We start from the raw sequence: 248473 nt of genomic DNA on the forward strand, positions 1-248473 counted from the left end.
CCGGGCATGGCACTCCTCAGGCCCATTTGTTCTCAGAAACAGCTCAGGCGGGAGAATGGCTGAAGGGGGGCTGACCATTTTCACCAACAAGGTCACGTTGTTAAAAACCTTTCAAAAACCATCGCTCCGCTGAGCATTCCTAAAAGCGGGGAGGTTTTCGCAATGATCAGAGCCGCTGTGCGCGCCGTACATGCCGGAGGTCTCTGCCATTTGACCGAGTCGCTTTTAAACATCCTGCATTAGCGGGAACAAGCGCACGCCTCCATTTCCCTCGGTTTGCTGCGCAATGTGACAAATTGGAGCTGATACCTCTCCTTGTTCGGCCGCGGCGTGGAGCCGTATCCGAGGGCCGGGCTTTTTTAAGGAAACTTAGGTGAGTTCAAATCCCTGGCGCAAACCCCCGCACCCCCTCCCCCCCCCCCCAGTAAAACCTTACTTTCCATATTACAGCAGTTGCCAAAACAAAAGACCAGGGGGAGCTAGCGATAAAAGGAGTCTGTATACAGGAGAAGCAGGGGACAGCCCGCAGTGGGAGTCACGCTGCTGCATTGAAAGGTGAGACCGAAGAACACAAACGCCTCAGACGGGTTCGGAAAGGGGGAAAGGGAAACGCGGTAAAATCCCGGCTCGGTGCGAAAGCGAAGGCAAAGCAGCCTTTGTGCATTTCGTTCTGCATTAAGAATTCATGTGCGCTGAATATGCATCGACACTAGCGCCTGAGCAATGGTGCTGTCTGCGACATTTTCACTCTGGCATTTAAAAACATTCTTTTTAAAAAAAAAAAAAGAAAACAAGAGAGACAAGAAAGGGCCACATTAAAAAAACATAGCAATTAGTATTTTTGTTGGCTTTGGTGTTAGCTGGGGAGGACTCATGAGGTCACGCTTTCATACATACTGTCTTGCATTCATACATACATTCTGTTGTCAGGGTGGCGGGTTTAGAATGGATTTACCATCTGTTATGGGTGGTTCAGTCATTTCAAACAGATTTCTAATATCTAATGGATTTTCTTAGCTAAAGCTTTAATAGTCTGCCCTGAGCAAAACTGAGCAAAAACAAGCTACCTTCCCCTTTACATTTCTTAAGGCAAAAGGCTCAGCTTGTTTTGCCTAAAAAAAGATGGCATTTATTTGAATAAACATGTACACACACAGTTGCACACTGAGCTGTTTTTAAAGGAGAATCGTGGTCACAGACAAGCACATGTGAACTATATATGGTATATTACAGCAGGTGTTTTTCAGTTAGAGTAGTCCTGCTGATTACTTTCGAAAAAACTAATTAACTTTCATAGTGCAATGGCAGTTCCTTTATTTAGCCCTCTATCTTTTCATAATCTTCAGATGAAGACTCCCTCCTTCTTCCAGGTAAATCGATACTGATGTGGCCAGTTTTGTAAAACAAATGCATTCCTTACTATGTTGTACCCAAGGTCATCTTAATCAATAAAAACCTAACTATCTTCAGGAGCCAAGATTGCAAGATACAAATGCTTCATCAAGGTCAGCAAAATCAATAAAGTCCTAGTCGGTCTTGGAAACTAAATGTCACTGTCCTATCCATGTTAAAAGGTTACCTAAATTAGTGCCAATAAGTTGGAAAAGTATGTTCAGGTTCAAAGAAATTGGATGAAATATTTCTCTATTGCCTTTTTGTGGAAATAGTTTTCCTGCATGCAATTTATCACGTTGTCATATATATACAGTGAGCTCCATAATGTTTGGGACAAACATTTGGCTCACATGCGGTTAATGTGCGTATTCTTAGCTTTTATTAATGGTACCACAATGGGAAAAACGGCTTCACAGGTGTCTGATTATTCAGGTGTGTTCAATTGCTTCTTTTAGTGCAGGTACAAGAGGCCACACAGTTTCTAGTCTTGATTCTAGACTTTTTATTGTCTTTGGAGACTGTTATTGGTGTTTGTCAACATGAGGACCAGAGTTGTATATAATACATATACACACAAACACACACACACAAATGCACATGCACATAATCACAAAATTAGTTCCCAATGTTTGAAACTGGGACATCGATTTTCCCATCTGTGGAAATAAAAAATCAGAAAGTCACTTCTGTACTGTAGGTGCTGGGAAATCAATAACAATAGCATTACACCTTAAAGGGACATCTTTCTGTCAGGCAGTACACAGGCCACCCAGACAGAAAGGACACAAGTGCCACTGGTACAATTCCTGATAAGTGAATGAGTGCAGAACCAAAGTAATCCCTTGACAGTGCCAACCTGTCACACAGTGACTGAGGTGACATTGCTTTTATATTGCCTGCCAAAATGTCCACAGAACCGTATGTCAAGTGCTCCCCACTTGAGTTATGAAAATATGAGACAGAAAGAACATTCCGATTTTACACAATTTTACTCAGTGAGGTTACAGTGCACACAACATAGCTGTCCCAAAATATTTTGTGATATGCAGTGTGTACTTCTCCTGTACACACTGTGTGAGCATTCTGGTTCTGCTGTGGTCATATTTTACATTCAAGATTTGAATTAATCAAATCTTAGTGAAAACAATGTATAAAATTTGTCTGATGATTCACAGCACAACATCACATTACAATTTTGGTAATTTAGTGTGAAAATATGGATTGTAATGAGCAGGGCAGGTCTCAATGTTAAGACTTTTATTGGACATTTCTACATAACTGATATTGATAGTCCAAATAAAATGTGAACTAATGGAAACATATTCAGAACATTGCTTCACTTTGTTACCCGCTTCCATTCAAATGACAGTTTGCATTTCAAAATTGCTGCAGGATGTGCATCAAAGATAATCTATGTCATCCATCTCCGTGCCAGATGTACTCACTCTGAGAGCAGCTTAGAGGAGGAACAAGACCAAGTAGAGTTTGGCAGCAAAGCTTTGAACTTGCAGGCCCAATCTTTTGATGTCAGGCAGCATGTGCGTGCACACTTTACACACACAACAAGGGAAACAAATATGTGAAGAAGAAAAAAAAAGAAAATCTCAAACGAATTCAATGCATTAAAGCTACCCCTAGCTTGAAAGAGTGGATATGGCTTCTGGGTGGGACAACTCATCCACTTCTTTGTGCTGGAGAAAATCTGAGAGGTAACATTCATCTGAGCTGCAGTACAGGAGCTGAGGTTTGTAAAGAGCTGCAGCTGCCGCCGTGGCCGTGAGTGGAACCGTGACATGCTGTCCGTGGAACGCTGAAGCACCTGCCGTGCCGAACGGACGTCGCGAGACACGGCGGCAAGCGTCCTCTCGCATGCAAGCCTCCCTGACAAGGAAAGCATTCTGGTGCAGAATCCATAAAGACGGAAGCTGAAGGTCTTTCACTTTGGTTTCCCGGGAGCAGCAGAACTACATTACATGCACAGGATGAGAGCTAGGATAGTGCCTTTGTGTGTTGGAATTGCTTCAGTACAATGCTACACCGGAGGAAATATATTTATACACACACACACACTGTGCAAAAGCCTTAGGCACCCTAGATTTTTAAATATAATATATAGTATATATTTGGTCTTAGATGTTTATTTTTTGTTTTCTGCATTAGTGTGTCAGTAGGAAAGAGCAAATTTGAGATTTCCAAACATGAATTTTCCAAAAAAAAATTAAAATTTACAGGTACATTATTGTATTTTGTTAAATAAAAGTAATATTTTAGGCAATAGACTACTTTTCAGATAAAAACTTGATCAAGGGTTTCTGGGATTACCTGGAGAGCCAGAAGCAAGTGAAACAGCCAAAATCTGCAGAAGAACTGTGGCAAGTTCTCCAAAATGCTTGGAACAACCTGCCAGCTGATTTTCTTATAAAACTGCAGGACAGTGTACCTAAGAGAATTGATGTAGTTTTAAAGGCAAAGGGTGGTCACACCAAACATTGATTTTATTTAGTTTTTAACTATTTACTGCTCTTTATATTATTTTTTCGATATTTATAACCTTTCATTTCATTATTTTTGAAAGCATCTTGGCTGTACAGCATTTTTTTTTTACAGGTACCTGAAACTTTTGCACAGTATTGTATATACATATACACGCTTTGCAAGATTTTATTGAGGTATAAAATGAAATACATTTGCGTTTTACTGTATACTATGAAAACCTATGCACAAAAACTTTTTATTAAAATGCCAAGCAGCCATCCCAGTCTATTTTGGCACCCGAACCAGAAAAACAAAAAAATCTTTAGTGGAATTTTAAGGAAGGAATTTTAGATTTTGCTATGTTTTACTGTGACTGAAATAGAAGGTGAAACAGCAGTATATATAATATATACTCAGTTTGAATTATGGCTCAATCGGCTTGCTTATGTCGCTGTCGGTTCATGTAGCGAGGTGGACCCAAACGCAGAGAATCACACGAGATGGGGGATAAACGAGCGGGACACTTTTAACGAGAAGAACCAAAACGACAAACAGAGGGAACACAAAACACTGCGGTTCAACCGTTCTCACACTGTCTGAAAATGCACTGACCCCCTTCTCAAGACCACAGTGCGCCATGTCTTTTACAGTTTTTTTTATTTTTCATTTTCAGTGAATGCTCTCCTGTCTGAGAGGCTTTCGTTATGTTCTAAAGTTCAATGCATCATGATCAAACTTCCCATTAAAAGCTCATTTAACCTGCACCTCACAGCTGCAGCAAGCCAAGGGCATAATTTATTTAACGAGGAAACACGCAGCTGTTAGCATCCCAGCGTTTAACCAGCTCACTGTACACAGTGACAGTGCACAATTTCTGTCAGTGTTCAAAAGCGAATCCTAAAAGTTCTTCACTGAACTCCACCCCCCCAGTTATATGAGCATTCCGAAGCAGTGTTCAGAGACACACACCGCCCCCATAGGATTTCGAGCACCTACTGGTAGATTGCAGGATCCTAAAACATTACTGTGATGTACTGTAGTGTGTCTGTGGAACTGCTGAAGCTGTCCTGAAAAAGAACAGCCTGTGACTGCACAAAGCACTGTGCTAGCAGGCTTTCCCAGAAAGCATATGTTACAATTTAGTATATTATCCAAATGTTACTCAGTTGGATATTTACTAAGGACACTAATTTAAGCGTGTTGTCGTGCTCAAGGTTACTATGGCAGCACTCCCCCTGGGGGTTCGAACATACTTTCTGATTTACAGCCCCTATTCCTCATGCTGTACACTGCCTCAACAATTTCCATTTACTTCTGTTAATACAAATTGCAATGTTCCAGATAAGCTAAACCACGGTCCCATACATTGAACTACAGATAATCCATCTGGTTAACGGTTTCAGCCACAAATCTGCTTCTAGTTTTCTGTTTCAATGGCAGCTGTTATTCTACTCGGGAAATTAATAATAGCCTCCTGCTTCCATGTTGCGAAGGTGGAGCTGATCTATTATGACAAAAGGCATAAGCGTGATGGCGTAGTATGTGCATAATTGTTATCAGAGACTCGATTAACAAATCCATACTTCACCAAAAAAAATTTCACTTATGCCTTATTCGCAAGGCCTTACTGTACCCCTGCGGCCTTTTTTATACAGACAAAAGTTGACACAGATGGCTAATTGAAAGATTTTTCACTCATATTCAAGTCAGAAAAGTCCCACTTCTGCAAAGTGCTTATCATGTGGGTTAGTTAACAGAAAGCCAGAAACCTTCTCCGAGGTTCATTCAGTCCATTCAGTTTCACATTTTCACATTTCACACGCATTTCGGTGTCATTTGCTGTATCCTGAAATAATTAATAAGTAATTTCATTGTAGCACATGTTTTTCTCTTGACGCATAAAGCAAGCCTGTCTCAAGCTCCCAAAGCAAGGCCATTCTGAGATACATACAGTCTGCATTGTTTGTGGAAGTAGCAGTAATTGCCTGAAAAGCTCCTTTTCTTTTAAAAATAAAAAATAACCATGAAGCAGGGGTGATTTGAGTCATTCAACATTTTATTTCAGTTCGATTCAACAGAAAAAATGTTATTTGTAAGTATTCAGAGATACTGTGATAGTTGTCATGCAATTCTGCACATATAATACCGTAGGGCATAGTTCACTTAATGCAGTTTTTAAAAAATTTCTTCAGTTTTGTGTATGCTATTGAATGGCCTAGACAGCTATTGTGTGTGATGAAGGAAATTTTAGATACTTATAGAAACCTAACAGCACCACTGCGGACAACCAGTATTACAATGGCTGGTACTGGGATTAAAGAAAATAAATAAATAAATAAATATGAAGTCATAGCATCACTGTACAGGCTGCTTTGGAGCTACATACAGTAAAGTGTTTTTTTTTTTTTTTTTGCAACCACAAACCCATGAAAGCTGCTATGCCAGCCATTATAAAGGCAGCACATCATCAGAAACTCCTATAAGTTTCTCAAATATCAAAAGTTAACTGCCCCTTTGAAAGATTGTTAAATTGCTGAAATATCCCCTGAGGCATTCACTACTATACTATCTCAGGTAATACATTTTAAAAAAAACATCAAATCTGTAATGTAGTATATGTGTACCTACTGCACTCGACATGTGACACTGGCCGTCTATTTTACTACTATGCACATGTTGTTAATCATGTATATGGCCAATAATTCCAAATGATGGCAGGCCTTTTCCTCCTTTTTCATTGTATCAGCAAAGTCCAATTTTGTGAGCTGTCTGCTCAAGTGAGAAATGGTATCGGTCCTTTTGTGTATGGAGTACACTTTTGCTAAGGGATAATAAAGTTTTCAAATATAAATCTAAACCTTTTGATTTCGAATTTGCTTCCTCAACATAGCTTTCCTTTAGACCCAATATTGAGTGAATTCTGCCTGTGAAAATGTATGATGTTAAATCTGATAAAGGTATGTGCTTGCTTATCATTTTTTGCTGTACGTGATTCATAGAAATGAACAGATTTATAAAAACATGGAATTAGATTAGGTTAGACCTTATAGTAGTAGTATAATGGAAATTTGTCTTTGGCCTCACCAAGAGAACAGAACATACATTACGCAAAGCTTGACGAAAATATATAAAAATACAATACAATTAAATTAAGCCATACAATTAAATATCAAATTCAGAGCAGTGTAATAAAGGCACGCTATTAAAAGGTGAATGGTGTTGAACGCTGACTCTACTATTTATATGTATTTATATAAATAGAGTAAATGTGCCTTCCATTCCGAAGGGATGATATAACTCGCCTGAATTTTACAAGTTTAAGTTTAATATGCAAAATGCAAGTCAGTGTTGCTGTATTTTTTTTTTTTTTGTTTGTTTCCTCCTTTAGTGGGACTTAACAAATACATTTATTTTTACATTACTTCTTAATATAATATAATGGGCAGCATGGTGGTGCAGTGGGTAGTGGGTAATTGGAGACTCTAAATTGCCCATAGGTATGAGTGTGTGAGTGAATGGTGTGTGTGCCCTGCCATAGACTGCCGGCCTGTCCAGGGTGTATTCCTGCCTCTAACCCAATGCACGGTGGGATAGGCTCCAGCACCCCCCACGACCCTAACCAGAATAAGTGGGTATAGATAATCGATGGATGGATGGATAATATAATATAATATAATATAAAAGGCACTTAAGTTAAATTAAGTGTTCCTATGGATGGCTGTTCTTCAGTAAGGGTGCAGAGTTTTGTGCTCCACTTCTATCTAGTGGGGTATAAAACAAGCCCTAGAATTGACCAGGCAGGCTGTGAAGCACACGCTGAGTTGTCGAAAGCAGTGACCAACAGCTTGTTTTTCAGTACAACAGAGAAGAAAGCTTAAGGTGGCTTGGGGTCACATTTCCCTAGGATCTTGCTGCCTGGTGATATTTATTGGAACAGCTCCAGTGCAGTGCAGCTCCATTTGTTTTCCAATACAACAGTCAAAAGAGAAGAGAAGAATGAGCATCCACACAATTTACTTTCTCTTTTCAGCAGTTACCTACAAAATGCACACAGCTCCATCCTACCCTTGTACTGGACTCGTATAGGTGTAATTTCTACCCAGTATATTAAATCCACCCAAACATAATGCAGGAACCAAGCGGAGGCCCCTGAGGTACTCCTCTGTTTATACGAGTACTCTCATTTTTATGTACGTCCTCTCAGGAGTTTACCGTGAATCAGGGACTTATTCCTATGTACTTTAAAGTTTGTAATGTTCGCCCCATATAAATGCATCTGTGCGATAACCTTTGATGCCGAACAGGTGTTTCACTTTTCTTATTTTCCTCATCCGAACAATTATGCTGTCTGAGATTAATCCTTGCCTGATTGGTTTAGTGTATGCCCAGGCTTTAGTTCCCCTCTGAAGAGCTGTTAAGAGGCCTAGTCAGAGGAAGGAATTCATTGTGCAAGATAATGCCTTGAAGGCCTTTAGACTTTTTGATGTACCAATCAATGTGAAAAATGAATCATTTTATGTATTAATTCCTCAGAGTCCCCTCCACTTTTGTTTGTGGTCACATTGCACTGTCGTCCCAAAACATATACGAATGGAAATAACATGAAATAAAGCTGATTGTTTCTACAATCCAAATGCCTGAAGTATAAAAAAATAACCTTTCCCATACTGTTGGGCGGCACTGTGTGTGTGCGTGTGTGCATGTGCGTGTGCGTGTGTGTGTGTGTGTGAGAGAGAGAGAGAGACAGATGAGGGAAGGCAGAGAGAGAAGTTAGGGATATTGAGTTAGTGGGGAGAGAGGAAGGGTTGTCTGGGGAGAGGCCTGACTATAACAAATAAATTGTAATATCTGTTTATCTGCTCTTTGAAACCCTAATGGCTTTTAAGTACATGGCTTTTCATAATGAAGCTCTCTTTTAATGATCTTAGCGCATGGTCTGAGACACAATGAGCAAGTGCATATTGGGCGTGACCAGATCCACTGCTGCTAGTTTAGCAGTGGACAGTATGAATGCAAAGTAAGGCACTAGGTTCAAAATGGCTGAATATTATTTAAATGGCTTAAATAATTAATAGATGTGTAATGTGATTAACCAATCAGAGTGTCATTTTCCATTGCTATTAAAGCTGCCTGCATTTGCACCTTGGCAGATGGCTAAAATAAAGACGGATTTACACTGTAGCAAGACTTTTAAAAGACAGATTTACCTTTGACAAAAAAGTTCTAAAATTTTAATAAAATCAAATAAAATCTAAAATTCTCAGTGCCTGTGTGTGTAACAGCCTGAAACTGTTCAGGCCTTGCACACCTGCCTGTGCAGGTTCATATTTCTAATATTGTTTATAATATTGTGCCCTATAAACAACAGTGAAACTGTAAAAGACCAGGTTTTTGTTGGTTAAAATGCAAGCTCTTTCAGCTGCATCAAAATAGCAATATGCCAACCATTGCCATGACCGCACTGTATTTTAAGACCAACTCACCCACATGGGTGGAAGGTCATCTGCTCTTTAAATAGTGTGGGTGCTGGACAGGAAAATGACAACCGCGTTGGTGTGAAAACGAGCATAAGATTGAGCCTGAAGTACATGTGCAAAGTTTATGTGATTAGCAACATGAGTAACAATGGCAAATAGCAGATCCTCGGGTTTCCAGGGCCAAAGATGGGAATCTCTATGTTTCCTGAGTGTGGCAGTTGTCTCAACAGGAACTTGTTGTGTTTCTTGACTGTACTTATCCTAGGTCGGAAGCTGACTGGAGAGTTTACGTGCGTCTGTATTCCAGCGGTTGTTACTTGCATGGATAGTAAAGGCTGTCTGACAAGCAGGGTAACAAAATGTTGTTTATGTAACATCCCATGGGATTACAAACTACCCAGTGCATTATGAATATCATCTATTATCTGCTGAGGCACTAGCCCGCAAAACCTCCCATGTTACTACACAAATACAAAACTGCCACAACAGTGCAAACCAACAGTGTATATCCTATTTCACCGTACACAATTTCTTGTATCCCAGTCATGTTGGGTTCTACCACAGACCGACACAAACGAAACATAGATAGGTATCATACCATTTTATCAGAGAGCTCAGAAAAAATATATATATCTTCCATTCAAAAAAAAAAGATAAATAAATAGAGTACTCTGTTCACGCATTATCTCTCAAGGTGCTGAAAACCAATTACATTGTAACCCTCTGCACCAGACATTAAAAAACCCTGCAGTTTGCATACCTCTGAATACACACCTGGATGACAATCCAATTAAATTCTAAAAGAAGGCAAACATTTGGCTAAGTTATCATACCCTCCAGCCAGCTGAGCGACCATCACATGATGAATCATGTCGGAAAGAGCCGGCATCTGTTCAGCCTAGGAACCAACAGCAAAGACATATGACCATTTTTTGTGATTCTGGTGATTAAATTGACTGAGATTCCTCTTTCAAGTACGGCTCCAGAAGAACACGGTGTTCGACGCGTCGTCCCCGAGCACAGCATGGATGCCTGCAAATGCACACAGTCTGGAACTCAAGCTGTATCAAAACGGAAAAAAAAATCAAAACGAAGCAAGGAGGCTAACAGCCAGACTGAGGGTGATGAAAGGGTCCTCTACGGGTTGCAATGATATTTTGATTAATCCATGAGCTGCAACTGCAAGCCTGGTGTCGCTGAAAGTCACGGTTGGTGTTTTACAGGGACTGTGCCTGGCCTCTTCAGATTTGTAAATCTCTCATTCGTTTTATTGGCAAATCACCATGCCTGTAGGGGTGCTGTTCATGTGTCCTGGGTACAGGTCCAAAAGAGGTGTGAATCTAAGGTACATCTTGCCTACGTGATGACTACATTTAGCTATTTACCGGCTGCCACTCCCTTGCTCCCCTGGGTAGATGACAAGGTAACCCCTGCCGGGGTACTAATCTTCTAATAAGGTTGATGTGATACAGAACGTTATACAGAAAAAAAAAAATCTGTTTTATTTGATTATGTGCAAAAAAGGACTGTTCCTTCACTTGATGACAGGACTAAGAGACGGTAAGATGATCAGCTAACTGGCATATCACTGAAGTTGCCTTTGAGTGAGTCAAGAATGATACACAGCACAGAGGGAGCAAATCAAGGATATGTACTCCAATGACACTGGTTCATTCTTTATAATGTTACAAATCAGAAGAATAATGACATTTATCTGTTTAGCAGTGTGCTGTTGCTTGACAGATGTTCAGTCTAAGATTTTATAATGAAGTGTTCCCAACCCTGAAAACGCAGCAGCTGTATTTTGAGGGATGAGAGCAAAGTAAACACAAAGGACTGCAAAAAAAATATGCCTTCGGTCTGCGCATCACTGCATTAAAAGTGCAATACAAACAACCTTTTTTTCTCTGAAAACACCTACAGAGTGCCTAGTCTGGTCTGGGGCAGGGCAGAAGTACCAATAAATCAAGAAAGCTGAGTCAACACAAACCTTATTGACAGTTTAATGAAAACAGCTGAGGGGGAAAAAATATATATGCTTGATTAAAATTTTTTTTTTTTAAAAACAGTACCATTCACTGTTGGATTAAAGGGTCTTGTTCCAGGAGGGTAAATCCATGGACATCGCTCCCGCCGTATACAAAGTCGAAAAGAGGAACATTGTTTGTCGTACCTCAACAAATCTGGGCTTTCTTGGGAAGACAAACTCCGTGCCGCGCGGGAATCCGTCTTTAAGGCGTTGAGACGGAGTCACGTGGGCGTCTCGGCTCAGAGAGCAGCCCGGCCTTCGGTCGCCACGGCGCCTGACTCAGCTCAATCCCCCCCCCCCGCTCCTCAAACAGACCTCCTGTCTCCAATCAAACAGCCGTCCCGCCTCGCTCGTCGGTCGGCCTTTTCCCGTCGGACTCGCCGAGCGCTCAGGAAGCAGAATCCCCCGAAGCTCGTTTCTGACGTGATGCCGCTGAACCCAGAATTCCTGCACTGACCTATCAATTTCTGTACAGCCTGCAATCTCGAAGGGCCAAAAAAAAAGAGAGAGATATGATCTGTGAGACTGTGCTGAGATAGCATTGGGTTCAGTATTTAAACAGTATCACAACAACCTTTTAAATCACAGGGCTAGGGTATATAGTGGAATTTGTCCATTGTTTCAGTTTGTTTTGTGGCTCCTTTTTAGCAATGTGCAATTTCAGCATTTATAGCTTTTTACACACACTGAAAATGACCATCACTGCCTGGACCCTGCAATATATTAGCCTGCAGTACCAGAGCAGAGACCACTGGGATTTTTACTGGCTAAAAACAAAGCTTTTAGAAGCCAGACCCCTCCACAAAACTTTGATATTTAGCTCCATCCAAAACTGAATCCTGATTAAGTTACTCCTTGTTGATTGTTTCTGAAAGATATGTTATTTGATGGTATATATTCATATATGTCTTCAGTTCTTCAATTCTGCAATCATATACATTTGTATTAGCCTAAAGTTAATTTTCATTGTCTTTCTTGTAGTATCTTCATATTTGTAGTGCTTTTGACTAATTGCAGGCTTTTTACTCAACAGCACTTGACTCTTCCTCTAGTGTTAATTGCAGATTACTATTTAAATTGAGTGTTTCATAATACTGTATTTGATGTGGTATATTTTCTCATATTGCACATGATAGCTCAACATTTTTTTCTCGACAAACCCATTGTCGGGATGGACCATATTCTGGCTTTCGCATGGATGAATACATGATGCTTAAGAAAGAAAAGTGATTCATCGAGTAGGGTGATCTTCAATTGGTTCTCCTTGATAACATTGGCAGATGGAAGTTCCTGACAGAACAACCATTCAGCATTCGCTAATGAGTTCAGAGCATGAAGTGCAGTTCTCCTAACCTGCTCAGGCATTCCAGAATTCTATTCAGGCCCAGCCTACTGTAAGTGTCTATTTCTTAGCTACACTGGCCTAGGTGGTCTTTAGCACTTTTAGAGGTTTTTTTTAAGTATCTTACCTAATGCAAGATGCAAGGTTAGCATGCCGGCGGGTCTGGTTCATTTTCATGTGACTTTCGTGTTCTGTTTTTAGAATCCAAAATAAATGGCTTATGTGGCTTTCAGATTTGGCCAGACGCTGATTTATTCTTTGTCGACCCCGACTGTCATCCAAATGGGGGAAGGCTAATTCATTTCCCTCCTGTATACATTACCAGCTCTCCCCCGAGGCTACGTCCACCCTGGTCCTGCATGGCTGAAGGTCAGCCCTCCCTCTCAGAGAAATTAAATTTGATACTATCCCAGGGCAAGTGACAAAACACTCCTGCGCGCTCCTGCATTTCCTGTGCCCAGGTGAAAACCCTGTTCAATCGTTGCTTTGTCCGAGGGCAAGGGGGGTACAGGAAGCTGAACACCCACACTACTTGCCCCTTGCCCAGGTCTTTCTGAATGAGCAACTCTTCTCCTCTCATCTCTCTCTCTCTGTCTCACTTTCTCTCTCTCTCCCTCCCTCCCCACAGACATACCTACACACATGTAATCTTTCTACACAGGAAACACAGATACTCCAAAGAATAGATCAATGTGGATATTTTTGGACAATGATGTATTTATGAATTCATGATTAAATAAAATTAAAAAGTTTTTTTATTTTTTTATTTAAGCTATGTGACTGCATGCAGTTCTTTGAAGCGAAATAACGATTCTTGGAAGCTCCAATAAATCACAAATTCCCTTGAACTGGGTTCATTAGAACAGCAGAGAAATATTCTAAAACAAACAAAGCAATGTTTTCTTCTTTTTTTTAAATATCCCAAGTGACTTGCAGTTCAGGTAGAAAATAATAGAAATGCAGGAAAACAGGCTCACTGTTGAGGTTATTTTGATTGCTGTGTGAATGGTATATAACCTTACTTGTCACAAAAGTGTAAAAAAAGTGTAAAGTAAGAGGAGGAACTGGATTTAATATGTTTGTCCATCGAGCGCACATGTTGTTTGTGTTTTACATGGTCAAAATAAGGACCACACAGTCTGGTAAGCCCCAGTTATCTTTGCGCCATGTTGTGCAGAGGAACTGAAGCTTGATGTTGTGCAAGCTAAATGCTCCTACTCGGACATTTGAAATGAGAAACTGGGGACGTTGGTAGCTGAGGCTGACATCGTAAAGCACTGTGGCCCACGCATTGGACACTGGCACACAGTAAAATGTCCAGTGTAAATTCAACTCTTAACAGTGTTAATTCAACAGACAGTGGGACCAAATGTTATCTGTTAAGAGTTGAATTAATGCTGTTAGAGTTAAATTTAGACTGGACATTATACTGTGCACCTTTTCACAGAGGCTTCTTGTTTTGACGTCCTGTGAACAGGGGCTCAGTGCCCTGGTGGCTAGGCAATGTGATCAGCCCTCAGGAGGAGGGGGCGAGGTGGTCCTGGGGCAGAGTGGGGACCACTGCAGGGTGTGAGCGTGGGTGGGGGACTGACTCGGGTCAGGGATACAGGCCTGGGGAGGATGATGGGGGTTAAAAAAATGGCTCTGTTTTACATTTGGGTCCACAAGGCACAGTGACTCAGCACTCTGAGTTTGAGAAGTGGGCGGAGGGATGGGAGGGAGAAATTAAACTGGCCTCAACGCTTCAACCAGCAACCAGAACTGCACAAATATATGCACACAGGCACACACACACACACACACACACACGCACACGCACGCACGCACGCACGCACACACACACACACAGTAACAGAAAGGAGAAACATGCATACCCAGTGTTATGTGCAGACATGGTTTCTTTACTGTTACATTACATTACATTACATTACATTACTTTGTGTGTGTCACTCTCTCTCTCTCTCCCTGCAGTCCATCTTGCTGGTTAATTTCTGACTCTGTACACCTGTGGCGGGCCCTTTAAAAGACCAGGATCAACAAGCCTCTGGTTGCTGGGTCTTTTTTTCTAATCTCTAATTCCTGCATGCTACCAGCCACGCTCTCATGCCAGTTTTGTTTTGGGTTTTGTTTTTATTTTCTAATGCAATTATGTTTTTTTGGCAGCGGTGGTTCCTTCATCATTTTCAGTGCTTTTTAAAAATGAGCCCATGCAAGAGAAGGAGAGCTAATTCCCTGGAAGACTCACCTGATGTGTAAACAAGTCAGGGCAGATCTAATTCATAGTGGCAGGTTGGGAGCTGGTGCTGCTCTGGTCGGCTGGCACCTGTTCTCCATTTCTTGTCTGTTTTGTATGACCTGTGTGTTCACTTTGCCTTGTCTTTTTTGTCTTACTGAACACAATTTGTTTAACTGGCAACAGACTCTGATCCCAATTGCAGCTGGTACCTTTTTATACTGTTTGGTCAAGGTTTTGGTCGTAACATGCAGATACGAAGACAGTCTAGTAACAGTATAATAACAGGTAAAGAGTTGAATGCTGTATAGTATCTTTGTGAAAAAAGCAATTTGCTTGCGCTCTCTAAGAGGAGCTATTTCTTCCTTTGAATTATGTTTTGAATATTGCAATCTCCTAGTATAGTCTTCGAAAGATGAACACAATAAAGCATATTTCAGTAGAGCAATACCCAGTAAATAAGATAAGAACACGGCTGAGCGATTTTCGGATGGTGCCGATGCAGATGGTGTTTACGAGTTCACGCACAATAGCCCCATTCTCTCTCTCTTGTGTCCTATCCTTTACAATGCATTACCTGCATGATGCCTCTAGGAGGCACTGTCAGATAATCAGTGTCGAGGTAATGAGGTCAGAGAGAGAACACAGAGTTCAAGATGGCAGCTACATGTTATAATGCCCATGTTCAGGAGTACACGTTATTTCTGAAGCAATTTGCTGTGTCACATGTCTTTACCTTCCAGCACTACTCTCTCTCTCTCTCTCTCTCTCGCACACACACAGACAGAGTAGTCATGGATTTGTGCAAGTCAGTGTCATAAAGCATAATATAGACTAGCTATGGTATGATTTCCATCATTGTGAATTCTACTTTAGTGTGTCAATTATTAAAAGACACCTTGCAACTTCCATGTACCTTGCTAATATCAAGCCTTCCTTTTCCTGTGTAAATGCTATTTGGAAACACTCACCTAGATGGGCACTTTGCTACCAATTTTTTATCATTTTTTTTATTTATTTCATTTTATTGTACTCCAAATTATCTAAGTTACTCCAAGACAGGTAATGCAGGGCAGCTACATCAACAAGCATTTCATGAATATACTTATAAGTCAATCAAACATTATAGACCCTGTCTGCCAATGTACAGCAAGGTAACCTGATGGATAAACAAGTTAAGTTAAGCAAGTTATGAGTCATTATTGAACGTAGCCCAAAATGAAGTATTCAGACTTCCTATATTCCAAATTACCTGCAGTGAAAATATGAGTATATTTTGCTGTATAATATATGCATATGTGCTTATCTTCTTTTTCATGTCCTACCGCAGTTCTCAATACAACTGCACAGACTGTATTGACTGTTATTGTATTTGCTGAAACCAAAGATCTGATCAATTTAGACAATTAAACTGAACAGCTGAATATTTTCTGCATCTCTGAAGACTGCCTGTGAATTTGTTCTGTCCTAGAGTACAGGAATGAAATGGCATTCAAATCACATTCATTTTCAATATTTCCTCATTCAGTCGGCATAACTACAAACTGTATAACCTAATAAAGACCGAGGTTGGGCAAAGTAAACACACTCTATAAAGGGTTGACTGCAGAATCCATCTGAGTTACTACTCAGTTTAAATGGAGCAGTTAATTTTTATTTCAAGAAAGATAGGCATGTACATTAAAGTTCTTATTTATTTATTTTAGGTGAAGTTAGGCAATGTCCAACATATGAAACTACAAGAATCAGCAATATGTAGTTTTAATATTGCGTCTTCATTGCAGGCTCCACAGATAAGTAATCTACCACTGGAACACTCAGCGACTTCCCTGGCCCCAAATGCAGTTTATGGTAAGGTAGATGCTTTAATTTAATGTCTGTGCTAAGTAAAGCTGGATATTCTGAATTTCAGCTTTTAGGCTTTTGTGCCTTTCAAATTCTGCCTTCAACATGCTAATGAGTTGCACCAAGAAAAAAAATAAAATAACAACTCTTAAATTATTCATGGATGATTGTCTGTTTAGAAAGAAATTAAGAAGAGGGTATTGTCCTTTATGGTGGCTTATTAAATGTGTCATTGATTTACATGCATCTGTTTATGTGTGCGTACAAGCGAAGCGCACAAGTGTCCAGAATTTGTAAACTTATGCAGCAAATAAGTCCCAGGAGAAATGAGCAAAATTCCTCCCATTACGCTCAACCGTTCCGCATCTCTGTGACGGTCGATCCAGGCCTCGGCTTTTGTCTTACTTTCAGTTGTTACGTAAAGGGGAAGAAGCAGATTTTTTTGAAATTGAGGTAAACACAGTTTAGTATGTTCTTTGAACGCAGTAGCCACGGAAAGGTTGTGGTGGCAAAAGAGCTGTGATTGTAAACCCCGCGGTTGCAGGATTGATTCCCAGGCGGGGACCATACCTGTGCACCTTTGGGCAAGGTGCTTAACCTGGATTGCTTCAATAAATATCTACACCCACCGTAGAAATAAATCATGTGTACAAATGTAAGCCACATAAGTCTGCCTGGATAAGGGTAATATGCCAAGCAAATAAATAGCGTGCTACACTGCTGCTGTTCCCAGGAGGCCAGAACTTCAATGTCCCGCTACACACAAAAAAATAAAAGTTTTCTTTTTTAATGGCGCAGCAGAACGGATAGCGGGCATGATAAAAATAAATATGAATGCATGACAACATGCTGCGGATCATTAATTCAATAGCTGGCCATCCAGCCGGGAATCCTCCGGGGGGGATTCGGGGCTAATTATAGCACTGACGAGCTGGAGGTCGAACCCGTTCTGTCGCAGCGCGTCTCATCAAGCTCCAGGGGGCTGTGAGAAGGTGGAAAGGAGCACAGCCCAGGAGAAGCGGAGAGATGTGGGGAGTCTGCGGAGGAGGAGGGAGGGAGAGCAGAAGAAGGTGCACTGCAGTTAGGCTCAAACGAGGTGGCAAAACGTGGGGGATTCGGCAGAGTGGGGAGGGAGGGAGACTAGGGAGAAAATGTGGAAAGGTGCTCAGCTTCGAGAAGAAAGGGGATGACCGTGGAGGAGTAGAAGGGTGGTATAAAGCAAAAGATCACGGAACATGGCTTTCTTTTTAGTGACAGGTGTGAGGTACCATGACAACTATCTGCAGGGCCAACACAAATTTTAAGCAGGCTTTGGGTCATCACCGTGGCATACACGTCAGGTCTTCAGCTACTGCAATGTCCAGATGAATGAATCTCCTTGAATTTGGTCGCAGAACTGAAATGAAGCGAAAAAAGGGTTTTAAAGAAAAAAGCAAGTCCCCCGTGAATCATCAGATTTCAGTCGAAAGGCACAACGGGAGTGCTCAGTTCTCATTGTGTCCATTTCACTCCATCTCCCTGGTCTGAAAACGGGCACTTACAGCCAAGAGAGGAGCGCCAAGCCAGTCAAGCTTGTCAGACAATTATCATCGCGGAGAGCGAGGCGGGCCCTCGGCACTTTGGGGCGAACGGGACGCGCCATACGCGGCGCGCGGCGAGTCCCGCTAGCCCGCTCCGGAGCGGCAGACTGCTTCAGCACGGATGGCGGGGCGCGCGGCCCGCGGCTCGGCCGGCCACGCGGCCCCCAAAATGGGCTGCAATATGTCGAGCGGACTCCCCCAACCACGCGGGCGTGTGCAGGAGAGTCTGCTTGCCTGCCTGCCTGCCCGCCTGCCTGCCGATGTCGTGCGCAGAGGGATTTCTGCTGGTGGCCATGGAAACAGCAGAGGCACCCTTATCACACGTAATGGCAGTATAACAGGGACAGAATGTAGTTTCTCCAAAAAAAAAAAAAAAAAAAAACGAGAACACAGAACTGCCCTATGAATATATTATGGGGAGGAGGTAACAGGAATTTTGTTTGGGCATTTTGCTTAATGTCTGTGCCACGGTGTTCTGCGTGCGTTCTTTGAAACAATGTCTTTGTTATTTGAAACAAGTCTTTGTAATATTTGGCAAGTGGCTCTTATTAACACTCTTCTGATCTGGCCTGAGGAATCCATTTTCATATTGACCATACAGCCAGCCTTTTCTTTGACTCACAAAGGAATCGGGCCTTTGTAGAGCTGAGAACTACTCATCTCTACCACCTGAAAAAGATCACTTCAAATTTTCCTCATTTTTGAAAGGGAGCAAAGATCATAAGAAGAGGCCAATGCCGACAGCTGTTAATCACAGTTATTATCAAAGCAAATGTGATGGCTTTGATGAATATGACTGCTCATGTATGGACCTGCGGACATCAGTATCAGATGACTGTCCTTTATTTTGAAGGGACTAGTTCATATAATTTAAAAATTCAAAGATCTTCCATGGCTGGGCTGATGGAAGTTAACATATCCCCAGTCCACACATTTTGGGTTGGGGAACTTTTATGCAGTGGTCAAATGTATTAAGTCTTGGACCAAATTAATGTCATGGTTTTATAACCACTTTTAAAACGGTATTATCGTGTGAAGTTATAATATATAGTTAGCTATCTTTCATGTCATATGCTCTTTTTTAGTTAGAATAGTATATTCTATTAAATCTGGGATTCTAAATATTATGCAATATGTGCATGAAAATAGAATTTAAACGTAAAAATTTACAGCGTATTGGTTTTTACTAAATACCAGATTATATATCAAAAATATTTATTGCAGTAATTTCTATGTGATTTATTGGGTTCAAGTGCATTTCATCATGCTTTTATCTCCCATAAGCCATTTTCCGTCTAGCCACATAGTTTAAGTACGCAAGATTATTACCCAAGAACATGACTAACATCTTCTGTTATTTCGAGAAGGCAGGTAGCATCTTGAATGCAAATATTTAATAGATTAATGTGCTAAACTTGGTGGATTGAAGTTGGAAAGGCTTTTTCTGTTAGCCCTTTGAAATAACATTTACTCATTGTGCTGTAATTGTCAACCGCATAGCCTAAAAATAAAGGAACCTTCCCCCCTGATTAGTATTCCAGTCAGTGTCTGTTCAGCCCTCCAGCAATGTGTTTTTTCCCATTAACTGCTGATTTCACAATTCGCACAACAAAAAGTGACAGCTCTGGAGAGTCTTCAAACAAAACGAAAAAAAAAAAAAAAAAAAGCTCACCATTTGCTTTGTTAAAGAGCCAGCGTCGCTCCGCAGGGCACTGCCGCAGTCGGAGCGGACGCAAATACGCCGCAGCGCCTGTCCAACCCCACATCCTGTCACACACGATGACCTCTGACTCAGGTGTGAATTCCCTCGGCAGGCTACGGCCACCCTCCCTACTTGATTTATGCTGACCAGTGAAGAAGGAGCGTTGGTGTCTCCCCCCTCGGGTGGCTGTCTCCCCGTATATGACCTGTGGCCAGGTTCCGTCTCTCTCTTAGATGTTAATTAAAACGGTTCTGGTACTGAATTGCTCCGAGAAAAACAGCGATGACAGGTACACGGTCGAATCCAGGCAGAAACAAGGCAGCGACATTTCTCTTTGCATTAAAATCACCCGACGTAGTTAATTAGATGGGGGCCTCTGTGTTTTGTTGTGATTTCTTCCTGCCAGAAAATCCATAGGATTGTTTGTCCGTGCAATATTTCCTGAGCGGTGTAAAGTGCCATCATTCCATCACTTAAATTCCAGCCAGATTTATCTGTCACTTGAACAGCCAGAGGGGGAAACCATAGAGACAGGCTATGCCAAACAAATTAGAGTCTGTCCAACTCAGAGATGACTCCTGGAACTTGACATTCTTCATCAGGCCTGCCGTTCCCTGTAGGATACGCATGTTCATTTTGCTCACCTCCCAGCCATAATGAGTAAGCCGTATGATTCAATGGTCAAATCTATTTATATTTCCAAAAAAAAGTGTTTTGGTTCACGAAGGGAAGGGAAGGCGGGAAAGCAAGCCGCTACTTCTATGAGCATATAGCATAAAGTATATGGAATTTTACACCTCTAATAAAGTCATTTGGTTACCAAGCGTCCTTCTGGAGTCTCCAAATGGCTTTTTTGGAAACATGCCTAGGCGTAGCTAAGACAGAAACAACAGAGCATGTTCATTTTGGTGGTACTGTCATCAAATTTGAACCAGGATTTGTCCAGCATTGTGGCTGTGTCTGCATTGTGTTTCTAAGCTCACCAAGCACAGCCTCAAGCATCTTTATCCACTCAAAAAAAACAGTTTAGTTTAGAAAGAAATATTAACTTGCACTGTATTATAACTTCTGTTACTTCTGTTTCAATTATATTCAGAGTAATCCTGACTCTGGAATTACTCTGACCAGGATTATTCTTGTAGTCAAAAGGGTCCAAGAATAGTAATAATTGTATCTTTGATATGTCATTTTTAGGCTTGTGTTAAAAAGGGGGTGATACATAAGGGGTTGCCTCATGTCTAGCAGAAACTTTATGTGTAGATACAATCATATACATTTTATAAATTAATATTTAGTTGTGGTTTTAGTCACTATTTAAGATACAGTTTGATTGTAAGAACATTTTATAAATGAGGCCCCTGTACTTAAACCAATTGTTTTTCTACGGAAAGTTTTCATCCTATCATCTCACCTTTTCTGTAGACTGCAGAATTCCATGACCAAGGAATTTAGTAGGCAACATTCAATGGGTTTTTTATATATTACATATTTAATATAACTGGAGAGTCAGTCCATTTGTACACATAAAAAACCAATCAGCTTAGTTTTCTGTAGGTTGTCTCTAGCATAGCCAGCACCTTTAGATTTGTAGGTTTGTGAGAATTGCAATTTTCGAGGAGAGAACTTACATGAACCCAGAATCAAGGTAGCTGCTTTGACCCTTTTTTATTCTTGCACAATTGTATTCATTTTGATTATTGCTGAATTGTATATCCATCCATTGTATATCCATCCATCCATCCATTATACCCACTATACCCACTTATCCTGGGCAGGGTCACAGGGGGTGCTGGAGCCTATCCCAGCTTGATTGAATTGCATATGTCTAAATACTAAAAAACCACACTTAAATGTGTAACTCAAAGCTACAAAAAACTTAGTATGCATTTTTAATCAATCACCAACTTCCATACAGAATGTTAGCCCTGCATGAACACATTATAGTAAAATTGGTGGTGGTCATACAGACATAGAGAGAGAGATGTAAAGATAAAGGTCCATATTGTACTTCAGATATTCCTGCAAAAATATATTTGAAATAATATGCTGGAAAAAAGCATGCTGAATATGAAGTCAAACTGGTATGAAACTAGAGGTGGTCAAGACTTGAAGACCTGTAATTGGATGGAGCCAGCATGTGCTCGCTAATTAATAGCTCACTGTTTTGAAGTAATCACAGTGATTTTTCTGTGGAAGCAATCTTCAACCTCTCTTTGTTTTCATGCGCTAGCAGGTGATTAACAAAGCTTGATTAACTTCACTCTCCCATCACAAAAAAAAAACTGCTCCAAAGAAGCAAACTAGTGACAAGTACACCCTGCAGCCCCATTCGCTTTGTTTTAGGCCGTATGTTTTTTTCAGTGACGAGACCGAATTTTCACTCTCAACTTCATCCATTTCACTGTTGGCTTGCCCAAACTGTGGCACAGCAGCAGATGCCACAGAGAGAGGATCTCTTATCCTTATGGAGAACATCTGCTCGAATGCTGAGGCGACACATTAAGACTCCAATAGACCGGTGTCACTGAAGGAAAAAATAATATTGATACGCAGCGATCAATCTTAAGCGCCATTACATGTGTAAACAATGCAGGAATTTGCTGCTCGAAAGTGGGACGATTTTTCACTCCATCCTCAATTGCTTTCCAATGTGCCCTTGAAAGCCTGTCTAATTGTCTTCTCTCACTTTACGCTGGGAAGTATTCTTCATAAAAACATATCAACATTGGAGACGTGCCATTTGTCAGAAGTAATTACCTGCCGCCGATGTAATATGGATGAGGCGGTTTACGAAGCTGCCGTTGAGTGATCTGACAAATTGTGACCATTGTTCTTGTCTTTTGTCTCTCTCCCGCTGGATGACATTAAGCAACTTAGGAATCTCTCGCTATAATGAAAAATAGTCTACATCTTTCTCATTTGAGACATTTTAATGAAGTTTTTTTTTTTTCATTTGCATATCTATTATCTTATAAAAAAAAAAACAAAAGAGCTTCACTCTTTTGATTTCTCTTGACTGTTTCCATTGTGAAAAGGACACCAAAAGGATTTGGATTAGAAGAACTCAACTTTGTGTTCCATCTGAATCCCAATCACACACAGGTGCTAAAAACACATGTACTCCTAAGTTCCTGAATGCAGTGCATGTCCACAGTGAGGTCATCTCTCCTGGATAAACCCAAGTTTCAACAGCTGGCAGCACTCAATTCTTCCCATGTGCAGTCACCGCTTTACTTGACATTGAACGCAGAGTTTCCTCCTTGTCTTGTGAAAGCGGCTTAATACTCAATCTGTCAGCAATACCACATGAATAGCATATCCACTGTGGTACTATCATCTTCATTAAATTGTTTGCAGCGCATTTAGTTCCTTCTACAACAATGTCCAGCGTGTGCTAAAAACACGTAACAGCAACCAATGAGATGCTTGTCTTGAAATGTGCAGGCCAATGCACTGATTGGTTATTGTTGGTTGTGAGATCAGGGCTGTCATCAGTGATGCAGATACATTGTGGCTTGAGTTTAAAGCACACCTTTAAACAGCATGCCTCATAGCAGTGATCTCCCAAACACGTTTCTGCCTCACGCATTCTTACATCTCACAGTCACAAACATACAGACCCGGAAGGGACAAGGGGGGACACAAAAAAGAAGGGGATGCATTGAAGGAGCGTTTATACTTGTCAAGTAATTGTATTGGCAATGGGGATATTAACATTAACCTAATTATAGGTTCCTCGTAGCTGCCTTTCAGGCTATATCATCAGGTCACGCATGCACTAAGGTGTCAAATGTTTTTGTATTTTTTCCCTTATATAACGCCTTTCCTGTGCTCGCAAGGAAACTGTAAATGGAAAAAAGTTTTAATCTGAACTGTTTATAATGCAGCAAGTGGCTCAGCACAAAAACTAGGTAAAAATTTGTGCTTGAGCGATCACATTTTTTCCGTTTTAAGTTATTACATGGTGTCTCTTTCTTGTCCTGAAAGACACCAAATCTCAAAGATGTGATGTAAAATTTTACATTATGTGGAAGTGTTAATTTTAGTTGCAGAAAACAAATCCTCTCTGCATATAAAAAAAGCCTTTTTTAATGGGTGTTAATTTGATGCTTCAGGAGCTGTGACTTCAGGTTTCAAAGAAATAAAAAAATAAAAGCCGGGAAGTGTTTATCAGCTGGAGAGATCACAACACTTACTCACGAAAATGAGATGCTGTATATATCTCATCACTAGATTCACCATTTTCCAAAGCCATTTTTATGGCTTGCATTTCAGTCATTCCTCAACAAGAGGCCAGTAGAACCATCTTTGATTCACATGCTAGACAATTATCACATTTTGCCTCATCAGTCATCGCCAGTACATTAGGACAGATTGATAAGTCAGTTGGCAGTTAAGGTTGACTGACGCCAATGTTCCTGCTCTGTCACTTGCTGCATTCAGTGTGGTTATCAGAACCACTGATGCGGCAATAGTATATTTTCACAGCGTTGTGCTACATCGCTGTTTTTTAATCGGTGGGAAGTACTCCGCACGCATAAAAGTGCAGTTATATCACCTGCATAAGGGATGACAAATCAAAGGCTATTCGTAATAACGAAATGGTTTGCAGTAGCAGTAGGCTAATAAATGGAATACTGTTGATTAAAAGAGATTAACTGAAATTAAGTGAAAGTGTATGGGTTAAACTGTTTGACTGAATTTAATTGGGGTAAATTTTTTAATAGTATCCCCTGTCGATGCCTGGTGTAAACTCGTCCACATGAAGAGTTTATTTTTCTGCATGGACAAAGTTGGTTGGAATGGTCAAATATATATTTGCTATCTGTGCAGCATTTGAAAAGGGTTTTTTTTTTTTGTTTTTTTTTCTGTCCCAGAATGCCCCAGTGCTATTCCAGTGCTGCTTGTGTGTGCTCAGCGTGCGCCTTGCTAATGGGATCCCCACCCCTTGTCAAGGCAGCTGCAGTTATGTTCTGGGCAACGACAGACGCATCTCGGCTTCTCATGCACACACTACTCCACTAAATCTTTTCCAGTAAACACTCAATTTTAAGATTATGGTGCACTTTAGGGTCATCGTTTAATCTGGACTATATTTTTTTCCTTTTCTTTTTTTCCAAACTGAGACCTTAACGTGGTCTGTCCTCTTAGACCATTTGAAATGCCATCAATCATTGTAAACATTTATTTTCCTAAAATGGAGTTCATGTCTAATGGGTCAAATTAACAATAAACAAAAGGGGATGTACGTACGGGAAGACATGCTTGTAATATTTTAACGAAAACCAATGCATTTGGATGTCATGGTCTGTTTGAAGGATGCATAAACAACATGTGAAACAAGCAGACTACATGCCAACCAATGTGATAGAAAAGTTATAAAGGAATACTTCAGGAGGTCCGCAATGTGCACAGAAAAAAACCCAAAAAGATAGTTTGCCTCCTTCAGGCATCCAAGTGGTGATTACAGAGTTTTACCTTATGAGGAATGACAGCTGACTATTAGCCCAGACGTTAGCCAGGTAGCATGAGGAGATGAAGAAGACAACAAAATGGCCTCAGATTTCTCAACCTGAAATTGTTATACCTGCAAGTGGCTTTTACTAGTACCTCTTTCTACAATCAACAAGGACATACTGTACATATAGCGCAAAACAGGAATTGTACGAAATAATAGATATTGTAGAACAGATTCCAGAGTTCAAGCTACATCCAGGAAACTCACAGGGCAGTGCTAATTGGCCAGATGTCAGCCCAGAGATGGAGGCTTTCAGGCAGGGATGGAGGTTTTCGGGCAGCAGGGTGTTCCCTCCTACTCTGATCTATCAGGCAGCTATGAACGGCCTGTGCCAACAGTGAAAAGTGTGCAGTTGTATTGGGGAGAACAGGAGAAATGCTTGAGCAGATAATGGCTTCACGGACTTCTGAGGAAGCCTTTCTTACTCTACACCCTCCTGAACTGACCTGTGAGATGAGGATATTCTTATTGAGCTGGGCTGGACTTACTGATGTCATTTTAGATTCTACTTTGGGGAAGGAAAGAAAACCTGGAGTAATATATTTATAAATCCTTTAATAAGGATTCGGTTTAAACACTGAGCTTTAAATCCACCCCTTTGTTAAGAAATCATATCCAGCATAGTGTCTGAGCATCTCACTGTCTTTCTCTCAGCTTCCAGTCACCATGACCACAGCGTCATGACGATGGCCACATTTTAATCACATCACATCAGTGAACAGCTGGAGGACAGAAACAGTGTCAGGGCCAAAGGTGGCAGCAAGAACCCCTTCTCTGCTTTAATAACAGAGGTCAGGTCCTCTGATTGCACTGTTAAGCATACTTTTTTTTTTTACCATTGTAAATAAAACAACGCCCACAGGCCAACATCCCTCAGCTGTCCTGGTTCTTCTCTCTCTAATCCCCCACAATGCACCTCTCCATCCAACCGAAACGCCAAGGGATGAAGTGGAATACAATCACAGAGATGGACAGATGGGGGGAAAAAGACTAAATTAACAGAACAAACAGGTGACAAGCAAATGGTCCCGATTCACGTTTCACAGCATCGTTTGATTTGTCTGGGGGCGAATCTCCGCTCGCAGCTACACAGATTCAGTGCCTCCAAGCGATTTCTTCATTAAAACTTCTTTGAAAGTGCGAGGCTGTTGCTCAGTCCTTGATGTGACACAAACTGTGCTACAAGGTTGAACATGACATGGCCACCAGTTAATGCCAAGTGAAATGCATTACGGCCTTCTTGTAAATGGTTGCGAAAATCTGCACTCTCTCCTATTCCTGCCATTAGATGAAATATCCTGCCACTGCAGGGAGGTTTTTATGTGTGTAAAATTGCACCACATGATTCAGTAGGGCTTTCACTTTTCTGTATCAGAAGTCCTTAAAGTAATGGAGACTGGGCTTTGAAACATTAACCATTCATTTTCTGAAATTCTTCCCATAACGGACTTCAGCCTCCACACCTAAAAGTTCCAATGTGTCCCACATCACACAGCTATGGACATGCGCAGAGACACACTTTTAGGAATATCCATCCATCCATCTCAATGTCGGCCAGCTAAGAAACAGACCACCACACCATAAACATGAACAGGCTGCTGTGAGGTTTGAGATTCAAGAACTGTAAACCATGACTACACATTGCATCTGAAAGTACAGCCTGTGCAGCGTGTGTGTGTGTGTGAACAGGTGAGTTCGAGGCTCTTGTTTTTTTGGGGGGTTTTTTTTGAAGTATTAAATATGAAATGAGCAACCTTTTCAACAAACAGCCCCAGTCTTTGGGCTGCTGCAGCAGAAAGGGCAGCTGAAACATTATGATATATTTGCCTGCTGGTCGGCCCATTGATTGATCCATCGCCGCTTTGAGCGGTGGGGCTGCGTGCGGCAGCTCCCCACCCATTACCCACAATCCCACTCTCGCTCTTTTTTTTCAGGCTTGAAAGGATGGCTTTCCTCAGGATGACAGTGAGAGCCTGTGCGGGATCAATAGCACTGAATATCGCCAGAAGGTCAAAAAATAAACTTGGGTTGTGCTAAAAAATCAATCTGGCCTGACAAGTGGGAAAAACCAGGCAGCTTGTAGCGACAGTAACCAGAAGTCTGATCCCATTGATAAGACAGGTGAGTGTGTTGAGGAATGTTTGGCGATAAAAAGACACACGCGATGTGAAATGAACAACGATTGTGCTGGGCTGACACTTTTCTCCATTTAATTACGTTGCTTAATTCAATTTGACACACTGTCAAGTGGCTTCAGAGAATGGAGCTTAAAACCGCTAAACCCAAACACAGCTGAAATGTTAATGTCGCAAATTGTAGACTCTTTTGTTACAACCCCAAGTCTGTGTAAGTACACGCCAGTGATTGAACGCTGTCATGATGCAATGATTTATCTGCCTTTACAAATAATCACACAGCTGTGTTCAGTGAACCAATTATCCAGTCTAGGGCTTCAGCTTCCAAAACAGACACACACACATACACACACACTCACTCAAACACACACACACACACATACGCACACACATAAGCTCACGGGGGAAAGTAAAAAGACACCAATTCTTCAATAGACTTGCGTGAAAGGAAGCAAATGTGAACCCAAGGGGGGCTTGTAGCTCTAATTCTCCAGGGCTTCTCTCGTTTACCGTTCTACAAATCAAGGAAAATATCTCCAGGAGGTTTGGCTCCCTTACATTTCTACCTCCTCAAACGAATGTCAGTCCTCAGGGAGTTTCCTGTCAATGACTTGCTAATGAGTGAATTTTTTGTTGATTCAGTGCAAAGTGTAAAAGCCGGAAAGTTTCGGTTTATCCGTGCTCTGAACTCATGAACTCACAGCCAGTGTCCAGGCGGAAGCGTTTGATTCCATAAGCAGATGTCTCAATCCCACAGTCCTGTTTGCAGCAGCCATGGTCTCAGCGAAGAGTGCCGAGTATCAGCTTTATCACAGCTCCCCTGATCTCAAGGCATCCACATAATAGCTTCCTCCATATGTTCCACAGCTCATAATTGGCTTCCCATCAGAAAGTCAGTCCAGGTTTTTTTTTTCTTTTCAACAAATCTGAAGTACAAAATGCAATTTTTCAGCAACTTCAGTTGATCCTTTGTTCAAAAACCAGTGCGCCACTGCGTGAGAACAGGGCACGGGATCATTGATATTCATTGCAGTCATAGTTGGAACATACCATTAAATAATTTAATTTGAACTGAAATGAAAACGGAAGACACTGAAAAAACTATAAGCTTAGTCATTTGAGAGGAAAGCAGTATTGATTATCATGCTGTGGAGGGACTTGGCATGTGGAGACTTGATATCTAACTAAGTTTACACTCTAAGTTCAGGAGGAATTAAATTGACTGCCTACAGATAATGAAAACCCAGCCAAACCCTTTTCCCAGCTGAATAAATCTCACAGTTACTTTTGGCAGTTCAAATATTAACCGCTTGTTTTCCGCAACCCTCCACATTTTGCAAAAAAAAACATTTTTTGGTTTAAAACCTATTGACACCTGTAGTCTGAGCCACCCTGTCCCTGAATACGAAGCAACACTAAACCTTGCTGTCAACAGGCTACCATAGTCAGACTTGATGTGTAATTTTTCATCTGAAAAACTGGCTAATGGGGTAGTTATACGCCATTGTCACTGGAAATTAAAGCAAGTGCTGAGAGCCTCTCCTTGAATACTGATGACGGGAGGAAGTTTTTAATTAAAGAACTTGCGGAACAAGAGTTTAGCTCTTAGCAACTGCCACAGGGATTGTTAACTAGCTTTTCTGTCAGCACACAGCCATGTTCAAAAATATTAAACTTTCAAATAATTTCACAGAGCGATTGGGCACGCAGCACATTTTTGCTGCTAATTAAATGTTAATAATGATTATATAAGTCGAAATAGGATCAAAGGTATTATATCCTTGTCATCCATCCATTGATTTAACGGTAAACATTTAACTGTGCAGTATACATTCAAGACTAACCCTCATTGAAAAAACGCTGTTCACTGATCTGACATATTTATAAGGGAAACTCCTCTTAAGCAGGTTTGATCTGAATTTACCTTTTTTCCCCATGCGTGTCTTAGCAACAATGTATCCCATTGGGCCTTGAACTTCATATTTTCTCTTACCATGCACCCCCATAAACACTGTATTTTTCTTCATTTATGAACAGACTCCTTTCCCCAGGGATAGGGCAGGCATAAGTTGGCTGGAAGTCCTTTGGGTGCTGTGTTATTGCTTCCTCTCAGCAATGAGGCACTTGCCTGTAGCATAAATGTTAGGAAACTGGGCTTGTAATGCCAAGGTTGTACATTTGATTCCTAGAAGGGGCACTGCCGTTGTACCCTTGGGCAAGGTACTAAACCTGAATTGATTCAGTAAAATATCCAGCTGTATAAATGGTTTGCATGTAAAGAATGTAAACTGTGTGAGTCAATCTTGACAAGATTGTCTGCGGGATGAAAATGCACCCACAGCTTGCCAGTTGCCTCCGGGTTTCTTGTTCAGGCAGTGATGGAGAGGGTGGTAACTGGAGTAGCGCTATTAAAAATATGAATAGGAAAAATGAGAAGCAATAATGTGATGATATATGCTATGTATATACTAAGCGTATAATCACATCCTTTGTGTCCTGAGGAAGGTGTGCATGTTCTAGTTTCCATCTAGATGACATCACTGACCATGTTGGAAAGACAGGGAAGTGGGGGGACAATGAAACAAATACATCACATCGCTGATTTTAATCCGTGCCTACCAATTCTGAATTTCCCATTGAATTATACGGTTGACCTGGATCTCAGGATTTGTGTTCTGATTTTTGAGCATCTTTCACACTTGTCTTTAAGTGCACAAAGGGATTTTTTGAGAATGTTTCTTTTGTCTCCCCTCTTTACCCGCCCATCTAATCTTACCTCATTCTTCCTTAAGTAGTTACCCATTTCTTTATTCAAATCCTACCCACTCTCAGCTGTAACAACCCACGCCCCTCCCTCTCTCTCTCTCTCTCTCTCTCTCTCTCTCTCTCTCTCTCTCTCTCTCTCTCTCTCTCTCTCTCTCTCTCTCTCTCTCTCTCTCTCTCTCTCTCTCTCTCTCTCTCTCTCTCTCTCTCTCAAATTAGATTAAGAATTATGCAGGTTTAAATAGTCACCCATCAGCAGCTGATTCATGTTTAAATAATTGCATCTAATGTGTGCCAATTATCATTGAAACCTTAATGCAAATGAAAGTAAATTCAGATTGTAACAAAAGGCACTGGATTAAATCGAAGCTCGTTCTCCTGCGGTTTTCCTTGAGTCAAAATTATATATCAGCAATATAATCCAGTCCTGTTAGCTGTAATTTTAATGATTTAACGGAACGAACTATAAAGGTCATACAACCACATTAGATGCAATCAGTTAAAAGAAATTGGAAATCTGAATCTTCTGGATGTCTGTCCCCTTGTAATTGTACATTTTAATCACACAAAGCCTTCAAAAACATGTTCATAATAGGCTATTGTTTTAGGTTGAGTTTTTTTCTTCTCACCGATCTTTGCAGGAGATCTGCCAGATGACAGTATTGTTCAGTCTACGGTGTCAAGAAAATTATTTTAAAATGGTGAAAATATGAATCAGGCAAATTTAAATCTCTGCAATTCTTATAAAATGTGTCCAAAAAATCCACAGTGCTTTCATACAATTGATTCATTCAGGTAATCAAATAGAAAGCTGGTTGAAATTATGTGTTGCACATTTCCCTGACAGAGAATTTTAGGAAGGCCTGGTTTGGATCCTGTGCATACGAGGCAATTCAACTTTTGTACTCCAAGGTAAATTAAATTCATCATAGTTATGCAAATCATTGCTGCTTCGATCCATCTGGACCATTGTTCTGACTGTACACATACAGGCAATCACACATCTGGGCACCTGTGGGTGTCATTGATAAATCTAGACTGGAACTGCATCACACTAAGAGATAATATATATTGGCAAGCTCCCAGCAGCCACATCCTGCTAAAGGGGAACTCCAGCCAAAAACAATTACTTAATATGTTAGTCGTCAACTTAGGAACAATTGAATAGAACCCATCCAAAACAAAGATGTCCTGAGAGTTCACCTTGTTGAGACTGGATTCATAAAAATGGCAGAGGCTACCACTCAGTCCAGCCCTTCAATTATATTTTAGATTTTGTGATTGTGACTTAAGAAATATACAAACTATTGATTCACAGTATTCTCAATTTTTACCATTTACTTGAATGATAAGAAGAGAAAATGCCAATGACATTATCACTTAAAATCATCTTTTGGAAATAGATGCCATAAAATGTCATGCCATTGACTCAACTACAACATGTATTAGGCTTCCTCATTATTCATTTACAATAACTATTCATTAAGTATTAATTGAACTGATCTCATGCACTGCTATCATCTTTACATTGATGTATTGAAACAGACCATTTTCTATGTTTATTTTGCACTGCATACACATTATAAGTGTATACGCCTTGGGGATATATACATACATGAAAATAGCATTAAACACGTCAAATCCATTTTCAGAGCCGTATCACCAGTGCATAGAATGGTGAGACATTATACACTGTACTTTTAGTAAAACTAGAGCAAGCCATTTGCGCACCATCCTCGTACCTCAGCTGCAGAGTAATTCCCTGCCAGATGTTTTAACTCCGCTCCTTGCCTTTACCCTGATGACTTGTGTCAGCACTGTTTGTTGCCTAAAACTGTATGTATGCACTTGTGTAAGTCACTCTGGGTAAGAGCATCTGCTAAATGCCTAAATGTAATGTAATACAACGTAATGTCTTTATAATTATTTCGCTCGTCATAAAGCTCCTTGTGCTGAGACACAAAAGCCAAGCCATTGTTGTTCAAGAACATACGCATATCGCAAAAAAAAAAAACAACCCAGGTCTGAATAGAACAAGGACAAATTATTGCAGCACAAAATTTTACATTTGTGTGCCAACAGTCAGAGAGGATACACAAATAGAGAACAGACAAATTTGAAATATTACCATAACCTCCAATAAAACAAACAAACAAACAAACAAAAAAACAGCTTTGGTGTGCAAGGCCTTCAGTCTGGTATATTTTTTCCACTTTCTATTTATTATCTTTAACTGCCTGAGTGGAAAAAAGTTAAAAGGATTCTCATTAGTGAGACCAGCCCCAGGTGGGTAATTGGCGGATTTGCCGTTCGAGAGCTGCTTAGTAGCAGCATTACCATGTCTGCAGACCGTGCAGTACCCTCTGAGGGGAACGTAGCAGGGGATTTATCCAAATTTAGGCCACTGGACCACAGAACTCCCATTAGAACTGGAATATCTCTTCCTCATCTTGTAAAGTGTAGAGGCCCTCGCTGGAGACTTAAAACTCCTGCTAAGATGTTGCACTTGGCCCCTGGAGTCCTCCCACCATTTTGAGAACCGGTAAAAAAAAAGATGAAAAAAAACTTTAAAACATGGCTGCCTTCAGAACGCTAAACAGAGCTTTCACCCAATAGCTTCAATAGAGGGACTGCCTTTTTAGAACCAATCAAAAGTCATTTTCTGTGGGGAGAAAAGTACTTTTGGTTCAGGTTCTGTGAAATTATGAACAAAACATTCATCCCAAGAGGTACAGTGCTTTATCTAGCCTCACTTATCATGCTCACCCTAAGTGCATGTCAGTGGCAGTGAGGATTTAAAAGCTAAAAAGTAGCTCCTTTAGACACAAAGTAAAGTATGAGGAATCTAGAAACCAAGAGATTTCCGGTTTTGGAAATTGTACAGACCTATTGCCTTTATCTAAATTTCTGACTTAAGAAGTGGGGTGGATGGAGACAGTGGCCATGAGGGCATGAAATAAAGGTACCTGTTTTTTTTTTTTTGTTTTTCCATATTCACAGTTTGGCTGGTTCATTCTGATGACAGCTGAACTGGCCAAACTGTGGGGCCAAACCCTTGCATGACCACCGTACAGCAAGCCTTCAACCAAATCTAATGATAACCCAGCAGAAGTTCCATGGATAAGATCATTCAAACTCGAAACCCTCATCCTGAAAACGACCGATCTATGAGCAAGGACACCCACGTGGCAGAAACTACCATGTGCTTTACACTGATCCGGTTTCCGAAAGGCACAACCAAAAGACGATGACAAAAGTGACCCGGTTACCTTGGCCGTTTATCTCCCCTGCACAGACCGGAGCACATTGTTTTTTGGTCTCTGACAAAGGCGGACAATCCGGAGCCAATGCAGCGGTTCAGTGTTTTTCTGAAAGCTTGTTTACACCAGAGCATTCGTCGACGCACGGCACCAGCGAGGGCCAGTCATGCTAGACTGCACAGTCTGCACGTTCCCCCTGTTGGACAGGCAGCCCGGCACAGACTGTTGGTAAGGCTTAGTATTACAGCCAGCCAGCCACCCATGACAGCATGTAAATTTCAATAGATTTTCCCCACCAGGCACAAGATTGGGGGTGTATCTGTGTCCCCACTGTTACTGCCATTTGACATTTAAACACCGTTGAAAATGTCAACATTTTGTCTATCGTTGCTCTGTTTTGTGCCATTTTCCTAACAGTAGCCTAAAGTTGTAAACAATACAGATACAGAAATATGAGATCCCCCTCAAGGTTTTTCCAAGGGTTTTTCAGGCTAGATAGAAAAAACAGAATGCTCTTTATAGCCAGTATTAGATGTTTGTATTTGTATTTTGTCTTATTTTCATCTCAGTGCACAAAAACATACTACAGTATTACTGTAAAAGGTTCTAAGCTCAGCTGGTACCATATCAAGAAATAAAAGAAACAGAAATCTACAATTAGAGATAGACAGGATATGCAATATTTAATTCATGAGTCATGGTTCTTACTTCACTCACCACAATGTTACGTAACTGAATTCACATCACCATGGTTAGGCGTCAAGTAACTGTCCCCCACCTGATGAAATCGGTGTAGAGGACACTGCATAATTGGTGGAAGGAAACATGTTCACTATTTCCTTGTTTGAATATGGCAGCATGATTTCTCCCTCTCGCTACAGTATTTCTATGACAGAAACCTATCAACCAATCACATTGAGCACAGTACACAGTAAAATGTCCACTGTCAATTAAGCGCTAACTGTGTTCATTCAACACTGAATTAACTCTGTTAGAGTTGAATTAACACTGCACAATTTACCATGTAAGCAAGCTTGTTCGTGAAACATGTCCTCCTTAGCAAGGTCAACCCCACCCTTTCTCTTAGCTTAAGAGTTCTCCTCATTACTTAGTAAATGTTAGACTCAACAGCTTTGTGAAGGAGAAAAAGAATGTAGCTAGGAACTTTTAGTGCTACTTATAAGAACTCTTAGTGGTAAGATAAAATGTTTTGTGAATATAGCCCCAGATGTCTATTCTTTATTTAGTCTTTATTAAATGTTTTAAATATTCTTTTTTATTAATACCATTTTTGTTAATTGAATTCATTGTTAAACGTTCCCTTTATTTAATTATATAGTGTAATATAGCGTAATCAAACAAATTCATATTAATTTAATTGGTAAAGATAGTGGTATGTGTGTTTCTAAAACTTTTCAATTTGTCCCTTAGGCTCAGTAAATGTCCTTTATTGATCTTTGCCTACATTTTTACTCTCATAGTTTTACTTAAGCAAAATGAGTCTGTACTGGGACTTCATGGACAGAAGGATTTTACTTTTAGTCAGATCAAGTACAGCGGGGTTTAACGGGGCAGGACGTGTAACAATGGGGTGAACAATTATGTGCCTTTTGCAGGTTGCTTGACATGAATAAATCACTCAGAAACAATGTGAGGGAATCTGCCGAAATTTCTGCATTCCCTCTTCTGTTAGAAAAACAAATTGAAACAGAAACAGACCCAGAGGATTGTGTGTCTAAGCAATAAGCCAGTTCCGCAGTATAACCATGATGGCGGTCCCATGAGGAAAGCCGATCATTATAAAATAAAAAACTACAGGTGTTCCTCTACTGCTAGAGAGGTGCACCGAGGAGAAAAGAATGACAAGTGTGACATCTTTGACAGCACGCATATCCCATGTGTTATGTTGTGCTTTGGAGACCAGATATATTATTTGCTGCTTCATTAAAAGTAGATGAAAGTATGGCTTTAAAAGTGAAGCATTTGTGATGGAACATCATGTATATATAATGAATGAATATGCATAATCAAAATAGCATAACTGAATGCAGTATTATAATATGTATGTGTACTTAAGAGATTTTAATTATTCAAGTTTATGTTTTGTGTTCATTCCACTGTGAGGCAGTGGAGTGAAAAGCATTTGTGGTAGTGTAGTTTCATTTTTATGTTTTATAATCCCAGTCCTAAAGACAGTGCCCCCAGCTCCCCACCCCCAGATCCACTGGGGAGTGCTATCCTCTATGATGGTCAAAACAACAATACAATTCACTGCTGAGACCACAGAGATGCTCTCTACAATTTTTCACATTTTCAGTCTTGGTTAAAGATACCAAACAAAACAAATCAAAACGAATCTCTCTCTGGGCTTTAGTGTGACTATCTCAAAACCATCAGATACTGAAAAATGGAGGGCACAATGGCCTATCCGTGAAAAATGTACAATGAAACAAACTTGAGTTTTAAAATATCCTCTATACTGTACTTTGCTATGCTTGGGGCACTTCATGAATGGTAAGTCTTTAGAATTTCAGGGCTTCTTTGAGCAATGGAACGCTACCAATGCTCTTATTTTACTACTACAACAAAAAATATACGACTACTGCTACTACTACTACTACTAATAATAATAATAATAATAATAATAATAATAATAATAATAATTCGAAAAAGAAGAATATTTTAACTAAAATAAATTTTAAAGCTAATTTTATTTTCCTCCTTTCACATGATTATAGTGCACTTAACAATCAATGGAACCTCAACCACCCACCACCACTATCTCAACCACCACCTGTATGGCGTTATTGCCCACCTGGGCGATGCACAGCAGCCATTTTATACCCAGACACTCACCACACATCAACTGAGGTAAAGAAAATGGATTATTAAGGCAGTTAAACAGGGGCCTGATTAGGTAGCCACATTGAGAAACTCTGGTTGGTCAAAGATGACGCATGATGGCCCACCATTCCAGAAAAAAACTTTTGTAGGAAGTTGTCCCATCCGTGTACTGCACTGCCCAAACCTAGCCCTGCTTAGCATCAATAACCAGGTTGGAATGAGTTCTATGTTGGTGATTTAATACGGACTATCAAAAAAAAAAAATGAATGACACTCATTTTCTGTAGCTCATTAAATATGAATGAAGCAAAGATTGGTGTGGGCTTATAAAATTTCTCACAGAATCACATTACCTTGAAGAAACGACTCCTCCTTTTTCTCATTTTCATCACACACCTAGACTAGACATATTATTTCACCTGTGGGGTGTAAGGTTTGACTGTAAGGTGGCTGTGTAGTTGGGCTAATAGACAGAAGGTTGGATGTTCAAAACATGAGTGAGACTTTCTTGATGTACTCTTTGCAAAAAATACTAAACTTAAGTTAGTATTGTTGTGTACTATATAATTGTCCATTACATAAAGGAAATTTTATACACATTCCGTTGAGGGTTCATTGAATGGTTATACAAATATGTACAATTGTGCAAAATGTGGAATTGAACTGTTTGCTCAGTAAACAAGTGTTAAGGATCATCCTCCAATATGTTCCTTAACACAATATCCCATATGTTTCACACACCACATATCCCTGTTGTTTTAAGTATTCATTATTCTTTGTGATTCTTTTAAGGAATCGAGGTAAGTCATTCAATTCTCAGCTAATCCCTAAAATAGATGTGTTCAGTGGACTAAATTAACTTTAACAGGCAAGAGCTCACAGTGAACGATACCATATTTAATCAAGGTTCCAACCAAGTGCTCATTTAAATAATACTAAATTCATTTAAAAAAATTATCTTCTATCATAGTTTCCTCAACAATTGGCGAACAAAATATTACAGGAAAAAAGAATATTGTGTAAAAATGACTATTCTGGACATATGGCCACAGATACAAGACAACTGTTTTATTTAATGGGAGTAAGTGGTTTGAGTGGTATTGCGTTTCATTAGTGGCATGGCAGCCATAATATCCATTAGAACAATGTTTATACGCCAAGGTCCAGTGGTTATAACATCTGACCAGCTGTCATGGCAACTGCATCCTTCAAAGCCAGTCCGCAAATAAGGGCCACCTGCTCACCACTTGTGTTCTGACACACTTGTATTTTAAATTTCAATAGCGATGTCCTTAACATCAGAATAGACGCTCTCACTCTGACAGCTTTTGAATGATTTAATTAGCCTGAACAGGGATTAGCATGACACTTCTCCTTTCGCAACCTGCCAATTCGCAACCTGCCTGCACGGTGATTACGCATGTGTAAATTTGATAAATATTAAGGTAATTATTTAAGTTATATTTGATAAAAACTAAGGTAAATATTTAAGTTGTATATGTTTAACCTGAAGGTAATTAAATATAATGTAATGTAATTATTTATGTGTATATATGATAAACATGAATTTCACCATTTAAGTTATAGAAAAGGGGTCGGACCATAGCAGTGTATACTTCTTCCTGCTCCTTTTAGGGCATGTAATATTTATTTATTTTGTTTATGGATAATTTGCTTTACATGTTTACTGTTCATTTGTTTTTTGGTCATTCTTTTTTTGTGTGTGTGTTTGTTTTCTTACTTATTATTTGTTACATGTTCAAAATAAAATCTATTCAATTCAATTCAATTCAATACACAGGAAGTTTAGGTTGTGCACACGCAATGTTCCATCAAGAGAGAAGGAAAGGCATTTTCTGATGTCTAAATCAGCCCTGGCTGTCAGTGATTATCACATGCAAACACCTCAGCTGTCTGCCCAGTGCATTGTATTGTTATTCAAATGCAATATTATGTGAGATTTGTGTAAAGAGAAAGTGATGGATCCTACAAGGCCTCTGTGGTAACTTTTCAACAGAAATGGAAAACTTAATTGAAAAACATCTCAACAGGCAACCAAATTCATTTATCACTGCAGGCACTAGTCCTTATGGTACATAATCAAAAAAGTGTTTTTTATTTTTTTGTACATACGAGAATGGCAGATGCAATGCAAAGCAGCATAGCTGAAAAATGTCACTAAATTTAAACCTATCATTCTGCAGGTTGTTAGCTGCCCTGAACCATTGCCGTTGGTCTTCCATTTCATTTCATGCTATAGCAATTCAAAATTCCTCTGCCTCTGTGAAATGCACTCATGGCACTATATTACGTAAACTGAGTGATTTATTATATTTTGAAACGTGTCAGCTGCAATACTCTCCAGCTTTTGTGCCATTGCAATTTGTAGTTCTTTATTTTTTTTAGTGGGAGGGCAGTAAGTATGTGTTAACTGCTCAGAATGCACATCGCTCAAATGCTTCCGTTGCATGTACACATTTTTTATTTCCATGTTCATTACATGGTTGACAGACTTCCACTTGCAGCTCTATCGATCAGGCCCTTTCTATTCACAATGGCCAGTTCACTGCTTTTTTCAAATTGTAAGCATCTATTTATATTTTTGTATAATTTTGGTCGGGTGATGTGTGACTTGCTAAAGGACCTCAATCATTCTGCTTTCAGAAATTGTATATTATTCCACAAGGTCTTTCAGCGTGTTGATAAGGTTTTTTAAAATACAAATATCCAATATCTCTCACTGGCCATTATTATTATTATTATTATTATTTTACACATGCTCTGCATTTATTGGCTATTTGACCAGAAATGACAGCAGCACACCTCCCATCTCCTGCTCACACAATGTTTTACCATAATTGTGTGGTTTAACTTATTTTAACACAATGCAGGTTTGGCCTGTTGCCATTTGCTGTCCGTAAACTAATTTCATTTTACACAGATGGTTTCAGTTTTCCACACTCTCAGCAAATGGAACCCACCGGGTTTCACCTGTCAGTTTGTAATTGAATCCTATTAAAATCGGAACCGCTTTCAGTTGGAATTATTTCCATTAATACAAACAGTGCAGCTCAGTAAATGAAAACATATGTTGCTATGACCATTCTAAACTGCTGGGATGTGAATACGGGACATTTATTTCATAGGGCATTCATAGCTATTTCTGGCATAAAGTGGCTTTATGAGGGTAAAGCATCCTTCAGTAGACATAAAAAGCCTAATTAAGAACAACTGGCGTCTAATTAAGAACAATTAGCAGCTCATTACAATATAGAGGCTGGTACTATATTTGGAACAAAAACCAGCATACACAGTGGGTCCCCAGAACCAGGGTTGAGAAACACTGACCTATAGTATACTTGGCTGCTTAGCTAGAGAGCTGTAAAATGCATTGAGGGCTTATGTCCAAGCTCTCTAAATCAAACATGCTTTTGTTATGATTATGTGACTTATCAATTCATCTGTGAATCTCAATGGGTGCACCTGCTGTGAGTGTTTATGCAAATAGTAAATCAAAGATGATTGGTTGCTTTGATTGAAATCAAGAACTACATAAAATATGAAGCCAAATCTAACTTGCTTGGTTCGTCCAGTGATTTTTTCTTGGAGCACTTCCGGTTAAATGTCATGTTTTACTGATTTCATATTTTGCCTGCTTAATTGGGACACATTGGACAAATCAAGAGAACAATTATTTAATAAAAACTTGAAACAAGTCAGCAGCCTTTAAAGGGAAATTTATATTTCCATTTTCCCGATAGGTCTTCTGCACAAGGAATGCTTTTGAATAAGACCCAAATGAGGGACCAATGTCATGCTCAAATTTTGTGGCTTCATGGGGTTAATGAAACACTGTACAAAGTTTTTCCCCATTGTTACGATTCAAGAGTTTTGCACGTGGATCTCTTTAGCATGTTTAATGAAAAAATCCATCATGTAAACCTGGAAGAAAGAAATGAAAGAAAAGAAAAAGGTAATTTACTGTATGGCCAATAACTGGCCAAACAAGACCCTCAATTTTTATGAAATAAATGAAGACATAAAATTATTATAAAACGGAACTTTTTGTATAAGACCTCAGTTCATTCTCTTTTGGTAATCCTGCTCTTTATTTGTTTTTAAATGCACAGCCAACAATGCTAAACATTTGCAAAACATTCCTTTATTATAAATAAATTATTTGTATAAAATTGGCATGCTTCAACCATTGCATTTACAGATTCACAACCCAAGGCTACAATCCAGTTAGCCGATACAAGAGACAAACTCATCTCGGTATGCAGGTCGGACAAAGTTGGACAAGAATGAAAAATCTTCACAACCACAAAAATACTTACAAGTAGAATAACAACAAACATGGTTGACTGTTTTTTATTTTTTTTCTCTTTTCTTCCATAAATTATTTTTTTTCTTCATAGATCTTTTTCTCTCTCCCCCCCCATCCCCCCATCCCCCCCCCCCCCCCCACTCCCCCCTCCCCCATTTGCATCTCTCCACCGGCAGTTCTCGTTTTGTATTTGTGTTTACTTGCAGCGAGGGGGTTTGCTCAGAATGCAAAAAAATGCAGGTGCACTCATCGAATCAAGTTTCCCCTCTGCAGGTTCCCCGTGGCCGGCTCGAAGCGGAACGATACAAATGTCTCATGCTTGGGCGCCCGCGGGAGGTCCCCGTGGTTCTCTGAATGTGACGGATTAGCGTCCGTGGACAGGAGCACCTCAGCAGTCTTTTCCAGCGCGTCTCTTCAGTTTGCATGATTGCTATAGCTGACATACGTCGTCTTAGTTGATGAAGCTGCAAAGAGAAAAGCATAAGGTTGCATGGTTTTTTTTGTTTTCATGAAGTTCACAACGATCTGTCTGCGTTTAGTTCCGCTCAAAGGCCGTTTTGTTTATTGCATACAATGTTCTCCTGTTCCTCATGCATGTCCATCAGCATTGGTCCTTTGTCTTATCTGTTATTATTTTAAATGGAAAATTCTATATCTTCACACACAGTATGTGATCTATCAAATTTTGAGATTGTGTTCATTTCCCTATAAATAGAATAAAATCATAAGATTATCTTTTCACCTCTTAATTTCTTTTTCATTTATCCTTCCTAGTGTATTCTATAATGAAATACTTATTGTGTATTAACATTGGCCACATCTGTATGGTCTCAGTTATCATTGCGTGATGTAAAAAAGTTTTTACAACATTTCCCACACCTGTGAGTCACCTGTTCCTTGCAATGTTCTTGTTGCTTTATTCATTAATAAGATGCTAATTCTGAGCACATTTCCTATTCCCTGTGGCCCTTTGCCTGCTGTTTAATACATAGCCAGGTTTCCAGTACACACACTGAAACGAGCTCTCGAGAGTCAAGGAGAGGGCATTTAAAAAAAAATTTTTTTTAAATAGAGTCTATAATAGGTACTACTAAATCAGTTTGGAATTATCGAGTTATTACACGACTGAAATGAATGATTCCTTCAGATGTGCAATTAAAGTGACAAAATTTGATCTTGTGACTTTTATCTTCTGATGTAGTTGGTGGGGGGGGGAGTAGAGGGGAGAAGCCAGCCTGGAGACAATACAATCAAGTCATCAAAGAGATAAGAGCGTTAGAAAGAATCACACATTTATGAGGGTCGGTACAAGCGCGCCAACCATTTTCAGATAAACAATGAATTTCCATTAAAAAACCATCAGAAATAAGTAATGGGAGTGAACCTATTGGCAAAAAAAATACACACAGCTTGATTTTAGCTTTTTCAGGCAGCTCCCTCGGTGACCCCAGCAAATTGTGATTGATCACAGGCCACTTTCAAAATGGCCGTACTGTTAGTCACTACAGGAGCGGGGTTCTGAGGGGCGGGGTCAGGAGAGTGGGTGGGACCGAGCGATCAAGCGCACTGCACTCACTGTTGGTCTCCATGCTCTCGCAGAGCTCGGTCTTCACCTCCCCGTTGGGGCGGTCGGTGCCCTTCTGCGTCAGCTTGCTGGACATGGTGGCGGCGGTGACGATGGCCTTGAAGCTGCGCTTGCGCTTGGGCACGTTCTGCTCCGGGTGGAAGATGATGATGTACACCTTCGGCATGTAGAGCATCCCCAGGGACACGGACGCGCTGAGGCTCAGAGAGATCGTCAGGGTGGTGGTCTGGATGTACATCTGCAAGGGAGGGAGGGAGGGAGGATGAGAGAGAGAGAGAGAGAGGGAGAGAGAGAGAGAGGCAAAGAAAGTCAGTCAAAGGCCTGTAATTTGCTTCATCCACAAGTTTAAACGTGTTAAATATATTGACAGAAACATATAGTGAAGTGGCAAGTCTCAATTGCGGGGTGTAAATGAAAGACACACATTTCATACTGATTTTAATAAATAAACTCTGAGTAAGCATGTGTTTTTTTGGCTTTCATTTCCACTCTTCACTGATTACCTGCCACTGAGATGCTGGAGATCATGTATTATTATTCACAAATTTTTTTCTCATTTAAACTTGCTTTGTTGTTTATGTTAAATTCTCAGCAATCATGGCATGGTATTCCAAACACGCAAAGCACATAATATATTTACTGAATGGAAGATATGCATTCGCCGCTAAAAAGGAAATGAGTGAAATGTTCATGTTTCCTCATTTGGGTTGCTAAATAAAACATTGCTAACATTTACAGAAACTAAATATAACTGACATGACTGTCAAAAACAAGCAGGCAGCTTATGACCCAGGGGGTGAAGCATTCGAATTACTTTCCATCTCATTTTAAAAAGCTGAAGAATTGCTAAGATGCATCCTATTCCCTGGTCTCTGCAGCATTAAAATCCAGTGTGTTTACCAATCCTCAGCCTTGAGTAAGACTGACCCCGCCCATCCTTACACCACCCAATAGAAAGTCACTCCCTCAAGGGAATCAACCCAATCAGGCGTGAATAATAACAAGCCTTCATCTAACCTGCTGACTTGATTAAAAGGGGGGGGAGGGATCTCTTCAGCAACACTGTCATAAAACTGTCACAAAAAGTTCAGAATGCTCAGAACACCACAGAACAAGGGCTCCCTTCAGACATCAAAATGGCAGCCACAGAAAGATGGGTGCCTCTTCCAGCCTCCCCCCAATTTAAACTGCACACTGACAGCAGGAAACCACAGAGGGGAGCCACTCATCTGCGCCCATGTCTCCGAAACACAGCAAAGCGAGGAGAATAACTGCGCAACAGATGGTTAGTCACGCTCCAGTCAAAACACGCCGCAGTCAGTGAACAGCCGAGAACGCGCGCCAGCGGAGAGCATTCGCAGGAGTAAAGTATGGAAATACACACCATCAGGATCGGGGAATGATTGGTGAATCACCATAACAAGGTCGTTTGACTAATTTGTGTTTGAAGTAGAAAGCTTAACATAAAACGTTGACGATGACGATGTAACATTTTAGCCTGCAGTATATAATTTCAGCTTTTTTGGCATATCAGTAGGATGACCTATACTTTTTACATATTAATTTTTAGGACTGTGTGATTACTTTAAACAGATTAAGAGCCTCTCTCGTGGGTTAAATGATGGTACATTTCTTCTGCTCTTAGGACTCAAAACTATGCTTTTCTTATTACAAGCTCAGTTCCCTCTGCACTATATCACACCTATATACTATGAGTAATGGGCCCAGGAACAATTCTTCTGCGGCTAATTTGGGGGTGTGGCCACTCTCTCTCTTATGTCAATGTGAAAACTGGGCCATTGCAGCACGGTGGCATTTGCAGCTGGAGTTAGAGTGCACCTCTGACAGCAAAAAATAGAAGCCAAGCCGATAACTCTAACTGAAGACACAGCCAAGGAAGGAACCCATTAAAAAAAAAGCTTAAAAAAATGTTGAGAGAGAAACGAGAAAAAAAAACCCGGCACGGATCCAGGTGCAGGTAGAGTGTCCCTGGAGGAGCGTTTATGTCTCGGCACCGCGAGGGGAGGAGCGGCCATCTTCCTGCTCCAAGCAGCCGCTTCCTGACAACCGCAGTGGCTCATACTGCATGGCTCCAGACTTCAAACTACAACCCGCCATCTTGCGCATTGCCTATTCATTTGATGAGCAGATTCCATCTCTGGGGTTTTCAGTCTGACATCGCCCTGGCAGTGGGTGAAGCCATTTGATATGTGCCCCAAATAAATGCCAGTCTTTTGGGCATCCTCCCTGCCACAGTGCCACAGTCAACATTATGGATGCCATCTGCACCAAGCACAGAGTACCTGATCCCTTCAAACCGCAAATGAAATCTGAGCTGTTATTGTTGGTAGATCACTCTTAGGTAGCATTATTTTTTGAAAGCGTGTTTTTTGGAATACGTTTGTTTTTCAGTTTGCTGTTCATTTATTGTTTAATTATTTTATTCTCTTAGGCCGTTTTGTAACCAGCCTTGCCTTGTTCAGTGATGTCGCTGCTCTGATATGCGCATGTCTTACCACAATGGCCTTTTTGAGTTTCTAGATAAGAGTGCCTGTGTAAATAAATAATGAAATAAGTCTAATCATTGCTCAACTGATTTTATCCACACTTTCGCATAAACTGCCTTTGAGGGAGATGATAACAGCGAAACTTGAACTTGGATCTGTCTCTTCAGATAAAAGTTCAATTTCGTTATCTCAAACGTCCTCACATATTTTCATGTTGTAGTCTACAACACCTTCATCTATATCAACTTATGATCGCATACATTACATATACTAGATGTCCATATCTTACATATCCTGACATACGCTAAATGTGCTCTTCTGACAAAAATGTACAGATGATCTTCCTGCCACTGGCACAGGTTGCTTTGAGACCACAATGGCATTAGCAGCGAATGGCAGGCTAAACCTGTAACAATGGCTATCAGAAAGCATTTTGTCAGGACGTGGTACCGCACACAGGAAGACTGAGGGGTGAGAGACAGCGGGAAAAGAGGGCTAGTTTTGTGTTTATGAGGTTGTATTAAAATAGCAAAAACACATAAATTGTATGCTTTTATTGCCATTGCATAATGTACAGTGTGTATGGTACAGGGTCCGTCTTTCAAGTTTGTAGCATGTGTTGCTTTTCTTGCATGGATTTCTAGATTCTAACCATTTTTTTTTTTGCAAAAGAGGATTTCCAAATGGCATTAAATAAGCTTTTACACACATCTTTGATCCAGTGACAGGTTTTCTAACTTTCACTGAATAAGGCACCCCCCAATGAGAAGCCACAGATCATAAATAGGTGTTGGAAGGACTATAAAAAATGAAATAAAACTAAAGCACCAGAGAGAATAAGCTCTCCAGCACATATCATGGCGGCCCTGTTTGAATAATAGAACCAAGTCCCAGGTTGCTCTGCCTGTCACTGAACAACAGATGTTTGGGAATTCAGTGCTCTCTTGTACTGGTGTCATGTGATGTGGCAAACACGCAGTTATTTTTGTTAGAACCTCTTTCCAGTACATTCTCCTGCAGTCACAGAAAATAGCTGAATAGCTCGGTGCCACTGCACAACATTCTGATGCAGTACGGTATGTCTTTTTAAAAATGTACGTGCAGAACACAGGATATTAACGCAATAAATTATGATCATTTTTAGGTCCCAGTTTAATATTGTCTACGATTAGGGGTCACCCAATTCCAGTATTGTTTTAGGAGGGAGGGAGAGAGGGAGGGAGGGGGAGGGAGAGGGAGTGGGAGAGAGAGGGAGAGGGATAGAGACAGAGAGAGAGAGAGAGAGAGAGAGTTTTTTGTACTTTTTTGATCTCCTTTATTGCACAGAGCTAAAAAAAAAACAAAAAAACATTCTCATTCAGCGTACATACAGCAGACATTCCCCCACTATCCAAATCCCCCAGAAGCCATGATCATTGTTTACCAGTGTAAAAAACGTCAACTCGGTGAGCAATCGCTTGTGGATTAAGCCTTCTTAAAACAAGCACAGGCTCCAATGAACCCATATCAGCCATTCTGTTCCAAGCCAGCCAAATGGCTTTCTGCCTTTCCCAGCGAGACATTTAGTAACACCACTTGTCTCTTTTTTGAGATGCTGCGCTTTGGCCATAAATAAATAGTGCATGACAATACCCACCATCCGACTCCATACACCAGTGCCTTACTAAACGCAAGACTCCCGCCAGCCACAGACACTCAAAAAAAATGTGAAACTCTGTTTCTGATACCCCACAAAATGAACACCACTCCAGCACTGCTGGATGCAGGTGTGCCTTCCCTGAAGTGGTAGAGGCAGCTGAGCTTAGGGAGTGGCAGGAAGGGGAGGGGGGATGAATCTCTCCTTCAGAATATTGTAGCTGGGCATGTTCAGTGGCATTTAAATAAAGGCCCTTTACAACATCCGTGTGAAGGTGCTAAAACTTCATCCTCTCCTGGGCATTAAACATTCTAAGTGGAAAGAATTTTTAGGACCAGACTTTTTATGAAAGGCAGCTGTCGGGTCTTGCACAGGGTCCCTATTGATAAAAGATCAAATGATCTGCAGTGGAGGACTGCGCATCAGGCTTCAGCCACATGAGAGAGAGAGAGAGACAGAGAGGCAAAGAGAGAGAATCTTTGTTAACCAGGTCAATCAATTCAAGATTCAATCAATCTAATGTTATTTTCATGCTACTATAATGGTACATATTTTCTTCTACAGATGAAATCAGGTCTTAAAGAGTATATATTGTCCCTGTTTGACTCATGTGTACTTTTCTTGAGTTGTATTAACACTGAACATTTTACTGTGTATTTTATCATATTTCAGCCAGAACAACTCACGTATTAAAATATACAGTATGCATGAATTTGTAAATACATTTTTTGGTCTGACGCTGAATGGATCTGCATCAGGTATTAGTGCACGTACCAGTGTGCACTACCCTATCTAACAGGGAGTACTACACATCTCCCCGATACTATACACAGGAGGAATACCAGAAAACCCCCCAGCATCTAGAAGCAGATCCAAACAGCAGGTGGTGCTGGGGTGGTGGAGGGTGAGCGCAATTCTGAGCAGCAGCAGTGAAGCATGCAAAGCAGCACAGGCGAGCACCAGCACTGATAGGTCTGATTGTTGGCTTGAAAAGGCAATCCACTGGTGACGTGTGCCTGTGATTGGATGGGTAAGAGAAAAGAAAAGTGCTGTGTGTACGCAATTGGTTGATTATGGATACGCGCGAGTAAGTGGTTACTGGGGCTGACCAATTGGTCGGCTGTAATTTTGAGTTTCCTGACAGAACGTGCTTGGCGCATTCAGTGCGTGCCGTTCATTTCTTCTATTTGATCTATTTCTTATTATTTTATAAAAACTTCAGTGACCCACTTGGAAATTTGTAAATATTAGATAATGTGTTACTGATTGCAGTATTGATTTACAGGTCAACTGTTACCTTTCCAATTAGATATGGTTTGAAAGAGTCATTTTTATCAATGGAGGCGCTACAGGTTTAAGAGAGTAGCTGCATCAATATATATTACTTTGCAGGTCTCGGTTATATTACTGAAACTCAGATTGGCACTGCACTCAAAGTTACAGCAGTAGTAGACCATCTGGGCTTGGAACCCATAACCTATTTTTCCCACTATAAATTATGAAAGCAAGACACCATATGGCCAATATGACCAAGTTCATCAGTGCTGTCGCACCTGAAGGGTTCAAGCAAAAAACAGCATTTAAAAACACAAATGAACAGCATCCGCTAAAACCATGAAGCCCTGCATGCACAGAAACATTAGGACAGCCCTCTTTCTGTGGGTAAACAAGAGCGCAGACTTCACCGCACTCCCGGCTGATATGGCAGGGGAACTCAACACTGCTTACACGCTCACTGAATTATGCATGCGCTCGATCCATGGCGAAACAGCAGCCCATATCCGGTAACCACGGGCAGAAGGAGAAGAGGGGCCCGTGACAAGCCTTTAATTTAATCCTCATCTCCCACCCGAAATATTGCACCGCTACATCGCAGCGTCTGATGCGTCGAACGTGATTGGGAATTTAAAAAGGGCCGAGTCTCCTTGACAGGGGACAGGTATGAAAAAGCCTCGCGTCTCCCCCACATCTCATAACCAATTCACTCCGCTCAAAAACCACAGGAGCCAAAAAAACCCTCTCGGCTCCTCCGCCATGATGCTTGCCTAACTCGTAATTTTGCACCCTGTCAGTTGAATCTGGCGTCTGGAGAGGCTCCCCTGAGCTCTTTTCCTTTCTTTTGAAAAGCTGCCCTAAAAAAGGCCCGTAATAAAATGCTGTATGAATCAGAGCCTTGGAGTCGCTCGCTGACTGAGAGAACGGACTCGGGGAGCAAATCTGATTCATGGCCTTCTTTCGGCTCCGCGAAAAAAGCATTACTCAAATATCGCCCGGGCCCAAGTTATTGCAGAGATTATTGCTCCACTGTCTAACGGACGGCTCTGCCAGCCGCTATTATCTGTGATCATTTTCTACCTCCCTCTGGGGTGAGAATGGAAAAGGTATCTTTAGATTTTTGCATGTGCACAGCTGTGAGCTACGCTCAGTGCCACTGACGAGCTAGCAACAGCTGGGCCCATTTTGTCAAGACTAACAGGTAGCCTAAATATACTCCCAAAATCTTTAAAAGGCAGGCAACTCATATAACATGATTTTGAGTTGATTAACACAGAGCACGCAATATGGATTTTTGAAAAGTTTCTGAACTCACAGGGAATATGTCACTGAAGAATGTTATGTACTTTCAGTTATAATTTTTTTTGCCACAGCACGGCGAAGGTTCTCTGACATTTGAGCCAGCCATGAATCAGTCCAATCCCCTGCAGTCCACATTTAGTCAATAGGCAACTGTGCAAAAATAGCCTCTCATAATTAAATCATCTTTATTTAAGGGAAATGTGAAATGATGTGGAATTAAGTATAATTTGATTTGTAACGCTACGTGGAGCATTTTGTACTTTTACGATTTTGAATTGATCTTTAAGTTTGAATCTTAAAATATGTTGTTTTGAATGCAGTGTTGGTATCCACTGAGGCATTTATTCTTATTTTATTTTATATATTCTTTGGGAGTCATTGCCCAGAGGCTTCGATTAGCAATGTTTGATTCAGATAAACAGGAACTGAAGAGGACATAGGGGTGCATCTGCGAGTATGACATTTGCTCATGACATCACTTATTTATAAAGGCAGAAGGGATGACGAGAAGATTGTGTTCTTAGAACCCATCGCGCTCTTTTTTTTTTGGCCGAGCTGATGCATTATCATGCGGTTCACATTCTAAGCAATTACTGCAATATCAGACTTCATTCGCTGTGCACAAATATTCTTTATTACGGCAGTTCAGAAGCACCTTGCAGGGTAAACCACTATGACACATAATGCATTAAAATGAATTCCTCATGCGGAATGGATCTCTTTATTTTGGCCATTCGTGTAAAAGTAATGTGCCATGCGCCACAATGACGGCTCTCTAGGAAATAATCAGTGAACTCTACGGTCTCTTTATTTGATATCGCCCGATGCCCATGTCATGCAATATTGTGTTTGAGTAAAGTGGCGTGTAATTGAATTTTCGTACTTGGCGTTACACATGTGTTGCAATATCACGGGGAATAAAGGGGCTGTTCGTGGTGAGGGGTGTGTTTGCAGATCAGGTCTGACAGCTGACACATCTCTCAGAGTGGCCCAGAAGTGCACAAATGCAGTCGTGCTCTGTGGTGGTTCAGCTCCGGTCTAGTGCATCTTTCTTTCTATGGTCTCCATGTTCTCCTAGCCTTGCGGCGGTTTTGTTGGGTTTTCTTTGCTTTTGTTCTGGATGACATTTGGTTGGTTTCTTCTCTTTGGTATGGTTGCGGGCTCTCGTGAAAAGACAAAGCTCTTTTCATACCATGTGAAAATGATTAAAAGCTTGAATGACTGCTAGCACATTATCAGGCTGTTGAAAATGAAGATGATGGCCATCTGTTCTCCAATCTCCAGTTTGTGCATGTACACGGCAGCAAAGCGACTTTGAGTTTGATCATGATGGAGAGGCACACACCTGTGGAGTGATGGCTGTGAGTGAACAACCTGTTTCAGGCCCGTGCAGAACCAGACTCCTGATTATGATATTGTGGGCCTTGCATACTCCCAAAAGTGGGAGGAGAAGTTCAGTGTTACTACGCATCCCCTGCCAAACTAATAAGTAAGGAATGAGTAAATATGTCTCTCTAGGTACAATATGTGCACTTTTCTGGTTGGAGTAGATGACCAACGCCACTCATCTGGTCTACTGTAAATATGTCAGGTAAGTGAGATTTCAATACGAGAAACCGATGAAAGAAGCTAAGATGGCTTGACAAATGACAAAGCCACTAGGAATGGGAGCACAGTGTGTATGCATGTCTGTGTGTGTGAGTGTGTGTGTGAAAGAGAGAGAAAGAGACAGAGAGAGAGAGCGAGAGAGGGAGAAAGAGAGAGAGAGAGAGAGAGAGTGACAGAGAGAGAGAGAGAGAGAGAGAGAGAGAGAGAGAGAGATCATTTAGAGTGAATGTCTGTCTGTCTGCACAGGTTGGGCAAAAGTGTCAAGGTCAGGTCCACTGGATACGATCGGCCACTGCCGTCAACGTCAATTCGCTAAAACCCCCCCAGAGGACAAAGAGCTTCTGGAACAGGGACATGGCAGCCACCTTGGGTGTAAGATCACCAGTCAAAGAAAGATGAAAGAATAACAACAACTTCCAGCCCAGCAAAAAGCTTTTCAATTTTGTTATTTCTTTTCTACCAGTGACGGGAACTGCAAGTGGCAAAATGCAGCCCTACGAAAAGGTTCATTTTTCTGCTTCCATTAAGTTGTAGCCAGCAGCTTCTCAAAAGGCAAACCTTCCCCCAGAGAATGAACCAACATACCCTACATATTATCACATAGTGCAAAGACACTATCAGAATTTTTTTTCTCCCAGCAGTTACAATCCAAGGAAAGTGCCCCTACAATGGACAGAAAATCATATATTTCCAAGTGCACTGCTTCAATTCAAACCTTACAGACAGGATAAATAGTGATTATCAAAAATGCATGTGCGGCTTTAAAAGAGGATTGCATACAGTGGGACTGACCACCAGATCTGCTGAATGGTGAGAACAAAGCTGCTTCTAAAACAGAGTATGCAAGAGTTCTGTAGGAATCACTACTTGTGAGTAATGATCAAACAGTTTCTAACAAGTGGTTTGCATCTCGCAGTGTAGTCTCTGTAGTACTGTTTGCGCAGTCTTCTGTGGACAGTAGTTACTGACCTTTCAACGCCTGCCTCCTGAAGAAGGTTCATGATCTGTCGAACAGGTGTTTGGCAGTTTTTATACATTATGATGAGAATTCTACGGCCATCAACAGCAGAGGTCATCCTAGGTCTAACAGGCCCTTACTGAGCTCACCAGTGTTCTCTTTCTTCTTAAAGATGTTCCAAATATTTGATCGTGTAAGCCTAAGGTTTAGCCTATGTCCCTGACTGAGAAAAAATCTGTGCTTTAACCGCATGGGAATTGTTTGATTACGAATAGCAAAAATAGCAGAACAGCGGAATAATGAAGCAGGATTTCCTATTAAGGTGAATTCCACTGTATCTCATTCATGTGAAACTGCCATTTTGTTTTTTTTTTAATGAAAAGAATATGCACATACACGTTGTGTGTGTGTGTGTGTGTGTGCCTGTGTGCATGTGTGTGCATGCACAATTATGAAGAGCTTCATATACTGTACTGTACCATCAAAAAACATACAGTGTTCAAAAGAATGATTTCACAAGCACTTTCCAAAGCAACTTCAAAGGCGACTATGCAACAAAAAAAAATTACTGCTGTGGATGCCACAACAATATTTTACACAAACACAGTGCACAAAACTTGTCAGATTCAACATGATAGTGTTGCCTGTAGCCATTTATGGGTCTCTCTGATGTGTGAATAAATCCGAGTCTGTCTTTAGAGATATCAGGATAGTGTCCCCACTTTATCTCGGGAAAGGATTTGAATTGTGGGTGCTCTCTCGCAAATTCACGGCAGCGAGACGGTTTTTTTGGAGCAAGTGTCCCCTGCCAGCCGTTCTGCCCAGATGAAAAGCAGAAGCTCGTGCAATTCTACGTAAAGACCCAGGCGATCGTTTCCCACGCAGGCGGAATCATCGGCTGTCTAAAGGAGAGAGAACACCAACAGCACTCTCGGTGCTATTTTTTCCATTAGCAGGAGTCTGTGATTTCAGCAAGCTCAATTTGCAATTTTGCGTGATGTGCCTAAATGGAAGCGGACATTATGTACATAAAAAATAAAAAAAATAAAAAGTTCTTGGTTGAATCTTTGAGCTTTGACTGTGTTGACTGTTCAAGGAAATTCTAATATAACCTGCAAATGGAAATACCGTAGTTGAAATTCACACAAAATTTGCCTGGCCCCTTGACTGCATAAAAAATCCACCGTTCCCTCGGACGAATGATTAATTCAGCTCATTGTTAAGAGCCAGGTGCGCGGCTCACTCTGATCTTTATTTTTTTTTCCTGACAAAGCAATTTCAGCAGAAATACGTGGCCGATCTTTGTGAGTGTTGAATACGTCTATGAGGAACTGTTTTTGGAGCTCTGTTACCACGTTCTTGGAGGAATTTTGACATCTGGAATGGAGGTTTCAACACTCAGTCGACAATGGAAGGAGAATTAAAAGTAATTCTCGATGATGGGGGATAGATTAAAGATGAGCAAAAGTGCTAAATCCAGTAGAGCTGGCAGTTGATTATAATAGTTTAGCATAGACCAGCTTGACTTAGGTTAGCATAGCTTGATTTTAATTCATCCCACAATAAATTGATCTATGTGCCATCATAGTTTTATTCAGTCGTTAGGTATTTGCTGTACACCAGCCAATATCTGAATAAATCCCCACTCTCATGAGAAAAAAATAATCAAGAAAAATAATAAAAGCAATCAAAAATTGGCCTTCATCGATATTGTCTTCATTCATGGACCCACTCTCAAAGTAAAGTCTCATCCACGATTAGAACCTATGACCTTCAAGGTCAACTCAGTAATCTGCAGGATCTGAGGGTACTGCAGCATTGCATCTCCCAGTCAGCGGAGGACCTCAGTATTTCAGAAACAGAGTCTGGAGTCACTGGCTGTGACGAAACCCAGTGTGCAGTGTTTCAGTGACCTTTTCTTGAAGACTAATGAATAGCTGAGCCAACTGAGACAAACCCAGTATGCACCTTATCAAACAGAAATTGGTATTTAAAAATGTATAATATGCTGCAGTACATCCCATTTCCGTAAGGATTGGCATGAAAAGGACTCATTCCTTACCCATAAGAAGATCTGCACCAACCATTCCCAAGAGCAACCAATAACGGGAATACAATCATTCACTGAAATCTACAAAAAGTATAAAGCATGACCACACAAACTCATGTGATTACCTTTGCCACCAGCAGGTGAAGCAAAGGTCATTTGATTGCTGTTTTGTGTCCGTCTGTTCGTCCGTCTATACTGAACAGGTAACAGCTAAGGATTTTGATGAAACTGGGTGAAAGATGAAGAAACTAGTTTAAATAAGGAAGGAACTATCAGGCATAAGGACCCTACTGAACATTATTGCTCCATTTGTAGTTGCCTAGGTTCAATCCATATCTTTTCATGTGAATGCAGTCTGGCATTTTCTCATCAAGCTATCCCAGTAACACTCTACAAGTAAAAAATTGCGCTTTGACTGTGAATTGGCACTCACCCATGATGAAAACCTAATAATATTAGATGTCAATCATACAAAACCAATATATGTGCATTTGAGAATGGTTTCTATAATGTATGTGCAAATGCAAAACCTTTAACCCCAGCTGAGCAGCGTAGTCATGGAACCATTTTATTCCTGAGCAATGGAAAGCAGTGCTTGGCAACAGTCATTATGTGAGTAGATGAAGGGTACTAGGAAGAGTGGGTTTGCTGAGGCGTTGGGTGACGCTAAGTGTCAACTTGATCTCTGCTAAGATTAAGGCCCAGTCATACAGGAATGATATCTACAAATCATAAAAATAATAATCGACCACCTGCTTAGTAGTCACGCTGGGAAAAGATACCAATGATTTCACAAAAAGGGTATCAATAATTGCTTAGATGAATTTTGTCGTTGCACAACTAACATTACAGCAGATTCAGATTGCCGTCATGATGACTCTGTGGCATTCATAATACAAAACGGCCCTCATCCTAGTCTTCTCAGGCATCTGGGAGCCTTTGGGCACCGGCCCTGTCATTGGGATCGAGCCAATACAGCGGTAACCTAAGGATACCAGGCCCACTTAAACACCTGCCTTTGTGGCAAGCACCTTTCCCGAATGAGCCACTCTACAACCTATGCAATAGCTGTCTACACTAGAAGTCAAAGACTGAGCGAATTGATATTATCAGACGTGCCATCTTGGTTTAACGGTTTTGGAAGGCACAAGACGGAGCGGAGAGTCTGAGGCAGGCGGGGTGCCAGGGCTGGCCAGGATAAGAGCACAAATCACGCTGAGGAGGATAACTTCAGACCCAGGAGATTACAATCTACCGCGTGCTAGCCGTCCCGCTGGACAAAACCTATTCTCATTCTTTCAACAAACTTGTCAATCAGTCCCTTTCGTTTAGCCACCCTCTGTCATCATTAAAATCTCTCTGAGCAGGTCGACTGCGTTTTTCATCAGTGAAACACAAAACGAAGAAAATATTCATAACGTGTCATTTTCAATCTTCAGTGTGATCACCAGAAACTGAGCAATTTACACGTTTTATTTTTAAACCTACAGTATTTAGTAACTGTACCAGAGCTTAACATCCAGAGGGACAGAATGATAACCTCACAACTTCACGCACCTTCCCACACACACCCAACTCCTTCATACCTTCCTTTCAGAAGAATTTTGTTCTAGTAAATTCACTCTCTTATTCACCTTTGCCTGCAGTCAGGAGCCTGTCCTTTCAAGTGACATTTCCCAGTCATGTAAAGTGGGAACATGTATGTGTCAAGACATTCATTAGCATTTTCTGGATTATACTGCAGTGCATATTAAATTGATATTTCATGTGATCCCATCATGCAGAAAGTGCACAGGACGCCAAAGAACCCACAGTACATACCATAAACTACATTTCCTGTGGACTGTGGCCTTGCCTTTGTTCTACACATGAAAAAACACTTCATATTTGACAGATCATATTTCATGATAAAAACATATAAAATAAAAGCCCTGGCATTTTACATTGATAAGTAATAAGCAGTAACCCTTTTAACCTGTGCAGAATTCATATAAGGCAAAATTTTCAGTTATATGAAATTATAACTAAAGTTTTTGTGAAGCATTAATATCCCCAGCAGGTTTTTAAGCCTTAACAAAAACTTTAAAATGCAGCAAATCTGTAAATCTGTAAATTTCCAAGGAGGTGAGTCAGAAGAAATCACTATTAATCAGTATTTCAAAGTTTTAAAAAAAAGCAACCATGTGATTTGATGTGCGTCTTTACCAGCAAATAATAAAAGCAATGTTTGCCTGGTTCAAGATTCTTGGAAATTGCTATTTTCAGAACCAGATACAAAATCTAGGCATGCATGAATTCTCAGAAATTCGTTGTACCTTTTTACATTAAAATTATTTGTAAGGTACCTGAATGTCAACAATTTATGAGCACTTCATTAAGATTTCAATAAAGCTAGCCAGTTGCAAGTGCAATTGTTTTGTCAGTAATTATTATCACTACTTCATCACTACTACACTCAACAACACTAAACTGAAAAAAGCATCCTTTTAGTTCTTGCTGACATACTTTTTATTTGCATTAAGTACACTTCATATATTTATTTATATATTTATTCTCTGTCCCTTCCCTGGGTACAGAGGGACACTGCTGCAATATTGTATTTTTTTTTTAATTTTGTATTTGTATTTTTTTTTTTTTTTTTTTTGTCCTCTGTGACTTTCAATGGCAGACTGGCCTTCTCTACCTGTACCTACAGTATACTTATTTAATACACACAATTTAATAGTAGGCCCTATATGAAATGTGACTGCTGTATCGACACTTGAATTTGTTTTGTAATTCTGAATGTGAACTGTATGTGCGCACTCTCCTAGTTTAAAATGAAATAACCCCAGTTTGGGTGAATAAAGTCATATGTGTGGGAGTGGGTAGATTCTGGGCTCTATCCTACCCAGGTATGAGAAAATACTCGGCTTTCAGGACAACAGGCATAGGCGAGAGTGGGGACCCAACGGTGACTGTTTTTTGAGTCATGCTTTCTGTCTGATGGCTTCATCTCAGCTCTCCGTGGCTGTCAGCCACTGTACATCTGTGGGTACACAACTATTTTTGATTGAAAGTCCATTTCCTGTCATTTAATTTGTTAGTTCAAGAGGCAACGGCTTTTAACTCTCCCGTTTAGCGGTGGGAGAATGTGTTTTCCTGAACCCCGAAATGAGAGGGGCTAAAATTAGCTGTCAGTCACATTAATCAACAAAAAAAATATATAAATGTGTGATTCACCGCAGTAAAAAATTTAACAGAACGGTGATTCGCAGAAGTTCAAAAGAGTGAGTCATTAACAGTACATAGGGCCTATATACTTCTGCCCATTTTGAGTTCACAGAATCTCACTTTGCCATCACTACCCCCTCAACTGTGCCCTGCACAGCTACAAGGTAACGAAACAAATGTTCCAAACCTAAAAAAAGTTATTGCACATTCTACAATTTCGTTAAAATGTCACTATTATTACAATGAATTTCTGTATAATATTATTGTATTGTATTATTATTATTATAATAATATTGAACAGTAGTTAATTATTTCATAATGAACTTTCAGTGAATGTAAACTTAACAGAGGTTTTATGTGTCTTTTCTGCCTGCCCTCTTCCTCTCTGTTATAAATCAGCCAATCAGAAGATAGGCTAAGTGTTTGCATTTAATTTCCACAAAACAGCAGTGTGACCCATGGCCACTGAGCATCGTGGAGGCAACATGTACCAAGCACAGTCTGCACAGGACATGGCAGTCACAAAATCTGCTTTCAATATTAATATTTAACCCCCCCCCCCCCCCCCCCCCCCCCCCCCCCCCCTCATTATAATGTAAACAGTTTGGGAATTGATGGGACAGTGAATGCAATATTATGACAGTATTTCAAATATAGGTCCAATTGCCACTCATTAATTTAGATGGCTTTGTAGACAACTTGGTTCCAATTTAAAATTGCCTCAATTTTGACATCTGACATTAATATATTTCACAATTTAGTCAGTGATTCTATAATAATTGTAAACCAGAGGTCCAACATCATTTCATCTGTCACGCTGTCACGAGTTTGAGTTAGGCGCACATATAGTTGTTGAAATTGCATCACACGTTCAATCACAGAGCAAATAATTCTTGGTTTAGCAGAGAAATTTGTGTCATGATTTTACAGTTATGTGTGACCGCAATACTCGGTAATGGGAGAGCTAATGAAGCAATGTTTTTTTGTAAACAAATTTTTGAGATAACAAGCAAAAAATGAAACAGTTCAACAAAATAAAATAAATTGACATTCGTCATTGTTCTTAAATACGATAAATAAATATGGGTGCTGAGCCAGTTGCCACAATGACAGAGGGCAGAAGTTTGGGGAGTGGTAATGATGTGACTGAAGCCTCGGGAAGACTGGCCTAATGAGGTGTGGTCAGAAATAAAGTGTCTCTTTAAAGAGGCTCTCTTCTCTCCTCATCTACACTACAGACCCAGCTGAAGGCATTCTGCGGTTTACTTGCGTGTGTCTCTCTCCTCCTCCTCCTCCTGGGGCTCTGTCTAAAACTTTGTGCCGCACAAGCTAATCGAATACAGAGTAATGCACTCTTTCCCAGTGGCCTGATGGGATTGTTTTTTGGAGTTGACCCGGCTCGCATTGGTTTTTATTGGCAATATGTCTCCAAGCAACAACGAAGTCACTTATCATGCAGACACCCTATCCAAGGTGGAGGATAGGGGATGGCTGCAAACAGAGCGGCTCAGTCAAGTCGACGTCTTGTTCCAGGCCATTTTATGCCACTTGAACTGAGCACTTGGACCACTTAGGCTATATGGTAAATTTTTCATTTTAGTTTCTCAAAGCAAAAAAAAAAAAAAAGTATTCAAGGGAACAAAAGCAGAAGAATTGAACCTGCAGCCCAGCCACCTGAGCAGTTCCGGGAGCAACCGTACCTTCCCACTGAGCACAGAGCCGCTTCTCAGCGTCACACAGCCAATGGGCAAGAAGCGTACTTCCTGTGCTCAGTGGCTCAACATCAGCTGACATTTCCTATTGTGCCTGGTTAGCACTTCACTGGGAAAAATGACCGGTGTTTCCTTCACTTGTCTAACATTACCGGCCACCTGATCGGTTCCTGAGCCATAATTCCGCCGATAATTATCTGTCATCATATACAGTAGCATCAACTACAGGACAATCGAACAAAGAGTTTCCATACTCAGATGCTTAGGGATAAGGATGGCCCTCTAATTCTATCATTCTTTAAAAAAAAGCAAGACTTCAAACAGGCTGTTTGAAGCTGCGCTCTCATACATTTGTCCGTGTCTCCCTGGTTTGGACGAAAAGTGAGAGCCTTTCCGACTAACTTGAGCAGTCTCCTTCATTCAACCCGAGGACCTTGGGGATGTTTCCCACATCGCACCTCCACATCACTGCAGATACCTGCCCATCAGAGTGTGAAGAGAGCGAGCGTCCGGCGCTCGGAGTAATCTCACAGTGGGATGAAAGCGAGATTGCTTTGCCGGGGCCTGTCGGCATTATGCGCGGTCCCTCAGGCGCCAGCCCGCAGGTGAGATTACCTGGACGACAGTCCCAGGACGACGCTCGCCTCACGCATGACTACCCTGATCCCCGGCCTCGACTGAAACTCATCCCCTGCTCCAGACAGGAAATGCCTTTCTCGGAAAAAGAGCCCACCATTCTATTTACAGGACCAAAGCTACACCTGCACCCATTTCTGACATCTCTATATGTGCTGCTAAGCAGCCGGTGTGCTGTCTGGAGGTAATCCCATTTTATCTTGCAAGTGCAAAGATAAACATTGTACACCACTACATTATGCTTTAATGAGCTGAACATGACTTTAATAGACACTCACCCTCTCTGCTGACTGCGCGGTCCCGAAGAAGATCGGTATAAAAGCTAACCAAATGATGCAGGTTGTGTACATAGTAAATCCAATGGGTTTGGCCTCGTTGAAGGTCTCGGGGACCCCCCGGGTCTTGATGGCGTAAACAGTGCATGTGACCATCAGGAGAATACTGTATCCAAGGGAACAGATGAGGGACAGGTCAGAAATGTCGCACTTGAGGACCCCCCGGGCGTTCTCGGGGTCCTGCGTGCGCTGCTCGCCGAAGTCCACCAGGGTGTGGGGCGGGTCGACGGCGAACCAGACGAACACGCCCAGCAGCTGCACGGAGATCAGGCTGAAGGTGATGGCCAGCTGGGAGGTGGGGCTGATGAAGCGGGGCGCGGTCACCGACTTCTTGCCCTGCTCGAAGATGCGGTGGATGCGGTTGGTCTTGGTGAGCAGCGCGGCGTAGCTGAAGCACATGCCCAGGCCCAGGAAGATGCGGCGGAAGGAGCAGACGCAGACGTCGGGCGTGGCGATCATCAGGAAGGTGATGGCGTAGCAGAGGAAGATGCCCGTCAGCAGCACGTAGCTCATCTCCCGCCCGGAGGCCCGCACGATGGGCGTGTCGTTGTAGCGCACGAAGGTGACGATGACGAAGGTGGTGGCCACGATGCCCAGCATGGAGATGAAGACGGGCACCACGGCCCAGGGCGAGTGCCACTCCAGCTTGATGATGGGGATGGGCTGGCAGCCCGTGCGGTTCTGGTCGGGCCGCTGCTCGTACGGGCACAGCTCGCAGGTGAACTCGCCCGCCTGGAAGTGGTAGCCCTCGCAGCGCTCGCAGTGCCAGCAGCAGGGCACGCCCTTCACCACCTTCTTCCGCTCGCCCGCCTTGCAGGGCATGCTGCAGACGGAGGAGGGCACCGTGGGGTCGCCGCTCGCCCAGCGCATGGACTCCATCTGCCCGTCCGGACCGAGAAGAAGAGAAACAAGCTGTTATTGACCCCAGTACCTTACCCTTCACCACCCTGCTCCACCCTGTACCACCCTGCCCAACCCTTCTTTACCCTGCCCCACCCTGTACTACTCTGCCCTACCCTTTTTCCACCATACCCCACCCTGTACCACCCTGCCCTACCTTTATGGACCATGCACACCCCTCCACACATATTCAGACAAGGTGTTTTTCCACTCAAAATAACATAAACCTGCACTAAGATGCAAACATAAATCTTCTCTGAGTCTTTAGACTAGTAATTCAAAAAACTGCTCAGAAATATGGGGTGCATGATGGGGGAACAGCCAAATTTTATAACCTATACCACCTGTATATAAGGTTTTATATCATCAATTCAAGGCAATACATGAGGGAAAATAAGTTCCCGCAGCAGAAGAATCAGGATAGCACTAGTAAGACCTTGGCTCAAACTCAAACGCAACACAGAGCTACCGTTGGGATGATCAGGTGAATCAGGGCCTTATTGCACCTTGCATGATTCATCCTTAATAACCATTCTTGCATGAGTACACAACGTCCAAGGTGTATTTTTCAATGCAGAGCTCGTGTCTGCTGGGCCACTGAATCTGTGTGAAGTGGACTGGGCTGAATTGATAAGCGGGGAAAGACAAAGGAGTCCGCCTGAGAGAGCAGGAACAACCGCACTTTCCCACTGAGCACGGAGCCGCTTCTCAGCATGGGCAGGAAGCGTACTTCCTGTGCTCAGTGGCTCAACATCAGCTGACATTTTCTATTGTGTCTGGTTAAAACTTTACTGAGAAAAAAATGTGTTTCTCTCACTTGTCTTACTTTAACACAGGAGTCAGTAGAAGAGTTTATGAATACGTTGCAGGGGACAGAAACTCCAAGTCGCAGCGTATACTGGAGTAGGGGTGACAATATCAAAATTTTGACTTCACCAACACCAGCGAAGGGAACATGACACCAATACTTAAATGATACTACAGCACACAGAAAAACAACACATAATAATAGATGGTAATGTGTCCAGGGACGGAATACAAGGCCAATATCAATGAAAACATTCTCGTTCATAGAAAAGAAATGGAATTTTAAAATGATGATGGCAAGGCAAGTTGCCAAAGACGCAACTAGGAGGAGTCTTGTGTTTTTTAAAGTGGAACTGCTTTCACTGCTTGAATTGACAATGTTTGCTATTTATTAGTGAACCACCTTAAACCTCATCAGCCCAGATCCTCTAACCTGTCAACCTGACACGTGACTCCCCTGAACTCACAGAAGAAACCATATGCAACACGATTGATACAATAACCAATCCCAAAATATGAAATTGGACCATTTTTCAAATAAGGGTATTTGTGAGGCTGCTGAAGAGCTAATTCACAGAGCAACATCGCACTGTGATGAACCTGGGGAAGACATTCAGATGCAAAGCACTCGCTGCACAATCAAGCGATTCAGTCGATGGCGGTATCGCCGAGGTCAGAACGCTGACACGCAAAGCCCTGGCGAATAAGAATCGCTGGAACACAACCCGAGCAGGCCTGTGTTTCCTTCTCACTGCGGCAAAGCCATCCAGCTGCCTGCCGCATGCAGAATTTCGGAGGATGGCTGCAGGTTGAGTCTCAGGTTTTGTCTGTGCAGAATGCCCCCCCCCCCCCCCCCCCCCCAGTATGACTGTTACAACAACAATGTGCTCACTGTGTACTCTTTCTCTCTCACAGCAGTTTTCTAAACCGCTGCATCTTGTTGGTTGTTGTAACTGAACTTGTACTGTACACTAATTCTCCCATTACACAGTAGTCTTGCGCTCTGCTTCAGTGCTAATCCTGGTCAGATCAAATCATCCACCAGAAATTACTTTTGAGATTCCTCCCAAGGCTGTCAGCGCTCGGAAAGCTTGGGTTCTTGTTGGGGAGAGGGTTGAAGAGATCACTGACCATTCTTTTTGTGCCTCTCTGCTTGTCCTTCTTAACTTCTGCAAGCTACTTTATGTAAGATCTGCAGTAACAGCTAGCAATTGTAATATCAAGAGGAAAACACTCCACGGACCACATTAAACAAGGGGAAGCAATCGGAGCGTGCAACACTTAACTCAGAAATAGAAACATGTCCTTCCATTAGACCACGCAATTTTTTATTTATTTTTTTTAATCTCTTTTGTGTTTTCTTTTTGGCTGCACAGGAATTAAACCTTCAATTATCCTCCAAAGACCCAGCAATTTGTTTTTGTCTCCTGTAGAGGACATACGTCTCTCTGGTCTTAATCTGAAGAACGATTTATTCTACCATGCTGAAACTTACATTACAAGGGACATTCAATAAATATTAAATAATATTTTTTAAAATATTTTCACTTCAACACTGTTTTTTCACTGCTTTTGTCATCTAAGAGACTTGCGTTATGTCCAAAAAATTGAAATGGCTGCTGGATGGCTCATTTGATTAAGGCACCAGGCTGTGGTGCATGGTTGAGCTTCACGGCCTTGGATCAAATCTGGACCATTCAAGTGCGACTGTGGCTGGTGACGTGCAATTGATCATTGTGTTGCCTAGGGTAATGGAGGGGTCCGCGTTTATTGCTAACTAGCGTCCCCTGCTGGTCAGTCGGGCGCCAGTGGAATGTCAGGCTAGGCTGCATATGAGAGGTATTCCACTGACTCCACTCTACGCAAACTTGGCTGTGGTTTCCGGAGTGATAAGAAGCAGACTGGCAATCCCATGTGTTTCAGCGAAAAGCCACAGATATCTACACTCTCCTGAATCAGCATTGGGGCTCCCGCAAGAATGCAGTTAATAATTCGATATTATAAATTAATGAGGGAATTGGATATACACAGCCCCACTTTGGGTGCCAAATTAAAAAATAAATCAATAATTTATTTTTTAAACTTTTTTTCTGCTGGGTCTCAGGAGGTGGTGTGAAACTGCAGACAGTTTATCTTCTTTCCTTTTGCTATATCCATTGAAATAAGAAATATTGCAAATTAATTGCATTTTAATTAGACTTATTCCAGAAAGCATTATAAGCTTATGAGTAAGAGGAAGCCTGGCCAGAATCCAAACCAGTTCTGAGAGAACAAACTTGGCTATGCATCATCAGTGTGTCTGAACATTTTTAATTAAACGATCAAGAAACTAAAATTAGAATTTGAAATATTTTTTCTTGTTATTGGCATGTATTAGACTATGGGGCATGTCTCTGTTGAGGTTCTGTGGGTGAGAAGACTAAGTCTAAGACTGGGTCAGGAGGTGCATGACAATACGTACTTGGAACTTAATTTCTGGGTAAACTGACAAACAGTCATTTGTTTGCTTCTGAGAAACACTATACAGAAATACTGTGTTCTTTGTTCATGAATGTTTTGGCTTGTGATGAAAAGACTGCTCATTTAATTCAACCATTAGCAGTGTTTTTCGTTTTGTCACAAGACATTAGCTACTATTATTGGAAACATTCTTATCCCATTGGCTAATGAGGTCCGCTGTGGATGTCTGTATAAACTGAGAGTTGATTCCTTCTGATAGCATGTTTTTAATAGTACCTGTGGACATTCAGCAGTTATCTTCACCACAGGGAAATGGCAAAAAAAAGTTCAGAGTTACCAACAAAAAACAACCTGAGCTATAGTCATGCGATAGTAGTGGTTGACGGTTGACTCACGTTTAAGTGCAGCTGATTGGTCCAGTGACCGATGACCTTGTACTCAGCTGTCGACCTGTTGGTGATTTGGTACTGGAAAATATCATAGCGTCCAGGGGCATCGCCATTTTCATTGAATACGACTGGAGTCCCGGCACTTCCTGTAAAACAGGAAATAGAGTGAGTGTTTGCTGCCATAGTTATTAGCAAAATAATTTTGATATTACTGGCATTTTAACCGACATCACCGGCATATTAGCCGACACGACTTACACAATGTTAGCATTTCATACATAGAATTAATTTACACAGCTTGATATATACTGAAGCAGTACCTTGCTCAAGGGTACAATGGAATCAAACGTGCAACCATTTTTTTATTACAAGCCCAGTTCCATAACCACTAAACTACTACACTGCCGCACTTACTGACTTGCCTTGCATATTTGAGATTGAGCTTTATTTTAGGAAAGCAGTTGAAACAAACAGTCCTCAAGGGTATAACAACTGTGTCAAACCTCAAACCTCTACTCTCTTGGGCTCCATAACCACACTCACAGTTTTGGCTTCTGTTTGTGCCAAAGCATTTTTAAGCCTACTTAAATGCAGGCTTCAAAAAAGCCCCCCACCCCCTCTTTCCCAACACTAAAACTTTAGCTGACAACACAACAGCCTTTCCACTGATGTGCTGTGAGTCTGACAGTGGCTGTGAGCACACTGACTGCAATGATAATCCATCCTAAATGCTCCTCAATGGCTTCATAACATTCTCTCGCAGGCGCAAAGAGCTTTAGTTCAGCCGCAGATGACATTTCAGCTCAGACAAAAAGACGATTTTAAAGAATAAGCGTAAAAGAAACAACACGGCCATTTGTCACATAGAGTAAACCAGGCCCTCGTGCCCTCAGAAAGAGAGAGAGAGAGCCAGTTCAGGTTCGGGGAAACTGACGCGTTCACTCTCGACTCCCCACTCCTGGATCTGTCGGCCCGGGTGTCAGTCAGCGCAGGTGTCACGGATATAAATGGCGTGCCGCGCGCGTTCTGGAAGCATCGGCGCGACGCCGCGACGCAATCTCTGCAGCTCGTCCCTCCGCGGCGACGCGCACTTTCCCTCCGCTAGCTCTCTGACTCCCTCCCTCGTCCCGATTATGCAAAAAACGCACCGCGGCTTTCCCCGTTATTTCTCACCGATTTAAATCTTCCGAATCAAATATATTTCAGGAGGCACAGAGGGAATCTGGCACATCAAAGCCATGGAATATAATTACAAATATACATCTTAAAGAAGCTATGCATTATTAAAATTCCTGCAGAAACACGTTTTTCACCGGGGAGCTGGGTTTGAGGCGCCTGACAAAAGTGTCAGGGCCGTTCTCATAAACCCACCCCTCACACCCCACCCCACCCCACCCCACCCCACCCCTCCCCTCGCCCTCACGAAACCCGAAATACTTGTCATCAGGAGAGCTTTCTTCGCTATTGTCAGCAACACATTAATGCATTCATGTGGGACTCTGGGCAAACCCATTATACACATCCCCTTTAATCTACATACCACCCAGCTGCAGAAAAACAATGAGCTGTGAATTAAAAAGAAGAATTCAAAGATTTTTTTTTTTTTTGTTTTGCATACACCTCCATCTCTGCACCGCCGCACTGCTGTTAATTAGGCACAGAAAAAAAAGTCCTGTTGCCATTATTTCTATAACATCTGGAACCTCTGAACAGAACTGTAAATGCAGAAACACACTTATATATTATAAGACAATACAAGAATTATAAGTCAATACAAGAAAGCCTTTTAGTTTTATTATAAACAAAACATTTGCACATGCATGTTAAACAATGCATATGGCTTAAGGAGATATTGTTAAGTGTTTAAGGTTAAAAATGCAATATACGGGAGTGAACATCATCCAGGTGTTTTGCCCTATTTTAAGAGCAGAACAGACTTTATAAGAAAATGATACAAGTCTTAGGTGAAATGTTATTGCTTCTAAATCTGTAACTGTAAATGCTGTGAATAATCCCTGTGATGATTGATGATGGCAGTGAAGCACCTGCTGCTGTCTTGCCAGGTCTCTCTCTCTCATGTCTCAATGAGACGTTTGCGTGTTCTCCCCCCCCGGTCCACGTCGGTTTCCAGCAGGGGACTCCGGTTACCGCCCACCGTCCCAAAACATGCAGTGGACTAACTGGAGAGACTACATTTCATGTAGGTTCGAATGTGTGAGTGAATTGAGTGGATTGGTGACCTGTCCAGGGTGTACCCCCCCCCCCCCCCTTGCTAGGAATAAGCAGTTTAAGAAAATAGATGGATGGATGGACAGATGGATGGACCGTGCTGCTAGCAACACATTAGCTTTGGTGTGCCTCTGCCTGTCCTAACCACCAGTCCGCTGCTCTGAATGTTTGAATGTTTTCCCTCTCTGTCTGCCTCGTCCATTGTTGTGGCTTCCCTGAAAAAAATGCCCAGTGTTTACCAGACTAGGGGAGGAGCAGAGGTGTGATTATTCCACCTGTCAGGGTAATAAGGCACAGTCCTCAGACAACAACAAAAAAAAAACATTTAAAAAGAAGCAACCATCATTAATTTATGATTAGTGAGTGGGCACAAGTTTAGAATTAATTTGAAACTTACAAAATATGAAAACATGAATTGCAAATCAGGACTCATCTCATTGGAATGAAAATGAATCAGACTCTAGCCGTGGGAAATGTTCCCATTCTACCAAACCGGAGTTAAATAGTTCAAATTTGTCTCTGTGTTTCTAGATCGGTTGATGGTGCAGAAAAGCGAAACACAAATACATCCAGAAGTCCAAGTGATACAGCACTTCTGTAGCCTTAGACTTTTGTCTTGTGTGTGTGTGTGTGTGTGTGTGTGTGCACTGAGATGTGCAGCCATAACCATCAGATTCCTCTCAGTTTTTGTCATGAATTTACTATTTTCCATTCTTTTCACATATAGCTGTCAGGTGCAAAGGTACATTCATACTATAGCTGTCAGATGCAAATACACATTCATAAGGCTACATAGCTCCATCTTTAGCATGGTATAAGGTCTTAAAAAGCATTAATGAACAATGGTAGTGCATCATGGTGGTTAACAGTGGCAAATAAATAAAAAAATTGTCATAAAAATATTATTTTATGTTAGCCATAATATACATGGCAATAACCATATTTATAATGATATTATTTTGCTTTATGAAGACTATAAGAATGATTGTTTTCTACAGTATCTATGTACCATGTGTCATTTTATCTAATATATAGTGCATGCATTACAGATTTTCTTTTGTAAAAGGAGGGGTCAACATAAAAATCAAGATGAAGAGCATGTTTTGGGGGGCAACAGCTCTCTCACGGGCACACAGAGTCCATTTTATGTGGACCCCAGGAAGACCAGCATTCGTTCCGGTGACAGCTAATGGGGATCCAAAATAACCAATAAACAATAAACAGAGTTTAAGTCTATGTGATTCCAGGGTGGGCTTAACTTTTGATTGGAATATTTTCTTCATTTGGGTTTTTTCCAAACCCCCTAGCCGCTCATTAGTGGCGCTCTTTCGCCCGCACGAGGCCAACCCCAGCCGGGCGAGCGGGCTCACAGTTTTCACGAGGCCCTGTCTGGAGAGAGGAGAGCAAGCGAGACTTACAAATGCGTCAAGGCTTTTATTTTTTTTTTTGGAAAATAAAATTCCGTCTCACGCAGGACCCAGAAATCAGGCCTGGTCCCTGTCGGCGTTTTCCCCATCTTCTTCCCTTTGATTATGTGAAAAACTGAGTTTAGGAGCAGAGGGGCCCCCAAAGCTGTGCTGTCAGTGTGCGTAATGAGCTGCAGAGGGTTACAGCATGTAACCTGGAGGGGGTAAGCCTCCCTGCCTTTCATGTGCATAGTCATACTCCTCTCTCCTTTCGCCTTTCCTCCTGTTAATTAGGGAAGTGTCATGTCAGGCAAAACACAAACACCGTTTCGGGGGAGGAAGACCTGGATAATGCTGGTCGTTACACGGCACTGGGATGTCGAGTCTGCCCTTTGGAGGGCCCTGCCAATCAGAACGCACGTCTGACTGGGATACGTGCCTAGCAGCGGCTGAGGGCATAGGCCACGAGGTAGCCGGAGCAAATCAGCTGGGGAAAGTGTAGGGAAATAAACAGAGCAGAGGCTGTGGTGCTCCAATGCCAACCAGGTCATTCACTCATCTTATCATCCCTCAATATATACAATGTACTCCTCCAATATATACCATATATTCCTCCTTCAATACAGTGCCTCACTATGAAGTGTTATAAGATCCATGGAAGGCGCTATATAAATCCAATTAATTATGATGACAATGATGATGATGATGATGATGAAGAAGACGATGACTAAAATGATAAAGGTGGCAGTGATTTTAATTATTGTATACACTCTAATGATTATAATAAAAGTTATTATTCTGAATAATAATAATATAACTATATAATAACTGTTAAAGTGGAGCAACTATTTGTGTCGATGAACAACACAGCAAGGGGTCACACACGCATGTGTAATTGTCTTGTCTAAGGAGCATAAACATGGGCGAATTTGTATGCTCAGATGTGACTTTCAGTCCCAGACAGCAATCATGGTAGGTTCCTCCCCGGTTCATACGCTTCACGGTTCAAGTTACTAATGTGAGCATTACTGAAAGCAGATGAGCTATGTACAATCACAGCTGAGGAGCTTAATGTTCTATTAATTCGCCAATAACAATTTAACAGCTCCGGGGGTTGAAGCAACATTCACTTAGACACAGACAGGCAGCACGCATTAAGCAAGGGAAACTGCAGTCAGAAATTTCCGGCTTATTGACTACAACTCAATGTATCGATTGCCCTTTTCCTTCACAATGGGTACTGGCATTAGGAGAGAGGAGATATTTGAAACAAGTCGCATTTTTTAAAAAAGAGAGACATTATCTTTTAGGCGCATCTTTTATTCACAAATTTTTCCATTACAGCCCATCCAGCCTTTCACTCCTGCAGACTTTGCATCTTAATGACAGTGGTAATGTCAGACAAAGAAATAAGAGGCGCATTTACCGCAATGTATTTTTGTACTCGTCTGTGTCTAAGAAAGGCTTTGCAGCAGATTTGAAATGAATAACCTTTTACTGTAAGTGGGCCAGTGTAGACTCATGGGCAACGTGCAGAGAGGAGCAGAGCTGGGAGGAATTTGTGGGTAAAATTACTGAGACTATGATCCAGCAGCGCTCTGTGAGGGGACTGTTCAAAGTACACAAATAGAGAGTGAGAATGCATTGCCGCTAATGAGCTGCTGGATAGCAGGAGCCTTCCTGAATGTTCATTTAAGCCTTTTCACTGAGCCCAGTGCTCTGCCCTTTCGATTGTCACTCTGCTTTGTGTGTGCTGCTGACTGCTCATTGTACAGAGTGAAATGTTCAGCGTCAAAGCAACTCTCACAGAGTACATTATGGCCCCAACTGAACTCATATATACTCTGTTAGGGTTGAATTAACACTGTACGTTTTGCTGCATAGGCATGTGCAAATACTGTATTTGATTTCCCTGAAACACAAATAGGCAGACTGTTAAAAGATTCAGATCTTGAAATTACACATTTCAATTAAAAGAGTTCTTATTTGTGTGGTTATGCAGGAAGAGGAAGGTTGCCCAGAAGACCTTTTTATCATTTTGACGACACCCAGATTCCATCCTACCTTGAGCATATGTATTATGTTTATGGGTATTATGTATTCTGTAAAACAAATCTTGGCCTTCTTTGTGGCTCAAGACCACCCAAGTGTTGGCTGTGGCCAGCAGCCCCACAGGATGGTAAATGATTGGCTGTATTTTTCCCCAGGAAGCAAGTCTTTCAGTCAGCAGGGTAGTCTGCAACTTATCATGTAATAGACATTACATTACATTACAGATATTTAACAGGCACTGTTATTCAGAGCGACTCACATAGTCTTTTGCATATGTATGCAGTACACATGCACATCTGGATATTTACTGAAGCAATTTATATTAAGCACCTTGCTCAACGGTACAATGGCAGTGTCCTACCTGGCAAACGAACCTGAAACTCCAGGTCCCCAACCATCATACTACCCTGCCGTCCTATTGCTGCTATAGCAACCTCCTCTGGTTGTTCTGGCACCTACAGTCGACCCGTATCTGCTGCCCAAGCGCTGTTCCCTGACGTTATGACCACACAACTCAGCTGGTGGGCTGCCAAGCGAAAAGAGGTGCTGGCATGCAGAACAAGGTCTTTTCTGCACAGTTCCCTCATTTTAGCTTCTGTTCTTCCTCTGTCTCCTTTCCTCTGTCTCACTCCTCAGAACTGTGGTGCGTGCAGGTTTAGTGTATTACTCTCTCTCCGTGCTGCATCAGCATGTTTTTCATTCCATAGTGCAGTTTCTATCACGGATGTTGCACTATGTTTAAAGTTATTATAGGCATGTGTGCTCAACGGCTTATAAAATGTGATTAGGCACACAGTAAATAATTAAAAATATAACTATCATTCTCGAGGGTTTGAGATTCTGAAGTGTATAAACCATGCTGTTTATGTTTTACACAGCAGCTGTTGAGCACAGGTTGAGGCTGCAAAATCAAATTTTTTATTAATCATGCGAGGCTTATCTCTCTCATTGTCTTTTTTTTTTTTCCCTGATTGCTCATTCTCTTCTGAGTCGGCACAGGCTTGAAGCCTTTAGTGATATTTTCCTTATACATTTAAGTGAAAAAGGCTTTTCCTTACGCTAAATGTCAAATGCACAGAGCAGTAGAAAATGACCTTCCAAAGATTATACCAAATCCAAACATGTGTGTCACACACAGGATTGATAAATTCAATATCGTATGCAAAAGGACAAACTTAAAAGTAGTTCTGTGTACAGTTTGATAAATGAAGGCCTGGTTTAGCTGTCTGTGACTCACCAAGATGGAGGAGGAAATGATCGACCTGCACGATGAAGGAAAGAAAAGGGCTTTCATTTAATCTATTCGAAACATCTCCGAATGATTTAGTTTGAAAGAGATGGGGGATGCCTCACCTCAATCACAACCACACTGTGTCACCACCAACCAGAATGAAACACAGAATCCATTTACCCCCGGGATTGAACTGCACATCAGCCAAGAAACGAGAAGGATTTTTTTTTTTTTTTGCCAATTAGGCTGGGGGACGTTTCATGGGCCAAGCTGACATCCATTCTGGGCATTTTTCCAGGAACACCCATATTTTCTGCAATAAGTGCCAAGACATCTTTAATGGCCACAGTGAATCCAGACCAGACCTTAACATCTTCGAAAGACCTGCATGTCCTACAGCACAGGACACAAAACTGACTCTTCTAATTTGTCCTGAGGGTAGATTGGCACCTACTGGCACACCAGCACTGTCTCCTGCAGCTGCTGGTCTCCTATCCAAGTATCACGTCAGGCTCTGGCCTGTTCGGCTTCTCCGGCTTGGCAAGAGAACCAGGGAAAAGAGTGACATGGCGGCGGGCTGATGACAGTTGATTGGTAATCAGACTGCGACGCAGCCATAATCTAGCGCTGACTTCCAGCCACCTACCTATTCCCAAGCCACGCATTCGCAAGGGCGGAAGAGGAAAAATATGAATAATCAGTTGATCCGAGCAACGGCAGACTGAGATTTTCATTTGTAAATCATCAGAGTTGAAGTACTCTGCCTTAAAACTGACAATCAAGACATTACAGACAGGACACCCCCCCCCCCCCCCCCCCCCTGCCCCCCGTTCCCCCCCACACACACACACATTGATTGTGTAGAGCAATTCTCCCGTCCACTACAGTGTGATTTCAGGTTGCCGCAGATCACCTAATCACAGAACTGGCCCATCAGTTTTGTTGCTTTGGGAAAATTGCAGGGTCTGACCGTCGCCCCGTGTGTTTCCTGGGGGCCAATCAAGGGCCGCGATCACACAAACGGAAAGGTCTGGCAGGTGCCTGGCACGCGGAGCGGGCGGTCTTGAGAGAGCGATAAAACTGCCGGCTGAAGAGGCCGTGCCAGGTCCTCAGGCCCTCATTTGCACTTCTGCATCAACATGACGCTCCATTACCGGGGAAGGCAAACTCCCCTCACAGATTTACACCCAGCCGTTCATTCATCATGGTATTGAACACCGCCTGTTTCAGCCTTTCTTTTTTTTCTTTGCGACTGTACATCAAGTTTGTTGTTTTTCTGAACAATGGTCGCAGATTGCTGTACGTCGCGTCAAGTGATGCTGGTGGCTTTTTTTTTTGTGTGTGAAAAATGGATTTGGAATGCTGCTTCATTCAGAATCAGCTGGTCTTCTACTGAGTGCTCAGACTCATACTGACATGCATTCATGATAACTGAAGGCAGATGTAGTGACCGACAACTCTGGATTCCAGCGCTCAAATCACTCACCGCTCTTAACAAACTATTTACTATTGAACCATTTTGATTCCCTAAGTGGCCAATAAAAATAAAATAAAAGTAAGTTAACAGTTACTTTTTATTGACGAGTCTTTTAAAAAACCCGCGGCAGGCCATTTCTATAAAATGTTCTAATTGTGCTACAGAAGCAGCAGAAATGTTGTAAAATGAAATCACCACTTCTTTAGCAAAAAACCGTATTCCTTCCCTCTTTGGCCCCCTGATGGTGCTCTGAAACTGGAGCGGCGCAGTGCGCCGTGCGCACGGATCCGCTGAAGCGGGGCACGATCGCCGGGTCCGCTGCGGTCGAGTTGGCGATTGCCCCCCGGCCGCGGGGGGCTGCTGCTCAGCCCGGGACGTCAGATGGGCGAGGGCGGCATTTCCAGCATTTCCACGTCCAATCACACGGGAGCCTTATGATCCCCTCTGAGCAGAACGCCACACATACAGTACACACGCACGCATAAGAAAGGCGTTCACGCGCACACAAACACACACACATGAGGCACGGGGTCACACGCACACATGTATACACAAGACATGGCAGCGAATAAACAAATAAGTGTAGGCATAGGCACACGCATACCCACTGGCAAACTGTACACGCCCCACAGTGCCTCACCTCACACGCCAGCGCAGAGACATACAAACGCACACATTCGCACGATCCAGAATGATGGAAGGCTTTAAGCGGTTATTATTTCATTCCTTTGTCTTCAACTTTTATTGTCTGTTCAATTGTTACACTAAGTTACTTTGTGCAGTCACTAAGTGTGTGCATGTGTGTGTGTGTGTGTGTCTGCGTGTGAGTGTGTGCGAGTGTGTGTGTGTGTGTGTCTCTGCGCATGTGTGTGTGGGTGGGCGGGTGTGTGTGTGTTTGTCTGTGTGTCTCTCTGCGCATGTGTGTGTGTGTGTGTGAGTGCGAGTGCGTGAGTGTGTGTGTGTCTCTGCGCATGTGTGTGTGTGTGTGTGTGCGTGTGGGTTTGCAGGTGGGTGGTTATTTCTAATTTAGAGTTTTGTGCTGCAGCAGATATGATTCAGGTCTGATTAGCAGTAATGAGCGCTTCCCCTGCGCACAGCCATGTCTCCTCTCCAGCTGGGGCAGCGAGAGGACTTTTAACACTGCGAGCGCCGCGGCCGTCTCAAGACAGGTGAGGGACTCCTAATGAAGGCACCTGGGATGTCAGTTACCGCGGCAGCGCTTTAAGGAAGCACAGTGATGGCGAGGAGGGCCAGGTCAACGCTAATGACATAACTCGCTTTCCTGGAATCCTAAGCTAGCAGCTAATTACGCAAGCATCCCCCTCTGTGAGGAGCAGTTACGATGCGCGCAGGCAGATCCGCTTCCTTTCTGGGTCAATACCATACGGGATCTCAGCAAGGCTGCTGTCTCTGCAAAAACGAATAGACAATCGCTCGTTTGTTATATCTGTTCGAGTGCTTACTTCATTTAGTAAGAAATGTTTAATACAAAGTGATCGGCAAAGCTCTCTATGAAAAGGATGCATACAGTAACAGCAAAGGCAGTGCTCAGGGTTCACAAAATCTGAGATATAACAGCTCTAGAAGTGAATGTTTTCAGGTCTTTCCGCTTCTCCGTGATGTCACCGCAAAGACGCTATCACAGCAGTTTTGCTAGCGCTAATACAGAGTTCCACAGCTCCTTCACAGCTTGCTCACTGCACCCAGACAGGAGGCTGGGAAAACGTTTTCTTAAATTAGCTCTACCACCAGGTGTGGGGAAAATGTGAAGGAAGAACATGTGATCACATGCGCATGTGGCACGTTCCCTGTCCAGATAAAATAATAAAAATAAAATAATCAGTCAGCAGACTGAAGTCAGGCAGCAGAGCTGATGAATGAGGGACCTGCGCAGAGAACATGGCATAGGCCTGAGCCTCCTGAGCCTCCTGAGACTACTGTACATGGACAGTCAGGTGGTCACATTCACAGTGAAGTCAGGTGGTCACATTCACAGTGAATGTGAACGAAGCAAGTGAATGGAGCTCACCTCCATCACTGGCCCTCATGGTGACGTCCCATTTTACTGGCAGGAGCGTGCGTTCTTAAAATATTACAGACCAGACTGCACAAATGAGTAAAAAAGCTAGGCCTTGCCCAGCATGAACAAAAACAGTATGAAGTGGATGACTGGATGGAACACGACGTTCGTACACTACAGAATTCCATGTGCTATTAATAAGTTTATAATAGTTCAACCATTTTTTCCCCAAATTTTTAAGTACCTAATTTCCTTTAGCTGTACAAACTCTTCACTTTTCTCCAATTTACATTTACAAAGTTTTGAAGAACCAGAGGCATGATTACGTCTGTGCAACAAGACGCAGACAATTTGTATTAGATGAATATATTCATGTGGAGTATTTGGAAAGATACAGGAAAGAGCAGAAACAAAGATGAAAGCTTTGGCTTGAATGAAAGAATGCTAGTTTCATGGAATAAACAGTAAGAGCCTTGAAGTTCTGCATTCCTGAACAAACATGTGAAATGTGTATTTTTGAGTGGCCAATTGTTGCTCTAGAGCTTTGAGCAGCCATGGAAAAAGAAAATCAAATTCACTCAGATCTTTCACTCATGCACTGCATGACTCCCATCTTGATATTTAAATAAACTTTGCCAGTTTGAAAGAGACCAACCTACCATTTCCCCAAACAAATATCTGGGGGGGGGGGGGGGGGGGGGGGAAGAAAGGGTACTGCCTAATTACCCTGAAATATAGATAAATAAATAAATAAATAAATCAACACTTTAAAGAAAATGTGCAAAATCCTATTCTTGTTGTTTAACAGTCTGTTTTACCTAAAAGGGCATTAATTAAATGTCTGCACAAATGTCTGCACAAATTTAATTTATGAATTTCTAAAGGCCCTGTGAAGCTATTTCCAATCAATTACAGTTCGAAAGGAAGGAGAGAAGTAAAGAAATTCCTTCCAGCACATCAGTTTCTCTGTGTGAGATCCTGTCTACAGTGCTGGACAACATGGGGACTGCTTTCTCTGATGTGAAATCCGTCCCGTCAGCAGCAATTTTGGAAGGAAACTGCTGGCTGATCCACACATTTAAAAAACAAAGAAAAATTATAGAACATTTTATCATTCACTATCAAAGATGATTTTTAGGCTTTGATTTTGTTTAAAATGGACGCACTCTAAGAATGCTGAAGAGCTGTTTTATCATGCAATCTGAGTCAATGGTAATCTCATCACTTAACAGCAAATGGATATGAATGAGGACAGGTGGCATTAAAATGAAAAGAGAAAAAGGGCACATCACAGCATGCGCTCTGTATGTCCTACACTGCTAATGTGAAGGCAGTCATACACTTCAGCGATGACAGGCTTTCACCGGTATAGATTCACACTCCTATGGCTGAACCTAATGAGGCCTTCCAGCATATTGATTACATGGGCTGTGCATTACATTGTCAAAATGCATTAAATACAGTATGAGTTACACCTTTGTAAAAAATGATATATGCATCAGAGTTTTACATACCATTAAACAATAGTGCCACACCATTGCTCCAGGAATCGGGACAGCTGCTATTCAATATGCGCCTGACCTAATAAGAAACTATAGTGTATATTTTATTCAGGTGCGTTCATGTGATGAAGCTGGCATGTCAACCATTCTAGCTCCATTCCCGCGTGCTTGACGTAGCATTCCCGAGTCCAAGTTTTCAAACGCAAATAAAACAAATGTGTGCACGTTCTATCAAGACAGCGGCAGACAGCACATAATTGACATGGAGGATTCTGAATGATTATTCTGATGTAAGCCAGGAAATAATGGCTCTAACTGGCTATCGCTGAATGAAAGCTATTCATAATGGCTATAAGATCGATAGCTAATGCTATTCCCAGACCAACATCAATTCACTGATAAGTCTTCCTGACAGTGATCTCATACTTTTTTCCCCCCGTTGTCAGATACTGTAAGCATTCTGAATTTTTCCCCAGAGTAATTAAGACATTTTGGGCTCTCGAGACCACTTTCCTTATGAGCCACCACTCCAGGAAAAACCAAGGAGGAAATATTGAGCAAGGAAGAAAGCCAGCTTTGTTCTTGAGAAACTTCTCAATGCAATGTCAATTGTCGTCATGACTGAGAGCTCATGGCCAATGTTGTAACAGAAAAGGGCACAAAAACTCCAAGCGAATAGGATTCTAAGAGATTTGCCATAACTGAGCTCGCGTCTGCTTCTCTCTAGGTTAATTCCCGATCTACTGCAGTTTTTGACAGCATTTGTTTAAGCCGTTCTCATTATACATGGAAGACTACATCACCTGTACTTCCATGTCTTGTCTAGGAATATATACGGTGAAGGTTCGTGTGAAGTCTGACCCCGTCCCATCCAAGTGAGGAATTCTCCTCACTTTTCCCCGTGCTATTTCCCTATGCTGGATGAAACTGAAACTTTAATGCTACCCTTAGGACAGCTCTCATTTCTTTTGGTTACTGCATGCATTATTAATCACAATCTGCACATGGAATGTACAGAACTCTCTTAAGAGTACTGTACATTTTGTGTTGACTCTTTTGTTAAGTTCAAATGAAAATTTAGTCGATTGCCAGAGATTGGTGCCCCTATTTCTGTAACCCCCCCAAGCTGTTGGGAGAGGTGCCAGCATCAGTGAGGGCCCCACAGAGGTGACCCAATCTTTGCCTGTCCCAGGCATCTCGTGCTGCTCCAATGGGAGAAACCTTCCTCGTTCTAGACAATGAGACTTTACATCGATTTTGTAAGGCTATCAGTGAGCGGCAAGACCAGGGCTATTGGCTTTCAGAAACGTCGTTAAGTTGTTCTTGATTGATTCTTGGCACCCCTTCTGTGATGTTGAGGACATTCAGAAAACCCATCTAAAGCTATCCTGACCACTGCTGACAAGTTGAATACCAAATCATAAAGCATAACCATAAAGTAATGGCATACTATTGAACACGTGATATATTAAGTCAAGTAACAACCTTATTTGGAATATGCCACCTACCCAGATATGAATCAATTTTTCCACTGGATTTTGGGATATAATTCACCCTCCAGCCCAAATAAGCTTGCATGTTTCAAGCAACTGAGAAGCACACTTTTGTCTCTAATGAGATTCTAAAGCATGACAGGAACAAGAGTTTGCAATTGCCAATTCTGTAAATGTGAGAAAATGTTAGCATCTCTCCCAAGCAATGAAGATAGTTGGGAAGTTCAGCCGTGTCATTTTCGAGTGTATATTTCTAATACCATGTACCATGTGTACAGGAATGTTAGTGGCTATTGTAATTAATAGTGCATGTAAATAGCTTATTTGGAATATTATGGTAGCTTGGATAAGGACCATTAACCATTACAGTCAGTGACTTAGAATGAATGAAAATAAGCAAAGCAAGCAATTTCACTGTGGGCAAAAAGATACAAAAACTACATGGGTTATTTTAGAGATGACCACATTCAAGCCTTGTAAATTGGCCATTAACTTGTGTAATATTGGAGAGCAGGGAAACAACGCAAACCCTGGTCAGTGCTGTATGCCTTTAGAGGATTACATAACATTGCATTTATTTGGCAGACAAAGCGAGGTACAATAAAAAATGTCAGGATGGCAACAAGAAGTTAAAGAGTATACAGATCATATCCTGTTATGCGCATCATCCTGTCTATCTGACACAAAAGCAGTGGTTTTCTGAAATTAAGTGTTAAATCACTTTCAAGGTCCAGCTTTTAATGTCCTTGAATGGGGAGACAGTTATGCAACCTGCACATTGCAAATGCACCTGAGATAGAGAGAGACAGTGACAGTGAAGGTCCTCTGATTACTGCTTGAATTTAGTGGCCACATCACCATTTTATAAATCCTATCTCTGCAGCATCCATTTCAAAGAACTGAATGTTGAGGTGATTGGGGTGAACTTCAGTTTTGCATAACAAGACATACTTTCATATGATAAAAAAACTAAATCAGTAGAATGATTGAAAAAGGTGTGGCAATTGGAAAATCTTGTATGTAGCCCTGCCATGACATTTATACAATGGCCACCTTACACAAGAATTAATGGGGAAAGCATCTGGAAAATAATTAATGGGGAAAGCTTTTTCCAGAGTAAGCACTGTCTTGACTCTTGACCAAACAATATAAACCAACAAGGGGATGTATCATTTTCAGTAAATATGCAAAATCAGGTAAAAACATAACCAAAAGCTGTATAAAAAATTAACATGGTGTTTACATTAAATAACTATACACAAATAACCATATAAACACATTGTTGGGCAACATTTTGAAGAAAATTTTTTTGCTTACTTAAGGTCCTATGAGATTTAAAAGAAAGAGCAAAGTGAGCATAAAACAAATTCAAAGCTGTATTCAAATCAAAATATGATTTATGAGCAGGAAATTTTATTCAGCAAGTGCGTGACTCTTGCAATGAAGAGTACATCCCAATAAAGTGTTGACAGGGAGGATGGTTATACAGCGAGTAGGTTCCAGGAGTGGAGAGTAGAAGTCATAAAAGGGAAGTGATAAACAGGAATTTGAGCTATGATTAAAAAAGGAAAAGTTTAATTAAAGAGATATAGAGAGTTGTGTTGGTAAAAATGAAATGAAGGTATGATAGAGGAAGAAATGCAAAGAAGAAGCAAAGAAGCAGAGCTTCAAAAATAGGGCATTATTAAAAGGAAGTTCACATCAGGCAATGCAGGGAAGATGTAATATATAGGAAGAGAGGGTATGCGAAACAGGAAGTGGAGCTGTGATAAACAGGATGTGGGGAATTGGACTTCTAGGTCACTCATCCTGTTAAGGTATTGTAATGCAAGCCCCAGAGTGTGGTATCAAATCCAAACAGTGCCAGTGGAGACATATAATGACAGAGGGTGACATACAATTGGCTCTAGTATCGCTCGGGGACAGTAGGATGGCCAATCCGGTGCCTGCAAGCCCACAAGTAAGCTGCACATGGAGTGTCTCCAACTCAAGCCCAAATTGCAAAATGCTAAGTCATGAGAAGCAGCAGCTGACATCATGTTTTTTTTGCAAGAGAGCACATGCTTACCTGGAGTGAAAGCATCAAAAAAAAAAAGGAGGAAGAGGATCACAGAGCAAGAAAAAAGGGCAAAGATCACAAAGACGGCAAAGACGGAATAAAGACAAACATATGAACTGATAAAGACAGGCAGAAAGAGAGGATGAAAGGAAAAAGAAGCCCACGCAGCAGCAGGGGAATCACTGACCCAAAAACAGTGAGGTGCCTTTAGAAGGGGCGGGGCGAGGACTCACCGTTAAAGTTGACGGCCCGGATGTGGGTGAGCAGCTCCTTGCCGTCGATGTTGCTCATGCGGGAGCAGAGGCCCGGCACGCCGAAGCACAGCTCCCGGTGCATGCGGTGCAGGGCGTGAGCCATGGCGTACACCGCGTCCATCACGAACTGCACCTTCCCCTCCTGCTCGTAGCTGGAGTCCCTGCCCACCTTCTCCAGGCCTGCGCGGAACAGGAGGTGATATCTGCGCTCCGTCACCATTTCAACTTTATTACACACAAAAATTCCCATCCCTTTAAACGCTTACGTACGATTTACTTTTAAATACATAAATTGATCATTTAAAAAAATCATCTAAAACATTTTCTGTCATCTCTGGCAAATAGCAGGCTTTGTGGAGACTGAACACCTACTCACACACACGCACACATGAACAAACACACAAGCGTATCCATATGCTCATTCATTAATGAGATATAAGTTATAGAAGCTATAAAATAGTCCACAGGATTACCTTAAATATTAATTAAATATATTTTTGTTACATGTTCGTTATGAGCTATATGTTTGTTAAAAACTATTACGATGGAAGTATTGGAAGAGACCAGAATGGCATGTTTGATTGTTTTATTGTTCATAAAACAATGGCATGTTTAAGTAACAATAAATTATTTACAGCTATTGTGCGGACTCAAATGTAAACACAAAGGTTAAATAATTCATATACCTTTCAACTGAGGTCGTATAGCTTGCATTAATATCAAATACCTTTTCACACTCAAGTGATTTATTTACAATGGTTCATTTTTGGTCACGCCTCAGTGATCATTATTTTGACAGTTAGCAGCATGCTTATCCGCACGATTTTATGACTCATGAAAAATATTTTTTATGCGATTTTCTCAGCTCCGCCGCCATACTGTGTTCGCTTCAGGCAACAGAAAGGGAAAATAAAAACAAGGTGCAGCAAGGTGAATGAACAAGTCCTGCAAGCCTTCAATCAATGAATGTGTCAGAGAGGAATTAATAGAATCTTGTAAACAAAATTCAATTTAATTTTATAGCAGCTGCAGGTCCGGGGGACTTGTCGGAGAGCTCCTCCAAAGAGGAAAAAAAAAAAAGAAAAGAAACAAGACTGATTACTTGGCTATAGCTCCATAATGAATTAGGCTTGTACAGCAACAGAGAATTCATGTCAGTTACAAAATAGCAGAGCGGGAAATGGCGGGGTAACCTTATTTGTGGATTCCCTCGTCGTCAAACCGCAGCCTGACACCCTGAGAGATGGGGTGGCTGAGAGGGGAAATAACCCGAGAGCTGGAGTTTGATAGGAAGGAAACAACAATCGTGCCTGACCAAGAGGAAAAAAAAAATGCTCCTATCCAAGGGACACGACTTGTTCTGTTGGTGCGCTAATAATATCAGGCTCAGCTGTGCAGAAAACAGCCTGGCCTCAGAGACGGAGTTTGTGAGAAGGCAGGATAGGTATTGCTTTCTGATAAAATCATGGCAGTACATCTGTACAGACTGTCATGTCAAACTCATTTCTCTTTCCCCTACTGTCATCTTTTAGCAGAAACTTGACTTGCACTAAAACAGTTGCTGAATTGGTTATAAGCAGACGGACAAATATATCCAATACACCACAGGTAGGTTACAGGCTAAACAATCAACTACACAATGCTGTACAAATTCTCTATTTGAATTATGCATTAAAGCAAAATAAATAAAGAATGTTATAACATATAGATTTATAGATTTAATTTATAATTCATAGATACATTTATACAGCAGACCTGACTTGTGAAATAAGATGAAATACAATATTTTGAAGAATAATCTGGTAATATACACAGGTACAGCCTCTGCAGGCATACAGTAACGTTACTGAATAAGCTGCTTTGAAGTTATGCCTACTTGAAGTGTCTTTACTTGTTTTGGACCACAAACCCCTTAATGCCACTATAACTGTCGTAGTAAAGCTGGTAGATTGCCAGAAACTTTTTGTAAACATCTGAAATATCTATCTTGGGAGAAATTGTCTGGGGCAATCGAAAGTAAACACTAAAACTGAAATAAAGCACTAAAGTGAACTATCCTTTTGTAATGGTAAATGATACGAAACTGAAAAGTTGAATTGATGAAAACCATAATAATTTGATTCTACATAAAATAAACTGCCGACTACTTACAATGTGGTAAAATGGCTGGGAAGAAAAAATAAAATATATTTATTTTACTACACTAAAAAAACATCATTTTTTACATATAAAGTACACTGCTGCATGTTCATATTGGGTGCCATTTTTTTAAATCCTTTCCATGCTGAATTGCATTCATGTTTAAAACCGGGCCCTTTTAATGTTTTGCCTGGGTGGTAAGAAATCAAACAGACTGGACAGAGTCATCTTTTCAAATCCATTCAATTTTGAAAAGCAATGCTGCTTGAAAAAGAGATAAGGTGAAGCATAACTTTTGATGAGTCTCACCAGTGAAATTGGATATTGGCTTGACAATAATTATCTCAAGGGAAGAACTAGCAGTAAAAAAAAAAATGTTTCCCCCCAATTGCATCATACGATACATTTTATTTGGCCAATATCTTGTTCAAACTCAGTCTGTCATGCTCGTATTTTCACCCTTCTCCATCTCGGTTTCTCTCATAGAAGACGCTCTTGGATTTAACACATTTAAATAAGATTCCTTATTGACTGGTAAGGTTGTGACAATATTTTTTTTGTATGTTGACAGTCCCCCATCAATCTTCCAAATAGATGCTACAAGCTAATAGACTTCTATATTAAATTTGCAGCCAGGTCCATTTGGAATGTTGAATAAGCTCTGGGAGTATGCATCTGCATTGTTCAATCTCCAGTCACAGTATTTTTTTGTTTGTTTGTTTGTTTTATGTTGCATAAATTACTCAAGCAAGCCAGAAAATAACAGGCCAAGATAGTGTTGTGGTCTGTAAGCTAAATGACAATATCTTAAATGAGATTTTTTTAATTAATGGTTTTCCCCCTTTGTCTCTGAGTTTTGAATGCAACCTCCATCGCTGGTGCAGGTGAAGTAAAAGACAAGTCTGTGCTCTCCTCTGAAGCACATGATGTCACTGCTGCGTCTTTTCGCACTACAGTTGACAAGCTGAGCTCACACAGACACGAGTTGTCTCTACAGCTCAACAGACGAAGCGGGAGCAACCAATCCACCAGCAGGGGTCACTGGTGCGTGATGAGACATTGTCATCCCAGATGTCTGAAATCCTCCCTCCCTGGGTGATGCTCGGGCCAATTATGTGTTGTCTTATGGGAGTGCGGGCCACGGTATGCACTGGAAAATTCCGGATTCAATACCAGACCGTGAGTCCCATTCATGCACCAGAACAGCATCAAACAGGATGATCGTCTTTTTCATAATTGGTTTATTTTGTGATTGAACCTCATAAAACAAGTGGTCAAAAAAACAAGTCATGTTTTATGTGTATTTTTTTTTTGTCCCAAATATGGCTGGTAAGATTAGAAATCGTCAAATTGTACCTACCAAACTGTTTGTGGACTAAAGAAATGAACATTTGGATATATTTGCAAGCTGAATTTTTTTAAATCCAGGCCTTATTAACCAGGCACCACCAAGGAGAAACAGTGATTGTCTACAATTTAGCAAGTGCCCTCAACCCCAGAAGAAGATGTGAAACCTGTCTCAGTGTAAATGATTGCTTGACAAAATAAAGACCACATTAATAGGAAAATATTTGCATGCCCTGAGCTAACAGTGGCTGGCTGTTTCAGCTAAGCTATGAAGAAAATACATATTTCATCACCTTGAGTGATGGATGGTGACAAGGATGATCGACAGCTTAATCACGGGAACAAGCATCTCAATTAAACCTCACTTACAGACGCAAATTTAATTCCCCCATTGCCAGCCAGAACTGCTTCATATTTTTCTTTCAGTGGAGCAAAGGGGCACCATTCCATTTCGAAATGTAAATTAGATAAATTACGGAATAATTATAGGAGATAGTATTTTGTGATAAAAAATTTAAGGAAAAACTCAACAAAGAAGACAGCCTATTCAGACAGTCCTCAATAATATTTACTTCAATGACAACATATTATCAATCCAGATTTTTATCGCACTTTTTTGACCCCGTCATTACGGTTGACACTGCAATGACAAGTCGGCCCTGTGCTGGCCCTGACAAGTGACACTGGATAAATAATTGAGAAAATGAGGATATTAGAAACATAATTGAAGGAGATAGATAGTGGGTAGACTAGGGTGGGGGCAAGGGGATGTGATGAGCAACACCTCCAATACACTATAGCACAACAAATAGCACTTGGATTTAAAAAAGTATGTGATTCAATTTTATTGAAAACATTCTATTTATAGCTTCATTACCGCCCACAAGGGTTTGTGAGAATTTGAACAGCCCTCAAGTGTGAAGTTACATCAACAATACAGCAAGCCCCACCCCTACCTGTGAAAGCAGGCCATCATAGCATGACACCTCCATGGACTGTAACACCTGTGTCATCGATCCAGCAGGTGGAGGTGCACTGCACAAATGTGCGCAGCTGGCAACTAGTCAGGGAAAAGGCACCGAACACACAGAACAGCTGTGCGCAGATTAACTGACTTTTTAAAAAGGCTTATTTTTAAACGCTTTATTTTGTAGGCGCCGCCTCGTTGAACACTCACAGGTGAAGGCCTTCTGTGGCGGTTCCGGCTCTCATTGTGGCGAAGAACAGGGCTGTTAATTAAGAGTCTGCGTCCTGAACAGACTGCAAAATGGCAGGCGCTCTGGGGCAAAGCCTCACTGCTCAGCCTAACAGCAAGTTCAGACCGCGCTCCTGACGGGATCCGCAGATAAACCCGCCCCGCGTTTATCAAAATGCGCAATTATGCCTGGGTCATTTCGCCGTGGGCTTGATACAGAAACAGATGAGTGTAAATGATTCTAATGAAAGAGAAACCGCTGCTTTCCCGTGAAAGGGCTTCGGAATGCAGCAGACGTGCGATTGTGATGGCAGCCTGCGAGCTGCCCGTGGGAGACCTGCGTGTGACCTGCTGCATTACCTCTGTGAGCATCTTTCCAATGATATCAAGGTGAGCTGAGAACAGTTTCCAACTCAAAAGCAGCTGTTCTCCGCCTCTTTTATTTGTCCCTGATCATCCATGGCCGGCCCATGCAGCTGGGGCTGGGATAGCTAAGTCTTTTACAGTCCCTCAGACAACCCCTAAACATGAACCAGGGAACAGGTGACCCGGGCAAGACAACCAAATTATACCAGCCAAGAAAATCCTATTAGTCTCCATTTCAGCAGGTATCCTAATGTATGAAGGCCCATTTACTTTGAAAACAAACATGTTTATCTTCATTGGTTCAATCACTAAATTTTATCCACATAGAATCTGTTATATACAGTTATATGCAGTTGTCCATTTACAGTGCTGTAAATGAAATACCGGTGTCCATTTACAGTACTGCCAGGCATGTACTCTTGTCCATTTACAATACTGGAATGAGGTAGGGAAACAGCCTGTACTTGACTGGATTGGATAATGCTACATTTCTGTAATCTTGACTGGTAGCGCTAGGTCTGGTCCTGATTAGATATGAGGCAGATGGTAGAGCTGAGCGACAGGGAGAAGCACTGATGGACCATTTTTAAGCAGCACATTCTGCTGATGACTTTCTGTTTTCACTCATTAAGTAATTCAATATTTAGGCAGCCTTTAAACAAACTAATGCATAATTACACTCTGCTGTATCTCTTTACGGATGAGCATGGAAGAGTGTGTGAGTGTGTGTGTGTGTGTGCGTGTGTGCGTGCGTTCGTGCCCATGTGTGTGCGTGCGTGCATGCGTGCGTGCTTGTGGATGTAAGTGCATGCAATGCGTCTATGTTTTCTCTGCATATGCAATTCTTCTTTTTCCAGTTAAAGATAAATGCAAATCAGGATGTGCATTTGCATGAGACAGTAATATCACCTGTTTCTTGGAGGGGAATAATGGCTGTAAGGCATAGGGGGAACACATTAATAACCTTGTGCCTGCCCATAAAACTCGCTGGAGATATGACCCAGTCACCATATGCACCACATAAATGCAGCCGGTCGGAAGGATACGTCAACAAATCACATGACTGGCTTTAACTTTTCCATATTTTCAGCCATCATCTCCCTGCATACTGTACAGCACTGCGTCTCCCTTATAATCACGTTATTATATATTTTTGAAGCACTCCCTCCCTTTTCACGCCAGAAAAGACATACCACTCAGAAGTCAGCATCCCCGTTACCGTATCGTTAACACGTGCTTATAAATAGTTCCAAGTGAGAACGAGGCAATGACAAACTGACGGAATCTTTTGGGCGGGTTCACTGACGTCTCCATCCATCCGACTCTTTCGAGGCGGACCGCAGCCACGAGCAGCCAGGGACCTCGCGGTTTGGGAGGGGGGGGCGGGTGGGGGTATGGGGCACAGGGCCCCGCCCCTCCCGTGATCTACAATCGGAGACTAGAAACATCGGCGCGGCTCCATTATCAAGCCCATTCCGCAGCTTTACAGCCCTATATCACTCAGAGCAAAGCGTTTAGCGCCTGCATTATCTGTCTGTGCTTTCACACTTCTCCTCCACATACCCACAATTCCTCCTCTGTGCCACGATCTGCCGAAGGGAAGAGCAAAGCCTTTAAACGCTGTGAGTCCTTCACACCTAAAGTCAGGGCCTCATCATTCCTTGCACATTCGTAATCAAGACCTGCGGTTAAGCTTCTGGCAGCTAACAGGGCAGCTAAAACTGTCTTTCTTTCTTTTTTTTTTTTTGCTGAACATTTTTTTATTTATTTTTTACAATGCTAACTTGCATTTGTAAGGAAAACTGGAATCAGTTTGTAATTATTATTCGGGGAATTTTTACACACTGTTTGGATCCTGGTTAGATTTTATACACGCTTATCTTAGTTTGCTTCACTCTGTCCAGCCTGCGCACATCTACAAATGGAGTCCTCCTTCATGGGGGATCATTAAACCTTCACAGCCCCAGGGCAACGAGGGCAAACAGGGGGCAAAGTTTTGGCTCAACAGCCTCAATCTATCATGTTAAGGGGGCCCCCTGATATATTCAGTACTTAATTACAGATATGTAATTGTTTTGGTAGTCTTGCATATATGGTTCCCAGTGCCAATACTTCATGAATGTCTGTATTTGCCTTGTATTAAATGTAGTAAATGTACTATTCCCAACAATTATTCAATACAGACAGCTGAGGATTCTCACTCCTGTGGCATAAAATGTTATCCTTACATGTTATATACATGTTGATTTATTTTAAATTAGATGGGCTCTCTTTATGTTGCCAGTGTTCCTTTGTTTGATCGCGTTCTTCTGTGGCTGAGTACAGTCTACCTTGGGATCTAACGATTTAATGTTTATTTCTTTGTGGGAAATACTGCATGTATGGCTGTTTCTGTGACATATGTACAGCAGCAAATGAGATTAGCCTTGATGTCAAGGAAATCTTTAAAAAATAGGTAAAATAAATTGGTTCTTCTTAGATTCTTTCTGATATGGAAATGTTCTGAATAAACCAATAAGAATGGAGATGAAATCTATTAAATGGACACAATTTTCTCCACTGCCAAATAATGTCTCTAATGTTTGTCCAGTTCCCTTTGCAGACATGCTCTGATTGTTTTTGGCATTTGGGCACTGCTGGGCTTGATAGTGTTGGGGTGCAGAGCTAGTTTCGCACCGACTCACACCTTTGGACTACGGGGGGGGTCACATTAGCATTTGCATGATATTGATGCAGACAATAGGCAAATGTCATTAAATATTTACAGTCTCATTCTCCCAGACAAAAGTTGTTTCCCTGTGCTAGGCCATCGTCTACATACCTTGTTCATCAGAGCCAAAGAATATGCATAAGGAGTTCCAAATCTGCTTTTCGTGGGTTTTTTACTTTTTGCTGTATGAGTAGGTCATCAACTGAAAATGGGTCTGTACAACCTGGTGCAAGCCAGACACAGCAATTGTTTATACGTGCTAAGTGCTCATTTGTGCTTCATCCTGTTGAAATCAATTAATACTGAGTGGGGCAGATTATGACATTGTCAGTATCAAGGAGGACAAACTAACTGCAGCCTTTCCATCGATTTCCTCATTTGGGTCCCATTGCTGAAGCAGGGGGGTGTAATCAAACTCCCAGGCCGTTCTTAAAATGGCCGCACTGAGAGAGGACAGACCACAAACACTTTCAGCGAAGCGCCCTCATTACAGCCATGATGCGATTGGCATGATGAAAGAGACAGGGTTCTCCACACCCACTCCTTCTTTCTCTCTTTTAGAAATGTAATTATCGGAATTAATTGCTATTGATGATTGAAGGCTGATTCTTCCTTGCTGGGTGAAGAGGAAGGAAATTGATAGACCCAAAGCCCCTGTTCTATTTTGTTTTGTTTCTACCCTCCGAGCGATAGAGCCAGCGAGGCCACAGTACTGTGGATTCCCCTGGGATTTAATGGAAATCATATTATAACTTCAGTGAAACTGGTGGGCAGTATAATGGATAGGGAACTGGGCTTGTAACATACAGTAAAGGCTGCAGGTTTGATTCCCAGCTTAGGACCGCCATTGTACCCTTGAGCAAGGTACTTAACCTGAATTGCTTCAGTATAAATCCAGCTGAATGGATACTATGCAAACAATAATGTTCTGTGTGACTGCTAAATGTTTGCAATATAACTCAATTGAATGAGTTTTGTTGAGAGTTACTGGTACATTGGAGTAATTTCAAAAACTTAATCCACTTGAACTTGGGCGTAGAGTCTATTGTTGACCTGAAAGGTGTATTTGTATACACAGAAATTGTACGTGTCTTCACATCTGCATAAATTCACATTTTTGCCATACATTTCTAATCAACAAGGTGCAATTCTCTCTCCCAACCTCGACCATGGACTCTCCACCCAATAGAATTCAAATGGATTCAGTTTTTGAAATTTCTGCAACCTCTGCCATCGAGTGCAGACCGGCATGGGATTTTCTTGGAAGCGCATGATGTCAGCACTGCATCTTATGACTCCACAGTTAGCGAATCGGGCCCCTAGACAGGCCCCAGAGCCAGACAAAGACATTTCATGGGCAGCTCAACAGACGGCCTTGCAGGCATCCTATCGACCAACAGGGGCCACTAATTAGCAGTAAGACACTGTAACCCCAGCCAACTGAAACCCTTTCCCTACAGGGCTGCCTACCACTGGTATGGTCCACAATCGATACCAGATACCCTGGGGCTCATCCATGCACCAAAACAGTTCCTTGAAGGGATGGTACCATTTCAGGAGCTTTCAATATTATTTCTGTTTTAATGTATTTTTGAGGGCCAGAATGTTTTTGTGTGGAATGTTTATAAGCTTTATTTTGGATGTGTCTGACAACCTGCCAGCTTTATAATGGCTGGCAAAGGGGCTTTCACAGATTTGTGGTTTAAAGCAAAAAAAATAAAATTCATGTAACTCCAAAGAGGCTTGTCCAGCGGCATTATGTTTCCAGCACCTGTATTTATGAATATATTACTTTATAGTGTTTTTGCAATTATAAACATAAATATCTGTCTTTATCTCCTGCTGTTTCTTCTGTCCTTAAGCACAGTGTTCTCAGGTTGCATGTGCCATATGAAATGCCATATGAAATAGTTTCAAGTGAAAATAAAATTAAACTTAATGTCTTACAAAAACAACAAAGCCCCTATAGCAGTATTATAAAGCTGGAAAGTCGTCAGAAGCTTCTGCAAGTATCTAAAATACTCTTCATCGCGCACAAAAGCTGTCTAGGTTCAAGCAAAGACATACAATAAAACCGAAATAATTTTTTTTTTTAAACCGCAGAAAGCTAACTATATTTTTATCCAGATGAGCCACCCGGTTGCCCCAGATCATTTTCTGTTGATTCAGTTTTGAAACCAGTACACTCATCTGTCCTCTGTTTAATTTCATCATGAAAAATACTCAGAGCAGAGTACCTGGATATGCAACGCAAATAAACATTGCTTAACACTTTACATGATGTGGTAACTTGCAGTCTTTCATGTGTAACAGCTACTTGCACTTGTTGTACATAACAGGGTTGCCATACGCGTGCACAGTTTTAGCACCCAAACCTTTTACAGCCCATGAGTAAAGCTCACATTATGAATTCTTCATAGCATACAAAGCTAAAACTGCATAATTTATCGGCTTGGCAGAGGGCTTTATTATGGGCAACTACACAATATACAATTTGCATTTTAACCTTTTCTATTGTGTAAATGTCTATTTCAGTGAAAATACTTATTTCACTGAAACAAAGGTCAATACCTGGCTAAAGGGCACTAATTGCAGCACCCCACCTAGAAATCAAACCTTCCACCTTGTGGTTACTAGGCAAGTTCCCAGAAAAAAATTCCTCACAAATGTACACAAAACCCCTCACACATATGTACACAAAATGGAGCCACTACGTGTGCACCGTATGTCCGGATCCGTCCGTCTCCACGGATTCACAGACCAGCCCACAGCAGCCAGGGCAGCGATATTCGAGGCTCTCCTGTGGCATTTGTGACAGCGTGGCCCCCGGGCAGATATTAGCGATGCGTTGTTAGCACCACTGCACAGCCAGACTTGGCCAGCGGGAGACATATGTCGCCGCATCAAATATCACGTGCGCTACAGAATCTGCCAGGCGCCAGTCAGCCAATCAGGGCAGGGAGGCAAGCCCCTGGGCAGCACTGAAAACTAACGTTCAGTGAAGAGTCAGGAAAGCATCAAGCTTCACGGAGCACAGACTCCTGTGGGGGTTCTAAGGCACAGACCCCCAACTTCTTGTCCCGCCCCTTTAAACAATGCCTCAGGCTGTTTATTCAGTGAATTTAGTGAGTTTATTCCAGAAACCGCGTGTGTCACAGAACAAGGGGGGGGGGGGGGGGGACTGCAAGGAGTTTCAGAGCCTGATGCTATGTGGAGGGGTGCCCTTCTTGACCCAAAAACCCATCTGAGACAGAACCGCCATTATGAATACCCTGGGGAATAATTTTTAAAAGTTTCCCAACATTGTGGTTTATGTGTGTGCATCAGCATCTTCACTAGCCCTCAGTCTACCCCGCCTGCAGTGATGGGAGAGGTGACCAAAATGTAATGCTATGCAAAAATCTATGCAGAGTCAAACACCATTAATCCTCTGACCAGGCACCTGAGCTCCCCTTACATGAGCACTCCCCATATGTCTACAGTGCAGATTTAGTCGATTTACCCGCTGAGCGCTGCCTGTCAGCTTAATGCTTGTTTTTGGAGAACGTGACCCTCGGCGCGGAATCAATGCGCGCGGGCACACACTGTACACACACGTGCGCGCACACGCACTCAGAACACACACGTGCAAGATGGACAGAGGTTCTGCTGATTGCCTTCGTTGCATGATGATTCTGCAAGCATCAACCGGGCCAGAAAAAATGCTCATCCAGCTCCTCTCCTTTGTTGTTGTGCCACTACTAAAACTCTGAGGCTCAGCCTCAGGCTCATAATAAAATCCATTCACGTGGTCACCTGGCACCGCTCCTGTAGAGAACCATAGGCAGCAAGCACCTGGGATGACCACGGGAAAAAAAGCGGACCGCTTTCAGAGCGCGTGTCTCGCAGTGGGAGGTTCATAATGGGAGGAGGGTGACGCGTGCCATTTCTGAAGGGCCACACCGATTTATCCCCCCATAGCTTCCGGGCCTTTCTCAGAGGAACAATAAATCTTGTTTTATCTCCCCATTGTGAAAAATTGTCTACGTTTTTTCCCCAATTAAAGTCCCCGAAAGCTTTCGAGGGCTGCACTTACGCCAACAGCGGGCCCTCATAACGGGCGGAAGGAACCCTCATTAGAGAAGTATTGGATGCGCTAAGCTAAATGACGCGGAACTCATTGGAGGGCCCCCAGGACGAGGTCGGCTCTCAGCATTAAGAGTCATAAGTGTGATGATTTACTTTCTCCGTTCCTAGGGGGGGTGGCGGGGGGGGGGGGGGAACACAAAGTTCCCTCTTGCCGGATCACGGCGCTTCCTTTTTTTGTTTGTGACAGGAAAGCGCCGCTTCGGTGTCACGCTGTCACAATTTGACGCTTTCCTCAGGGAAAAAAATAATCACCGTACGACGTCTCGCAGCGCCGAGGCTGCTGACAGAGGCGTCCATCGGCAGCGGAGCGTTGTGCCCATGCATTTGGGGGGGTAGATAAAGTGCTGGGGGGGGGGGGGGGGGCACGGCGCGGTGAAACGATGGAGCCGTAATTATTATCATTACGTCAAGTTTCCATATCGGAACAATAACAGTCACTTTGGATAAAAGCAAGGGACAATCCCACCGCAGCATCCATGCTCTCCTTATTGCCCGGAAGCACGCTGAGACACACGCCCACCTATCTATAAAGATGCTGAGAAGTGTCTTTTTATCCCTCTTGCATACACACACACGCGCACGCACACACACACACAGGCATGCGCACACACACACACACACACACACACATATATATATATAGTGAGAGCTATAATTTTTTAGACAAAGAAAAATAATTTTCATTGATTAGGCGCTGTGCTCCACAATTTTATATTTGTAATCGGGCAATTCACAGGTGGTTCAAGTGTACATTCGCAAGTTTTATTTAAGGTTTAAACGCCTTGGCTACACCATGTTCATTCAGGGTGCTATAATGTTTGGGACATATTAATGTTATGTAAATGAAAGTAGTCATGTTCGGTACTTTGTCACATATCTTTGCAATGCATTCACTGCATGAAGTCTGTGACCCATAGACATCACAGTGTGGTCAGTATCATCACTGCTGATGCTCTGCCAGGCCTGAACTGCAGCCATCTTAAGCTCTGGGGTAAGTTGTCTTAGGTTTTCTCTTCAGCATATAAAATGCATGTATTTTGAGAAGATGCTTCTGTACACTGAAATGCGGGGACTGTGTACAAAGTGCTGTCATTTCCAAATGGTGAAACCAAAATGCATTTTAAAAAATACCCTTTAATAAAAGCTGAGAATCCGCACTGTAACCACACATTAATTGTTTGATTACAAATCTAAAATTGTGGAATACAGAGCCAAATCCAGAAAAAGCTCACTATGTACCAAGCAGCAATGTACCTAGCAACTGGTGATCACCGAAAATACTGTTTGCCTGACATATGTCCCGGCTTTCCCATAATAATAAAAAACAGACTGTAAGCCAGCTAAAAAAAAAGCCTTTGCTAATTAGTAATAATCCTTAAGCTCTGTCTCTCTCTGTCTGTCTCTTTCTCTCTCTCAGCTGGCATGACACAGATACCTCCTTTCTGACCACTTCCAATCTGATTAAATCCTGCTACAAACAAAGATAAAAATCTTCCCCTCCTTCACGCCAATGCATCTGTTGGACTTTATTTACAAACCGTATGAATCCCAAACTGGCTCAGTTACTCGTGCCAGCCTGTGTTTGGGAGTCCCCAGGGGGCATATGCCCTCACAGCTGACTGTAAAAAGACAGACTAGCGTGGATCTTTCCTTCAGCTTGCGGGGAGAGACGAAGCCAAAGATTCCACAGTGTGTTCTCATTTCACATAATTCAAAGTCCCCTTGTGACAATATCATTCCCCTCTGCTTGTTTTGTTTTACTTTTACAGAGATGAAGTAACGAGGTGCAATGAATTCAGACACTGGAAAGGTTCCAAATGTGGCAGGCTCTCCCAGTGTAAAGGCATTTTTTTTTTTTTTTTTTACATTGACGGAACTGAAATTGTTCTTCAGCTCTGGATACGCCACATAAGAGTACGTAACGCGTCTCTCTCTCTCTCTCTTTCTCTAAGGCCCCTTGTGACATCCCCGCTACGTTACCTGTGCATTTCTTGGGGCTTCCTGGGCGTTTTCCGTGAGAGCCCAGCTTGCAGACGAAATTCTCCTCCCAAAACTCGGCGAACCAAACATTTCTCCTGTTGTTGGAAAGGGACCGGCTCCGGAAGTATCTGTCGAAGGCTGGGGGGGAGGCAAAAAGAAGACGGGGGTGTTGGGGAGGAGGCGGTGTTTGCTGACGAAGCAGACACACATTGGCTAAACTCTCACGCTGCCACCAGAACTGACGCATTTACAGCAAGAACAAATGTTTTAACTCAAAATCAACCCCCCACCTCCCACAAAAAACATTGATCTATTCCTACTTTAATCACACAGTTATCATAAGAGCGTGATCCCTTGCAGGTCTTGCCAAAGTAAGATCTTGCTTGTTTGCCTACATTCTTATGTTTGGACATGGCATGGAACCAATGGCATAGGAGGGGAGGAAGGGATCGTGGAACATAGCGCTGACTCACACCGCTCTGTCCACAGCAGAACCACCTTTCTAAACTCAGTGCTGGAGGCTCTTCAGAGTACATCAAGACATGGATTTATGACCAGTCCCCTTTAAAGCTGAAGCCTTGATCTTAGGCCAAGGGATGGGTTTCCTAGTTGTTCTGCTAGCCTGGGTAAAGATGGACTGGCTTACCAGTCCATGTGGTACATGCCACATCTTGAGAGGTATGTTACATTGGCTGGAGAGGCTGGTCTTTTATTTATTTTCTCATTATAACCCACTGTCACCGGAAACATTCACTAAGAATTTGAAGGAATGTGCTGATTGGCTAACACATAATTGAAACATACCATGTGATGAGGCCTTTGACCCTCCATATACTTCCTAGCTAGCAGAAAAATAAGGGAGGAGAATTGCGATAAGGGAGGATTCACAAACAAACTGGTTCCGCCTCCAGAGTCTCAGAAATAGGACTTAATTTAGCGAGCTTGAGACATTACCTCCACGTTTATTGGAAATATGCTGAGAGAGACCTAAATCCTGTAGCTCTCTCGTTAACATTAAGCATGCTGTGGCCAGCTGAGCTTGCTGAATATTGGCAGTAAGCCACTTAGTTTCTTAATGTTAAACAGCCAATCTTACTGAATACAACTAAGACACCAAGATGTTTGTACACATACCACAGACTAATTAACCGTCATTAATGAAGCTCATTTAGCTAAAGTTTCCAAGCTAGCAAGTTAATATTACCCTGGTTTAAAGACCACCTTTGAAGTTATTTCATTGTGGATCACAATGAAATAACAATGTAGCTTATTAAATGCAGATAAATAGCTTTACTTCACTAACTTGTTCCTTTACCTAGATAACTTGTTCTAATAGTATTTATTAGTTAGTTAGCAACTAGGGTAAGTAAATCAGAACAAAAAAAAATATTGGATGGCTCTTGTTAAAAACAGATATGATTTGTCGAATATGAAAAGGGAGGATTCCAATCAACGTGAAATACAGCTTCTTTGTGAGTGATTCTGGCCACTACTGAAAAGGAGGGATTCCAGCCTTAGCTTTCTAGCCAAGAGACTGGTGAAAACCAGGCTAGTGTAAAGCCGCACAATCTTAATGACCGACCCACAGCCAAATAAGTGCCAGTGCTCAATATCGGAACCATTCAACCCTGATCCTCAAGTCTCATACCGTCCACAGAGGCCCGTTTGGGCAGGATAGTGACTGCACCCTCTGCCACCCTCTCCTGTTGGATCACTGGGGAGATCTTGGAACCCCAGCTGTCTGAGGCCACCCACAGGAAGTGACCCGTCTGATTGTTTCGCTTGGCAGCGTCAAGGATTCGCCTGCAGTGGAGAGACACAACATTTTACTGGTTAGTTTAGGAGAGAAGCATTCAACTACCAGTCCACCCACACACACACACACACACACACATACACACACACAGGGAGGAAGGGAGGGAGAGAGAAAGAGAATTGCCATCCTACAGAAATAAAGATACATAACCACCTTAGCACTCACAGCACGAAGAGACAGTGCACAATCACATTTTATTATACACCTTTCCAACTGTAAAGCCTGGCTGTCTCAAGTCTGGTTCCATGCTCATTTTCCAAGGTATTTCCTTCCAGCCCAACATCACTACCGAGGTTGGTGATCTTGCAGGTGAGCAAGTTCTGCATGATTACACCACACTGTATCTCTCAGTATCTCCACAAAAAGAGGAGGACATTAACACTGAGGAGAGAAAGCAGAGCTCTGCCACTGCTGATCACGGCAAACAATCAACGCTTGAAAAGAGGAGATTAGGTGGAATCAATTTTTGTTCTGCAAGAAACCCTTTGCCTCAGACTGCAGGGAAAGTCCAGGAAAAAATGCCTATCTAAGCAGATTGGTCTGAATTCAATGAGAAGTCCTCCACAACAGTTCTGATTGGATGGTGCCAAGAAAATGTAATTGTCCAACATTGGAGGCTTGCTTTGTCTCCAGTTCAAGCTAGATTGGTTCCAGTTCTAGAGTGGAAAAGCGTTTTTTTACAAGGTGAGCTACATGTCTCCATTTGTATCTAAATTTGCTGTACATTGAACAGAAATTTTAGTGGTCCGTCAGCTCAAGAAATTTAACCTCAGCTATAGCTACAGTATTCATTTTTTTCCCCAACGCTCATGTATTTTTTTGCTCTCTTTCAACTCTAAGATATTATTCTTTAAACAAATTCTGCTCGCAACATGTTTCATCTGAGATTTGGGAATTGTGTTAATTGGATGTTGGCAAGTACCTCTAAGTAAAGCAATAATAAATAACTAAATAATATGCAGTGAAAGAATGGCATAACATAAGACGCTCACCGAATCACCCCAGAGTCAATGTGAGCGTTATCTGTATCCACTGTGAGCGGTTGTTGATTAACTGATAGGGAATTAAAAATCTGCTCTTGATTTAATAGCACGAGGAAGCAATGAAGCAGAGACTTCTTTGCTCGCACGCACACGCACACGCACACGCACACACACACACACACACACACACACACACACACACACACGGCTCTGACTGAGACACCCACGCAGACACACACCTGATGTCGTCTTCATTTGCAAACATGATCACGGCGCGGGCGCTGGAGGTCTCCAGCAGCCGCAGGATTATCTTGTCAAACTCTCCTGGTTTCGGCTCCCGGGGGATCTTCAGGGACTGTGCAATACACACCCCACCTGCAGCAGAGAGAGAGTGAGAGGGGGGGAGGGAGTGAGGGAGGGAGTGAGGGAGGGAGAGGGAGGGAGGGAGGGAGGGAGGGAGGGAGAGAGAGAGAGAGGGAGGGAGGGAGGGAGAGAGAGAGAGAGAGAGAGAGGGAAACAGAGAGAGTGAGGGAGAGAGAGGGAGACGGGGAGGGAGGGAGGGAGAGAGAGAAAGAGAGAGGGAGAGAGAGACAGAGAGAGAGAGAGGGAGAAAGAGAGAGAGACAGAGAGAGAAAGTGAGTTACAATCTGACTGCTTCTTTCATCATCACACTCGGGGAATAGAGATGAAGAGCCAAGAAATGGCTCAGACAGAGCCCGCCGTCTCCTGAAAGGATTTGGATTTAAATTACATCTGATAGCACAGCATTGCTCTACCAAAGGTGTGTGGGGCCGTATTGTGACCTCCAGCACGTGTATTAGCTTATTTGCTTTAATTCATCACTACTGCATAATTCATCGTTTTAGCATCATTATTATGCTCAGCAGATGCCCCAAATGTAGGGCAATTTAGATGTCATCAGAGGTTATTTATAAAACAATACATACTAAGTATCTTGACTAAAGGTACATCAGACATTAGTCTCGTGGGATTTGAAACAAGGACTTTCCTCTAAAGTCTAATTCCTTAAAAACGACTTCACTGCTCAGCCACAATTACCCATGGGATAGTGTGCAATATATGATTTGTGATGAGACAGCAGCAATTTTTTAAAGTATGCACAGCCTCCTGTACCCTTCACTTGTTGTAGAAGAACGGCATTACAAGGCAAATTAAAATAAACATGATTGCATAAGCCGTGCTGGGCAAACAGAGTGATCTTACATATTTAATACCAGACATAATAGCTCCATCATTTTCAAAGCTCTGCATTAGATTATTAAGACCGCGTTCTGACATAAATTATGATCTTCCTCTTGAATCCAATCTCTCTTTGTTACAGACCATTTAATGAACATCTGCACTTTCCTCAGCTCTCTCTCTATCTGTTACTGCATTTTATCAGCCAAGCAATCTTTAAACACCACTGTCCCAAAGCCAACTAGTAATTATCCCAAATTAATATCCTTTCAAGGATAATCACCATTCTTATCAGCTGCTCCACACTTTTATTCAAGCTGTACTTCTTCATTATTGTCACATTTGTCATTGTTGAAATAATATTACACCTTACATTGTGATTTGGGCTTTCTTGAAGCACCAGCATCAATAACCATGATGCAGCTGGTATCAGCAATGAATGCTCCAAAATAAATACAAACTCATCCCCATAGAAAAGCTTAATGTCATTGTTGAGGCTGAAATATTACTTGTTCATGAGTGGCAAACTAAATCCAGAGTAACTTTACAGCTGTACATTGGATTAAATTGTAACCCTCAATTTCCAGGTTATTTTTTGGGTATATGATCTAAAACCAGAAAAAATAAATAAAATGTGATCCAAACAAATAGTATTTGCTACAGATTTATATTGGAGTATATAGCCTGCTTATTTTGATATGAACTCAATTGGCCAACATTGCTTTCATGTCCTGAAGAAGACAAGTAAAACAATGAGTATAATGAGATTAACCCGGTTTCCTACATATTGTAGTTGAATGTGTACTTTTAACTCAAATTATTTAACGAATACAACTTCAGATTTATTTTCATAATAATTCTGCGGTATTATCAGCAGCTACGTAGCACTGCTCATCTCAAGATATAAGTACTAATTCACCATCCTGCTCCAAATTTTTAATGATGAAACAAATGTTAATATTCTAAGAAATGAGACAAAAATAAATCAAAGCAAATGTAAATGAATATGCATGTATTCATTTTCATTACGAAGGCTCTTTATAGCTATTTTTGGTTTAATAAGAACACACTTATTAACATTTTTTAAGCATAATTCAACCAGACAGATTTCTGCAAAAATTAACAATTTTATTGGATTAGCAAGGCAGGCGTGGTTGCAAGGAACACGACTGGCATGGATCTTGCCTTCAGGAATCTCAGGCAGCAGAGTTTGCCTGAGCTGCCCATCTGCCCAGCAGCAGCACAGAACGAAGAGCAATGCTCCCCCTGGAGGTGGGATCAGGGATGGCAGGAGACTGGGGGAAGGGGACACTGAGATTAGCGAAATGGCAGAAGGCATGGTTGAGTAACCTTTTAAATGGGTCACGGAAAAGGTCACCAGATACAGTGTGACCCAGAAAGCTCCCTGTATGGATATACACTACAGTTCCCATTTTTAAACGGGTCCCCATAACATGAGGGGTTTTTTTTCCCCAACCCTAGTGCTAGGAAACCAGGCCACCAGAGCTTAGTTACATTTCATAAGGATCTTTATTTGTTATCTATAAATCTATTCGGCTTTGAATAGATGTGCTGGTGGAGGTGTGTTTCTGTAGCTGTCAAAGGTAAAGTAAAGCTGTTTATTCAAAAACTTTTTGTTAGCATCTGCCCCTTGAAGAAGTAGGGGGCCGCCACCTCAATTAGTTGTTCAATTACCCATTCCAGGCCCCATTGAACAACTAATTGCCCTTAATCAATAAAGTTGAATACCTGCCGGAATTACTGACTTGTTAAAGTGCTTCAAATGAATACCAACAAATGGCACAAAACTATGTAATTGTATCCGTCCAGTAAAAAGAGGCAGGCTTACAATAGCGCATTGATGTGACAATGAACCGAACAATGACTCTTGTGACAGAAGTGCTGTCAAATCCACTGAATTACTGAATTAATCGAGAGCTCAGCTGGAACAGCTGCCACGCAAGGAGACTCCCTGAGCCTGAGGTTGGAACACTCTGCCTTGCAGGAAGTGACACATTTTGCGAGGACTGGGCCAACTGATGGAGAATTATTGAGAAAACCGCACACCTCTGAGCCACCTTTGGGACTCAGTCACGGTACTGTAGTCCAGGAAAAATGGGGGAAATACACAGGCAGAGACAGGACACAAGCACCAGCTAAATCAGGAGGTATGCTACAATTTCTCAAATGTTGTCTTGATTTTATATTATATATTTTTTCGTAATATGATTTAAGGAAATATGAACTAAACTAACTGCATTGGATAGATAAGTGTTGTCTGCTAAATTCTGTAGCATTCCTTTCTAGTATCGGCAAACATTCCAGATCAATTGGATGTCCTCTTGCCTACAGGCTATTGGATTGGGTTCACCAAAGACGTCACAGTCTCTGTCTCTTTCCTGCACGGTACAGTCGACAAATGTGGTAAATGCACATAGCAGTTTGACAAGCCAATTTAATTACAAGTTGAATTAAATGTTATTAAGTCACAGATTCCAAATTTTCTCATACACTGTAATTAAATGATACAGTCTAACTCAGCAGTGTCGACTGGAGTGCTCTTACCTTGATTAGTCCGTTAAATTCTTTATTATTTAATGATCCGTATTTTAATAAACATGATTTATCTGAAGTGAACTGCTGAGCCCATTGAGAAAAAGCATAAGGAGACAGTGGGAGTGCAGAAATATATATTTACATTTATATATATGTATATATTTATATATATTACATACTGCACTGCAACCTTATATTCATTGTTCCATTTAAATCCAAATCCAATGTGCTGGAGTAGAGAGTTATAACAACCGAAATTGTGTCACTGTCCCAATACTTTTGCATTTAACTATATAGAGTAAATCTACTCTGCTTCAGGCTCCTGTCATCATCTAATTAAGTTTTTTCCATTCCATTTCACTTTCCACGGTTGAAATATTAATGCGAGTTAGAGAGAGCAAGCAGAGACACTCCACTTGGAGTATTAACCTCAGGGTTATGACATCTGAGGTAAAAATGTGGGGACACTGGAGCCCACAGTCTTTCCATTCTGTCAGATAATTTCAGATTAAATTCCATGTTTCTAAAATGTGGATGCAATTATATCTAAAGCCATGTTTAACCTTTTGAAGAAAAAAAAACATTCCTTGCTTGTTGCCGTTTGCAGCTATAAAGCTGATACAGTTCTGTTACTGTTGTTGACGTTTTCAACTTTTATCAAACCCAGCAATTGACTTAGAAAGATTTGTCTCTACCATGCCAGATTCACTGTTTTCAGCTGCATTGGTTATCAGCTAAATATGATTATAATATCAGCTAATTATCATGTATAATATTCTATATTTACATTTAGGAGACATTATAATCCAGAGGGGTTTACACAGTTTAGATTGTTTACATTCAACCTTTTTACATCGCTGAATATTTACTGAAGCAATTTGGGTTATCTAACCCATTACATAGGTTATTCACATGTGAGACTTTTTTCCATGAACAAATCTGAAAAATGAGTGGTAGATTTTTAAACCAGGAATTTTAAAATTATTCCAAGCTACTAATTTCACAGTTCATTACATGTTTACTGCCTGCTTTCTATCTGTTTTCCCTTTTTTAAACTCACATTTAATTTAAATATGCAATTCAACTGAAATACTGATGTCTTTAAAATATTTTCTCAGTATAAATGGGCTCTTTTAAGTTTGACCATAATAACAATCATTACAAAATCATTACAATATAATTGAACGCTTTACAGAACAAAAAACATGTGAAGACACTTTTTCCACAAATTCATTTTAACATTTTAAAAACAATATGACATACTCCTTGCATGGTTGTGCATTGTACTCGCTTGGTAATTACACATTTTTAATTTGCAAACTTTAATTTCAATTAAAAAAGAAATGATTTAAAACAATACACAAAATAAACAATGCACAATCATTTATATTTAACCATTTGTAGTGAGTGCCCACTGTTCCCTGTGTTGTTCTGTCTCCATCAGTCATGTGACGATGCATAAGGAACCACTCATTATCTTCCACTTGAAGCACTTGTGAGAAAGTATTTCTTATCTGGGCGTGAGCAGAGGTGCGTGGGAGTGCTAAGCTTCGTCGGCACTTCACATCTCCTCTCACCTGCAGAGAAGCACGTCAGCCAGCCCAAGCTCAAGCACCCGATGCATTATTTTTACAGTACTTAAAACCCGGGGAGAGCTAATCTGCTAAGAGCGAGACAAACATCATTGTGAGAGGGTAGGGGGGCTGACATTGCGTTTCACAGAGTCCTCACACTTTAGAACATTTTGTTTCCCTGAACCTGAGACATCTCCACACTCAAAGGGAGTAGTATCCGTGCGGCACTCCTAACACCTAACAGACACGGTGTTCCTCCTTCTTAAACACCTCTAATAACATACATATACAATATGTATACAAAGGCAAAATATCATTATACATCCAGCACACAAGCCAAAAGCATATGTGCACCAGCATAGAGTCAGAGATGCCTCTCTAACTGCCAACAGTAGAAAGGTAACTAGAGGCCACTTACTAGAAGGCCACTTGCCTATCCTCTTTAAGTCTAGAAGAATTGCCTTCTCCCACTTCTCTGTGCTTAAAAGAGCATTTTAGAGAGGCTAACATTTTCCCATAGGATATTTGTTTTCCTAGCAATCATGTTGGTGGTCAACTGTGTTTTCCTCTGAGATCTAGGCTAGCTGTGCAAAATGCAGAGAGCATGGTGGACCAAGGAGACCCAGATGCAACACTGCTTGATGAGGCAGGAAATGCAAAAGCTGGACAGGCAAAAATAGGAAAAACAATCATGCATACATTTACATGATCTGACTTTTCTAGTTGTGGCCAAGCCAACATATTGGCGAAAATAATATCAAAGTTCAAGGCATCGCTGAAAAAAACAGATCAGTATTAACCAAAATTCCTTCCCAGGGCTTTTAACCTTCACCCATCACTTCAAGTCTATGATGACTAAGAAACAGTAATAAACCTCCCCATCACTTAAATTATATTTTCACACTTAAATATGATTATATGGTGTGCTTTAAATATGTTTTTTTTTTCTGAGGTGGTGGGAGTTACAGGATTCCAGCAAGCTCAGAAATACTTGGTATCAAAATGAATAAACAATGAGTGACAAAACTAGTGTTTGGTGTGACAGTTATTATGACTTCTGCCGACAATAACATAAGGCTGTACAAAAAAACCTGGCAACAATGAAAGGCTTGGCATACAAATTCACATCATCTCCAGTTTCTCCATTCCATTTTACTCTTGCTGTTCATGAATTGTGCTGGAAATGTTACTGTCTTCACTTTAATTAGCTACACACCTCTTCGTGCCATTGTTTTCACCGAGCTCCATCACATCCACTGACACAGATGCATGCGTACCTTTATGTAAATGCCAATGCACCAGCTTATGTCCAACACAAAAGCTCACACCCACCAACAGAGAATCTCACTGCATATCCACCATGCAAACACCAACACAAAACACATCTGCCAGCACATGAAAAATGAAGCATGAAATACTACAAATGTAATGTCTACATACACATTGCTAGTCAACCCACACACGTGCTGTGGTGCCATAAAAATGTACTGTATGTCTGTGGGTGTGTGTGTATGTGTCCACACATGCGTGTGTGTGTGTGTGTGTGTGTGTGTGTGTGTGTCTGGAGCTGATCTCCTCGCGGTCTGTCTGTCCAACACTGTATGCCGACTGCAGTCAGAAGCGTGCGGTCTGGGACAGTGCTTCAGACACATTATGCAACGGGCGATAGTGGTTTGAAGAGTCTCACAAACAGTTCAGCAGAAGAACACCGCTCCCACCTTCTAGCCAAGCACCATTTTCCAGGTGCTGAAGAATACCTGAACTAATTAAAAAAAACAAGGTTACGCGCGCAATGCGACCGACACTATGCCCGGGCCGAGCCGCTCGTGGTTCTTTTAAAGAGGCGTGCGGCGCTGAGTCCGTGCCTGAAAGAAAAGGGCGCTCTCGTGCTCGCGTGCTCCGGCCCGCTTAATCAGTGCTTTGCAAAACAGTAAAATAAACGAAAAGCACAGCCAGCCCCCGGACAGCTGGGACCTCCCATTACAAAACATCTTTTTGAACCTGGCCCCGGTTGCGCTGCAGAAAAAACATAGACTTTACCTTTCCGTTAAAAGTGTACCCAGGAATTCAAGCTGATGTCAGAAGTTTTTTTTTTTTTTGTGTCCACCGCTGCTTTAGAAGTGGTTGACGAATCGCAATGGGACAGATTTTTGGGATGGTTTTCCAAACAGAGACATTGTGTCCGGGAGGGGGGGGGGGGGAAGGGTCTGACATCTGTTCGATCTAGGGACATCAATAGTTTGTGATCAATCCCTTTTGACTGCCGTCACTCTTAGGGAAACTAAATAAGGGTATCGGATTAGGGCCGATATAGCGAAGCCAGGACATGCCAGCAACGCTGAAGGTGAGCTGCTAGTTTTGGGGGAAGTGAGAAGGAAAGAGAGACAGAGAGATGGAATGGTTTTCACTCATTTCCCATTGTTGCTGACCTTTGCCTGAGTGATAGATCGTCCTGTAAAGGAGAGTCAAGCTTCCATGAATTTTCCTCCCCTCCCAGAGAATTACTCACGCCCATGTGTCTTAATATCACTCACAGGCATATATATCTTGTGCATGCAAATGAAGCCCCAGGGGTCAGCAGTGAGCGTTTGACCTGAAAGCTCCACCTCTCACAGCCTTGCAGCAGAAATGACTACGTTGCAATGGCAATACTGCTGCAATGTCGCATGTCCGCTCCACACCATAGAAAGTGGCTGAAGGTAGAATCAGTCTGGATTAATGTTATCCCACACTGACCGCAGGCTTGGATGCGTGGACACTACTGCGGTGTGCAGTAGCCACTGCTACGGTAGAAATCCACTGGTTTAATTCCATGCGAATGTCAAGATGTGTGAACATCTTCATTACTTATTAATAGGCTCGATGTCACCAGCTGCTATTAATCACCAAGATGTGCATGTATGTGCAAAAGGGAGATTTTGGGCTAAATTTCAAACAAACTACGATACATGTAGTGCATGAGTCTCACTGTAACCTTGAGTATGTTAAGCATCCAAAGCCAGTTTTAAGTTTCTTTCCCAACATTTTTTGTCCATTTGTCCTGCTTCAGCATTATTAATTGAAGCGCTGCACGCAGTCTATCCGCAGACATCCCAGAACAACGTTCAGAGGAGCCTGCGACGAGACGCCGCTCAGCCACGATGCAGCCCGCAACTCGACGGCAGCGGCCCACCGCTCGACGCAAACGCTCCCCTGCCCCGGCGAAACGGGGTCTGTGAGGGAGACCAAGCTCCGCCCACTCAGGCAGCATCTCGTTCACAGGAGACGAGCCCCCCCGAAAAAAAAATGCACCGCGGCGCTCGGGGTAACACAATCATGCCGTAATCAAGCCCTTTCCCGCGAAACCCGCCAGCCACGAAACATAATTTACCTCCATTAAATATCCCAAAAGACAATATGGGAGCGTGTTCAAAGAGGCTTTCTCATGAAGATGCTGCGTGCGTGGCATGGAGAGCGGGATGGAAATTCCTTTGTGTCATGCAATCATGCACTTGAGATGCAGTAAACGGCTGCAAATGTTCATAAACCATTTGCTCGTCCATAAATGCCTGACTGAGGGTGAGACTACGTGCCTGGCGGCTGATCCTGGAAGGTGACATTGAGGGTTGAGGAGTAAGGGCTAAGAGCTGAGCTTGGGGGGGGGGGGTGTGGCTGAGGGTTCGAGGCTGAGAGTTAGGCTGAGGTTGAGGCTTTAGGGTTGAGTTCACACAGAGGCAGAGGGCTGAGGTTTGTTGTTGAGGCTGAGGGTTGAGGTTCATTCTAAAGCTGACGCTTAAGACTGTGGTAGTTTCTCCTCTGTGCTTCCTTTGTGATTTTATGTCTTTAAATTTTACAATTTAATTGTTATTTCTGCCACTGGCTAGATGGGCACTGTAAACAGTTCCAGCATTCTGATCTTTTTCTTTTTTTCATTTTCCCATTTGCACATAAATTAGATCACTGCTATACTTTGGTTGATGTCTGCATCATGGTAGCTGTGTGCGTGCCTGTGTGTGTGTTTATTGTGCACAGGGAGGGGGCTAGGTGTTGTGTCACAATGCTGAAATATTTTCGGTTTGAAACTCCAATTGCAAAGCACTTATCGGAGGAGAGACACTTTTGTTTTACTGTGAGGGAACACAGTGGGCATTGAGAAGCAATCCTCCGCCATGACAAGGTCAAGAGCCAGCGACCACACTGATTGAAATATCAGCAATTCCCCACAAATTTTCCACACAGCACAACAAACTCTGGACCACTTATTTAGATCACTGAATCAGGCAATAGCCTGAGATTTTATTTGAAAACATATCCAGCAGCACACTGTGATTAAAAATGCGGGTGCAGTCAAATAAAAATGAACGAGCCAAGGGGTGGAGGGGATGGGGGGGGGGGGGGTGCTGTTAGGGACTCAAGCCCAGGGGAAATGTAATGTGTGTGTGGGGGTGGGGGGGGTGGGGGGGGGGGGGGGATGGGGTTGTGTTTAGGATTCAACCCCAGGGGAGTCCATGCTGACCTTGAGAGTAGTCTAGAACTCCATTTACATCTTGCATTAAAAAAGAGATCCACATGTGATCTGACAGAAATCCAATCACAGGCCGTTTACACCTGATATTATATGCGTCCCAGATGTGCCTCTGCCGTCTGGACGTGATCAGATTTCACATTCCTGGGCACGATGCAAATGGGCTCCACAGGAAATTCTTCATCCTTTAGCAATAACAGCTGGACAGTATAATGTCAATGAAGCAGTTTCGGTCGAGAAGTTAATTGTCTTGTTTTTCGCTTTTTCGGCAAAGGAGGCTGACCATTCATTCTAATGATGCAGCTCGCGGTGATCGGATTCTGCTGCTCTGTGCATTTACACTTGGCTGTCACATGGCTGTGATGCATCCTCGTCCGCTCAATCGGACCATGATCCTTTGTGCATTTAAATGGGCCCGATAGCATCGGATCTCCACAGGTGTGACCATAGATCCAGTCAGAGATGCATTTTTATGTCTATGGACACAGATAAGCCCCAGTCATTTCAGTGTACTCCAGAACACATGAACAGGGCTCAAATTACATGGCACCCATAAGCCCATTGACATGGGATGCCCTGCGTTTTGACCTTAATGTCCTTTTTTATAAAGGCTCAGGGCCGTGTAGCGACCCCTACTGGTCTTTCAGGCGTCTGCGACTCAGCTGATTAAGCTGTTGACGTGTCTTCCTCTGGCTAATCTCTGTGCACGAAGCACCTGGCACCATGTGTTTTACAGGCGAGCATACGCTCGTCCACGTTCTCCCGAATCGATAGGGGGGGTTCCAGTAATAAGGGCTGATAAATAAGATTGGGCATTCCAAACAGGGGAGAAAAACAGCATTTATAGATAAACAAGTAAATAAGTACCTGTACACTATTGTGCCAAGCCTTGTAATAAACACGGCCATGGTACCCTCTGGAGGAGTAAATAAAAAAAGGGGCCATCTCCGCTCATGGAAATAATTCTATAGTGTTTTCCACTGCATGCCAAGGTGCTACTGTCCAGTAGCATTTTCCCCTGGTGTTTCCATCACCCAGATGCCAGCCTTCCACACTTATTAACAGGTGTGCTTCCACATTCCTTTGCATCATGCTCTCAAACATTCATGTCAGACATATGGCTCCTGTTTATAGCTACATCAATATGGCTACTGTTTACAGCTACATCGATCTAACAGGAGAGAGCCCAGGAAAGAAAACCTTGAGGAAAAAATCCTTCCCAAATCCTGTTGTGAAATCACTGCTATTGAACCTTTTTAATTAGCCAGTTACATAGCTATATGTGGTGCTGCTGAAAAACAGCCATTTATTCAAAGAAACATTAGCACCGTGATCAATTTAGCTATAAATAATCACTACTCTTAGCTCCTTGGCTAGTTGAGATTGACACTTCATCATTGTGATAAATGCGTAAAGTAAATCTAAAGATCATCACATGTCTGTGGGCTTCCTTAAAGGAGGTACAGCTGCTTCTGCATTCATACATGCATTTCTGCAGTTTCTGTGGAATCAGAACTAGCTGTGTTGTGTATGAAAATATTGTTACGGCATTATTTCCCACAGATGCAGCGTCAGCCAATTTCTTTTTTCTTCCATTCATTATTTTTCTCACTGTATGTCCTTGCCCCACTTTGTCTGAAGAAATGCAAGGTCTAGATATTCTATTCCCATCTGCAAACTCCCCAACCAATACCTACACCAAACACCCCACCCCCCCCCCCCCCCCCCCCCCCCTCCTCCCACCAACCTAACCACCAATATCAATTTCCCAGCAGCTGGCTGCCACCCAAGCCCAAACCTGATGGCGGAGGCTCATTCATTGCTCTCTCGTTCCTATTTCTAAACCTGAAACAGAGACTGCTTCTCCCAGCGATGGACACTTGCCAAGAAACACAGACATCCAGTCCAGCTCCAGTATTCTGTAGCTGGGAGTACCTTCCAGGTTCCAACTGGGAAAAAAAAGGCAATGAGAAAGTACCCCATATACCAAAAGGTGACCTACAGGTCTGCTATTGACAGTTGCTTCAGTTAAATAAGATAAAATGTCAAGGACTGTCATAGGCTTAGAGTCCCTGCAGCCCTGAACATCAATCACAATAAATCACTTTCTTCAGAGGACCTTTAATGTTCTGCTTTTAAGCTGAAATACAGAACACACAGGTCCTATTTAACCATTTCAGGCATGATGGTGTTTTGTCGACTTGTGAGCATATTGGTGATGTAAATAAAGGATTTAGAATGGCAAGTGCATTTTCACTGGATTTTTACTATTGCAACAAATTAGTGAGCTGTGTTTCTTCTGACCACTATATGGAGCGAATGCAAGTATTGTTTTGGATCTTCATTTTTCTATGTCAAGTCTGCAATGTTCAGCTAAACTGACAATTGCAAACACAGACAAATAGGATTTGTCTCATACAATTCCAGTCAATGTCAAGCAGCTATTCAACTAATTTTAATGGATTTAGGCTGAAAGCACATTATTATTTGACTTGCATTTTCATCTTAATAGAAAGATATATATCAGGAGGGGGAAAATCTCAATACAATAGTATAGCTGTGAGCAAATCATCCAGTTTCCAACCATCACTGTAGCTTCACCCAGCCCAGTAAACTCAGGTCATTCTGATGAAATCCTAGCAACCATAATTTTATTTCTGACAGTTATTATGCACCTTACATGCACTTAACATGGTAGGCATGCTTATTTGTGGAGACAAAGAATGACCAAGAACTCCAATATACATAATCGTGCATTTCTCCATTAAATTAGTCTTTTTTTCTCCGCCATGAAGTGACGTGTTACTGTACAGTACTAGTGCATTAAGTATCCCCACCTCCAGTGCCCTGGCACACACCCTTTCCAGAGACCAGTGCAGTCAGATACTAATGAAATCTCACACAGCCTCGTCAATCTGATTAAAACTGTTGGGAAAGAAGAGCCCACACTACTGGGAGTTTTGGTTTGGGGGGTGGGGGGGGGGGGGGGGGGTGGTGGCTCTACATTACATTATCAGAGCTGCTTGAGAGTAATTGGGACTCTATGGCCACCACTGCAATGTTCCAGGGAAATATGATTAACCTGGACTAATTTAATTCTGCAAGGCCTGGACCTAAATCTCAGGACTTGGAGCTGATTTAGTTTGTGACAGTGTGAAGGCTGCCAGATTGGCAGTGCTGCAGAAACACCTTAAGAAACATACAAACTATCATAGCGGGCAAGACACTGGTTAGGGTTTGAACAATACACATAGATTATTGATATCACAAAATAGCAGCACTGAATCTGGCATTTTTAATTCGGTTCTAAAATATGGGGAAAAAAACTTTCTATTTCTGTGCGGCTAGAATCATTTATAACATCAATTGTTTTGTCTACAATTTCATGGAGTTAGTACAAACTAGATGCCATTAAGACATGTTAAAACTTCTCATTTCCTGTCTGTTTTTCAATTATTAGGACAAAATATCATAACTGTACTGTATGGCTTACCTGAGCCTCACCATTATGGAGGAGGTTGGGGGGTAAGTTATCTGCCAAATGAACTTTCAAATGAAACTTTATTGGCACAGTGGCAACGGCGTGCATGCCCCATTTTCACCGAGGGAACAAGGAACGCGTGGCGGTGGCAACGCCTCATTTCCGCCACTGAACTCCCCGTTTCTGCATCGCAATATCTTCCCCGACTCCCACCCGTTAATGCACGATACGGATATCCTCATACCTTTCCATCTCGCCGAATTGTTTTGGGGGGGGGGGGGGGGGGGCAGAACGGAGATAGCTGCATAGCTGCTTCTGTTCCGAAGCCTACGAGCTGCTCACAATCACGTTTTATTTGCACGGGAAGATTTAGAGAGCGACTGCACACAGCGGAAGCTAGGAAGGCAGCCGGACAAATGAAGAAAGCAGCACCTCTCATCATCTTTACTGGGGCTGTCATCTTGTTTGCGCACAGCCGGGATACCATAAAGGCAATCTCGCAATCCTACAGCGCCAGCTCTACTTTTCATAATTATTCCCAATGACCGTACATCTCATTGAGAATGGAAAAAAATTTATGGTGTGATTTAATGGCTTTGCTTATTACAGTTGCATCTTGTATTTCAATCAGACCTTGGTGATTTGAGTAGGCCTACTTGAAATATTTAAACTGTTTGGATGATGGTAAATTTTTCAAATGCGCGTGCAGATCCCTGAGAATATCCAAATGTACAATAATATCACATGCAATAATTTTGTCATTAATATTGTTTAAAAAAAAGAGACGTTCCTTGAGGAACTTCAGGAATTCTTCAGGAATCTTTCATTTTATAGGGTTAGAGCATGTCAAATCATTTTAGATATCAATGTATATAGGGGCAAATGTACTAAAGCCATTCAAATGAAGTATTTTGCACAGGGAACAAAGGCAATGGCAGAACATCTAATATCGCAGCGTACAATCATGTAGTCTACCCAGTTCCCTAACATAAAATCCAAGCATTTACCCAAAGTAGATCAATCAAGAACACATTTTTGGCTTCTGTCAGTAATGGCTACTATGTCTGCTATGTATATTACACCTTCTGTTAGCCTGACACGAACAGTATTCATTTAACAAATGTGCCCTGGATTTGATTAGAAGTGGCTGTACTCCAGCTCAGTTTGAAATATTGAGGACCGTCACAAAAAAAAAAACAGTAACTGACATCGAGATTTAACAGCACATTTTTTGGCAGCATGAGGGGGTAAAAGCAGTATTTTCTCTGGTTAAATAATCAATGAGCAATTTATTTCCTGGTGCCTGTGAAGGGAAGAGAGTCTGGGCTGCCAGAGGTCATTTTGCAGTGACCCATGCCACAGTAGCGATTGACAGGGAAACTCCTAGGCAGCGCTAAAGTAACACGCTACTTGAGTAAAACACTAACGCGCAAGCAAGACGGTGGGTGCTCTGTTTTTGACAACCAGCTTTACAGTGCAGCTGAAATATGCTATGTGCCTCCATAGTCACTATGGTTATAAATGTAATTAGCTTCGACTGCGCACTGAATGATCTGATAAAGAGACACAAATCATTGTGGACTTCTTAAACAGTGGAGCACAAGTCATGGGTCTTCACCCGGATTTTACCACAGAGCAGGTGCTAAGACGGTCATGATTATGATTTCTGACATCGCAATACAGTGAAACAAAGAAAAACATGCATAAATTGTTATTGCTAAGTTTTAGAAAGGAGGCAAGAGTTTTGCGCAGTTATTTTCCCCTATTTTATGACTGCAGTTTATGCCTGTAGGTGCTACCCTTCCAACGTTTTCTATACAGTAGTAAAGTACATCAAAAAAGGCAACTTTTACCTCACGAAAGATATTTCTGCATTGAGGGAGAAATATACAAAGATCTCCAACAGTAAAAACAACAGAACAAAGTCTTATCGTATTTGTGGACAATGAAGCAGTCAACACTGGATAATTTTCAACAAGTTTCTTTAAATGTTCATGGAAATGTGTGGTTAAACAGACCATTGATAAGCGTTTACCTTTTATTCAAACAAATGCATTCTAGTCAGATTAAGACCCGTCAAAGCCCCAGTGAATATAGTAAATTACATAAGCACAGAACTTAAGGTTAAAGTAAAATGAAACCGGATTCCTGGACCATGAAATTGACATTGAACTTTTTTTGTCATGACACATTAATTGGCTTGAGAAATTATACCAGGCCACTTGATCATTGATAAGAAAATAGAAATGTGTATCCCTATTGAAATGGGCTTTTTCTCATTACCATGGAAGCTAACCTAGGCTGAGAGGCAGAAATTGGGCTTTTCCGGTCTAACCCGATTAAATTTTATTTTCTGTCTGGGAGTGCTTGTCAGGTTTTATTGGTTTAACCCAAATCCCAGTGGGGCTTATATAATAAACAGCACGCATTAATCAAGTAGCAGCTCCAGAATGGGCTCCGGGTCAGCCATTTTGGCCAGGCCATCAGTGGAAACGCTCGTGAAAAACCGTGCTCTGCCGTGTCCTGCGGTATAAAACAGAAACGGCTTCAATCACCGCACGTTTACACAGCCAAGGCCGGCCTTGTTATCTTCTCAGCGGGACAGTAAAATGCTCTGCTTCATTAGGTATTCTCCAAACCCACAGCAGCCTCCACAGAGGGCCATAAAAGGAGCAGCAGGCACGTCTATCACTGCACATTCCCCTCCGACTCCTTTTAACTAGAGACAGCAGTCCCCTGCTGAACCTGCATCAACCCCCCCCCAATCCACCACAAGCACGCACACGCACGTACAGAACCCACCGTCACAACAGGCCCATACATTACTCTGCCCTAAATTGCAGGAACATCTTTTATGACGTTGTTCCCATGATCACGGCTCCATAAATCCATTGGGTAGACTAAGGGAATTTAATCATCCACTTGTAAAAGGTCAGTGTTCAGAGGCCATCTTCACGCCGTTTCCCCATAAAGTCTACCCTCTGTACGTACGTTGTGTAGCCATTACTAATATAGTTGTACTGCAACTGCATCACTAACATGGCATTATTGTCAATGTTTCACTAGCTTAGCTGTATTGTCATGACATCACAAGGTCACTGCACCTCTAAAAAGGAAGTATTGTCACTGCATCACTCGCTCACTCCACCACTAAAATGGAAGTATTGTCACTGTATCACTCGCTCACTCCACCACTAAAATGGAAGTATTGTCACTGTATCACTCGCTCACTCCACCACTAAAATGGAAGTATTGTCACTGTATCACTCACTCACTCCACCACTAAAATGGAAGTATTGTCACTGTATCACTCGCTCACTCCACCACTAAAATGGAAGTATTGTCACTGCATCACTCGCTCACTCCACCACTAAAATGGAAGTATTGTCACCGCACCACTAAAATGGAAGTATAGCCACTGCTCACTAACACAGCAGTACTGTCTCTCCATCTGTAATACTGCAGCTCTGTCAGCAGTGTTATCACTGCATCACTAACATGGCAGCCCCATCGCTGTATCAAAAGCGCAGCCCTCACTAAATCCCGAGCACTGTTGCGCTATGAATAGCACTACCACAACCGCACTGTCACGGTTCTCCATCACTTACATGGATGCTGAGCTCCAAACCTGACACCAGCTCTTCGTTTTCTGCGCTCCCCCTCTCCAGCGCTGACACGGAGACAGGCGGCAGGAAATACCGCCCAACCGCAAGTTTATCAGCGTTCTCCCAATGGGTTCCATTTCCCCGTAATTTCTTCTTATCTTAATAAGTTTCTGCGCTTTCTCGAGTGGCGAATTGCACCCAACATCGCTAATGGATTCACAAATCCTTCAGCTCATCCGCCTATCCCTCACAGGCACATGTTCACAGGTGAGGCCGTTAGACCCTTCCTGCCCTGCGGTTTTATGTATTCTATATAATTTAATAGCACCCGGGCCCATAAGCGTAGCCCGAGCTCTGATTGAATTAGCCTGCTTTACAACTCTCGAGGAGGGACGCAATTAGTTCCCAGCACACAAAAAAAAAAACCCCAAATATGGGCACCCAACTCTCGTTCTGAAATCCACTGAGCTACTTGGACACGCAGCCTGCCAGACATCCAGCGTTTCAACATCAAGCACACAGAGGAAATCACAATGCATACAAACTGCAGCTGGAGTCATAAAAAACATGAGTGGGGGGACTTTATTGTGGGGGGAAAAAAACTGTAAAATGTGGACAAGTTTTCTATGAATAAAAATTAGCAATTTACTGTGCGCTTGTATTGGCAGGGGATCTTTTCCTTTTTTGGAAGGGCTTTTGCCTTGAACCCTGAATCTGAATTGTAGCTGCAGTTCTGAGCCTTCCATCTGAAGTTTTTCGGTTTGTCATTTCTTACAGAGCACTCAACTCACAGCCTCAATCTAGTCCCACAAAGTCCAAAGGGCAACAAACAAACAAAAGTATCAAAAAAAAAAAAAAACTTTATTTGTAGAAAATAAAATTCAATAGATCCCTCAACCTACAATGTCTGATTCACTCGGGACTTCCACAATAACAGGCTCCTGATCCACCAGACAAGGTCTGACACATTCAATATCATTTCAAATGTCAAGAGTTAGGCAGACGCATACTGAAATACGAAGCATTTACTCAGAGAGGTGCAGCGTGTCCTCCTTGCGACAAGTTCGACATTCTCACTGGGGAATGTAGCCTTTTTTTAGGACGTTGACGATTTTTTTAGTCCAAGCCAGGTAATAATCAGTACATGGGCCAATGTGTTCCTTTGACTTACATTAACATCAGTCTAATGAATAAAATGCATTCTAATTTAAAACACTTCAATTTTGGATGGAAGGCACATGAGAGCTTCATTCATTTGTGAAATATTTTTCATTTAATCAAAATGCCAATGTTCAGGAACTTCACTTGACCCATGACACTGAATAAATTCAAAATAAATTATTTGAAAAATACATTCCAGCTAGAAAAATACATTCTAGCTTTTTTTAAACCACAATAATACAAAAGAATAAGTACAAAATGAAACATGTTGTTCATAACTTGTTCAACTTTTTTTCTGCTATACCAATTCATGCTGCAATTATGTTATCCAGATGTCAAGATATACTGTATAGTTTAAAGGGCAGGTGAATCAATGGTCCACTATCTTGCCACAGCCTTGTAATCTATCCTAGACAAAAGCATCAGCCAAGAAAATAAGCATCAACAATAATACCAGCAAAATTCAGTCAATAATAATCAGTAGTACCAGAGAAATCGGTTATTATCTTCTCTTTGAGGGTCCGTTACAATACATTTTAAAAAGTCATTTATTGACTTGTTTTATGAAGTGACATACTGGACCAGACTTACGTATGTTCAAGTTCAGTGCTGTTATTCTTTCCCCATATAAAGTCCAACTTTTAGACTCATTCAAGAATCAATCAATCGATCGATCAACATTTACCTTGTTTGATGAAACTTACAATCAGATCATACGGATCAAAGTAAATGTGGATTCCCTGGCATTATTGTTTCCAGGGGGAATCAGGAAAGTCTGCCTGCTAACAAAAAAAAAAAATACATATAAACATGAGCTACATGCAGCCCCAAAGCATTGATGGTTCATGTGTTCCACCAGAACCCGGCACCCATCCTGCAGAGCCTATCCCAGCCCTCTGATAGTCAGAGAGGCCGGCGTCAGTCCCGAGCCCGTGCGCTGTGGTTGGTGAAGTGTCGGAGGTCAGATGCAGCTCCTGATCCCTCACAAACAAGCCGCTATGCACCCCTCGGCTCACAACAGCAGCAGCCTCCACAGCGAAAGAGCCTTCAACCCACCCTCCGCATTTAAATATTCATGTTTCAATGGGCCGCCTGCAATTCAATATCGCTGCCTGATGAGCGGTAAGGTTTTTAACTGGCACTAACACCTGAAATCGTTACAAAAAATCTCACAGAAACCAAGAAAACAGAACTATTATCATGATTAAAGCTACTAAATATACAGGGGGAAAAATATGTCATTATAACGACTTCAAATCTAAGTAATGGACAGCTATAATTAATCACCAGTGTGAGGAAATGAGACGCTGCATAATTCATCCACAATGGTTTCTGTTGTTTCACATTAAATGGCCATTTTACAGTTTTTAAAATGCACTTTCATGCTTTTTACAAACACAGTCAGTCTTTTTTATGTGCCACCGTCAAGAGACTGACTGAAATCCACTACGACTGGCTCCTTTTGTTTTGTGGAAAAACATTTAAGGCAACATGGACAACAATGCAGTAAATAAAAGTTTCACTGTTCCCAAAATTTTAAAAGGAATCCTGTAGATAACATTTGCGTCCGTCGTGGAAACAGTGAATGTTTTTCCATTTACCTCATTAAAAGGTACATAAAAATGTACCTTATTAAAAGGTAAATGAAAGTGCATTGTAGATGTAATCTAAAAGGTTACAAGAGCTCTCGACAATCAAAAAACAGCAGGGCCGTCTGAATGTGTCTCCCGGTCCTCTGTGCTGTTGTTACAGAACCTTGGCTGGAAGCAGAACATATATCTTCTCATTAGTCAGTGTGTCTGCATTCTGCAGTGCAGTCACTGATCATTGTACTTTTTTTTTTGTCTGTTGAGTCGCCGGGGCTAAGCACGACTGATCATTTAAGCCAAAGCAATATCTCATACTGGTGGCTCATCCATGCGTTTTCAGCGGCTGTTTGGGGGAAGAAAAAAAAAACCTTCTGAATTAATTAAGAGAAGTAACTAGGCGCTGCATCCAAAGTCTACAGGGCGAAAGAATCGCTGTGTGGGTGACTGAGATCGGCTCTGATAATAGGCACAGAAATTAGAATGGGAAAATTAAGGAGCCAGAATCAATACCCAAAGCACACTTTGATTGTACGAGTCAATTCAGCCTGCTGGCCCTGGAAGCTGAATTAGTCATCTGCAGTGTTTCACTTGGGTGAGCTGCAGGAGCTTTGATCTCCTTGCCGCTCTCTCCCGCTGCCCACCTGCCACCACACATTCCACATGGCGGCCATCTTACCTGGACTGTCCAACTCCCCCCCCGCCCCCCGGCTGGCCCCCCTGCCAAAGATATTCAACTGCAACTCACTAGTCACAGTTGCCTGAGCAGACTGCTCCACTCTGACTCGCAGCGCTCCCTCCACTGGCAACTGGTGGCACAACACCTGTTTGAATCCTGCTGTCACAAAGCATATCTCAGTACAACTTGCTGCCCTTAACCCCTGTGCTCCTCCTCCACTACTGCCCCTCCCCACCCCCAACCACCGCCCCTCAGATTCCACAGCAAGTCTCTGCTGACCGCGACCCTTGACCCCCTGGTGGTGCTTAACGCTTCGGACCACAGTCAGGACAGAAGAGTCACCTCATCGGCTAAATGTATAACTTCCTAAGACTCCCTACACTCCAGACAAGGGGTTTCCACACTTTAAACCAAACGAAGGTCCGGGAACACCGGATTCTGCCTCACACTGACCGTGCCGGCGATGCCAGGCGGTTCCTTCGATTGTCTGACACAAAGGGCAAAGCAGACAGGGAAGGCCGAGAACATGGGAGACGTCTAAAAGCTCCTTGAATACAGAGTCACATTCAGTAACTTACTGCCATTTTCTGTGTGATTTTAATGATAATATTCCTCATTCTAAAGTGCTCACTAATGGAGCCTTTTTTTTCATCATTCATATTAACTCTTTCTTTCTACCACAGGACCTCCTTATATAAGGTGTTCCGTCACACTCTGGCATTCAGTATGCTAACGATATGCTAATTTGTTCTGTAAAATATGCCCTATGTGTTCCATATTTCTGTTTGTCAAATATAAAACATTACCTTTTGGAAATCTTTGAGCCCTTTGTGTCAAATTCGCTAAATGTAAAAGCAGCTAAAACCATTATTTCTACAAAGCAACTACTATCCATTACTATCTAAAGTATTATTACAAATTTCAGGTACATTGAAACAACCACAGCAAACCTGCCACAACACCATTATAAAATGTGATTAACTTTATGTTGTTTTACATAAGTAATCTCCATGTCCCATGTGCTAAGACCAAATAATCACTTGATCATGGCGTTGCCACCCTATGAGCCCTTGTTACCATGTGAATGTTGTATTCTTTTGCCACAAAGGCAGTTTATGTTTAGAAATTACAAAGCCGCTTAAGCTTGAAAGGTCAACAAAATACATCACAAAGACTTGTAAATGAGTACTCCTAATAAGACTATTTAATATCAAACGAGTACAGAGTTATCTGGTGTATATAACCATAGAGAGGATGCCATTAAAAAATATAGTTGTAGCCAGGCAAATGATTGATGTGACATTTTCATAACAATGCCTCCCTTGGATCAAAGCCAACTGTGTTTATCTCATTCATGCTTTTTAACATTTAGACTGTGATGATTCTCACTAATTTGTTTTAGGTCTTTCCATAATTGAAGGCTTTAGGCCTACATACATTTTTGCTTTGATAGTGAAGTTGAATAATGTTTAATGCCTTAAGGAACACAATTCAGATCAACTGCACACTGGGCATCCTGGGTTACAGGCACTTGCACATCTTAATCATAATATTATGCCATATTTTGAAGCCAGGAAAATAATATTTCTGTTTAAAAATGAAAAAAATTGTTTGGAAGTGAATCGTTTGTAAAGATTTCAGACAAAACCTATATTTATGGCGACAAACACATTTTTAGTCATGTTGTCAATTTTATGCACTCATTTCACAGCACAAATTTAATAGAACTCCAGCTCTACTTTGTGTATCTTGTATCAGCTTGCTGGCTACCAAATCAATGAAGACATCTTAATGGTCAAATGAATCAGTGTCCCGATAACCACTTTGATTTAATACATTTTTATCTGGCAACAGTGCTCCTTCTCCTACATTCCTACAGAGGCTAAAAAGAAAATGGCATCTTTGGTCATTTTCTTGGCTTCAAGAAGGGGAGCATCTACATCCAGCTAGGACAATGATGCAAGCACCTTAGCAGCACACAGGCAGAGGAACAAGACCGCGGTGCGACACCATTAAAGTCACAAGAAAAACCCGGTCAAGACTCGCAATGAGCTTTGTGAGGAGGCCAGAATTTAGCAACGTTTAGTCTTTGTGTTAATTTATCTTCCCTGCTAGAACTCTCAAACAGACTGCATGTGGACGTAGGATACAGATTAATTTGCACAGAATTTCATTGCTTTGATAATTTCCCATTACTCGCGAGTCTTTTGCAACAAAATATTTCAAATAAAACTCATCGCCATTAGCAGCCATTTATTTCACTATCTTCCATTTTCACACCATTGGAAAACTAGAAATATTCCCAAAGAACTAAATAGATCAAGTGCCATCCCCTTTGTTGGGCTGCAGGGATTGAGTTATAGAGTTACCACCATGGCAATGTTACCCATCTTAATTATATTTTAAATAATTTTACACATTTATTTATTTATGCATTTATCTGGGTTTATCATTTATCTCTCAAAGCCATCTCACAATATACATTTATTTATACCATGCTTCATGTTGAAACAAAGCTACTTCCAAGAAAGATTTTTTTTTTTTTTTTAAACACACAAACAGAATAGCAACAGAGAACAAACCGTTCAGACAAATACTGGCCATACTTATACGCTGGATGTGTACTGAAGTCCACTGACATTTATTTGTGACTGTGCGTGTGTAGCGAGACTATTTCCAAAGGTCTTGTGTTGTCTGAATCACACCAAGCCATCTCACAATATATTTATTTATACCGTGCTCCTCATACATTGTACAAAGCTAATTTCAAGAAAGATTATTTATGAAAATGCAAAAAAAGACTAAAAGAGCAGAGAACAATAAGCTCCAGTCATACTACAGAGTCATTTCCATTTGCAATACTGAGTATGAGAGCAAGTTATACAGACAGAAATAGAGAGAGAGCAATATGGCAACCTTTTCATGAGACTCTTAGAAGGACCAAGATCCAAATGGGCAGATACATTTACTTTCCATTATTTAGACCACTCAAAGAATAAAAATTAAAGCAATTACAAGGCACAGATCATCAACCAGACTGGTAGCCAGCAACATAAAATGGACTGCATTTATATAGCGCTTTTATCCAAAGCACTTTACAATTGATGCCTTGCATTCACCAGAGCAATTAGGGGTTAGGTGTCTTGCTCAGGGACACTTCTCCCTGCATAAAAAGATGTCACCATTTCAGTCTATAAGTCACTTCCCTTCTCTATCCTCCAGACGATGAGATTTCTTTATGTTACACACAAATTCCTTATGACAAATACAACTAATACCATCTACATACCCTGGGGTTTATACAAGTGATTCCATTTGCAACTATCGGCATCTGCAATGTTGACAACAGTGTTATAAAATAGCTTTGAGAGCATGAATCACTGAATGCTAGCTGGCTTTTAACACAGCATGTTTCCTTTTCTGGTGCGGCTGCTCCAGTACTGGATTCAGGTAAGTGTTTAACAAACCATTCAAACGAATACAGGGCATACTTATATGCTGGATCTGTATTGAAGTCCATTGCCATTTATGTGTGTAGCAAGACCATTTCCGAAGGCCATGTGATGCCTGAATCACAATATATTTATTTAAGCCATGCTCCTCATATGAGTTGTACAAAGCTACTCACAAGAAAGATTATTTATGAAAATGCAAATAGAATAAGAACAGAGAACAATAGGATCCAGACTTACTACCCTGTAATTTCCATTTTAAATATTGAGTATGAAAGCAAGTCATAGAGACAGAAATAGAGAGCAACATCAGCTAAGGGTCTTCTATTTTTTATTTTCTAATCTCAAGGGCCTGAATAGCCACGGTGCTTGGATTTCAGTGATGGGTTTCATATTGCAGAAACAAGAAGACGCACAGCACATAACAGACAGTAGGAATGCGCTGATCTGCTTTCTGTCTAGACGGGGCTGCATCTTCAACAGCATCACAATAAGCCCCATCTGATGGAGCCACCGGGAAGGGAACATCACAATGTGGAATGGCTATCGGCACAATGACATTCACACACCTCAACTGTGGCCCTCCAGCCATACAAGGTGGCCCATAGTTTCTATCCTTTATGGGCAGAATTCAGTAAAACGAGGCTTGCAGATTGTCACGGGCTGATTCCGTGACGAGCCTGTAAGCTACGTAATTCTCGTTATTTTATTAAAGACCACGCAAACTCACAGTTTTTCCCAAATGCCGGCTTTATTCTGGTAAAGAATCGTGTGGCAATGTCTGCTCTGTCTGGTGATGTGATGTTATTAGTATTATTTCTTTTTACAGTATCGGATAAGGGCTGCCGGTGCAAGTTTGTAATGTTGCGTTTGTATGTGTTATTTTTACTGTTTATATGTGTCAAATGTTTAGCGTGTAAATGTTTCTGATTAAATTATTTTTTAGTAGAATACAAATATCACAGCTATTTTTCATTGACTGTTTGCAAACACAACTTCAAACCTACTCACTTCCGCGTCTCCGCTCCATGCACTGCCAAACAGTGCGAGGGACAAACAAAGTTAATGTAGACGGGGGTACATGGCAGCTACCACTGTAGTCTCGGTTGACAGGGGGGAATTTTTAATGTATTTATAATTTGCATGTAATTAATTTCGCGCGCCTTTATTTTTTTTCCTTATGTTATAGATTATTTCTACAATTGATACCATGCTTTCTGTATTGTTCATTTATTGTAGTTTGGCTGTTATTAAGTTAATTGATTTAATTTAGGGTGGTTTATGTCAAGGGAGGAGCTACTTAGTATAAACTGATGAGTTCAGAGTTCTTCCAGTCAGTCATGATACAATCTGCGTAGTAGGTTATGGGTAGCATAGCCAAATTTTGCAGATTGCGGCATTTATTTTTATTCTTTTATTTTTACTTTTGTTAGGTACATATTTTATAGTATTTTTTGTTCACTGTACATCTTTGCATTGTGGGAACTGGGTTCGCCACGAGCCACTCTGCCAATCAATCCCTGCCATCTGCTGAGGCTCCACCCATTGCCTTCTTTATAACAGTGACAAACACCACACTCCCCTGGACTAGACACAAATAATTAATCCTTTGTGGTGCAAGATCACAAACATGTGATTAGAATGTTCTTAAAGCAATGGAGAACACTGACTTAGAATTTTTTTTTTTTTTTTTTTTTTTTTAACATTCAAAATAACCTACTCTTTAAAGGGTTAACACACTGCTCTGTGATGGAAATATCCATTGAACTGAGCCTGTAAATGAAACAGAATAAAATGTGCAGGTGACTAGGCTTGACCGTTTCAACGCATGACAAACTGTCTTCGGTAGACCTCCATGGGAGTCAGTGGGGACTCATCCTACGGGGGAAAGCGAAGGGTAATAAAGGCCAGCCTAATTATTATGGATGTAGTCTCCACCTATAATGAGACTTCCACAGACAGATCTCTCAACTTTCACTTTTTCCTTTTTCCACATGAGGGAATATTAAAGAGTCGAACGTGTCTGTGTTTTTTTTTTTTTTTTTTCTTCTTTCCTACAGAAGGCAGGAGTCCCAGCGTGCCTCAGAAGCAAGATCATATTTAACAGCAGCAACGTAGCGACGGGCGCACAGTCGAGCGCCGCGCGGTCGCTGGAGGAAAGCGGTAGCAGGAGAGGCCCGAGTTCAGACGCGGCGGCTTATCCAGACGTACCGCAGGAGGGGTGTAGAGGATGTGCTCCTCTGGCAGGGTTACGAGGCTTGTGCCGCAGATGTAATTTCACTGCCTCAGAAGGGCTCGTGCCATTCCTCAATACCGGCAGAAGGCGTGGGAGGCTTCTGAGAGCACATTACAGGCATCAGCAAAGGGAAGGTCAGAGTAGAGGATAGATTAGTATGTCTACAGAATAATATATATATATATTATTATAATTATGATTATTATTAACATAGTAGCAGCAGAAGTAGTGGTGCTGGTGGTAGTAATAATAGTCATAATCACGATCGTAATCTTGTCTCTCATTTTAATCCCAAACGAACATTACATTTTAAGAATTATCCATTCGTACGGCTGAGTATTTCTGGAAGAACATCAGGTTAAGCACAGCAGGGTGGTGTCCAGGAGTGTGCTCCTTATCAGAGCCTCAAAGGAGACCCTCACACAGTGTCTGTGGTGCTGACAGGGAGTTAGCAAGGTTTGATAAAGGGACAGTGCTGTTGCCCCAGTACTGCACAGTTGCAGCCATTCTGCTGGCTCAGCCTTACGTACACCTCTGGTTTTCCAGATAAAGCGTAATCATTGTCTGGTGTTGTTGGAAAGCCGATGCACTGGGGAACAAGCTGGTGTCTACAAGATGGCGTGGCTGCGTGGACGCTGAATAAAGACCTTGGTACACCATTCAAAAGTGAACAGTAGGCAATGCAAGCTACCTATGAGTCAGCAATCAGCTGTGCCACAAAGGTTAACCTGGTTTGATAGGCTTACAGAAATAACGCAAGCAGCAATTTAAAACATTTTTTTCCATTGCACTAGAGACCACTGAGCAATAGGGGTTTTATATATCCTAGATTCTTAGAAATTGATATAAAAGTGAATATTTGGCATTGTTATTTGTATAGAATATTTTCATCAATTTTTTTTCCTTAAAATTCTTGAGGAGGACAGTGTACCATGGACAGACCTCCTGGGCGCTGGTGCCATTGCAAAATTCACAACTATATCTTGGCAGACTATGCAAGCCAGAGGCATGTCCGTGTCTACCAAGATAGATAGCGATCCTTATATAGCCACACTACAGGCGGAAAGAGGCTTTAGCCGCTCATTTACAATTTCCTTTGATGTATAACTGCTAGCACAGGGTAAAGGTTAAAACATTATTTTGGAGTAAGATAACAGATAACATTAAATAAATCCCATTCCAGTAGCACCAGGTAAGACTACACGCACGCCTTTGCCACTCAGATACTCCTGCTGTTTGGATTCTTACAGCACTATGTTTCCATCAGTTCCACATCTGGGAATACGACTCAAACCCTCCGCTATCTTAACCACTATGGAACATTGGCTCCCGGATCCCTGGTGCACACCTGTCTTCTTGCATTACGAGACTCTCCTGAGCACTGAGCTGAATAAGGATGAAAATGGCGAAGGAATAATTGAACAGAATGTGTCTCACAGTTGGAGCTGCTGCTAATGAGTGTGTGTGTGTGTGTGTGTGTGTGTGTGTGTGTACACACACATGTACGTCTGTGTTTGTGTGTATGTGTGTGTTTTGTGCTCATGTTAGTGTGTGCTCGTTTGATGTGCCGCTCTGTGACCAGAACTCTGAATTTGGGTAAATGGGGTTTTTCTTTTGCCATTTCCCACACAGCCCATGATTTTCTTTGAGCTAGATGTGTTCCCGTCCTAAAAGCATTAGTGATATTCTGTTCCGCGGTATTCAGAAATCTCACCCTCCAGAGGAGCCGGTTGAGATCCTGCAGCCTTTTTCTTATCAATGTAAGTAAATCTGTCATGCAGAACGGTGGCGTGGGCAGGCAGGGCAGAGTGAGACAATTTTGTTCGGTATGAATGCATTATTAACTCTGAGTAACATCTCGCTTGTTTTATATCATCAGGAACCCATTTTCAATGGATCTGCATTTGAATTGGCTTGTTCTCTCTCTCTCGCTGTTTTTATCCTTCTCTCCGTGTCCCTCTTTTTCCTCCATTCTATTCACTCCTTTCTCTCTCTCTTCCATCTACTCTCTCTCTCTCTCTTTCTGTCTCTCTATCTCTCTCTGACAAGGCCCTGGGAAAAGAAAACACACTTGTCAGATTAAAAATAAATCGAAATACAAACATCATTAATAAGCACGTTGTACAGAGAAACAACAAATAAAAATTATTTACTGAGGGAAAACACATTAAATTTTGTGATATCTTAAAACCATGTTCGGTCATTGGCCTTTCCTCTCTCTTTATCTCTCTCTCTCACTGTCTGAATGCTCAGACAGGTCTGCATACATGATGATTAATAATGGCTTATGAATGTATCTTTTAAATATTTATGCAGTTAATTTGATTAGATAAATGTTTGCTTACTTTCAGCTGAGTAAAATAAGCAATATTTCGACTGCAGCTGTAAAAACAGGGATAAGATGCATGTTACTATGGAAATGCAATTAATACTGGAAATGAAAAAAAAAAAAAAACATCTGAAACTACATTGTATGGTACCTGCAGTAACAGAGGCAGTAGGCTACAGTGAATCCAAAATAATATACGGTATGTGACAGAATTTTAGAAGGCCATCTTTAAAGCAGATGTTGGCAGTTCCCCAGTATATGAAATGTTAAGTAAAGTTCAGTTGTGTCTAATGATAGCCCAGTGATTATCTAGTTAAATTTCCAATGGTTTTGGCAGGGTACTCGAAAATAGCATTACCAGAATCAATTTTGTTTTTGCTTAAAAAATCATATGCACCTATCAATAACTTTATAATGAAAAAGAAATACATTTGTATCTTCAATCAACAGCTATAGCACCACCAAGTTGATATTGAGGGTTTGGGTGTTTTGTCCAGACCCCTATCTTCCAGATGAGTCTAGGGCACTCACAGATGGAAATGGGAAGAAACAAATATAATAAGATGCCTCTGCAAGTGCCTGGGCCCCAAAAATGATTTTAACCAGGAAAGGATAAGCTGTTTCCACAACTCTGGGCAAACAGCACTTCCTCCCATAAAGCTTTTCTAGGCCCGACTGCATCTCTTGGCTCCCCAGCCTGTTCACGGCAGCACCAAGCATATAGCAATCAACGCCTCCAAGATCTAATCTGGTGCCAACACCAAAATAATACCACAGAGTCAGATGTTAATTTCTCCCTTGGAGGGAAACAGCCACGGCACTGAAAGAAAAAAGGACACATTCTCATGCCAAACTGTGAGTGGGAGAGCATCCAGAAAATCTGCACAGATTGCAACACATATGCGACTGTTGACTTGAGAGACCGACTAGCACTCTGTCATCCGAAACGCACCGGATATTGACTGAAATGATTACCATGGAGAGGTGGAAACAACAGATTCTAAAACTGCGGTAGGAGAGCTCCGATTCCATTAACATGGCAAAGGCAAATGGCCTTCACCTGCAACCACAGGAAGGCATCTTCTGAGCCCACTCACCTTTGTCTCGTTCCTGATGTAAAGTAGGTCATGTAACATCCATGTTTCCTCAGCAGGCTAGCTAGCACAAGATGCAGCCAAAACATACTGGACTCCTTACACTCAAATGCGTTCAGAAATTGGTTAATTTGCTTTTAAGATTGCTTCATTTTGCATGAACAGCATCCAGTTATGTTTTTGTGGATGTGTACAGTATCAAAGGATTGCTCCAGTGCAAATTATCTATAATGCCTTAAATAAATGAAGAAGGAGCACGAGGTGTGCAGTTTGAGGGCTGTGATTCCAGTGTCAACACCCGTGTCAACAGCCAATCACAAGGGGCCTCTTGCCTTATTGTGGAATTATCCACAATATCTTTTTTTTTTTTTTTTTTTTTTTTTTTTTTAAGGATTGGGCTGTTTATTCTGATGGAGAATGCAGAGAAGGTAACAGATAGAGATTGGATCACAGTACAGTGTGACCAGGAATCCAACCTCCAGTCACACAAGGGAGGGAGTTGTACACAGATTTAACCGTCATCCACAATCCTAAAGACACCACTAAACAATAGACTCAACATTTTTTAAAAATAAAATCATCAACAAAAAGCCAAAGCAAGCAGTACACTGGATCTGCCTGGGTTGATTTTTGGAGTTCACCATATGTATTGCATGCTCATCTTACCCTTGGACCCAAAGACGTAATTTATCAGGTTTAAATGATGAAATGATTTGATGTCAGCAGTTCATCGGGGGATTTACACATGTGTCACCTTGTTCATTTGTTTTATTTACAAAGCACTCCATCCTTTCTGGGGTCAAAGAGTGAACAATTAAATGCATAAATAGACTTTGACATTCAGGGGGGTAGGAGAAAAAGCCTTTCCCTGTCCATGCAATATTCATTCCCATCCATTCTCCTCCCTCTGCCACCTCTGATGTTTTAATACTTAATGCAGGCCGTCTCCATTCTGATTTGCGGGTTAAAACAGCTTCACTGCCTGACCACAATTATGTATTTTTCACCAAGGCTTACCAGGACATTCGTTACCCTGGTGAAAATTCATATCAATGCAATTCAATATTTGTTTTGTTGAATTAATGATAGCCAGTGCATTTTCTTCAAACAAGCAGGTGCATCTCATTGTTGAAGATATGATTCAATTCACTCAGCAGCAATACACAGAAGCGTATGAAGGCCTTCTCATAGCAGGCCTTCTCATATCTGCTAATATGTCTTTTAATCCTGACTGCATTTTCAATTGATCTGTCCACATGTGCCTACGCCAGGCCTAAACACCTCACACGCTTATCGGACATCCAAGCTCTGCTCCTCTGCCCCAAAGAGAGCTCATTCCACATTCCAGAATCAACAGGGAATGCTACCATTCAGACTCAATTAAATATTAAAGCTCGAAGAGGAAAGAGGGGGAAATGAAAAGCAGATACCGTTACTTTGTATTCCTCCTTCAACTCACGCACTCCGCTTGCCCCTGGTGGTTGCATTTTTTTTTTTTTTTTTCAAATGGCACGCATGATGTAGAAAATATTTACATGTGAAATCATAAATGTTCTAAAAACATTAAAAAAAGAGAGAAATAATATCACACACACGGGGATATTAGAAGGAAAGTTCTCACGTTGCACTGCAAAGACATGCACGCCCCCCCCACTCCCCCCCACCCCCGTGCGATCGTCGCTGACGTGAGACCCCTGCTCTCACAGCTGCGGGGCCCGTTTTAGTCTCCGAGGCGCAGAGGATTTTCTGTTAGCGCTCCTGCCGACCACGGAAGGCGAGACGTCTCAGCAGAACCTTCTCGCATCCAGTGTTCACCGCTCCATTGTCAGCGCTGAATCCGGAACGCGAGTTCCGCACACACGCAGCACTCCACGAGTTCCGCACACACGCAGCACTCCGCGGGGGCGCCGCACACCGCACTCTGATCAGCAGTAATGCCGGAATAAATCACACTTTGTGAGCAGGGGGACGGGCCGAATTGTGTCATTAATTTCACGCCGGGGCTAATGAGGGCGTGCGAAATATCTAAACCAAGAACAAACTGACCCAGAAAGAGGATCTACAGTAATCTAATTCAGTAATATCTCCGTCTAATCATAATGTTTCATATCAAATGTTCCCGTAATGCAGCTGTAAAAGCCTTAATATGTTGCCACGGCTTGATAAATTCTCGCTCCCTCTTTTATTAATCACATTTTGCCTTGCGAGGCACAGGCCGAATGGAGAGATCCGCTTCTTCACGTGTCGTAAATCAATCCTCCCTACTGTGCACTTTTGGCATGAATAAAAAAACCGCGGCATTTATTTCAGTGCTTCAGAACAGAAGCTCTTACAAAAGGAGTGGGGTGGGGGGGGAGAAGTGTTCAGAGGAGAGGCCATATTTAAGTCATGCATAACTTCAGACGCTTTTTTTTGAATAATACACATTTCTGGAGAGAGGGGGGCCGGAGGTAATGTGAAAAGGCTCGGGGAAATGAAACTTTTCAATTTGTGGTTTTTGTCTACTTTCTCAGCGTGCAAATAAATTATATGTCAGGCTCTGACTGAAGGGAAATGGCTCGACTTTTTTAAAAAATCAAAAAGGGAGGGAAAGGAGAATGATTGTAATTTGGTGGTGATCTCCATGAGGACTTTGCCCACTGTTTGTCTGATAATCCTCGGAGATTATGCACCAAATGTGCGAAGGACAAACACAATGATCTTTCTTTTGTTAACCGGCACCACAGACAGAATTACATGATTGGTTTTGGTTGTTGTGGACTCTGCGGACAAGTATCTGATTTTGAGGCAGGTTGAAAAACGTCCCTATAGCCACAGCAATGTACCTTTCTTGTAAGTGCTCCCAGCGGCGAGTCTTTTACCACCCATGGCCACTCACTGTAAAGCAGATTTAAAGGTTGTAATTCCATTATTGTATGAATTGGCAAAAATTATAGCCTTCATTAAAGCTCAAGGGGTAGGCTTGCCTACTGCCACTAGAGATTGATTCCAGTAATCGAAGCCCCTCTAGATCCAACAGTTCATTCCTCCCAAAAAATCCTGGAAAAGACTGATGCATAGGCATGGTCATTTGGCACTGTGTATTACGTTCAGTTTAGCACTGGGCACACATTGACTGTATTAATTATTTTTGTCTAATGTGTGACATTGTCCAGTCACCAGTTTTTAACACTGCAGAAAACTGTGCCAGTGGGGTCTGTACTGTTTGAAAAATTTGCTCTGGTCGCATATATGCTTATTACTATTTATTCGGTCTTTGGACCCTTCAATACTAATTCCACTGTAGCGTAATTCCTTTTGCCGGTGGTGTAACACACAAATGGGAGGTTCACATTCATCTACATGTTTAAATGGGGGGTGGGAGCGGGTAATTTCTTCTATTTGTTCTTTTCATTGCAATTCATTTCCATGGATGGCTCCCTAGACTCAAAATGCATCTTGGGTCAAGATCAGGTATTGATTACTTGACATATTGATCATTGAGCCACAGTGTTTCCATCCACGCTGCTCTTTCTTAACTCATCAATCCGCCACTCAAGTTCAAATATACGCTGCACCGTCGCAAAGCCCTGGACCAAGTCCAAACATAAGCCAAGGAAAAACATACAAAATCCACAACTGAAAAAAATTCAAAAATGTAAAATCATTCTTTGAATCGAAAAACAAGAAAGAATCTCTTGGAACAGGGGCAAAAAACAGAGCTTCAGCATCAGCAACAGGCATGCAGATGTTCATCATCTCGTATACAGTCCACACCCATATGGCCAGCTGCGGGACTTGGGACTCCCGTCCAGACCCAAACTGGACATCAGTGCCTGGAGGCGCACTTAAGATTTTCTAGAGGATATTTTCCTTCAAGAGTCCGCCTCCCCCAAACCTGCCCCTCCACCCTTTCCGATCTTAATGCATTCCCCTTGCCTGGAGCAAGACAAATACCGTCAAGATTACTAAAACATAAGGCCCTAACACTCATGAGTTCATTAAACACCAAAGCCCAACAGCCAATTCTGAGCATTACTGGGGACATCAAGAAAGAGAACGTGTCTCTCATTAAAGGGAAACAGGACTGATTTCCCCTATCAGCCAGCCATGCGCACTGTAACACACAGTTATGAGGCCCGTGGATTTAATGGGTCTCTGCCTTGGTCATTAGAACGCTGCTACAGAAACTCTTGCAGAGCCCTCAAATCTCCTGTGAAAATATTGAAAATAGCTTTCAATTAGGTGTCAATCTCCCTTTGATGATTTCGCAGCACATCCATGGCGAGGCTCGGTTTTCTTTCGGGAACGTAATGGTATTACAAGCACGGATGACTCGCTGCGATTTTTTAGGCTTTGGATTTATAGGGATTCGTGGGTGTAATCAGGACACAGTCTCCTCAGCCCGCTGCGCTCTGCATCTTGTATATTAATGCACCGTGGATCTGTGGGTTTTCACTCATTTATAAAGCGAGGGCAGAGAATTTGCCAAACTCAAAAATCAGAAGGAAACCGTGTAAAATTAGCATTAACAAGCTCCGCTTTAAGAACCTTACAGCAACGTGCTCTAGTTCTGCTGGCTTCAAACAATGCAATACAACCAGGGCTGCTCCCTTTGTCTTCATTTAACAGGGCGAGAGAAAAAGGGGGGGAGGAACAAACTGAGTTAAATCACGTCCCCCATCTTGACAGGGATGAAGTCAGAGAGCGGCCGTTGTTGCGCGGACACAATGCAATCGCCATGCCGACAGAGCTGTAATTCTCAGGAAATCAGACTCGGCTAATCGCTCCAGCCTAGGCCCCCCATTCATCATGCTGTGGACCCACAGTTGGCCACTGTCTGATTCATTACAGACAAGACGGACGCTCCCAGAGCCTCCTCCCCGTTTTAACGGATTTTTTGTACAGAAATCGGCTCGCTGTCCCAGCACGCGGGGGGAAACTCCACTGCCTTGGCTTCTGGAAACACTTACCTCACCCACGTTTGTCAGAGGAACAGAGATCTGTGACAATGAAAGTGCTGAGGAGGGGAAGGGAAGGAACTGAACATAAATGTTCTCTGAACACAATCCAACCTTTCATTGCATGGGAAGATTATTACCAATAATTGATTGTGTTCAGCTAATCCCCGGCTAATCTGAATTCACAGCAATCAAAAATGACCAGCCTGAACAATGGGCATTATGGGTTTGATCCCCCAAAAACCTTTTTATGCTGAGCATGCAGAAATTGGGGATTCGGGAATTGTGGGTAGCATATTGTGCCGTAGTGGTGCTGTTTCCCGCCTATTAGCGGATGGGAGGAAATCTTCATGTAGTCCAGTACACAGCCAGAACTACAGCATGCTAGGGTGACACTGAGGTACTGCAACCATAACTATAACATGGATCCATGTTTTCATACAGTCAGGGCCCAGATGTCTTCATGGTTAGAGTGCCATTTGTATGCGGAGTGAAGCCTGACTTTGAAAGCTTTAGCTATGTGCATTCACATTATTCCACTGCATTGCTTGTTATGACATTGAGCAAGAAAGTTTTACAAATCTTTCCACTCAATTGGAAAATGCTGTTTGATTGTAAGCAATGCTACATTTTGAGGCCTAGTCACAGACTTATCCATTGCAGAAAATAAATGTAATTACTTATGTGTTCATTAAATTACCTCTTCTAGGAGCAGTTAGCATAATTCATCCCACTCATGTCATTATGCATAATTACATTTTGAATATGAATTCATTTATATTGCCTTCACTCAAGAAAACTTAGCGACAACCATGTGAGAATATGATGTACAACACATTTATTAGATTGCTGCATTACCAATGCACCTATAAACTTTAATTTTATAATATAACAGCGAAAACATAATTATATCCCATGACTGGCCTTTCCGAAACAGCACACTGAAAAATGCTATTCATTGCATGAACCACGGAAAACAATAACGAAAAATAAAAAGGTAAAATAAATCTGTCCAACGAAATGTAAAGGAGGGTGGCACAGTGGTGCAATGAACAGCACTGTCACCTCACACCAAGTATCAAGAACCGAGCTTGAAACCCGAGCAAGGACCTTTCTGTGTGGAGAGCGCATGTTCTCACAGTGACTGCGTGGGTTTCTGTCTGGTACTTCCTCCCACAGTCCAAAGATAGGTAGTAGACTAATCGGAGACTCTAAAGTGCCCGTAGGTATGAATGTGCAAGTGAATGGTGTGTGGGCCCTGTGATGGATTGGCGACCTGTCCAGGGTGTATTCCTGCCTCTCGCCCACTGCATGCTGGGATAGGCTCCAACAATGCCACTGGAATAAACACTGTAAGTTAAGGGCAGTGCTCAAAAAAGCCTTGAAAATTATTACAGATACCAGTCTTATTTCACGGAATTGTATAATTATTTGGTCAGAAAAAAAATGGCTGAGATTATCATACCACCTTTCATTGGACTGCAAATAAATGAAAACTATTGCTGGTATTGTGGGTTCAAGATATTTCCTGAGCACAAATTTAATTTCCGGTTTTTGAAAATATAATAGAACAATTGGAGGAAGACTTTCTTCAGACTTGTGCCCCTTCACTGGGGGCGGTGGGAAATATTTGATGAGTTAAAGTCCCTTAATCTTACAATACAAGGTTACAGCTCTCCATGGAAACTTAAAGAAAAACAAGTCAAAAGGCAGATTTGTGAGGAAAAAACCCTCCAAATACATGCTTCTTACATAACTCTGGCATTCGTCATCACACGATAATATCAGGATTGCTTTTGTAATTTACTTTAACCCTGCCACTTTTGACCCCCTCCTTTGAAGATGCTCTCCAGAAGCTCAGAATGAAATTAAAGCCATTGAGGCAGAACCATGCAGCCAGTGAAGTGTTCTTAGGTTATGCAGACCAATTTACACCACACTGCTATTCGGTTCAGTCGTCCTTTTTGTTTGAGCAGTCGTTCGGTGCTAAGAAATGCTCTTTGATCTTAGAAGTTCTGGGCCCTGTTGTGCTACAGTGTGGACAGAACCAGCCGATGGACCCGGTGCATTAAAGAGAGCTAAGATCAAGTGAATTACAGCAGCCGTAAAAGATCTAATGGCATTTGTCACACAGAGCACACACGAGCCCACGATGTCCAAGCCAAGTTCCCAATCTGGCTCTGGCTCAGTCTGGCCATCTAGTTTATTCCCCAGATTAATTTCCCTTAGAGATCCCTCCCTATCTACCTCAACTGATGTATGGTAATTGTTCCCTGTGCAAAATTGCAGCCATGCATCTTCCTGGTGGGGTCGGCATTGGATGGTGGTGGTAGTAAGGAGGACTCCCTTCCCCCATCCCCCCCTCCTCAACCCTGAGCTGTAAAGCATTTTGAGATGCTTGGAATGGATGAAAGGCACTATAAAATGAAATTCATTGTTGTGTTCTATGATTATGTGTAATCTTGGTGGAGGGAACACGCCACACTGGGGATGAGGAGGGTGCTGAGAATATGAAGTCTGTTGAGACAGAGCCAGCACATATTCTGTCGAGCAAAGCTAGCTCTGAGAGGCTACCATATGGGGGGCATCTGTTTATACTCTTCCTTGTTCTTAAACTGTGCATATTTGCAGAGATTTGCCTGTCAATTTGTGCTTTCACTGTGCAATAATGTTGACTCTGTTACTGGTTTGCAGGTTCGTCTGATCCAATTCTGTACTATCTTGCTGAAAACAGGCAACAAGGCCAATTGATGCAAAGTGGAACCAAGTACTTGAAACACAATTCTTCAATTCCAGCCACTAAAATAGGATATGCAGAATTTTTCCCACAACTGCCATTTTCACACATGCAGTGCTTCTGGAGAGAACAGACAGACTGCTATAGATAGGCATTATGAAAGATGTATTATAGCTATAAATAGAGGGGAAGTGGGAGATGTATGATACACAACGTGTAAATATTACCCCCAGACATTGACCTGACAGAAAATCTTCCTCCTCACTACAAAAGGATAAAACAAAAACCAGTTTCACCTTGAGACAAAAAATCCTGTTAATCAGCGACAAAAGCAGACAGCGTCTGACCATTCTTGCCTTTTGTAAGAGAATGAAGAATAACAATAACCTCTGTTCCGAAGAATGAAAGTCAGAGATCTGACCAAATAGACCACTTTGCAGGGTAGAACTGATAGCGAAGTAGATCCCTCGGACACCGAAGGGATAAAGTTTGCAATCTGTTCCCCATGGATCGCCATTTACCACAAGTCTGAAATCCTTGCCAATGCCACCTCAACTGAAGCTGGCAGGCAGACGTGTTGACAGCAGTAACAGACTGCAGCACAGTTTTGGACAGAAATAATTTATCGATGTTGCAGTGATGTAGTGGGGGGGGGGGGGGGTGGGGGGCTTGTGGTCACTATCAGGTGCACAGGTGCAGTGGAGCGGGGGGGGGCGGGGGGGGGGGGGGCTGAATGCTGCCACTAAAATCCTCAGGGAAGAATTCTGGAGCCTTCTTCACAGGGAACAAAAAAGCCTGATCCTTATGCAGGATATGTTCACAGGCTACAATTACAATACATCACAATGCTTATCTGCATAATGGATGGCCTTATCCAGGGAAATATAGCAGAATGTTGGATATGATCCAATTAAACAGCTTGATATGAGACTGAAGTTATCTGGGCTGAAGTAATTTTGCTAAAGGGCACAATAGCAGAACCCTACCAGGGATTTAAACGAGACACACACACACACACACACACACACATACATAGACACCTATGTACATGCACACACGCACATACACACACACACATGCACACAGGCACTCACATACACACACACACCTGTCCTGTCCTGACCGTCAGTGACCTCTCTGTGCACCTGTGAGAGTGCTTCTTGCAGCTCCTGCTGCCTGGCTCTCGTTTGCTCTCTCAGGCTCCACGGCTCTGCAGCACCGCCGGGGGGGTCGGCCGCGGCGGCACAGTGCGCGCCGCGCGGCTAACCTGATCAGTCGCCACGGAGATTAAAAGGATTCCTGCAGACGCTGCCGATTCCTGGCCAACTCCAGGTGGAGCAGGGAACAGCTGAGGGGGCAATTAAAAATCCCAAACTTCAAAAGTGAAAATAAGTAAAAAAGGAAAAAGGTATGAAATACTTAATCTGAAACTTAATAGGATTACTGTGCCTTTCTTGAATGACTATTTAAAGATTATTTGAAGATACATTTCAAATATATTTAATTATAAAAACCATTAAATCATTTTTAGATATTTTTTATCGGTATAAGGTATGCTGACGTTAAAAGTGAAAAGAAGTTCAGGCAGATAGCTGTGAGCCAGTATCTAAATTCCACACCGGTATAGAATGGATTTTCTGGAAATGTACTCTGAAGTCTGTGACCGCTCATCCTCGATGACTCCGTGTCTTTAAAAGTTGGTAATGGCCTTGCACACACCATTTACTCAAATAATAACAGTATTAACAATAAAAAAAATAACACTTATTTAATCTGAACTGCATTTCCCACTTGGGTGATTCACATGCGCTTTAGTACAGGAGGAAACAGCAGGGGCTTTTTGGTGCTCGGTCTGGGCTGAATAGCAATGGGCTCCAGTAGCAGCAGGTGTATGTAACCCCGGTGTATATAACTGATTGAGTGCCGTGGTTATATTTCCAGCCCAGACGAGCATGGCTGCCCGATCCCGCGGCTTTAAATGGGAAACAGAGCGCGGAGCGGCACCCACAGGGGGGTGATGGGAGTAACAGGGGAGGGCCGTGGCGTCCCGACACCTCTGCACCAGTGCAGCTGAGGCAGGGAGAGGCGTACGGCCACCAAGGAGAAAGGGAGAGAGGGAGAGAGGAGAGACACCCAGAGAGAGTCTGAGAGAGAGAGGGATGGAGTGAGACAAGAAGGGAGGTGGGTAGAAAGAAAGAGGGAGGCAAAAAGACCCTGACAGAATGCAAGGGTGGGTCCGAGGGAAGAAAAGAGAGGGGCGCAGTACCAAGAGGGGGACCCCACCACAGCCCTGGAGCCAAAAGTCTAAGCCAAGAGGCTGTGAGACTCTGGGATTCAGTGCACTGCACGGCAGTAATTGAGGCAAGTCAGAGCTACTGTGGGCCCAAGCCACCCATCATCCCCCGCCCACCACCCACCATCTCATTAACCACACCCCACTTCATACAGTAATTACAGCTATTAAGTCCACCCCCATTAGAGCATATGATGGCAACAGACCCTGCCAGGCTGCATTGGTCTCCAGGTTCCATGACAGTCTCTTCCAGGCTTCAGACTGGCGCGCCCAGCTCAGGCACTAGTTCTCAGTATTGCGATGTGGCTCTGAATCCAGAATTTATTCCTGACCATGCGGCAGTACTTCTACTCTCAGGGTGATGTGAATTTGGCTGCCTCATCACCCAGGCAGGGTACCAATCAGGAGAGTGTTCCCCACCCCATTTACCAATAGCTGCTCCTGCGGTTGGCAATGCACACAACACTGTCCGCCCACGCATTCAAAACCGATGCTGTACTATTGGGACATGCCTACAATCACAAATAGACTTTTTTTTTTTTTCACAAAAAGGAAAATTTTAAAAGGGGAATTTCAAATTCATCAATCACAGTCATTGTGCTGCTGGCCTGTGACCAGATGGTTGCAGGTTCTGTTCCAAGGCCCACGTGGCCATGCTGTCGTGCCACAAAAGCAAGGTACTTCCCTGAATGCTTTACTACAAACCCAGCGGCATGCGAACAGATTAAATGCAAAACTGGATGATAAATATAACTCACTGCAAATGCCACCTGACCTGAAAATAAACAACGGAAACATCACAATTATAACCACAAGGCAGGATGAATGCTGAAGAAAGAGCACGCGGCAGGTCTCTACAATGATGATGGCCCCTGTGTCCTGCCCCGCCACCTTTTTTTCGACAGCAGGTTGTCACGGTAATTCTTTAAGGTGACAATTCTGCCGGTCTTCCAGCTGGGGGTTGTAACACCAGCTATTGGCTTCTCCATGACCGGGGAACACAGTGTACAGCATTGTGGAGCCCCCGCTGCTAAGAAAACATCAGCCTTTTCCCCCCGCACAGCCAGCTCTGTGTGCGGATGAAAAGAGCTGGAGCTCTTTATTCTTGCTATTTTTTTTTCTGCTTCTTCTCCTCCTCACTGTTACACGGAAGGGAGGGAGGCCCTCGGCGGTGTCGGCTATCTCTGAAGGAACAAGCTTGATCTTCCTTTATTCCGCCACCAAAAGAAACCAACCGGCTCAAAAGTTTCACCGGCAGGAATGGAGGCTGGAATGACCCCACCCACAAATCAGAGAGCAGGGTCCGTCCGCTTCGTCCGCCGGGGAAACGAAGACGCGTCATCGGCTTCGCTAGCGAAACGCAGGGCTAGGGAGAGGAGAGACTCGGGACTCCATTTTAATAAAAACGGACGCAGCACCCGTTCGCCGTCGCGCGGACGCATCCCATCCGTGGCGGTAACGCGGCAGCGTTGGCGGAGAAGCCGCGGCCCCCGCTCACGCTTCTCGACGCCGCTCATCAGCGGATGTTTTTCATAATTACTCTCACTGATCCCATTTGCATGGCAATTACAGGTTGTGGCGTTCGAACGAGGTCATCGTGTGAGCACTGCGTTGCTGTGACGGAGGCACGGAGAGGGTCACCTCTTGACGACTCGCCACGCATTCCCGCTCACCAATCACACGCAGCGCTGTAAGGATTTTCTTAGAGGACCTCTCCTGCTCCTTGTTTATTCAGGCTTATAATTAACTTTCTGCTATTTATTGTTCGAAAGCTCTTTTGTTTTTCGGCACCCGAGATAAAAGTTAAATAGATATCAAATTAATTAAATGCTTTACAGTTTACAGCCCGTCAGTCAAAGGTCAATTTGCATGCGAAAGCTGATCAATTACTTCCAGGGGGAAGCGAAGAGTGAAATGAGATTGTTATTGTTGCTTCAATTTAGAAGAGAGCAAAACAAAGGCCTCATTGTTGCACGCTTATTGACTTTTTCATTTACATGTTATACGGTGTTAGTTTAGTCACTAATTGGACGTCTTTTAAATCCTTTGTTACCATCGTTTTATCCCCCCCCTGCCCCCCCCTCCTTACGCCACGGGCTACAAGATTCAAGCTGTCAGCCATCTCTAGAGGGACGCTCAACACAGAAAAATCTCTCCAATCAGTTTCTGTGATGACAAGGGGATGGTCACAGACCAGCTAGATCTGTAGTTTTTTTCCCCCCTCCTGCCTCCCTGGTTTCAAACAGCCTATTTCTCTTTCGTTCCCACTGATTCTCTCTCTCTCTCTCTCTCTCTCCCTACCATTTGCTCTCTCTATTGCCCTCACTCTCTCTGTCCCCCTTTCTTTGTTGAGATGCAATGCATTATAAAAACATTAAAGTATTTCATTTAAAGCAATTATCATACGGTACACACAGACTAAACACTCTAATCATCTTGGCTTTTAAGATAATTACAGTGAGGCTGAATACATCTTAGCTGACTATCATAGTGGCTATAATGATAACCTAATGGCCATAGTCCAACCATAATTCCTCAGTTTGCAACCACATAAAGACCCCATTGCTACCTACAAGGAACCAGTCACTGGTTTTCATCAGGAAGAGATGAACGTTTCCAGTCGTCGCTAGGTCTCCTGTTTTGTAGTGTATGGAACTTATTGAATTTTGGGAAGAGTGTGTCATTGATGAAGTTCAGTGCAGTGTCTCGTTTTCCCAGACATTTCTTCTTTTTGCGATCAAAAATATTCATCTAGGTGGGATTTTTATTTTCTAAAAATGTCTGATTAGTATTTGCTTGTCCCGTAGACATACTTGCACAAACAAAAAGCCTAGTACTATGCTTATAACGCCCGCCCACCCCTGTCCACTTGCAATATAAGAAACGCAATATATGGTCACCCAAGATTACGCACAATGCTTCTCCGTCTCTACCTTTTACCGCGGATCATCTTTCTGTGTTACGGTCTCACTCTGACTGACACTTTCTGATTCTCACTGTCTCTATCTCCGTTTTTCTCACTCTCTCATTTATGCAAAGCAAAACCGTGTCCATCAAGAACAGCCGCCATTCTGATAGAGACAGACAGATACCTCATCCCCTCTCCACATCATGTGACCACACACACGAGGGAGGGGGGGTTGAGGTGTCTAACATGATCCGGCATGTATCGCCCCCCGGGGGCAGCGGCAGAAGCAGCGCTAATCTCCACCGCGTATACACGTTACAGCTTATGAATTTTAATTCTGTAATTATAAAGCGTAATTGAATCGGTAGCTCCATATTAGCACGGTGAATGTGCCATAGGCCCCAATGAAGATTCAATCAATTTAGTGCTGGGATTGATCTGGAGACTCCCTTTGAAAAAGCAGCCGCACTTGTGGCGAAGAAGAGACAGATCACTCTTATGATATCCTGTGATTTGATCATGGTCTTCATTTTGCATTCTGCAACAAATCCCACTCCCCCCCCCCCCCCCCCCCCCCCCCCCCCCCCCCCCCGCCCAACAGACCCCCTCCCCCTTCCCATCCACCTATGATTCCAACAACACTTTAAAGATTAACAGTTAGGAGATAGAATCTCTGGTTTGATTCGAGTAATGATACATAACTTCAAGAATGCCTTTGATGAAATGTTAGTGACCATTAACATGTGCTAAAGCAACACTAAGGGCAGAAAATTTCAGCAGGGGAAATCATCCTGACCAGAGACAACAAAAGAGCGGGAGTTTGTTGACTCTTGACTCCTGTCTTATTGTCTCAGACCACAGGCTGTGAGCCCTGTCTGTATAAAGACCGTCGCGGACATCACGGTTTGAGACATGCCGAGACATGACATCACGGCATTTACTGCGCTACCTCTACTGACCGGACAGGTGACACTGAGCTGTCAAAAAAGACGAAACACAACTGTCCTCCTTTCCCTAAAAGAGCGGTGTCAGCACGCGTATCGAAAAGACATTTCAAAACGATTCAAGGGATTTGAGTGCTGTTTTCTTTTGCCCTTGATTAAGACCTCATTGGCTTGCAGGATTTACCAAAACAGCTCCACTTGTCTGTCCACAGTGAGCCTGTTACACTCTCTGGACAAGGCACTGGTACACAGAATTATAACATCCAAGGAAAGCACTGAGACAGTAGGACTGCAGCATGCAGTACGTACCGATCTCCCGGGAGATCTGGACGAAGGCCTCCACGCCGCTCTCGCCGTAGTTCCCCTCCGAGGCCAGTGTGGAGACGTAGTTCCACCCCATCGCCGTGACGATGTCCAGCATGGCCTGGGCCTGGTAGGAGTCCGGCGGCACCACGCGGGAGAAGAAGTCGTAGCGGGTGTTGTCACTCAGTTCCGGTGCTGTGGAGGCATAGCTAATCTGAGGTATCTATGGAGACAATGGAACAAGACAGGAAACAGAAAAAAGGGGTCATATTAAGGCTTCGAGGCTCCATCGCAACATCCTGGCTAATGAATACGTGGTACATTTCCAGTTTCCAGTCAGGAGAAATTAGCATTTGAATAACATTCAGGATCGCCATTTTATGTCTTCCCACACAACTGACCGGTCATCCCACTGAGAAATTAACTGAATAAACACTGCAGAACATTAGGATTGATTTCTTTGAAGTTTCATGGTTGCTTCCCTTCATTTAAGAATAGTAGAAATAAACAAATATGATTATTGATCATTTAAAGTCATTCTCTTACCAAATCAGTCTCAAACAGTAAGACTTGTGGTTCTGTTTGAATATTCTTTGCATTTTGCTTGGTCATACAGGGGTTCACCTTAATCAGGTCCACAAAATATGCTTCTTTATCATCTGTTCACATGTTTACTATTATATTTACTTGGTTCATGGACTGGCAGTCTGCAGTACTGCAGTGTGGGTGGGTGTTCCGCTTCAATCTACCGCACAGTCCTGCACAGAAGTGGGAACAGTACCAAAAATCCAGCTTTTAGGTCTTTGAGGGGTACTGCTTTTGAGGTACAACATCATTGATACCCCACGTATATCTTTAATTGCCTGGGGATTTCTGGGGATTGCATGCTGGGTGTACAATCTCTACAGGGCCTGTTGTTTCCTATTCTCTTTTGACTGTCGTAGGACGTAAGTCCTGACGCATTGGGGACCAGTCAGCTGGATGTAAGAACTTATTTACAGCACTGCTAGGGCTCTTGGAGTGTTACAAATAGGACTGGCAGACAGGGATGAAGAGAGCCTGGATGGCAGCTGGACAAATTCAGCTGGCAGGGGGCGGGGGGGGGGGGGGGGGGGGGGCAGATAGGATAGGATGGAATGGGGGAGGGGGAACTGTGGGGGAGACGGATAATGATCCTGGGGAACAACTGACTGACAGATTGATTTCATTGGAGCAAGGGGCCCGCATTTCCACTGAGGTAACCCCGCCACCTTATTGGTATTCTGACCCAGACACACACGAGACCTGCCAGGGATACAAATGTCACTCGTGGGTCTGGCGACCGTGGCTGATCGCAGCGAGGCTAAGGCTGCTCATAAATTACACATCTGTAAACACAAACGCTCCTGCGGGCTGGAACACAACACAATCGTTTGTTGCTTTTTTCTTTTCTTTTTGCGTGTTTGTTTCCTTCCAACGCTGCTAAAACCACAACAGATCTGCTGAAGAGGAAAATAACTATGCACTCAATTCTCCTCAGTATGTGAAACGAGGGGGGGAGGAGGGCATGGGGGGGTTCCGGGGGGAACCTCTCTGAACTGTAACTGTTTTTTTTTTTTTTTTTTGCGAGGGTCACACGAAGGTAGGGCACGTTAACTGCCGCAGACACTCGGCATACGACAGCCAAATTTCATTCCGCTTCAAGCGGCGGGATGGACTGCATCATTTCATTCTCAGACGTACAATTTTCGAATGTGCCTTCTGCGGGAACGTGGAATCGCATCCTCTTGAAAAGGTATTACCATAACGCCGAGGGAAACTTTCATAAAGTTTCCTTCCTTGAAAGGGGGGATGAAGCGGGCTGAAAGTGCAAGGTAGGGAAACCAAAAATAGATGCAGGTCAGGATAAATAATAACAGGGAGAACTTCCACATCTTTGCAGCAGACTATCAAATAAATTCTGATCGTAAAATATCACTTTTGAGCATAGAGAATAAACTCAGTGAATTTTTTGCCATCCTTCCCAAGCATGGAAGAGCTATAAGCCCTAAGCTTGATGAACTAATAAACAGAACAGCAGGAACTGTTTAAAAGATTAATTTTTCACACTTTTGTAATATTGAATACCAGATTCATCTGCCTGAATGAAACAATAGAGAATGCAAGTATAAGGAATATATTAAAGAAAGAAGAAGAATGAACAGACTGTAGCTTTGATTCCACATTGATTCCATGAGGATCTTTCTTTTATCATACAGACTTTACTGGTGAAGGTTTACCTGTGTTTTCTATGTTTGCAAAGTGATTTGTTTCTAGTTATTTACATTCATCTCAGTCTCAAGGAACTGTCTTGGGGAAGACCACGAGGGAGGCAAAGAAGAATCAAAGAATCACAGTTCGAGAACTGCAGTTATTTGAATCTTGTGTTCACCAAGTACCAAAATCAACCATAATAAATTACTTCTACAACAACAGGATATGTGGAGGGCTTTCACAAAGAAAGCTCTTAATGAGTACAAGAAACAAATGCAAGCCTCTGGGCTTTGTCAAACACCATGGAACTATGTATACTACATTCCTATCCATATGTATCTAATCACCCCCTGTTTCAGATTCATTTCTACATTCAAACACATTTCTTCAATTCCTCCCTGGTGGAATTACAAAAGTCCAAGAACACTCAAAATTACACAGGTCTTGATTAATATGTCACGAGAATCAAACCAGGGCCCAGCATGTATTTGATCCCACCCTGTTTTTTTTACTGGTCATTTCCTGTGAACAGCAGATACGGCTTAAGTATACGGGGATCCTCACCATACATCACAGTTACTTTCCAAGAAAACGACGATGTTGCACGAAACAACGCATGGAGGGGAATTCTCTCCCATAAGAATTAATGGAAATAAGAGGAATTGTGTTCCAAGGTGTAGTTTTATGTCCTCCCTGTGGTGGATAACGACCCATTTAATACCATGAGGATCAATGTAGAAAAGGAGAGAGGGGTTCTATGGCATCCATTAAGATGACCAGTGAACACTAGCCTAGCCTAATCTCATGATGCGGTAAGCAATTCCCAAGACATACACACCCACACATCCAGATGTTCCCACTGCATGTTTCCTTACTGTTTTCTTCATCACAAATATTCTACATTTTGGTGGCCTAGTCTAGGTTCTTGCACATTAAACTACAGCACATAATTAATCATACACACAATTATTCTCTCACTCTTTTGCATATGCATATTTTACATATTAATCTTTCTTTGAAACTTGAAACAAGAATAATTACTGTATTCTCAAACACTTTTTAATATTTTTATTTTATGGACATAATTGGCTGGTTGCATTTGGGACAAAATGATTTAAGTGCAGGACTGATTTGACGTAAACTGAAAATGGTCTTTCATGAATTAACTTCATGACGTAGGCTGCCCCATACAAAAACAAGTTATATTACTACATGATAGCAGAGTTACACATTATTAAAAGACTATGTTTTAAGTTATGCAAAATTATGTCATTACATGATCATTTCATTAAGTGATAAGTTTTTCTCAAGAAAGACATTATCTCATAATCTCATAACTACTGGGTAACCACATCATATTATATATGTCTAGCCAAAACACTTTGTCAAATATTGGCCATCCATAAGTACAATGTTGTTCCAATTAAATGTGTCCAAACATCACTGTGACAGTGCAGCCTAGGTTCATCTAGGCCAGACCATGTCTTATAGTCGTTTTGTAAATGTATTTACAGCTTCCTATCACAAACTCCTCTCAGATTGTGAATGAATCATTTTTTTGTGTGTACACTCAATATCCATGCATGGATTATATTGTACGCATAATATGTAAATGTGTACATACATGTATGATACAGTGTGTAACTGCAGTACTATCTATTTATTTTAGACCTCAAGTGATAAATCATGCACTAAATCTGCTGCTGCTACTGTGAAGTTCCAGATGTCTCCACTTTGGAAAAACAAGAGATGGGGAGATGGAGTGCGGTGAGGGAGAGGGGGAGAGGTGGAGAGGAGACGAGGGAGAGGGGGAGAGAAGGAGAGGGGAGGGGCGGGACTTTAGGGCAGGTTTGAAATGTGACTTTCGACGCCATTCGAACGCGCCAGATGCACGCGCGCCACGCCGCCCCGCCCTCCAGTAACCGCCAGGAATCATAAAGTATTTAGCACGCCGCAGGAGAGCGACTCTTCACTCAAACCCGGGAGCCCGGAGGAAAGCCTTAGCGCAGGAGTTTATTTAAATCTCTCGATCAGTGTCACCCCCGCAAATGAATAATTCCCTCTCCGTACCTTTCCCCGCGTACCTCACGAGAGTGGATCCCGCGACGGGGGTTGCGTGCTAATGGAGCTGTCGGCCGCCGAGATGCCGCGTTACGGTGATTGATGGCAGGCTGACGATGCTAATTAACCCCGTAGCAGGCCCTGGTTGTGAAACACTTTTGACAGGAAAGGGGAGGACATGGGCGTCGCAGTAAATGGCGCAAAAACACAGACCCCGTGCAAAGGGGCGGGGGCCCGTGCACGTCAAATTAAACCATGCATGTTCCCACGGTCAGTGATGATGATCATCAGACAAGAGATTAGGACAGTTTAGAAAAAATCATAAGCCAGTTTTGACGATTTGTTTCAATCACACTGGACAGTTTCTGGATATATTTCATCCCTTCTCTCTCTCTGTCTCCTTCCCCACCCCCCTCTCTAAAAAGCTCTCTTTGATCACGCCATCTCCATTCTCCATAGTGACGTCTTTCTTCATGTGTGTCTGTGTTTTTTTTTCCACTTTGTGTGACCGTGTGAGTGCTCCATTCAGTGCATCCATCTTCCCTGGCTTGCAGACACCACAGAAGAACACTCAGCCTGACCGTGCTGTCACTCATGCCCAATTCATGTATGAATAATGTTCACTCAGCCTCCCTCAGACACAGCACATAGCAACTGACATCAGATGGCAGTCTGCAGCCATTGTATTCCTAAAGAAACCATGTACTGTACGCAGTATGGTCTCCCACAGCTTGGATCAGCCCAGAGTTAATCATAAATGGACGGTTGCATTGTCTGCACACTGTGTGCTAAGTAAAGAAGTAAAGCTCAAGAGCCCCATGCGAGGAGAACAATTTGCCACCAGCATTTTTTCCCTTGTTCTTTTTTTTTTTGTTTGGTGAATATTTGCACGGGTCAGGACTGCGCTGTGCAAATTCATCCTGTTAAGCTTGGCCCGCGTCTTGTTCTGGGAGATTTTCTTTTTTCTCTCTGAGCGTGGAGATGTTACCAGTATGATGAAAAAAGAGTCTCCCACAGGCTGGGGATAAATGGCTAAAAATGGCCAATACACATATGGAGAATACCCACCTCAAAGGAGATATCTATTATGTATACGTTGTGCCCAGAATAGAGTATGCCTCAACTGCCACATGTGTAGGACCAGGACAGGTCATGTACCTGCCTATGTCCATCCCACGCAGATTTGAAGCTGCAATCTACTGATGATTGCTTCTGTCAGAGTCCACGTGTCCATGATGTGTCCACTTGGCATGGTTCAGAGGCAAAGGCCGGTGGGTTCTGTGCCAACATTGGCATGGAGACATGGGAAGTGTGATGAGTACAGCAGATCCTAACTACTTGGCAGAAGAAACTACTTGCTTGCCTTTAAACAGCCTCACGGAGGATGTAATAAGTGCCTCTGATTGTTAACTCTTTTCCCATCTCTTTGTAGATCATCTGCAGACAAACGCTTTCTTTTTCCTAGCAAATACCTTTTCAACCACCCAGGGAAAACCTGCTTTGAAGCTCTTGAAACGAGAGCCAAAAACTAATGCTTTCATATTAGTTTAATCAAACTTGGATGGGTTCCACCTCAGCTAATACCTAGTAGCCACCTCAGCTAACACCTACTAGCGAGTAAGGTAACCTCTGATTAGCCTTTCACACTTTCTCGGGCAAGCTGCACTGGATCAATCAGCAGTCTTCATCTAGTCGTGTCATTAACACTAAGACAGTAAATGAATAATACAATGCCTCTGAGAACAAAAACACCGGAATTAACCATAAGGGGGGGCACAAGGGCATCATTAAAGGAGGAAGAACTGCTTTCTTCTTATTAGAATCCTGTTTATCTTTTTGTATTAATTTTAATAAGTTTTTAGAATTCAAATTACATAAACATTCATCATATTACATAATTTATCATCTTTCCCATGCATATTACATGACTTTTCGGGTCTCAGTAGAGCCAGAAACAGGGCTAACTTCAGATCAATCAACTCCAGTTTCCATCAACTTTGACACCACTGATTGCAAAGCATGCACATCATCATGTATGTAAAAGGTGCCTCCCAGACTTGGTCATGATCGTCATATGATATTAATTATCTGATATTTAAAGTAAAAATGATCTATCCATCAAAATGGATACAATTGCTGGCCCCTTGGTGGTGGAATGAGCTTTCCATGGCTGTCAGAACAGCAGATAACTGCACCAATGCCCCTCCACCCCGACACCCTCTAACAATTTAACCTAATACTAACCCTAACACTTGATTAGGTATGACGTTTTTGTTTTCAAAGACTATGGTTATTTGTAGTTCAATGCTCATTAGGGTTGTTCTTGTTTGTAAAACATACAATAGTTTAATGTTTTTTTCTGGAGATACATTTCTGGCAATAAGTCCCTGAGCTTTGCACTTGTGTTGCCCTGGAAAAGTGCACTTGCTCAGTATCAATAAAGAAAATATTTACTGAAGCATTTCAGACAAACTACAATACCCAGAGAAACAGCAGTGCCCAGGCTGAAATTTAAAGCTGCGAAATTCAAAACTTGTGGCAAGTAATCCAGGTCCCTAACCACAATGACACGCAAAATACAACATATTTAGAATATACTGGAATAGAATGGGGATCGTTATTGTCCATTAAACATATCATGGAACATTTCCTCGAGTTCTAAGGTTTCCATAATGAGAACAATTATACATAGGTCAACAAACAGGACGTCAATACAACATTGAGCATACAGCATGGTGGGTATTTGTTGGACCCCTGCTCTTGTGCCTGGTCCTTTGTGAGATGTGTGTTTATTTCGGTTAATGTGAAAGTGGCCATTTTTGGAAATGAGCTACTGTCAATTGACACGAAAGATGAAATGAAGTCTGATGCTCATGCCAAAAAGGTGACACTTACAGCGGGGACTTGGGGCGAGGCACAGCATGCTGCACAGGATAGGACCAGATGGAAGCAGATAGTCGCAGCCTTATGTTCCACGGGGAACGAAGAGGATTAAGTAAGGAAGTAAGTACAGCGGGGAAGAGAGCAGCGATTACGGCTTCGTACCCATAGTGATGATCCGGCAACACCAGGCCCTTTCTGATCTACTGTGACTCCCATCGCTGTCCCTCCCTCCTGAGCTCCTTTCAAAAGGGGGCTGAGCCTCAGACGCACCCCACTGCTGTTCCCCATGTGCCCCTTTCTATGATGTTCGGATTGAACTGCCAAAAGTTTAATATCACAAGTTTGAAAAAGAACACCTTCTTCAGTACATCTGTCCCATAAAGAGCTGAGTTTATATTAAATATGAATAAAGTCCTGCAGAGGAGTGACTTAGTTTGTTTTGGTTTTGGTTTGTCAAAAAAGGACAAAGGCTCTAAGGAGGGGAGCTTGTTTGCCTCTTTGGCCCAAGGCCTTGTCTTAAAGTAATATGGAGTGTTGTCAGATTAAATTTACCTGTGTGAATTGCTAAAGCTAAAAGCTCCCCGATGTGTCATAGCCAAAACCAGAAAATATAACTGTGGTCACACACAGCTGCGCAATAAGGATATTATGAATTTCACACAAGCAAAGCTTAAGGTGCCAGAATAATTTGAACTGCCTACTGCTGCTGGTCTAGAATAATAATATATATATACAGTGAGCTCGATAATGTTTGGGACAAAGACATATTTTTTTATGTACTCCACAGACACAGCAGTATGTTTGGGATCATTGCCTTGGATGAAGCACTGTCCAATGAGTTTGGAGGCATTTGGTTCAGCAGATAAAGATGCTTCTCTACACTTCAGAATTCATTCTGCTGTGTGGCTATCAGCAGTTACATCATCAGTGAAGACTAGTGAGCCAGTACCTGTGGCAGCCATGCACGCTCAATCCAGAACACCATGTTTCATAAATGAGGAAGCGGGGTGCTTTGGGCAGCAGTTCCTTTTGGCCTCCACACTTTGCTCTTGCCATCACTCAAGTGACGCAAGTGATGAATCTCGGTCTCCTCTGTCCACAAGACCTGTTTCCAGAACTCGACAGGCTCTTTCAGGTACCTTTAGCAAAGTGTAACCTGGCCATCCTGTTTTGCAGCTAACTAACAGCTTGCATCTTGCAGTGTAGCCTCTGTAGTTCTGTTCCTGAAGTCTTCTGCCGATAGTAGCCACTGACACATCCATACCTGCCTCCTGGAGAATGATATGATCTGTTGGACAGGTGTTTGGGGTTGTTTCTTCATAGTAAATAAATGAAATACTAATTTTAAATGTATCACTGTTTTGTGTTTACTCAGGTTCCTGTTGTCAAATATTATATTTTGTCAAAAAATCTGAAACCATTCAGTGTGACAAAAATGCAATAATAGAAAAAATCAGGGGGCAAATACCTTTTCACGGCACTGTATGCTTGTGTGTGTGTTTGCCAGAAACAATGTGACCTTCATCTGGAAGGTTATTTTGTGGTCTGATGAAATTAAAGTTGACCTCTGTAGCCTGAAAACAAAGCGCTATGTTTTTCCACCAACCATCATCCAGGTCAGCACGGTGGAGGCAGCATCATGCTGTGGGGTTTTCTTTCAGCAGGAGGCAGTGGGAGGCTTGTTTCAATCAAGGGTAAGATGGATGGAGCCAAATACAGGCGATTCCTTGAGGAGAATCCATTTCAGTTCCAGTTTCACAAGAGATTGGCATTTAGGGTTAAGATTTATGTTTCAACACACCAATGACCCCCCAAGCATAGAGCAAAAACTGCAAAGTAATGGTTTAAAAACAACAAGGTTGGCATTGTAGAACAGCCAAGACAAAGCCCAGACAAATATCCCATCAAATCCCATATATACACGCGCGCAAACATGTGGGCATGTATGTAGGCATGCACACACATAAATACTTGAAAAGACGCTTCCTGCAATTTGAAAAAAAAAAAATTTAATCAGGTGAATTGTGACAGGGCATGTCCGCAGGTGTGCCACACTCGTATGCCTCCGCACAGGTAAGGGTTCGATCCCTGCCACGGCTCCTTCTCCACCCGTTACCCTCTCTCGTTGCCGTCTACCTGTCTGAACAAAGCAAACGGCACAGAAGGAGAGCGAGTCTGTCGGGCACGTCGCGAGCGTTTAGACCGCGTTCCAGGGCAGCCGTTCTCCCGCGGGGGACTGAAATAGATGACAAATGCCATCGACAACAGACATGCCAGGTCCTGCAAAACGCCTTGCGGACGACCGAGTCATTTTCCATTTTCGAGTAGGGGCCGAGGGCTTTCATATCAATGAGGTAAAATGAAAATGATGGGAGTGGTGGGCGTAGCGTGATGCGTACACAGGAGACCGCCACGGCACCTAGGCTGAAGTTCAGGGCTTCAGACAGCGAATAGCTGCTGGATTATTTCAGTGCATTATGATACATTGTATTGAAGCATTTTACTGCCCTGACACCTTTTATTCTTTTATTCAGATTCCCATTACTTAACAATTTTCAGAATTTTTAAAGATTTTTGCATGGCTTTGGATGGAATTCTGCTATTTGTGTGTGTGTGTGTGTGTTTGTTTGTGTCTGTCTATGTCCGTCTGCGACTGTCTGTCTGTGTGCGTGTGTGTGTGTGTGTTTGTTTGTTTGTGTGGGTGTCTGTGTGTTGTCTTCATAAGACTGCATAACTGAAATGCAATTTGTGTTCAGAACATTTTGTATTGTCAAATGGTTTGGATAAATTGTGGTGACATCAACAGACAGGGCCAGAAATCAGTGGAAAACTTATCATTGGAACACTTCATACCCTGTCATGGGACACCAGCCAGCATCCATCCTGAATGAATTTCCAAAAATGATGCAAAATCCTGGCAGCACAGGGCTCCATGGTTTTTCAGCAAAAAAAAAAAATCGTAATGAGTTTTTTTTTTTCATCGTCAGTTATCACTCCGGTACAGGTGTAATTTGCTCATGGTTAAAACAAGTCACCCGGCATGAGCATTTAAGCTCATGGGAACTGCAGGATGTGATTGCGCTGCAACGTGACTCACTTCCTCTGTATCTGTGGGTTCGGGGGCCAGCCAGTGCTCAACTGCTGATCGGTGTGAAAAAAATCACGTGTTCAAAAACCACATGTGAACATCCAACATTTGAAGAGTACACAAGTGTATAGTAGGCAAGTGAACTATAAAAATTATTCCAATTATAAGATTGGAAAGAGAGCGGGAAAGATAACCTAGGCTAGCATTTCAAGTGACATGTTTAGTTTTAATGTGAAAATTGTAGTTCACATTTGAAAAAAGTCAATCACATGCGAAAAAGGGGAATTTCAAGTGATGTCATGTCACGTTTTGTTTTCGCAAATGGAAATTTTCATGTGAAAAACACTAATCACAGCTGATATGCAGTGTGTCCAGTTCACATTCTTTTACATGTGAATATTTTAATTCACATGTGAAAATGTTAAATCCACATGTGAAACAGCGATTTTAACATGTGTAAAAGACAAATTTCACACTTGATTTTTTTTTTTTTTTTCGTAGGGGATGAAATGAAAACACAATGGGCAAGCCCTGCTGAAATGCAGCCCAGGGCAAACGGCCCGCTGGCCCTGCGGTGGACTATGCCCATGTGACCCACTCTGGCGTCGGCACAACACAGAGCTCCACGCCCAATCTGAACCGCCTCCAGTGCTTGTGGAACAATGCGGGCCAATGGCACGTGACACAAAGAGGGCTGCGGAGGCATAGGCAGACCCACATTCATCTCTGCACAGAAGGACAGTGTCATCAGTGAGTAAGCCTGACAGACAAAATGGCGGCTCAGAGCCAAGCCCTGAGATTCGAGCCCTGCTGGCTCGGTCGTGCCAGATTACAGTGCTCGTACGGCACGTTTACAAAACCGCCACTCCCAGCCTTTGGTCTGTGGCGAGCCCGCAGTTGTCATTGCCCATCACAAAACACCATCGTTTGATCCACAGGTCAAATCCAGGCATTAGTGCCCAGCGCATTTCTGCCACAGCTGCACCCGTGCAATTACATCCCCCCAACCCCCCCCCCCCCCCACCCCACCCCCCGAGAGGACAGTGTGATGTCATCACCATGACTCCCATGGTTTTTTGGGTAATTGTCATTGTGATACAAGTATAGAAATGATAAACATGCCTTTTTTGCTTTAATGTAGGAAGGCAGGATTAACAGTCCAGTGGCAGAGCCATTCAGGAAGTTGGCCTGGGACCAGGAAGCTGGCTCGTAATCAGGAAGTAGCAGATAGTCTACGCGCTGGGGCCCTGCCACTGTGATCTTTAAACGAGGCAGTTAAACCTGACCTGCTTGCAAAATATCCAGCCATATAAATGTGTCCAAATGTGATGTGTGCAACCTGGCCAGGGTGAGGAATGTCCACTAACCCAAAGAAATATATATATATATATAATGTCAGACGTCTACGCTGGGAGGTTGGTGAGGTCAGCGCCGAACAGGGATGTTTATTTCATTTTTTTTTTTCCTGGTTGGCTGGATGTGCTGCACCTGCTCTTCCCTCCGCTGCTTTTAAAAAGAACAGAGAGCACCCCGCTACAATAGCAGGTCATTTTTCACGCGGCTCAGTACGGGGGCGGAGCCACAAAAGTTGTTAGTTGCAGTAATTAGCAGGCAGCCAGCAGTGACTAATTGGAGCTCTCCTCTGGGGAGTCCCTTTCTCCCCCCTTTTAAATGCAGCAATAGGAGCATTTATATTCCCTCAAATATATTCCCTCAATCAAACCACTCCCTTAAGAGGGCTACTTGTTTAAACTGCAGGAGCACAAAGCCTTGATTAGCTTGACTCACGTACCCCGTTCCATTAGCTCCAAATTATATTTGTATAAACAAGAGGGAGGGGGAAACTTAATTCAACTTAACTTTAGATTAATAAGACAACAAACTATATGCGCAGCAGCGGTAGTAAAAGAAATCCTTTCCTGAGCGACTCCCCCCCTCCTCCCCGAAAAAAAAGAAGAGTAGTAAATAATTTAATTGGCACTTCATAGCACAGGTTTATGATCCCATTCACAATGAAATATGCCGTTAGTCACTACCTGTCATCTATCAAAGTGCTCTCTGGGGACGTGTCATGGCTTTAAGCCTATCTCCATGCCCTCACTCTGGCTCCCTGGAGAAAGCAAGACTGGGCAGTTCAGTGACACGTGGCTCCCAGAGAATAGCTGTGGTTAAAGATTATATAACCCTGTCATAACCCTCCTCTGTGACACACGGCATAGTTCTTAATGGATTCTAGAACATTGCAGAGAGGAAATTCTCAAGTATTCTAGAACAGTCCGGAAGGCAGCAGGAAGAGTCTGGTTCTCACAATGTCTTGGGTGGGGGAGGAGGGGTCTAAAAACAAAAAATGTACCCTTCGGGAAAGACTGGAACACTGTGAACACCCAATATAGCAATCACAGCTACTGAATTTCTACATTTCAACAAGCAAAGTTTCGCTTGAGAGCAATTTCAGAATTGAATAGAAAATATTATATGGTTTGAATCCAGACAATCAACAAAATTAGGCACTTAGGTACATATTCTGTGCAACCACAGGACTGGAGCTGTTAATCCAGGCTCTCCAGTGAAATATTTCTCACTGAATAACACGAATGTCAAAATGCCCTGTTTACTTGAATAAAAAATATGTTTTATTCAACCACTGACCAGCACAGAGGCCTTCTTCTTCTCTACAGACTGTGCACCAGCTGCAGCTGTTTCATTTCAACCTTAATTTTGTTATCGATAAAAATAGACAAATAGCTCTAAAGCTTATCTTTGCTTTATCTTTGCTGAGGCGAATTTTCCCACTTTATTCACCACTAATGGATCTTTTTTCATCTTCTCAACACCAAATGGCTTACAAGACATCTTACTTTGCCTTAATGCCAGACACCCTATCAGGACAGCCCTTGTCTTAGATCAAACATAGTTTGATCACAGCTTGTTTCTTCTACTTCTATCAGTCTCAGTGATCTTTTTCTTGGTGAACTGCTGTACCATTCTTTCTTCTGTCAATTCAAATCTGTCACAACTGGCATCATGTCTATGCAACAAACTGCACAAAGCTAAAGACAGCCCCTTCCTCTAACCCAAGACCACCCCCCCCCCTTCCTCTAACCCACCACCACCACCATCACCCCCTCCCCCCGCCCCCCCCCTTTGGAAACTGCCACTGAAATGGAGAGCAGCACTTACATTACATTACATTTATTTGGCAGACGCTTTTATCCAAAGTGACGTACAAAAGTGCATTTCATGGTCATGGACAACTACAAACACTGGTTCAGTGAGCTACAATATACTTCAGGTGGTAGAGACGGCATACCACCATTTTCTCTCTCTTTCAATGCTTTTCACTGTTTTCTTTCTCTATTCTGATTCTCCCACCTCACTCTCTCTCTCCTGCCAATCTCTCCCCCCCCCCCCGCCCCTGACTTTTAAACCCCCTGCCCTCCCCCTCTTGGGCTATGTTCTGTTCACACTCATCCTCCTCCTTCACCCCTTCTCCACCTCTCCCTGCCAAGATTCACTCCCTCCATCATGGCGTGTGTCCAGCAGGGAAAGCCAAGGCTTTGGCGAGAGCAATAATCCGTGTGGCACCATAACCCAATCATTGCCAGCTTCCCCTTCTGCTGCTGGGGGCCAACATTACCCCCCATCACACAACCCCCCCACCCGCCTCCGCCATCGTCACGCCCGCCCTGAATGCCCTCGCCCCAGTGCCAATCACGGCCTTTCTATTTACAGAGATTTTATTGCTCGCTTCTCAGTCTCTTTACTGCCGGGCCTCCCAGCCACGCGAAACCCCCACCGGGGCTGGGAGATGGGCGGCAGCCCCCACGCCCCCCTCCCCCCTCCTCCTCCCTGCGCAGGCAGGTAAATGTCACATCTCCCCGCCCCAGAGCGGGACTGCCATTCCCCCCCCCCCCCCCCCCCCCCAGCTGCCTCCGCTCCCTTTAATTCAAGTCAGGAGGAGAAGGCACGCCTCCTCGATTCGTTAATGTCGAGCGTGCGCGTCGGCCGCGGAGACGCGGGGAAAGGGGACTTAACGCGCGACGAGCGGAAACTCGGCGGCTTTATGGACTCCGAAATGACGGCCTCTCGTCGATACACCGGCCGCTGCACCGGGCCCGAGAGGCTCGACTGAATGCAAACGGTCCGCGGACGCCTCGCCACCAGGTTTTTTTTTTTTTGCGAAGCACCCCGGTGCCCCCTATAGACCCAGCCGCCGCGGCGATCGCCAGCATTTTAAAAAAAGACGACTGAACGGCGGCGGTATCAGGTTACTGTACACGGACGCACGTTTCCGAGGCCATCGCGCCCGTCGCCGCGTAAACGCACGCACGCGAGACGTCGATAATGCGAGGGCCAGTCCGAACGAGCCGCATTCAAAGGAAAATAATCTTTGCGCGTTCCAAATGAAGCCCGTGCCCTGAATTGATCGTGGTCTGCGGCCTGTATTTTCCCAGTTAATGTGCGAAGGGTAATATTCCTCATATGAGCTCTTCCCCTGGCTTTTTTCCCAGCAGGCCCCGGGATGATTGAATTCTCCAGTAACTCTGCGACGTTCTCGCCGAGGCGATCCTCTTAAGCCGGAATCGGATTTGTATCGGAAAACAAGACGACGCAAAAACTAATACTCGGTAGAATTGGATGTATCTAATGCGAAGTATCTGGGGAGGCCACTTTGCGCGACGTTATGAAAGCGCGCTGAGCGCCTGCAGAGGGACTCCGCAAAAAAAAACCCGAAGACAAACAGCGATCCATCACGCGGCGTGAGCGATGGCGGGACGCGATAAAACTCCCGCCCGCCTCCATACGTCTTCCACCCCTCGGTCTCCCTCCCGCCCTTCTGCCTGACTGCCGCAGACCTCCAATGGCCGAGCGGCCGCAGCTCCCTGTGCTCGCGCTAAGGAAAGCGTAACGCAAAAGAATCTACCGCACAGCACCCCGCACACATTCGGCACTGCAGGGTCGCAGACAAATTGGGTTCGATATTTAAACCGTTGGCTTTACAAGTTCACGTATGCAAACGACGACAAACCTTGATTTTGCTCCTTGAGCGCACGTGATTTTTTTTTGTATCGCATTAAACAAATTTTTTCTTTTGAACAAAGCGGCAGTGCACTTTGATGTCTCAGGGCTGACTTCACTGCTTCCGCCTCATCCATAATATTCCCAAGCTTTAGCACAGAAATAGTGCTGGAAAATCCCAAATGATTTTTTTTTTCTGGTGGGAAGATGAGAGAGCGAGATACCAGACAGGATCATTTACATGCCCCGCTGAACGTACTGAACTGCACAGCCACGTTGGGTTCAGGGAGGCCGGAAAATAAGACCGAATGCACACAGACACACACACATCTCTCTCCCCAATTTGAATCATCAGATAATCATCAGATCTGTATCTCTCAGATAAACGGTGTGCCAAGCACCACTGTAGCTAAAGGATGTGAACACTTTTCCAGTCACTCAGCTGTGAGCCAGTGGTTCTTCTTCACTTTACAGGCCATAGAGTAATACTGGAGAGCTATCTATTTCTCACTGAGAGCAACTGGTAGCCCGCAGGCAACTGGCATGTAATTGAGAGGAACTAAATCAGCAGTAACCTGGGGATAGCTAATAGTTAGCCACACAAGGCTGAATATTCGAGGCCGCTGCAGACTCCTGGCCACAGTCTGCTAATTACGCAGCTGAGGATAACCTCTATGGTAATCGGCCCCCGCCCTGCACGCTGGCTGACTGAACCACTCTGGAGGCCCATAAATTCATTAACATTTAATCATTTTAATTCTTGCAAACAAATGAAATAAACCTACGAGACTGAATCGCGTGCCCTTTCAGCGAAACCTCGGGCCGGTGTAAGACTGCCGGTGGGGGGTATATATATAAACGTATACACGTTTTGGCTGTCCTTCCGTCCGGTCACCCCAAAGGAGGAGCCACCAGGACATGCTCCAGCAACGGCCCGGCTAACAATTGAGAGACGCGATTATCATAAGACGCCCTGTGGGTCTGTTGGGAGCTGTCTGCTTTGCTGATGTTGTCAAACTTTATTTAACATGTGCGCAGAGACAGGAAGTGTGCGGGTGTCTGTGATTAGGCAGTATATGACTTATACCCCCTCCGGGTCCAGAGATAATGCGCTCCTGAGAGAGAGAGATGCACAGCAACGTGCCATCTGAAAAGAGATTAGCTAACGGGTGTGATTTGAATAGGATTATAATTTCAAAGGAAGTTCCTGCAAGAAAAAAAGAATTCATATTTCATGAGGTTCATGAAGTCGCACAGAGTTAAATTGCACAGGCCCTCAAAGTAAGCCAAGGTATGAAACTGATATTCTGGAATAATTCAAATCAGCAAAATAGTAAAGGTGAGGCTGTGGGTGCGGGTTGGTCAACGCAGGTCGATAATTCCTCTTGGATATGTCAAATCAAGGCATTCTCCTGGACTCTTCCTCCCGAGTAATCCCTTTAAAATAAGCGTAACCCCTTTAAGGCGGCTGTGGCGAATGGCAGCGGCCTCTCTTTAAATGCACGGCGCATCGCGGCGCGCGCCGGGTCCATCTCTCCCGCCGCGCGGGTTCCCATTAAGCACTGTGACACCGCTTCGGAGGGAGGTGTAAATACGATCCGGAAAGCCGTTCAGCCACCGGAGGTGCGCTCTTAATCCGAGGCCCCATTTGTAAGCCAGTCCCATCTGCCATCGCGAATCCAGACTTAATCAATGGATCCCCGCTCCGATCGATGCGGCAAAGCAATTTACAGCATCTGGAGACGCCACGGGCCCCGTGATGGGATGGGATGGGCGGTGGGGCTCCTGCAACCCCATCCGTTCCAACCCTGCTTAACCCCCCCCTCGCTCCGACCGGCGCCCCCCCCCCCCTTCCCCTCCCCTCATGCCAAGGCTCAGCTCCGCTCCTGGGCCTCATCTGTGTTAAAACGCATTTGTGGTCTAAATAATCATCCCATCCAGGGATGTTTAGTCAAATGCTTGATTCACAGCCTGATGAAAAAGGCCAGGGGACAAAAAAAAGCACAAAGAAAGCAATTCTTTCTTTTGAAATTCACAGAGAGGGAGAGAAAGAGGGAGGGGTGATGGAGATTGAGAGGGAGAAAAGGAGCGTGTTTTCGAGCAGATGTATTAATGGAGCAGACACGGTCCAGAAAAACCATTTCTGGACAATGACTGGTGAAAGATTTAAATTAGATGTCTATAAAAAAAAGGCCTTTCCCCCCTGAAAAGGACCTGGAGATTGCTATGCAATGAATGGTGCTCTAGAAATAAAATATATTATTATGAAATGAGAGCTCTCTGAGCACACGCTACAGCTAACGCATTCGGGCGTGGACCGAGACATGCTGACCTCAACCTCCCCCCAACCCACTCCGCCACCCCGCCCCCCCCCCCCCCCCCCAACACACACACACACACACACTTCCACCTGACTGTCTTCATACGCAAACCGATTCGCATAATGAGGGATACACAGCACAATCAAACTCCTACGTAAAAGTGGCAGCCAGGCCTGTCCAGTTTGCTCCATGATATTTCAGGGATGCACTGCATTATCTATAAATAGGGACAATTTGATACCAGCTATGACAGCCATTTTGCAACTGGATCTACGAGTACAAAAAAAAACACAACCGTTCCCTTGAACTCCTGCCAGGCAAAAGCAGCCAGGTACTCTGGACTTATGAATTTGCTGCCAAGTTTACGGGGGCCAGGAGGTTTCCGTTCTTTTAGGAAGACCGCCAGGGGGCTCTCTGGTGGCGCATACATCTAAAACACCTGCTGCACTGATGCCCATAGTTCAGCCCTGGCACCCACGCCAGTGCCAACAGTGGCTGGGAGTCACATTACAATTCGCAGTCCCGCAGCACAGAAAGAATGGGACATGACGTCACTCCAAAGAGGGAAACAAGGGGGGGGGGGGGGTGGAAATAGGGGATAAAATGCTGTTGAACAGGAAGCCTTGGTGTGGCGCATGGGAAGAGGAAGAGGAGGAGAAGCTTGCGAGGGCTTCATCACAGGAGTGAGTCATTAGGCAAGTCACATAGGACCTCAAAGCTGGCTTTGCAACTGAATTTGCCTGGAGAGTGAGGGTCAGACTCCGGGCTTTGATTACAATAGAGAGACTCGCTTTTCTTCTGCATGCGCCTGGTTTTTGACTGTTAGTCAGTCGTGTTAAGGGAGATTTTTTTTAAAAATGATTATAAGTATTTTAAGCAAAATTGTATTTTGAAGTGCCTACTTTATTAAAGGGTAAGCAGCACATAACAGAATCCCCCAAAGATATTTGACCAATTAGTTTTATTTTAGAGGTTTTTCATTTAATTAAGTTGGAATTTTTGTTTGTATGGCTTTAAATTTGACAATTTGATAACTGCTGACAGAAACACCCAAAGTCACGCCAGAAAATTACTTCTGTGATGCATGACAGGATGCAGGTGGAATAAAAACAGTTCTGCTATCATACCTTTCAGTTGAAAAGAGGACAAAAATGAACAGCATTTTGTTGAAAAAATGACAGAAATGGAGTGCATTGAAATATTTGATTCTGAATCAAAGGAAATTGTCAGTGACTCAGATGACACTGATTGATGAGTCTGTAGAAGACATAAGTGCTGATCCTGATACCGCAATACAGCTGTTCAGGTTTGAGCCGGAGGAGCAGGGATTGGAGTCTGAAGATTCTTCCCAAAGTCAACAACTACAGCACGGTTTAATGGAATATTCCAAATTTTCGGTTAATTAGCTTTTTAGCTATCTTACTCAGATTCATATGAGAAGACTGATAATGATTTCATGCCTGTGGAATAAATGCTAGTCATTAAGGATATGAATATAATGCGTATGATGTACTCCAGTAGAATGAGTAAAGTTCCAGCAAGCCATTCTGCACCATGAAGTTTGATTGCTACAAAAACCAAAAAAATAATCTCAAGTCAAGATCAAGTATTTTAGTCTTATATTTGGACTTAAATCTTATTTCCAATATTTATTTACTTAATAAGACAAAAGATACTGCCAATGAGATGAGACAGCTTGACTCAGATTTGCCAATTAGGTAAGAAAAAATTACTTGTCACGCAAACAGTAACTTCAAACAAATATTTTGTACTTGAGTCTCATTGTAAGACTAAAACACTTGTTAAGACAGACTTTTCTGCAGTGATAAAACTCGCTAGAACAAGCCTCACATGTCCTTGCTTCCATTTTGTAAGCTTATGTGTTTTCTAAAGGGAAGGTGAGAACACTATGTGACTCATCTTTGTGTATCACGTCCCCACACCTTTAAGCTCTGTGTATTTCTGTACTTGTCAACCTAAGCTGCTGCAAATGACATGGCTTAGCCTGACTCCCTCTCTGCGTATGCCAGCATACCGTTCCTCATGCTGTCTCGGGTCTGCGCATGTTTTCAAATTGCATTTCCTCCACGCCTCGTATGCCCTTAACCTTCCATGTCTTTGCCAGTGGCTGCCTCCAGTCTATTGGGATGAGAGGGATTCTTCACGAACTCCAAAAAAAAAAAAAAGTTGGAGCCGTCTTGTATACTGCTTGTCCCCCCGACGCGAATGAGCCAATCGAAAGACATTCCTGTCTGTTACAAAAACACTATGATTGCCTCACATTACCATTTGGCTACATCGCCGAAAAACGTGATGGCTCCTCCTACGCTGGGGCTTTCAAGAAGCTATCACTCTAAAACCATTACTACCGTAAACCACCCACCCCCCCCCCCCCCCCCCACCTCAATATGGTGACATGGCGTGTGGGTTTTTTTTTTCTTTTTTCTTTTCCCTGTCCTGTTATAATGGCACGATAATGCGATGTGACAGCAGCAGAGAACACGCCAGCGCCTTCCCTCAGCGCGCCCGCAGGCCGCGTTGCAGCACCGCTCTGTTCTCCCTCTCCGCACGTACGGCTTTCTGTGATTCCCCCTCTCTCTCTCGCTCTCTCTCTCTTTATCTGCGCGCAAACAGAAACTCTTCAAACCGTCGGCGCGCTTCAAAAAAAAAAAAACCACGTTTCTCCGGCTGTCCCAGGCTTGCCATCTGTTCCGTAGCAGCGGGGCACGCCTCTCGAAAAGCCGGGCGCGTCACTGTCAGCTTCCTGTCCCGTCGTGACCCCGGGGTAGGAGCGAGTTCCTCCGGGCCCCGCCCACATTGTTCACGGACGAGGGAAACCGCCTCCTCGCCCGTCCGTCATCGTTAACGGCGGGATGCCGGCGGGTGGTGGGCGTGCCCAGTGAGGAGGAACGCAGTCACACTGTACGGCTGGACATCACTGAGAAATAAAACATGCCATGATCGCGAAAAGAGAGAGGAGAAGGATCTACTGCTAGGCTCAAGGCTATTTTTTCCTCTCAGGCAGTCAGTGGGGCTATCTGTCCCTCCCTCCCAGTAACACAATCTGTTTGTGCATTTTTGTCTCATTGCGGGAGGGATTTTACTTCCATATTTTCCATATGTTTCCCACTCATTTTTAGTGAAGGCCATTCTGCGCAGAGTTCGCCGGTCTATTTTGCTCTCTCTCTCTTGCTCACTCCTTCAGTCTTGCTTCTGCTCCCTTCCCTTACTTCGCTCTCCCTCCCCCTCTCCCTCTCTCTCTCGTCTTTGGAGTCGGTCCATGTCGTTTTGGACAGCACTGAGTGGCCATGTGTCGGCTCTTGACATGAGGGCGCTTAAAAAGCAACCGGCCTGCTCCCTTCCAGTTCCTTGAGTTGCAGATAACCAGTCTCCAAAGAAACGCCCTGCCTCTTCTGAGAGCTTAAGCAATCACTCACTCTGCTAATTACTAAATATCCTCTTAATGACGAGGAACTGGAACTGCAGCTGTACAGCCGCTGTGTCGAGAAACAAAGCCTTTTCGATGACTGACCAACAGTGTATCTCATTACGGCGCTAAAAGAGCTGATCGGCAAAGCAGGGCCAGGAGACGCCTGGCTACTTTAATTGAGCCGTGAATGTCACAGGCCCCACTATCAGTGTTCCAACCCCCCTCACCCAGCTAACCCACCAATCAGGTTCATTTGAGTCCTCCTCTATAGCCTTGTGCAGCGCCAGACGGCAGCTGATTGGCCAACATATTCGCAGGCCATCTTGTCCAAGATGACAGCCATCGGTAAGGATTCATTGTACATCTCTCTCAAGGCATTGACCAGACAGGGATTTGAACGGTTTCAAACTATTGCTCCACACTGCAGCTCACGGTCTTAATTCGTACGCTCCACAGCCCCCAGTCCTGTTGGCTCTGCTTTCACGGTACTTCACTCTGGCCCACAGCGGATAAGATGGGTTACCACAGTGATGTTACAAGGATTAAAGGGGAAATTCCACGCCTCTCCTGCACTGTGCGTGTAGTGATCTAAAGCTACCGGTGCTACCTTCGGATCTCCTAATGGAGGTGAATTTATGTGCAGGTCCTCGCCCTGTGCTAATATTTTTCCCAGACTCAACGGTTCCCCATTCACCCTGGCTTCCTTTACAGGGGGGAGATTTACACCACGGCACAAGAGGGGAAAATATGATCCCTCCCCTCCCTCAATCACTTTCTAATTATCAGAGTGGCGGCGGCGCACGGCAACCAACAGGTCACGTGCCGGCGTTCCCAAGCACGATGCTGCGGCCAATGGGAAAAGAGACTGTCCTTCCAATGCTGCTGTTGCTAGGCAGATCGAGGGAGCAGCTCCTGAGGAGATGAGGGTTCTTGAATCCAGCCACCCAGCCTGTAAAAACCTTGCCCCTCACCCCTCCACCTCAATTACAATTGCATGTGGAGTCATGGTAACAGCGATGGAATAAAGACGAGAGGGACAGACATTTGCCAAACCAATGCAGCCAGAGTCTACGGACCATTTGACATGAACTCGACCTCTAGTGTTAAAATTTCATTACTGCAACTTTTCTTCAGGACTGACAGGGGAGATGGATATGAACGCAGGCAGGCATACATACAAAGCTATGTGGCGCTAAATGGGAGCCAAGGGTAATACATAACCTACTGAAAGGCCTGTGATGTATTCCATTATGGCGGCAGGAGGATGTGAAAGTGCTCATATGTAGATAAAGGGGCATGACATTACAAGGTGGGAGGGGCCGTGGACCGATCCGGGCTGGCAGTGAGCGGGCACAGGCCGTCGATGGCGAGGGCTGACCCTGACCTCTGACCCCGCCCGCTGACTCCCGCGTCTCCGGGGCTACCGGCGAGCGTGCGAGTGCAATAATCGGCGTGACACTCGCGGCCGGTGACACGGCTATCCGGCACCCCCTGAGACAGACAGCGGACGCAAAAAGAGAGTTTGCAGAGCGAAGAGAGGGAACAGAGGGCGCAGGGTCGAAGGTGGCGCTCGGTCAAACGGATTCACCTTTTCCCACCACGAGAATCAGCGCTTTCATTTTCTCAAAGGCCGGCTGTCCGTCTGCACGTACAATGCTGAATAAATGCATGAGATCTACATCTGAGTGAAGTACGGCTGGAATATTTGCGCACACATTCAGATAGCTTCATTCTGCATTCGACCGCATTGCAGCCACAACTAATGTCCCTCTTCCCACAGATGAGGCGGATGCTCCAGTGCAAACAACAGGCACCGCAGCCCTACAGTCAGCCCGTATACACAGGCACGGGTGCTTCTTCCTCAACACAGATGAGAATTTTGCTCAAATGAAAATACCAAAGGTCCTGCGAGAGAAATCTAGGAGACTCTCTCACATAATCACTGTAAATCAAGCAAACAGTATGCCTGGTATATTTGAACTGATATCGGTGGAATTTGGATGCCACTTATCACACCGTACTTCCTGTGGAGAAAATAGTCATGCACTTGGTGGCGTGGAGCGTCTGGGGCTCCTAATTGTGCAGTGTGTTCTGAAGAGGGAGACAGCCCCAGACTCACTCAAATCCACGCCACCAAGTGCATGACTATTCTCTCCACAGCACCAAGTACATGACTATTCTCTCCACAGCACCAAGTACATGACTATTCTCTCCACGCCACCAAGTACATGACTATTCTCTCCACGCCACCAAGTACATGACTATTCTCTCCACGCCACCAAGTACATGACTATTCTCTCCACAGCACCAAGTGCATGACTATTCTCTCCACAGCACCAAGTACATGACTATTCTCTCCACAGCACCAAGTGCATGACTATTCCTTCTACGGCCACCAACTGTGCGACTATTCAGTCCACAGGAAATACAGTGTGATAAGTGGAGCGAATAGCCACGCACACAGTGGTGTGGAGCGAATTTTCACGTGCACGGTGGTGTGGAGCGAATAGTCACGTGCACGGTGGCGTTGATTTGGCACACTTAGGAGCAGAACCCAGTTCGCACTCCACTGTTTGCAAAAGCCTCAGAAGCAATCGAGTGGTGACAAGAATCACAAAGGAATCATTTGAACTGATGATGATACTTAAACTAACCACATAATCACAAAGGCTCCCTCTGTTGCTCGCTGATAATGTCAGAGGCTTAGCTATATGTCCTTGCTGATATGTTTTATTGAACGGTTTTATGGTCAAGTCTGGTCTGGTGTGGTCTGGGACTGCAGTTTAAATTACAAATGGTCCACAACAGACTTTTCAGGATCAGAGTTATATAAAGGAGAAACAAACATAAGTTTGTGCTGACACAACAGATAAAAGTATCATCAAAGAGAATCAGAGACAACACAATGCTTGATCTGAAAGAGGAATTCTGTCTTTTATAGAACTAGAAACGCAATGTTTTCACGGTCTCAGACTTCATGATGTGATACAGCTGACCCCAATAAAAGTGTGTCAAATGTGACACTAAAATAAACCAGGGGAAATGATGTAGTCACAGAACGACAAGAGCAAATCTTTGTGTGTCAAATGAGCAAGCACATTGCACAGAACACAATGAGAACACAATGAGTTTTATGTCTGAGTGACAGATGAGTGCAGGTAAATGGAAGCAGTAGTCACAAGACCCTACAGGAGAGAGAGAGAGAGCGCGAGAGAGAGAGAGAGAGAGAGAGAGAGAGAGAGAGAGAGAGGGAGAGAGGGAGAGAGAGAGAACAGTCTCTACCAGGAGGAAGAGGAGGAAGCAGGAGTAAAATCAAAGAGTCCATGTGTGAGCAAAAGAGAGAGCAAAAAGGAGGGGGAATGTACTCTGAGAAGAGTTAGCCGCAGAGAGGCTGCAGTGCTGACAGTATAGTCCAGCAGGCTCCTTCTCTTTGTCCACTTTGCAGACTGCTAGGAAAGATAAACTTGCACACGGGAACTTATCATAACTGAACCACTGCAGACCTCAAGCCTGCAATCATCCTGACACCAAGCACTGGAAAATGGCAAATGGAAAATCCAGCATCCACATGCTGCTCTCGGGCCACACTAGAGTGTAAAAGCACTCTACGCACTGAGCCTGTGACCCCAGATGAGCAAGGATGGGTGCTCCTGGGAAAGTGATTACTGTTCCTTACAGCACAGAAGGAGCCATGGCACTGCCTGCAGACCAGCGGCCATTTCCTGGATCTGCTCTGAGTCTACGCAGGGAGAACAAAGTCATTAGTCATAGAAAGTCATTCAGACGTACCGAAACTATTTCATTTTCTCTACTGACAGCAGATGCAGTTGGCACAACAGAAGTCAAAGTGATACTAGTGCTTTTTGGCACTCAGATGAAAATAGTTTAACAATACATCTTTTTTTTTTTTTTTTTAAAACAAGCCAAGCCATCTGCTTATGTCAATTTGAAGGCGATTTGATTCCTTCGTATAATGACTACTGCGCTACACGTCTTTTCTTCTACAGCGATAAAGTGTTTTAAGCAGCAGCCACCTGCTCTCTGGCTGATAGTGAAAGAGTCTTTGACAAGAGCCAAATGGACAAGGCTGTACATGTAGAACCGGGCAGAGGTTGCAGGCCGCATCTACCCCCAGCTGACTCGCGTGGTGCACCTGGCAACCCGAGCTAACTGCCTTGTTACCTATTGTCAACCAGACGGGTAAAGGCCCGAAGGCAGAACGGCACGGAACCACGACAGCGTACTCCGCAAAAAACCAGAGAAACGTTCTCATCTGCGATGAACATCACGGAGAACAGAGGAACAGGAGAACAGGAGTCTGACAGAGAAAGAATTCTGCGTGTTTCTGTTTCGGGAATAATGTAGAAACACGGGAAGCAGCTGAGCAGCTTTTTAAATTCAAATCCTTCCTTCCCCCAACTGTAACGTGAGGAGGAAGCAGCACTTCATCAGCCCTCTCTGTTCTTCCCTCAAATCCGGATTGAACGTCAGCACACTGCAGAGGAAGGGGGCTCGCGTGATTCTCATATCCCACAAGTCCCTGGGAATCAAACCCAGCCGAAAAGCATGTGAGCCATTACAGATTGGTATTGGTAGCTTATGCAACAAATTATAATAGGCTATAAGAATGCACACTTTTCTTTTACAGTGACAGTTTTACATTGTGCAAAACGCTCGGTTTGAAACGCTGTTAATGTATCCTGGTTTGTACCCATGCTAAATGAGGAGTACGGGCACATGTATCATTAAACACTTTTTGCTGGTTGGATCAGTCATTTCCATATCCTTTTAACTACTTTCTTGCCTCAAGGAAAAATGCAATTATTTCTGTATAGCACAAATTGGCATTCATCGCTTGGGTTTCTAATGCATATTCCTTTTTATACGTTTTTATTCCTATCAATGACTAAATATAAATATAAATATGTCCATACATATGTCCAGAACATACAAAAACTTATTTGATAAGCATACATCAAATGTTTTCTCTGGCAAACAGTTGGGTATTACAGCTTCTTTATACAACATAAATAGCTTCTAGCTAATTAAGTCTTAAAATCTGTTCCAACTCCAGAAATATCTCACAACTTACAAAGGTCATTATGAGAGCTCCCAATGTATGTGGCCAATAAATAAAACTTAGCTAAAAAAAGAAATCGAAATGTTTGGAGTTTGGAAAGGTCATTAAATTATGAGGGCTATGGGCTGACTACCCAGTAAACAAGTGTTTATAGCGAAATGTTACATACCAGCTAATGGCTAAATGGATTTTTCCAAAGGGCTTTACTTCACAGCATAAGGATGCATACAAGCGTGTGCAGAATAGATCAGCATCTGGATCATGCATTCATATCAAATACAGACTGGTATTTATGTAATTACAATGCTTTACATTGAGATTTGTCATGTGCATGGCATAAAACACAGGCAACATGCTAACCACTGTTACAGGCATATTTCCACAAATTCTGTAAACAGCCCATGGTCTTCTGTTGCGCTTCCAGCCACTTTTACTCCCTCACCTAAGCAAGTAATAGCCTCAGCCCTGGCAGTAAAACATCACGCAAAGTACGTACTTGAATCGACGCCGGCGTGAAGAAGGACAGGGCTTTACTGGGGGTTGGGACACGGCCAGGGGAGTTCCCTCGGCGAGCCTTGCACTGACGACACAGGGACAGCAGAGCCAATGGGACAGAGTGGGGCTTTACCGCAGCTGCCCTGCTGGCCTGCTCGGCTGTAATCAACAAAAACACAGGCTACTGTGCAAGAAAGGGCGATGGAAAAGGGCTTCTCACTAGAGGGTTGCAGGTTCGATTCCTACACCGCCCACTGCGTCTACCCTGGCGCCAGGCCCGTCAGCATTTGTGAAGTTGCAAAAATGGAACATGTTCAGTACTAATTCAACTCTAATGGAGTTTATACGAGTCCAATGTCTAATACACTCTATCGGCATTGACCATGCTTAGTCAACTTGTTCCATCCCTCTGACAACTTGGCAGACTGCTTGCCCTCTGAGTGATGCTCACGCTTCCTGACACCTCTGCTGGCACGGCTGCAGACCCTGCAGCCTGCCCTAAATCAGGGGAAGAGTTCGGGACCCGCCATTCTGCTCAGTCATCGCCACCGCCTACAGAGCCCCACCCAATCTCTGAACACCCCAAACATCTTACTGCATATAGAGATGTACACACGCCACGCATTTAAACCTAAACAAGGGCACCAGCAAAGCAAACGCACAAGCAAGTGTGTGGTGAGCATTCTGCTGCAAATACCTGCCATCCACCACCTGGCGGAGTGCTGCATACGGGTGATGGTTGGTGACAAGTTCCCCCTACCATTGTAAAGTGCTTTAAAATCATGAGGTAGGGCTACAGGACGGCTTAGCCTGTCAAGTTACTGTTCTAGTGCACGGATAGGCCCGTGGTTGAGGATTAGGCCTGGGTATAATCTGTAAAGGTACATCCTGCACTCCAAAATTCTCCCTTCAGCCATCAGTGACTAAGTCTTTTGTTTCACTGTGATGTCACCGAGAAACTATTTCAAAAGTGCCCATGAGAGGGAAGCGGTTATGGAGCTGGACAAGCGATTGAAGTGCTCTTTGACCGTTCATTATGAGCCTTCGCCATTACAGTCACCTCACACTGCAGAAAGGTGCGACGACACAAAATGTTCACCAGACGTCCAGCGGTTCTGATGACAGCATGCTGACAGATCAATTAACCACATGGTAGACGGATCCCATCTGATTGGCTCCAGGGGTTTCACTACAAGGATGCCCCCCAACTCCCCAAGTCACTTTCTCTCCTGTCTTATTTAAGGGCGGGCTCTGAGCCACCTTTCAACCAAATTGTTTTTGCTTTTGCTTAAATTACTTTTTTAAATCCTGATTGTTTTTTTGTTTCTCCCCATTTGGAATGCCCGGTCTTATTTATTAGCCCACCCGTTGCTGCTGTGCCAATTTTGGAGAGCTGAGACGAGCACGCGTGTTCCTCCGGGCTACGTGACGCAAGCCTCAGTTTGTTTCTCTCCGCAGTCAGACCACCAGCTGAGCTCGTGGCACTGGAAGACATTTCTTCATGTGCAGGCGACGCAGGCGTACCGCAGGTTCTCAGTGCTGCCATTTTGTGATGAGACCGGGACAACCCCCCCCACCCCCCTTTCTGCGCCACACTATGGCCAATCGCATGCCGGTGTGTGGGCTTGCTGTCTGTTGTGACCCAGCGTATGAACCATATGGTAGCGCAACTGAAAATGTTTGTTGTCAGTTATAATTGGGTCACAGTATGCAACTATCAAGACGTCCAATCTGAATCTGTATTCAGTCGGCCGCAAATCCATATCAGTATTCAGTCGGCGGAGCTTCTATATCAGTGTTAAGTCAGCAGCTCGATCAAACAGAATTGATCAAGGCCTCAGATGAAATGAAGACCGGAGCATACGCAGTGGGTTCCCTGGACCGAGATTAGGGGCACGATGGCTTTGGGGGCGGCTGTGGAACTGGCCCAGGGTACATCGGTGGGTGTGTGACTTATCAGCGGAGCATTTCTGAGCGCGTGCGGTCGTCCCCGTGGGGCGACAGCTCACCCCCGCCGATGACACGCAGGCCCATCGAGCTCGCGTGTCTCCGTGTGACAGCTGGGACTCAACAGGAGAGCGTGTCGGCCCGATCCGAAACAGGCAATGTCCGAGACGACCCAAACCGCGGGATCAGGAGCCAGTCCAGGACTGCACCGTGCCAGATTGCGCCTGTCAAGTGTAGTAATTGGATTGGACGGGTCACATTTATTTATTTTACACTTGAGGGGAAAAAGGCAGGTTCAAAACACTGTTAAAAGTGACCAATGTGCAGGAATATCCCCCCCCCCCCCCCCCCCCCAAAAAAAAAGACCCAGAAGGGGCTTGTCTTGAAAAATCATTCTAAGAAAGCTGAAGTTATGGATTCACCTGTCATCACTTGTGATTTATTATGGATTGCATTTATATAGTGGCTTTTCATCTAGCGATTTCTTTTTTTAACGCCTCCCCCTTTTTTTCTCCCCAAATTGAAATGCTCTGTTGGATTCCGGAGGTGAAAAGTCCAGGAGCCAGAAAGTAAAAGTCCTGCCATGTGTTTCTTCCACCAATTAACTCAGCCAACTGATTTCACTAATTGGTTCTGGCTGAAGAAACTGTGCTAATTAGCAAATCCAGGAGATTGGAAAAAAAAAACCACCGGAAAGGACTTTTATCTTCTAAACCTGGATTTACCACCATTATCAGATTCCGACTGACTGAACCCGCCCTAAACCTGGGTGACAGTACCAGCAATCAGGCATCAACCTGCGAGCCACAATTGCCAGTTGAGATTCCTTGCACTAGTGCAGTGGCTCAACAAGATGAGCCATCCAGCAGCCTCCATCTTAAGATTTTAAAGCTCTTCGCAATGGTAGGGGGAAGCTTGCCTCAACCATCACCCGTATGCAGCACTCCCCCAGGTGGTGGATGGCAGGTATTAGCAGCAGAATGCTCACCACACACTTGCTTGTGCGTTTGCTTTGCTGATGCCTCTGTTTAGGTTTAAATGCGTGGCGTGTGTACATCTCTATATGCAGTAAGATATATGGTGTGTTCAGAGATTGGGTTGGGCTCTGTAGGCGGTGGCGATGACTGGGCAGAATGGCGGGTCCTGACCTCTTCCCCTGGTTTAGGGCAGGCTGCAGGGTCCGCAGCCATGTCCACGTCCCCCAGCAGAGGTGTCAGAAAGCATGAGCATCACTCAAAGGGCATTGGCGGAGGAACGGAACAAGATGAAAAATGCCATCACTGATCAACGCGTAGCCAGCCGCGAGCACCCAGGGTGGAGGAGGGGGTGGCAGAAGGGGTGGGGGTGAGTGGGGTTTATGAGGATTCTCGATTAAGAGGGCCAGTCTGACATTTTCAAATAAAAACATTTCCGGTGGCACGTTGAGGGAGGGAACACTCGTTTGCAATGGTGCCGCGGTACAGACTTAACAAGATCCAAGATCAAAGACATCAACCAAGTCTTTAGTCACAACAACCATAATGCATTGCAGAAAACCACGGTCATAGTCAGCAAAGCCTTCCCTATATTAACAGTAACCATGGTTGCTTCAAACTGCACTGTGGGTTCATTTTCTGTCTTGAACCATACTTTCATTGAACACAAAATGCAAAGAGAGAGAGGTGCCCGTGGACCCAGTGAGGGCTCTGTCTACGCTGTGGAAAAGAGCCTCGAAACGCAAGGCTCAGCGCCGAGCAGCAGGGAGACTGCAGTAGTGCTAAAATGTAGATTCGGTACTAAGGGAATGCTGTCAGAAGCCATTACTTCAGCCAGTATGTAGAAAAAAAAAAACTGAAAAAAGCAGCTTACAAATATGTGGGAAGAAAAGATGATGAACAAAGTACTCCCAGGAAATGTAAAACACCTTTTAGGGTACCAAATACACAAAACTGTGCCACTGGCTTGCCCCGCCGGTCCCTGCATTTCATCAGACATTGCGGTGTAGACTTGCAGGTAAGTAAATACCCTGTTTGCACAAGGCTCAGTTAAAATAGCTTCTTAGAGAGACCTTTGGTTTCATATCACATTCCTGAGAATCAATTTACAAACAACATGCAGTGGAGCATGTAGTGTACCTCATACCTGTGTTTTTTGAGAATGTTTGGGGCTTATTTCACTGAAACCACAATATTTGGGTTCCCTTTCTGGCACACGCAAGGGTCATCTTTCATTGCCGTTGCTATGGAGTCGCCCATGCGCGGTATTCGGTAGGGATGGGAGGGAGCAGTGAGCCGTTGGTGCGGCCGACGGGGAGCTCGGCGGAACATTCCGGGCCGCAAAGTGCTCATTAAAAAAAACCCAGGCGGTCCCAGGTTTGGTGGCGCCCCCTGGAGGCGAGTCGCACTCATCGCCCCGCAGATAGCTGGTCACAGCGCTAACGCAAAGCCTCTCTCTGTCCCCGTCACAAGGAAGCCACGCCACCGCTGACCTCATCGCACACGCCAGCGTTCCTGCCATGTTCCTGCAAACAGTGCAGCACCCACTAGCAGCCATGACATCCGTCCCCTGGGGCAATCTTTCCTGCAAGGACTCTCAGCTAAGGTTGATAAGCAGGTACTTTGTTTGGCTTATAATTTTGGCTATTCGTCATATGGCTGGTAATGGATGCTGCAGCCTCCATTCTCCCATTTATATTAAGTGAAGGGTGATCTACTTCAAGGCTGCTTGTGAATGATGCCACGACGGCACTATATTTCATGCTTATTAATGCGGTGATGGGAGAGTGTAGGGATACCGATGCCAGGCTGTCTGGGTGGTGATGAGTGAGCTCCTGATACAGATGTCGCACACAGGTGTGTGAGAAGGGCCCGCTTCCTCACCATCCGTCCAGACAGCACAACAGAAAAGCCAAGGAGAAGAGTGCAGGCTCTTATGTGTTTGTAAATTTGTCAAATGCTGACGTCAGTACATCTTGAAGATTTCTTTGTCCCACTGGCCTGTCAGTGAAGCACATAGGATTCGACACTCTGCAATCTCCACAGGTTCCCTCGCGACTGAATTCCACTCCCTTTGTAGACAGCTACCTTTGGCAGTTGGAATAAAATTTGCATTGACTGTGCACAAAGTGCTTGTTTAGCCTTGCTTTATTTGTTGTTTCTGCGTGTTGTTTTTTTATCTGTTTGGCCAATTCGCTTCAATACATCAGGACAAAATAAAGGCTGGGAGGAGAGAAAACACCACTTCCATTCTGAAGAACTTTCTGGAAGGAATTTGTGTGGGCTGGTGGTGGTGGTGGTAGGGAAGGGGGGTTATTTGTTTGTTTTCCTGACTCCTGGAAGGTCTCGGGAGATTGCAGGGATGTGAATGATTCACAGCTTACTCCTGTTGGATGTGTTTCATCTTCTGATTTTGGCTTCCCATGCCGACAAGCTCTCCTGGCTAGAATATGTCCAGTTTGTGTGGCTTATTCCATAATCTAGATGATGAGATCAGGGTCTCTCTGTACTGCCACACACACACACACACACACACACATTCACTAACACCCCCACATATACTCACAGCTCTTTTGGTCTTCAGGCAGTATAGAAGTGTTTCATTTGCAAGTCAAAATTAACTGTGTCATCATCAGCCGTCTGTAATATCTGTAGCTGAAAAGATGTATGTGGAGGACTGCTGCCTTCTTGCTATGTGCTATGTGTGAGGGCTATGTCACTATCTGAGGTGTGTGTGTGTGTGTGTGTGTGTACAGTGTCGTCCGTAACTTTAAAATGCAGCTTTAGGGGTATTTACATCTATATCCAGTGATCCATGTAAGAATTACTGCCCTTTTTATACAGAGCCAAAATACCAAAAAATTGTATCACTGTCCTAATACTTATGGACTGCACTGTGTGTATATATATATATATATATATATATATATATGCAGACTGTAAATATATTTCCATTAACATATTTAGAGCTCATTAGAACTCAAATCAATGCTGTGGGCAGTTCACTGCATTAATTTGTTCCTTTTTTATGTCAGGAACTGACAATTATTTAAATTACTTCATTAATTAGTATAGGAAGATCAAGGATGCCCTACATATTGAAATCTATAAAACAGGAATTGACCACTTCTACCAAACAAGACCTTTGGGACAAACCAATACATTACATTAAATTACATTACAGGCATTTGGCAGACACTCTTATCCAGGGCGACGTACAACAAAGTGTATAACCAAAACCAGGAACAAGTGTGTTGAAAACCCGAGAGGGAATACAGCACAATACAGCACTGTAATTGGGTGAATGGGAAACCAGTTATGAAAAGACATTTCATTGGCTCGGCTCTGGTAAGAGCACTATTTTTTTCATGATACAATCCTCCCACACCTTAACTTTAAGCGGTGACAAAAAAATTTAAAAAAACAAACATGAAAAACAGAATAAATTAGCCTACCTTCAGAGACATAACAAAGGAAGTGCAGGCATAATGTGTAATGTTTCATTTCGAACACTGTGAATGCGGGGCACGCCCGGGTGGTACTGTTTAACGGTTTTCTGGCGCCGAAGGTTTGTCACTGAAAAGAGAGCGTGCGGTGTAATGGGGAATTAAGATGCCAATCCCTGATGAGGCCCTCTGTACGCCATCAGCGTTAATTGAAGCGGGTGCATTGATTGGCCGGTTATCTGAGACAGAGCTGCGAAAATCCATACGCTGCCTGGCCGCGGGGAGCCGAACAGACAGACTCATGCCATTGACCATCACCGGGCCAATTAAACGAGCGGGGGAGAGCCGTATCGCTATCAGTGACCTCGGCGGCAGAAAATTATTTTGACGCAGACACCCCGAAGCTCACCAAGCAGCAAAATCGTTTGCCTCTTCGTGTGGAACAATGCTTTTTTTTCAAGGTTTCCTTTTGTTGTCGAATTACACAGCCGTAAGATCTTTCCCTTTTTGTTAATAGAACAAAAAGAACGTCAGAGGCACGCAAAAGGAGATCAATGCTTTTCTTTAAGTGCTTGAGCACACAAACAAAAACGTTTTAAAAAAATGTTTTTACTTTAAAAGGCCTACCTGACTGTTCCTCCCTTTGCTTTATTCCCTACCTTTCTTTATTTTTTTCTTTCTTTCTTCCTCTGTCTCACTCATGTGTTTGTGCCCCGCAACATCAAGTAAATATCACACTGGGGACCGGGTCTGTTGTAACAGCTATTAAAAATTCCACAGCAGGAAACGAAGGCAGTTCCTGCGGTGACGGGGAAAAAAAAAAAAAAAAAAAAACGATAAATAAATAAAAAGAAGACGACGACAACTACACAAAAAAAATCTCCTTCGTCAGAGCCGAGCTCCGTGAGAGATTCCAAACGAAGGGCAGCAGGGAATGCCCGATATTGACCGACAGTTGGACGAAGTTTATTCTGGAAGTTTCCTTTAATGAAAGAAAGCTCCCCACAGACTTTTCATTTCGTCCCACCCGGAAGACAACAGACCCAGATCTCACCCCGACCCCTCCCCCTCCCCCCCCCCCCCCCCTCATAAACTTCAATGAAAGTGCGACTCCTGGGCCGGAAGGGCTCTGAAGGAACCCGGTTAGCAGGGGTCTGAAGCCCTGAAGGAAGTGGGGAGAAGGGACGTGGAACAGCCGAATGGGAACAAAAAGAAGCAGCGATAATTGTGGTGTATTTTGGAAGCTTTCCATTGAGGCACAGGATGCTGGGGCTCTGGGGAGCACACGTACAGAACAGAGCCTCCAGTAATCTACTCAGGATGGGGGAAAATGCAAATGTACCTGGGCGCAGCCTAACTGAATCATCTTGTTATCACTGTTTTTCTACATTTGCACCTTCTCCAGGATGTATTAACACTTTAGCTTATTGTTTGACTTGTCTGTAAGGCACTTCGTGCAAGAAAAGCACTAAATATACAAGGTTATGATTATATTACTTTCTCGTCAATCAAGGGCAGTAACGGGTAGGGAATGAAAAAGGGAAAGGCTGTGTTCCAGCAGTGAAGGCTTCTTGTGGGTCCATAATCCGTGTGCATTTTCCTGGCACGGTTAGGGTGCACTCTTACCTTCAGAAGGCCAGGGCGATGTCAGCGCTTAATGGCACTTAGAGATCATTTTCTTTCCTGCAGCGTGGGGTGTCTTTCAAGATGATAGCGCCCTCATCCACAGAACAGGAGTTTCCAGAAAGTGGTTCGAGGAGCATGACACCGATGTTGCCCGTGTGTCGTGCCCCTCTCAGTCACCAGATCTGCGCAAAACTGAGCAGTTATGGGACATTCTGGAATAACGCCTGAGACCGTCTCCACTGCACTTCCATCAATCAAGCACAAGATGATCGGCTTCCTCGTGGAAGAGTTCCAGACCATAGTAGACTCTCTTTGCCACGGCACACGCAGGCTATTCTGGCCATCTAGAGGTCACGGGAAGTCACATCTGCAGGACGTTCCCGTCTCCAGCCAGAGGATGAGCAGAACCCCGTCCCACCCCGGACTGCAGAGCCCGAAGGGGACTACATGCAGGAGAGTGCTGAGGCCAGGATTTTGGGATGGGCGAGAGGCGCCCCCTCCCCTTCTAGGATAATGCCTTCAGATTCTCGGCGGGATGGCGGCATCCCGATGGCGGGGTGCCAGGCAGGAGGGCATCTGTCCGGGCGGCGGCTGCTCAGTTTCCACAGAGCACGGAAGCTGGCATGGAGGAGGGGAGGGAATGCAGATGAAGCTCACATCTAAAGTGCCCGCCCCTGGTGCTGACTCCATCTCTTCAGGCCAGAGGGGACGTCCTGAATTACAGCCGGCTGTGCCAAAGGAGGGGCAGGGGCAATTAGGAGCAGGGGTGGAGAGGGGCAGGGTGGGACAGGGCTAGGGATACATGGGGCATATAATCAGGGCACCTTGTGTGGGCCTACTAGGTTGGGATAAGCAGTCCCATTAACACACTGTAGGTGTCGACTGTTTCCCTAACCGGCTTCCCAAAAGTGAACAGAAGAGTAAAAATATAAATACCAGCAGTGTGATGAAAAGGCATTAATAAAGCAATGCCTGTACAAGACCTTTGTGTGATAATATATCTAATGATATGAAATAGTAAAAGTATTGCTCATGACCATAATTACCTGTACAGACAAAATGGTACCATTCAAATTATGTTTAAAAAGACTAAATAATTAGGTTCAGCAAAAAAGTCTCCAAATAACCAAAATTATTTCTCACCTGCTGATGAAATTCAGCGTTTGAGAAAATATGGCACGAATTTGGAACATCACAGTCACCTAGAGTCCTGCATGAGACAGCAATTAAAGTGCGGTAAAGACTGCACCTATCAAAGCCCACGCGTTACTTTTACTTCAAAAAGCCTCGCCTTCGATCACAGACGCTCGCCTGCAGACTGAACGCTGACGCAGCGATCGGATGAAAAGGAAGAGAACAGCGCGTGCGCTCATTGAACCGGTCCCCAGGTGTGAGCGAGCGAGAGAAACGGTTCCCAGCGTGACGCGCCCGTAACAAACCGGCCTAAAAAGGAGTTCTAAAAATCGAGCGGGCGCAGGTTCGAGATAAGAGAGAGGAGCGGGGAAGGGGGGGGGGGGGGGGGGGGGGGGGGGAGAGAGGGCTCGATGTCAACCGGGCTGCTCGGCGATAATGTCGACCTTTAAGCGGCAGTAAACCGCCACCCTGGCCCTCACTCAGAGCCGCTGGGTTGCGATGGCTCTTAAAGAGCAGTGAAAGCGGTTATTACCGGCCTGTCCGGCGGAATTGCCATAATCATCTTAATCTGAACCACGGAGGGCTACGGAGATTACACTCAGAGAGTACGCCTCCGTTTGGAACTGGCTCCCGGACGCTAACGCGCACGCAGGCTCACGCACACATGCAAGCCAGGGTGACCACATATTTCAGGGGTGGGCTGGCAGTATGAACATAATACTAGGCTTTTTGTTTGTTTATGTACAGTCTATGGAACAAGCAACACATATTTTCAGTCCCAAAAAGAAATGTCAGGGAAAAAGAGCCTGGTGAGGTTAATACAAGCAAGCACAAATACATGTGCAAATACACGCACACACATACAGTACACATATTGACATACACACATGCACACACACACACAAGGTGAACAGCAAGCAATCAAAACTGCACCAGCATTCAGCATTGTTATGCTGTATGATCTGAGGCATTAAAATTTCTTAAAAACTGCTGAGGTCAAGCGGAAAAAAAAAATCCATGCTTATGAATATAACATGACACACAAACACTCTCTGACCTTTCCAAACGCTCAGTGTTTCTCAGGGTCTTTGCTTCAAGTCATTTTAATGGTACAGCTTCCACTCATCCCACAGTAAACTGCTTTTACCAGCTGGACAGCCTTAATAGAAGAATCTATAGCCCTACTGATAACTAAGCAAGAACAGAAGTGAGAGAAAGCGAGAGAGAGAGAGAGAGAGAGAGAAGAGGGGGTGGTATGAGAGGGAAAGAGGGACATGAGAGAGAGAGAGAGAAAAGAACAGTCTCTAGCAGTGGAGGACCTAAACCCAGCAGACCTCGCTGTGGCACCCTCATGCGCAAACTGTCACACATATTCTGCCAGTTCCATGAATATCAGAGTAGCCATTTTTATTCTCCAGCACACACATAAATATTACACCCTTTAGCTTCTCCAGGGGCCCCGTTAGTGTGCCAAATCTGGCAGGATCCTGTGTCCGTGACCTCCCTCTGGGATGGTGGAGTGGACACTGTTTTGATACGGTTCCAATCTGAATCTTTAGCCCTCTCCTTTCCGTCTCCGTCACCTCTTCCTCTCTCTATTATCCTGCTAACCTCTCTCCTTTTCCTTCTTTTTTTTACCTCCGTCTCTTTCCCTCTCTTCATTTTCTCTCTCTGCTGTCACCTCTCATCTTTCTCCTGTTTACCTCACTCTTTGTTCCCTTTTCTTTCTCTCATATATCCCTCCCCTATTTCCTCCCCCATCTGATCCCATCTAGCGTTCTTGGTTTTGTCTGGCTTTACTCTTTCATCTCTTTCGCTTTCCCTGACTCTCATCTCACTCTTTCTATTCCTCTCATACCTCCCATACCTATTTCCCTCCTTCGTTTTCCATTTTCTTCCATTCCCCCTCCCCTTCACTGACAGTCTTCTGCACCTTCTGTTGCTTTCAGAGAAGATGATTAGCTGGAAAGGTCAAACTGTATGACCTCCTGGAATGGAATGACTCACGACAATAAGGTAGAACACTTTGCCTTTTCTCAGGAATGAATCACAAGGAAAAGTGCTTTGTTTTAAAAAATAAAAATATAAAAAACTGCACATACACCCTCTAGTGTATATGTGTCATATTGAAAATGTGAACTGTTCAATACAATGTATCCTGTTCTCTTTAAATGTGCTGTGTTGTTACTTGTTTGCTTAGTAGACGCCTCTTAAAAGGTCAAGTCTCTGGTGTTTAGCTATTATATCTTCCAGAACATTTTACAGCGTTGTACAGAGCAGGGTTTTTTTTACTGAAGGAACACAGCCAAATCAGCTTCCTTCTTCCCTAGCTTCATACAACAGTGATATGAGTTCATCCATCTATCCATTATCAATACTCGCTTATCTTGGGCAGGGTCATGGGGGGGGGGGTGCTGTAGCCTATCCCAGCATGCATTGGGCGAGAGGCAGTAATACACTGAGGACAGGACTCCAATCTATCGCAGGGCGCACACACCATTAATTCACCATTCACTCACATTTATGGGCAATTTAGGGTCTCCAATTAGCCTACCTGCATCCCACACAGACACTGGGAGAACATGCAAACTCCACACAGAGAGGCCCAGGCCGGATTCGAGCCCAGTGTGAGGTGTTCAAACACAGCTGTGAGTCTCCAATTAGCCCACCTGCATGCCACGCGGACACTGGGAGGACATGCAAACTCCACACAGAGAGGCCCAGGCCGGATCCGAGCCCAGTGTGAGGTGTTCGAACCTAGCTGTGAAGTGACAGTGCTAACCACTGCCACAATGTCCCGCCCAATAGGAGTCCTTCCTTCTTCTTACGCTAGTCCTGACCGTCCTGTGCACATTCCAGTCCATGTTTTAAGAAGCTCCCCATTCGGCCAGGCCCCTGTGAGGGATGACTCAGTTGCGGCTCTCCCAATGCGCTCGCCATGTGTGCCGTGTTTTTAATAAAGGATCGGGCTCAGTCTGGCCCTGTTTGAAATTCCAGGGCCAGAGAGCGTACCCTGGCAGGGAGAGAGACAGGCTGGTGACAGGGTTTAATCTTTAATGAGCAAAAAGCAATGCGGCAGACCCGATCGCTCGAGTCGCCGTAGAGGGCGGCATTGCCACAGCAAAAACGGTAAAAATGTCACGTTACTGTAACCGGGTCTGTTTAATTGCACACGTGTCCTTAAATGTTCTCAACCTTTTCGGCCATAATTGTTCATGAAAAACAAACCGGTGCCAATGGGTCCCTGTGTGATTATCTGTAATTAGGGACTGCTGTAGAGAAACATCACAGAGTTACAGGGGCATACATCCGTCCAACAGTCAACAACACAATTTGCAGCAGGGTCTCTCACTTACACGCGCACACAAACATGCACAAGCCAAGAGACGCACAGACATGTCACAGAAATCAACCCCCTCACATTCACACAGACACACAAACATACAAATCAGCTGCCAATCACCACTTACACACACACACATAAACACACTAAGGCTCCAGTAATGAATACCATCACATAAACATTGGTAATATACACATAATCAGGCACACGGCTGCACACAACAACGAGACCTCCTTCCAGACGAAAGATAGCAAACTGGCCACATTCCACAGCGTTAGCATCACTATTTCCGACTCGTTTGTTTTATTTACGCTACTGTTTGTAGCAGTGTCTCGAGCGTGTGTTATTTATACACCGAAATTTTATGCACCATCTCAACAGTCTGCTACCATCCGGTGTTGGCAGTGACCTTTTTTCCATCTGAGCGTCACCCTCCTCTACTTCAGGCAGCCTCGGCCGTCCCCCCGTACGTTTCACGCTGCCGGCTGTCTTTTAATAACGGAGAGCGCCGCGCGCCCAGGGACTCCGCAGCAGCCACGACACAGGCATCCGTCACGCGGGCGCTTCACCGCGCCGCTCCGGGGACAGGTCTCCCCCCCCCGACCCAAAATAAGAGCGCGCGGCAAATGAAGAGGTGCGACGGCGGGGAGGCCAGACAGCCGCAGGGAACCGTGGCAACCGGCCCGTAATTTATTTGCCTTGACAGAGACCTTATCCGGGGGGGGGGGGGACTTACACGGCTTTCATTTTTACACATTATCCCCCTAAAGCCGCCGGGTGTTTACTGGAGCGACCGCGGCTACGCTGCGGCGCTGCCCACGCCTTGGCTTTGAACACGCAAGCACCTGGTTAAGAAGCCCTATCTATCGCTGCGGTGGCTAACCGCGGTGCCACTAGCCGGAGATTAGGAGAGATGGTCCGGGCTGGACACCCCTGAAATTCCTGTGACTCCCCCTCACTCCAGAGCTGGCTCTAGAATTTTGGTGGCCCAGAAATGAGAATGAACTGGGGGGGGCGTCGGCAGCAATCGCAAACCGGGGAGCCGGCACAAAAACAATAGCATTCCCACCCTGGGAATACTGCACAATTAAAATGTCAACCTGAAACGCGTGGCCCACGGATGACTGTGGCCCTAACCTAGTGCATATAGACTGTTTGTGCCGGCATACCAAACTTCCCTTGCGGGAACCACTCCTTACATATCATACTGGGCTACTGATTAATTCCAAATATTTAAATTGACATAGCTGTTATGGATAATGGCCAGAGGCAACATCAACCCTGGCCTGTGTTAGATAATACGGTTTTAAAATCTGTAGAATCAGCAGACGTTCCCCCTCCAAGGTCAGCTGAGAGACTCAGTCCTAAGTGCTGGAAATATCTCTGAAGCTCTTCCAAGACCCCGCCCTGAGAGGTGAGTGGAGCTGCTCTGGGATGAGATGAACTCTGCATCAATGGCAAGTAGATCCAGCCAGCAGTATTTCAGACCCTTGGCTGCACCAAGATGATATCACCCACAACCTCCAAACCCACCCCACCCACGCACACATCTACACCATCATGTATCCATACAAACACACACACACACACATCTACACCACCATATATCCGCACACACACACACACACACACACACGCGCGTATGTATGTACACAGGTGCACACTCCCACACATCCGAAGCAAAGGCCGCAGTGGGTTTGTAAGAATGGTCCAGGAGGGAAGGCATCTGTCAGCAGATCTGGAGTCAGGTCACTTCAGTTCATTTCACAGGATCTACTCAACAGGCCCATGACCAAATGACCACCAATGGTTCCTTCTCTGCTGATGAGGGGGGAAAAAAACAAATTCTCTGCCCACATCTTTATAATAGACATAATTTCAATCCCACATCAAGGTGCTGGCATCTGCTGAGCAAGTTCATCATCAAATCAAATTTCATGCCACACCCTCTCAATTATATACTTTTAATGATGCCCTGAAACATTGTCAGAAATCATTTTTCCAGAAAAACGCCTCGTCCCCCATTCCCCATTCTCTGCTCTTTCTCTGCTCTCATTTGATTGATTGGGAGGGACAGATTTTCCCGCACAATCACAAGGTATTCAGAACATCGCCCTGTCACATCCCTGACTCCGTACCAGAGCTAGCATAAACAAGTGCATAATCATCGACCTCAGCAATTGAAAAGTTACAATTCAGCTAAGGTTATTCATATATTTTTTCCTGCATGTTTTTTTTTTTTCCTTTTCCCCAAGAGTTGTGCACTGCTGCCCCTTACAACAGAGTGAGACACATTTCAATTTCTCCTTATCTCTTCGGCTGTGCCTGACAAGAGCGCGAGGTCGGGTCTAAATTTGCTTTTTTTGTTCTGTACGGCAAAAAAAAAAAAAAGGTAACAAAACAAAGCTTGGCGGAGCAGAGAGCTCCAGCGGCGCGCCACCTGAGCTCCGATGTGACAATTCATCAGGTGACACACCTGGAAGCGGAGAGCCCGTGCGTACCTGCTGTAATTCCGCATGACGGGTCACCGGGCTAACACCGGCTGACAACAACAGTTCAGAAATACATTCGGCACGGGTGAAATTTCTCCCCTTTGCCCATTTCGGAGGGGGTTGATTTATTGGCTGTATAAAACGGGGAGCTCAAGCAAAAATTGCCGCTATCACAAAATGTTATGGTTGCGGGAACAAAAGTGTCATTTAGGAAGAAGGAGGGGGGGAAAAAAAAAAACTTTCCGTGTTCTCCGAAAAACGAATTTCAAGGTTCATTTGTGATTCCTGAATTCCCCTTTCACACCCTGTTGCCCCTCTGCAAACACTTAAACAATTCCGTCCAGAAGGAGAGATGTATTAAAGTCACCATTTCTTTGAGAATACCCCCCTTCCCCCGCCTCCCCCCGTGACTGGAAGGCCTTCATGCTTCTCTGTGTTTAGTGAGAGACATCTTCTCAACACCTAAAGATCCCTCATTTTGACCAACTGACACCCCCCCCCCACACACACACACACACACACACACACACACACAAACACACACACTCACAGTCTTTTAGCTGCATACTAATCTCTCTCCTTTTCAAATCGCATTTATTTCGCTTCATAAACTAAACCTCAATAAACTTGAAAATCACAGCGGGCCTGCAAAATGAGAATGACTACGCTTTTCCCATTGACTATAATTACACGGCCTTACATTACATTAATTTATCAGATGCTCTTGTGCAGAGAACATAATTTTTGTAACTAACTGTTAAAAAACAATGTTTGTGTGCAGGCATGTGTGTGCGCAGGCATCAAATCTTTTCAAGGAAATACATTTGAGCGTTTGTCTGTGATCCTCTAAGATACCAGTGTGCATTGCTTTTAAATGAAGGAGGGAGGAGGGAGGAGGGGGGAGGGGGTGGGGGGCAGCCCAGAAAATAGTCTCACACTCCAGCGGTTTTGATATCATCGTTTGACCATTCACCAACCAGCTGACATTTTCACCTGTACTGCCTTTTTTTTCTCCAAAAGGGCACTAAGTTTTGAGTCTCTTCTTTTCTGGTCTCCTTTGGACCTTGAAAAGATCAATTTCTTGCTTTGTTGTCACAAAAAGATAAAGAATTTAAAAAATTAGACTTTGGGTTAAGCTTTAAGTAATCTGTGGTGCCCCGAGTAAGACGTTTGTTAAAAAAAAAAATCAATGCCCTGTTAACTCTGATTTTCTCTGGAGCCTTGTGCCCTGGAATGATGAGGTCCTAATTTAAGTGAGCTGAAGTTTTTAATATTAATTTTATTCAATTTAACAGCGGAGTAGCAGAGAGGACATTGTGGACGTTACTACCTTGAAATTAACATTCTGGGTTTGGAATTTCTTAATTAAAAATTTCAGTATAAGTATTTTGTAGTCCATTTGAATAATATTTTTAATCTTGTTAATTCTTCATCACAATTTGGAATGACCAATCACAGCCCTAGTCCTGTCCCATTTCCCACTTGCCCAAAACAGGTTCCTTACCAGTACAGTGACCTATTCCTGCACTAGTGAGCCCAGGTAGGGTAGTGCGTGGGGTGCGGGTTATGGGAATCGGGATAAGCTATTCAGGGGAATCGGGATAAGCTATTCAGGGGAATCGGGATAAGCTATTCAGGGGAATTGGGATAAGTTATTCATTTTTAAGTTGATAAAGCGCTGGGAGCATCGTTTTCACATTTGCCTTATTATATCAATAAATATTTGATGCTATCTTGGCCTCTCCTTTTAAAGAGCAGATAGCAAGTTTTTTTTTTTGTTTTTTTTAATCCAGCAATCACACCATTTTCAGCACTGGCTCATGCCCCGGGTCCTCTGTAAATGCTGTAAAATGGCTTCCTTTGACATATTTGGGCAGAGGTATTTTTTATTTTGATACTCACATTGACCTACAAAATGATTGCCGCCCGTGATAAAAGACTGTATATGATAAATAATAAGGGTAATGAGCTATAATGCATGCTCAAAAAGCATGCAATATAGGGGTAAATTAGCTCACCCTGTACACTTTCCTTATTTTTAGACATTTGCTGCAGAGAGGAAATGATTTAGTGATATACTTTAACACTCTGCCTCTAACACCCCTCCCCCATGCCAGAACACACTCAGCCAATTAATGTCTCATTATAACTAGGTCTCTCCACGTAGAGAAACAGCACTGAAGTCATTCCTTGTTTTAACCTGCATAATTCTTAACCCTCAAATATGTATGTATTTTTTTGCACAGCACAGATTTCTCTGGGGGGAAATACATAAAACGCTATGCATTTCACATAATGAGGGGTAGGCACGGTAGGCCTGTAATGTATGTGAAGAAAGGCACTGTTTGTGAGGAGGTGAGAACTGTGCCATACTGCGAAGTGCCTCCCACGGTGCTTGGTGCGCGGTGTTAATTGGAAATATGTTGCCGCGATGCCTGTTTGCAGACTTGTCACTCTGTTTGGGCTGTGCTGCGCTGTGCTAGATGAGCTAGATTCCTGGCCTGCGTTTCTGTGCGCGTTCCTCGCTGACGGAGCCCAGCCCAGCCCAGAAAAAAGACAAACGGAACCCAGAGACGCGGACAGTCTGCCGCCGGCCCGACCGAACGCAGCGCAGCGAAGGCCGCATTTTACCTTTTCGTTTAATTCGGGCGTACGGTCGCGCGTGTGCCTTTCCGCGCGCGCACACCTCCACCGCTCTTACATCTGACGACCCGGCCGGGTTAAAAAAAAACGTCCTCTCCCGCCCATTCGGAGAGGAGCCGCGGAGCGCAACGAGTTATTTAGCGCCGACGCTCAGCTTCCGACGCCTGGGCGACAGCGCGCACGCCGACAGCGCACGGTCCGCCTCCCCGCAAATTATAAAACGCCCGGCGCCATATGGAGGCGAACATTCCGATACGCCCCGCTCCTGCAAATTCAATTTCCAGCAGGCGTGTCCCTGCTGTGGTGGGGAGGGGGGGGCGGGATGGGGGTAGGGGGAGGGGGAGGGGGAGGTGGGGGGAGTGGGACTGGGGCAGTCTCGTCATTTGTCAACATTCGCCTGCGTGTTGAGATTGGCGGGGACGAGTGGAAGTACAGCTAAGAGCAGACGCGTAATCTTTGATTTTGTTTTTTCACGCGCGCTGTCATTTCCATCCACGGGCCCGGAGAACGGCGGGAATATTAACGGCGCCGGCCCGGGCTTATCGGGCCGCGGCAGCTCTCTCCTGCGCCTGAGACGGCGCCTCGTCCGCGTTCTGATGGGAACACGAACCCCACTCATATATTCATACCTCTGACTGATCGACGCGGCGGAGAGAAACGGAGCGCGTTCGCTATCTGCTCCGTATCGTCAGAGTGTTTCTCATCCATAGTAATAAGTTTCAGTGCACCTGATCGATTAAAGGCGGGAGCGAGCCAATCTTGTTAGTGTACCTGTGTGTATGCGTGTGTGTGTGTGTGTATGTGTATGCGTGTGTGTGTGTGTGTGTGTGTGTGTGCGTGGGGCGGGGGAGGGGGGGTGCGGGTGGGTGGTGAGTGTGTTATAGCTCGTCTGGGGGGGTAATTAATTTTGCATGCTTATCCAGTCGTTACACTCCTGGACTCCTGTCAGCTCCCAAAAGTGTCTAATTGTGCGGCGCAGGCTCCACACCGGAGCACTGGAGTGAGTCGAGCGACAGGGAATCCACAGCAGATGGGCTGCAGACAGTCTGCAGAGCCCATCTACTGTCAGGAGTCTGCATGCGAACCCAGTGCAGGCAGTACTCCTACTGTACACACCAGCAGTCTACATTCCAGACACTGTAAACATTGTCAGTAGGCTAGTCTAAACCACATTCTGTAAATACCAGCAGCTGTACAGACTGAATTGTCAAACCTTATACTGTCTGTACTCCTTTAATATTTTTGGAAATGCCTCTGTTGACTGAACTTTTGAAGAAAAAATAAATAAATAAGTAAAAACATTTGAGTTAACTCCCAGGACAAAAATGTATAAGTGTCACTGGGGGGGGGGGGGGGAACAGACAACACCGCTGGCTATCCAATACACAACAGCTTGCCATAGCCTGAGGAGCAATGTGTGAACAAGTTCTGCTGATAATCAGCCTCCAGTCCCACATCCCCGAGCAAACTGATGGAATGTTTTTCAGATCTTTATCACCACGGTTTTCAATACTGACCTTGTTATTAAGGCCGGCTGAACTGAGATAGAGATTACCCGAGAATGTTTGTTTCTGTAAAGCGTTGCCAATATGTTCAAACACGTCGTGCCAATAAAGCATGTTTTTTATTGAATCTAGTTGAGAAAGGAAGGGGGAGTGAGGCAAAGGATGAGACAGAGAAGCATCGCCAGTCGTGCAGCGAGCAGGCTCCGCGATACGTCACACGGTGCGTCACGCAGTCAGGACCGCGTCAGCCGAACGCATAAACAAACACCTGGATGCAAACTGGAGAGCAGAAGAACGGAAGAAGGGCATTTTTAGCACAGCTACAATATGTTACATCAGTGACTACTGTAAAAGACTGTAAAAACATTTTCTATGTTAGCTCATTTAGGCTGCTGTTGGTCCACAGTCTGGGGGTAAAATGTATATTACAGTCGCAAGTGAACAGATCCTTCAGCAGCTGGGCATTTCCACAGCAGGGGTTGTCATTACAGAAATGGAAATGAGATTTACAGTATTGCAGGGCGGCAGTGTATAACACCCAGGAATAGGCAAAGACTCTGCCTCCGAGTCTTATCATTAGTCACAGCGTATTCACACACCAAGATCACCGCGTGTATACAATTACAGTGTGCTTAAGGTAATTGCAATGCACTAAAAATGATGTGCAAGTCGATCAGCGCGAGCAACAGTTTGTTACAGTACATATCACACAAAGTTATGCTAGGGGAGTCAAACTGATACGTTAGGAGTCCTGCGTCCATTCGTTTCTCTCTCTACATATATTCACAAAAAGCCCAATCATTAACAAATATTTAGTCTTTGCCACTGTACGCCTCTGCTAACCAACAGATCCTAACCACTGGAAGTGAAGCAGCTTGATATTGTTTTCACTGAGAAATAGAGTACAGGGGGAAATTTAATTTCATTTGGCAAGCCTCTTCCATGTAACCTTCACACAGAGCAAATACTAATACTGGAACAAGACAGTGGAGTCATCGGCAGAAATATGACTGATGAGAGACAATCACGAGAGTTTCAGCAGACGTACAGTGTACTGAATCAACAAAGAGGTTCAATTATTATATTTTGTCTGTGGGGTTGCCAGATTTGCAATTTATCAGAACCAGACAACATGCACAGCTGGAAGCAAGATGGAACCTGGCGTCAGATTGGGAGGGATTCCCCTCAGAACCAACATGGGTCCTGGGGGGACATTAGACATTACATTGTCCAGTCGGGACCACAAACCAGACCTGTACAAATAATTTGAAAACCAGACCATGCAAGCTAATACAATCAAACTCACAAGAGTAAATTATTTGAACATGTCTATGCATTTTTGATGCATTTTAAGGCGTGCTTGACTGCCACTAGCATTAGTCTAGGTAATCACAAGTAGATCTAATCTAACCCAGCTCAAAGGTCGAATAGCCACAGTGCACATACAATATACACACCGCAGCAAATAGCAAGCCAGTTACAATAATAATTGCACAAACTTTCAAAGAGCAAGATTCTCAAAATTCTCAGTGTAAATAGGGATGATTAATTTCATTATCCTCATAGAGCAACTGATTTTGGTTCTGTCTTGGATCTCTGTCTAAATTATCATATTTTCAACCAGCAGACCAGATTGAGATACGGTATTCAGTGCATTGCATAGTTATAACTTTAAGATTTACAATTTTTAAATGAAGTTTGGGGGGGGGGAGGGGGGGGGGGCTTTTCATAATTAATGTTCCAGTGTTTTTGTTACATTTTACAGGTACATTTTTTTGCACTGGGGCAGGGTCATGTGTTGCTGTTTATATTTGCATTTTTAAAAAAGTTTTTGAAAATTGATCAAGGCTTGATATTGTTGTGTGTGAGTGACTGCAAATATTTGTCAGACTACATAAATTCTTTCTCTTTATGTGCAACATTATTTTCTCAGGAACAGGGATTATTTAGCAGTCACTAGTCACAATACCACAGGATCGCTGCTAATGATGTTTGCACAAGCTTTTTATGTTCATAACTAATTAGAAATATTATAGTTATCCTTTAAGCATTTAAATGCACATGTTTTGACATATCTGTGCGCTTATGAGTCTTAGAATTCTGAATTTGTGAGTCAGTATTAACAACAAAAACTTTTGCTGTGAACACTTTGCAAGCACATTCAACAGTGGAAACGTTTGAGCCTTGGCACCATCTTGACTTGGAATGAAATGTAGATCCCGGCTCTTATTAGAATAATATACCTGGCAATCTGCTGGGTTCATCAGACCATATTTGTTTTGCGTATTGAGAAAGACTGAATTTGATTAATGGCTTACAGAAATGTGTGGGCTGTATACATTTACTGTACGGTGTAAACGGCAGTTAGTCCTGCTTACGACTGGCCCTCGCTCAGAAATTAAATTAATCACAAGGGCTGAAACATTAATTCCACTTACAGCCGGTATAACACTAAAATCGCTTATTAAAAATAATACAGGCATAAAGTGGCACTTGTCTTTGGCAGTAGATGAGATATATGTAATGTGGAAACCGCTGCTTTCGAGATGGCTGATTCCAGAGGGCAGGACACCGGCAGGTACGGGCAGCAAAATGTAAATGAGAGCTTGTGTGACGAGGGTGCCCTCCCCTGTTTCACCCTGACAGCGTGTTTGCCGCAAATAAGATGAGACAGGTAACTAATTTAATTAACAGCTCGTAGGAAGAGCTAAGTGGTCTTTAGGTTCCATGTTATTCCGGTTCAATTTCTCATCAGCCCTTCAATCGTGGAATGGACCCAGAGGTGATTGTGATGCTGGTCATTTTCTCTGTGGGGAGTTGGGGCGGAGAAAGGAAGGGTGGTTCTCCTGACTCCAAAGAGCAATGAAAATATATCATATACTATGTATGTCAAAATCCTTCAGTAAAACTTTCCACCTTCTACTACCCAAACAAGTCATCAGCTAACTAAATCTCATCTGTTTTAGAGCGGCCTATGTTTTGTGACATGATGACCAGGGCTACACCAGCAGCTATCCCCAAGGGCTGTTGGTTTTTTTTGTTTTGTTTTGCTTTGCTTTTTTTTCTGGTGAGGCGGGAGGGAAGGCTCTGTTGACCTACACCTTGCAGCAGCTTCCCAGCGCTGACAAGAAATTTAACAGGAGATGTGCACTTATATCAGTGACCATCTATTCAGGAGCTAACTTTGTGTGGCAGCCTTCGCCTCTTGTTATCTGTGTTTAAATGCCGCGTAGAACACGGGCGCCAGTGGAGAGTGGTCTTTCGGCATATTGAATTTAACCTGTTTCTATAGACAAACAAACAAACAAACAAACAAACAAACAAACAAATAAATAAATAAAATAAATGGAAATGGAGAAGGAGGTTTCCATGATGGCTGTCAAACCAACAAAATGTCCGTGGACTGGTTACGCTTAAGATTTAGTCCATAACAGACTCACGTGAAGGCTCTGCTTATTCTGTGCTTTTCTGCAATCATAAATCTTCTCACATTTCTAAGGACGAGACTCCATATCTCACCCTGTCGGTAAAGCTGCTTCTATTTATTTTATTTTTTTGCAGTGTTTCTGTTATTAGTTGAGTTCAGGAGATGGTGTTAACGCTGTTTGTTGGCAAAACAAAGGAAGCAGACTACACAAATAATCCCAAAAGCAGGAAATGATGTGACAGCGTTATCTGGGTTTTGTATCACGTTTTCACCCCCCAACAGACAGAACAACAGGAGAGAGAGACAAATGAACTGAGGTGGAGACGGAGGTAGAAAACAGAAATTATGTGAAAATCTGCAAATTCAGAAAGCAGTTGGCTACCTCAAGTCTCACCGGACAGCCGGTAGCTTGGGTTCGTCAGCAGTCTACTCGGCCAAAATCGGTCATTTTTGGTGAACCGAGATACTGTCACATCGATTACCAAACGAGTAGTGCATATGTTTGCATTGTGCTTTTGAGCATCTGTTACCACTGGTTATCATTAATTTATTTGTAGGATGCACATTCAATGTTTTTGCAGTAAAGTTTTCAGTAAACTACACTTAGTGGCTACTTTATTAGGTACACCTACCTAGGGCCAGGTAGGACACCCCCTTTTGCCTTCAAATCAGCTCAAATTCTTCACAGCACAAATTCAACAAGACACTAGAAACATTCCTTTAGGGATTTTGGTCCATATGGTATGGTATGGTTACTTTTGCATAGACCTCCAAAATGGGCATTTTGCCACAAAGATAAACAGCATTTGATTGGTTGAGATTGGTCACAAGTCAGTGAAGCAGAGCCTGCAGTTGTTTCAATCTGAATGGGAATGTATAGCTTCTGTCTCCAATCACTAGCCTCAGTCCTGTCCTTAAATGTGCCACGCCTCGTAGCACATGCACACACAGAGAAAGGTCAATGATGTCAATCCCTGAGCATCCAGTCACAACCAATGATACTCTGTCCTCCAGTAAGGAGCCCAGCAACAGAGGGAGATAGAGGTGGAGGGAGAGTGTAGCTGCATATATGAGAGTCCTTCCATTTCTTCATGTAATCCACACCCCTTTGGGAAGACCCCTGTGATTAAATCGAAATTAACAGCCTCTCCTTCAGGGGGCCGAGGGGCTGGCCATCCCAGGATCAATTTACCAGAGCAAACAGGGAATCCATGCCCTCCCCCCCTACGGAGGGATCGCAGCAGGTGTGCATTGATCAGCACAACGCAGCTCACCATCATGGCAACCCGCGGAGGGAGGAGAGGGGTGGGGTGAGCCAGTACAAGACAAAGCACTTCCAGCGGACCCTGCCTTCTTCCCGCCAAGCTACCACGGACTCCATTACCGAGCCGAGCCTGGCTGCAGCCCCTCATTGCCCCCGGCAACGGCCCCCTCGTCAGCCTCAAGGAAGAGGAGGAGGACTAATGGAGGGGTGGTGGGAGCGGCCCTGCCCCGGGGGCCTCCTGCCGTCGTGCTGACCTCACGGCAAACTCACGACCGCGCCACTCTACGCCGCAATTTCTCCCCGTCGTCATCATCTTCTCCGCCTACTCCCGCTCGCCATGAATTATTCAGGAGGATTATTCAAAGGGATGAGCCATTAAAAATACATGGGGGATGCCTCCACACAGTTTAAAATATTCTTATCGTTCGCTTATTACCTGCAGTGTGATGATGCAGGTGCTGGCAGAGCACTGCCCCCCCCAGATCTGGAAATATGCCCGTTCTGGGATTCCCCCCACCCCAACCCACCCGCCCCCCCACCCCACCAAAAGCAGAAGAGAAATGTATTCAGCAAAAGTAAATACCATCTGAGACACAGCATTCCTCTGGAGGAAAGAGCTCATTACCATTTTTTTTTTAAACGCTAGCAGTAGAAAATGAGGTCAGGTCCCTGCAAAGCACAAAGCAGAAAATCGGCAGATATCATCCTTTCATCCTTATGTCCTTTTACGCTCTTCCTGCGCTCAGACTGTTCCGGAAACAATTTTGCCATGTACCAGACTCTAGACCCCTTCAGCCTCATAACCCCTCGTCTTTTCACTGTGCGCTTGCACTCTTTCACCTGGTATTGTACCTACACCCGCATGGCCTGACACCAACACCGTTTCACCCTGTACCTCTACCCGTTCGGCTAGATACCGATATCTTACTCTATTCACCTTTTCACTTTGTGCCAATTACTTTCTGCTCTATACTATAACTGAACACATTCATCCTGCACATATGCCTTACTGTCTTGTACTAAAGCACCCCCTATAATTCTGCCTGATACTCTGCCCTCTATACTTTCGCTACTGTACCCGCATTCACAGTCTTCATGCCCCTTCTTCCTGCATCTACACCCTAGATCTACATACTGAATGAATCCTGTCCAAAACCTAGTTTTAAACGCAATGCCTAGTGAGACCGTAATTTCGGTCTCACTAGGCAAGAGGAAAAGGCGCAAGAGGAAATTCGGTACATTTGCAAATTCTGTTTAAGATATCACTGGCTGTGATTGATACTAACTCCACGTACATTGCTCAGATGCATTTTCACCCCCTGTTCCTGTCATTCGCACATTCTTTCATTAGACCGAAGATTTGTTCAGAGCGAGAGGAACCACAGAGGACGCCTTGAGGAGCAAATCGAATTCTCCCAGACACCTGAGAAAGCCCGTATTTTTCAGGAATGTGTCATCGCCCTGTTTATTCTCATATATTTTCCATCAAACCTCCCCAATTAATTATTCAATAAAACAATACTCATAAACAACAGATTCCCAGTTGGGAGGGGGCAGCAAAAGAGGCATACTGAGCTCCTATTATCCATAACTGACTCCCACCTGGCACAGATTCACAGGGCTCACCAAATTTTAAAAAATGACAACTAGTCTTATCATTGCCTGCGGATGGCACTGTCTGCCCAGGCTGGATAGGAGAACACCAAGTGATGCTGAAAGATGGTAAAGGGCTGTGATGATGCGGCAGCTGTTCCAGCAGGCTGTGTACTGAGAGCTCGTCCCTCCATCGCAGCTGTGGAACCCTCGGCTCAGTGAGGGGTGATCACAGTTAATAAACATGTGGACCGGAAGGGTCCTGATCCTGTCACCTGTGCCTCCTGGCAACGGCTGCCCACCGCTGGCCACCTCAACCCCATCCCCCATCCCCCCCCCCCCCCCCCCCCACATCCCCACACACATCCCCAATGCCCCCACCCTCAGGGAGAACCCTCCTCTCGAAGAGTGTGATTTTCGGACACGCGCAGAGACAAACAGGGCCAAAGCAAACTCGCCCAAGGAAGGAATCCATCCACTCCTCTGTCCCTTAATGCTCCTTTATTTATATCAGCGTGCCGATGTGCTCACATAGCTAGTCATTCTCAGCCTGGCGCTAGAATTCGCACCCGCGCGGATGAGCGCTAGCGGCGCGTCAGTGGGCGAGCGAGAGCGTTCAGCCTGAGCGTCAACCGACACCACACTCCCCGCTGTTTATAGGAACGGTAATTAAAAATATCTGCTTTGGTGATCCCCTTCCTCATCTCCTCACGTTGGATGTTAGACTCAGAGATTGACGGATGAAAGAGGAATATCACATATCCTGCTTACAGCTTAATATACTTCAGGGTGTGTGTGTGTATGTGTGTGTGTGTGTGTGCATGTCTGCGTGCGTGCCTGTGAATGTATGTGTGTGTGTGTGTGTGTGTGTGTGCGTGTCTGCGTGCGTGCACGTGTGTGTGGGTGTGTGCGTGTGTGTGTGTACATGTGTATGCTGTTTCAATCAGTGCTGATAAACTACATCTGGTTCATTATTTTCATGTCTTGTTATGAAATTATTTCAGGAAGTCAATTAAATTTCCACTTGTTGTCATAAAGGTCACATTTTTTGTTTTCTCAAACACTAGAGAAGGCTTGCCAGCGTCAGGCGGGAGACGTTAATGGCGTGGCGTATTTCCTGCTAATGAGAACTCCTGTTTGTTGTTTTAATCTGTCTCCGGTTCATTATTATTAAATTAATTCCTATGTGGAGAGGGGGGGAAAAAAAGGAACCAGAATCATTAAGATTCAGAAGGTTTCCTTCCCACTCCTCCACATTCTTGCTTGGTGTGAGTCACAGCAAAGCACAAACACGGTACACTTCGGTTCAGAACACCCTACAGGACATACTACAGTGTGCAGTACACCAGAGCACGCACACGCTACGTGCTACATAGTTATCATATATTTATGGTAACAATATGAAGCTGTTCTGATTTTGTTTTCGTCACACCGTTGAACGTGACCTTTAAGCTGTTCAGCGAATGGGCAGGGTGAGGTTTAATCGTCTCCGGCAGTTCCTTCTCTTCTGTACGAATTAATGTGCGTCTGTTTGGTAATTATGTTTTAATCTAATTGTTGTCTTCCTTGTGTAATGAAGCGTGTAATCGGCTTTAATCAGGAAATGTCTCCGCACTAGAACAAACATATTTATTGTACTGTTTGTGTTGGACTTTCAAGTTTAAACAAAAGCACATTCAAGCATGTCCTCACACCTATTCATTGACATCTGCGCCTATTTCTGTTACATTAAAGCGGTACTGTACACATACAATGTTTCAAATCACAAGAGAAATTCTTGGAAAGGGCTACCTCAGCAGTGAATACCAAGTAGTTGGGGTGCTATATTTTAAATAATCTTATTTCAACAATCTTTCTGTTGTGTGTAATTTGATGAATACTTAGAAACTTAGAAACTTAGAACACTTAGAATACTATGAAAACTTAGAGCTGCCTTTGAAAGCAAATATCAGCAAATAATATCTCAATAGCATAATTCCAATATCCTGTGGAACCAACGAAAAGTAGCCAGTCTACCCCAGGGGACACAGTTCAAGGGGGGACGCTGATTTCATCCGAGTAAATAGCCTCATAATCAATATTGTGCTGCATACAACAGATCTGTTGTACCTCTGTGGTGAACAAACCACCTCACCCACTCTGAATAAACAGTGACCAGCAACTGTTGTGTGTTATTTAAAGAGTTCCCTCAGAAATTCCCCTGCAGTGTTCTAGCTGGAGAAACAACCAGAGCAATATAGAGTAGCATAGCGAACATCTCCATGTGAAACAGCGAGTTTCACTGTAAAACCCAGAGCAATACAAAGAAGCATAATAGACATTACCCCAATACTTTTTTTACTCAAAACTCCCAAAAAGAAATAGTGTCAATATTGAGCAAATATCCCTGGTTCCATTCTTCTCACCAGATCAGAATTCCTAAAAAACATTGTTGACCTCTCCCATCACTTGACCATTAACTATAAATGGTGAGGATATGTGGTCAGATATAGGTTTGAGAAGTCAGCTGACTCCATCTTCTTATATGCCTACTTCTTATATCATTACGTTTCTGACAGGGCTAACACAACCACTACACCAGAGTGCAGAACCTGGAGAACAGCAGAACAAAAGAACATTAGCTCGAAGCACTGGACACTCAGGAGTGCTTTAAATGCTATTTCACTTTTAACCCATGAAACAACAGGCTCTAACACCCTAAACAATAGCAGCATAGTAAGCTTCACCCGAGGAAACTGCATGCTCTACCTCAGGACACCATGAGACAGCACAGCAGACACGGTTTAAACACACAATTTAGCCGCAGCCTGCTGACATCTGACATTGGAAGAGTCCTTGACATTAACAGTGCCTGTCCATATGCCTTATCTGACATGTACACTCTCCTCAGACACCACCCACAGAGCTATTGAGACGCTCATTAGCGATTTGCACTAGGCTGCTTAGCTTTAATTTCATCCATTCCTTTCATGTCTTAACTTACTGGAGCTATATCTCCTCAGTTTAACATTATTAGCATGTCTTACATAACGGCTGAAGATTTCAAAAAGCCCAGAAAAAGATTTTTTTTTTTCCAAAAAACGAATTAAAAAAAAACCATAGCCTGGACTCAATTAACATTCTTTTAGTCCTAAAAAAAACTTAATTTTGACTTGCAAGTTCAATAATCACCATAATAAATCACAGTAACGATCCAATGGTATTTATGAAGAAAAACATGCAAACTTTTGCTTTTAAATCAAAGGAAAATGTTGATTGAATTCAGGCCGTTGTCCATACATGAAAACATAAATATATTACACAACTTGTATGTTTATTTTTTATTCTGAGAGGCAAAGAGAAGGGCAAACATTATGCAGAAAACTATGATGGAAGGGTACCCCTTATTAGGAAAATTACGGTCTGTATATATTACTTCAATAGAGAAGGGGAAGTGAGTGCCCATGGTCAAGATGCCAAGACACCATATTACTTTACAGTGTGATTCAGCAAGGGTATCTAAAAAAACCACAGTGCCACCAAGTACCCTTCACACCACATTCACAGCTTGAGAAGAATGCAGACGATATTGCCGGCCTTCCTGCCTTTCTATTCGTTCCTAAGGCTTTTTTCCAATAATGATGCACTGCTGTAATGGAGAAAGGTCTACCGAAGGCCAAACTGGAGCCTTTGCTTCCTGAAAGGCACAGCAAGAGATATGATTGGCTTGCGGAGCCAAAGATCCATTTCCCTTGCAAAGGCAGATAATCGTACGCTCGGCCCGACACTGAGGGGTGTCACCTGCTGCAGTGTTGTCAGGTGCTTTTTTAGGTTCTTCCTAAATTCTCCGATGATTCACTTTTCAATTAACTGTCAATCCTCATTTGCAAATCACTGAGAAGCGGTATTAGATTATCACTGCACCAGTATGTCTATCAAATTTCAAAATCTGATAAATTTAGCTATTTTTAACCCTTGACAGATGTTGAATTTTTCATGAGACATGAAACAGAAGCTAAACCATCAACTGTAATGTGATACAAACGCAATATGACACAGAAAAATCACTCACATTCTTTAAAATCTATTGGGCAAATTTACATTGTGACTTTGGTTGTAATAAGAGGAGAAATCGACATGTGCACCAAGAAAAACCAGCCATCTTTAAAATTTGCACAACTCTCTTTTTAAACAGCAATCTTTGCAAATCATGTTTCGCACGGTCCTTCAAAGCTTCGGAATGTAAACAGTACTGTACGTTTGCATGCTGAAATGGAACACAGGAGAAAGACAGACACAGCTACAGTTACTCGCGCGTTATTGAGAAGGCATTGCGTCCTTCCTTCGCTCCGAGCATCAGGCGCAAAACGTTGCGCAGTGTGCCCAGTAAACACAGCCCGAGCCCGACAGCTCTCATCGCCGGCAGGCGCTGTTTGCCGCTCGACCTTTTACGTCACCTTGTCTAACGCTCGGTCATCACTAAGTCTGAGCAGGCAGTCCAAACCCAGCCTAATTACCATACAGAGCCTGTAGCCAATTCCCAGAAGAGCACAACATCACTGAGTTTGCAGGGCTTAGATGAGGTGAAACAGGACTGGGAGCGCTTTAATTGGTTGTCATAATTGAACTTTATCAGCTCCAATAGCAAGCGGCGGGCAGCTTAAATGTTTTAATACCATAAACGAAGTGTCAGAGCCTCGGCTGCCGGACCCACTTAACACCCAGTGACAAGCACAGCAAAACAGCAGAGCTGGGTTCTGGAAAGATCCACGGATGCGAATAGGGATCTTTCTCAGTGGGCAAGGCACAGCACAGACGACCCCCCCCCCTCTCTGAGGCATACTGTCTCCCCCCCCCACCCCGGGCCCCCCAGTCCTCAGAGCCGAAACCTCAGTCGGGCAGAGAAGGAGTCCATACCTTAAAGAGCCGCAGGATGTTGGCCACCATGATGGACACCGAGCTGGCGGCGGCGCCGATCACGCCGACGATCTTGTCGGGCTTGGCGAAGATGGGCGGGTCGCCGTTGGCGCAGCGGACGTCGGAGGCGTCCTTCTCGATGAGCGCCTGGACGAAGGTGAGCGACTGCTCCAGAGCGTAGGTGTCCCGCGAGCAGGTGTCCAGGACGCGCGCCCCCAGCGTGACGTTGGGCAGCAGCTCGGGGTCCTTGTTGATCTGGTCGATGGCGAAGAGCATGGCCTCCAGGCGGTGGATGCCCTTCTCCTTCTTCAGCTCCCCGCAGGGCACGCCCCGGTCGCCGCGGGCGTGCACGGGGAACAGCCCCCCCAGGATGACGTCGCCCTCCAGGCGGATGGAGTGGGCGTGCTCCTGCGCCTCGGTCCTCTGCATGGAGGTGAGCAGCCAGCAGCAGTTGGCCGTCAGCAGGAAGAAGCACTGGCAGGAGACGGAGCGGCGTTTGGAGTCCCTCGCCATGGCGACGCGGGGCGAGGGGCGCGCGGCGGTCGGGGAGCGGGGCGGGCGAGCGGCGGGAGATCGAAGCGGCGGACGACGGAGTGGCGGTGGGCGCAGGACGCAGGCGGGACCATCGGTGCCCCCCCTCCCCCCTCCTCTTCCTAGCAGCGCTGAGTCAGGTGTCCCGGGCCCGCGGTGGGGTACCCTTCCATCTGTATAACATCCCGGCCGCGTGGGGCTTGCATGGCAATAAAGGGGGAAAGATGGAGAGAGTGCTGGAGCAGGTGGAGGTGGAGGAGACCGGAGAGGTGAGCCTCAGAATCAGGCTGCTGTGCTCTCACATGTTCCTGCAGGAGAATTAGAGAAGAGCAGCCATCTCATCATCTCCCTCAACACTGAGGCTCTCACACACCCTTGCACACACACACACACACACACACACACACACACACACACACACACGCACACACGCATGCACACATACGCATACACGTACACAAACACACACACAAACAAGCAGGCATACATGTACACTTACACAAACAGCAGCAGATGAACACACAAACATGTACCCACACATACGCAAACAGATACGCACACGCATGCACTTATACAGGTAGACGGACACATGGATGCAGGCACACACAAGCACACATTCACAAGCAACAAACACTGCAAGCAGTGCAGAGTGAAAGCAATAAAGGCCATGATATGACCTTATTACTACCAGCTACATCTCTCATTAGCAGGGTGACAAATTGCATTTCATAACATGGATGTGGCTTGGCTATTCCCACTTGGGCCAAGTAACACCACCTCTAAAACGCATTCAGCAGAATTACTGTCTGGCATTCAGAATCGAGTGGTGAGGTCATTCATTAGCATCCATTAAACATTGTTATTAATGACATTAAACATCCTTCTGTGGCCATTCCGACAGGGCTGCCATTACACTGTGTGTGTGTGTGTGTGTGTGTGTGTGTGTGTGTGCGTTCGCAGGAAAACAATATATACAGAATTTTATATTCACCATAAATCTGGCCTCTCAAAACATATATCAGTGTCACAAGCTATAGACCCACCCCCATTTTATAAGCCATTTCCTTCTTTTTGTTTCACCAGTCCCTGACAGTTGGGCCTGACCACTTGCATCTACTTTTCTTCATATAAATGTCCCAAATTCTGCTGCCATTCTCCATTTGAAATGACATGACTTGTCAAGTTAACTCTTCCACAGTGCCCTCCATCTTGAGGCACAAACATTCCTCTTGTGTTTGATCAGAAGGCTAGGATTATTCCTGCGGGCAACCTCATTTCTTAAAACAAATTGTGCTAATTAATACTTTACTGAGATACACTGAACACCTCCTGCAATTTTGTGATAATAATGAAATTGTCTTTCTCCTTAATTAAATGGTGTATATCCAGCATGGAAAAGAAAACAGCCCACTGCACAGTAAAATGTCAAGTGTTGATTTAACTCTAATAGTGTTCAAACAGCATTTGGTCCCATATTCCAGAGTGGTATCTGGTAAGAGTTGAATTAACACTGTTAGAGATGAATTAACACTGGACATATTACTGTGTAGGTATTAAGGGTTATTTTAGATCCCATAATACATTATATGTCTGGTATGATCTCAAAAAGAATAAATATTTGATGGGGATGGCTACCATAGATGGATGTACTGACTTTGTGTTTAGAAGTCTGTTTGAAAAGACCTGTTTTAAAGACTAAATAATTTCAGAATTTTTCCAATTTACAATGAAACCACAAAAATAGCTCATTAATGTTTAAATAAGGCACATTTTAGACCACTGTGTAGAAAATCTGTTAACCGGGAACTAAATAATGTGTAGAATTACCTGAAGTATGGTAGAGGGAGAATAAAGAGAACTGCTGGGGAACTTATTCTATGAAATTTGACAACCAATCCTGCAGAGCAATGGCGATCACCAGCCTCATTAAATCGGAAGTTCGCCGCACGCCGCATACCCTAACGAACCATGCCTCGCGCTCCAAAATGCCTCTGCTGCGCAACAGTGCCACCACGAACAAACGCGAGGCACAGTTAGTGTAGTGCGCAACTGAAATTTGGGTGCGTTTTGCCTGCAAAACACGTTAGCAATTTCAATACGAGTACCCACCTTTTCAACTCGTTTCCTGGTTAAAAAGGGGCACATCTAACGCTTATGTGCATACAAATAACATTTTGCATAATACATTATTATTTGTGATTGTCGAATGCAAATTTGTTCAGAATTTCCATTTCCATTTCAATTTCACCAACCGTGATTGATCTCAGAGTCCTGTTTTACATAGAAAATGTGCAATTGTTGGATTCTGAGTCACTCGGTCAATTAAATGCATTGTTGTATAGCGCCATTCACAATTGAAACTATAACAGAGCTGCCACAGATTATGGTATCATGCCCGTAATGATCCTGCGCTACTGGGCGATTTCTGCGCATGCAAAAGTATCAATCATATTTTTTCCCCATGGGGAATGTAATGTATGAAGCCATGATAAAGATTCCTTTGTAAAAATGAATCTAAACACAAAACTTAATTGCATAATTAAATTAAAATATTTTCCGAATTTCGTGGAAAGGCTGACGTTCAACTTGCTTATAAGAATGATTTAATGAAGAATGATGGAATTCCAACACTTCGATCTTTATCACTGGCAGAAAGCAGAACGGTCTATTACCCTGGCAGGCGAGGTAAGTCCCATTTCTCTTTTTAATTTACACGAATCGGTATGTGTCAAGCTATACCATCTTCTGGCGATTCTATTATATTTTCTTCAACCTAACAACTCTCTGGGGATCTCTGTGCTCTTTTCAGAAACTGATAGCTTTTTTCTCTCATCCTGTTACTGAGGGAAAAGGCGCGATTTTCCCTCTCTCTCCCTCTGTCTCTGTCTCTTTCATAGCTACTGCAAGTGTTATCTGACAATCAATTACATGTTGCAAAACAAAGACAAACACAGCACAGACAACCGACATACATCGAATATTAAATCGTCCGTCGAATTATTGAGCTGTTAAAAATAATATCCATATTAATTCATATTAACATCTCGTTTAATACAAACAGACGTTATAATGCAATATGCATGTTATTCTTAGTACAGACAAATCAAAGCTAGTATATCAGCCGTCTGAGCATACACATACTACTACCTAATTAAAAGAAGCACAGCTGCAGTATTGTTGTATATGTTTAGCATTTGGCGCTGAATATTCATGTGATCTCAAATCTCCGTATAATTCCGACCCACAAAATGATTGTTTTAGGATATTGCTATTACTGTTAAGAGCATCGTCAGTTTCTATCTACATAAAAGGCTTTGGGAAGAATGCATGAACCTCATCAGCGCTCAAAAGGGCACATCTTCACATCAGCCTCCGCGAAGAATAGCGAGAGAATATTTAGAACAACCGAAAGCTTAAAATGCACATTTCCGACGAATTCCCTTATGTAGAGGGAAGCATTCCCCATAAATAGAATATAATTTGCACAATTATAATGGGCTTATCCAGTGGTGTAAGAAAAAGCAAAGAGACATCACATTGCGATATGAAAGCGCATTCCTTGGCTTTTCTGTAATGGAACTTCCTTGCAGAGCTCAGCACTTTTCCGAACGGTACAAAAACAATTTAAAACGGCATACAAACCTAGGGGTAATATCCGAGCACTTGAATATTTTATATTTACAAATGCTTCGCTTGCAGACATATTATATTTAGTTATTGGTTCAATTAAATAACGGAAACCACCAGAAATTTGGTCTAGAAGAACCCGTAGAACATCAAGAAACGGTGCGCGCAGATGACTCACAATGGGGAAAAAACCTGAAATCTAATGCTGAGTTTACCTCACATTTAAAAAACCATTAGCATAAGTAATAGCAACACTTGCTTATGAATCTACCTGCTGCTTGGAGGCTTGGGTATGGTTCCGTAGCTATGCATTCACAACCCGCTGGAAGCTTCACGCGTCTCTGTTCTCGGTGCTGAAAGGGACAGCGCTTCGAGAGAGCGCGAGCGCGTCTCCAAGTGAATCACAAAATACTCCCACCGGCCGTGATTGGTCTCCCAACTCTGTCTAATGCACCTCCGCAGCTTATCAGGCGCTCAATCGGTCTGCGGGAAGGAAAGGTTCCTTCATCTGGCTACTTTACATTATACAGGTTGTTTAGCGCGTAGCTGACGTTTCAGACTACATTAATACATTGGGTGGGGTGGGATGGTGGGGGGGGGGGGGGGGGGGTTGGGGATGTGGGGGCCGGGGGTGGTTGGGGCTGGGGGGGGGGGGGGGGGGGGGGGGTTAACAGATTATCGTCTGAGAAGTCATTTAAACCCGGCCAGTGCAATTACTGATTACAGCCAGGACAATGCAAAACATACGACAACGATAAAACTGCGTTTAGGCACCAATTATCCGTAACTACCAAAAACGACAATATGGCAAAAATGTACCTGGTTACCATTTTAGAGACAACATCTACGTATTTCTTCCAATACTGAAAGACACAAATTGTGCACAGGCCTACTTTATGGTGACTTACTTGAAATTATAATATAGGCTAGTATTAAGATTTGCCGTAGCATCGATCGATTTTGCAGCTTGAAACTGAATTGTACAATTGAAAATGCATCATTATTGTCAGCATCGGTCAACATAAAATATAATAAAACAATTTGGAATTTGTTTTCAAGGATGCGTATTGAATTCGATGTTTTGCATATTTCCATGTCTGTTGAAAATCGATATTTTCTATTCAAGCAATTTGTTTCGGGCGCTGTTTCAAAATTCGTATTTGGAAAATGAAAGGCTGTTGTAGTCCATTTGTGTCCATGTTTGATTCCTGAGCGGCATTCAAAGGCCATTTCAGTGCTCGGACCATGGCAGCTTTAAAAGACAGAAGACTTGCGCCATCTAGTGTCCGCACAAATGCATCTCACCCTCGTGCCTTAAGTGCGTTTTGCACTTTCCTTTGCTTTTCAACCGTGCAGGTTCGCAGGAAGCCAATAGGTCCACTCTCCGAGGACGTATAATTCTTTAGTTAAACTGTGTACTGAAATCAGGAAGCCTCAATAGGTTGAATCCTTGTGTATTTACAGGGTCCCAAATATTCATGAGTCTTATTTCCATCTGTGTTGGCACTGAGCTACAGGTGAGCAGGTCTGCCTCAGGTGATTTTATTTTTCAGCGTATTGATTTTCTTCTGTTATATGATGCTTTTAAAATTTTACAGGGTCAATCCTCCATAGAATCGGTTAAAAAGTTTCCACTGGCACAGTCTGTCTAATTGTGAGATTTATAATGGCACGCTAGAAGAAAGCACCAACGGGCTGATTCCAGTCCACTGATTTGATTCTCAGAAAAATAACTATATGGCGATGTCAGACAGGGCATGCGCCAGTATGCTTGGACTGTGAGTTATTAACCTTTCTTCATTAAATGATCATAAAGTTCAAATAAGAACACCTCTGTCAGGTGAGTTTAATGTTGGACAGCTCTTCTACAATGGGCAATTTAAATTACATAACAATGAACAATAAGCAGCAACTTAAATGACCTACAAATATATTTAAAAAGTAGCGGCCTGTTGTCAGCAGTTTGATTAAAAGGCACAGGCAAATACAATGTTATAGAAAACCAAGGGCTATAAAATAAAACAGCAGTGGTGAATGGGGGGGGGGGGGGGGGGCTTTAACAGTAGACTAACAGCCTGTTCGAATAAAAGCACTTTTCCTCAACTCATGAGCCAACTGCCAAATTCATCAGCCTGTCCTTTCTAAGCCTAACAGCCAACTTGGACAAGCCTTTTGTGAACAGAGAACCACATGAACAGGGCTTTCTCCATACTGGAATTCTGTGGGAGGCAGTGCTTCTTTCGGTCAAAGTTAAGCCACATATGTCTCACACATATAACATCTTATTAACAGGTCATGGTATTCCCTAGACTATTTATTTTGGGCTGAAGTCTGGTGTGTGGGTTTCCGAGTCACGTTTTGTCTTCTTTTTTTGCTGGCTGTGTAAGGGGGTTCCATGTAATACATTTGACTCTATTTGTTCAGTTCAGTAGTGGCGGATGGTGGACAGCATGGCGGGTTGAGGGGGGTGTAGCAGAATTTAAATGTGACGGGTTCCTGTGAGGACATTAATGCAGGAGTAATTACTGGGTGTGTTACAATGTAAGACTTAAAATATTTCAAATCAATTAACATTACTCAGCCAGTAATACAAAACCGTTCGATGTGTTATTAATGTCATATTACAATGACAAAGACATTAAAAAATTCAAATAAAAAGGTACATTTGAATTAACGTTACTCAGCCATTCTAGTCACAGACCTAACTGCATTGGAAATGCAATGCCATGTACAGTAGGTATGATCTGTTCTTCTTTGGGCAGGCCCTACATGTACACATGTCATCGGAACCAAAGACCTGCATTTTGTAACAGCTCATTTATTGCTTATAGATTAATTATAAAAGATGATAGACAGCACAGCTACATATATGGAAAGATGGGGCCGAATATAATTTACTGTATATTGCAATACTTACCTGTATTCATGTTTTTAATATGGAGTTTGCTGTTAAAAACTTTCTTTAAATAAGATACACTTGTGGACCCATACTTCAATAAAACATATTCACATTACTTTGCCAAATTTAGCCAGTAATTTCATTGCTACCTTTGTGAATTGAATTGAAATGAATTGGAATATCTAAATATCATTATCAAGTTGCATTATTAGGCAGTTGGTTACATAAAGTGCATAAAGTGTAATTGAGCTAAACATACATGCATGCAGACACACATACACACACACACGATTACCAAGAAAAAGACCAAGTCATTCCTTTTCCGATGAGTCGCTCAGATTGTATGACACAACCAGATCAAAATGAGCCAATATTGCTTGTACAATGTCTTGAACCCATAAACTGCATACAGCAATATTTCAATTTGTTTACAAGCTTTATCATTTTTACTCACTTACCTTTTTACATGATATAGTGTTAGAGATTCAAGAAAGACTGCCTGTGTGTTCTCAGTGTGATTGTACTGATTCAACACCTTCCATTGCACTGTTGGTACATTGCACCTATTTCACATAATTAACTGTAAATTGGATGGAAACAGTATACTGGATCCACAAGGCAAAATTTGCGGAAACCCCGTAACAAGTGCACTCAAGACACTAGCAAGACACTGATTTGAAATAAATGGTCATGACAACATGGATCAACAGAAAGTCAAAAACAGATTTTTATGGTGTATGCCCTTGTATGACTAAAACAGTATTAGCAGAGCGGTTGGGAAGCCAAAATGATCAATAAAGCAGTCATGGCAACGTCTACTGAAAACCTGCATTCCTGTGCCGGCTCTCGGGGAATACGATTTTTTGTATTCAGTTTGATCTGAAGTCTCGGGAAGACTTCCCTTGCGCGAGCAGACTTCCCTTGTGTGAGCCTTTCTGACTGTCAGACCAATGACAGGCAGCGTCTGTGCCATTGCGCTGACAGTTTTGTGATTCGGCAGAAGTTAATGATGCGTAGCGCGATTGTGTGCTTTAGCGGTAATGGAGTCTGAGCATATAACCGGGGCTTGATCACCAGGCTCTGATTCCTGCTGTCGCACCCTTGAACAATTAAGCTGAAATACTGCAGCGAAAACCCAGCTTAAAGCTTTTGGGAGGACTTTACGGTGACATGCTAAATTTACCCCGGAGAGACTTCACAGTGTCAGTTTTCTCCCATGCAAGTAGAAAATATAAGGTAAAATGTTTAGTCACTTAGTAAGGCATATATCGTAATAAATAAGCTGTATGCTATGCAAGTTGCACTGGATTAAAAATAAATTAAAAAAACTGATAAGCAATGAACAACTCTCTAAGTACAAATCTCTAATTACCTTCCCAAAGCAGGATCCATGCCTACTATTTTCAGATCCCATGTGACACACATACGAACACATGCATAGGTACTCACATACGCACACAAACATGTACACGCGTATCGCACATGCACACAGCACACACACACAAAAACACGCACATAGATCCTTTCTTTCTTGGTTTATTACTGAAATACAATGCATTCATCCAGCATCAAATACATTCAGTGAACATTAACAAGCAACAGTTATCTTACTACTTTCTTTTTTTCCTATTAGTTGCATTGGTTTAGTGCAATGGACTGGGAAGACTACACTTACTTCTGGATTAAGTAGACAATCTAACGTTGCTTTAGTTGAGGGAGGGGCTGATGCTAAGGATGTGAGGACAGTATTCATTTAAGTACACCCCTTTGAGTGGGATGGTAAGAGTCCAGTCACATGACTGAACACATGACTTAGAGTTCAAGAGATTACCACTGTACACTGTAATTCAAGTGTACTATAGTTAGTATGTGTGCAGAACTCTTAGCTAAACACTCTTAAGAGCATATGCTGGGCTGCCTTAAAGATACAGTGCTTGCTAATGCATATATTCATTTTAACAGATTGGACTTACATATTATATGATCTAATAGGTTTCAGAAGAGGAATTCATGAATGAAAAGAAAAGTATATATTTCCGGTGAGACCTAACCTCAATCACCACTGATTACCATTAACATTGCAAAGCGATCACAGTGCCGTCACATTTTGTAGGGCTGAATAGGTTGCTTTCTCTGGTTAGTTTGAGAAAGAAAAAATAAAATAAAGCAAACTATTTATTCAGAGTAGACTGGCTAGAACTGCCTTGAGCATAAGTGAAAAATAACTTATGGTTATTTGAACCAACAATGAAAAAACAACAGCTGTCATGGAACATTCTATTAGCTAAAAATTAATCCAATCCCTATATTTTCCTGAAGGATGAGCTCCAAGACACATTTCCCACATCAAAGGAAACAGAAACCAATCAAGCAAACAGCTCTGAACTTCATTCTAACATTTGGCCCTTCAAAGCTTTGGGTTGGAACTTGGACCCACTATAAAACTTCTAGAAATGTGAGCACACATCGGACGTTTTAAACTTAAGCACTGGCTTCACTTCACAAAGACGCTGCTTTTCTCCAGTGACTCCGAACATATTTACAAGCCAGCGCAAATAGAAAATATGAAAAGGTAAAAAATAGTTGTCTGAAACATCGCTTCCTTTCACCGAAAAAGGTACTGTACCAAATGAACTACACGCAAAATAAAACCTCTTCCAAAATAACTCTTCTCAGTTACAAAAATAATCCTTTCACTTTAAACTCTTTAAATAGCTTTTCTCTCCTTGTGTTGCTGTGTGTGTGTGTGTGCGGACAGAGACCACACACACATCCTTCTTTGCTCAGTGTTCACTCTCCACATCTTGTTTGTGTGTGAATATGGGGTGGAAACTATCCCTTTAAACTGTTTTTGAACTTCTATAATTCACACCACCGTTAACATAAATGGAATTTTTACAAACAGTTTTATGCATCTGTACTATATTCCAATGACCCTCGGGGGGAAATTGCTGAAAAATAGTAGCCAAGTCAGTACTGTTCACAGCCTAACATGAAAACAATTGCAATTCCCTCAAAGCAGTTTCCCAAAAACTTAAGACCAGGGATACAGACTTTCTACTGTGGTGCTGGTAGAGCAGGTTCAGCACTCAACTAAGGCTAGGAGCTTGAACACCTTCAGTGCCATTTCATTCAGGAGCGCCGCAGAGGAGCTAAGCAAGGGGGCAATGAGATGAACTGAGAGATGCCAGAGCGGGGGGGGGGGGAGGGGGTGGCTTATTGGTTTTGGACGGCCCCGTAGCCCGTCAAATACTGACACCAAGAGCCGCGGGATTCCGGTGCTCCAGCTCCCCTTCCTGAAAACGATTTGTGAGGGAAAAAGTTGTGACTGTGATCTGAGCGCTGGTACATGGGCCTACACGTGGGGGAAACAAAATGGCTCCTAACCTACGGACAGCAGCGCCGAAGCACTCGCCTCAAGTCCACACAAGCGGCTGAGAGGTTGTGAACATCTGCGCGCTGATCTACGCCGTGTGTATATGTATGTATGTATATATATATATATATATATATATACACATATAAGTACATAAGTATATATATATATATCCTTATCCTACACCAGATTCCAAGGATGGATTCGGAAAGCACATGTTGAGTCTGTTCATGGCTAGCTCCTCTCTCTCACTCCCACATTCGCTTGCTCGCTCACTCGCCTCGTCCCCCCCCCGCCCCCCTCCCCCCTCAGAAAGTTCTAGTCCCAGCTCTCCTTTCTCATTGTTAGTGGTTTTCTCATCCGTGACGTTTTCTGGTCTCGACTAAGAATCCAGTGCAAGTGTTCCACACTCCAGCCGAGATCTGAGAAAGAGAGAGACAGACAGAGAGAGAGAGAGAGAGAGACAGACAGACAGACAGAGGGAGAGACGGAGAGAGAGGCTATTAATACAGTGATTAAAGGCTGGTTTTCAATGCACCATATCCTCATTTGTTCTGCCGAAGACCCAGGGGACCCGGTCCCTCCCCAACGCACTGCAAGAGCGACCAGCTGTTTCCGTTTGCTGCAGAAATGCACGAGCCCCTGTCCCCGGGGGGTAGGAGGAGTGACGGAAACCCACTGCGGTGTTCCGAGGAGCGGAGGGAGGGAGGGAGGGGAGAAGCGGAGCGATACAATGCATCCACAGAAAGAGAGAGAGAGAGGTCAACAAGGCCTTTTAGTTTTAGCCTTATCTGGAATTAAGGCAAATTTCCCACAATCCCCCGCATCGGCTCATTAGTCATTAGAGTGACTGGGAGGCCCCCGCCTGACATAGATGGAGCTCGTGAACACGGCTGAGTTATTTACTTGTTATTAGAAGTAGATATCCTGTTCGCAAACCTCCCCGCCCCCGCAGACCCCCCCCCGCACCTGCCTCCCCCACCTCCCCCCCCCCCGGCCACAGAGCGTGCGCAGGTCGGGCTTCCCCTAGAGGGAGTCATTTAAAGCCAGAGGTTAGCGCGAGAGCGGCCCATTTCCAGGGCTCAGGACAGGATCCATATTTCATTAAGACACAGAGGGGGGGGGGGCGGGGGGGCAGCCGGGAGAGATCCTCCACACGGAGGCCCGGGGGGGGGGGGGGCTCCAGGATTCTCATTAAACCCGGCCTCTGGCCTCAGCTCCCGGTGTCGCCGGCGCCCTCTGCACCGGGCCCCTGTCCTGGGCGGCAAACGGGTTTCAGCTCCACCGGAGAGACGCGGCACCTTCGCCCGACACACCGGTCCGGCGGGGCGTCGGCTGCTTTCATTATTGATGTCACTCAGCCGCCATGCCTCCTACGCCTCATCTCTTCGCCTCGAAGTCTGCGCGGCGTGGAGCGGTTCTGTACAAACCTCCGCTTCTTCCTGTGCGCGTAAAAGTGCACGTCCGCAACGCAAGCGCAAGCCTCCTGCACAGTGACAGGTCGTGTTACAGGTCTTTGTTTCTTGGCATGTGAAAGATTGATTTTATTTTGCCCCCCCTCGATGGTCTCGGTCAGTCGAGCGGGCGATGGGAGAGAGGAGACGGGCGAACGCGTGAGAGCCGGACGAACGGACGCGATATGTCGGGACGACCCCCGGCCGAGATTTCGCAGCGGGGGGAAATCGTCGGTCGGCTCGTGGAAGGCGCACGTAATCGCATTGTTTGGCCCTCATTTTGATTCGGTTTGCTTCATGCCGTCAGCTCCAGTCACTCCAGGGAAACTGCCGCTGGGAAAGCAAACAAAAGAGTAAAGATGTGTCTGATTTCTCTGTCAGGCTAATCTATTATACAGCCGCTGCAAATTCCACTCCGACTGTCACACCAAGGAGCAGCTTTCATATGAGACAACAAAAAACGTACAAATATTCATGCTTTTTGGGCCACAGGCGTGATATGCAGCGTTTTAATAGACACTAAGGCTGTCTCAAATGGGGATTGCAAAGTTTGTTAAAATAATAAACATTTCAAAACTTTTTGACCTAAAAATTATGATTTTTCGCTTTAAAACGTCAAAGCAGTACAAATAATACCAAGACCTAGCAGCTCAGAGATTTTACAAATGCTTTGAAACATGAGCATTTTTAAAGAATTCTGCAAATGACAAATGAATATTTATCAGCGAGCCCAATAACTGCCTGGCTGTAGAAACAGCAGCAGCAGTAAAACTCAGTCACATCGAGCCAGATACTCTCCATCATTAAACCAGTCTTCCAAAAAAAAAACACATTTTAACTCGGTCACACCCAGGACATTCATGCGAGACAGTGAAACAAGGGACACCTCCGTTTATACTTCACTAATTCATTTGAATATTCTACAGCTCCCACAATCCATTACTCACAAAACCAAAACCCTGCTTCTTCCAATCCCAGGAGCTGTGCAGAACTGCCCTCCTTTGTGTAAACTGCTGCTTGGAGATCGACATGACAAAGCTTCCCGGGATAGAAAACTTCAATGTTTCAATGAATCATACATTACTTCCACATTTTTTTAAATGGTAATTTTCGACCAGAATATGGAATTGGAAATGGCGCCTTTCAAGTTACATTATGCACTCAGGCTTAGCTAGAACAAAGGTTCTGCCTCTGTCCTCGTAGTTAGGTTTCCATGGGAAACACTTCGCAGGGTCACGTTACCATCTTCCACTCTGTGTCTTAGCCTGTTGCCCATAGCTCCTCCCCAATTCCCTGTGCTCATTCCCTCTCCCACCGATGGCGCACCTGCCCCACTCCAGCCCTCCACCCCACCTCCGTATGCTTCCACACAACCTGTCCTGGACCGATCGTATGGACCGATAATTGACCTGACCGCACCTTGTTTCTATGAGCTTGCACCCTGAGCCGGCCAGCGGAGGATGGGCTCCCGCTATGGAGCCTGGTTCTTCCCGTGTGGCGTTCAGTCAGTTCTCCCCTTGCCTCTGTCGCCTCTGGCTTGCTCTAAGGAAGCTACGCCAGAGTACACTGTGCAGGGCAATGAGACAGATTCTTTGTGTAATGCAACGTATAAATAAAATCTGATTTGATTTGAGTCCCCACACCTACCCATCAGTGGCTATTTTACACAAAACAATACAGCAGGAGGATGCTAAAACCGATTTAAGAAGAAGCATATCTCTCACTGCTGGCAACTGGTGGGTGTCTGGCATGTCACTGGGAGGAACTAATATAGGGGTAACTCGGTGAAATAAGATAAACAAACGGGTTTTAAATGAAAGGCTGTGTTGCCAGCGCTCCAAGATTGATTTTTTCAGACGAAGTTAAGCCTGCCAATAAAAGGCATTTCTCGTGTAACTTCGGCTGAACGGAGTGTCATTTCTGAAAGGTGCGCCCCACACACACAGGCACGCCCGCGGGGAGCGAGGAGGGAAGCACTTCAGCGGCACTGCGCTCTCCTCTGGGAACACTGTCGCGAAAAGAACAATGATTAAGTTCCCCTTTTCCTTACGTGAACCTTTTGAAGAGTAGGTTTTTTGGAATGTTCTTTTCAAAATTCCAAGTCGAGTGTTCTAGAACTCCATTGCTTTCAGTCAGCAGTAGTCATGGTGACATCAGCATTAGAATGTTGTTAAGAACATTCTAATCACACAGTTGTGATCTTATACATTCTAGGGCTAAAATAATTAAAATTTTGAAACACCGGTCAGAGTAACTGCGATCTCATAAACACACAAATAATCCAATTCTTGATCTCACCCATAAAGACAACAGAGGGGATCCTGTGGCAGACATCAGACAGCAGCATGACCTCTCCTGCTTATCATGACCTTACCACGCATGGCATGCTTAGGGCCCAAAAGCCCCTGTCATTGAGAAAATATATGGAATTTGCAGGAACTAAATCTGGCACTTCTGAACACTACCATAAAAAAGATCTGCACTGCAGGGACATTGCAAACAGACACAGTAGGGCTTCTATGTGCTACAGACACTGTAGGGCTTCTATGTGCTACAGACACTGTAGGGCTTCTCTGTGCTACAGACACTGTAGGGCTTCTGTGTGGCTCATCCTGTTAAGAGACTGCTCCAATGCATGGACAGTGGCACATAAATAATATATCTCGTGTGTCAGGCTCGGTGCAGTTCTTTCCTGGGTTACTTTCCGGTTGCGATATTCCAGCTTGCATTCCGCCACGGCTCCTCTTTGGGGACATCACCCAAATTCAATTCACCTTGTAGAAGCCCTTGGAATCTCATTTTTTGTACCACTGTAACGTCTCGCTGGCTGGTTTACCAGCCTGTCATCAGGCCACCAGGCAATTGTGCTGAATTCTGCAGCCAGTTTGGTCTTCAAGCTCCTTAAATTCACACACGCAACTGTAAATATTCAAATATTCAACCACACAAAAATGGTTATTCAGTTACTACGTAAAATGGTCCTTCATGCAGTTAACGTTCAAACCAAGAAACACAGCATACGATAGTAGTTTAAATAGAACGCACATACAAATTTAGAAAGCTCGGAGTGGTCTCTGCCCCGCCTACCGGTGGAGTGAGCGCGCGCACCTGGGATGTGTTAGCGAACCAGCCCAGGTGCTTAAAGGAGTACTCCTCTCCACGGTACGGGGCTGAGACCAGGAGCTCGGACGTTAGGAGAGAGCACAAGTCTGTTTGTGAAAGAAGCAAAGCGAAAGGAACAGAGCTGAAGAGCTGAGGAGCTTGAGTGAATGGAAAACCTTTCTCTGTTTGCTGTTTTCTCTGTTGTTTTAGTTCAATATTTAAGCCTGGAACCTGCTAGGGGGAAGGGTGAAGATTTTAGGTTATTTGTTAGTTTGTGGGTGGGAAGCGCTCTCTCTCTCTCTCTCTCTCTCTCTCTCTCTGTCTCTCTCTCTCTTTGGTAATTTGGTAACTGCAGTGAAAACCCGCAAGTGCCGCATCTCCCTCCCAGGAATGCCGTGTGACAGAGCACATCAGCAAAGGTTTTGTGGGTGAACATTTGTCAGGGCAACCGAGTGGCGTGGACGACGTGCGCGACACTTAGATCAGACTCACCCCTCGCTGTATACCTGTGCCGCATTAAAAAAAATCTAAAAAACTAAATGCCGCACACCACTCAGAAAGTTTAACGGAGTATACAAAACACTGATCAACAAACACATTTGCAGGTTTTCACTGGGGTGAGGGCTCTGAACGACTCTCTGACTCATTAATCAGAATGCACCTGGCAGGCAGTACCAACCTCCACTGAGCAGAACCCGGTCGCGGTTGCTAAGGAACAAACATACCATATGAAGGCCTTGGACCGCGTGCTCCGGCCTTTGGTCCTGCCGCCGTCCGCGGAGCCCAAGGTGGCCCTCTTGTGGGTCCTCCTGTGCTTCTCCAGGAAGAACTGCTTGGCGAAGGCTCTGCCGCAGACCTCGCAGGCGTGGAGGGAGAAGTTTTTGGTGACCTTCACCTCGGCGCTGGCCTCCAGGGCCTCCTGCCGGCGGGTGAGGGGGCTGCCGGTGTTGGGCTCCTGCTTGCGTGTGGCGGGGGACCCCGCGGGGGGCTCCTGCTTGCGGCCGGCGGGGGACCCCGCGGGCGGCTCGTGCCGGCCGTTGACGTCCTCCCTGGACAGCCCCCTCTTGACCGCCGGGTTGAGGACGATCTCCGCCGGCTTCTTGATGGCCCGGCTCTCCAGGTTGGGGATGATCTTGGCCAGGTAGCGCGAGGACTTCTTGTGCACCACGGTGATGTGGCGGATGACGTCGCGCTTGCGCCGCGAGTCGTAGTTGCAGATGGGGCAGCGGTAGAACTTGATGTAGATGTCGTTGCCGTCCGTGTGCATGTCGATGTGCTTGGTCAGGTTCTGCTTGGAGGAGAACTGCCGCTTGCACAGCTTGCAGTAGAGCATCTTGAAGTCGAAGCCCACGGACAGCTTCCCCACCTTGTGGGACCGGGGCGCCTCGTTCTCCTGCTTGACCTTGCTCTTGGGGGTCCCCGACGCCCCCTTCCTGTCCTGCTCGCTCTGAGAGGCGGGGCTGACGCCGGACGAGGCGGCGTCGGACAAGTTCTCGTCTTTGGCGGGGGTGGAGGCGGAGCCGGGGGCGGAGCCGTTCTCCAGGATGTTGATCTTGTGGACGATGCGCAGGTGCCTCCCCAGCATGACCTTGGAGCTGTACTGCCTCCGGCACATCAGGCACTTGCAGGCCACCAGGTTGTACTGGGTCTGGGGGAGGGGCTTCTGCTTGCGGGGGGAGCGCGGGGGCTCCAGGGACAGCGGCTGGCCCGGCTTGGTGGCGATGTCCGGGGTGATGGTGTCGCGCCGCAGGCCGCGGTGCACCTCGTCGAAGTGCCGGCGCACGTTGGCCTTGGTGGCGAAGGACTTGCAGCACATGGGGCAGTCGCGGCCGGCGGAGGCGGGCGGGCGGGAGGGGCGGCCCCGCACCGTGGAGAACAGGCTGATGGGCACCGTGTGCGTCTCCGTGAACTTGCACAGCTCGTCCATCTTGTTCTTGTGCATCTTGCGGCAGTGCCGGCGCACGCTGCGGTGGGAGTTGAAGTCCTTCCCGCAGAGGCAGCAGGAGACCTTGTAGTCCTCCTCCTCGTTGGCCTCGGCCTCGTCCTCCACGGGCGCCGTCAGCCCCTTCGCCTCCTCTTCCTCTTCCTCCGCCTCCGGGTCCGCCTCCTGCTGGGAGGCCGCCTCGGGCGCCTCCTCCCCCGCCGGCTTGCTCTCCTCCTCTTCGTCGGGGGCGTCGGCCGGCTGCTCGTCGGGGTCCGGGTCCTCCGGGGACGGCGGACGGGCGGGGCTCTGCTCCCCGTGGAGGGAGGCGGCGTCCTCCGCAGCTATCCGCTGGAACACGGCGTTCTGGTTGGTCTCGATGGGGTCCAGCTTCACCACGTACTCCGGCCTGTCCTTCCACGGGTAGATGGCCTCCAGCAGGTCCCTGATGGCCTGGCTCTGCCGGTCCTCCGCAGGCGGGTCTGTGGAGACACGGGGGGGGAAAAGAACAACAGCGAAAAGCCATCAGCTCGCATGCGAGTCTCTCACCCGCCCCCCCCCCCCCCCCCCCATCCCCTCCTAGTCTGTCAGCGCTCACAGGGGACTCCATTTTGAACTCAAAGGTCTCCGGAAGGGAACCTGGAAACAGAGGAACAAACAGCCACACAAAAAGAACAAGAGAGACAGAGGCAGAGAACCGGGAGAAGAACACTGACATGGAGGGAAGTGAGGGAGGGAGAAATGGTAAATGGAGGGAAGTGAGGGAGGGAGTAACGGTAAATGGAGGGAAGTGAGGGAGGGAGTAACGGTAAATAGAGGGAAGTGAGGGAGGGAGTAACGGTAAATGGAGGGAAGTGAGGGAGGGAGAAACGGTAAATGGAGGGAAGTAAGGGAAGGAGTAACGGTAAATGGAGGAAAGTAAGGGAAGGAGTAACGGTAAATGGAGGGAAGTAAGGGAGGGAGTAACGGTAAATGGAGGGAGGTGAGGGAGGAAGTGAGGGAGGGAGTAACGGTAAATGGAGGGAAGTGAGGGAGGGAGTAACGGTAAATGGAGGGAAGTGAAGGATGGAGAAACGGTAAATGGAGGGAAGTGAAGGATGGAGAAACGGTAAATGGAGGGAAGTGAAGGATGGAGAAACGGTAAATGGAGGGAAGTGAGGGAGGGAGTAACGGTAAATGGAGGGAAGTGAGGGAGGGAGAAACGGTAAATGGAGGGAGGTGAGGGAGGGAGTAACGGTAAATGGAGGGAAGTGAGGGAGGGAGCAACGGTAAATGGAGGGAGGTGAGGGAGGGAGTAACGGTAAATGGAGGGAAGTGAGGGAGGGAGAAACGGTAAATGGAGGGAGGTGAAGGAGGGAGTAACGGTAAATGGAGGGAAGTGAGGGAGGGAGAAACGGTAAATGGAGGGAGGTGAGGGAGGGAGTAACGGTAAATGGAGGGAGGTGAGGGAGGGAGAAACGGTAAATGGAGGGAAGTGAGGGAGGGAGTAACGGTAAATGGAGGGAAGTGAGGGAGGAAGTGAGGGAGGGAGTAGCGGTAAATGGAGGGAGGTGAGGGAGGGAGTAACGGTAAATGGAGGGAGGTGAGGGAGGGAGTAACGGTGAATGGAGGGAGGTGAGGGAGGGAGAAACGGTAAATGGAGGGAAGTGAGGGAGGGAGTAACGGTAAATGGAGGGAGGTGAGGGAGGGAGTAATGGTAAATGGAGGGAGGTGAGGGAGGGAGTAACGGTAAATGGAGGGAAGTGAGGGAGGGAGAAACGGTAAATGGAGGGAAGTGCGGGAGGGAGTAACGGTAAATGGAGGGAGGTGAGGGAGGGAGAAACGGTAAATGGAGGGAGGTGAGGGAGGGAGTAACGGTAAATGGAGGGAGGTGAGGGAGGGAGTAACGGTAAATGGAGGGAGGTGAGGGAGGGAGAAACGGTAAATGGAGGGAGGTGAGGGAGGGAGAAACGGCACGGCCACTGACCGGCGGCGTCGGGCTCTCGGCGGAAGCAGTAGAATTCCTTGTGCGTGATGAGGTTGGGCAGGCCGCGGAACAGGCTGCGGCACAGCTTGCACTCAAAGATGGTGTCCACCTCCTTCAGCAGGAGGTGCTTCAGCTGGGTGGTGCCTGCGGAACCAAACGGGTGGGGGGAGGGGTGGAGGAGGGTGGGGGCACGTTAGCGTCCCGAGCCAAAGAAGCGGAGGCGGCAGCGAAGACGAAGACGTGACTCTCGTACCTGAGCGGAAACACTCGATGATCTGCTGGATGCCCGATTTGGAGGTCTGAAGCTGCTGCTGCAGCAGGGGGGGATCCCCTGGCTCCACGAATAACACTGAAACACACACACACACACACACACCACTGTTAAAATCTGCAAGTCTACGCAAATGAATTATGCTGCTTCATGCCAAAAAAGAAGAACAATCATAATTACACATCACGTGGACTCCCTGTGGAACAAATATTTGCTTGCTGTGTGATGAAAATATACATATGCTCTTTCTACCCACTTTACTGAGGGTTTCCATATGGCCCATTTTTAACAGTCCAGAAAAGCACAGTTTCCAGCCTCCAGACACTTGTTCATAACAAGCACGGAAAGAAGGAAGCCAGATCCACAAGATGACACTTGCAATTTGCTCACAATGGTAAGCAAGCACAGCTGAAGACAGCATACCTGTCTCACCAAATGCTGTGAATTTCATCCCAATTGAATCTGAATTATCAGAAATGATCACCTGTGACATGTTGCATACAATCTGGTAGGCCTAACAGACAGAAATGGACTTGTAAACCGGCTGAACGATATGATACAGTACATTGCTGAAAATTCCATAAGCATAATCTGTCCAAAGCATACCCAGATAGAATGCACTACATCTTAAATGTAGACACTAGTTTCTGGGCAATATGGACATCCACAAAACAGCTAGCAGTGGACGAACAAGAGGATTTCTTCTGGCTCAAAACAGGGCTCAGGTGGTGACTTTGTGTGACAGCGACTACAGTCGATCCAGCTTTACTGCCACACTCAACTCGACGTGCCATCTCCCCATATTTGGCTACATTTAAAATGGAAAGTTCTGGTCTTCAAGAGACATCCACAATGCATTGAGATGTGTGCTACAAAAAAATGAAATGTGTGACCAAAATAAATAAAAAATGTAAACTATTTAAATATTTATTAAAGGGGTACATATTGTTAGAGCCAGAATTGGGGGGCAATACAGCCTGAAGGATTGTAATGGGGGTCATTTAACAGGAATAGTGGTATTTGGAATTGTCATATGTCTTCAAATGAGTTTCATTTTTGTCACTCAAACATTATGGTACAATATTTAAAAGGCTTTTCAGAATTTTATTTAATTTCAATCTGCACAGATAGGCAAAAACAAGTGTATGTTAATGCAGCAGAATCCACTTAATTGTATAACGGATTATCGCATAATTCGGATATTTGCATAGAACTGTCAAATCCCGAACCTCTTCCCATTCATTCCATTGTACAGAGATTGCTCGTTTGCATAAACCATTAGCGCACATTACGGATATTTTCAGGGAATTATGTCCAATTACATCGCATAACGATCTATAAATATAAGGTTGAAAGTTGGCAGATGTGACACAAATAAACCAACAATCGCCCTATACAGACACACAACCGCTAAAAATGTACTATGGTAGGCAGTTTCTGTTGGAAATCACGACCACAGCGGACGCCTAAGTGGCGCTCGCGGTCGTCAGCACGCGGTTTCATTCTTTTGCGCTATTAAACGGATTCTACTGCAATTCGTTTAGTGTCGAGGGTTGCGCATAAACTTGAAAGCAGACAAAACTATAAACTTGAAATGCCGTATCGTTCACAACGAAATTGTACCAATAAATTCACAGGTCATTTCTAATCGTTTTAGAGGTTTTTTTTTTTTCTTTCTTTCTTTTGGTGCGATTTCCCAGGCGACTGGGAAAAAAATTTAGGCGGTCAGTCCATGACATGTCAATTCAGGAAAAGCCCTGAACAAGCCAGCTAACTAGCCAACATGTTATGACACTTCTACATCAATCAGACAATTATTAGTCGCCTAAAAATATGATTTACTAAACTAGTCAACTGTTCATGAAAAACCAAGCTGGCCAATATCAGCTACAATTTGCCTCTCATGAGCACGTACTCCTGTCTGGTCACAGAGCCTGGATCAGATCAGATCACAGAGCCTGGATTAGATCAGATCACGATGGTGTCTGCGCTTTAAGGCCAGGAGCTGATCGTGCCGCCACGCAGTTACCCAGGGAGACAAGGGGGGAGTAAGCTGATCTCAGATCAGCTGCTGTACATTTGCATGGAAACGGCAACGCTCCGCCTGAGGTGCGTTTCGCTGACTCTCCCCCTCTCCCTGCGGAGGGCGAGGTGCATCTGGATTCATCTGGTCCCGCCTGCTGCGTCAAAGAGATGGGGGCACGTGAGGACGGGACGGGGAGGGATGGGGAGGGACAGGGAGGGGGGGCGAGGTGCTTTGCTCAGGCTGTTTTTCACGTTCCCCGTGGGGGGGGGGGCCTTGCGATGGCATCCGCCCAGGCTCAGAGATCTGAGGGGGATTTACACTCTCTTTCTTTATCCATCACTCTCTCCCTCTTTCCCTTTCTCAGTCTCTTTTTCTGTAAGATTCCCTCTGATTTTATCCACACTAATGAAGCGGGAGGGAAAAGAGGAGCGTGCTTTGAGCTGCTGCTTTACTCCCTTCTCATCCCGAACGCCAAATCCTCACGATTTCGCACATTCATCCATGGACAGCCTGCCTCCCTTTCGCATTTATTTAAATATACAAAATGCAGATTTCGGTGAGTTTTAATATTTATTTAACAGGCTTTTGCACCAAATAAATAAATATGAAAATGAAGAATTTATTCTGTTTGGGTAGATATTTCTGTATATATAGAGAGGAGCGGATAAAGAACTACCGAAACATTATGTTCTGTCAGTTTTGCGGTTGCTTACATTTCCCGGCAATGAAGGTGAACTAATGAACTCTTTGAAGCCTTCATATGTAGAATCTATGTTTGGCTGTGTGTAAAGGTTGAAGCCAGAAGAAATGAGAAGTCTGCTCTACAATTTTCATGCGATTTGTGTGTGTGTGTGTGTGTATTTTTATATGTGCATGTGTGAACACGTTTGTGTGTGTGCACATGTGGGTGGGTGTGTGCATGTGCGTGTGTATTCGTATATGTGCGTGTCTGTGTGTGTGCGTGTGTATTTATATACGTGCTTGTGCGTGCGGATGTGGGTGTGTGTGGGTGGGCGTGTGCGCGTGTATTCGTATATGTGCGTGTCTGTGCATGTGTGTGGGTGTGTGTGTGCGTGCGCGCGCGTGCGTGTTCTAATGAAAGCTCCTGCATACAGTAGCAGCTGCTACCTCTGAGAGAGCTGTGGTTGCAGTGCGCAGGGAGCAGAGCAAGATTAGCATAACTATGATGAATAATCTCATGAAGCTTGTACGGGCGGCGCTAAGAGCACTTCAAGAAGGAAGTCTGTGACGCAGAAAATCTCCCGCGACTCGCAATAAAGCTGCCAGGGGTCCCGCAGCCACAAACAGAGATAATAAAAATCACTCACCGACAGATAAACCTGAGCGTGACGCTCTGAGAAATACAGCAGCCATACATTTCATATTTTATTAAGAGGGGTGCGCTGGCAGCACTTTAATAATTATCAGAGCCATAATTTAAAACGCGCAGGCGCTGACTTTGTGACCACGGTGAGTTTCTCTCACACAAGCGTGCAAAAATATTTTGGTTTCTTGGGGAGGGGGAGGGGGAGGGGAAGGGGGGGGGGGGGTGAAACTGAACTGTCACACTAGTGATGACTAATAACAGCGCTGAGGAGAGCTGAAGGAAACCACAAGTCAGAGGGGGCAGAGAAGGGACGCGTCAGCCCGCGTTTGAGACGCGACCGCGTTTGATGTAGCGGCTCTCGCTGTGCATTACGAGCGATGCGCGGCCGTGCGCGAAGACGGGCGCGTCGCCGTCAGTTACCATAATCCGACAGATCCGTCCGCCCGCTTCCTGGAGTGCGGCGGGGCATGCTGGGAAATCAGCCGGTGACCCCAATCCCTCAGTCTCTGCGGGCGTCGGCTGTCGCGGCGCTCTGCGGGCCAGGGAACTTGCGCGACCCCGCGTGTGCCGGCGTGCGAGCGTTCAGCGCGCGATGCAAAAGCGCAGCGAAACCTTCTAGAAACCCCCCCCCCCCCCACTCTCTAGGTCCCGGTCTCTGGACGAGTGACCCCAGTTCACAGCCGAAGGGCTTTCCTTAAACAGCCAACCGTAGCTCCCCGGCAGTGACTGGGGAATAAAGAGGGTTTCAGGTTCAGGGAGGCGAGGCCTTTCTGTTGATGTGGGCGTGATAACACCCTGTGTGCAGGTGCTGGGAGCGTGCTGGGCGGCACACTGGAGCGTAGTGCGGCGGATTCGGCCCGGTCCGCGGGTATCGCAGCCGCCGCGGCTGGTTCTTTCTGCACCGGCCGAGCATCGTAATTCTGCATCTTGAAAACCCGGCGAGCGATCGCATCCGTTTTAACTTTCTCCACAGGAGCTCGCGGCTTTAGAAAAAAACACCACTGAAACAAAATCTACAACAGGAGGGAAATCCAGCGAGTAATCGCAGAAAGGCCAGCCTCTCACCACCTTCGCCGCTCCCCAGAACAAAGAGAAAGGGTGTGGTGACTCCATCCTTTAAGACTGCCTAATCTCCTTAAAACCCTTCATCCAGGGCAGGGGTGTGTGTCAGGCAGGGAAACTTCACAGATTACAGAGAACTACGCTACACCTGCACAATGCTAACACGTGGAGGCAGGCTTCACTCACTACCCGACCGGCTCAGCCTGCACCCGTACGTTCAGAGCTGGTCTGGGGCAGTGAAGCTTGCCTGTGCCTTGGGGAGATTTCCTGAGGTGGTAAGTCCGGAGGGCTTGTATCACACCCCCCCCCCCCCCCCCCCCCCCCCCCCAGAGTGCCTCCAGGACTTACAGAAAACCCCCCAGGGCAGGTGTTGAGCTCCACCACCTCAGCTTAAGAATAGGTTCGGTGGGACATGATGCAGAGTGTGACAGCTCCGCCGAAGCAATGATAATGCTTTCACACTTACACCATCAGCACAGCCTACTGTCGCTTCACGCAGGCAGGAGGTCACTGGGTTAACACTGAGCTGTTTGTGTGCAGTGCGTAACCAAAGCAAACAATCCATAAAGCACTGAGCGTTTGAGCTAGCCTGGCACCGCCAATAAAACACTGAGCGTTTGAGCTAGCCTGGCACCGTCAATAAAACACTTCCTGAAGCCCAAAGGGAAACGATACTGTGCTTTTGACTGGCACATAACTTGATTTACTTTACAATGGTCTGAGTAATACTGCTGTCTAGGTAGTGCCGGGAACGGTGAGATGCGACGGAGATGTGACTCTGTGATTGATGGACAAGTAACAATGAATGACTGGCAGTGACTAATCCAGTGATTCTTCAGACTTTTTCCCCCCACACTCCCACTAAATTTAGTCAAAGCCAGTCACTTGTTCAGGTTACCTTTTCAGCTTTTCAGTTTGGTATCAAAAACAGCCTTTCCATCAAAAATGAAAAATATAGGACACGTTCAACCTGGTATTTACAAATATTTTCCAGTTTTGGCGAATTCTTTACTGCTAAAGTCAATAATTGTGTGCGTGTGCATGTGTGTAAGTGAGAGAGGGGGAGGGAGGGAGAGCGTGCCACTAAACCCATAAAACCCTGAAAGAGTTAAATGAAAGTCAAGTCAGATACAGCCTGACAGGCTGCAGTAGCACAATGGGGCTCACAGCGAGTTCATTTTCGAATGCAGCACAAGACGCGCAGGCAGCTCACCCTCTCCCTCTCCCTCTCCCTCGCCCTCGCCCTCGCCCTCGCCCGCGACACGCTCATCAAATCCCGCCAACATTCAGTCAGCGTTCAGAAAAGGCCCAAGTCAGCCACTCTGACAGAGCGCGCGCAAATCCTAAAAGAACACGCCAGCGAAATCGCAGACCGGTGCCCGTGACAGTCACGGCTAAAAGGCGCAATTAAAGATCAAGTGGAACGCCCCTCAAAGGCTGCGAAAGGTGCAGTTTATCGACCCAAAACAGTCCCCCTTCTGGCTGATCTGAATGCGCGCTGATGGGCTTGTCACACACAAGCAGGATGAGTTTTCCTTCACGCGAAGCGAGAAATGACTTTTTGCACCCTGATGTGCCGTTTTTTTTGCAGGCTCTACCACATCAGACTCAGGTGAACCTGGAGCAAGTATCTAACACCCTGGTAAACATGTGTCGAGTACATCGAATGTGCTAAACAATGTTTCACGGTGAGTTTTAAAAATCTGGTAGAACAGCACCAAACTACATTAGGGGGGGAAATTAATACCTTCCATTAGCTCCCTGACATAAAGGAGAAAAATGGTCAGAAATGTTAAAAGTTTGGGGCTCTATTTTCCGGGAAACAATGGCGTACAGCACATGGGTGCAGTCACAGATGCAACGCGTGGGTGCGTGGGAGTGGCTACTGAATGTTGTCACTTTCATGACCAGAGGTGAGAAGAGAACAGCTCAAAGTGCATGGCGCAGGTGGAAAATGGGCTAGATCAGGCTGATTATATTATCAGTGGATGTGTTGCAGCTGGATTCAATTATAGACAATCAAGTGACCCCTTCTCATTCCCTTTGAGAGCCGAGCGCCTTGCGCCCCAGCATAGAGCCAAATTCCGTGATCTACCACTGCAAATGGAAGACGAGGATATAGCCTACTCATCAGAAGAGGCTTCTCCCAAGAGGAAACTGATGTTCTTGTGCGAGAGGAGCAGTCGCCGTGGAAGAAACTATGGCACCTCAAGCCAACCGCCAAGAGCAGATGATTATACATTTAATTAAGTAGAGATAGCGCAGTTAATGCATATTGCTGTAGTCCAATGAGAACCGTTACCCAGTGTAGAAAAAAAATCTCTGCCTTACACCTTCTGTGCATGCGACGGCCAATTAGATGCTTCATTATTCCTACAAATTGAAATAAAGAAACGTCATCCAAATAGACTTATGACAAGTGAAATCACAGTAATATGATGGACCTTTTTCTGTCTTACCAAACAAACAGGCTAATCCTTCTCATGAGTGTTTTGTCAAATATGTTAAATTTATAACAATCTTCCCCTCTGCAAATAGGCCCTTCTCAGGGGCATCATGCACAAATCACCTAATCACAGCCTCCTTTATATTAGGCATAATACATGTGTTTGTGTAACGAGCCAATCAGTAAGCTTTTTTATGAAGAACAAGATATTTGCACTAATGTTGTTCTTAGTGCATCATGGTTCACACATTCATTTGAACTAGTCACATAATTAAAAAAATGTTAAAAAAAAAGAACAAAATACAGAACCATCAGGACCACATTGCAGTATGAGGACGGCCAATTAAAATTAAAATATACTCCCCCCCCCCCCCCCCTCCTCACACTTCGGCGTATAGCCAAATGACAAAATTACCAAATGGACTCAGGCACCTAAAAATCCAAGATGAAAATGAAATAATAAAAGACAAAATGTTGTATAGTTAAGAGTTAAAACTGTGTGTGCGCGCATGTGTGTGAGTTTACAATTAGATAAAAAATTCTTCAACTTTCAAGTTGAAATCTAAGCCAGGCAGTGCTAATGAAGTCAGGTCACAACCAGCAATGAACTGCAATGAACGCTTTGTGTTCTTCGGCTGTGGAATAAACAAACATAATTACAACTTTGAATTCCCCCAAGAAAAATGTGACCAACAACTGTGACCATTGTAAATTCAAAATGACTGAACGAAACATTGGCTCTTTTTTTTATCAATGAATACAGCAAAGCTCCAATGGCCAAATGTCCTGTGTTTTATACTGCCCCGAGTGGTAATAATAGGGATGGCCTGCATTCGTGTTCAGAGTTTGTGTGTCACTGCGTCTCAGTCCATCTAAAGTGGATATGTGTAACCTATGTGGCAGTACAGAGATCTCTCTACATTTCTTTGTGTGTGTGTGTGTGTGTGTGTGTGTGTGTGTGTGTGCGTGCGTGTGCCTGTGTCAGAGTCCGCGCAAGTCTGAGAAGCCTGAGGAACCAGCAGGTTCAGCTCAGGCCTCCCTGAAGTCCTGCCCCCTGCCCCCCAGCCCCTCCCCCACCCCTCAGAGTAGGATGTGTCTAATGAGAGGGGGCAGGTCTCAGCAGGTCCCCTTCTGGCCAGAGGGCAGAGTGCAACCAATCAATGGAGCCGCCACAGTCAGTCTACTGCGAGTTTAACCCTTTCCTGCCTCAAACCATAACATTACTTTTGCCCCCGCCCCGGACATGTCAAAAATGCAAGCACAACACATTTTTTCCCCCAATTACACGTTTTCATATGTTTTAAAAGCTTACAACATTTTTCCCAAGGCTTAAGAAGCTAAAGCATCAAAGCATCAAAGGGAGGTCCCCTGTTGAAAGCTGTGAGATCTAGCGCATGAATAATCCACAAAGGTTTGGATCGGTTCTATAAATGACTGCAGGCCCGAGGATCACAGACATGCAGTATCAGACAGATCATACTTAACACCAATTACACATACATACAGCGTGCTGCTTAACTGATATGCATGGACACACACGTACAAAGCATTTCTCACCCATTACACAAATACACACACACACACACACCAAAACTAAATTAAATATAGATGGGAATCCACTACAGCAACATTAGGCTCAATTAATCAACCTCCCCCTTGTGAGTCGAGCCAAGACCAACAGACTGCTTAATGCTGCATTTTGCCTGTCTGCAAAAATACAGTGATCTTAGTCCCCTATACTGTACTTCACCAGTTCATTTAACCCAAATGGAAGTCAATTCAATACTCCATGACCTCTAATGCACGGATATCACAGAAGAAATTGCCACGCATTAAACCTAGCATAAAGAAATAACAGCCAAATCTCCACTCCAAGTGAAAAGGCCCTAAATTCAGAGCACTTGCGCAAAACGGAATAGTTTTCACAATCCAGAAAAGACTTAGGCTGAATGTAATCTTATGCAAGAGCACAGATATTTATGAATTGTCATTCCCGGAATGTGTGTAATTATATAAAGCCAAACTAAAAGTTCCCAATAATAAATTTTAAAAAACTGTAAAATATAAACAGCGAGGTAAAACAGGGAGGAGATGGGAATCCTGTCGCCAGTATAGTGAGGATTCTGTCTTCAGTCAGAGGCACTTTAGAGCCCTTTTCCCGCTGAACTATTTGGCCCAACAAACAAAGAGCCAGTGAACGTTGAGAAACCCATTTGCGGAAGCTCTGGCTTTCATGCGGCCAAAGCCTGTGTACAAACACCACGCAGAAGTCACAAAGACCCTATATCTGTGCTCTTGAATTCAGGGGAGTGATCGTGACTAGAATGTTCTTCCTCAAGCCGAGTCAAGAGGCCAGGCCAGTTAGAACACAAGAGAGCGTGACACCACAGCCCGTTGCATTCCCCCGGTTCAAATCTGACAACAGGTCACATGACAGGGGTGTTGATGCCGGACAGAGGTCAGGTTAATGGGGACAGAGAGGGTGGTTCCCGCTCGTCCATTAAGTGCGAGAATGTGCGTGCACGTGGTGGGGGGGTGGCGGTGGTGACCTGGGGTCTGAATCCACTCCTCCCCACCACATGCATGATAATCAGACTTGGCAGCAGAATGTCCTGTAATCCCCTTTGAACTCTGACCTTTGGGGTCACTTCGGTGGGCTGCTTTCAAAAGTGCTCAATGAGGTCATGCAAACGACACAAATGAGTACAGGGAGTAGCGCTATCCATAGCCAGACAAGTTTCTTGCATCAAACTAGAACACATTTCAGATTGTTAATAATGTAAGCTGCCCACACCTTCAAGGATTCCAGTAAAAGACCGACACTCATCTCATTAACGAATAGAGCAAAATGTTTTAGCATACTACCTTCATCAGTGAAATAGTGTCGGGTTGGCAACCGTTCTGTTATACATTTATAAAAATAATATTAAAATGTACATCAGGAGTTCCGAATTAATGACTCCCTTTTAATAGGGCTAGCTCCTGACAGTAAAAAAACTCACAAAATTGTCGATAATTAACAGAAGTAGCCAGCACCCTTTAACAGAAATAGCCTGCAAGCCAAAGAAGAGGTGCGAAGATCAAAGAATTTCAAAATCCAGTTACGCACGCTCAATGCCTTTTCACATATTTGCAGCAAAAGAATTACAATGCTTTGAAATACAAATTTTCCTCAAAGAAACCACACTGATCACACACTAAAATAAAGTCAATTTCCTGAGCAATATTATGCACTGAGGTACCTTAAGATTAGCAATTAGCAATCAAGTAATACCAAAGGGCCCGGGTATGTAGTGTGCAGGTGGGGGAGCGGGGTGCAGTGTATTGAGACTGTAGTGCAGAGGGAACAGTGCGCTGGGGAAGGGGCACACCTGCAGTTTTGGTGTCCGTGCCCAGGCTGCTGGTGCCCACGCCCACGCTCACGCCAGCGCCAGGCTCACAGCAGTTGTGGTGCTGCTGCTCGGTCTGGCAGGACTTGTCCTTGGTGGCGGTCTTCTGCACTTTGGCTTTGGGTTCGTCCGCCTCCTCTGTGTCTTTACTGGGGCACTGAATCAGGGACAGTGAACTGGGAGTTAGCGCACCGTCTGAAAACAGGAACTTGCAGTGCAGCTCAAAAACATCTGGTGAGGGAGAGGAGGAGGGACGCCAAGAGGGGGGGATGGGGAACGCGACCGATGGGAGTAAAAGGTGTTTGGACCTTGAGTCTTTAGAAATTGGTGCCACAGATATTCAAACAGAAGATGGTACTTGCACTCAGAGCAACACTGGTCATGAATTTATGCATGTAGCTTAAAATGTAGTGAATTTAGGAAGTGCAGGCCCTGAGGGATAAGACAGGACAGTACAGCACACCCATTACATCCACCACTCAGACACCCCCCACACACAAGCTTTGTGGAGGAGTGTCACTTTGGCCTCTGTGCAGGAGGACCCTTAACGGAGGAGCAGCTGTTGCTCTTATCAGAAACAGCGCAGCCTCTCTCCTCCCCTGCTTCATTCAGCCCTGTACGCACTGGGCATGGCTGTGCGGTGACACGCTAACCCTTCCCAGAGATAAGGCACTCATCACTGACTTAAGAGTGCTCTCTCCTGCCCCCCCACCCCCACCCCCACCCCGTTCCATGCATAACTGCCTGCCTTCACCACCTCATAGGAGTGAAAGGTAAATATACAAACACACCGCAAACACGCATACAATCACACCGCAAACACGCATACAAACACACCCAACCCAAACACACCGCAAACACACACACAAACACACCCAACCCAAACACACCGCAAACACACACACAAACACACCCAACCCAAACACACCGCAAACACACACAAACACACCCAACCCAAACACACCGCAAACACGCATACAAACACACCCGACCCAAACACACCGCAAACACACATACAAACACACCCAACCCAAACACACCGCAAACACACACACAAACACACCCAACCCAAACACACCGCAAACACACACACAAACACACCCAACCCAAACACACCGCAAACACGCACACAAACACACCCAACCCAAACACACCGCAAACACGCATACAAACACACCCAACCCAAACACACCGCAAACACACACACAAACACACCCAACCCAAACACACCGCAAACACACACACAAACACACCCAACCCAAACACACCGCAAACACACACACAAACACACCCAACCCAAACACACCGCAAACACACACACAAACACACCCAACCCAAACACACCGCAAACACACACACAAACACACCCAACCCAAACACACCGCAAACACACCCAACCCAAACACACCGCAAACACACACACAAACACACCCAACCCAAACACACCGCTAAGGCTAATGCCCAGCTGCCTTCGGTGACATCATCTCGTGGGAGAGACAGCGCTGGCATGACACTCAGACTAACTCTCGGGCCACTTTAATGAGGGTGGGCGGCCCTAACGCGCTGGTGACGTAGCCGAGAAGGAGGAGGGGCCTTTTGCATACCTGCTTGCGCACCAAGCGACTCCTCAGACCGGAGTGTGGCTTCTCCATTCTGCTCTCTCCTGGGCTCCCAGTATCAGCTCACCTGTAGTAAAAAAAATAAAATAAAAAAAGAAGCCATGTGTGTGAGACAAACATCAGACTTTTTTTAAACTCAGATAAAAGAGTTCCATTTTCACACTCAAGTATCCTCACGGTGAAGAGAGAGACTTTACTGCAAGAGAACCGTGCCAAAAAACACAGTTCTGCTACCGTTTCGAGATATCCCCACGGGAACCAATCTTCCCAGAATTCCTACACACTCCCCCTGCCAGACAATTTGACCGTTTCATCCCTGTACTCCGGGGGATAAATCGAGTGACAAAGTCTACGTATGAAACTCACAAATTCTGTTTTCCATGCACTGAACACTAGAGGGAGACAAACTTCCAATTTCAGCAGTTCCAAATCTGAGTAATAAAGATGAATGCAATGTCTATCATCAATGTAAAGATATCATGGCGTTCCTAGACCCTTAGAACAATAATAATTAAGCGTCAAAATGTTTTGTGTATTTCGTATATCCGTGCTCGTCTTCCATAACAAAAAGCGAGACAAACTGGACATCAAAGCATTTCATCAAAAGTGTAACAAGCATCAACATCACATACCTTTCTTGCAAGAATAGCATTAATGACATTTAACGGCAGCATATAGGCTATACCGACTTCAAGTGGGAACAGAACAACTGTAAATGCAGGGACAGACCACATTCAGCAGACGAAAGGACTGAACTGAGGGAGGCTGTGCAAAGCTGTGCTTCAGAATCCCGCCAGCACTTCCCGCACCTGTTGCACACTGGGAGTTGGATTTCTTTGAGACACGTGGGCTAAAGATGGGCCTAAAACAATGAGCACAGCTAAATATCCAGCCAGTGATTGCCTTCCAATTAGCTGTGTTTCAGCTCCTGAGATGCAGTACAGTGCTGTCCAGCATCACATCAGCACACAGAATGGAAATACATCTTACCAAAGATGTTAGAAGCACCTGACCAAAGACAACTGCATATAGAATATGACTGGCACTGGCTGGCAGCATTGTACACAATTGAACATTAGGTTTGAGCATATATAGACTTGTCCCCCAACTTTCAAAATTGAAAATAAGGGATGCTAAACTAAAATGTTTACGATTTAAATGATTCACAAGGACAGCCATATCAAAAGGGTGATTTCAGCCCATGTTCACATCCATAATTGTGTACCCAGATGCTTAATTACAAGTCGACGGCTGCCATGTTCTTTTGTCATGTTATTATCCAAGGAAAACTTTCTCTGATGGTACAGTGTACACTGGTGCATACATGCCCACAAGAAATTGATGCAACCAGTGGGCAATAAGAGGAACCAGTTAATGCAGGTAGGAGAAAAAGGATTCAAAGCGCTTTTAAATAAAAACAATAAGGCAAAATGGGTCTGAGATGAAAAATATATATAAATATATATAAATACATACATATATATATATATATGTAAATAATATCACAAATAAGAGTCAATGACAATAACAATGGCAATAAATATCCTAAAAACAATACTGCATGTAAACTTGAACTGGTTTACTGCATATGAATATCTACCCCACTGCAAGTCCATGGACCCATCTCTTGATAGCAGGAGAACACCAGCTCTCCCTGGGTCACAAGGCCCATGCCCATTTTTACATCCCCACCCCTAATAGGGCCTGAGGCTAATTATTTAGCCTAACAAGCAGTTTCAGGCCAGCCATTTTACCCTACTGCCTCTGCTTACTTTTAAGGGTCAGTGGGAACATGAAGTACACAAGGAAAAACCAAAGCCGCACATTTTGAGCCAAATCTTCCAGACGTATGGCTGCACTTACAAGGCTATACTGAGTGAAACACTCCACATCCACAGATCGGTCCCATTGTTGTCATATCACAACATATTGAGAACAACGGAAAGTTCGAATCTGAACAGATTTCCTCTCCATTTACATACGCATCGTGCATTCTGCTCAGGAAGTGGTGACGCACTGCCCAGCTCTGCTACTTCTTTCTGCCGACTGCCACTTCCTTGAAAGTTTTCAAGCTAAAAAAGTCGAGTGTGCAACTGCCGACTTCAAATCTCACAGTAAATCCTAACCTCTGGTTGAGCATAAATTCTTGCAATTGTCATTTACACATGCTTGTCAGACAGATTCATTTTATACAGTACGTGATCCATTTACACAGCTGAGTAATTCCTTTAGCAAGCAGATCTAATGGTATGACTGTCAGAGAATCAAATCCACAGCCTTCTGAGTTCAGCTTTGTCAAACTTTTAAACTAGATTACAATGATTTTGAAAGTTTTGAATATGGATTTTAGTCCTATATTTTGAAATCTGGGACCTTGACAGATCTAAACCTATTTTCTTTTTTTTTTTTAGGACTGGATCCTTTTCATTCAGACTGAAAATTATCAAGACAGAACAGCTCATGGTTCAGAATTACATCCTGACCAAACCAGTGCCACTGTTGGTCAGTAGTCATCTGGATTAAAGGATATTCAAATTCAGCACCATACGGGTACTGAAGGTTCGAGTCAACTGTTTAGTAGTGACTCACTCCTCTGGTCTATTGGGAATCTGAAGTCTGTTAGTTCAGAACCAGCTGCAGAAGAACTACATCCCCCAGCGTGCTGACTGCAGAGCTCTGCTGTTGGACTGAAGCCTGAAAAGATGGCGTGTCTGCATGCTCTTTGATGGACACATGCTGCGCCCTCCGAAATGTCAAAGAATGTGTTAAATACCAATGCTATTTGGTAATCCAAACTGGGAGGAAAGTTAAAAAAATTATGGATAAAAGTGCATTTTCTTGCATTAGCCTACTTGTCTCCCAAGCCAGTGTCAGATTGTTACAGCTTGTCTCCACAATTAGTCGAGGCAAATGAGGTTTGACAAGGGTAATGGCACTTCAACCTCACTAAAAAATCTTTTACTACAGTATAGTTCAAATTTTTAAAAATCAACACACCAAACTGTCACACGAAATTAGGCAGATAACTTTTAATATGAGTACATGAACATTATTGGCTGATGGCACCTACCCACTTTTGCCATGACCAATTAGATTATAACTTCAGCTGCTACCCACACAGAAAGACGGAAGCACTTACTAAGTTCACACCAAAGGCAAATGCACACCTGGATGGCTGCACAGGACTGAAGGAAGTATATTTTCAAGTGTATGCTGAATGGACAATAAAGATTTCTAGTCTATTCACCCATTCGGTTTCAAAAACCCAAATACAAAAGAACAGACCTCAGGCAGCATTACAGCAAGATAGAATTGGCGGATTTGCCCTCAAGAGGTGCTTCTGCGAACAATTAGCCACTTCAAAGAGGGCTGTAGTTTATTAACACAGATTAAAATGCACTCTTATTTACTAATTTGATTTTAATGTACACTTATTGCCTGAATTTTAAAAAAAGTATTTTAAATTACTATTTATTCCAGGCATTTAAATAAACAAAACTACTAACAATTTGCAGATAAGGATTAAAGTTAATAAGTGTACATGAATGGGTTACTATTAGGCACACCTATCTAGAATTGGGCAGGGCCCTCTTTTGCTTCCAGAACAACCTGAATTCTTTGCGGCATGGACTCAACACGTGCTGGAAACATTGCCTCGTGATTCTGGTCCATCCTGACTCGAAAGCACCATTCAGTTCGTACAGATTTTTCAGCCAACACTTGCATGCAGTGAACTCCCCCATTCCACCTCATCTCAAAGGTGCTCCACTGGATTATCATCGTGTTCGTGGAACCAGCTTGAAATGCTGGATATAAAGTATACGTTCAAAAAAGGGTTGACTGGCCATAAAGGGCTGTACATCATCAGCAACAATGCTTAGGCATGCCGTGGAGTTCAAATCATGCTCAGTTGGTATTGAGGGGCCTGATGGGTGCAAAGAAAACAATCCCCACACCATTACACCACTAACCACAGGCACGGTCACAAGGCAGAAGGGATCCATGGATTTAGGCTGTTTACACCAAATTCTGACTCAACCATTTGCATGCCACAGCAGAATTTGAGATTTGTCAGACCAGGCGACGTTTTTTCCAATCTTTAATTGCTACTGTTGGCCACCTGCTTCAAGGTTTGTGGGTTCAGTTCTGCACACTGTTATAAACAAGTGTTATTTGAACATTTGTGGCCTTTCTGTTAGCTTGAACAAGTCTGCCCATTCTCCTCTGATCTCTCTTATTAACAAGATGTTTTCAGACACATAACTGCCACTTGCTGAGTGTTTCTTGCTTATCGTACCATTCTCTGTAAACATTAGAAAGCATAGTGCATGACAATTCCAGGAGGGTAACTGTCTCTGAGATGCAGGAACCAAAACATCTGGCACCAACAATCAAACTACGGTCAAAGGTCTTGCAGTTGAACAACTGAACTTCACCATGTCTGCATGCATTATATACTGAGTTGCTGCCACATGATTTACTGTTTATAGGAGCAAGCTATTTGTTTTATCAAGCAAGTGTACCTAATTAAGTGGCCACTGAGTGTAGGTTTAACATCATTTACCATTATTTGTCTCAGTTGTGACATTTCTGAAGTTTAAAACCAGTGTCCTTGAGTAACCAGAATTTTATCCAAGAAACAAGACAAAGAATTCAACCATAGAAGTGTTGAAAAAGCAGAGCCAGTTTATAAACACTGCTGGCTGACCACAGCAGTACACCGCCACCCTGTGGTACTAAATGGCTCAGACCACAGTTTCCTTCTTGGCTGATGCAAAGGTATACAGTGGCGGGAGCCAAAGCACCTTTGGCTGCCACAGGAGACACGCTTTTGTGTGCTCCTGTGATGCTCCCACATCTGAAGATGAGCTGCTGTGCCTGGTTCTGGGCCGGAGCCGAGCAGTCCGATCCAGCGGTGTGACAACTCCCCACCCCCCATCTTCCATCCTCCACCCTCCACAAGCACCACAGCCTGTATCAGCCGCTAGACTGAATCTGATCAAGAGAGAGCTCACTTTGGTCCATTCTCTCCAGTTTCTCACTCTTCAAAGTAATCTAGGTAATCTAAGTATTCTAAACTCCACCACCCCCCCCCCCTTTATTCAGAATTGTTCCACCATCATACAGCAGTAAGGTTCACATCGGTTTGCAGCACTGAAATTTCAGGTTCAAATCCAGTTGAGGCAAAGCAGTTGTACCCCCAAGCGAGTGAATAATTCCACAGTTTCGGTGCATACCCAGTAGTATAAGAAGGGGCAATGTGTTTTAAAAGAATGTAACCTGCCCAGATCGCTTGGGCCGCCAGTGTGCGCTAGGCCAATAAATCACGCGGTGTAATGTGAGAGTGCTGCAGGTGTTGAGACAGCTGAGCACCTGCACTGCTGCTGTTACCACATGCCTGGGCCTCTCCTCCCACAGCACCGTCCCACAGACCGGCACAACGCTGTCCTGCACTGCCCCCTACTGGCAGCACCAGTTAAATGAAGGGAGTCAGCCAGAGGAGAAAAATGAGATGAAGAGAAGCAGGGGCGATGATGGAGGGAGGGGGCCACAGAAAGGCTACGGAATGGACCGGAAGTGCCGCTGATCTGAGATCAGCCAAAAGAACGCACTCTGCTTCCTTCTGTACATACATGGCTGGTCGAGGATCAGTGCTGCAGTGGAAATCAGAGCTGGACGTAATGAGAGAGGGAGGAGGAGGGTGGGTGGAAGAGAAGTGAAGGATTGGATGACTTATAAGGAAAGAGAGAGGAACAGTGAGTCAGTAAGTAAAAGGGCACCAGACCGCTTCAAGTAGGGAACTGAACTTTGGGCTAGATTCACAAGTTTGTTTCCACAAGCAAACGGACCGTAGCTAAATCCCATTTTCACTTTAATTTCCCTGTTCAAAATCCCACCGTCATTCAATGTTTGGTTACTGGAAAGTTTTTTTTAAAGAAGAACAGATGTGACCATGAACATGAAGGACTGTTGACACCCAGTGTGGGAGCAGCATCTGTAGAAGGCAGCACAGCACACTGACTGTCCGTGAACCTGCAAGTAGTCCTTTCGGAACCTGGGAGCCAAACTGCTGCCTCACTCTCGCTGGTGCATTCTGAGCACTCAAAATAAGGAGCCAAGTCCACAGAGCTGTGCAGTGAAATGATGTCATGAATGTGGTGGATGTGGTTAGTCGGTCGTAGTAGACAGAAGTGGAGCCCACTTACAATGGAAAACAAATTAATTCTCTGTTATCAAGGCCCCATGCTGAATTTACACAGAATCGTATTAAAAGCACAAGAGGCTGTCAGAGCAGTGAAACAACAGGCCTTGGTAACCATAAAATATTTCTTAAATATATACAGACCTATATGATGCACTTGTCAATGTATGCTAGATATAGAATTATGACCCAGTTACCTCAAAGTAACATGACCTTTGGTATGGTATCCAATTTGTTGATATAATGAATACCATGTTTGCTTCCTACAGGCATTATTGTTATGATTAATATGATTATTATCTTGCCATGGCCTCTGCATTAAAACAGAATGTCCCACTCACAAATATTGTCCTGTGAAACTCGCCGATTTTCATGATGTATAATGTTCAAGATAAAGTATAGGCCTATACTATACCAGAGCAAAGTGATGCTACCACAAGTTACTCAACCAAAGAACCACCAAGAAAGAAATCCTCCAAGATTGCTTCACTCACAAGATGCTGATTCTAAGTGTATCTAAAATCACAATGGGAGGCACAGCCTTCTCTTACAGTGCTCCTGTCTTAGGGACTAATCCCACTCTGCATGTTCGGACTTCAGACACACTTTCTGAGTAAGCTCAAAACTTACCTCTTCAGATAATCCTTTTGTTAAAGATGTCTGGGAGGGGTAAATCAGGACCACAGAGCTGTTGTGAGCTGAGCTGACTCTGCTGCTACCCTGCCACTGCATGTGCATGCTCAGGTCAGCTGCCCAGTGCCTTGTTGGGGGGTACTGTCTGTTCAGGATCACTCTCATGGTTGTGTAAACCCCCCTGACTTGTTTCTTCACATCTTTTAGATATGCTGCCATAGCACAGCACACTGGGGCCTTTCCATATTAGAACTGAGGCCTCTATATATCCAAAAGTCAATATAATTATATAATTATCATATTAGCGGTAAGGCCCAATAATTATAGGAATGAGAAGAACACAGAAAGAACTGTAGATAGTACATATAAAAACTAAATTACACAACCCTAGAAGAACAAATAGCTTGGCCTAAATGTAAACAAAGTATGCTGACGCCTCAAATATATTTTTAAAATGGAAAATTATAAAATAGGCTACGACTTGTAAAGAAGATAAATCCAGCAAAAAAAATCAATCACAGGACCCTGAGTAAGGCATTTTCATTAGTTAGCCAACATTAGGTAGATTAAAAGGTATAGCCCAATAAAAGCCACTGTCTGTATCATATTAATTACACAGCACTAAATCTTTCATAATTAAGCAACCATCAGACCAGTACCAGCATACCATCAAGCTACAAAAGACAAGGGATTGCTTCATTCACAGGCTCTCTTGTTTTCTCCCCAGATTTAAAAAAGATAAGCCACAGTCAGTTGTATGATGGGTGTACATATTCCAGTTAGCAAGTTACAGTTGATGACAGAGATTCACTCCATTCCATTTTGCACCATTCTCGTGCTTAGCCCACAGATTTCAGTCAGTTCCGTCTCGGCAGCTTCGGCATTGATTATGGTAAAATATGCAGATCTGCACCGTTACTACATGACAGTTGTTGGCACTAAACAAAATGGACACTTGTGTGTTCTGCTTGTAACTCTGATAAATGTTGAGGACTCCCAGCATTCATCCATGGCAGTAACAGTTGTATAATGAGCACTCCCAAGAGCAACCGCTTTAAAGGAGCGCAAAATCTCAATGTGTATGAAATGTGACCAGTTTTTCCAACAAACATGATGATATTCATGGCGGTTAGTGTGTGGGTAGCATAAAATACCTCACTTAAGTTCTTGCACCCATCCACTCGTTCCATCTATACTTTGTAAATGCAAAAAATAACAAGTGACTTACTACACAGATATATCTTTGCCACATTTTGTAAATTGAAAATCGCAGAAGCAATACTATGACAAATAAAATACAAACGTATTAAAATATGTTAATGAATACTAAGCAATTTCCTGAAACAGATCTGATAAAACAAAAATGTGAATTTTCATGCGAGTAGTAGCCTACCTAAACAAGACTGACTGAACACTACCTAAGTGAATCGGCCATGCTGGTGTTTTTTTGCCACGGTTGGCAATAGTTTTTGCTCTACTGGTTCTCAACAAACCAAGATATCCTCAGGTAGAACTAGTCCCATGCAAAGTGCTGAACTTGTTGGGGGGGGGGGGGGGGGGACTTCAGAAATAAAGAGACCTTCATTCCAGAAGTCTCCCAGTAGCTCATTTAGTTGAAGTACACAAATCTCCCCTAATTGAGATGCACATGCTCATCACTGAGCTACTTCACTGCCTTAATGAACAGGTGAGTCCTACAGCCACCGCGGGCTGCACACCCACTTCCACCTGAGATGATTCCACCTTTCAAAAAACTAATTCTGCAAAGAACGGGAAAATAATAGAAGTCTAAAAATGTCAACCAAAAAAAAAAACTTATGGCAAGTCTATCTTTACCTAAATAAATATTATAGATATAATCAAAAAACAAAGACATAGTTGGGATGTCAAAACTGCAACTTTGTGTGCTGTTACTTGTGCATTTCTCTACCTGTTTTTATTTCATGCGCAGGACAATATAACCTTTTACATTTAATGGACATACACGTAATACAGTAACTGTCGGCAGGCAACAGCAATGTGAAAGCAAAATTTTTAGCACTGACACACTGCAATGAACACCCCAAAAAGCCACTTCAGCTGACAACAGCAAACTAACAGTAACAACTTCCCAATAAAATATGCACACAGACAGAAACTAACCCACACAGAACATTCCATGTAGTAGCCTACTGGAAACAGATAGATGTGAGGAAAAAAACTATCACGATTCAAAATGCACATGCTCCCCCAACTTGCCCGACATCAAAGAGAAACAGACACCATTCACTTCGCTGCTGTTTTTTCAACTACAACAAAAATTTTGGGGAGGGGGGGGTTATGGAACTATTACATGGTACTTAAAAACTCCATTTTCGACCAAGTTTACAGCTGATACTGAGGACGACTAATGAAAGACGAAGAACATGCAAGCTGCAGACACCGCTTTGTTTTGCTATTCAATATAGCTGACATTCAATATTTCTATGGCTACATTTATAATCAGTGAAAGGCAGTATATTTACACTCCTAAAGTAGCCAACTACAGGATACCTTTTATTGTGCAGTGGCAATAAAACAAACCTCAATCAATATGAAAATAACATTGATGGAAATGCAACATATCACTCACAGGTAAATGACAACAAGATTACAGTTACAACAAGATTTGTGAACTCTGGTTAGCCTTTTTTTTACTCAGGGGAGGGGGCAATATCTTGAAATGCTACGATGGTAAGTCTAGGATGAAAACTCTTCATCTTTACAACAAGGCTGGCTGCTAATGTATGCATGGAGAGAAAAATATTTAAAAGTCATACTAATAAAAGTCATACTGTTCAAAGTGACTCATGAATCAAAAATAAACTGTTCATTTGTTTAGGAGCTGGCAGCATTACCCATAGGTTGTAGGATCAATTCTCAAATAGGACAGGGCTGTTCCACACTTGTTATGCAAGTTATCCCAACATTATTCAGTTAGTATCCAGCTGTGCAAATGAAAAGTATCTAAACCGATGCTTTGTACTTTAGGGCTGTCAACTAAACAAACAAATTATAATACAATGCATTGGAAACTTGACATGCCATTAGGGCGGTCAGGCTGAAAACGGGTTGTGGGTGCTGAACTCTGGTCATGCACACAGGATGTTTGCAACGAACCCCGAACCACCCTCAACCATAGCCCCCCCCCCCTGTTTTTTTTTTAAGAAAAACAATTCCGGATGGATTCATGGGCTAAGTCTCAGTGGGCAAAAGCCACCGGCACCCAAGCAAAACCGGAGCAGTACATTGCTTGTTTACTCGCCTACCCCTTCTCCAAACAGACAAGGCAATGTTTCCTGGTGTTAAACATTGTCCTCCAGGGCACTCTTATCTCACATGCTGCTTTCAGTGATGTAGCGCTCCAGGACCCCCTGTGCACACCGTCTCCACTAGGGGGTCACAGGTCATGTTCGTCTCATGTGACGCCTTTCCTGCACTACACAGCCCCAGACCAGCTCATCCAGGCCAAGGTGGGTGTGTCTCTTCTGTACATAACAGAGCGTGTGGGACAGCATGTGACCCTCCTCCCTACTGGCAGATATCCATAAGAACTGGGGGAGGGGTTAGTCTAAAATACTTTACACCTCAACCAGAAGGTCATTAGTTCAATTCCCAGTACATTTGCGGAAAGCACTTTACCCAATTTTGCGCAAGTGCAATAATGAGATCCAGGTTTAGAAACAGGTGGCAGCTAGTGCCTGATATAAGTCTGGAGGCATTCTCTCAAATATTCAACCATTTAAATGACAGTTTCACAATGTAACAAGCCACAGACTGTAGGCAAAGTTTACTCTGGAATTGTAAAACAGAATAAATACGAAGCCACAGAAAAACAGCAACCGAGAAACAAGATTATACAATAATAACTCAGTTTTAGCTAGATGTAGCCTACTATTATTCTGCATTTAGTGGAGAGTAGTACTGCGCAGCCAATATTCTCCTCCAACACCTGGTGAATATCAATAAACATCTCAACTAGCTAGGGCTCCCGGATGGCCACAACTGCGTACATACTTTTTGCCAAGTTATTTTATCTACGATATTTTAATACGACGATTTTAAACAGTCGTCTCAGTACGACCACACATTTATCTGTTAAAAATTGAGCTAGCTACACAATACAAGCAGGCGTTGATCACTTCGCTTATGGTCTCAATGCACAGCATTGCGAATCTCGGCGACAACCGTTTCTAATACCTATACATTTGCAAAAGACAATGATGTCTCATTAAATCAAAACAAAAATTATACTGGTTGCAATACTGGTTGGTGACGCTGCTGGCACAATAATTAAACAAAAACAAAGTTCCTAAGTAAATCTTACCATTTTGCTAAACTGCATTCGCAGACTGCGGTGCACGTGGTCGAACTATGTCCGTGTACTTTTGCATACAAAGGATATGATGACCACGTTCGCTTTCAATAAAGTGTGTGCGTGCCGATCCGTGCCACATTCAGAGCGCGTGAATGAGACGCCTTCAAATGTAAAATTGATCGTCGTGCAATAAATCAACCGTCTCCTCAGGTCACGTCTAGCGCTGCTGCGATTACTCCATCAAACGTGCGATAAAACTATCCTTGTTAGCTATGCAGCTAGCTAGCCAGTTGGCTAATATGTAAAGATTTTAGTTTTCAAGAGGTTGTCCATCTTTACATTAATGACACTGGCGTTTGCGCGATCCACATGTCGGTCTGTAGTTTCTGCTTAACTGCGCTCGGAATGTTGCAAAAACCACATTTCCACTTGCCCACTCTCTTCAATGGATGTGCAGGAACCACACCGAGTGACGCAAACATCACAAACAAATTTTAAATAGCAAAATATTTCACTAGTTCTACTTAGCTAGCTAGTTATTACCCGGACAAATATTTTTAAATACAACAGCTACGGGCTAGATATCTGATCTCTCGCGAGGATCACCAACATAACACCATTTCCAAAACTCAATTGTGCACACGTTACGACCAAGGCTTCCTGTGTGCACGGTTAGCTAGCTAGCTCTGAAAGTTTCTGAATTGGGTAAACTGATAATCACAGACTACTTCAAAAAGACATTTCCAGAGAAGCCTACTTTTTGTCCACTGAATGGCAGTGCGGAACTAGTGACCTCGCTCGCACGGATACGGTCGCTGAAAATACTTGGCTACATTTCGTTGGGACAGAGGCACGTAATAGCTGATGACGGGAAAAGATGCAGCAGCCAAGGCGCCTGAAACTTCGAACTGAATTCCAAAACAACAGACACCAGGATAAAGGACCCAATGAATACTATTATGCTCCTTTCTCCAAAGCGTATCCAACTACTTAAGTAGGTTAACCAACGGAAAAATACAGATGCTAAGTATAGTTAATTGAGCAGCTGCCGATATGCGCAAAGCAGTACCAACCGTTGCGCAGACTACATATCTCGGTTTTGTGTCCATCCCGGTTGCCCCAATAAAAATTTATTTGGAGTCTTTCTTCGGTGGCAATCTGCAATCCAGAGCGCATAGCAGTTTATCGTTCTCATGGCACAATTTGCATCGCCCCATTATCCCCTGAAATCTCCTTTACACGGTTATATTGTCAGCCCCAAAACGCCCCTATTTTGAACCACAAAAGACCAGATTAACTTGATCAAAGGAAAAGCCAAGTACAAAACGCACCTTTCAAACCGTAAAAGAGAGGCCCCTTTTACAGATTGCAGCATGGCAGGGAGTGCGGCGTAAAAGCGGGCTCAACCAAAGAAAAGATATACAAAGAACATGTCATATATTTCCATAAAAACACACTGCTGAGCGCATATGTATTGTCTACTATAACATAACGAAATATATAAATGACAAAAATCAATGTGGCGACATAAACCCACTCAGAAACTACCGTTATTCGAACTGTAAAATGCTGCGCTTTGCGGCTCTGTGCCACCTTTTCCAAGAAGCAGCTTGGCGCACAGGACCGGTGACCCTTCCGGCTTTGCGCGTCTTCCCAATGTCTAGATTTTACCCCGAAATTGCACGAAAACGTTAAAAGGTGTACGGCAGCGTCGATCGACAACTTCGTCCGAACTGACAGCCTTTAAAGACAACATCAGAGGTCACTTTGAGCTTTAGAAACTAATGCGTTTCCCCTCCTCGCACAGCCAGAACAAGAGAGCAATGACGCCATTTTCTGCACAAAAAAACAACCACGTTTGGGAAGCAGAAGCAAGGCATCGGATCGCTTTTAACTCGACTCTAGGCCCAGTTTTTCACTTCCAAATATGTTCTGAATGTGTTTAGTTAAGTTCTTACCTGTGTGTGGTTCAAAATGGAGTGAAATCCAGTTAAACAGCGTGAAACCACGGGTTACGACCGAGTGGCTTCCCCGAGTGGTGTCTGGAGCTGGAGATTGTTTATTACGCCTCTCAGCACCGGCTCGCGCTCGCTCTCGCACTGAAACAGTTTCCTCGGCAGCTGCCTTTGTGCACTGAGAAGGAGACCTCTCAGCTGAAGAGCGGCTGCTGCGCAAAGGTGCAGTACTTGTTCGAGTCTACAGCAATGTGAATACCAATGGCGTTGCCACTGTGGAGGGTTGGGCAAGGGGCAGCTGACCCCCCGCGAATATGGGCAGCTGCTGCCAGCTTTAAAGCATTCTCTTTTCTACTTTAACGGAGCGCACGCACATTCCTTCCAAATAAATGAACTCCGACGTGAAACGGGAGTTAAAGTAAAAAACAAAAATGTTTTGTCCCTGTTCTTGTTAAGGTAGACTAGATGACCGTTCAAGTAATGATCGGTTAGTGTTAATTTACTTGGCTACTGGATTAGTTTGGAGTGAAAGAGCATATCGAATCAAACAATGATCGGTAGCGTTAATTGTGTTAAATGTAGTGTAGCCTATTAAGAGGGCCGACCGCCGTCATTAACACTCGCTGTCATTTGGGGCCACAATCATCCCCGGGCCACACAATTCAGGTTTAAGTGCTCTGTGTGATTTATGTTAGAGCACTTGGGGGGCAACAACAACATACTGTTTAGGCCTACAAATGCCCTATCGGACCGGCACTACTTATTAATGTAAGCATAAAAAATAACGTACCGCTGTCTGTAGGCTGATGTAGGCAATCTGCTGTTTAACGAATTTACACCACCCGTTCTTCATCCATCGTCAAACAGTATCATACTTACGTAGCTAACAATGAATAGTGTCGTGTATAAAAACATTTGTTTAAAACGTACGATAAGTTAGTTTGTGCTCTTATTATATGTATGCGGATTTTACAAGTACCCTAACCAAAGTTTGAAATACAAACTCAGCCTACAGCCAAATGTTAATTTACGAAGATTCAAGCTCCTCTTTAACGTCGGTGCGTAGCCTATCTCAAAGGCATAACCTAATTACCTAAATTAAAATGTAAGTAAAATCTGTAGGTTACATGATGTAAAACTACTTTCAAAGGCTGAACAGTCTTACAAATATAGACCTGATCCTCAGTTGAGTTCCCGACATAATTGCATTCTGGGTGTTGTCCAGTTATAGCATTATCAATCATTCTCGAGCAAGTTGCTCAATTCGTCTCTCCTCCTTCGGTTTTATTCTTCCGAATCAGATAATCCATTGAAAAACGTGGCCTTTAAAATCAATCACTATATGTGCCAATGGAATGTATCAAATTAAATAAAACAAAAAAATAAAACTAAACTCTCGTACTTGAAATACTTACAATTCGGCTGGATTATTTTTTAATTCCTTATAACTTCTAAAAAAGCGTACATCATTTGCAAATACGGATGGGGGTTTAGTGAATCATGTAGTAAACAATGTGGCTGTTTGTTTAAAATGATTCTGTTAAAAATAAACTGATTTTATTTTGTGATATACTGCTATAATTATCATCAAATTCCATTACCCTTGATATGTACCGTTTAGTTACAGACGTGATGTAAAATACTGCAATATCCTGATTTAAAACACCTTATTCTGAGAAAAATTATTATATATATATATTTTTTTATTTTTTTTTTAAAGAAAGTTAGTTTATGGAAAAAATGTGGCAAGCACTGGAATATGTGTGGAGGCAGACAAATCTCCTAAACTGGATGTGTGACAGAGAACGGGGAAGTACAATTATTTTATTAAGTTAAGGTTCACCGTAAGATTGTGTGCACATACACATGTCATTTGATGTTCACTTCCTTCTGAGTTCATCGCTATTAGTCATTATACTATGACTATGTACTGTGACTGTATGACCGTATTTATCGTTTCTTCCACTCCTCCATCCCACTGGCTGGACCTGTTTGCACTTCAGTTGATTATCTCCTCTACTGCAGACTAATAATGACATACACCACAAAACCCCCATTCCCCCATACGCGGCGTACACACACACACACAGCTTTTCATCCTCAGTTTACTAAAACATTACTATTCCTCTCCATTCCCGCTGCTACAGGTTGCCTGTCTTCAGGTGCTCCCAATTGAGTGTGCCTACCATTTCCACTGGCTATATTTTGCTCCCGTCCCTCCCACTAAGCCTCGCCAGCCCTCACAGAATGAGTCTGCTCCTCCAACTCAGGCCCTGCACCATCTGTGAAAGTATGTGGATGGTATTAAATTAACTGAGCCCAGGGTTGATGGCAATACTTTGGGTAAACGTATATTTAAACCTATCTGGACAAAGCCCCTTTGCTATTAATGACCTCTCCGGGTACAGAGATATCATAGCCTTGAGATGACTGTGAAAGCTAAACAGAACAGGCTGTATCAGTGTCAGAAGCAGTGTGCTAGCTGCCTGCTGTGATCTAGCTCCACTGCTTTATTTAATAGATAGAAAAAAACTGTTATATACTCTTTTTACACATTCAAATTTAGGAAATCTGTACTCTGTGTATACAGGGACTCGCTTCACATTGTGGTAAATTACATCACGACCCACACAGAATTTTTAAAAGATTTATTTAGTTTTTAAATAGATTGAATAAAAGTGTTTTTACATAACAGGTCAATTAAACAAACGTAAAATCTAATAAAGTAACATAATCACATTAAATATTAAAATACAGAGCACAGGAAAATTACCATGGTTCTTGATTTTTATTTTGATAAATGTTTTTTGTTTGTTTATGTAACTGCTGTTTTGCCATCTAACAACGACAAAAACAAAATTATGAGGACCTCTACTTCTAATGTTGCTTGAGAACTTATTCTTTATTTATAAATCAGTTATTGTCATCATTAATAGTTTTTACAGTACTACTTCTTTTCTAAAAAAGGAATGGCATGATCTCATTTGTCTGCTTTCCAGGGAAAGAACTCAGCAAACTGCAATCCATCAGCATTATCATGGCAACGCCAGTAACTGCAATGATAATGATTGCAGTGACTCCACTTTTAACAACAAAACTCCAGGCAAGATGATGAGTCATCACTCTTCCCTACAATTAAATAAGGCCATCACACATAAATGATCATCAGAACGTAATGTAACGTAATGGTCATCAGAAATTTAAGTTGCAGGTGGTTGTACTAATCAAATCAATAGTAATTAATCATTACAAACAAAAATAATAATAATCACAAATTACTAATGTTAGGGTGCATCAGGCCTGTACTCTAAATACTCCAAATGTACTTTATTTTAATTACATTTTAAGTATTTATATGACAACATTAGTAAACATAAAATACAATAAATATTCAAGATCACACTAGCCTCAGTTGTCCAGTCCTCCATGTAGCAGTGCAAACTGTTTCATCAAGTGGTGAAAAGCTGACTAGAGGCAGGTAGCTACAGTATGGTTTAATAGTGTGAATTAGCTTTTGCCATTGTGCTTTCTAACAGACCCAATTTGTGACAACAGTAGTTGGCAACCGAACTGATCTATTCTTGTCTGTACAGAATGGTAAACATGACATTTTAGCAGGCCATAGAGATTATTTTACACAGAATATTGCAACATGTTTATTTTACCCACTGTGCCATGCTGCTCACCATATTGTGAGGATACCACCAATGCACAATTCTGTACACATGTGGTTCAGTACTTAAGATGCATATACAGTTTTAAATTAATTTTAGAAAAATTCAGCAATGACTGCTGCAAATAGTTAAGCCAAATATGAAGATAAATTTAACAATGTAAACATGCGTATAAATAGACAATTTGACGTAAAAGATCCATTGATGTCACCTACTTACACTCTAGTGCTGAAAATGTGAGATGTATCACTTGACATTTACCTTAAAAAAAAAAAAACAAATTAAACAATAAGGTTCGACTGAAAGTGCTGCACTAGCTTATTTTCTGGGTCAGTGTCCAGCAAAACAAACCGGAATCTGTTCCAAGCCCTCATCTGAAGTTCGCTCAAACATCTTCCTGTATCATCGTCGACAGTTTCGGGGCACTTGTACTCAGTTTTCCGAGAATCCCAACCGTCAAAGGAAGGACATACCTCTAGTGACCTCCTTTCTTTGATTTGGTTTTTACGCTCGTATATGGCCACGCGAGTCATGTAAAACATGCTTAGATTGGGGTGCTACTTCAAAGCAAGTTGTATACCACGGTGACGACATTTCTCACCTAGCCTTTAATAAGCCTAGGATAAGTTAACTAGCTAGCTAAGAATACACAGCCCTGCTATTTACTTGCCTACGGATCACCGACCTAAATCAAACAGTTAACTAACTATCCAATGCTACACAGTAGGCAGGACATCGATAAACTAACCCACCTTGGTTTGAGAAATTGCACGATAAGACAAGTTTAAGTCGTCGAGCTAACCTTACTATAAAGTGACTGGTGAACTTCATCCGTAAGCATCCATAAAGTCCAAAGAATCGATATGCTTGTAGACTAAGAGACGAAACAAATAAATATCGAGCTAGCTAGGTAACGCATTAACTTACACAATGTACAGAGCTAGTTAGCGGCCTTAGGTAGCTAGCCTAATTAAGTTAGACTAGTTAACTGAGATTAGTTATCCGGCGAGTATTATTTATTTTTGTAATTTCACATGCGTAACGGTTGATCTATGTTAATAATAGTCCAGACTTCGTCAGCATTGCATCACTGCACGTTTAGCATTGCTATCTAGACTAGCTACTTAATGTTTTAGTCTAAACTTTGCATCATTGTTTTTTAGAAGAACACAAATTTGGCTAGTCTAGCTAACGTTAACTTACTTGCAGGTGGCTGGGTTTCAGACTCATTTAAGTAAACTGGCTTGGGCTACTGCAGTTATTTAAGCAAAAGGGTGAGAAGTGTCTCAAACGGACTATGAAATATGAATAAGAATACTGGTTAACCTAAGGAGCAAAATAACCTGCCAACTGCGCAGACCACTAACTCCTGTTCACGTGGAATCGCCATGTTGTTTCCTGGCAGGTACTGTTTAATTTGGTTGCTATGATACCACAACTTACGCTCTTGGGAAAGTATTTTTGTAGGAGCAATTTGCACTTCGCAAAAAATAACTAGAAAAACCGATATGTGCAAAGAAAGATAGATGTTCCTGGAAGATACTGTCACTTTTTAAAATGAGTGGCCACAATTGCGGCTTACTCCAACTCTAATTGAAATAGCGATATTCACTACTTTCTAAATGCTGTGGAATTCTGGATTTTTACACCTTCTGAGGACATATGAAAATTACGTAACTCGATTGCGCTACACTAACCTGAGGTTATTAAATATTGCAATAATGAAAAACATGCGTTTTAGCTGTAGGTTAAACAATGTAATAATACATGTAATTTATTACAATTATATGAACATCTAAAGAATAATACAATATTTTTTCATGTTATAGTAATGCTATATGAATTTACTGTTATAAAATAATTTTATGAATTTTGATTGTTTATTACTTGGATGATTATATTATTTAGGAATAAGGAGTGGGGGCAGGGTAACACTAGCAAGACCCTCTCTTTTGTGCTATGGTCTCACATATGAATTACAAACCAACCCTTTCCAAAGTAGGGGCTTTAGTAGTGTTTGTGGAATTTTCCGCTGGGGGAATTTATAATCTCTCTCCTCCTGCCCTTCCCCCCTAAGAAAACACAACAAAAGGTAGCCACTTCTGCTGCTCAGACAATTAACTAAAGGGTCAGCATTAAACCATTATCATAAGAAGAGGGAACTGCTTTTGAAATGAATACCTCCACTTTCTTCAACTGACATGTTGAAGTTGCTGCTGCACACACAGAAGGGAACGATTTCTCTTTCTGGTCAAAGTGCAACATCCCACATGCTTTCGGAAGCATGATCGACCCAAACTTAAGTGCCTTCATTCTTCCTAGATTAAACTTTCCCTTGACAAAGCCACTTAAAATCTGTTGTCTTCCTCTTTTGATAAAAGCACCTCAGCCAAGCTCTTCACCAAACAGCCTGAAGCAAATTGACTTTGTCACTTAATGTTTCTCTGGTACTCGAAGATACTTGTCAAGTCTGTCTAAAAGGCAGTTGATGACCTTTAATTCAGCACATGGATAGATGGATAGACCAGCATCAGAGATGTCAAATATACAACACCATCTTGCTGCAAAATAAAACCCAGTACATCAAGTTTCTGCAGTGATGCAGATGTGTCAATTTTGTCACAAGAACAGATGGAAGACAGATCTGCAGTAGATCAGGATACTTTGGCTTATGAGGTCAGTCTGTCTGAACCCAGGCATTTCTGTCATGGGGGGCAGAGGAAAGGCATATTCCCTAGGGGACCCCTCCCCTCAACTCCGTCTTCCTGTCAGTCTGTTCTTTGGATTGTCTAGATATTAGCATGGAAGCACTGTTGAAAAAAAACCTCTAAAATCATGTCCTTAACCAGGATTTACCAATGCTTGTCTAGCATATACCTTAAAATAGTCTTGTGACTATTTTGAGATCTTTTCATAAGGAAACAAAAATTCAGAAAACAGTTCTTGAAATATGCATAAAATATATTATACCTATGACAGACTTTTTCAAGGTCCTACACATGCAACATGTTGTTAAATTCCTTTGTTGTTTGTTCCTCTATCAATAAAAAGTCATTCAGATTTTAACTGTATGACCTGGAAAAAAACTTTCCTGTGGTATAGTTAAGATCAGCTTTTTTCGACTGGTATGCCGTCAGAGCTTACCAGGTGTGCCGTGGAAAATGTTCAGACACCACCACAACATGTGTGACATTTTTTGGGTTAATGGGATAGTGGTGTGCCGTGACATTTTTTGATTATAAAAAGTGTGCTGTCGCAGCAAGAAGACTGGGAAACACTGGTTTAGATTATTAATTTTTTAGACTCTTTCAGAGAAGGAAAGAGTCTAAAGTAGTATACTGGCATTAGTGACCTTTTGTCTGAGAGTGCACTACCCGTTAAACATTAATTAAGCTAAAGATTTACACTTATCCATAAATTTTATTTAACACAATCAGCTCCACTGAGTTAGCTCACATTAGTCACCTAATTGTAAAACACAAAAAAGTTGG

At 43.6% G+C, this 248473-nt stretch overlaps 2 protein-coding genes and 1 long non-coding RNA gene across 6 annotated transcripts; 1 reads left to right on the forward strand and 2 right to left on the reverse strand.

The window, feature by feature from the left end:
• Nucleotides 1-41074: 41074 nt before the first annotated feature.
• LOC118231955 (metabotropic glutamate receptor 8) lies at nucleotides 41075-201867 on the reverse strand. 2 transcript variants are annotated; one of them, XM_035426384.1, is made up of 11 exons: nucleotides 201596-201867; nucleotides 197167-198005; nucleotides 140274-140490; nucleotides 96925-97060; nucleotides 95535-95689; nucleotides 93887-94024; nucleotides 80001-80201; nucleotides 64305-64444; nucleotides 59686-60621; nucleotides 42502-42748; nucleotides 41075-41389 (listed from the first exon to the last, which is right to left on the reverse strand). In XM_035426384.1, exons 2-11 carry the CDS (start codon nucleotides 197677-197679, stop codon nucleotides 41340-41342), a joined length of 2733 nt encoding a protein of 910 aa, XP_035282275.1. In that variant the 5' UTR covers nucleotides 197680-198005; nucleotides 201596-201867; the 3' UTR covers nucleotides 41075-41339. The 2 variants fall into 2 exon arrangements, with proteins under 2 accessions (XP_035282275.1, XP_035282276.1); XM_035426385.1 differs by lacking the exons at nucleotides 197167-198005; nucleotides 201596-201867 and adding an exon at nucleotides 177061-177180.
• LOC118231957 lies at nucleotides 199955-232584 on the forward strand. The gene is made up of 3 exons (XR_004766182.1): nucleotides 199955-200382; nucleotides 222320-222416; nucleotides 230594-232584. It is a non-coding gene; the product is annotated as an uncharacterized LOC118231957 (long non-coding RNA).
• On the reverse strand, nucleotides 205740-241715 carry LOC118231956 (zinc finger protein 800-like). 3 transcript variants are annotated; one of them, XM_035426386.1, is made up of 7 exons: nucleotides 241312-241715; nucleotides 228168-228249; nucleotides 226546-226720; nucleotides 216296-216391; nucleotides 216043-216186; nucleotides 212881-214558; nucleotides 205740-208021 (listed from the first exon to the last, which is right to left on the reverse strand). In XM_035426386.1, coding segments are annotated over exons 2-7 (2142 nt in total). In that variant the 5' UTR covers nucleotides 228216-228249; nucleotides 241312-241715; the 3' UTR covers nucleotides 205740-208020. The 3 variants fall into 3 exon arrangements, with proteins under 3 accessions (XP_035282277.1, XP_035282281.1, XP_035282278.1); XM_035426390.1 differs by lacking the exon at nucleotides 241312-241715 and adding an exon at nucleotides 240111-240347; XM_035426387.1 differs by lacking the exon at nucleotides 241312-241715 and adding an exon at nucleotides 239363-239911.
• Between the last annotated feature and the right edge of the window lie 6758 nt (nucleotides 241716-248473).

This window comes from Anguilla anguilla, chromosome 7 (assembly GCF_013347855.1).
Source record: "Anguilla anguilla isolate fAngAng1 chromosome 7, fAngAng1.pri, whole genome shotgun sequence".
In the NCBI taxonomy this organism is placed as follows: domain Eukaryota; kingdom Metazoa; phylum Chordata; class Actinopteri; order Anguilliformes; family Anguillidae; genus Anguilla; species Anguilla anguilla.

Excerpts from the sequence above, each read along its gene's own strand:
- LOC118231955 (XM_035426384.1), bottom strand. The coding sequence starts at position 197,679 with ATGGCGAGGGACTCCAAACGCCGCTCCGTCTCCTGCCAGTGCTTCTTC. Across the intron at positions 64,445-80,000 it reads CCGGGCCGTCAACTTTAACG|GAAGTGCCGGGACTCCAGTC; the intron begins GTGAGTCCTCGC and ends CCTGTTTTACAG. Across the intron at positions 41,390-42,501 it reads CGAGAGCATGGAGACCAACA|CTTCATCAACTAAGACGACG; the intron begins GTGAGTGCAGTG and ends TTCTCTTTGCAG.
- LOC118231956 (XM_035426386.1), bottom strand. The coding sequence starts at position 228,215 with ATGGAGAAGCCACACTCCGGTCTGAGGAGTCGCTTGGTGCGCAAGCAG. Across the intron at positions 226,721-228,167 it reads GTCGCTTGGTGCGCAAGCAG|TGCCCCAGTAAAGACACAGA; the intron begins GTATGCAAAAGG and ends TCCCTGATTCAG. Across the intron at positions 214,559-216,042 it reads CCGAGAGCCCGACGCCGCCG|ACCCGCCTGCGGAGGACCGG; the intron begins GTCAGTGGCCGT and ends GTGTCTCCACAG.